The sequence below is a fragment of the Myotis nattereri genome, assembly GCF_964212035.1.
Source record: "Myotis nattereri genome assembly, chromosome: 7".
Lineage (NCBI taxonomy): Eukaryota > Metazoa > Chordata > Mammalia > Chiroptera > Vespertilionidae > Myotis > Myotis nattereri.
In genome coordinates, this window is record NC_138082.1 from 22,648,188 (window position 1) to 22,925,688 (window position 277,501).

Below are 277,501 nucleotides of genomic sequence, written 5' to 3' on the forward strand. Positions count from 1 at the left end.
AAACATGAAAAGCTCACACCCATCCCGGACAGAGAAACCGACCCACCTTGGTCAGCCAGACAGAGGATGTGGGTACTGTGGTAGGTGTTTCAACTCTAGGGTAGTGCTTGGGGAAGAATGACCGAGAGCGATTTTTAAAATGAAGATTCGTGAGCCCCACACTTGAAAATTCTGATTTGGGAGGTTTGGGCTGAGGCCCAGGGATATGCCGTTTTAACCCTTGCTGCAAATAATTCTGCTCTCCTTAGATTGCTCAGCTGTTATCTTGAAAACACTTATGCCAGAGGAGGTCTGCTGCATTGTAGGGCAACGTGGAGAGAAGCTCCAGGACCCAGAGAGGGCTGGCTGGAGTGGTTCCATCGGCACTTAGCATACTGCCCTTAGCCGATGATGAGTACTGCGCTGGTAAACCCCTTGCTCAGGCTCTAACTTGTCAGTAACTTGAGGGCAGGGACCATGTCTCATTCATCTTTTATCTCCTGCAATCCAATCCCTAACAGAGTGCATGGCTCACAGGTTGGTGCTCTGCACTGACGGGGACATTCCCACTGAAGACAGACCTAGACACAGGCCGGGTCCCCTCAGGGTAGCCTGGGAGCCAGTTGCTGGGAACAGATGTGGTGGAGAGGCTGAGCGCCATGGTCACCTGCTTGCTTCTTCCTGAGCTGAGCTGGGCTGAGAGGCTGAATGGACAACGCCTGGACCTACTGCCTTTTTTTTTTTTTTTTTTGCCAGCCTCTCCCTCTGTCTCAGCCTCTCTGCTTTAACTTGCAGAACCATTATGACATCATCGGTGTGATTTGATATAGTAATGTCCTCACAGCACCCAGGCCTCAGGTTAGCCTATAGTGGCCAATGTGTAAATGATGACCCTGAGCTGGTTGTATTCCGAGGCTACAGGTGTAGACTTTCTTTATTTGAAGACCTCCACTCTCACTTTCCAGCTCAGCCCCTTTGGTACTTTCCCCAGTCAGTGTGCTAATTATTTTATTTGTGTGTTTTCTTGTGTATTGTCTGTTTCCCCCACCAGAGGATGAGCTCCAGGCGGGCACAACCCACAGCTGCCTTGTTCGCTGCTGAATCCCCAGTGCCTGGCACATAGTAAGTGCTCAGTAAAGATTTTGTGGTTGCACTAACACAAGAATGACAGTCTTTGCTGGCTCCGCCATCCATTCATTTATTCATTCGACAAGCATGTTTTGCACATCTGTTGTGGGTCAGGCTCTTGTCAACCTGAATAGCTCCTTTTCTGCCCCAGGAGCTCCCACGCCGGTGGTGGAACGCTGGAGACACATCCTTTGTGTAATGCACCCTGACAAGGGCTATATATCTGAGGTTTAACAGAGATGGGGTTGCAGGGAGGAGCACAGGGTGGCAATGACAGGCTCTTAAGCCAGAGAAATGGTATGTGGTCTGGCAGGATTTCCATCCAGGGGGCCTCATCTGCCCCAAGGCCTCAGTCTCTGCTGACAGCCACGGCTGCTTGTTTCTGTTAATATTGCAGCAGGGTGCATCTTTAGAAGCAATCTATAAAACACCATTTACAGCCATAACTAAACCACAAAAATCAATCCCCAACACCCCCTCCCGTCAACAAACATGTGTGGAGGGCCTCCTGCGTGTGGGATACAGTGCTGTCGTTTAGGTGCACAGTTTTAAGGGGCTGTGGGAGGTACAGGGATGAATGAAATGAGGACTCTGAGCCAGGGGGCTGCTAGAGAGACAGGACATGGGGGCATGAGACGTCAACCACACAGAGTTGCGGCAAGGAGTGAATGAAGGCCCTGGAGCTGTGCTGTCCAGCCCAGTAGCCAGAAGCCACAAGTGGACACTGAACATTGAGAGGTGCTGGACATGTAAAATAATGTACAAAAATATGTATAATATACCTCACGTGTTAAATATACATTATTAAAATTAATCTGTCCCTTTTACCTTTTTGAAATGTGGCTAGTAGAACATTTAAAATGGCATAGGTGTACCATTCTATACTACATCATCTGTATATTGTATTGTGTGTCCATCACCGTTTAATCCTCCTTTATCCTAACCAATGTCACACACAAAAAAACACCCCCAAAACACAGCAAAACAAAGAACTAGCTAACACAGTGATACTTCTAACTTTCAGTTTGTCATTTTATTTAAAACTAGAGGCCCGGTGCACGAAATTCATGCACTGGGTGGTGTTGGGGCGCGGGGGGAGTCCCTCAGCCTGGCCTGTGCCCTTTTGCAGTCCAGGAGCCTTCAGGGAATGTCCAACTGATGGCTTAGTGCTGCTGCGGAGTCAGGAGAGGCTCCCGCCACCACCACTGCGCTTACCAGCCATGAGCCCAGCTTCTTGATAAGCTCCTGCATTGAGTGTCTTCCCCCTGGTGGTCAGTGCACGTCATAGCAACCGTTCGTTCTGCCATTTGGTCAATTTGCATATTAGCCTTTTATTATATAAGATTATTTATATCTGAAACTAATATAAAACATTGACTGTCAACTGTAATTGAAAAATAAACTGAAATAATAAAAATAATTATTTATGAAAATAAATAAAATGGCATACATGGCTTCCATTGTATTTCTGTTGGACAGTATTGGTCTAGGAGTTGAGGGGACCCAGTGAGGGACCTGTGCTATTCAGCTGTGAAGAATTCTAAGGAAATGGTGATTAGGGGCAGCAGGGGGTGCCAAGGAAGGGGTAGAAAACTTTCAAGAAGTTTGATCATGAGTGGAAGGAGGGAGGATGGCCGCACAAAGAGGCAACAGAGTCCCAGGAACAATGGGCATTTGTAACAGACACTCACCCAGCTCTTCCTGCTGCTAGGGCATCTTCCAAAAATGGAAGCACTTCCAGCCACTCTTCACCCAGTGCCTCTAGATCAGCGTTTCTCAACCTGTGGGTCGCGACTCCTTTGGGGGGTCGAACAACCCTTTCACCATCGGAAAACACACATATAATTACATATTGTTTACAGTAGCAAAATTACAGTTATGAAGTAGCAAAGAAAATAATTTTATGGTTGGGGATTAGATGCTAAATATTGAGAAAGTTAACCCAGGCCATTCATTGCAAGGTGGGTTAAACACCACCCCCCACCCTCCACCCCCGACTCCCTGCCCTGGACCCTGGGCGAAGGGCAGTGCTGGGAAAGGGAGGGGAGATCAGGGGCCCCAAGCAGGTGGAGCTGGGAGTTTGGTCAATGTTTGAGATGGAGAACATTTCTCAGAGTAGCAGTATGGCCCAGGAGGAGGAAGTCAGCCTCAAACCTGGCCAGACAAAGCTTCCATTATGGACACATTTCATCAGGGGCCTCAGGCAGCCTGGATTTGAGGTTCCTGCCTCTGCCCTCTCACTCAGCCACACAGAGAAAGAAGCTGTAAACACTCAGATGCAAGGATTAACTCTGCATGTGGTGTCTGGGACATTGTGAACAACTCTTGGCAGCAGTATTTATGTCTGTATTAGATTGATCTTTTTAACCCCCAGTACCTAGGACGTGAGGCTTGGTACACAGCCAGTGTTCAATAAAATGAATGCAGGGAGAGAGGGAGGGAGGGAGGGAGGAAGTAAGGAAGGAAGGAAGGGAGAGAGGGAAGGAAGAGAGAAGGTTGAACAAATGTCCAGAAGCAGATTTGTGACGTGGGCTATACTTGTTCTGTGCTGGATATTTGGATGTGGCAGCAAGAGGGGTCTCGCACCAGCCAGATCCCACAGTGTCCAGGTCAGAGGAGAACTAATGCCCAGCACACAGCACTCCACCATCCTACCTCCCTGCGGCAGGGCCCTCGCCCTGCAGCTTTGAGAAACAGTTTACATCCAGGCTGTAGCCTTCCTGGGCTAAAGCTCTGCCCCTGGTGTCTTGTCCTATTAAGTACTTTAGAAAGCCCCTTAAGGCCTCTGTAAAAGGAAAGATAAAGTGAAGAATTCCAGTTGGGTTAGATAAGCCTGGCCTGGGGGTGGGGTAGCTGAGTTAGTTCCTGGACCAGCAAAGGGACTCCCCAAGTGAATCAGGAAGTCTGCAGTTTCACAGTATGGCCACTGGAGGGCACGTCAACCACGAAATACCAGATCTTCACCTCCCAAGAGTCCAGGTTCAATTCAACAAACCTTTAAAAATCATCACAATACTGATAGCTCTCCTATATTGAATATCCAATACACGCAAAACGCCTTAACATATATGATCTCATTTAATATTCACTACAATTGCTGTGAGTTATCTTGGCTGTTTAGGTAAAACTGAGGCTTAAAAAAGCCAAAGAACTTGCCTGAGGTGGCTCAACTGTGATTTGGGAGTAAGGACTTGAACCCAATACCTTGGGTACCAGCCTTCAACAATGAATGCACAGCCCAGTTGGTGTGGCTCAGTGGTTGAGCATCAACCCATGAACCAAGAGGTTGCTGGTTCGAATCCTGGTCAGGCTCGTGCCCGGGTTGCAGGCTTGGTCCCCAGTAGAGAGTGTGCAGGAGGCAGCTGATTGATGTTTCTATCTTCCTCTCTCTCCCTCTCAACTTCCTCTCTTTCTAAAAATCAATAAAAACAAACAAAACAATGAATGCACAGAAGCTGAAAAAGGACTCTCTGGGTAGAAGCAGAGACCTCGGAGAGATGAGTATGCGACACAAGTTTTGTTACTGAACAATTTACACATGTGAGATTGGAAGATGGCTTACAGATAATTTGTACATTTTATATGGCGATGATTTTCCCCTCCCCCCAAAATGATGTTATTAAATAAATGAAGTGTTTCACAATTCATGGTGTCTTCGCTTGGAGGAAATAAACTCATTGTAATACAAGACTGGGAAAGAGAATTTTTGTTTAACACTTAAAAAGCACTTAGTATGTATCTGGAGCTATTCTAAGCACTTTACATAAAGTAACGCAGTTAATCCTCACAGCTGTCTCTGAGGTGAGCGCTGATATGGTCCCCATTTACAGATGAGAAACAGACACAAGGAGAGGGAAGCAGCCTGCCCACGGTCACGTGGCTGGTCAGCGGCAGAGCTGGGACCAGGAACCCAGGTAGACTGGTTCCAGATTTTGTCCTCTGGAATTTGGGGAACCTTCCCTTGAGGTGGAAAAGCAGGAGGTGAGGAGTCAGGATGGGCTCAGGCCTGGGTTCCCTTGGGGTTTCCTAAGGATGGGGGGAAGAGGAGGGGCTATAGCAGGAGGGCCCAGGAAGCGGGGGTGCTCCAGTCTAGGGAAGAGCTGAGGCCACCCTGGCCCTACCCCTCTCCAGGGACTGGCAGTTTGGAAGTGCAGTGTGTGGCCAGGAAATGGCCAGATTGGATTACAGGGAAGATTAAAGGAGCTAAATTGGGCCTGGGGCTGAGGGAGACGTCCCAGAAGGGAACTGCAGAGGGCCAGCAGCTGAATGGCCAGAGAGGCTGCCGGAGCTAAGGGTGGGGGCAGGGATCTCACATGAGGCAGGAAGCCCTTGTGAGCTCTGCAAGGCTGGAATGTGGGGTCACCAAGCAAGGGCATCATCCTCTCTTTTTAAAAAAATATATTTTATTGATTTTTTACAGAAAGGAAGGGAGAGGGATAGAGAGTTAGAAACATCGATGAGAGAGAAACATCAATCAGCTGCCTCCTGCACACCCCACTGGGGATGTGCCCACAACCAAGGTACCTGCCCTTGACCGGAATCGAACCCAGGACCCTTCAGTCCGCAGGCCGACGCTCCATCCACTGAGCCCAACCAGTTAGGGCAAGGGCATCATCCTCTTAGGAAGAGCTGGGGGTGAGGGTAGAGACCCTGACCCCAGAGAAGGGGAGGGGTGGGGCATACACCATAGGGGAGGTGGAGACAGACCTAGAGCTTGAGGTGTTCAGGGGGGAGAGGGGAAGAGGCCTGATCTGGGGAGGGAGGGAGGGAAGGGGGAGGGACCAGACTCGGGGGAGGGGTGGAGGCCAGGACTGAGAGGGGGAAGAAGTTGGGGTGGAGACGCAGCCTGAGCCCTGAGAGGGGTCTGGAGCGCCAAGCTCTTCCTGGCTGTTGTTTGCAGGGTGTTGGTGGGGAGCTCTTTGCACTACACAGAGGAGCAGCTGGAAACAGCCTGGGTCCCTGGAGCGCCTTCCCACAATCCCAGCCTCCACGCTCCTCTCTTCCCAACCCCACTCCCAGCCTGAGTGGCAGCACCGGCTGTGGCCCCTTCCAGTCCCCAGGGCAGGTGGCCCGTGGTCTGTTCTGGTGTGCAGGGTGGCCGGGAGCCTGGGGACAGAAGAGGAAGAGAGCCTTGCCCTCCCTTTGAGGCTGGATGGGGAGGGGCACCAGGGGGCTCTGGGGGACAGGAGGGATGAAAAAGCTTCAGTGCTCCATTTTCAACAAACTCTATCTCAGGGCCCTTATCACTGGGAAGGGGATTGCATCTGGGGCTTTCTGGGTGGCGTTGCGCCTGGGAGCTGGGCAGTGAAAATCCCAGCAGCTGACAGTGGATTCCCCAGTTGCTTTTGAGTCCCGAGGCTGCAGGAGCAAGCCTGGCCCCCAGTGCCAGTCCTCCAGGCAGCCTCTCCAGGACGGGGTTGTGCCTGCTGCTGCCCAGGCCCTCTCCCAGGCCGGTTGGGGGCAGTCTGGGGCCAGGACGCACTCAGGGGAGCCTCTCCAGCTTGCAGGGGAGCCCCAGTGCCTGGTTGGCTTGAGGGTGGTACTAGGCAAAGCAGCCCCCAGTGGCCTCTTTATTCCCCACACAGGAGGTCAGGAGATGGGCAGTGCCCCCCCCCCTCCCCCGGGGCTTGTGGGATAAAGGCCAGACTCCTCTGCCGATGGGACCTGACTCCCTAACAACCCCAAGCCTTTGACTGATAAAGAGCTGGTTCTTTCAGCCCAGGCCCTTTTCTGGAGAGCAGTGGGATTGGGGAGAAGAGCAGGGCAGAATGTTGGGAGGGACTTGCCCTCTACTGGACAATGGACTTTCCAGTGGAGATCCCCCAATAAGGCCGTTTAAAAGAAGTACCTAGAAAGGAAACTGCTTGAGCCTGCCAAGTCAGTCTGCAGCAAGGCCTTAGAGACGATGCAGAGAAATGAGTCCGGCTTCCAAGAGCCATTATCTAAAATACAAATCCAGACTGTGTGCTTACTTGCTGTGCAACCTTAAAGAACTTACCTAACCTCTCTGAGCCTAGAATTTGTGATTGTAAAATGAGGATAATAGTTATTTCCCAGTATTATGAAGTTTGGAGATACAGTGATTTTTACATGACAGGTGTCCAGTATACAGTAGGCACTTAATAAGTGGTATAACTGTTATTCTCAGAGGTGGCATGCCTCTGATAGAGAGCTTTGGAGTTAGGCAGTCTTGGCTATTAGTTTTGGTCCTACACTTGCTGACCTGAAGCAAGGATTCAAGCCAGTCCCTGGGTATCTGAGAACCAGCTCTTTATCAGTCAAAGGAGGTAAAGTTCTAGCGATAGCTGACTCTTATTGAATACTTACTGTGCGCCAGGTGTACCTAGTGCTTTGCAGACAATTTCCCATTTAATCTTCCTAGAAAACCTATGCTGTCATTATTGTTTTACAGATGAAGAAACTGAGGCTCCAATAGGTAGTAACTTACCCAAGAGTGGTAGAGGAGTTAAGCCCAGGTAGTGATCCAGCAGCTGCTCCCCAAATCTCTCTCCTTGCTCACACCTCTGTGAAGTCAAATGGGATTTAGGCCATGGCTGGCTATCTGGCCAGGTATGAGAGGACAGAGGGATGAAGGACTGAGGCTATAAAAACAATGAGGGCCCAAGAAGGTCTTCTGGACCCAAGACTCACTTTCATTGCATACTTGGGTGGTTTGGAGAATAAAGAACAGCTCAGGGTGCTGTGGTGGGCTGTGGTCTGGAGTGGCAGAGAAGGTCCTGGGGTCTGAGTGGACCCCAAGCTGACTGTGACTCAGCTGGTTGGAGGAAGAAGAGGATGATCCTATAAGGCTATATATAGCAACTGTGCATAGTGGCCCTGTGAGGTCATTGCCAGCCTGCTCAGGCCCTGTTTAAAGAACCCCACAGCCTCAAAGGGCGGTAGGAAACCTGGAAAGAGTCCAGGACAGCAGGGATCTGACCAAACTGGAGGGGCTGAAACCAAAAAAAGCCTGTGAGGGAAGATGAAAGGAATGAATGAATCAGGCAGAAGAGAAGGCTGAATGACTAAGAACCTGACAGAGAATTCCAGGGAAGAAAGGAAACTGCTTTTCTCTATCTGGGTTAATGTCTAAAGAAAGAAGGGGCTTACAGTTCAGCAGAGGGTTAGGGGGAGTGAGAGCTGGGTCCCAGCATAGGGGAAAGAGACTGTGAAATCTCCGTGGAGCGGGGCTGAGTACCACCCTGCACATACCTGTTTCTGACTCACCCTGATCCCCCCACCCCAGTTCTCACACCCCTTACCCTCTTCCACCTACTCTGTTCAAAGAGCATTTGCCCCTGTTCTGCTAGGGGGTTTCAATGTGGCTGCGGGGGCGGGGAGGGGGGAGGAGGGGGGAGATGCACGTCTGTGTTGGGGCTCCTCTGCCTCCCGTCTCTGCTGCTTCAGGACTGGGTGGATTTGGAGAAGTTCAAGGGTAGACTTCTGGGAATTGTGAGGAGGTGGCCAGATATGGTGAGGGGACAACTGAGATGCTGAGCGCCCTAAGGGGGCTGCATTCGTTGTGCTGGGCAGGACCAGGTGCTCACCCAGGGGAGATGAAAGCCTGGGGAGAGGGAGAAGAGGAGGAGGGAGGAACCCGATTCCATTTCTGCTGGCAGGTGTGGCCACATCCATCCACGTGTGGTGGGATTCAGGCTATTCTGGGGACATACCAGTGATCTGGGTCCCACCTGATGGTGGATTCTGAAGAAAGGGGCCTCTGTCACTCCTCTTCTTGGGGCCAGAATGGAAAGGGATATGTCACTTCAAGCAAGAGAAACTGAGACCCAGAGAGGGCACGCAGCCAGTCCAGTGTCACACAGCCTATCCACTCCCAGCCACATGCTGCTCCCAACACATCAGGGTGCCTTCCAGGGGATCTTCCCTTAATGCTACCTAAGTCTCCTCCCCTTCCCTGGACCGGACCTCCGACCCCATTCTCGCCATTCCCCATCCCCCCATCTCTAACTGATGCAAATAACACCTGGACTTTGTGGGGCGCTCAGAGTCCACAAAGGGCTTTCCCCTCCACCCTTCTCATTGGCTCCTCCCCCTTGAGGCTCCGCTTCACCCGCCCCCCCACCCTCCCTCTCCCCTCCACCACCGCGGCCCCCTCCGCCTCCCCGCAGCCTGCCAGACGTCCTATTTGGTAGGATAGGTTGGGAGCTGGGAGGAGGTGAGATTCGCTTCAGACTTCTCCTACTTTGGCAGAAAACCCGCAGCGCTCCATGTCTGTAAAAGGAGCGCGGGCAGGAGGGGTTGGCGCCCGGAGAAGGAGCTGGGGAGTGGGGCGATGAGGGGGAGGCGGAGGAGGGGTTTGTGAGAACTGGGGTGGGTGTGCGCTGAGGGGCTGACGGAAGGGTCTGGGGTCAGGTGGAGAAAGCTGGGAGTGGAGGCTGCCGCCTGAAGGTCTTAAACTAATGCGATGCGGAGGGTAACAGGAGAGGGGGTGGCCGCTGCCTGCGCCTGGGGAAGAGGGGCCGGCGCAGCAGGGAGAGATGCGTTTCGGGGAGAATCCTGCCTCCGCCACTGTCTGGCTGGGCCCCCCAACCCAACCTCCCCCCAGTGATATCAGGGAGAAACAATTGCCTCTGGACATTCCTTCCCTTTTACAGTCACTCGGGCTCCTCGGCAGCCTGTGGAGGTTAAGCAGCATCACAGCTGAGGGAAGGTGGGTGGAGGGGCAGCATGAGCGTGGCTGCTGGGGGAGGGGCTCTGGGAGCAATGGGGCAGGGAGGCTTCTGGGAGCAAGGGCTCGGCTGCGGACCTGTTCCACCCAGAGACTGGGCCCAGAGACTCAGGATGGGAGGCACTAAGGGACTTCAGAGATGACCTTGCCTGGGCCCCTTTCGCACCTGGGCCTGATGGGGGTGGGGGTGAGGGGAACAGGGCTTTCCCAGGTGGCACAGATGTTCAGTTGGTGAAACCCCAGGGTGAGTGCTGTCTCTGTCTTAGCCTCTGGATAGTGGGCCACCCCCACGGCCCCAGGCTTGGGCCTCGACCACGGGCTAAAGCTGAGGCAAGAGCCAGGCCACCCAGGTTCACACCTGCCACACCGTCCCCAAGGCGCACATGCAGTGGCAGCCTCCTGGCCCGGTCCAGGCTAAGGATGGAAGCATGAGGTCCTCAGTTGGGAAACAAAAAGAAGAGGAGGATAAGCCCTGGAGAAAGGGGCAAAGGACTGCCCTCCCCCCCGAGGTGGGTGTGAATCAGAGGAGGCAGGTGTCAGCCCCCAGGGATTCTGGGGTGGACCTGGGGAAGGTGAGGTGCTTCCCAACAGGGCAAAGTGAAGAGTCACTTCTGTTTCTCTCCTTTCGGACCTCCCTCAGTTTTTCTCAGTCTAAATGCTCTGTGCTGTCCGGGTCAGTGTCCCCATCACAGCCACCCACTCACATCAGCCGCCTGCGCCCTATTCGTGCCAGCCACAGGTCTGGGAGGTCCTACGGTGGGCAGGGCCCTTGTCTGCCAGCGAGCCCTCTGTGGGGTTCGGAGACCTGCCTGGGCATCCATGCGCCCTCCAGACACTCGGCAGAGGGGAAGGCAGGGAACAGTAAATGCAAAGAAGCCTGGTGGCTGGACAGAGCTCAGCAATATGATTCCACAGAAAAGAGGGCCGTGTGCCTGACGTGAGGTGAGCACAACGGAGAGGGGAGTGAATTGAGAGGGGAAGGTGGGCAGGGCCAGTCCTGTGCAGACTTGGGGGCCATGATGAGCTTGGGTGTTGCTGGTGCAGTAGTCCAGGGAAGGGAGAGAAGGTGGCGATGGTGAAACAGGCCGTCTCCAAAAGGCAGGAGCATTCCCCAGAAGTAACTGAGGAGCAGGTCTGTGAAAGGGGGTTCTTCGTGCTCTGTCTGGCTCTGAGGTTACAATAAGCGGCACAGCAGAGACACATCAGCTGGGTTCACATACAAAGAAACATTTTCTAACAACAGAACTGTCCTCTGTCCCGTGCCGGACATGTGTTAGGTACCCAATGACTCTTTATGGAATGGAATGGGCCGCCTGCAGACGCCAAGTTCCCAGGCAGTGGAGGGATTCGAGGTGGAGCAGCGCTTGCTGGAGTCACAGTGAAGAAGACTTAAGCCTGAACTGAGAAGTGGGGCCATGAGACTGGTCAACCTCGTGATTTATAAAGTTACCTTCAACCTGAAGTTTCCAAGACTCTCCAAGGTCAGAGTAACTTGGGAAGATCTCAGGCGAACTTCAGGACTGGCTTTCTTTTTCATTTGATTCAACAAAATATATTGATAGCACGCACTGTACAAGGCACCATATCACATACACAAATTTGTGAATTTCGAGTCCCCCTCCCCCGCCCTGTCTTCTCTGCACTGGGAGCAGCTCCCCTCATCCCTGAAATGTGTGCCTGCATCAGGTTTGTCTCCACCCCCTCCTGGGTCAGGAGCACCTCTCAGGTGAGCCGCTCGCTGTCTGCAGTGGTGCTGAGACTATCAGAGACACCGACAGATGAGAACCTCAGCAGCTTGGCAGCCCCACGTCCCCTGGCCTCACTTATTTCTAGCCATCTGGGAGCTCTTCTGCCTGATGGTGGCCTTTCTCATCCTCTTCGCCATGTGAAGGAGCTGTCTCCACCTCCCATAGTTCTTTTTTTATTTTTTTTTTATTTTTTTTTTAATATATTTTATTGATTTTTTACAGAGAGAAGGGAGAGAGATAGAGAGTTAGAAACATCGATAAGAGAGAATCATCGATCAGCTGCCTCCTGCACATCTCCCACTGGGGATGTGCCCGCAACCCAGGTACATGCCCTTGACCGGAATCGAACCCGGGACCCCTCAGTCCGCAGGCCGACGCTCTATCCACTGAGCCAAACCGGTCCTGGCCCATAGTTCTTTTTTTAAAAAAAAAATTTAAAAATATATTTTATTGGTTTTTTACAGAGAGGAAGGGAGAGGGATAGAGAGTTAGAAACATCGATCAGCTGCCTCCTGCACGCTCCCTACTGGGGATGTGCTCACAACCAAGGTACATACCCTTGACCAGAATCGAACCTGGGACCCCTGAGTACGCAGGCCGATACTCTATCCACTGAGCTAAACCAGCTAGGGCACCTCCCATAGTTCTTGTTCCTGTGTCTTGTCTTCCCTGTCTGTTCCTTTTCCTGTACCTCCCCAGGCAGCCTGGGGAAAGTGGTTGGCTCAGGGTTGGACAGAAGGAAGACAAATACTGTATTAATAAGAAAAAAATATTTGCCTTGGTGGAGCTTCCCATTTCCAATATCAATCAGCTTACGAGGTGTGACCATAAAATAATGTGACTGCTAAAGTTATACATTTAAAGTGTGTCCCCCCCAAAAAACGTGTCCCGAGGATGTTCATCGCTGCATTGTTTATAATAGCAAAATACTAAAACTAATATAAATGTCTAAATAAAAAATTGGCCAAATAAACGATTGCAAATTCATACAATGAAATACAAACAAGAATAGTAAGAGGAATGACAGAAAACCTCCCATCAAAGAAACAAGCTGGACCAGATGTCTTCACTGGTGAATTCTACCAAACATTTCAGAATTTACACCAATCTCTTCCAATAATTTGAAAATAAGGGACTTCTTCCTAGCTCATTCCGTCATCCCATCATTACCCCGATATCAAAGCCAGAAAAAGACACACAATAAAATAAAACGATAAGTCTTATGAATATTGCTATAAAAATTCTCAATAAAATACTAGCAAACCAAATTCAGCACATTTTAAAGAAATTATATCATATGATCAAGTGGAATTTATTCCTGGAATGGAGGATGGTTCAAGATATGAAAAATCAATTAGGATAATACACTACAATAACAGAATGCAGGAAAACCCCCAAATGATCAATTTCATTTACAGTAGCATAAAAAAGAATAACATACTTTGGAATAAATTTAACCAAGCAGGTATAAGACTTGTACATTAAAAACTACAAACCATTGCTGAAATAAATTAAAGAAGACAGAAATAAATGGAAAGGCATTCTGTGTTTATTAAGGGAAGATTTAATATTGTTAAGCTTTCAATACTACTCAGAGTGATCTACAGATTCAGTATAATCCCTGTCAAAAGCCCATCAATGCTTTTTGAAGAAATAGAAAAATCCATCCTAAAACTCATATGGAATTTTAAGGGACCCTGAATAGCCAAAACATCTTGCAAAAGAAGAACAAAGTTGGAGGATTCATACTTCCTGATTTCAAAACTCACTAGAAACATACAGTAATCAAAACAGTATGATACTGATATAAGGACAGGTATATAGATAGGCCAATGGAATAGAATAGAGAGCCCTGAAATGAATCATCACATATATGGCTAAATGATGAAAATTTCAACAGGGTGTCCAGACCATTCAATAGGGAAAGACTGTCTTTTCAACAAATGCTGGAAAAATTGGATATTCATTTGTGAAAGAATGAAGTTGGACCCTTATCTTTACCCAGCATACAAAAATTAACTCAAAATGGATCAAAGATATAAAACTGTAAAGCTCTTAGAAGAAAACACAGGGGGTAAAAGTCATGACATTGGATTTAGCAATGATTTCTTGAATATGAAACCAAAAGCACAGGCGATAAACGAAAAAAATAGAGCCCTAACTGGTTTGGCTCAGCGGATAGAGCGTCGGCCTGCAACTGAAGGGTCCCAGGTTCGATCCTGGTCAAGGGCATGCACCTTGGTTGCAGGCACATCCCCAGTAGGTGGTGTGCAGGAGGCAGCTGAGTCGATGTTTCTCTCTCGTTGATGTTTCTAACTCTCTATCCCTCTCCCCTCCTCTCTGTAAAAAACCAATAAAATATATTTTTTAAAAAGAAAGAAAAAATAGATAAATTTGACTTCATCAAAATTGAAAACTTTTGTTCATCAAAGGATACTACCAACAGAATGAAAAGGCAATCCACAGGCCGAGACCGGTTTGGCTCAGTGGATAGAGCGTCCGCCTGTGGACTGAGGGGTCCCGGGTTCGATTCCGGTCGAGGGCATGTACCTGGGTTGCGGGCATATCCCCAGTGGGGGATGTGCGGGAGGCAGCTGGTCGATGGTTCTCTCTCATCGATGTTTCTAACTCTATATCTCTCTCCCTTCCTCTCTGTAAAAAATCAATAAAATATATTTAAAAAAAAAAGAAAAAAAGAAAAGGCAATCCACAGAATAGGCCTCTTGCATTTTGTGATGAGTACATTAACCATCCAAATAAATTTTTTTTTTTGTTTTAGTGTGTCCAATTCTAAGTGGTCCCTGGGCATGCTAAACCCAACCCAGCAGTACTGCTGCCAAAACAGAGCACTTTTCCACCTGTCGTCCAAGCCTCGGAGTGTTGTTTTGCTGTCCTCCATGGTAGCAAATCCTCAGGGTGAAACTTAACTTTGGAAACAGACCCAAGTGGTTCAGAGCCAAGTCTGGTAGAGATGTTGATTTTGACTAGAGAATAGGTGGATTTATTTATTTACTTATTTGCTTTCTGCCTCATTTCACAATTACATTGAGCTGTTGGACTAGTCAGAAGAGCAATTTCGTGTGTGTGTGTGTGTAAACTTTTTCCTTCATTGTTTTACAAAGTGCCATGAATATCTCTTCCATGCTTATGGGTGAAAATCCCCTACTGATATAGAGCACTGTATAGTTGGATAAAAAGGCCGCTGGTAACAAGAATGACAGACACCTGAAGCAAAGTATCAGCTTAAGGTGAAAACACATCACCTGGCAAATGCCCACCAGAGAAAACAGAGTTGAAATATTCTTACCAGAGAAATCAGAATTAAAGTCCAAAGGCTTTAAAGTATGGGATATCATGTAAGTCCCTTTGGGTCCTATCTCCACCCTGCACTCCCATGACACCCTGTTAGCCCCTTGGTAGGAATGGATCCTATACATTTTTTTGCATCCAATGAAAACCATCCGTTTTGTTCTTCTTTTTTTTTTTTTTCCTTAGCTCTTCCTGAGCCCTTGAGGTGTCTCCACATTTCCTCATCATCTCCTTACTGCCCAAATGCCTTTCCTGTAAGTCCTCCTGATAGTCCTTGGGGGAGTCATCTGTCCACCCGTCCGTTTTTGGTTTTATTTTTCCGGGGCACACAATCTTCAGCCGGGAGCTCCTTGGCAGCCCATGGCTGGCTCTCTGGCTTGGCCTGGGTTCTGACTTGCCCTCACCTGGTGCTTTTCCCTCACCTTCTGACTTGCTTCCCCTCATCATCTGGCTGTCCCTCATGTTGGTGCTTTTCCGCATGCTCTGGCTTCCCCTCCATTTCTGGCTTTTCTTCCTCATAGACTTTTCCTTCATCTTGTGTATCTACATCATCTTCAGTCTTTCCCTCGCTTTCCAGCTTTCCTTCGTTTTCACTGTAGAGTTTTTCCTGCTGAGATAGCCCCTCCTTTTCCTGTCATGCAGGGATTCTGGATAGGTTCTTTCTCCTTTTCTAGCCTTGCAGAGTGCTGGGGACAGACACGCAGACCTGTGGACCGGGCCAGGCCTGCACCTCCTCGTACACATGAAGCTGGCTCATCCCTCACCTGCTGGGGCAGCTCAGGAGGTTGGTAGCACATGGGCAACAGGAGTGGACAGTGAGGGGTAGAAGGGCAATTTCCTTCTCCATGAACACTGCTGTCTCTCCACAGCAGTAATCCCAGTTCCATCCATAAATCCCAGGGAAGGTCTCTGATTGGCCCTGCTCAGATCCAGCACCATCCTTTGAGCCAATCACTACAGTAAGAGGGATGCAGTTCTTTTTTTTTTTTTAAATTAAATCTTTATTGTTCAGATTATTACATTTGTTCCTCTTTTTTCCCCCCATAACTCCCCTCCTCCCAGTTCCCGCCCCACCTTCCTCCCTCACTCCCCACCCACTGTCCTCATCCATAGGTGCACGATTTTTGTCCAGTCTCTTCCCGCATCTCCCACACCCCTTTCCCCCGCAAGAATAGTCAGTCCATTCCCTTTCTATGTCCCTGATTCTATTATGATCACCAGATTATTTATTCACTTGATTCTTAGATTCACTTGTTGATAGATGCATGTTTGTTGCTCATAATTTGTATCTTTACCTTTTTCTTCTTCCTCTTCTTAAAGGATACCTTTCAGCATTTCATATAATACTGGTTTGGTGGTGATGAACTCCTTTAGCTTTTCCTTATCTGTGAAGCTCTTTATCTGACCTTCAGTTCTGAATGATAGCTTTGCTGGATAAAGTAATCTTGGTTGTAGGTTCTTGGTATTCATCACTTTGAATATTTCTTGCCATTCCCTTCTGGCCTGCAAAGTTTCTGTTGAGAAATCAGCTCACAGTCGTATGGGTATTCCCTTGTAGGTAACTGAGTTTCTTTCTCTTGCTTCTTTTAAGATTCTCTCTTTGTCTTTTGCTCTTGGCATTTTAATTATGATGTGTCTTGGTGTGGTCCTCTTTGGATTCCTTTTGTTTGGGGTTCTCTGCGCTTCCTGGACCTGTAAGTCTATTTCTTTCACCAGGTGGGGGAAGTTTTCTGTCATTATTTCTTCAAATAGGTTTTCAATATCTTGCTCTCTCTCATCTTCTGGCACCCCTATAATTCTGATGTTGGTACGCTTGAAGCTGTCCCAGAGGCTCCTTACACTATCTTCGTATTTTCGGATTCTTTTTTCATTTTGCTTTTCTGGTTGGGTGTTTTTTGTTTCTTCATATTTCAAATCTTTGCCTTGATTCTTGCGCTCCTCTGGTCTGCTGTTGGGAGTCTGTATAGTATTCGTTATTTCAGTCCGTGTATGCTTAATTTCTAGTTGGTTCTTTATCATAACATCGAGGGTCTCATTAGATTTCTTGAGGATCTCACTACATTTATCGGCGGCTTCTAGACAGTTCTTAAGAGACCTTAAAAGTGTGGTTCTGAACTCAATATCCTCCATTGACAGTTTTGTCCTGTTTCTTTGTCTCCGCATTTTTTATGCTTTCTTGGTACACCCCCTAGTGGTCTTTGTGCGCAGTCTTGTTGTAGTTAAGCCTTGATTGTTGTCGGCAATACCGGGGGTGATTTGACCTCCAGGCTAACTGGCTATGAGAGTCCGCTGTGTCTGCAGTGGAAGAGCTTCTGTGCTGGATCTCTAGGGCGGTGCTAATCTAGCGTTTGCCTGAGGCTATCCGGCAAATGGCTCTGTGCAGGGCTTGGGCGGGGCGGGTCCCCGGGGATCTACAGGGCGGGCTGGAGCGAGCAGTTATGGCTGCTCTCAGTTCCATCCCTAGGGGCTCTGCCTCACAGAGTCCCAGCAACCGCTGCAAACCTCGGAGAGAAAGCTGCCTTCGAGTTCCGACTGAAGCCAGACAGTCCCGCTTCTCCCCATTGAGTCTGGGTCCCTAGAGACTCGCCCGGATCTGGAGCTCAGAGTCTGAAACTCCCTCCCGATTGAAAACAACAACCGCGTCCTCAGCTACCAGCCCGCTCCGTGCGCGCACTCCGCACCTGAGTATTTCACTTCAGCACTGCGCCTCCTCTGAGTCTGGGTATGATAGTCTCTTTCCTCCTCGTTGTAGAATTTCCACTCAGCCAGCCTTCCTGTGGTTCTGGATGATGTCCGTTCCGTCTTTTAGTTGTTTTTTGAAGTGGTTGTTCGAGGCAGCAATCTCCCGCGTTAACCTATCCCGCCATCTTGGTTTCTCGGATGCAGTTCTAAGACTGGCTGAGAGCTGAATCACTTATCCACTCCTGATGTGTGTGTGTGTGTGTGTGTGTGTGACATTTTTTACCAAAATAAGGAAATGAGAAAGGAAGCTCACAGGCTACTTTGAACTACAACAAGGACAAGGCTGCCTGGAATGTACTAAGAACCACATGGTCTCCAAAATTCTCCAGGAGTCTAGAATCTAGATTGGGAGACAGACACAAAAATAACCAGAACGCAACAGCTTGCAGTGACTCCAAGAATGGATAAGAATAGCTGGAACTCCCCACCGACCTCATAAGCTTGTCTCTTGGGTAAAAATTAGACACATAATGTGAAAGGGCTTTGAAAAGACAGCAGTAACAAAGCTCTTTAAGATCACCTGACACATTCACACCCACCCTGGGGACAAAGCATGGGCTCTGGAGTCAGACTGCCTCAGCAGAGCGGCAGAGGGTAGGCGCTTCGTACATGTAAGGTATTATTATTATTTTTGCATATTGTTACCTGAGGCATGTATAGGGTAAACATGGCAAGGCTAGTATTCTCTCTCTATGATGAGGACACTGAGAAGTAAAGGACGTGTCTGCTAGTAATTAGTTCTGCTGGTAATAGCAGAGCTCGGGAAGGACCAGAACTCTATTTCCAGGATTTGCATTCCAAAAGGGTCAGGCCTCAGAGAGGCCTGTGGAGTGCCAGGTGGAGGTGTGGAGAAAGCAGTGTTCATGGAGACGTGGGCATGTCCTGTGGGGTCAGCCAATGCCTTGCAGATGGGCAAGACCTCTGCAGGGCTCCATTCCTGCTGGGGGCTTAGAACACTGTGGGGGTGGGAAGTGAGTGGGGCTTAGCGCCCCAAGCCTTCCTCCACCATCTGACACTCACGCCCCCTCCTCAGGTACCTGGCCCCCACCCCAGAGCTTCTCTTCTGTGCGCTTGTTTACCGGACCCATGCATTCTCCTCTATAAATACCAGCTCTGGTATTTCGGGTTGGCAGCTGTTGCTGTCAGGGAGATGGCTGGGTTGACATGCGGCTCGTGACAAAACACAAACCCCTGGTGTGTGTGGGCGTGGGTGATGTGGGTAGGCCCCACCCGGTAGGGGGTTGAGTCAGAGAGGGGTGGAGTGGACACAAGCGGGCAGAAGCCAGGTGAAGTTGGTGGTGTGGGGGTGAGAGTGTCCCTAGCCACTGGAAACTGAAGCACACCAGACCATTCTGGGACATCACCCTGTTGCTTATAAACTTGGGGCCGTGTCCTCATCAGTAGGTGGGGAGGAAAAGGCCTATACTAGTCTAGGGGGAAACTGAGGCTCAGAGCTAGAGCCCAGGTGCCCATAGACAGCTCTGGCCATGATTGCTCTCTGGCCCTAGGGCAGGGGTGGGCAAACTTTTTGACTCGAGGGCCACAATGGGTTCTTAAACTGGACCGGAGGGCCGGAACAAAAGCATGGATGGAGTGTTTGTGTGAACTAATATAAATTCAAAGTAAACATCATTACATAAAAGGGTACCGTCTTTTTTTTTTTTAGTTTTATTCATTTCAAACGGGCCGGATCCGGCCCGCGGGCCGTAGTTTGCCCACGGCTGCCCTAGGGCATGCTCACACTCTTAGGCCTGCCTAGAGACCCTCCCCTCCTCCTCTAGGTCTGGCTGGTGGACTCCTGGTCTTTGCCTGACCCCCTCCCCCCCCCCCCGCCCCCCAAACCTCTGCCACTTCCAGAGAATCTTTGGAAAAATGGTGACTTGGAGCCTTTCTTGGGAACAGGCCTTGTTCCTTCAGGAAATGACCCAAGGTCTCACCTTCAAAAATGAGACCCTCAGACTAAATGGAAGCCTCTCCCAGGCTCTCTCCCCTGACTACCGCCCGTATGAGGCCGGCACCCAAAGGCTGAGGGGGCCTGCCTGGGGATTCCGGCGTGCTCGCTGCCCTGCTGAAGCTGTTGGCAGGCCGGCCACTCTTCTGCCCTCCTAGGTGGATCAGCCTCTCTCACACCCCTTACGAGCCCCCCACAGGCCTCTTGCTGGGAAGCTGGGCTCCCCGCCCCCTCGCCAGTGGCCGCCCTTTCCTGGCAGGACAGCCGGATCCTGCAGCTGTCAGGGGAGGGGCGGCGGGGGCTGATGTCAGGAGGGATACAAATAGTGCCGGCTGCTGGGGGCCCGGTATCCCCTGTCGAATCCACTCTCCAGCCGGCCGCCTGCCCGCCGCCTTCTCGTCGCCTCCCAGCCTCGCCCGCGCCGCCACGATGAGCCAGGCCTACTCCTCCAGCCAGCGCGTGTCCTCCTACCGCCGCACCTTCGGCGGGGCCCCGGCCTTCTCGCTCGGCTCCCCGCTGAGCTCGCCCGTGTTCCCGCGCGCTGGCTTCGGCAGCAAGGGCTCCTCGAGCTCGATGACATCCCGCGTGTACCAGATGTCGCGCACGTCGGGCGGGGCGGGGGGCCTGGGCGGGCTGCGGGCCAGCCGGCTGGGGACGGCCCGCGCGCCCTCCTCCTACGGCGCGGGCGAGCTGCTGGACTTCTCGCTGGCCGACGCCGTGAACCAGGAGTTCCTGACCACGCGCACCAACGAGAAGGTGGAGCTGCAGGAGCTCAACGACCGCTTTGCCAACTACATCGAGAAGGTGCGCTTCCTGGAGCAGCAGAACGCGGCGCTCGCCGCCGAGGTGAACCGGCTCAAGGGCCGCGAGCCCACGCGGGTCGCCGAGATCTACGAGGAGGAGCTGCGCGAGCTGCGGCGCCAGGTGGAGGTGCTCACCAACCAGCGCTCCCGCGTCGACCTGGAGCGCGACAACCTGCTGGACGACCTGCAGCGGCTCAAGGCCAAGTGAGAACCCTGTGCTCCCACCAACCCCTTCCCACGGGCGGGGCGCGCCTTGCAGGGAGAAGGTCATCTGCCTGTGTCCCCTGAGCGAGAGGCACTCCAGGTCTCTCTCCTGCGCTCCACGCTGCAAAAGGGTTTTCTTGGAGACATCATGGGGCGGAAATGGGGAACCTGGGAAGACCCTGTAGACAGCCCCCTTAAAAAGCATCTTAAGATGATGCGGTGATGTGGCTGGCGGTCAGGCGGGCAGATGGGAGGTGGAGGGAGGAGGGGCCCAGGTTCAGTCAGAGGGAAAGGGGGTTTGATAAGAGAGGAAATCTGGGGCCAGCTGGGAAGGGGAGGGGCCGGGGAATCCAATGGTAGCTCTCAGCTCCTCTGTGATGAGACCCTGGGGAGGGGGGTAGAGTGGGGATCTGTGCCCTGGGCCTAGCTGAGGCTGCGCCATTTCACAGGGGAACAGATAGTCCAGAGGAAAAAGGAGAGTGGGTGGGGGCCCTCAAGACAGCTGGGAGGACCGGATGGTGGGCTCCACTGGGCTCCCAGTAGGAAAGGGCAACAAGGATAAGCGAGTGTTCATGGGTCCTGTTTCTGACAGCCCAAGTGAGCAGAGTCGCCACCCTGCCACCCAGGTCACAAACATGAATCGAGCCCTACATGGGCCAAGCTGGGGCTAGGAACCAGGGACATAGAGGTGGATAAAATAGACAGGCTTCCTAATCTCCGCGAGGTCACAGTCTGATGGGGACATAGACTTCCAGGGTGTGGCTCTAGGGCAGATTGGGCCACTTCCTGTCCCCTCCCCCATTGGGCAGGGCCTCTCCTGTTTCTACCCAGCACCCAGGCCTCCTTTCTCTGTTCTCAGCCCACTCTCTGGGCAGCCCTGGGCAGTTTTATTCCCTACGAACTACCGATCTTTCTGTCTGTCTGTCTGTCCCCACCAGGCTGCAAGAGGAGATTCAATTGAGAGAAGAAGCAGAGAACAACTTGGCTGCCTTCCGATCGGTGAGCCCTCATTGATCACTGGGGATCTTTACCCCTCTGTTTCTCCCTGCCCCCCCCCCCCCGGGGAGGGGGGGCCCTGGTTTCCCTCAGCCCTGCCTGGGTGATCAGTGACCCTGTCCCTCTCCCAGGATGTGGATGCCGCCACGCTAGCTCGAATTGACCTGGAGCGCAGGATCGAATCTCTCAATGAGGAAATCGCATTCCTTAAGAAAGTGCACGAAGAGGTATGCTCTGGGCCCTCCTCCTCAGGGTCCTTAGATTCTGGTGAAAGCAGGTGGAAAGGGGGGATCGTGGTGCTGGGCCCTGGGAATGGGGGTGTGGAGGTGCCTGGTAGGGGACTGAAGCCCAGATGCTCCCTGCAGGAGATCCGAGAGCTACAGGCCCAGCTTCAAGAACAGCAGGTCCATGTGGAGATGGACATGACCAAGCCGGACCTCACTGCTGCCCTCAGGGACATCCGGGCCCAGTATGAGACCATTGCTGCTAAGAACATCTCTGAAGCTGAGGAGTGGTACAAGTCGAAGGTAGGCAGCCTGACCCCTACGTCCCCCTCAATTCCAGTTTGGAAGTGTTTCCTGTGGCCCCATCCATGGGGAGGAGGGTGAGCCAGGGTCTCTATGCTCCCTTGCCCACCCCCACCTGCATCCTGCATCCTCCTCATGTCAGGGCCCCTCTCTGCCCTTAGGTGTCCGACCTGACCCAGGCAGCCAACAAGAACAATGATGCACTGCGCCAGGCCAAGCAGGAGATGATGGAATACCGGCACCAGATCCAGTCCTATACCTGCGAGATCGATGCTCTCAAAGGCACTGTGAGTCCCTGCCCACCTTGCCTGGCCCAGCCCTTCCTACCTATAGCTCCCACCCTCACTCTGTGACTTTAGGCCCATCACATGCCCTCTCTGGGCCTCTGTCCCCTCAAATCTACCACAGCGGTAAGAACAGGTGGATTGCCAGTTGGGCTCTCAGGAAATCATGAGGCTCCTGTGTGGGGGTGCAGAGGCTGAACAGCGATACTGCCCTTTGTCAGTTCTATTGTCTGAGTTTCCACATAATCCTTAATTTGAGTTCAGGGTTCCCTGGCTGAGAAGAGTTTGACAACTCCTGGGCTTCACCATCTGGAGTGTCTCCAAGCCCCGAAGCTGTCTTTCCCCTATCCTGGACCCCCCTCTTAAAACAACCTGACCTTGACTTGGGCATCCCTCCCCTGCAGAATGATTCCCTGATGAGGCAGATGCGGGAGATGGAGGATCGCTTTACTAGCGAGGCCAACGGCTACCAGGACAGCATCGCTCGCTTAGAGGAAGAGATCCGTCACCTCAAGGATGAGATGGCCCGCCACCTCCGAGAATACCAAGACCTGCTCAATGTCAAAATGGCCCTGGACGTCGAGATCGCCACCTACCGGAAGCTGCTGGAGGGCGAGGAGAGCCGGTGAGGGGCAAGGCAGGGCTGGCAGTGGGGTTCTGGGGGATGCTAGGGCACCCATTCCTGCCATGGTGGGGGCTCAGGATCACCTCAACAAGACCTGGAAACAATATTACACAAGAGGCCACCACTCCACTAATAGCAGAGAATTAACCAAGGCCACCTGAGTAAAAGTGATTTAATTAATAGCTTTTATAAAAAGAGAAATATAACTATTCCCTCTGCTACCTTCAGAATTAAGAACCAGCAGCATAAAACCATGTTCAGCAAACGGTAATAAAATATTACTGCCAGTCAAGGGAGAGATGAGAGCAAAGTGGGGAATGATGAGGTAGGAAAGGGAGGGGCAGATAAAGACAGAGACAGGGAGAGACAAGGCAGAAGAGAGGGTGCAGACTTGTACACTGAGGGCGCACATGTGCACACACGTGCTCATAGGAAAAAACCAGAATGACAAGCTCGGACATGTAAATTCATTCACCTCTAGACACAGAAAACAGCACACAATTGGAAGGGGACACGAGATCACCTGCTGGGGTGGAGGAAATGTTCTATATCTTTATTTAGACTTGCAGTTAGACACTGATCAAAACTCACTGGATTGCACACTAAAGACCCGTGCATTTCACTGTATGTAAACTTTACTTCAATTTAAAACAGGTCATTAACTAAAAAAAATGATGTCCATTGATACTCATAAAAATGATAATATTGGAAGTTCTTAAAAATCAGCAGACATGTTTAGGTGGAGACTTAAACATTTCAGGTTTTGTAGAGTAACACCTATATATAATGACTTTAAAAAATATATAATTGTTATTGATTTCAGAGAGGAAGGGAGAGGGAGAGAGAGATAGAAACATCAATGATGAGAGAGAATCATTGATTGGCTGCCTCTTGCATGCCACCCACTGGGAATTGAGCCCACAACCCGGGCATGTGCCCTTTCCTGGAATCGAACCTGGGACCCATCAGTCTGCAGGCTGACGCCCTATCCACTACGCCAAACCAGCTAGGGCTATAATGACCTTTTAAGGTAGCTAAATGGCATTTCCTGGAACTTGGCCTCACATGTGGATGGGCCAGAAGTTCCCACCCTGGCTGGAGGGCACACACAATGGATGTCCCCCTGAGCTGCTATCCATACTTTCTGCCATGTCAGGAGCAAGAAGGGAATCCTGGTGAACAGGACAGTGCAGCAGGACTGGGGGTGTTGGTGTCATACCAGCAGTCAGAGATGGAATGGGTGATCCCTCCTGAAGGGACAGTTCCGGGGACAGCTAAAGTTGGCCTTTGACCCTATGCCCTAAGCAGCATGGCAGTGGGAGTGCTGGGTTCCCTGGGACTGGGACAGCTGAGGATGGTGTTTAGAGAGGACCAGGGCAAACTTGCTAGGTGGTCACAGGGAGAGAGAGAGGGTCCTAACCCTTTGGGATTTGATCTCTCTCCTTTCAGGATCAACCTCCCTATCCAGACCTTCTCTGCCCTCAACTTTCGAGGTGAGTGTATGTTAGCAAGTGGAGGCCTGGGTGTGGGGGGCAGGAATCCAGCATGGGCAATGCTCAAGACCAGCCAGGAGGGGAGGATGGAACTGTGGGGACAGGACTGGGGCTTGGAGAAGAGAAAGGGAGCTGCTGCCAGAGTAGGGGAGTGGTGGGGAGGGGGGTTAAGTAGAGGATCTTCTGACAAAGAGATCGTTTTATTTTATTATCTCACTAGAGGCCCAGTGCACTAGTGGGGGGGGTGGCCTGCGGGGATCAGCCCGTGGTGGGAGTGGTGGGAACGCTGCTGCTCCTCCTGGTCAGTGGAGAGGCCGTGGACCTGCCCTCTGAGTGGCTGATCCCTGGTCCGGCATCTTCCGTGGAGCCGCAGCACTTGCCTCTCCAGGGGACCTGCTCAGGGCAGGCCCAGGCACAACAGCACTGAGAGGCGGGGAGTAGGCCTCAGTTCCACAGCAGGCACGAACCTGCCTCCCAGCCTCCTGGGTCAGCTCTGCCAGCCCCGCGGCCTGTGGGCATCTGGAGAAGGTGGCAGGGAGCGAGGAGGAAGAGGAGGAGGCAACTACCACAGCCCAGGTTCCTGCCTGTGGGCCCGGGGTTCGCAGTGGGAGCAGCCGCTCATCCTGGTCAGCCCACCCTAGTCAGCCGAGTGGCGCTCCCACTGTGGTAGCGCACTGACCACCAGGGGGCAGCTCCTGCATTGAGTGTCTGCCCCTTGGTGGTCAGTGTGCATCATAGCAACTGGTCGACCAGTTGTTCTAGTTGTTCTGCCATTCGGTGGCTGGGCTTTTATTATATAGGATGATATTGTATTGACCATGTCCCCTGAACCTTCTGAAAATATTGAGCATCAGCAAACAGCTTCTTTTCCCTGATACACCCAAACTCTGAAGGAACCAGGGGTGTCCTTAGGGGCCAGGCAGCAGAAGCAACTAGGATCATACTTCCTGGCTATAAGGCACCAACCACCCATTGCCTGGCAAATTGCCAAGTGCCACCTCTCCCACCCCCACCCTCTCCGCTGCTTGCTGAACACCTCCAGTTTGCTGGAACAAGATGTTGGATTCAGGTTTATAACAATGAAGCCAAACCTTAGCAAAGCCAAACAATGAGCAGTAGCTGCTAGGGCATTGTGCCATTCTGCCATTAGTAATATGCAGATCGCATGGCTTTCCAACCCTGGAGAACAGAAAAACACACTATAATGATACATTAGGAAAGGAAGTCGGAGTCGTTGGCAGCTTTGCCTTTCCTAGATCACACCTTTTATATCTTCGATGTTCATTTCCATCAGGGAAAAATACATGCTGGCTCCACGGAGTTACAATGTTCATCACAGGCTGATTGCTCGCTAAGGAGATTCACGAACACCAAACTCTTAGTACCGCGGACCTAAACTTGACCCTTATTATAAAACTCAGCACCTCTCTTTTTAGTTAGTCATTTATACAGATACCAAGTGTGAGCCTCACATTTAAAACTGCTTCACGCTTTTTGAAATTAATAGTCCTGTGGCCATGATAGGACAAGTATCATTGTTACCATTTCACAATGAGGAAACTGAGGCACAGAGAACAAGTCACTGGCCACCAACACAATGAATCAGTGACTGACTCCTGTCCATCTCTCTTTCATTAAGACATCAAGTTACTCATCCAGAGCCTTAAAGGGGGCTGGGTACCATGAGATCCTCTAAGAGAGTATCTTGGGACTGGGTTTTGGGTTCTAACTGTACAAATTCATGCAGGGCTCTCCTGCAGCCCAAGGGTGGAGAGGGAGCAAGATGTATGGGGAATGGAAGTGCTGGGTGGCCTGGGCCTCAGGGGTCCTGCCCTCCTGAACCAGTTCACATCTGGAGCACTTTTGTTGGTTCCTAATCTCATCTCAACCATGGGACTAATTCTGGGATCCATGGAGCCACTCACTGGGCTCAAGGACAAGTGATAAAAGTCCTGCTGAAAAAGTACCAGGTCCATATAGAAGGGGTGGGAGTCTTCTCTCTGCCCCGTGGGACCAGGGGTGGACTCCCAGCCCCTGGAGCAGCCTGGTCTGAACTCGGTCAGGCTGAGCATGTGGATGGATCTGTTACAGAAACAAGCCCTGAACAAAGGGGTTCCGAAGTCCATACCAAGAAGACAGTGATGATCAAAACCATTGAGACTCGAGACGGGGAGGTGAGTCTGCCTGGTCCCCTTACTGGTGGGGGCCATGGGGTATGTCTGGGAAGCTGTCAGCCGGGTGCTTTCTGCCAGCTGTGCTTGTTTGAGTCCCTGTCTGCGGGGAGAGGGGTTCCTGCAGTTCTGGAATGGGGGCTGGGCGGCTGGCCTGGGCTCCTTTCTTCTGCCAGCACTGGATTGGACTGTGTTTCTCTTCCTCCCCAGGTCGTCAGCGAGGCCACACAGCAGCAGCACGAGGTGCTCTAAAGCCAGAGACCCCTCTGCCACCAGAGACCGTCCTTGCCCCTGTCCTCACTGCCTCCCGAAGCCCGCCTCCTTCCATCGAAGGGCACCACACCCAGCCACCGTCTCCCCTCACAGCCTCTGACCCTTGCGCACCAACCCCCCTCATGGTCCCCACAAGGGACATGGCCCATCCCTGCTCGGCACAGGGAGCCCCCAGCAATGTGAGTCCTGGATGTTGGACGTGAGCGAGCCTGGCTCTTGGCCGCCCATGGGTGTGCTGGGCAGGGCCTGAATGGAGCCAAGGCAGAGCAGTGACCCTGCCCCTCCCATCTCTGTGACCTCAGGCTCTAGCCTCTGGCTTTGGAGAGGGCCCCTCACCCCAGCAGGGTGTTGGGACCCATGGGGTGGACCTCTCCACTCCCCAGCCCAGGTCAGAGAAAGAAAGGGCCTCCTCAGTAAGCCGGGCAGGCAACTGGGGGATTGGTCCCTGTGGAGACTGGGGGGCACTAAATTAGCTCCATAGTCCCTTATGTTCCCAGGGTAGGCTTAGCAAGCAGGGGCTGCAAGAGGGAACCCCCGAAGGTGCCAGATGTGGGAGCAGGAGATTCGGAAGGAGTGAGGGTGGGCGAGATGCTGAGAGGAAGGAGAGGACAGAGGCAGAACGGTCTCAGGCAAGGTGGCAGGGCGCCCACCTCCCTGTGCCTGCCCCTCCCCCACTGCAGGGGCTGGACAGAAACAATAAAAAGAGAAGCACAAGCCTAATACGTCCCCTGTTGTTTTGACTGCCAGGTCTCCTCTAGGAGCCCCCGGGCCCTGGTGGACTGTGCTGCCTTCCTGCCCAGCCAGACTGTCCCCCAGGGCCTGTCACCTCTTCTGCTCCCAGAGCCTCCTTGCCTTGTTGTTTGTGTGTAACATATGGGGGCGGGAGCTGGACGGAGCATTTGTTGGGGAACCACAAATCCCTCCTATTAGGGCCCAATCTGGGACTGCCTCCCTTGGGCCTCCTACCCCCTTCAGATCATCAGGGCCCAGGGACACCACTGCTGCTCTTTTTGAAGGTCACCACGGTTCCCCACAGACTGGCTCTGAAGTAGGGCTCCTCCCCGGTTCCTTTCCCAAAGAAATTCACACCTTTCCATGACACCTGCCTAAGCACCTTTATGCACAAGAGCCAATTCAGGAAAAACAACCATGTTAAGGAAAATGAAAAGCTTTATCTTGTTCTTGGAGAAGAAGACCCAATACTCTAAAACTGTCCATTCATTCTCCATTAACTTATCATTTTAATGCAGTGCTACCTCAATTAAAACACTAAAGGGAAATTTGGGGAGAATTTGGGAAGATGGGAGAGGAACATAGGTCATATGAAAAGAACATTAGGAAATTGTGGAATAAAACATTTACACTGATGGGTAGCGCAGGGGCAATTGGGTAGCCACACGGGACAGGATGAAGGCTGTCACTCTTCATTCCTTCCAAAAAATAAATTCCAGGTGGATCAATGATTTAGGAAGCTTGATGGATCCATGTGGGTCTCAGCCTTCCTGACACTCCTCACAGATGGAGAGATTAGTTAGCCTTTAGAGAGGGGAAGAGGGTAGAGATCACAAACAATGAATTCAGATGGTCTGTAGGGGAAATAAACCTAATGGAGTTTTAGTCTTAAACTGCCTAATCTGATGTTCCTAAGTGTTTTTTTCCAGAAACTTCCAAAAGCCTTTCTGGTGTCTTTTTCCCTTCTTTGGATGCACTCCTCCCTCACAACTTGCTCCTTCCCCTCTTGGCTGTGTAGTCCCTCCCTCTATGAAGGCCCCTTTCCCCCTTTTTAAAAAAGTATTTTTATTGATTTCATAGAGGCAGGGAGAGGGAGAAAGAGACAGAAACATCAGTGATGAGAGAGAATCATTGATCGGCTGTCTCCTGCACACCCCCTCCTGGGGATTGAGCCTGAACCCCAGGCATGTGCCCTTGACTGGAATCGAACCCGGGAACCTTCAGTCCGCAGGCAGATGCTCTATCTACTAAGCCAAACCACCTAAGGCTTTTTTTTTTTTTTTCAATCTTCACCTGAGGACATGCTAGAAAGAAGAAGGAAGGGAGGGGGAGAGAGATTAACATCAACGTGAGAGAGAAACATTGATAGGCTGCCTTTCATACTCTCCCCAACCAGGGATGGAACTCACAACCTGGGTATGTCCCCTGATTGGAATTGAACCAGCAACCTTCCAGTACACAGGGCTTCTTGGTGTTTCTTCACCTTTGCGCTAGGAACATCTGGAGCTGCAACCTGGTCGACACCCTCGGCCACTGTCCACTATCAACTCATGGTGACTGTTTCCCCCAGTGCTCCAATGGGGTGAACCCTGCAGGCCCCAGAATTACCCCTATCAACCTGTAGCAGAGCTCCAAGTGAAATTAGAAATGGCATTTCTAGGGTCTTCACGCTGGAATAGAGGAGGAGGGATCGGTGAGGGATCTTATCCTTGAGTCTGCTGGGGACCCTGAAATCTAAGCTAGTCTCTGTGAGAGAAACACCTGGGCGAGACTGGGCCCCGGTGGATAAGAGGTGATGTATGGATCTGTGAGTACTTTCTGGAGCCTCTAGGTTCCTTCTTTCCCTTGAATGAGTTATGTGCATTCATCTACCCATCAAAGCACAAAGGGCCACATAGGTCAGGGAAGGTCTGAGAGGCAGCCCCATTCTCCAAAGAAAAGCTTAGATGTGGATTAGTCACCATGGTGGAGGGAGAGTAGGAATCCTAGACTCAGAGTCAGACCTCAAAGGCAATGATCCCCCCACTGATGAAATCCCAGCCTTGCTCCAATGCCTTGATGAGCAATCATCGAGCTCTGCTTGGAAGTCTCTGTCAGAGAACTCCCTGCCTCCATGGTGACCCCTTCCAGCTGGGACAGCTCCGCACACATCCTTCTCAGCACACATCTGTGTCCTGTGATGACCACACACTTGTCCTCAGAGCAGAGAAGAGACCCAGACCCACCCTGTGACCCACAGTAGGGATGCATTCTCTGAGCAGAGTCCTCCTGGGACTAGTAATTCTGGTTCTGAGCCCTCAGCTTTGTCTGCCTCCTTGGGAGCCGGACAGTGACCCAAGGAAGTTAGGGGTTGGGGAGACAGGTGCGGTGCTCCTAGAGAATGGACAAAAATAAACCAAAGAAGATCTGGGTCTCATGCTGGGGGCACTTGGCATCTCCTCCTTCAAGACTCTGAACACTGAGAAATAAGAGGGCTCACAGAAGACTGACAGCTTCCCACTAGAGCCATGGGACCAGTTCCAGACCAACTGGAGGAGTAGGAGGGACTGTGGAGGCAAATATACCCCTAAGCCAGGAACTGAGGCCTCAGTGGGCACTCTCTGGCCCTGTCTGTCCATTCTGGCTACCCTCCCAGCCCCTTGAGACAATGCATCACACCCATTCACCGCTTTCTCGTCCTCCTCTCACCACGAGCTTGCCCCAGACACATATGCAAATACATCCGTGACCTTTGGTTCAACACCTAACATGTCAGCTACCCAAGGGCAAGGTTTTTATTCACTAACTGTATCCTTGGTGCCCATAAAAGTGCTTGGTCCATAGAAGGTGCTCATTAAATATTTAAGTACTTGTTGAATGAATACCCACTGGGTACTTTTATTTGCTTTTCTCTAAATCAGTGGTTCTCAACCTTCCTAATGCCTCAACCCTTTAATACAGTTCCTCATGTTGTGGTGACCCCCAACCATAAAATTATTTTCGTTGCTACTTCATAACTGTAATTTTGCTCTGTTATGAATCATAATGTAAATATCTGATATGCAGGATGTATTTAGGTGACCCCTGTGAAAGGGTCGTTCGACCCCCAAAGGGGTCTCAACCCACAGGTTGAGAACCGCTACTCTAAATTAAATATTTATCAGAAAGGCCCATGGCCCCCACTTCATTCACTGATTCAACCAGCATTTACTGAGCCTTTACCATGTTCCAGGCATGTGGTATATCATTATGAGTAAGAGGAAGCTCCCCACTGCCCAGAGAGGTGGGGTGAACTGCCCATATCCGTAGCAGAGGAGGACCAGGCCCCAGGTTCCTTGGCCTCCGGAGCCCAGATCTCTTTCCATGACACCATAGGCTTGTGATTGCTAGTCAGGGCAGACTGGCAGCACACACCCAGCCCGGTGCCAGGCCGCAGGGCACTGTGGGGCCCATTCTGGGGGACAGATGAGCACCTTGCAGACAGCTGCCCTGGGTGACAGGCCTGGCCAGTATGATGGCTTCTTGCTGTCACAGCTAGTGCAGGCTCCTCCAGGAGAGGGCGCCAGCGACTGGAACAGGTCAGTGCCTTCCCTACCCAGGCCCACACACCCCTGCTTGTGCATCAATGCATGCCCATATTGTGACTATTCGAACAGGAGACACACAAGCCATGTTCCAGGCTCTGTGCCAGGCCCTTTATAAATAGTTAATATTCATGTTAATATTTAATATAATAATTTAAAGCCATCACAACAACCTAAGTCAAATCATGTAATTCCTCGGCTCAAAATTCTCTGAGATAACTTTCTGGTTCACTAGGAATAAAAGTGCCATGGCCTACAAGGTGCTAGGCTGTCTGACCTCATGTCTCTGTTCAGCCCCACTGGTCTCCTGGCTCCTCTTGGAGGCCACCTCTGCTTGGAGCAGTCCTACCTGGATATCTGTGCCATTTGCTTCCTCGCCCAGGAGTAGGAATCCTGGACTCAGAGTCAGACCTCAAAGGCAATGATCCCCACACTGATGAAATCTCTCCCCAGCCTTGCTCCAATGCCCTGATGAGCAATCACCCAGCTCTAACCACCCTACCACATTCCTATCTCCATACCCTGTTCCATTTTTCCACAGCACTTATCTTCTTCTAAAAATCTTTATTATCTACAATAATAAAAGCGTACTATGCTAATTAGACCTGACAACACCGGGGGCTGCGAGGGAAGCCCGGGTCCCAGGTGCCGTAGGGAAGCTGGTGCTGGCAGCCGGGGGAAGGAAGGCCTACTCTTGTATGAATTTCGTGCATCAGGCCTCTAGTTTCTTTATAAAGAAGAAATAAGCAACACAGGGGCAGGAATACTTGTCTGCTTTGCTCACTGCTATACTCCTAGTGCCTAGAACTGTGCCAGGCACATAGTAGGAACTCAAGAATTTGTTGAATGAATGAATAAACCCTGAGTTGGATCACCCCCATTTTATAGATGAGTAAACTGGGGCTTAGAGATATCAAGATCACACAGTTCATGATTCAACCAACAAACCAACCAACCAACCAGCCAACATTTACAGACCATCTACTGCATTCTACACAAATCACTGAGGCACAGTGCTAGGTGGCTTTGGGTTATTGGTTTTTAAAAACAGTTTCTAGTCCTCTGTTCTTTTTTTTTTTAAAAAAAATATATTTTATTGATTTTTTACAGAGAGGAAGGGAGAGAGATAGAGAGTTAGAAACATCGATGAGAGAGAAACATCAATCAGCTGCCTCCTGCACATCTCCCACTGGGGATGTGTCCGCAACCCAGGTACATGCCCTTGACCGGAATCGAACCTGGGACCTTTCAGTCCGCAGGCCGACGCTCTATCCACTGAGCCAAACCGGTTTCGGCTAGTCCTTTGTTCTTGATGTTCCAACTGCTTGCAATGTCTTGCCTCTACATTTTAACAATTCAGTTTACAGTTAAAAATTCAATTTATCATCAGTGGTTGCGTGCAGAGGGCATGTTTGACGACAAAGGGGATGCTCAGGCAAATATTTAGGGTGATCAGACTGTTTTGTAAGGTCCTGGGGTAGTGGATACATGATTCTCTGCATTTTTTAAAACCTGAGAACTGCACAGTACAAAGAGTAAGCTTTAATGTATGCAAACAACAAAATTTTCATTCCTCAAGGTTTTTAATCTCTATGGACAAAATTCACTATTTAAATTGTTTCTTCTTTCCCCTGTCCATGAACACACACACAAGCACACTTTGACTTTGGTCTCCCAGAATGAAGACGTGGGGTAAGGGGGCTACACTGAGAGTACCTTTCTCCATCTGCAAATGACTCAGGGCTCCTCTGCCTTCCCAGGCTTATTCCTCAGGGCTCAAGGTCAGACCTGGGCCTCTCACCTGGACTTTAAAAAAATATTTTTTATTTTGAGATCATTGTAAACTCACATGTGGTTACAACACAGAAAAACAATACAGAGATAACCTGTATGCCCTTCATCTGGTTTCCCCCAATGGTAACATCTTGCATAACTATAATACATTATCAGAACCAGGAAATCGCCATTGATACAGTTCACCCACCTTCTTCAGATTTTGCCAGGTTTATATATATGATTTGTGTGTATGTGTGCTTGTGTATGCACACATGTGCATGCATGTAGTTCTATGCAACTTTATCATGTGTAGATCCATGTGACCACCTCCATAGTCAAGATACAAAACTGTTCCAGCACAAAAGTCTCAGTTGGACTTTTAAAAGCAGTTATGTCCCGCCCTGGCCAGTGTGGCTTAGTTTGATGGGCATCGTCCGGTGCACCAAGCGGTTGCAGGTTTGATTCCTGGTCAGAGGCATGTGGATTTTGGGCTGGGTCCCAGGTATGGGATGTGTAGGAATCAGCCGATTGGTCTCTCTCTCTCTCTCCTTCCTTCCTCTCTCTCTAAAAAGAAATAAAAAATATTTAAAAAAGAATTTGGCAGCGGGCATTTAAAAATAATAAATAAATAAATAAAACATAAAAGTGGTTATGTCCTATCTTGATGTTTCTCAAAGTGCAACCCTTATGCATCAGTCACCTGGGACACTAGTTAAATGTGCAGACTCCGGACCTTCCCAGCACCGCCTACTGAACCCGCATCTCTGGGGGTGGAGCTTGATTCTCTGTACTTTTCACAGGTGCCTATTTTGAGAACCACTGCTCTAACTGGCCTCCAACTCTCCCATCTCCAATCCACCCTCCACACTGTGGCTGCCAGAGAGATTCTTCTACAACATAGCTCTGACCATGTTATCCTGCTGCTTAGCACCCAACTGTCATCAGGAGACTGACTTTAGCAAGCAAAGCTCCCTAGGTCAGGCCCCACTTGCCACCTCCACTCACCCTCCCCACGGCAGTTCAGTCCTTCCAAACGCCTCTGATTCCTAGAACACATCATCTGCTTTCATCATGTTCTGATTCCGGCCGTGCTGTTCCTTCCCTCTCCTCTCTGCCTATTGCAAACCTGTTCAACTACCCATTTTTACAGATGAGGACTTGGAGGCTGAGAGAGGCTTGATGTCACCCAGCAAGCGCAGGCAGGACCCGCTGGGAGCCAGAATCCACCCTACTCCCTGCTCCTGGTCTTGTTGTTTACCACACGGCCATGGAGGCTGCGGAGGCCTCTGCTCCCTCTCGTCTGGCTGTCGCTCCCCTTCGCCGGGCCTTCCTTCCCATCTGCCGCTCAGACACTTCACCCAAGACCTCCTGTCCCTCTCCCAGCTGGGAATCTGGGGCCTGCGGGGAGGGAGGAAGGGAAATGGGATCGAGCCCAAGGGTAACCCGACTCCTCGGAGTGGGCTTGGGCGCAGGCACACCATGGGGGAGGAGGCTGGGACTCGGTTAAACTTGGTGAGGGTCTGGGGGCACCTGGAGGGAGGGAAGGAGCGGAATGGAGTCCAAGTCCCCTCCTCTGCTGCCCCCTCCCTCCACAGCTCCCTCGAAACTGGAGCCGGGGGCCCTAAAAATAGCCCCCGAGGAGTAATTGCCAGCAGGCCGCCCTGGTGACCTTCTGGGTAGCGCAGGCTGAAGGCGGGCGGGCAGCAGAAAGGCAGGGCGCCGGCCCCCCAGGACTCATCTTCCAGGCACCATCCCCCGGGCGCCCCCGTGGCCGTCGGTTCCAGCACCCCCCAGCCCAGCTCGCTGAGGCCATGCAGAAATCGCGGGGCCTGCGAGGCGAGGAGGCGGGCACCAGGGCACCCCCCAGCCCCGGGGTGCCTCCGAAGAGGGCCAAGGTGGGGGCCGGCGGAGGGGCCGGGGCCGGCGGAGGGCTCGTGGCCGGGGCGCCAGTCTTCCTTCGGCCCCTGAAGGACGCCGCAGTGTTTGTGGGCTGCGACGTGCGGCTGCGGGTGGTGGTGAGCGGAGCGCCCCAGCCCAGCCTCAGCTGGTTCCGAGATGGGCAGCTCCTGCCCCCGCCAGCCCCCGAGCCCAGCTGCCTGTGGCTGCGGAACTGCGGGGCGCAGGATGCCGGCAAGTACAGCTGCAGGGCCCAGAACGAGCGGGGCCAGGCCTGCTGCGAGGCCGTGGTCACAGTGCTGGAGGTCGGAGGTAATGGGGAGGGAGGGCCTGGGTGGGTGGTCAGAGGTAGAGGACTGCCAGGGCCAGGTGCATTCATCCAGACTTCTTCCCAGGTGCTTTGGCGTCTCAGCTGCGCTGACCCAGAAGTGCCCACCAAGAGGAAAGTGCAGGGAAAGGGGTGTCAAGGTAGAGAAGCTCCCCACAGGAAGGTCAGAGGTCATGGGTCAGCAGTGGGTAAGCAAAGCTCGAGCCCCACTCAGGCCTCTCTGGGGATTCCATAGTGGACACCCTCATAGTTTCCCCGTAGCAAGAGGCCACCTGCAGAAAATCATCTTCATCAGCTCCAGTAACTTAGACCTGAGACTCCTGATCAGCTCCTGACAGGTGTGTGCGCCCCTGGTCCAGCTGCGATGTTGAGGGGATGGGTCAGAGCTCCTTGCAGTCTGTTGCTGGGGGACGTTGGTATGCCCAGCACCAGGCTGGTTGGAAGAGGCCAGTGGGTGGATGAGTATTAATAAATGGGGTCCAGGGCAACAGGAGATAGGTCTGGGGGCTCCCAGGCATGTATGGAGGTGTGTGCCTGAGAACCTACATGTCAGCATGTGCTTGTGTGCATATGTGTGGGGGTTGTGGGCTGTGGAGGGGTTTGGTGGTACAAGCAGATGAGGGACAGAGGTTTGTGGAGTTGGTGTAGGAAGCCCATGGCCTGGACACACTAGCGGAGGTTTGGAGAGCATGGAAAGGGAATGCTTAGGCGGGTGCCCGGGCCCTGGCCCTCTTGTGTAGAGTGCTAGTCTTGTGTGAAGGGACCAAGGATGGTCCCAGGCAGGAGAGTGTCTGAGGCTGGGCTTGGTGCTCAGGGTCCTGTGGGTGTGTGTGCCTGACCAGGGCCCATTCTCCTTAGGTCCTTGTTGGGGCTTCCTTTTTTACCTTCTCTAGGCCAAAGGCAGAGCCTTAGGTTAACTGAGCCTTAGGAAACAGAATTCTGAGGAAATAGATTGCAGTTAGGGGAGATGGCAACGAGCTTGGGGGAGGTCACTGCGTGTGTCTGGGCAGTTTCAAGAGGGAATTCTCACTCAAGCTGGCTGGTGTCATGTAGGGGTACATCCTTGAGGGCTGAGGAGGAGGCATAGGAATATGAAGTGCCTTAGTAGCTGGAGGGAAAGAAGGTGCTAAGGGGCAGCCATGGCAGGAGATGGAGCAGGGGCTCACCCTCCCTCTGTCAGCATCTTCTCTTTCCCTAGCTCCACCATGCCCACCTTCCTACAGTCTTCAGTGACTAGTTCCTTGGAGTTTCCTGAGGCCAAGCATGAGGCAGAGAGGGCCAAGGCTGGCTTCCTTGACTGGCCTTCTACTTGGCCAGGTACAGGCTTTCCCAGTCTGGAGTTAGAGAGTGTGGCTCATCCTGGAAGAGCTTTGAGCTGGGGAGGGATCGGACTCCTTGGGGGATCTTAGCTCTGGTCCCCTAAGGGGATGGGAAACAGAACGTAAATCGAAGGGCGTGATAGATAGAGTGATGAGACTGCAGCTCAGGGAAAGGAATTGCTGAGGAGCTTGGTGGTCACAAAGTTTGTTTAGAGCTGGAAAGAACCACAAGGAACTGAAGCTTCAGACGCCTCCTTTTACAGGTGGGGACACTGTGGCCCAGAGCGCAGGGAGATCTGCCCAAAGATATACAGCTAATTATGGCCACCTTGAATTAAGAACCCAGGTTTTCTCTCTGGAAGCTTTTTACTGCTCCGGGAGTTCTAGAGGAGGGGGAGAGTGAGCAAGGGGAGCTGTCCATTGTGTAGAGAGTAGCTCAGGCCTGGTCTTGAAGATGAGAGCCTCCTAGCCTGCCCTGGTCGCCCAAAGTAGGCAGAGTGAGAGGGTACTAGAGCCCCTTTCCTTGGGGCAGGGTTGTCTTCTCAGCCCCTCTGTCATCTGGGTGGCATGGCCAGCAGGCTGAGCCCTGGCTGGCATATCTAGATGGAGGCCGGGGGGATGGTCTCCAGGCTGTTCTGTTGGAACAGCCTGTGGGAGAGGAAAGGACCCTGGGGGCAGTGGCACTGGACGTGGGGCCTTTAGACAGTCATGTTAAACAGGAAGAGGGTTGGGCTGCAGCAAGTCACATTTGAGAACTTTTCCCACCTGTGAAACCTTTAGCCCAAGAGCAGCTTTATAATTAATATTAATTGGTAATAATTTTTAGTAGTAACTTATAATAGTATGAATAGCTACTACGCTACCGTGTGGCAGGCAATATGCTGTCATATCCTTCGACATATCATTTAAGCCCCACATAGCCCTGGGGAAACTGAGGCACAGAGGGATTAAGTGGCAGGTACTGCTGTACAGATAGCAGGTGGCAGAGCAGGGATGAAAGCCTTGGTTTGTTCCACTGCGAAGAAGAACCACGTACTTAACTAACGACTACACCCCTCCCACATGATTTGGGGGAGGTAGGGGCTTTGCTTTGGTGATGCTGGGGGCTGACTAGGTGAGTCTGGCTTCTTTCTCTTCGTATTGCCTCCTCACTCCTACCAGTCCCTGCCCAATGGCAAGTGCTGGTCAGGGGCAGCTGGGCAAGTAGCTCAGCATTGCTCAGACTTTCTCATGGAAAACGTTCTTGGTTAGGATCAACAGTGGGAGGACTTCAGGGCTCTCGAGGAAGCCCAGCCAGGACCTGGATGCAGAGGGAAGGAGGCAGTTTCCTGGCTGGAACTGTTGTCTGGCTCAGCAAGATGGGGTTGATGCTGAGGTTCCTGGCACTCCTAAAACCTGAACTGTTAGCTCAAGAATGGAGGGACATTGCATGGCTTGGGGAGGCTGGGCCCTTGAGAAGACAAGTGGACTGAAGGATGGAAAGTTTGAAAGATGGGAAACAGAAGGTTGGGATTGAGGGCCTAGAAATGAGGAAAGAATAGGAACAGTGAAGATGGTAGAAATATAGAATCCTTAACACATGTAAAGCACCTGATCTCATTTCATTTTTTAATTCCTTAGCCCAGGTTACTGTTATGTTATTACACGTATAAGAAAACGGGGTTATAGAGGGAATTTACCCAAGGTCACATGGCTAGTAAGGTGGCAGAGCCATATCTGAAAGCCAGGTCTCTGGGTCTAGGTCCACATTTCCTGTCAATATCCCAAAGTCATCTCCTGGCCTGTCTCCAAGACAGGCAGGCAGTCTTCTCCTTCGAAATCTCAGGTTCCCATCTGCATGTGCAAATCAAGTGACCAGAGTAAGTGCCACCCTCAAAGCTTGGGGCATGTGGCTGGAAGGGAAGGTCTGCACTAAAGGGCAGGGGGTAAGGAGGATCTGATGATGCTCACTGTCCAGCTAGAAGTTTCATAGCCAAGAAACCAGTGTCAATCGGAAGGGCCAATGGTCAACAGATGGTAGTGAACCATGCGGGAGGTGGGGGATTTGAAGAGAGGTTAGGGACAGGGAGAAAGGGCCAGTTTATTAATTTTATTTTTTAAATATTTTATTTTTAAAAAAATTGATTTCAGAGAGAGGAAGGGAGATACAGAACTAGAAACATCAATGATGAGAATCATTGATTGGTTGCCTCCTGTACACCCTCCACTGCAGATCAAGCCCACAACCTGAGCATGTGACCTGACCAAGAATCGAAACATAACCTTCTGGTTCATAGGTCGGTGCTCAACCACTGAGCCACACCAGTCAGGTGAGAAAGGGCCAGTTTAGACAAGGGGAAGGTGGGGAATAATACACCAGAGCCTGCATGGAGGTATATTCTGAAGTTGTCATCTTTTTCACCTGGAATTTGGAATGTCTGGATAAAAAGCCAGGAGGGAACCAGTATGGAGTTGGGGATAGGTATGGAGTGTCTCCATCCATGCATGCCAGGTCCTAATCAGGAGAGGAGGAGGGACCAGGGAGGAGCTCCTGGAGGAAAGAAAGAGAAGAGCAGAGAGACCCGGAAATCAGACTGAAGCAAGGCAGGTCCTCCCAAGCAGATCCTGAGTGGAATGTGAGATGGAAACTTCTCCAGCCATTTTTTGCAAAAGATCTGGGTCAGGACAGAGAAGGGAGGGAGGCTGGATGAATGAGCTGCTGCAGGAAGATTTACTAACCCCATCCCCACCACCTCTTGTCCCCTCCACCTCCAGCTTTGTCATCCATTCCCATGTTTATCAGCTGGCTACTGTGTGTCAGTCACTGTTCTCAGGATACATGAGTGTGGGGAGGGGGTAAAGCCCCACACTCCTGTCCTCCTAGAGCAGTAGTTTTCAACCTTGGCTGCACATTAGAATCACCTGGGAACCTTTTTAAAATCCTGATTTCTGGGCCTCATCCTCCGGAAATTCTGTTTCTTTGTTATGGGGTGGGGCCACAACATTAGTAACAAAGAAACAGAATTTCCGGAGGATGAGGTCCAGAAATCAGGATTTTAAAAAGATTCCCAGGTGATTCTAATGTGCAGCCAAGGTTGAGAACCACTGTCCTAGAGATGACACAGCATTCAATAAACATAACAAATAAGCAAAAATTATACAGTATGCTAGAAATACAGAGCTCATAAGGTTTCAAGCTCAGGGTAAGTGAACGAAGGGAAAGGAGAAACTGAATCTAGGCATGAAAGAGAGGAGGCAAAGAGTAGGGGAGTGAGGCAGGGCATGATGACAGGGGTTTTCTCTGGTAGGGGAAATGCTGGCAGTGCAGAAATTAGAAGTCTGGGTTTGGGAAATGAGAGGGGGCCACAGCAGTACAGCCATGGAGGAAAAATGGGGTAATATTGGATCTACCCTGCAAGCATGCCCCAGGTCAACCTTGTGGGGGTGAACAGAGCAGGCCCAGAGCGGGAACACAGAATCCCACAGGCCTCTGCTCAGCCCAGCTGTCCCGTCACTCACGCCCGTTGCCCATTGGTTATTTTTGCTATGGAATGTGCCAGCCCCTCGGATTCTCCTGGAGAACAGGGGCTCAGGTTACTCCCTCTCCTCACTCAGCTCCCCCATCTGTGAGTGGGTGTGTTTGGGGGTGGCAGGGAAAGGGCCTGTGGGTGGTCAGGGTCCTCTGGCTGGAAATGATATAGACACACGTGTACCCTCTCAGCACAGGTCCCTGTGCATGTATCTGCATGTAGAACATTTGCCTCTGGGTATCTGGGGATCTGAACCACTTGCATGTACCCAGAATGTACCAGACATGACTGTAAAGTAAAGGGGCCACAAATAACTTCAGGGGCCAAGTGGAAACTGATCATGAGCAAGGTCCTGTTGTCAGCAGCTGAACTTGAGCATGCTTGCCCCCCCTAAAATATGTACTGTGCAGGCTGAACAAAACTCATCCGTTGGCTCTGTATTTATTTTGGACCCATGCTTTCAAGAAATAAAGTTAGGGAACCTACTGACCAATCAGTGTGTGAGTCTTTATGGCACAATGGTCACTAATTCCATCACAGTGTCTGGATCAGAATCCCGATTCTACCAATTGTTGGCTGTGTGACATTGGGCAAGTAACCTCTCTGTGCCTAAGTATTCCCCTTGTTGTGAGGATTTAGTGAATTTATTCATAGAAAGTGCTTAACACGCTAAGGTGCATACTAAGCATACACTAAGTGTTGATGATAATGACTCTGTAGTCACATCTCGGAAACCAGGACTGGCACTACTTGTGTATGCTGGGATGGAAATTTGGATCTGGGGGACACATGGAGACACACAACCTGTGTGGCTTTGGCTAAGTGACAGGACTTTTCTGAGCCTTCTCTTGTAGGTTAAATGAAGCCAGTTAAGCTCATAAAGATTTCAAGCTCATAGGGTTGTCGTGAATGAGGTAGCATTTATAAAGTGCCTGGCACTTAGTAGATGGTTAAGAAAGTTACAGTAATTGGGTGGAAAGTAGAGTTTTGTGTAGGCAAAGTGTGCATAATGCTATGGGAGAACTAAGAAAGTTTGGTGAGTGCGTTCACCTGTGAGTGAGAAGATGGATCCTATTTGTGAATAATTAGGAGAGCTTCTTGGCACCTTAACTTGCGTGTGTGTGTGTGTGTGTGTGTGTGTGTGTGTGTGTGTGTGCAGGGATAGAATACCTATCATCAAGAAACTCAAGAGCCCTCTCTGGGCTTTCCTGAGAAGCCTGGGGTTGTTTACAGCTGGGGCCATGTCAGCACGGAGCCCCCAGCCACGAGGAGCCTTGTCCTGTGTACGACCTAGGCGCCCTCACCCAGCGCTGTGGCCTGCAGCATACTCGGCCACCGCGAGTTGGGTACCGCCTGGCACAGGTCCGTGTGCGCATGTTTGTAGAGTGAGCAAGTGGAGATGCGCTGACCTTCCGGAGCCGTCCCGCGGGAAGCGGAAGGAGGTGGCGTGGAGATTGCGTAGGGCTGCCAATGAGAGCGTGGCTCGATCTCTCGTGGGGGCCACTGCACCCCTTTCTGTGCCTCAGTTTCCCCATGTGTCCAGGGCCCGGGAGGCAGATGAGGGATGGGGGTGCGGGAGCGCAGGTGATAGCCGTCCCAGGGGACGCAGGGGTGCAGGCCAGGGAAGGGGCGCCAGGTGGGGTGCGGGCTGGCGGGGGAGGGGCGGGCTCTGGGCGCGGCCGCCGCCTTCCCCGCGCCTGGGCTCCCGCGCCCCCGAGGCTGCTTCCGCCACCGGCGCTGGCTCCAGTCCGCTCCCCGGCCGCCCCCGGCCCCGCCTCCGACTCCGACTCCGCCTCGCCCCCGCCCGTCCCCTCCTCGCCCGGCCGCCCGCCCGGCCCCCTCCCCCGCCATGAAGAAGCTGTGGGTGAAGAAGCGTTTCCAGGTGAGGGCTCCGGGGGCGGGCGGCGCCGGGAGGGGGTAGGAAGGGCTGGGCACCCGGAGGGAGGGCGGGTCACCGCGGCTGGGCCCGGGGAGGGGGCGCTGGAGTCGCGCCGGTCCCACCCTGGCCGCTGAGGCCGCGGGGCCGGGCGCTCAGGGGACTCCCGGATCTGCTGTCTGAGCGCACAGCCCCCCGCCCCTCCCCGCGCGGAGCCCCCCTCCCCCCTCCCCACCGACTGTATTCCCCGCGACCACCCGGGGAGATCTCCGCGCCGCCTTTGGCCTGGAGCGCCCACTAGCTTCTTGGCCACCTTGTTCTCTTCTAGCCTCTGGCCAACCTGGGCCCGGGCCCTGCCCGGCTTCCCCCAGCCCCCCACTCTGGAGCCTTCCATCTTCCCGAGCTCCTGGAAGCCCGGCACAGGGATCCGCGCTGAGCTCAATAGATTCCCCAAGCCCTGCCTTGTCCTCGCATACCCGGGCCTCCTTCCTGCATTCCTGAGGCCCCGGCCTTTTGGGGTACTTTGCCTTCTGGCCCCCATCACCCTCCCTTGCCCTCTTGACACCTATCCTTGGGATCTGTCTTGCTCCTGGCAGGAATTTGTGTCCTTATCTCTCCATCTCCCAATCAACCAAGCAACCTCCACCCCCCCCCCCCCCATCTCTTCCTTTATCTCATCTCCCAGTCATCCAAGCAAACACTGCCCCCTCCCGCCAGTCTCTTCACCTCAGCCAGCCCCCTATCCTGTCTCCTAACCTCTGTCCCTGGGGGTATAGCTCAGGTCCCCAGTGCTGTGAGACTATGAATTATGACCCACAGCCTTGCTGCCCTCTCTCTCCTTCCTCCCCTGCTCCTCCCCAGAGCCAAGCTGACCTCCCGCTGGGAGGGCTGACAGGCAAGGAAGAGTGGAGACATTCTCTATGTGGGAAGTTGGCCACCTTGAGTCTCTGTCCCACCTCCCCCCACCCCCCTGCCCACTGGCCCTGGAATGTTTGGACAGGAGGTATAGGGATGTCAGAAGCGAGCCTTCCCCTCAACAACTCATTCTGGCTTTTCTCTTTCAGAAAACCGGCCACTCCCGCCGGGCCTTTAGCCGCCTCACCCATGGTGTGTGGACTGTGGGCTTCCTGCTCTACCCCATCCCACTCCTTCTCTTGGTCCATGCTCCTACATGAGGCACCCAAGTCCCGAAGACAGCTCATGAGATGTGGGACACCCCCCCACACACACACACACATACATGCATCCATACTCACCTACCCAACCCAAGAAGGCCCCTTGCCCTGCTGCTGAGAGAGGACCTAGCAAAGGGGGGGGAGGGGGAGGAGTCATACACATTCCATCATAGGTTCACTGTTCTTCATCCACGGGACAGAGTGAGGATGGGCTCATTGCCATAGTTTGGCTACCAGTACATGGCTCCTGCTTGTCGTGGCACTCATAGAGAAACTGAGGCTCAGAACCGGATAGAGTCTGGGAAGGTTAAACATGGCCCAGAAATGTTGCTTCTAGCCTAAGTGGGCATTTTTGAAGACCACTCAGCAGAAGAGAGGGATGGGGAAGAGGGTTCCCGTCACATCATGATGCAGAACAGATGAGGGTGTGGTTTTCAAGGGGGTGGTGCCAAAACACAATACAAATATTGTAATAGCAGGTGAGCCTGACCCCTAATGGGGGGTGGCTGGGCTGAGCACAAGCAGGCATGTGTGTGTGTGTGTGTGTGTGTGTGACCAGTGAGTACACCAGTAAAAGTGCCAAGGGTACAGGAATAACCAGCCAAAGCATGCGGGCTTCCCAGCCCTGGGCACACTGGGAGCTTGCAGGCAGTCAAGAACTAGAGATGCTTTCCCCATCCCAGGTGTCTCCCTCCCCAGCCCTGGTCCCACAGGGCATCTCTGGGCACTGGGTACCCTTGTGCCCTCTCTGCTGCCTGCCCACCATGCCCTACCCCACAAACGCTCTGATAACAGTCTGTCCATGTCTCTCTTCTGCTGCTCCTATGGAAGCGAAGTTTTCCGCTCCTGCAGAAAGCAAAGTTACGGTAGGAAACTGGCTCCTGCCCTAGCCCTCCACTCCCCCCTCTTCCCTGCCCAACCCGCCTCTCCTCACCCTGCCTCAGCTGCACCCCGATGTGTTCCGGCTGGCTTGGGGTAGAGGACAGGCTGGTCCTGCGATTGGTCGAGTGCCCTGACAATACGACTCTGAGGTGACTCCCCTTTATTCCTGGGGTACTGGAACCCAGAATTTAGAGCCTTGGAACCTAGGACCTTGTTATTTGGGGGGCTGCATGGGAACTTAAGCTACCACTGGCAGGGGAGGAGGGGTAGGGGCTGAGGCCCTGGTAATTCATTAGGTAGTTGAGGGGACTACAAGGAAGCGAGGGTGAGTACCCAGGGGCCCAGAGTTGGAGCCAGGGAATTGGCAGGGGAGGGGTTACCCTGAGCAGCCCAGGATGGGAAGGGGAATATGGGGAACAAAAGAGAGGAGAAGATAGGTACCAGATATCCTACAGTGGTAAGATGGAGCCTGCTGTGGGGGCGGTAGGAGGTGACATGGGGGAGAGTTGTAATGAGAGGGAAGAGGGCCCTGCCCACACAGGCCCCTGTTTCTTCAGACTTGGAGACAGGTGAGGATGACATCAGCGATGTGCAAGGGACCCAGCGCCTGGAGCTTCGGGGTGACAGGACCTTCAGCACCCCCACAGGTGAGCTGTCTGGGGTGCTCAGAGAGCAGGCGGGTGGGCCTCCCACGAGAGGCGTGTGTGCTTCACCATGCTCCTTTCTCCAGGGGGCTCCGACACCCTGGTGGGCACCTCCCTGGACACTCCCCCGACCTCCATGACAGGCACCTCCGAAGAGCAAGTGAGCTGGTGGGGCAGCGGGCAGACGGTCCTGGAGCAGGAAGTGGGCAGCAGGGGTGGCACCCGCCGCCTCCCGGGCAGCCCAAGGCAAGCACAGGCGGCCGGGGCCGGGCCACGGCACCTGGGGGTGGAGCCGCTGGTACGGGCATCTCGAGCTAATCTGGTGGGCGCAAGCTGGGGGTCAGAGGATAGCCTTTCGGTGGCCAGTGACCTGTATGGCAGCGCATTCAGTCTGTACAGAGGACGGGCGCTCTCGATCCACGTGTAAGTAATGCTTCTCAGGGGCCTGCACTGTCCCACATCACCATGCTGCCCTGCACTGCCCCTCCACCCCCACCCCCGGCACCATCCACCTCTCCGTGCACTTCTCCACCTTCCATTGCTTCCACTCCCGGCCCCAGCTATTCACTCATCTTCCCACACTGCTCCATCCGTCTCCTGTGCCATCACCACCCACATCCTCCCACACCTACTGTTCTGGCTCACCATGCCCTCTCCATGGTCTCTGTACCCCTGTGTCCCTTCCTTGTCTCCTCTAAAATCTCCACTTTCCCTGGGGCCCTCTCCTGCCTCACCCATTCAGGCTCCAGTTGTCCCCAGGATCCCCCCCCTTGGGGCCCCCTCCGTGCCTGCTGTCTCTGCAGCTGCTGCCTTTTCATTCTCTGCACATTCCTGTTCCCTGTGGGCCTTTCTCTGGGAGGAACGGAACCACGGCAGCTCCCGGGAGAGCAGGAGAGAGCAAGGAAGCAAGAGCACACCAGGAGAGAGAAGAGAGTGAGGTGGTCAGGGGGCAGATGGGATCAGGGGCCTGGGAAAGCAGGAGTATGTGGGGGGGTGGGGGAAGTAGGGACCAGGGCAGGGAGTGATGGAGACAGGAGGCTGGGGTAGAGGCAGAGGGGTTGGAATGCTGGAGGGGGGGTGTCTGTGATGATCTTGTGGGAAACGCCTGAGGGTGGGGTTGAAGGTTGCCCTGGTAGGGGGTGTTGAGCACAGGTATTGGAGTGAGGCATTGGAGCCATTTTTGGAGATTTGGGGGTTGGCCGATACAGAGGAGAATGCTATGGTAGAAGAGGGGAATGGCTGGTGAAAGATATATTGGGGGCATTTGGGGAGCAGACAGGGGGCATGATTTGTGATGGGTGTGGGTGTGTTGGGGGGGGGGTGGGATCATCATGGAAGAGAAGGAAGGGGCCTGTTGTGGGTAAGGAGGTTTGAACAGCTAGTGGTGGGTAAGGGAGAGGTCTGGGCAGGGGCAGGGGCTGGGGCAGGAGAGGCTCCCTTGTTTTATCTGATTGGCATTAGCCAGGTGCTCCTGTGCCCTGGACTTGCCTTTTCCTTCCCTGCCTGTCTTTGCCAGGCTCCAGCCAGAGCCTGGAGTTGCTATGGCAACTTCGAGGAACCCATTTCCTTAGTGATGTCTGTGGTACAGAGGCTGGCCTGGAGCTAGAATCTGTCGGCAAGAGGCCTCCTCTGCTGTCCCAATTTCTCTCTTGCCTCACCCAGTTCCCATGGGCCATTCTTCAGGGACTGTGCTGTAGAGTAGATTCCCTTCAGGTGGCTGGCTGAGGTTCTGCACCCTCAGGGCACTATGGGTTGCCATCCCCATGTCTCGCGCCCCCCCCTCCCCAGGTCAGAGGTGAGGTCTACAGTGGAGGTTGCTGACCCAGGTAGTGTAAAACATCCTTAGAATTTATGCTTGTGGCTGGTACCCTATTTCTCCTCCCTTCTGTGCCCCCAGAATCCCAGACATTTTGGAGGGAGCAAGGGCTCACAAGTCAGACTTCGCTGGCTTTCCATCCTAGCACCATTTCCTAGCAGTCTCACCCTGCTAAGGCACGTTTCCCTCTATAAGCCTCAGTTTCTTCATCTGTAAATGGACCTGTAACAGTTCCCATCTGAAAGGGTTGTTGTGAGGATTAAATGACTCAGTGCATTTAAAGCATCTAGCACACGCCTGGCACACAATAAGTACTCAGTGAGTCATTTCATACTTTGTATTCAGCTCTCTAATGTGTCAGGTGAGATGCTAACATCTCAGATTCCCTTTATGAATCTTTATGTTTAGCAAGGGTCCAGGCGGGGGAAACAGGCCCAGCTCTTGGACCTCAAAGCTCTGTAGGTGAGAGGTGTACTCTGGACTGACCAGCTCCTTCCCATCTCCTCTTCGCCGGCACTCCCAACTGGGGCCCACGCAGTAGTTATTTCTGAACTGAGTTATTTCTGAGCACACCCCTTTGGGGAGCCTCTGTGCTTCTCCGGGGAGTTCCAAGGACTCAGGTAACGTCCCCAGGGGCAGGACAAAGTCAAAGGCCTGCACTGGGGGCAGACTGATGAAATGGAATGGGAACCTGGGCATCCTAGCCTCCTACCCTAGGGACCCCTGCTACCGCCTGCTGTGTCCTCTCAGTACTGGACTCAGGTCAGAGCTGGTGTTAGGTAACCCCAGGGATGGAGCGTTGCTCCTGGAAGGAAGGCTGAAAGGCTGGTGCCTGTTCTGGGGCTGCTGTGAAGGCGCCATGTCCTGCGGAGGATGGGCAGGACTGTGGGGGGCAGCTGGGGGCAGGAATGGGTGGGAGGCTGCATTCCTGAGAGGGCCCCTCCCGGTGCACCCCTTCTGCCTTCCCTCACCACGTCATCCTTTGAGTCCTAAACCTCATTCTTTTCTCTCCCACCGCTCCGTTTGTTTCCGCAGTTCCCCAGCTTCCAGGGCTGGGGGGAGGGGCTGGCCCGAGCGCCTGGGGCTGAGTCCTACCTGGACCCAGTCACTAGCCCCATCTCCCGGTGCCTGAGCCGCCGCCTCTCCCCAGCACCGCACCTGCCCTGGCTGTACCTTCCTCTTTGCGGGGAGGGGTGGTGGTCTGGCCCATGCCGCCCCAAGCCTTCCCCGCATGTCCCACCGCCAACCCCCGGCCCGAGCTAAGGGTCTAGGAGGGGAGGCCGCCTGAAGCTTCTGCCCTCTTGGTCTCGGTTCCGCAGCAGCGTCCCGCAGAGCGGACTGCACAGAGAGGAGCCCGACCTTCAGCCTCAGCCAGCCAGCGAAGCCCCTCGTCGCCCGGCCCTGCCGCCTCCCTCCAAATCCGCGCTGCTGCCCCCACCGTCCCCTCGGGTGGGTAAGCGGCCCCCGCCGGGGCCCAGCGCCCAGCCCCCGGCCACCCCCACGGCGCCCCACCGGCGCGCTCAGGAGCCTGTGCTGCCCGAAGACGCCACCGCCGAAGAGAAGCGAGGGAAGAAGGCCAAGTCGTCGGGGCCCTCGCTGGCGGGCACGGCCGAGTCGCGGCCCCAGACGCCCCTGAGCGAGGCCTCGGGCCGCCTGTCGGCGCTGGGCCGCTCGCCGCGGCTGGTGCGCGCCGGCTCCCGCATCCTGGACAAGTTGCAGTTCTTCGAGGAGCGACGGCGCAGCCTGGAGCGCAGCGACTCGCCGCCGGCACCCCTGCGGCCCTGGGTGCCCCTGCGCAAGGCCCGCTCGCTGGAGCACCCCAAGTCCCACGGCGATGCCTCGTGGGGTTCGCCCGGGGCCTCTCAGGAGGAGCTGCGGGCGCCGGCGGGCAGCGTGGCCGAGCGGCGCCGCCTGTTCCAGCAGAAGGCCGCCTCGCTGGACGAGCGCACGCGGCAGCGCAGCCCGGCCTCCGACCTCGAGCTGCGCTTCGCCCTGGAGCTGGGCCGCATCCGCCGCTCCACGTCGCGGGAGGAGCTGGTGCGCTCGCACGAGTCCCTGCGCGCCACGCTGCAGCGCGCGCCGTCCCCCCGGGAGCCCGGCGAGCCCCCGCTCTTTTCGCAGCCCTCCACCCCCAAGACCTCGCGCGCCGTGAGCCCTGCCGCCCAGCCTCCCCCTCCGAGCGTCGCGGGGAGGTCCGGGGATGAGCCGGGGAGGCCGCAGAGCCGCGGGCCGGCCGGCAGGACAGAGCTGGGGGAAGGCCCGCAGCAGGAGGTCAGGCGCCGGGACCAGTTCCCGCTCACCCGGGGCAGAACCATCCAGGAGTGCCGGAGCCCCGTGCCGCCCCCCGCCCCGGGCGACGCCCCCGAGGCCAGGACAAAAGCCCCTCCGGGTCGGAAGCGAGAGCCCCCGGCACAAGCCGTGCGCTTCCTGCCTTGGGCCACGCCGGGCCCTGAGGGCGCTGCTGTGCCCCAGGCGTCGGAGAAGAGCAGGGCGGGGCCTGAGGCCGAGAAGAGGCCGCGCCGAGGGCCGGAGGAGGATGGTCCCTGGGGGGCCTGGGACCGCAGAGGGACTCGCAGCCAGGGCAGAGGTCGCAGGGCCCGGCCCACTTCGCCTGAGCTTGGTAAGGCCTCCGGAAGCACCACTGAGAAGGTGCTGGGACTTGGGTGGGAGGGTGTTTGGGGAGAGGAGGCTGCTAGGATATGGTCTCCCGGGGCAGGAATGGACTCAAGCACAAGTCTGAGTGAAAGTTTTGAAGGTTGATGTGCTATAAAACCTGCCTGCTGGTGAGATAGTGTGTGTGTGTGTGTGTGTGTGTGTGTGTGTGTGTGTGTGGTGTTCTTTAGAGTGTTTGTGTTTTTATGGAGGCGAGGCTGAGGTGTGAGCAGAAACCCAGTGCCCAGATGCCTGCCATAGGCCCTCTGGGTCTAGGGGCCTGCTAGTCTGTTGGATTAAGGACCTAACTGATGGAAGGCACTGGTGGAAATCTAAGGAGCTCCTCCCCACACCACCCCTCCGTGGGGGACGAGATGGAAGCCTGTCTCAATATACCAGTGTAATCGGTTAGGTCCCTGTTACAGGAAAGCTCTGGATCAGCCAACTCTCATCTCTGCCCTCCCCCTCCTGGCACCATCCCCGGACCCATCTGTGGCCACTAAGGCCTAACTCAGCCTCTCCTTCTAGCCTCTTTGTTCCCAATCTTGAGTCCCTGCATCGCTGAGCTGACTGTGGTCACCTGCCAGCCTGTGTGTGGTCTCCCAGTCTTCCTGTGGGTGATGGCCAGTAGCCAGACTGCCCTTGCCCCTAACTCTGCTCATCCTGAACACCAACTTGGGGCCCACTCCTGGGTTGAAGCAGGGGAAGCCATCCTTCACTCGCTCCCACCCGCTGCTCCTTCCCCAGGCCAGAGGCCCCTACGCACCGCTCCCAGGAGACCCTGTATGTCTTTTTCATTGCACTTACCACCCTGTATTTTTCTTCAGCAGAATCACTTTATTTTTCATTAAAGTATTACCGCCCCAAAATTTCTAGAGATGATTAGGCCCCTGTCCCTTGTTCTACTAGCCATCATTATTGCACATGCACAGCCATGTCCCAAGCATTGTTAACTGGGTGCCTAGGGGGTGTTATTTTAACTTAATCTGTATGCCAGCTTTGCGAGATATTGGGTATTATTTATCAGCTCCATCATACGGATAACAAAACTGAGGCACAGAGAGGTTATCTAATTTGCCGGTTTATGTCGCTAGAAGACAGCATAATTGTGATCATCACTGCTCTTTTGGCACTGTGCTTTATATCTAGCTTGTAGACGTCAGAGTTAGTAATACCCAGAGAGATCTCTGTGTGTACAAGCGTCCCGTAAGCAGGGACCACATCTTATTTCCTCTTATCACCCTGGTGCCAAGCAGAGCTTAGTATGCAGTGTTACTGTTTGTTGGATGGACAAAATCAAAGCCGATTTTCATGGGGCCTCTCAGACGGCTATAGGGCACGATCACTAATATGACAGTACATCCCATGTTGCCCTGTGACATCACTATTATTACTTACATGTCAGGTTGCTATTACCTTGTCTTCTGTCTGTATGGAAACTTGTAGTATCTTGTGCCCCTCAGCGTGCCTTGCACAGGGATGATCTACCATCCCTGACCCCTGATTTGTGTAAAGATGTGGCAGGGCTCCTGCCTTCCTCCAGAAACAACCCTGTGGCTGAGGTTGAAGAGCAGACAAACTAATGCAGAGTCCTGGATGCCCTGTCCTGCTTGAGAACCCCCTTTCTATCTTTCTTCCCTGTCTCAGGACATTCAGGAGAGAGGTTTTTTGCTCCCCAACCCCCACCTCCTAGAAGCCCCTCTCTCTGGGTTTGGATTTCTAAATTGCAGGGCTGCCATCACAGCCTCTATCCCCGAGTCATCTCCGTAGGACCATATCCCTTTACCCTGTCACCCGTGTCTCTGGCAGAGTCTTCGGATGACTCTTACGTGTCTGCTGGAGAAGAGCCCCTGGAGGCCCCTGTGTTTGAGATCCCCTTGCAGGACGCGGTGGTGGCCCCAGGGGCGGATGTGCTGCTCAAGTGTATCATCACCGCCAACCCCTCGCCCCAAGGTGAGCTCCAGAGTTGGGGCCTGGCTAAGGTTGAGACAGGGAGGGGTGGGTGATGAGGGAAGCTCATCTGCTCCCGGGCTGGGCTGTCCTGACTCCTGCATGCGTTAGAGCTTCCCCAGAATCCCCTGAGAAAGGGGAGGGCAGGCCTGGGCTTCTGTGAGTGAGGGGAGTCCTCCAAATTCCCTAGGGTGGGGAGGGGAGAGGCTTGGGCTCTGTGTCGGGTGGGGGCTGGGGGGAGATTTGTCCCAGGGGGCCCCTGTGGGCCATGGTGACTGGGCACCCTGCTGCTTCCCCCCAGTGTCCTGGCAGAAGGATGGGTCCACGCTGTGCAGTGATGGCCACCTTCTCATCCGGGCGGAGGGCGAGCGGCACACCCTGCTGCTTCGGGAGGCCCGGTCGGCTGATGCTGGGAACTACACGGCCATCGCTACCAATGAGCTGGGCCAGGCCAGCTGCGCTGCCACGCTGGCTGTGAGACCTGGTAGGGAGCCTGTGGGCCCCAGGGCCGAGTTGGGTGAGCAGTGACCCTTCCCTGTAGGCCCAGGTCCCCTTCCCCTCCCGGCCTAGAGCTCAACTTTCAACCACTGTGCAGTTTGTTCTTGTGTCCCTTGCTCTGGTGGAAGCATTTTAAATGGCCTTGGCCTCAGGGCCGAGGCCAAATTCCCAAGGCACACAGCAGGCTGGCCAATTCATGAAGTCCCTGAAATTTGTCTTTAGACATCGTCTAAATGCCATCCTTTCATGGCATTTCCCTGAACAGGGTCCTATGGGGAAAGCAAATTATCCGTGAGTCTCAGAGAAAAAGAATCTCCCTGCTCAAAGGGCTTAAAAACCATCAGGAACCTCTGAGGTCATTTCCTCTCTAGAGCAGCCCCCCTGCTCCCTAAGAGAGATGCTTTTAAGTGCTTTCCTCCCTCCCTTGTTCCTTCCGTTGAACCCAAAGCTCTAAAGAGGGTCCAGCTGAGACCACTTCTTGGGAGGTGGCAGTGGCTGAGGCTGCCCTGTTTTCTATTTTTATGAAAGTCCTCACTTGGTGTCAGGCTACTTCCTTTGGGTTTCAGCCCAGTTGCTTTCAGGTTCAGGGTAGGGCTGGACTGGTGTCCATGTCCATGGCCGTGGCCTGTTCAACTCGTTCAGGTCACTGGGCCCAGCAATGTGTTGACCCTGGGCAGTGGGGGTGGGAGGAATTGAGGCTGGGAAAGGGGCATTCCAGAAGCAAACGATGCAGACTCACCCCTCAAGGAGATTACGCTGGGTGATGACCCTCCACCAGAGGACTTAGGTTGGAAGAAAGTGCAGGGCAGATCAACCCTGTCCCTAGGAGAGTCGAGCAGTTGGTCAGTGTTGTGGGATGCTGGATGGAGAGACATGAGGGCCCTGAAGGAGGCTGGGATTTAGACTGGCAGCGGGAGGGGTGGGCATGCCAGGAGGGGCGAGAGAACACGCTGTTCTGTCCCTTCTTTCACTCAGCCCTGCTGGTGACAAGATTGCAGAGCCTGTCTTGCTGTGGGTCAGGGCCTCGGCACCTCCACCATCCACCATCAGGGAGTTCTTGGTGGTATCTGACCCGAGTCCAAGTCCTGCTTTACATCCTTATGGTTGTAACTCTCTCGCTTTGCAGAAGAGCAGGTCTTAGCGTACAGACCCCTCCCAGAAGCTCAGATTTAAGGCTCTCTCCCTCCCCGTGCCCCTCCCACCTCAAGGAAACATACTGTCCCTCCACTGTGTGCTTCCCTCCTTCCATCACCTCTGGGATCTGCTTCTGATTCAGCTCCCAGCTCCGCTTAGGGGGCCCAGGCGTGGGTCCAGGACTCTGGTCAATACCTGGCTTGGATGTTTGGCAAGGAGTGGGGTGGGGGGTGTTCCGCAATACTGGCTCAGGGCCATTTGGGAGCCTTTTATGGTTGGGAAGGAGGCTTGGGGCAAGGCAGCTGTCTGCACTCCTCTTTGCCTGCTGAACCTCCCTGCAGTTGCAGTCTCCTCATTTGTAAACCAGAGATAATTATACTCTTCGCAAGAAAGAAAGCAAATGTGTGAACAAGCTTTATGAACTGTAAAGCTATAGACAAATGCTAGTTGTTAGCATTATTAAGTGATGCTGTTGTGCACGGGAGCTCAGGTTCCCTTGAAGCTTCGGGAAGCTGTCTTTCCCGTTTCTTTCCTTTCTTCATACTGTTTATCCTTTGGAGTCTCCTCCCTGCCCTTGCTAGGCCAACAGCCCCTAACCCCCCATATTTCCCAGATGTCACAGCATCTCTGTGCCTCTCCACCCCGGGGAGCTAGGGTGTGCACCCAGAGAATAGCTCCTGAAAGTCAGACTGGCTCCAGGCTCCAGGGCTTGAGGGGCAGGCACGTGGGTCCAGACTCAGCTCTTGTGGAGGAAACAGACTTTCTTACCCTACAAGGCTCTGTTTGGTCCAGAGCAGCTGGATGGAGGCCAGTGGACCGGGAGAGCAGCAGGAATGGGCGGAACCAGTGGGTGGCACAGACATTTGGCAAAGGCTGGGGTCCCAGGCCTGGAGTTTTTAGGGAGTGGGAGGGGGGCTAGGGAAGGGTGTTCCGCAGTGTGGCTGTGGGTGGGGTAGGAGTAGGGTGAGGGAGGGAGTGTCTAGTGTATTTTGGGAAGAGGCCTTGTGGAACCGCCTTCTTTTCTCGCTCCTCACCAACCCCTTTGGTAACCAGGACTGGCTGGTTACCAGTCAGTTACCACCCCAACAGGACCTGCTTTTGAGGGCTCACAGATCTCAGTTCCTGGTTGGGAACCATTGGAACAGGGAATTGGTAACTAGAGAATGTAGTTACCCTGGTGCTGTGGTTTGGGGGGCACAATGTCCTCACCAGCTCTGGCAGCCCCACCCAGCCCTGGATCCCTCTCATCCTGCCCCACCTCACTGAATAACTGCTGAGTTGAGCTCCCAAAGGGTGTGTGTATCGGGACAGTGGGTTGGAGGGTGTGAGAAGTGCTTAGCTGAAGCTAAGCGTTTCACAGCTGTCTGCATCCATCACACAGGCATTTATTGAGTCCCAACTGGGTGCCAAGTGCTACGTCTCTTGAAATAGTTTCGTGTGTTTGCGGAGTGCCATATGCTTTCTTCCAAACCCTCTCACATCTCTTCCCTTACTTGAGCTCCGTCACACATGTACAGTTGACCCTTGAACAGTTTGGGGGTCAGGGGCACTTACTGCCATTGTAGTAGAAAACCCTCATTTAACTTTAGTTGGGCCTCCCTGTGGGCAGATTCCCAACTGCCAGGTGACCCTTGAACAACGGGGGTTTGAACCGCTCAGATCAACGAGAAACATTCGTGTATAAGGAACCATTGCAGTTCAAACCCCTGTTATTCAGGGTCAGCTGTGTATTTCTTGGAGGGACATGATGGGTGGTGACATTCCCAGTTTATAGATGGGGAAGGTGAAAATGTGGAGAGTAAAGCGACACAGAGATAGCACGAGGCCAGCATGTCTACTTCGCATCTGTAATCTGCCTGGGGTGCTGTAAGCAAGAGGTGAGTGAAATCCTCACCTATGGAAAAATAAACAGCGTGATGGCAGATGAAAGTAGCATGACTAGTTAGCATCTCCTGAGCACTTTGTAGATACCAGGCCCTGTTGTTGACTGGGTTCTCACACTTAATCCACCCTGTGAGGTAGGTTCTGTTATTATGCCCATGTTACAGATGAGGGAACTGAGACTTGGAAAGCTTTAGCAAAGTGCTCTAGAGGAAAGCTCTAGAGAAATTTCAATAGGAATTTCTGTGATAGAACTACTATATATGTGCACAGTCCCATATGGTAGCCACTAGCCACATGTGGGTTTTGAGCACTTGAAATGTGGTTAGTGTGACTGAAGGGCTGGATTTTTTATTTCATTTTCATTGATGTACATTTAAATCATCTCAGTGGCTCATGGTTGCCCTGTTTGCTCAGCCATAGGAGCATAGGGTCCGTGGGAAGCTGGGTGGTGATTTGAAGCGCTGCCCTTGGATCTCCCAAGTCTGCACTCCTAACCACTGCACCATACTGTCCCCTTTCCTCTACTCAAGAGGTTCGGGGTTCAGGTAGAATTGTGTTCATGAGCTCATGGGGTGGGGGTGGGAGCAGAGACTGCCGAGGCCCTGGGGTTTTCTTTCCTTTCCTGCCCTCCCCCGCCCCTGTGACAGTGGTCCTGCTTTGTTTCCCTGCGTGCCCGGTGTGCACACAGATGGCTCACCCCACCAAGGGCTCTGGTCAGGAGGAAGGGGGACATGGTGGCTTCATGCACCCAGGCCTCTGTCCTGCTGCTGTCAGTCCTCCCCTCAAGCACAGGTCTCATATATTTTCCAGCAGAGACCTTGGCCTCTCCGCTTTGCTTTAGCTGGCCACCATGTCCTCATCTGAGCAGCAAGGATCATAACCCCTGAGCTGGTTTCTCAGTCAGATTTGTGAGGCTCTGCAGAGCTGAAGATTCAGCTAAGGACCTTTGGGCCAGAGGAAATGGCTTATCAAAGCTCATTTTGGTCCCATCTGTATGATGACATGATCACAACAGAAAAGAGGTGGTTTGGGGAGGTCATGAATATAAAAGGAAAGGAAGAAATTATGGCACTCCTGTCTGCCCCCTTCTCCTGGCCTGGCCCTGACCCCGGCAGATTCTTCCTTATGAAGTCAGTGGCTGCCTGTGGAAGGGATCTTAGAATGCCACATGGCCCCAGGGCCCACCCTTGATGGTGTCTGGACAGCATCGAAAGAAAGCAGTGTGGTCTCTTGACTAGTCTCAGCCCTTCTCCCCTTTTCGGTCTCCCAGAAGCAGGCCTGCCCCAACAGGTGTCCCCCAGGGCTGCTACCTCAGAACAGGGGTCCTCACACACAGCCTATCAGAGGAACGTGGACCTAATTTACTGTGGGTGCCAACGCTGATCTAACATGGGGCAATCTTAAACAGCAATCCTAAATAACCATACGTAAGAGCTGAACCACTTCAGGCTGACCATGTGAAATGCTCTCTGCTTCCTTGTCTATTTTTAAACCAAAATTAAAACATTCTCAGCACAACTCTTCTCCTTTTCCCTCCCTTTCATGGTGGGATTAGCACAGCAGGCACTTAAACAAATTGCCCCTGGAGAAACCCACTGGGACAGTGGCGGGTGGACAGTCGGCTGTGAGCGGCCAGGCCACGTGCGAGGCTGTGAACCTCCAGCACATACTCCCTTCCACAGACACCTCAAGGAGCTCCCTTAGCCCTCAGGGAAGGCATGGAAGCTGGCCTCCACCTTCCGCACCTGAAGTTGATCTGAGGGTGGCTGGAGGCAGCTGAGGCAGCGGGAGGGACCTGCTCTAACATGGTCACGTCCCATTTATTTCTTCTTTACCTAGTTCTGTAGCCGGAGGGGTTGAGCTGCAGTTCTCTGCACACTCTTTCTGCTTCTGAACATTTGCTCCCGTGGTTTCCTCTTCCAGGATTGCTTTTTTTCTGCTTAAATGGAACTAAGTCTTCATTCTAATACACCCCTTCCCTCAGTCCCCTCTTCTTCCCCGGGCCAAAAGTAATGTCCTACTGTCTTCACTACTGTGGCCTTCTCTGCCCCTCTCTTGCCACCTTCCTTGTTCCTGTTTGCTCTTATAGTCCTGTGTGTATCTGGCTTGTCATCCCATCAGCCAGGAGGCTCCTCAGGTTATGGCTGTGCTTTGGCTACTCTTAGCCCTTGCAGCCATACCTGGTGGTCTTCCTGGACAGTCAAGGTCTGTGTGTGAGCTGACAATGGGGGGTAGAGATCCCCAGGACTTTCCAAGTCCCCGGAACAACCTGGATAACACACAGAGGCTGGGTGAGACACACATCAGCAAAGGGTAATGAGGACCTGCCTGAGAGTGGAGGTTGGGGGACAGAGGAGACCATAGAGCAGTGGTCCTCAAAGTGTTGTCTCCAGACCAGGAGTATCAGCATCACCTAGGCCAGTGATGGCGAACCTTTTGAGCTCGGCGTGTCAGCATTTTGAAAAACCCTAACTTAACTCTGGTGCCGTGTCACATATAGAAATTTTTTGATATTTGCAACCATAGTAAAACAAACACTTATATTTTCGATATTTATTTTACATATTTAAGTGCCATTTAACAAAGAAAAATCAACCAAAAAAATGAGTTCGAGTGTCATAGGTTCGCCATCACTGACCTAGGCCCAAAATACCATGTGCGGGCGCGCACGTACAGTGCGATTGAAACTTCGTGGCCCATGCGCAGAAGTCGGTATTTTGTGGAAGAGCCGGTATTTTGTGGAAAAGCCACACTCAAGGGGCCAAAGAGCCGCATGTGGCTCGCGAGCCGCGGTTTGCCGAGCCACATGCAGCTCTTCCTAAGCCTTAGGAGTACCCTAATTAAGTTAATAACAATGTACCTACCTATATAGTTTAAGTTTAAAAAACTTGGCTCTCAAAAGAAATTTCAATCGTTGTAACTGTTGATATTTGGCTCTGTTGACTAGTGAGTTTGCCGACCACTGGGCTAGGGAATGTGTTAGAGACGCACATCATTGGCTCCAGCCGGGACCTAGTGAATCAGAGGCTCGGGGCAGGTCCCAGCAATCTGCGTTCTAAGGAGCTTTGTGGGTAATTCTGGTGAATGGTGAATTTGAGAACCACTGCCCTAGAGTGAGGGACCTTGAACAGGTGGGAGGCCAGTGGTATAGTGGGAACACGTGAGCTATGGAGCCAGACCTCTGAGGTTCAGAGCCCTGTGCTGAAATTTGGTGGCTGAGTGGGATGGGACTGAGTAATACCACCTCTTAGGGTTATCCTCCTTCTCACATGGGGATTGTGTAGGTCCCTAAACTTTCATGTGCATAAGAATCAACGAGGTGCTTTTGAAAATGCAATTTCCTGACCTCTGTTTTAAGAAATCTAATTTTGGGGCGTCAGAGTGAGGCCCAGGAATTTATAGTTTAAACAGGCTCCCAGGTGGTCCTGCTGTGGGTGATTCAAGGACCATTCTGAGAAGCCCTGAGATAGAGGGCCTTACGCGACGCCTGTCCTGATGGTGACCCTGACTTGTGGGCTCCCCAATGCCAGTACTTTGACTGACCTGGGAGCAGTGTTGACAGGCCAGGCATATGCAGAGTCAGTGTGTTTTGCAGTGGTGGGGTATGCAGGGGCAGCACCTACATGGTAGACATTTGTGCATCTTGGGTTTGGGGGGTACCTGCTCCCCATTCCCTAGCTGGGGTAACTGTTTCCCACAGTGAGAGCTGGCCTTGTGGGTGGAGCACAGCTGGGATGTAGGGACTGGCTACAAAGATGGTTTTGGTGGAGGGGCCAATGAAAAGGGCTGGTACCAGAACCTGGTGTGGAACCGTAGCGGCTCTGGGGTCTGGAGACAGAGATCCCTGATCAGCTTCCTTGGCCACATGATTTTGGGAGCCCAGAAGGGTGGGGGCCATGGTCTGGTTTCAGAGGGGCCCAGTTCTGGCCCTCCTGTAGCCTGAGCCTCCTGCTTAGGCTGCACTGACAGCCCCCTCTCTGAGGGGCTTGAAGGACTCTGATTAGCTTGGCCACTGGATGCCCCAAGGTGCTGTTCCCCTAGCCACCACCAGAGGACTCTGAGGATCCCTGCAAACTTCACCCATCAGCTTTAATCTCTCCTCTCCCTCCCTGGGCCAGTGGCCTCAGCGCTGTCCAACCTGGAGGTGACTCAAGAGGTCACCAGGACCCACAGAGGGGAGGGGTGCCTGCCTTCAGAGGCCATGCCTGTGATCTCAGCATCAGCTAATGGCAAGCCCCGAGCAGATACTCACCAAGTGACCATTCTGACTTCCTTCCCCACCCCCACCTCAAGACAGCCAGCCTGAATGGTGAACCCCCTCTTCTGCCAGTCCCCCCCCTTCACTGGCAGTGATGGGAAACACAGGTCATAGCTTGGGAATGTGGCCCCGGGCAGGGGTGATAGGAGGAGGGAGAAGGACATGTGACCTCTCAACAGCTCCCCTGCTCCCCTGCTCTGTCTCCAAGCCCCTTCCTCGCCCCAAATACAGATGGGTGCTGGTAGTGAGGGGCTGTGGGGGAAGCAGCCCCTGCCTCCTGACCATTGGCCCTGGTGGGGCTGATGAGGGGAGGGACAACTGCCAACTGGTAGCGCCCGTAGGAAGAGTGTTGGGCACAGGCCCAGTGTCCTGTGGCGGCTGCCGGGCCAAACCTGCCATGGCAGGATGGGGAGACAGAGATGGGATTCTGGATCCACTCAGATGGAGAGGGGCTTCTCTGGGAGCCGAGTGCTCTGATTCTCAGCACCAGAGAAAACAGGCTGTGGCCTGGCTCGTAGCATTTGAGGCTTGTTGGGAAGCTCGGTGGTTTGGTCAGAGCAAGGGGCCTCATAGGGCCTGTTTGCCTTCCGTGCCTCCTCTGGTGGACTCGTTGAAATGAGTGGGTCAGGGCAAGCGTCTTGGATGCTGCATGCAGTGCCACCCCCATCTTCCCCTGGGGACCAAGGCCTTGGTGCTTTGAATCGAGGTGCCACTGAGGGGGCTTTGTGCTTGTCAGGGTCCAGGAGCTGTAAGGAGAGAAAAGGCAGATCCTGCTGCTTGGGAATGAGCAGGGTGGCTAAATACAGCCGCCTCACTCTGCCCCTCCCCTCTCCTCCCCCTCCACTCCAGGCCCAGGCTGCCTGTGGTCTCAGCAGGCACCACCTCCCCAGCCAGCTGCCTGCCTGCCACCCAGCCTGTCCCCACCAGGCCAGCCCCCACCTTTCCCTTCCCCTCCCCCAGGACCTCGTGCAGAGCCTCAGCAGGGTCAGTGAGTGAGTGGGGCTGGGCAGGCTGGGCTCTTGCTCTCTGGGGAACCTGGCGGGGTGGGTAGTGGGCAGGCAGCGGCAAGGCCTGGTGCCAGGGCGGAGCCTTCGGGACAGGCTCAGGCTGGGGTCTGTGTGGCAGAGTCTCCAGGTGAGTTGGGGTGCAGCCCTGTGGGGGACTTGGGGTGGGGGAACCAGGAGGAGGGGCCAGGGGGCTGTGGCAGATTCATGTCTGTATTTGGCAGTCGGCGAGAAGCCAGCTCAGGGAAGCTGGGCCCCTGGCCAATTGCAGGGGAGGGCGTCAGGGCCCTGGAGACACCCCTCCCCCAAAGACACACTGGTGCCCCTTCCTCTTCCCCAGCTGCCTTTCTTTGTGGATGACTCAAACTCTGCTCTCCCATCTCCTGAGAGTTTGGGGGCCCATGCTTTAGGTCTGGGGCCAACAGGTGCTCCTGGGGTATCTGGGGCAGGAAGCTGAGAACAGAGAGGGGGAAGGGCAGGCTGAACAGTGAGTGCCACCTCATTGGCCCTGGCACTGAGGTCAGGATGGGGCTTGTCTGAGGTGTGTGTTCCTCTGCACTAGGCCCAGTTCACCCAAGATATGGGTGTCCTAGTTGTGCCACCCTGGGGTCCAGAGACGTGAACCACCTGCATTAGGAGCCTGCGATTCTGTGCCAGGAATGTGTGAGTTCTGGGCTCCAGTGGAATTCCACGTCTCCCACAAGGCCCAGGAGCGGCCCCTCTGCTGCCTGAACCCTTGGCCCCAGGCCATTCCCTCTGGCTCCCCTGCTCAGGAGGACCAGCAGGGCCAGTATTAGGAGAGCCTGGGACAGGATTCAGGGACTCAGGGAAGGAAATACTTGGCAAGATCATACAGCAAGCAAGCCCCGGGAAGCGAGGTCAGGGCTGGGCCAGCCTGCAGGAGCCGTCGTCTCACCTCCTGGGCTCCCATTCCAGACCTTATCAGGTCCTTGATCTCAGGCTGATCGATGTATAGCTCTCTCAGTCTCTCTGCCCTCCTGCCTCTCCTGGCATCCCTCTGTGTGCCACCGTCTCTCCTCTGTCTCTCCTCCAGGTGGGTCCACATCCCCTTTCAGCAGCCCCATCACCTCTGACGAGGAGTACCTGAGCCCCCCAGAGGAGTTCCCGGAGCCTGGGGAGACCTGGCCCCAACCCCCCACCATGAAGCTCAGTCCCAGCCAGAACCGCCGCTCCTCAGATGCTGGCTCCAAGGCGCCCCCCACCTTCAAGGTCAGATCACGGAGCCCAGCCTCAGCCTCCTGAGTACCTCCATTCCTTTGTGTGGCCTCTTGTTCTTGGGGCCATACCAGGTTCTAGCACAGCCTGGAGCTTGACCCCATTAACTGAGAGCCAGTCTAGGTCAGACTGGGGTGGAAGAGGCCTCTGTCCCAGATCTCCCACCTCCCCAGGAGCTGCAGCTGGGCCCTGACACTTTGGGGTTCCCTGCAGGTCTCCCTTATGGACCAGTCAGTAAGAGAAGGCCAAGATGTTACCATGAGCATCCGTGTGCAGGGAGAGCCCAAGCCAGTGGTCTCCTGGTGAGTAGCAGCTAACCACCACCTGCCAGCTCCCCTCCTCCTAGGCCTGGCCCTGTGAGATCTGGCTCTGGGCAGAGGGGACTGGGCCCTTGGTGGACTTTCCCTTGATCTGTAGGGGGCCACATCCCAGGTACAGTGGTGCCACTCCCCCAACCTGCCCCTGCCTCTGTCCCCGCCTGCGTTTAGGGCTCACTGGGGGCTTTCTCCTGGGGGCGGGGTTTGTTCACTTGGGCGGAACAGCCTGGAGCCATCTCACTCCCTGAGGGGGCTGCCCGCCCCCAGTCCGTTGACCACAGGCTGATTTTTGAGGCCTTCTCTGCGCCCAGCCCTGTGCTAAGCCCAGGTGGAACCATTTGTTTCTGAGCTGCCAGAGCCCGGCGTTAAATTCGGGCCTCATCTGTGGTGCTACATCCCAGGTGCCTGGAGCTTTGATTAGTTCGCTCAGGTTATTGTTTTTATTGGTTTGGGTTCTATTTTCATTTTTAATTGATTGTCTCGTCCCCAGTGTGATTTCTTAACATTGTAAGTTATTTCATGTCCCTTTGGGGAAGTGGGGAAGCTACCTGTTCATTATAAAGAAATAAAAATGAGACATGAGGAAATTTAAGAGCTATTAAGAGCTGAAGAGCATGGCGCCACTCTAGGTGCAGTTCAGTTCCTAGAAAGGAGATACCCAGGTGGGCAGACGTGATCCGGAAGTTCCTGGTGGAGGTGGGATGCGGAGTCAGGGTGAAAACCTCTCTGTAACCCAGGGTGCCCATGGTCAGTGGGACAGATCTGGGGAGGGGACAAATGATGAGCAGGGAGGAGAGGCCAGCTTGGCTCTGTGCCCCCACTTCCTCATGTGCAGGTGAGGACCCAGGGCCCTGGGACTGAGTTCTTGCCCCTCTGACAGGCTGAGAAACCGCCAGCCCGTGCGCCCAGACAAGCGGCGCTTTGCGGAGGAGGCAGAGGGTGGGCTGTGCCGGCTGCGGATCCTGGCCGCTGAGCGGGGTGACGCCGGCTTCTACACTTGCAAAGCAGTTAACGAGTATGGCGCTCGGCAGTGCGAGGCCCGCCTGGAGGTCCGAGGTGAGTACATCCCACTCCCCGTGAACACCCTCCCCCCCGCCCCACACACACCTGGCCCCGGCCTCATTCCTGCCCAGTTGCCAATGCTCACATAACCTTAGTTACGGGATGCCAGAACTGAAAGGGCCTCCAGAGCCCCAAGTTTAGCTGCTCATGTTGTGGTTGGGGAAACTGAGGCCCAGAGAGGGAAAGTGACTTTCCCAGGCCACATGGCAACTTGCCCCGTGCTCAGCTTACCACCCAGTACTGCCTTCCCCGTGCTCAGGCATAGCTGCCCCTGATGCCAGCCAGGCACTTTGTTCCTGCCACCAGCCATCCTCTCCTTCCACTCTTCTACGCCTTTGTCACCTTGCCCTTCCCAGGCCCCTCCCTCACACCCACGCCCCTCTCTCCTATTACCCATCTCATTGCTGTGCAGAATCTACTGTGGCTGGGGGTGGCAGTGGGAATGTCTGATGGTTGGACCCGTTCGGAGGGGCCCTTGGGGTGACTTGGGCACGGAGCATTGCCGGGACCCAGGGGTGCCAGGGTGAGCAGAGCTGTGAAATGTGGAGAGGGCCGGGTCCCAGAGTCGGGCCTAAGGGTAGGGGGCCTTTCAGGCATCGGGGATGGCAGGCCCTAGCCAGGCTGCCCTGAGGGGCAGTGCTTTTCTTCCCAAGGACTGGCCATTTGCCTCTCCTTTCACCTCCCTTTTCCCTGTGGACAGTTCAGGGCTGGGAACCCCTTCTCAGCTCCGCACTCAGCCATCGTCCCCGCTTCCTGGCAGAGGCCAGTTTTGAGAGCTTCCAGGATCCCCAGACCCTGCTGGAGCCCAGACCCTCGGTCATGGTTGCCCCAATGGGCCCCGCCTGCCTCAGTTACCGGACCCTGTGCCTCCTGTTCCTGGGGTCGCCTCCTCCTCAGTCTCTAAATTCTCCCATCCCCACCCCCAACCCCCATCCCCACAGCCTGGCCCCATCCCTGGCCTGCGCCTGCCCTTCAGGGTCTGGTCTGCCCTGCTTCTCTGTGCTCACCCATGTCTCGGCGCTTCTCTCTCTTTGGAATTCTCCCCAACATCTCTCAGGTTTTAGGGTGCTCCTGGTAACTGCGAATGCCTCTCCCCTGGTTGCCCAGGGCCTCTACCTGCCCAGAAAACCCAGGGCCCCGGCCTCTGGCTGGCTGCCTGCCCCCCACCCCAGGGCTGCGCTTGGGGGAGCTGAACGTGGCAGTGCTGCCCTGGCAGTTGGAGAGACAGCTGTCTGTGCTGGGGGCCTAGCCAGGCTGCGTGCGTGCTTGTGTGTGCGTGTGCGTGTGCGTGTACTGCACTAACCTGCCGCTTGCTGACTGAGGTTTTTGTCTGTACACAGGCGAGTGAGCTCAGGGGGCCGACTGCGCTCCCCCCGCTACCCTCCGAGCCGCGCCCTGTCTCAGGCACCTCTCGGACCTCGCTGTGTTTCACTGCCTCCTGCCCACAGACCCTGCCGGCCTGGACCCTGTTCCAGCCTCCCCTCCCCTCCCTTTCCCGTGCAGCATCCTGGGGTAGCCCTGGGCCCCTGTGGACCCCTCCCTCCCCAAGTGGACATATGACTGGGCTGGCTAGGAGCCCCCACATGGACTGAGTGCCAGGAAGGGGTGGCCATGAGGACTATCAAGACCCCTTCCCAGTCTCTCCCTGCAGGGGAGCACCCAGTGAGTGCATGTGCTGCCACTGCTACAGGCCCTGTCTGTCTATCCGTTTGTCTGTCTGTGTGTCTGTGACAGTCAGGAAAGGATGCCTCCAAGCTGGCGTGGGATAAAGCAGAGGAGGAGAGACAGGGCATAGCACCTGCAAGGTGGAGGGCCCAGAGGGGTCGGGGCTGTTGACAAGGAGCTCATGAAGTGGGGGCAGAGCACTGATCATTCCAGGAACGGAATTTCAGCGGTACAACGCTATTTCACAAGGGGCCAGAAGCCAGAGGCTCCGGCCCTGAGCTGATGAGGAGTCCTGGCTGAGTCCTGGCTGTGGGCAGGTGTAGGGCCCACTTGGGGCTCCCCCTTTCACTATCACAGTCCGGGAGGCTCTGTCTGGGAGCGAGGGAGTTAGCCAGACTTGACGTGGGAGTAGGGGCCTCCTGTAGAGCGTGTGGAGATACTCAGAAGTACCTGTTTCTTAGTTCAAATAAAGTCCAGTTTGTACCCAGCTGGTGTGCTGTGTGGTATTATTTTCCGCCGCCGTCTCTGCCCTCAGTTTCACTGTCCTTGATTCCTGCCGCTTCCCGAGTTCCCCCTCCCTGGCCCAGCTGGGGTTGCTGTCCTGAAGCCAGGCCTGAGACCTGGCCAGCCATGAGGGTGGGCTTTCCCTGTGTCTCCAAAGGAACAAAATGCATCTCTCTCTCTGTGTCTGTCTGTCTCTCTCTGTGTGCGTGTGTGTCTCCCTCACCCCGTGTCTCCGCTCCATGTGTGCCTACTCCCCGTGGCCGCTCCCCCAGCACACCCTGAGAGCCGGTCCCTGGCCGTGCTGGCCCCCCTGCAGGACGTGGACGTGGGGGCCGGGGAAATGGCGCTGTTTGAGTGCCTGGTGGCGGGTCCTGCGGACGTGGAGGTGGACTGGCTGTGCCGTGGCCGCCTGCTGCAGCCCGCGCTGCTCAAATGCAAGATGCATTTCGATGGTCGGAAATGCAAGCTGCTGCTCACCTCCGTGCACGAGGACGACAGTGGCGTCTACACCTGCAAGCTCAGCACGGCCAAAGGTAACCGCCCACTTGGGCCCCAGGGCTGCCTCGGGCCCCCAAGAGCTGGAGGGAGGTCCCTGGAGGGGACAGATTCTGGGGGAAGAGTGATAGATGGGAGAGGGTGCCATACACTTGCCTCAGTAAACGCACTTGGAGTAGCACCGAGAGCAGCACCTGGCAGCACCTGGCAGGAAGGGCCTCCCGTGTCAGTGTGAGCTGCTGTTCCTGTAGGAGCCCATCTGCTGAGGTGTGGCAGACAAACCTGGGTGTGGGTTCCAGTTCCTGCCCTGTCGCATACCAGCCACCTGACTTTGGACAAGTCACTTCATCTCTCTGAGCTCAGACTATTCATGTGTAAAAACGGGATCATGATAATGCCTAGCTCGGGGATCAGTAGGATTAATGAGATAATGAATGTAAAGAACAAAGCACAGCGCCTGGCGAAGGGTGCCACCTAATAAATGTCAGCCATTAGTATTATGAATGACTTCTCTGACCTGGTCCCCGTCCTCGTTTGAGGAGGAGACAGTGCCTCGCCAGGTTGTGGTAATGAGCACCTAAGGTGACACTGGAGGGACCTTGTAGGCAGGAAGGGACCAGGTCAGCATCAGGTGCTGTCAGTTCCCCCAGAAGATTGTCTGTGGGGCAGTGGAGTGGGGCGAAGGGGCATGTGCTTTATGTCTGGGGTGGTGGGAGGAAGTATGGGCACAACCCAGGTGCAGAGGAGAATTCCAAGGGGAGGGAAAAGGCTTGCCTTCTAGGCCCCTCTTTCTTTTTAAAAAAATATATTTTATTGATTTTTTTACAGAGAGGAAGGGAGAGGGATAGAGAGTTAGAAACATCGATGAGAGAGAAACATCGATCAGCTGCCTTCTGCACACCCCCCACTGGGGATGTGCCCACAACCAAGGTACATGCCCTTGACCGGAATCGAACCTGGGACCTTTCAGTCCCCAGGCCGACGCTCTACTCACTGAGCCAAACTGGTCAGGGCTAGGCCCCTCTTATTGCTGAGCTGAGCATCATCCGGGGTGGGCAAGGTGAGCGGAGGATGGGAGAGCCGGGCTGGGGCCCTGGACACCCATCGTATCCCTAGCCACCATGGCAGCCTCTACCACCCTTGCCAACCTCCACCTTCCTGAGAAGGCCCAGTGCCTCTTCCAGTGCCTAGGGACCTTGCTGGGTTCCAGCTCCTAGTCCAGGCGGGGGGCCTGTGGGTCGGGGTGCCTGGGGTTCCATGGCCTTTGATGCCCCAGTGCTGATCCCTCCCGCAGATGAGCTGACCTGCAGCGCCCGGCTGACGGTGCGGCCCTCACTGGCGCCCTTGTTCACACGGCTGCTGGAAGACTTGGAGGTGCTGGAAGGCCGCACGGCCCGCTTCGACTGCAAGATCAGTGGCACCCCACCCCCCTCCGTGACCTGGACTCATTTTGGTATGTTCCTCCACCCTACAGATGTTGGGGGACCCCCAAAGGCCAGAGAGCAGGACTCCTCTCTGAGTCTGCTGTGCATTCTGCCTCTCTCCCCCCAGGCCGCGCCGTGGAGGAGAGTGAGAACTTGCGTCTGCGGCAGGATGGGGGGCTGCACTCGCTGCACATTGCCCATGTGGGCAGTGAGGACGAGGGGCTCTACGCAGTCAGTGCCACCAACACCCACGGCCAGGCCCACTGCTCGGCCCAGCTCTACGTGGAGGAGCCTCGGACAGCCGCCACCGGCCCCAGGTATTGCCTGGGGCCCGGAGCTTCCAGGGCTGCCTCTGTGGGGCCCCAGCCCAGCCTGTGACAGGAGGCAAAGCTCTGGGACTCTGGGCAGCTTTGTGATTTTTGCAGCTCGAAGCTGGAGAAGATGCCATCCATCCCTGAGGAGCCAGAACATGGTGAGCTGGAGCGGCTGTCCATGCCCGACTTCCTGCGGCCGCTGCAGGACCTGGAAGTGGGACTGGCCAAGGAGGCCATGCTGGAGTGCCAGGTGACTGGCCTGCCCTACCCCACCATCAGCTGGTTCCACAATGGCCACCGTATCCAGAGCAGTGATGACCGGCGCATGATGCAGTGTACGTGCTGGGGAAGGGGCCCTGGGGAGTGTCCCCTCCAGCACCTCTCTGCTTGTGGTGCCCTCTGCTGCGCTCATCCTCAGGCCTTCCTTTTCTAGCCTCGTCAAGGATGAGGCATCTAGTGGAGGGGAGCCCAGAAAGGCTATGAGGTCGCCTTCTGCCTTGAGCCCACAAGCACCCATCTTGCTGTGTCACAACTCTGGACCTCAGTAGCTCCGTAGAAACTTACTAGACAGCCTGCTACTGATCGTGGGCAGGTTACAGAACCCCTCTGTGCCTCAGTTTCCTCATCTGTAATCGGTTTGTTAGAGAATTAGATCCGCAAGTACATATAGAACACTTAGGGCATGGCAAATAGCAAGTGGTCAGTACGTGTCATATCTTATGATTATTGCTACTGTTTTTGCCACCATTGTCATTCCCATTGGTAAAGCAGAGAAATTTCAGTGAAAAGGCCCATGTGGCCAGTGTCTGGCATCAAGAGGATGCTTGGCCAAGGCTATTAATGAATAGCAAGTAAAGAAGCAGCTGGAGGAAAATAGAGGGATGTATTTGGGACTGTGTCCTCTCAGCCTGGGGTGTTTCCCATGGGACTATTTCAGTTCCACCCTTGAAGGAATCAGAGTCTCCAGTGGAAAGGGCCACCTACCTCCATCAGACAGCGCCACCCTGTGCCACATGATGGCCTCCTCTTACAGCAGCAGTGTGACAGAACTCAGCGCCTCATGTGCGCCAGGCCCTGAGTGCTAAAGGCCTGGCGTGGATGATCTCACCACCGTCCTGTGAGGCAGCTACTATTATTTCTGTTTAAAGATGGGGAAACTGAGGCTTACGGAGGATCAAGGACTTGCTCAAAGGCAGGCAAGGACCATCTGACTCTGGCTGCCACCTCCTAACCAGGATGCTCCCTGTCGGCCGTGCCCATTTCCAGTGCCACCACTGAGGTCCTTCCCCTCTGCCCTCCACCACAGCAGTTGTCTGCTCAGCCCACAGGCTTCCTATCTCTCCATCTGCTTGAGGCCCTGGGTGGGTGTCTGGCTCAGAATCTGAGCTGGCGTCTCTTCTGTTTGTATCTGGGGTCAGTGGCGGCCCTTGGTTTCTCTTCCTTTATAAATAGTCTCAGGAGAGATAAAGGGGTGACTGCTCCGTGGGAGATAACCATTAAGAGGAGGGAGGGGTATTTGGGGACAGCCCTTATATGACTGAGGATAGTGTAGGCCTCTTCCTCTTCCTGTCCCTGCTGGAGACAGCTCCCTTATCATCATTCTGGGAACACGGCGTAGGGACAGAGCTTCGAATTCAGAGGGAACCAAGTTCAAGCCATTGCTCCATCATTTATTAGCCATGTGACCTTGGACAAGCCCATTAATGTCTCTGACCTCATTGGCAAAATAAGGATAATTTTGCAGGGTTATTGAAAGGATTATGGGGGTGGAAAATGTATGTCAAGTAGCTGGCGTAGCAGAACACTCTCATTGGAGGTTATAATGTAATACATATATTTGGCACTTACTGCATGCTAGGTAGTGGGTTCTGCTGGAGGTCCTGGGGAGGGGAGAAGGGATGGGGGTGCAGAGTGGGGCCCCCAGTCATGGCACAGGAGGTTTCCCAGGCTGGCACTCCCTTGAACTATGTCTTGAAGGAGAAGGAGGCCTTAGTAAGAGAAGAATGTTCCAGAAGGGAGGAATTTTGTGAGCAAAGACCTGAAGACGGAGCCCCTATGGCTTGTTCCGGGACCTGCTGGCTTGTCAGGGTCCGATGGTGGAGGACCAGCAGGGGATGTGGCCAGTGGGAGTTCAGTCTGAGTGCTCTGGCTGCTGTCAGTAGGTGCCTGTGCAGTAGGTGCCTTTAAGATTTCCAGGTTGAGATGCCACATGCAGAGCTGTAGGTGGAGTGTGGGCTGCACTGGTGGCGCGCTCTCAGGGGCTCTGTGCTGGCCGTGGTACCGCCAGTGGCCATGGGAAGGGCCCTAGGAACAAAGCCTTGATAGAACTTTGACACAGAGGTGTGACACCCTCCCCAGAGGTGCGAAGAAGAGGGGCAGTCAACAGTTGGTGGATGGTGTGGGAGGAAGGTAAGAAGCTGCAGGGCCTGAAGTGTGGAAGGACAGACAAGAGGAGCCAGGGCTGGAGGTGTAGACTTGGCAGTCTGGACCTAGGGCTTGCCACACGATGGACGCTCTTCTTGCTTGTCTGCTATTCTTTCTCTCTCCTTTCCTCCCTGAGTGGGTGGGGGTGAAGGGCCAGGTCTAGGGTGGCATGGGCTCATCCCTCAAAGTATTCTCCTAGCTCAGGCCCAATGTTACTGTCCCTCCCTACCCCCCCGCCCCCCCAGACAGGGATGTCCATCGATTGGTGTTCCCTGCTGTGGGGCCTCAGCATGCTGGTGTCTACAAGAGTGTCATCGCCAACAAGCTGGGCAAAGCTGCCTGCTATGCCCACCTCTATGTCACAGGTGAGACAGGCACCCTCCCAGCCAGCTGCATGCACAGCCTAGCCTCTGGCCTACCCAGGTGGCTGGTGAAGGGGGCTTTTGCACCAGCTCTCTTCCTTCCATCCCCTGGGGAGCCGTCTGGCCTTGCCCCTGCCCCTAGCCCACTCCCCTGAGGCCTGGTGATCCTGTGGAGCCACTGGGACGTAAAAGCCTCGGCGGATGCTTGACCTTTGGCTTTCAGATGTGGTTCCAGGCCCCCCAGATGGTGCCCCACAGGTGGTGGCTGTGACTGGGAGGATGATCACCCTCACATGGAACCCCCCCAGGAGTCTGGACATGGCCATCGGTGGGTCAGAGCCACACAAGGCTGAGTGGTGGGGATGGAGGCATGGGCAGGGCTGGCTCGGGCAAGGGTGCCAAGGGAGCCAGGAGGGGAGGGCAAGGCCCAGGGAAGCATATGGGGTGGAGCGTGGATGGAGTGCTGGGAGCATGGCTAGGAGCAGCCTTGACTGCCTCCCCTGCATGGTGGATGGAGCTCCGGGTCAGGAGGGGACAAAGGGAGCCACCACATTCCCATCTCTTTCTCAGAGGGATTGGGTGCCTGGGTCGTGCTCCCGGGAATATGCTCTTCTTCCCTGTCCATGACCTCTTCCTGCTCTCTGCCTCAGTTTCCCCACCTCAGATAGTAACAAGGAACTGGGATACAAGGCAAGCTCCCTCCATGCCTGTAACTGGACCCCATGCCTGGCACTTTGTTGGCTCTTAGCCTGGCTAGGCCAGTGGTTGGGCAAGAGCAGATGGAGAGCAGTTAGAAGCAACAGGAGACACTGAGGCAGGTCCTCAGAGCAGACTGATGATGAGTTCCTGGGTCCTGAAGAACTGAATGGGGGTGGAGCAGGGCACGCCCCAGCCATGCCCGTCTCTAACAGCTGCCTCCCCATCAGACCCAGACGCCCTGACCTACACCGTGCAGCACCAGGTGCTGGGCTCAGACCAGTGGACAGCGCTGGCCACGGGCCTGCGGGAGCCTGGATGGTCAGCCACAGGGCTGCGTAAGGGGGTTCGGCACATTTTCCGAGTCCTCAGTGCCACCATCAAGAGCAGCAGCAAACCATCACCCCCTTCTGAGCCTGTGCAGCTGCTGGAGCGAGGTGAGCCTGGGTGTGCTTGTGGAGCGGGGATGGGTGCTGTTGGGCCAGAGAACTGGGTCCCCCCGGTGGGAGCTCAAGGGCTGGTCTGGACATTAGAGCTTTGACAGGAACAGTGTGGCTGGGTGCGACCTTGACCGTCACAGTGCTTCCTTCTCACTCCTGAAAGCGGCTCCTAGACAAAGTGCTGGCCCTCTCTGAGACTCAGCTTTCTCCTCTGTGAAAATGGAGCTCACAGGGCAATGGGAGGGTTAGAGGAGCAGTGGGTCCTAAGGATCTCCTCCTCCCAGGCCCGCCCCTGGAGGAGGCGCCCACTGTGCTGGACAAGCCAGACATCGTGTATGTGGTAGAGGGACAGCCTGCCAGTGTCACCGTCACCTTCAACCACGTGGAGGCCCAGGTCGTCTGGAGGAGGTGGGGCCCTGCCTTGCATGCCCCATTCCCACAAGTGGCAGTCCAGTTCCGGCATCCTAGCCTGACCTCCTGTGGCTGGGTCCTGGGTGACCTCCCTCTCGTGTGTCCCTTAGCTGCCGAGGGGCCCTCCTAGAGGCGCGGGCAGGGGTGTACGAGTTGAGTCAGCCAGATGACGACCAGTACTGTCTTCGGATCTGCCGGGTTAGCCGCCGGGACATGGGGCCCATCACCTGCACTGCCCGCAACCGTCACGGCACACAGGCCTGTTCGGTCACACTGGAACTGGCAGGTGGGTGATAGCAGACCCCCTTCCCTCTCCTCCCTCTGAGGCCCGTAGCCCTCCCCTCCCGCCCCCCGGTGCGCACACCCATTGGCTAGTCCTAGGTCTTCTCTCTCAGCCTGTCCATCTAATGGCCATACTAATACCAGTACTACTACCACTAATAGTAATAGTACTAATAAGATATTTTTTGTACGTGTCAGGCTTAGTGCTCAGTATCTCACATCTAACTCCTCATTTAATATTTACATCAACCCTGTGCGATGGGAGGTGGTTATTATCCCTGTTTTACAGATGGGGAAACTGAGGCTCAGAGAGAGTGCGAAATAACAGGCTCAGAGTCACACAACCTAATAAGAACGGGAACTAGGATTCAAGCTCTGATACCCAATTCCAGAGCCAGAGGGTGCTCCTAGCTCCTGTGTTAAACACAACAGGAAATAATACCTCAAGTGTAACAAGATAGGGAGACAAGATCACTTTAAAAAAGAAAAAACCCCGAGGGAGTGCATCTTACACGAGACTCTCAGCTCCCGGATCCTGGCTGCCCTTGGCTCAACTTGTCCGACAGAGCCTCCAACCTTCGCTGTGAGGACTTTTTTTTTTAATTTCTCCATCATAGACATTGTGCCTCAACCCCCAGCATGCATTAAGTAGTAATTGCCTCGTGTTCCAGTTTGTTAATTAACTCTAGACATATGTAACTGCCACTCAGGGTTTCGGACCGGCGCCAGCTAAACAGTGTTACCTGCTGAGCAGATACAATTCCCACCAAATGCAAAGGAAGTGCCATTTTAGTTAGCACAGGCAAGCTTCTCGTGGGTAAATGGGCATTTTCTGGTGCTTTTAAAGAATTGTTCAAGTTCATCTGATACACCTAGTGCTTTGACCTTTGTAGAGCCTACCCTCTCACCCCCACATCCTCCCCTCCCACTGGAAGCCAGATTCCTAGAGGGGAGGGAGAGCATCTTTAAAGTGGACGAGAAGTGGCAGGAGCGTATGAGAAGATGGGAAACCGCACCGCCCCCCTGTGGATGGTGGGTGGGGTGAGGCCGCAGATCATCTGGGCCCTGGATCTCCCTTTTACGTGTCTTTTCCTTGCCCAGTTTCCCCCACCCCATCCCCTGTCAATTTCTCCTCAACCACCGCTTTGCTCCTTGATAGGTCCATCTGCAGGGCTCATCTTTCTTTCCAGATATAGGGAGAGGCCCTGGCCACCCAGCCCTCAGCCTGACCTGCCTGGGACAGTGACAGGGAGACTGTGTTCCAGCCAACCAGGGCTAGAACAGGCCTGGGGCTTGGGTCTACACTCTCTCCCACTGTGCCCCCGCCCCCCCAAAGCAGGGCAAGTGGAATGGCCCCTTTCCTCTATATCCGCCTCACTCTAGATCAGTGATGGCGAACCTATGACATGCATGTCAGAGGTGACACGCGAACTGAACTCATTTTTTTGGTTGATTTTTCTTTGTTAAATGGCATTTAAATATATAAAATAAATATCAAAAATATACGTCTTTGTTTTACTATGGTTGCAAAGATCAAAAAATTTCTATATGTGACACGGCACCAGAGTTAAGTTAGGGTTTTTCAAAATGCTGACACGCCGAGCTCAAAAGGTTCGCCATCACTGCTCTAGATCTCCCCCACTCCCAGGATGCCCTTCCCTTTTATCTATATAAAACCAAGCAGTGTGCCTGTGATGGTGGGGGTCCCTGCCCAGCGCCCTTGCTTTTCCCCAGGGCCTGACCACTCCACTCTCCTTAAAGCCTAGATCCTCAGCCATGCTGAGGAAGAGGCACCAGGAAGTTACAGGCTCCTCTGCAAAGCACACTGGAATATGATTTAATTCCATCACGAGAATTAGAAGCCACTTCATAAGGAAATAATACGATTGCATGATATGTGTAGAGAATAAAATCACAGTCACATGTGAGAGGACTAAGCTGAGATTCAGCTCCAGTTTGTTCTTACATCTCCAAGGTGGCAGAGGGCCCCTTCAGCATTTAAACAAGATTCAGAGAGAAAACTTCAAGACAGAGGCATTGCCATCGGGAACTTGATTCAGGGTCACAGGCTCAGGGCATTTGGAGCTCAGGACAATAAAGTCGGAGAAGCCCTCAATGGGACTGTGCACAGGGCGATCGCCCACAGGGGGCAGCGTTGAGCCACTCCACGCCGGCCCATTAATGCAGTGAGGGAAGAGGCTCAGTCAGGGTGGCCAGCCCTGATTTGTCAAGAGAGACAGGAAACCCAGATTTCTTTTGTGTGTGAAAATCTCATTTCAAAGCTGGCAGATGAACACTGAAGGTCAAACAAAGCAAGCCTCTGGCTTAGGTTTTCTGAGATTCGGGAGACATCACGTGTGGATTTACAGGGAGAGCGGTTGCTCCAGGCTAGGAGTTTGAGAGCCGCAGTGGGTGAGGTGCTGGGGTCTGGGGAGTGGGGGTCCTGGGTGGCCAGGGCCTCTTGAGAAGGCAGGCCCACGTGACCCCAACATTCTGTCCCCCTCCCTTCTCCACTCCCACCTCCTGTGTTTCAGAGGCCCCTCGGTTTGAGTCCATCATGGAGGACGTGGAGGTGGGGGCTGGGGAAACCGCTCGCTTCGCTGTGGTGGTTGAGGGGAAGCCACTGCCGGACGTCATGTGGTACAAGGTCAGAGGGTGAGGCCATGGCCTCAGGGGAGGCCTAGCCTGGGGCTGGCCAGGAGCTTGGGGGGAAAAGGAGGGATTTCCTGGGAGTGTGGGAGGGGTCCAGGCAGCCTTAGGAGGAGGGGAGCTGAGGCAGAGAAGAGAAAGGGTGCTGCCAGAGGTGCGTTTAGAAGGAAGTGGGACCCAGAGGTGCTGAGTGATGCTGGTGGGTGTGTGAGGAACCGGGGGACTAATTGGGGTAGAAGGGGTTCCTGGCCCTGAGAGGGGTGAGACTGGGTCTCTGGCATGGAGGTGAAGCTGGGTCCCAGGTGAGGTGAAGCCAGGCCCAGGCTGGAGGTGACGACCGACTCTGCAGGATGAGGTGCTACTGACTGAGAGCAGCCACGTGAGCTTCGTGTACGAGGAGAACGAGTGCTCCCTGGTGGTGCTCAGCACGGGCGCCCAGGACGGAGGCGTCTACACCTGCACTGCCCGGAACCTGGCTGGAGAGGTCTTCTGCAAAGCAGAGTTGGCCGTGCGCTCAGGTGGGCTGGAGCTCCGGGGCAACGTGCTCACCCCCTGGGACCCATATGAGCCCCTGTCCAGGAGTCACTCATCCGGCCCTGCACTCCTGGGCTCCCACATCTTCCAGCCCCAGCACCCCACTCAGGCTTCCAACATTCTTGCTCCTCTTCTGTCTTCTCCATCTACCCTGCCTGTCTCAGCCTCTGCCCTCGTTCCTCTCTTGCCCTTCCCAGCTAACACCAGGCATCTCTTCCCCAGCTCAGACAGCTATGGAGGTAGACGGGGCCCGGGAAGACGAGGAACAGCGAGGAAAGAGACTCAGCGACTTTTATGACATCCACCAGGAGATCGGCAGGTGTGGGCGAGGTGTGGGGTGTGGTGTCTGGGGGCCAAGAAAGGCTGCGTCTGTGGCCGGGAGGGTGTGGAGAGTCAGGGTTGCAGCCATGCCTGAATCCCATCCTCTCCGTCTGTCATCACCCAGGGGTGCCTTCTCCTACCTGCGGCGTGTGGTGGAGCGTAGCTCTGGTCTGGAGTTTGCAGCCAAGTTCATCCCCAGCCAGGCCAAGCCAAAGGCATCAGCGTGGCGGGAGGCTCGGCTACTAGCCCGGCTCCAGCACGACTGTGTCCTCTACTTCCATGAGGCCTTCGAGAGGCGTCGGGGGCTGGTCATTGTCACTGAGCTGTATCCTGGACAGGCTGGGTGTCTAGGGGATATCTGCCTGAATGACCGGTTCCTGTAACAACCAATTAGTAACATGTTTCACACTTAACAAAGTGGTCCCATTGACAGTTGGGAGTTCTGAAGGCATCTTATAAATACTTCATAGGGTGGAAGTATTTAAAAACCAACATTTTCTGCCCCCCTCCCCTTTTAGCTTAAACGTATATAGAACTTAATGTGTGCCTCACAGTGGTCTAAGATTTTTATTTATTTAATCTTCATGTATACCTACTTATCTTGTGGACTTTTATCATCCCCATTTTACAGATGATGAAACTGAGGGACAGAGAGGTTAACTCACCAGAAGTCACATGGCTAGGAAAAGGCATGCGATTTTTGTCACGAAATGCAGTACAGCACTGCATTTCTGAACATTTGAAGTGACCCCATTTCAGATGAGCATCAACTTGGCTTTAGTAGGAGGCTGTTACCATAAAGAATGGACTTTAGCTTTGTAAGAGAGTTTGTTAAACAAAGGCACACTATGGTAAGGATGCTGGATGGTTGGCTTATCACTCTCACAAGCACGGTGACCATGTCCTTCACACCAGGCTCCCAGTCTGCACTGGTAGAACCCAAACCTCAGCACAACGGCCGATTATTATGTGTCATGGACCTTCTAGGTCATTCTCAAATAGTCAAGAAGTCCCGTCTGCAGTCAACAAAATTCCGCTCCAACTTGATCCCTACAAATACCTCACAGGGTGGGCAGGAGGAGGTGTTATCCTCGTTTTACTCCTGAGGGAGTGTAGGCTCAGAGAGGTTAGGTGGCGTGCCTGAGAGCCCACAGCAAGTGAGAGTCCAAGCAGGGCTGTCCCATCTGTGCACCCAGGTGACGGGCGGAAGAGTGAAGACACGGTTGCTAACTGGTACAGATGTGCTTTCAGGGAAAGGAGAAGCCTGCCCTGAGCTGGGATCTGACTTGAGCTCTGGGAGTGGGGGCACTGCCCAGGGCGGGGTGGGCAGTTGGCATTGGTCACTGTTCTCCTTGATCCAGGACACAGCTGCACAGAGGAGCTGCTGGAGCGAATGGCTAGGAAGCCCACCGTGTGTGAGTCTGAGGTGAGGGCAGTGGGTGGCAGGGGTCAGGTTGGGCACTAGCGTTCACCCACCTGAACTCTGAGAGCTGAGGGGTGGGTCCTGGACATGCCATTTGTACCCATGAATAGGCCAGGGGTGGTTCTGGAGAGCACTGGTAGGCGGGCAGCAGAGCCCTTTTCCTGCATCAGACCAGACCCCCACCCAGGGACTTGCATATCTCAGCAGACCCTCCCTGTCCCTACCGTGTTTCCCAGGCTTCCTCGTGTCAATTCCTCAGACACTCCTCCCAGCAGGAGCTCCACCTGGACTCCATGCAGCCTCACTCTGTCCTGGCACGGGGGGCATGCAAGTTGTGCACGGCACACTTCTATTCATTACCATGTAAATGACTCCTTTCTGTAATTGTGGTGTGCCTGACTGTGTAGCTGTACATGGAGGCCCTGGGTCTCAGCAACCCAACCTATGTTCCAGTCCCCTCCACCAGCCATCTGAAGGCCACCTACCAGGCACAGCCTGACCTCTTGCCACAGCCCTGGTGGTGATCAAACATAATGCCCCACCCTTCCCCCACGGACTCTGGGTCACCTGTTTCCACAGATCCGGGCCTACATGCTACAGGTGCTTGAGGGGATATGCTATCTGCACCAGAACCATGTGCTGCACCTGGATGTCAAGGTGAGGTGCAGGTGGGGGTGGGGAGCAGGCAGCCCCGTGGGAGCCAGGCAGCGGGGTGTCCTCCCCTTTTCACTCAGCTCCCACACCTTGCCCCGTGTCCTGCAGCCTGAGAACCTGCTGGTATGGGATGGTGCAGAGGGTGAAGAGCAGGTGAGGATCTGTGACTTCGGGAATGCCCAGGAGGTGACTCCGGGAGAGCCCCAGTACTGCCAATACGGCACACCTGAGTTCGTGGCGCCCGAGATTGTCAACCAGACCCCTGTATCTGGAGTCACTGACATCTGGTAATGTTGGCATCCTGAGCGGCTGGGGTGGGCCAAGTCAGCTGCCCTCAGTGCTGGGGAGGTGCTCACTGGCAGAGAGGAGCTTTACTCAGCCCAGGTTCCTTCTCTGACAGTGGACGGGTGGCATTGCTCATGGGTCCCTTGCCCACATAGCTACCTACCCCTACTCCTCATCAATCAGGGATGATCCAGACACTCGAGGCCTGTCCATCCTTGGTTCCTTATCTCCCCTGGGTGATCAGCCGCCCCCTCTGCAGCCATCTTGCCCCCCCCCCCCCCCCCCCCAGTGAGGCAGGCATTGTCCCTTGGTTCCCAGATTTCTCATGGCTTCCCGGGCTGGCCCTGCCATGACCCTGGACTCCTCCAGGGATGTCTGGATCTTTGAGTGCAGAGTCTTCCCTGAGGAGGCATCCTTGCATAATCCATTTGTCCAAACAGTGTTCACAGGATGCTTCTGGCTAGATTCTTGGTAGCCGAGAACGGCTCGCTTCTGGTGGGAGGTGGGCTGTCCTCTCACCGACCCTCTCTCCTTCCCCCACAGGCCCGTGGGCGTCGTTGCCTTCCTCTGGTAAGGACCTCTCTGCACTCAGAACCCCAGTCTCCAACGGTCTCTTAGCACCCCCACTCCCAACGTGTATAGGGTCTGGGGCTAGCGAGCAGTTGGGGGTGTGCAGCCCACCCCTTCTCTTCCACACCCCCTGCTGCTTCCTGCACAGCAAGGGGCCGCATATGCAGGAATGCAGACGTCCCAGCCTGTGTGTCTGTCTTCCACCGCTGTGTCCCTCCATAAGGGGTGGCACACAGCTGGATGGAGAGGCCAGAGCAGGCTCAGTGCCATTTAGGCAGGGACTACAAGGCCCTGACTGTCCAGCAGGGACTGGAAGGAGTAGGCTCAGTCTCAGGGAGGCATATCCCCCGCCCCCCTGCTCCCCTCCCCCCCGCCCCCCCCTGCCGCCGCCGCCCCGCCCAGCACAGACTCCTTACCTCAAGGACAGGCCACGGCTGGAGGAGGCACAGAACAGGTCCTCTAAGCATGGGCCCAGGGCAGGGACCTGGTGGCTGCCTGTCTGGGTGGTGGTGGGAGCAGGACAGGCAAGAGTCCAAAAGACTCTGTTCAGGTTCACCCAGCCTCTGCCCCACAGCCCCAAGGCCTCCACCTCTCCCCGGCCCTATGTCCCCACCGGCATCGTGTCATCTCTTGCTTAGCCCTAGGGCCCTGCCTACCTCTCAGCTCTCTCCACCCCTGCAGCCTGACGGGAATCTCCCCATTTGTTGGGGAAAACGATCGGACAACATTAATGAACATCCGAAACTACAATGTGGCCTTTGAGGAGAACACGTTCCTGAGCCTGAGCAGGGAGGCCCGTGGCTTCCTCATCAAAGTGCTGGTGCAGGACCGGCTGTGAGTACGAGGCCCCGAGGCCCCCGACCTGCAGAGTCCCCTCATGCCACCCCTACTGCTGCCCAAGCCTCTGCCCTTAGACATCCAATCCTCCAAGTCCTTAGAGGCCCCATTTTCCCAAACATTTATTGACTGACTGAAGTAATGAGTGATGAATCCTTTCTTAATCCTCATTCCTTACAGGAGGCCTACCGCAGAGGAGACCCTAGAACATCCTTGGTTCAAAGTGAGTCTAGTACTGCAAAGTCATGGTCGAAGAGGTGGAGAGAGAGCATGTGAACAGCTTCATTTATTGAGTAGCTACTGTGCGCAGTTACCATGATAGGTGTTTTATATACTTACGATCTATCCACCTCAAATAGCTCTGTGAGGAAGGTATAACTCCCATTTTGTCCATAAGGAAACAGAGGCTCGAGTTGGGGTATCATGGATTCCAAGGCACAGATGTGGACTTCCCATCCTGGGGGTCCTCATCAGGGTTTTTTTCTGGCTCTTGAAACCAACCGTGTGTCCACCTCTGTCTTGAACTGGTCCCACACACTGTGGTTGGTATGTGGCCTGGCCTCTTGGCTTTGAGCTCTGTGTGGGCAGAGTTCTCATTCATCTTCAAACGCCAGCACTGCAGGGTACAGTGCCAAGTGGGGGGGTGGGGGGGGAGATTCAGCAAATGACCCAGAAAGAGCAACTAAATAAACCATCCATTGAGAATTATGCTGGGACAACTGAAGGCTGAGGTAATTCTGGTATCTGTCCTTGGAGAACCAGCCTTGTCTCCCAGGTCAGAAATGAGCCCCAAAGAGGACAGCCTGGGTGGGTCGCTGAGGGAGGCCTCTGTCATGGCCTGGCCCACCAAGGCTCCAGATATCTGGGCTGCTAGCTCCACATGGAGATGGGTGGTGAGCTGGGCAGTGGGACCACGCCCAGGGGCCTGAGCACAGGCCTCCCAGGCAGCCACTGTACCAGGACAGGGCCTTGAGCCCTGGTGTAAGCTCTGAAGCCCACCCCAGAAGCCACCAATTTTTGGCCTCTCCTCTTAGGCTCAGGGAATTTGTCTACATGTGGGCACCTTGGCTGTTGGAGTTGTTGTGACAGATCCAAGGGGAAGGGGACCCCCAGGACCCGGACGCAATGCTGCTTGGTCCACTGTCCCCTCCTGTAGACTTTGTCTCTCCATTGTCAAACCTTGAGGGTCTAGGTCAGGGCTGGGCAAACTTTTTGACTCGAGGGCCACAATGGGTTCTTAAACTGGACCAGAGGGCCAGAACAAAAGCATGGATGGAGTGTTTGTGTGAACTAATATAAATTCAAAGTAAACATCATTACATAAAAGGGTACGGTCTTTTTTTTTTTTAGTTTTATTCATTTCAAACGGGCCGGATCCGGCCCGCGGGCCGTAGTTTGCCCACGCCTGGTCTAGGTTGACAGAAAACTTTCTCTAAGTCCCTCTTTCCTGGGTTTGCAGACACAGGCAAAGGGCACAGAGGTGAGCACGGATCACCTAAAGCTATTCCTCTCCCGGCGGAGGTGGCAGGTGAGTTTGGCTGGGTCCTGCTTCTGTGCCTTCCACCTTCTCATTCTGAGCCTTCTCTCTCTAACCTTGCCTTTTCTCTATCACGTGCCCTCACCTCCTGCTCATCTGTCTTCATCTGCTTTTTATTCTCTCAACTCCTGGTTTCCCTCCTGCCCCTTGACCCCTGCCCCTCTCTCTGTCTGCCTTGGGCCTTCTCTGGGGGCTAAGGTGAGCCTGAGCGGTTCAATCTAGCCCCCAGGGGACTGTAGGTCTGACTCTAGCACTCTTTCTTCAGCGTTCCCAGATCAGCTACAAGTGCCACCTGGTACTGCGCCCCATCCCTGAGCTGCTGCGGGCACCCCCCGAGCGGGTGTGGGTGGCTGTGCCCAGAAGACCACCACCCAGCGGGGGGCTCTCGTCCTCCTCTGACTCTGAAGAGGAGGAGCTGGAGGAGCTACCCTCAGTGCCCCGACCACTGCAGCCCGAGTTTTCGGGCTCTCGAGTGTCCCTCACTGACATTCCCACTGAGGATGAGGCCCTGGGGACCCCGGAGGCTGGGGCTGCCACCCCTATGGAGTGGCAGGAGCAGGGAAGGGCCACCTCTCAGGACCAGCAGGCCCCGAGCCCTCCTGCCCTCCCCTCCTCAGGCCAGGAGCCCCCAACTGGGCCCAGCCCCAAGCGGGGAGAGCTCCGCAGGGGCAGCTCAGCTGAGAGCGCCCTGCCCCTGGCCGGGCCGCGGGAGCCGGGCCGGGGCCTGCAAAAGGCAGCGTCTGTGGAGCTGCCACAGCGCCGGAGCCCCAGCCCGGGGACCGCCCGCCTGACCCGGGGAGGCCTGGGTGAGGGTGAGTATGCCCAGAGGCTTCAGGCCCTGCGCCAGCGGCTGCTGCGGGGAGGCCCTGAGGATGGCAAGGTCAGTGGCCTCAGGGGTCCCTTGCTAGAGAGCCTGGGGGGCCGTGCCCGGGACCCCCGGCTGGCACGGGCTGCCTCCAGCGAAGCAGCACCCCACCACCAGCCTCCACCAGAGACTCGGGGCCTGCAGAAGAGCAGTAGCTTCTCGCAGGGTGAGGCAGAACCCCGGGGCCGGCACCGCCGAGCTGGGGCGCCCCTTGAGATCCCTGTGGCCCGACTTGGGGCCCGCAAACTACAGGAGTCTCCCTCCTTGTCTGCCCTCAGCGAGACCCAGCCACCCAGCCCTGTACGGCCCAGTGCCCCGAAAGCCAGTGCCCGCAAACCCAGTGCCCCCAAGTCTTCAGAACCTCCTGCCACCAAACCCAGTGATGCTTCTCAGCCCTTGGCATCCCAGCCAGCCCAAGAGAAGGCCCGGGAGTTCAAGGCAGAACCAGTCCCAGCCCCCAAACCTACACAGCCTCCCGTGGCCCTGCAAACCCCAGCGCCCCCCCTCACACCCTATGCCCAGATCATTCAGTCGTTGCAGCTGGCGGGCCACACGCAAGGCCCTCCCCAGGGCCCGGCCACACCTCCGACAGAGCCCAAGTCCCACCCTGCGGTGTTCGCCAGGGTGGCCTCCCCACCCCCGGGAGCCTCTACCAAGATCGTGCCTGCAGCCTCGGCTCCCCCAGCACCGGCCGAGAAAGCCCGGGTCCCCACGGTGCCCCGCAGGCCGGGCAGCAGTCTCAGCAGCAGCATCGAGAACCTGGAGTCCGAGGCCGTGTTCGAGGCCAAGTTCAAGCGCAGCCGTGAGTCGCCCCTGGCACGGGGGCTGCGGATGCTTAGCCGCTCGCGCTCGGAGGAGCGCGGCCCCTTCCGCGGGGCCGAGGAGGACGGCATGTACCGGCCCAGCCCGGCGGGCACGCCGCTGGAGATGGTGCGACGGCCCGAGCGCTCGCGCTCGGTGCAGGACCTCAGGGCGGCCGGGGAGCCGGGCCTGGTCCGCCGCCTCTCGCTGTCGCTGTCCCAGCGGCTGCGGCGCACCCCGCCCGCGCAGCGCCAGGCGGCCTCGGAGGCGCGCGGCGGCGGGGACGGGGAGAGCTCGGAGGGCGGCAGCTCGGCGCGGGGCTCCCCGGTGCTCGCCGTGCGCAGGCGGCTCAGCTCCACGCTGGAGCGGCTGTCCAGTCGGTTGCAGCGCAGCGGCAGCAGCGAGGACTCCGGGGGCGCGTCGGGGAGGAGCACGCCGCTGTTCGGACGGCTACGCAGGGCCACTTCCGAGGGCGAGAGTCTGCGGCGCCTCGGCCTCCCGCACAACCAGCTGGCCGCCCAGGCCGGCGCCACCACACCTTCCGAGGAGTCCCTGGGCTCCGAGGCCAGCGCCACGTCGGGCGGCTCAGGTGAGGAGGGGCAGGGTGCAGGGAGCACGGGTGGACAAGTATGGGTGGGTTGGGGGTGTGGGGCCTGGATGACAGGTGCAGAGTTCAGAAGAGGGTGGCGCTCCCTGGACGAGAGGCTCTGGGAGGAGGAGAGGGCGGGGCACCCGGGGCTGGGTGTTCTCTACTTCTCTGGGCTGAGGGCTGCAGCGGGTGGGAGCTGCCTGGCCCTGGCTGGGCAGGTACTACGGCGCCTGGGTCTTCACAGCCCCTGGGGAAAGCCGGAGCCGGCTGCGCTGGGGCCTCTCTCGGCTGAGGAAAGACAAGGGCTCGTCACAGCCAAACCTCTCCGCCAGCGTCCAGGAGGAATTGGGTCACCAGTATGTGCCCAGTGAATCAGGTAGGCGGTGCCTGCTGGGTAAGTAGCTGGGTGGGAGGTGGGCCACTCTGAGGAGCCCCAGCAGTGATGCAAGGGACCTGGGATTAGGCAAACAGTAACAACAATAATAATAGCAGCATTGTCATTAATTAGCAATGCCCAGTGTCCTATGAAGCTCTTTACAAGGGCTGCCTCACTCAGCCCTCCCACACTGTTGAACTATTTATTATTTGTGTCCTGTCCATATGGCTCAGGTGAGGAAACAGGCTCAGCCATGCTAAGTAGCTGGTGGAAGGCACAGAGCTGGTAGTAAGCACAGCAGCCGCAGTTGGAGTGTATGCCCCTGTGCACCAGACCCCAGAAGCGGCTTCAGGACACCATCGCTTTTCTTTGACTTGCCTCCTCCCTCATGGGAGAGGGTCCCCGTAACTCCGTGTAGTTCTGAAGGTCAGGGGAAGGCTCCCTTGCTCCTACAGCCCCCATACCGATGTGTATATGCAAAGACACTATTTCTCTCCCAGTCTAGAGGCCCACAATCCGGACTGTGCCCCCAGTTCTGCATTTCTCTACAGCCTGAACACCCGCCTGCCCCTCCCTGCCCCCTGCCCTGCCCCTGCAGGGTCTCCAGCACTTTCAGCACCTTCAGGGCTCTTTGCTGGAATGAGGGGAACATGGGATTTGCCCTGGTCTGTTTCTCTGCCTGGTGTCCTGCAAGGAGGCAGGTATTTCCCACCTGGGGTCACCCCATCCCTCACCTAAAAAAGGGGCATTACTCAAGGACTATACACAAAGGCTCAGGAGGCCAGGTTTCCCCAGCTGGCATGCAGAAAGGAGCAGGCCCGCCAGGGCAGGCTGTATGCAGGATCTTCAGCAGTCACCAGTCTGTTCTTCCCCAGTTTCCGATAAAACTCCTCCGAACTGGTCCAGCTGTGCCTCCAGTAGGCTTGAGGTGACTATGTCTGGCCTTGGCCAGGGGAGCTGGGGCATCTTCTCCTCGAGGCAGTGGGCATTGGGGGGCTGTAGTACAGGAAGCAGGAGGGAGGCCAGCTGGTGGGGGCAGGGGTGGAGAAGGAGAAGGACTGAGACAGAGAGAGAGAAGCCAGCACAGAGGCCTGGGGACAGCTGATCCCTTCCCACCAGGGGCCTCCCTCCCAGGTCCGTTTTGCTTATGCAGCTGATTTCCTGCTGAGGCAGTGTCCCCTTACCTCATCCTCCCCCCTCCCTGCAGACTAAGGCTGCCCCATGTCCACTTGACCAGCTAGGGCTAGCCTCTGGGGGGTGGAGGTAGAACTGGCAGAGCTGGGCCAGGATCACCTTTCACCTTGCCTCCTGGCCTCCCTCTTTCACCCCTACCCAGTACCCTCCCTTTGTCTGATGAAACCGTATTCACTTTGTTATTGGATCCTCAGTGTGGGACCCCTCCTTAGGGAAATGGGTACAGTGGGAAGGGCGGGCATGCTGCTATTTGGACCATGCAGTCCTGCTGAGCATTCCTCTCCTGCCCAGCTCACCCCATCCCCACTCCCTCCTGGTTCTTTAGACAGGCAGCTGGGGCTCCCTGGGGCATCTATCCCTCAGCCTTCTCTGCCCACGTGAGAAAAATCCACCCACCCACCCCCACCCCTACCCCCACCCCCGGTGGCCAGGACCAGATTGGAATATCTCTAAAGACATATGCCAGGGAGCAGGAATACAAGTGCTCACGGCACTAAGGAGCCACAGGCGACTGCACTGAGCAGAGACCTTGGCCCATCTGCACCCAGGCCATGACCGGTTCACCAGCCAGCTGTGAAGCCAGCTTTGCCGAAACAGCCTCTTTCTCTGAGGGTCTGTGCCTGGCTCGCTACTGAGCATATTCATGAGCTAATAATCATAATAATAACAAGAGCTAACGCTTATGAGCACTTATGGTTATATCTTAGACACGTGCTAAGCACTGTATATGCTCCTTGTAATTCTCACAACAACCCCATGAGCTTGGTGTTTTTTTCTTTTCCTCAATTTACACAAGACATGGTCCAAGGTCATGCAGATACTGTCTCTTGCCCCTTCAAAGGCTCTCACCACTCAGCTGACCTGAAGGAGTATTAGAAGTCTAAAACTGAATCCCTGGACCCCAGGGGCAATGAGGGGTGGGGAGGCTGACACACTTTCTGGCTCTGCCCCCTGTTTTGCCATGACTTCAGAGCTTTTGAGACTGCATTTTTGGATTGAATATTGTGTTCAACCCCAGGATTCTCAGCTCAGGTGACCAGCTCCTCTCACTTCCCTGTGGTGCCCCAGAGGGAGTGAGTATTGCCAGCTTAACCATTACGGTTTTTCAATATTTACTTGTTTTTATTTTATTTAACAAGTGTGTATAGAGCACTTGACGCAGTGCCAGGCGCTGCTCTGAGTGATTTGCAAACATATGAATGAGGTCACTACCATGCATCTTCCATAGTCAGCAAAAGGAAAAGATAGCTCTACACACAGCGAGTGCCTGGAGAGAGTGCTGCTCGCCCCAAAGAAAAGTCTCGAAAGTGTGGCCTGGGGTGGCACTGTTCCCATCTGACTGGGAAGAGAGAAGCTTTTACTCTGCTCTCCACCTCTCACATGTATCCTCCCCTCCCTCAGCCGTGTGAGCTGAGGTCCTTGCAACCCATGGCCATCTGCTCTCCCTGCAGACTTCCCCCCAGTTTTCCACATCAAACTCAAGGACCAGGTGCTGCTGGAGGGAGAGGCAGCTACCCTGCTCTGCCTGCCGGCAGCCTGCCCTGCACCCCGCATCTCCTGGAAGAAAGGTGAGATCACTTCTCCCCAGAGGGGGGCATGGCATGTGATCCCAGTGCCCTGTGAGGCTTGGGGGAGTGGCGGCTGAGGGGTCCCGGAGGACCCAATGTGCTGCCCCACTCAGCAGCCCCTCCTGCTCCTCTCTGTCCGCAGACAAGCAGTCCCTGCGGTCAGAGCCCTCAGTGGTCATCGTGTCCTGCAAAGATGGACGGCAGCTGCTGAGCATCCCCCGGGCGGGCAAGCGGCACGCGGGGCTCTATGAGTGCTCAGCCACCAATGTCCTGGGCAGTGTCACCAGCTCCTGTACCGTGGCTGTGGCCCGTGAGCCTGGGGCAGGGACTGGGGGGGAAGGCTGTGATGGAGGGGGTTGGGGCAGGGCTAGATGGGCTCTAAGCTGGAGCATAGGGGCTCACTGAGGCTCCCTTTCTCTTGCCAGGTGTCCCAGGGAAGCTAGCCCCTCCCGAGGTACCCCAGACCTACCAAGACACAGCGCTGGTGCTCTGGAAGCCAGGAGACAGCCGGGCACCCTGCACGTACACGCTGGAGCGGCGGGTGGACGGTGAGGGACTGCACAGGCTGGCTGGGGGAAGGGGTGGCAGGTGGAAGGCCAAGAAGCCAGGGGGGCAAGTGTCCTCCCCGGGCAGAGTTCCGCTCCCTAGACTCCTTGCAGATAGCACTGGGAGCTTGGGCCACCCCTAAGTGACCTCAGCCCTCCTCCGATGGTGCCCGCAGGGGAGTCTTCCTGGCACCCAGTGAGCTCAGGCATCCTCGACTGTTACTACAATGTGACCCACCTACCAGTCGGCGTGACTGTGAGGTTCCGTGTGGCCTGTGCCAACCGTGCAGGACAAGGGCCTTTCAGCAACCCTTCTGAGAAGGTCCTCGTCAGGGGCACGCAAGGTCAGTGCGATGGGGGGGCGGGGGAGGGTGGCCAGATAAAGAAGGGGACCCTAAGCCCAGGACCCACCCCCTTCTCAGAGCACCGCAGTTTTGCTGCTAGGGGCACCGTGGTGATGCTTTTCCTTGTCTTTCCTCAGATTCCTCAGCTCTGCTGCCTGCTGCTCACCGAGACACCCTTGTTACCTCAGGGCCAGCCAGGGCCCCGCCTCCGGACTCTCCTACCTCACTGGCCCCATCCCCGACCACTGCTGCAGCCCCTGGTCCCCCAGGCCCCCAGTCAGCTGCTCTCAGCCCTTCATCTCCCCCAACACCCCCCAGCCAGGCCTTGTCCTCACTCAAGGCTGTGGGTCCACCACCCCAAACCCCCCCACGAAAGCACAGAGGCCTGCAGGCTGCCCGGCAAGCAGAGCCCTCCCCACCCAGTGCCCAGGTCACCCCAAGTAAACCCAAGTCTTCCGTCCCTAACACTGGGACCCCGACCCCAGCCTCCACTCCTCAAGGGGTGAAGCCAGCGTCTTCCTCTACTCCCCTGTATATGGTGACGTCCTTTGTGTCTGCACCACCAGCCCCCGAGCCCCCAGCCCCCGAGCCCCCTCCTGAGTCCACCAAAGTAACTGTTCAGACCCTCAGTTCAGCCAAGGAGATGACCAGCTCCCCTGGCGTCAGTCCCCGCAGCTCTCCGGGGCCGGAGGGCACCTCTCTTCGACAGGGCCCCCCTCAGAAACCCTACACCTTCCTGGAGGAGAAGGCCAGGCAAGCAGAGAGGGGAAGGGATGGCAGACAGGGGGGAGTGGGTGGAGCGCAGGGGACACAGGAATTCAGAGAAAAAACTGGACTGCCCACCCAGCATGGAGAAGGTGCTGAGATCTGGGTCATCAGCACTACTGAGCTCAAATTTCCTCTGGGCCACACACTGTGCTAAGCTCTGTAGCCATATGATCCCATTTAATCTTCATCACTTGGAGAGGAAGCCACCCATTTCACAGGTGGGAATACTGAGGTTAGAGAGCTTATGGGATTTGCCTAAGGTACAGAGTCACTGAAGGGCAGAACTGGGACTTGAACCCAGATTTCTAAGATTAAACCCCAGAGCCCACACTTGGGCCCCTGCTCGCCAAACCCCAGTCCCCTTAGCCTTCACAATGTTGGTGTCCCCCTCTTTCCTCTAAGCCTGTGGTATCCCTTTAACACATAGGGGGCGCTTTGGTGTAGTGCGTGCATGCCGGGAGAATGCCACCGGGCGGACGTTTGTGGCCAAGATCGTGCCCTATGCAGCTGAGGGCAAGCGGCGAGTCCTGCAGGAGTATGAAGTGTTGCGAACGCTGCACCACGAGCGGCTCATGTCCCTGCATGAGGCCTACATCACCCCACGTTACCTTGTGCTCATCGCTGAGAGCTGTGGCAACCGGGAGCTCCTCTGTGGGCTCAGTGACAGGTAGCTGGGCATTCTGGGGGAGAGGGAATGGGAGCAGAGGAAGCTGGGCTGAGATACCACCTGTCTTCCCTGGACCTCCAGGTTCCGATATTCAGAGGATGATGTGGCCACCTATGTGGTGCAGCTGCTGCAAGGCCTGGACTACCTCCACGGCCGTCACGTGCTGCACCTGGACATCAAGCCAGACAACCTGCTGCTGGCCTCTGACAACGCCCTCAAGATCGTGGACTTCGGAAGTGCCCAGCCCTACAACCCCCAGGCCCTGCGGCCCCTTGGCCACCGCACGGGCACACTGGAGTTCATGGGTGAGGGCACCACGCCAGCCAGGGTAGGGGGTTGGGGTACTACCAGTGGGACAGCAGCCATAGCTTCCCCCACTTCATCCACATATATGCCATTTATTGGGTGCTTACTGGATGCAAGAAATGAACAAAGCCCTTTCTATGTTTTTTTGTCCCGTCCCCCCCCCCCCCCCCGCCCAGTTTATCTTCACAATAGCCCTGGAGATTGGCATAACATTACTTCCATTTTACAGATGAGGAAACAGAGGCAGAGTGAGGCTATTTGTCCCATATAAGACAGTTTTCAAAGGTGGAGCCAGGATTTGATAAAGCTGAAAAGATAGGAGAACCAATATTAATTTATATAAGTAAGGAAAACCAGCTACCACTTAGCTACCTGCTAAATACTTTATGTTCATTATCTGTATCCTTTAGATTTATTCTGAAAGCCACACTTTACAAATGAGGAAATTGGAGCGCCAGACGGGTTTAATACATTGCCCAGGGTCCTATAGCTAGAAGGGGCAGGCCTGGGATTGTAGCCAGCCAGGCCGATTCAAAGGCTCTTCATCTTTGTGCTGGCCGCATTCATTGTGAATGGGCACTCCACCTTGGAGCTGACCCGAGGGAGCCAGTGACCCTGGTTCTCAGCAACTCCGCGGTTCTGGTGACCCCACCATTCAGAGCCTGGGCTGATTCCTCAGGTGCCCACAGCTCCCCTGGAGGCCACCCCCACTTCCACCCTGCCTGCTGCTCTGGTCAGACCCACCTCAGGGTGGTGGCCTCAGGGGCCTCCCCAGCCTTTTCCTGCTTCCCTGCCACCAGGAAACTGGTTCAACTTGGCCTCTGTCTCCTGTCAGCTCCTGAGATGGTGAAGGGAGACCCCATCGGCTCCGCCACAGACATCTGGGGTGCGGGGGTGCTCACTTACATCATGTGAGTGCCCCGGACCCACTTTCTGCCCACGGTCTTCCCCCTCCCCAGCACGTGTGTACCCAGGTGCCAGTAGCCCTGTCCCTGAGTGCTGTGCCCTTGAGGACCCCCATGGACCCCCATACTAATGTCTCCCTGGACCTGTGAGTTGACCCTCTGTTCACATGTCTCAATTGAACTGTCTCCACCACAGGCTCAGTGGACACTCTCCGTTCTATGAGCCAGACCCCCAGGAAACAGAGGCTCGTATTGTGGGGGGCCGCTTTGATGCCTTCCAGTTGTACCCCAACACCTCCCAAAGCGCCACCCTCTTCTTGCGAAAGGTCCTCTCAGTACACCCCTGGTGAGTGGGCCCTACACCTGCCAACCCCCCAGTATTACCTTCTTGGCCTCGGACCGCCCTGGTCTAGCCCATGCCCTGGTCTAACGCCTCCCCTGCCCTCGGTAATACACTGTTGCTACTGCTACAACTAAGTGGTTGACCTACCCCCCATTTAAGACCTACGACACAAGCAGAATCACTGTCCCCATTCCAGAGACTGGGAAACTGAGAGTTGCCCAGAGTCACTCACTAGGGGTAAATCCAGGCGTGGGACTCAGATATCTGGGAGGACAGAGCCCAGCCCTGCTCTAGGCTGTCCCTCCAGGCTCACCATTTCTGGCTGGGCCTGGCAGGAGCCGGCCCTCTCTGCAGGACTGCCTGGCCCACCCGTGGCTGCAGGACGCTTACCTGATGAAGCTGCGCCGCCAGACGCTCACCTTCACCACCAACCGGCTCAAGGAGTTCCTGGGTGAGCAGCGGCGGCGCAGGGCCGAGGCCGCCACCCGTCACAAGGTGCTGCTCCGCTCCTACCCAGGCAGCTCCTAGTGGCTCGGACCACAGCCTGGCCCCGGGATTCCACTCGGGGCTCCCGCTGATGCTGCGGGACATTCCAGGGCCCACGCTGAACTGGGTGGACTCAGGGCTTCGGACACCACCAGCAGAAAAATCCAGCCGGGCTGTTACCTCATGGACCTGTGGGGACAGAGGCCCCGGTTTCGGGGGCTTCGGCCAATGCCACCAGGCCAGAGCCAGAGCTGGAGACTCACTGGCCAGGCTGGGTGGAGTTGGAAGCAGGAAGAAGGGCAAGAACAGAATGGGGAAGTGCGAGGAAGGGGTGGGAGACTCTAGGAAGGTTCTGGGAATGGGAGACAGTGCATCCAGGGGAAAGGAACCCAGGAGGGTGTGAGTGGCTGGAGAGGTGAAAAAGGAAGGAGCCCAGGGTGTCAAGGCCATGGGCTGGGAGTGCCAGTGAAGCAGGGGCAGGACATGGGACAGTGACAGGGTGCCAGAGGCAGCGTGTGAGAGAGGGCAGCAAGATAGGGGAGGGAGAGGAGAGAGGACTCAGGTGGGGATGGGATGGGCCAGCTGCCAGCATCCCATTGAAGAATTGTGGAGGGCTGGAGGCAGGAGGCAGTGGTCACTCAACCCAGAGCTCTCCTGTTGCACTCCAGTGAGTGCAGCTCTGGGCTCTGTGTTGGCCCAAGGATGTCCCCACTGGCCCTCCATGGCCTTTGCCCTTCTTCCCATTCATATTTATTTATTTATTGACTTTTATGAAGTTTTCCTTCCACCCAATCCTAATTGCTCATGTTGTCCTGACCATCCCCCTCCACCCAAGCCATCCAGCTGTCTGTGCAGCTGTCTGTCTGTCTGTCACAAGGGAAATAAAAATAGCAAGCAGCAGGACCTATGTGTGATCTATGGGGAGAGATGGCTGGGGAGCAAGGTGCTGTGACAGGAGTATTCCAGCCTTCCCTGGGCCAGTGAGAGCCCAGGTATACCAGCCAGCACCTTCAGATGTCCTCCTCCCTCCCTGGCCCTCCTGGCCCCTTACCTCTCCCTTATTCCTAGAGGGAAGAGAGACTTCAGTCTGCTTTTCCCTCTGACATTTCTGGAATCCTGGCAGGACCCTGAATCCCCACCACAACCCTCTAACCACACTCTGGTGGTCCCCACCCTTTCTCACATGTTCCATCATCACACCTTGGAAGACGCCAGGCTCTGAAATGGACCGGCCCACACCCCAATCCTGGCTCAGCCTTCTTTCTGCAATGCTTCCCAGCTCTGGCCCTGGTGTCCCAAGCAGAGGGGGTTTTATCATGATGCGAGCAGGTGGTGTGAAGAGCTGCACAGGAGCCCAGGACAGGCCCACCCCCCATGTTCTCAGTGTCAGACCACCAATCAGCTGTGAGTTCTCTGGGCAGTGTGTCTGCTGTGATGATGCTACAGATGAGCATTTTCCTAGACCCCAGGGACACCCAGACTGGACCTTCTGATCCCCATGGCAAGCTGCTGTGAAGTCTGCTGGGGGTGAAGGCACCTCGACTCTGGCTGCAGTGCCACAGAATGGTTAGTGGGTTCTAGAACTGAGGTGGGGAGAGAAGGGAGCCAGTTCTCCTGGGGTCCAAAGGGACTGTCCTCCCCGCTTCACCCCTTGAAAACCCTGTTCTTGACAAAGTGACAAGAATAAAGTTGCCACCATGAGCAGAGAGCTGGTGCTGGTGTGTTGCTGATCTAGGTTGAGGGCCCCTTGGCTGGAGCCCAAACAATGTCATCCCAGCCCAGCCTCTCTGGCTTCTCAGGACCCGAGGGAAAAGGCAATACCTATCATCATAAAACAGCAGTTAAAGCAGCTGGAAGGGACCAGAGAGACATCTTTTAGCTCACCTGTCATTTTAGCGATGAAGATATACAGTTTGCCTGTGAGAATCTGTAATCCCCTACTCACTGCAAGTGTTTTCATATAAAAATGAGGTGCCTGAACTCATATCTTGATAAATGGTAAAATTCCTCTCCCGTCCCCCTTCTGATCTTGAACTCCCTTCCCATCTCCATTGGAAATGGCATATGAACTGCTTGTTCCAAACCCGGAGGAGCAAAGGTAATTTATATCAGCAGAGCTGTGTCAAAATTGCTCTGATCAAAAGGTGACAGTGCTCCACACCCGGGTGGGCAGTTGCCGTAAACGGAAGCAATGCTCTGCCTGGCAGGCTGGATACCAGGCATGTCCCATCACATCTGGTGCCCCTAAACATCAGCTTTGCCCCATAATGGGCCATGGCCCATCCAAAGTTGCTGAGTCAGTATTAGTGCCAATCTCCAGGGACAGTGCAGCCCATCCATATCACATGGAGGAGAGTGCGTGGAGATGGGGGTGGCAGGAAGGGATGCTGTTCTTAAACATCTTTACGGTCCTCTCTATGCTTATCTCAGTTTACCGCCAGGGGGCACAGTGCGGAAATGACAACCCTAGACTCTGGGGTGGGGGTGGGGGTGAGGCGCTTTCGGATTGGTCCGGACAGCCACGTGGCCCTCTCATAATTGGCTGGATGGACAGTTAAGTCCGCCACTTCTCTGGCTTCATTCAAGAAACCCTCCTCCGCCACCGCCCCCCCCACTCCCGCCCCCCGCCAACACTTGCACCCCTTAACTTACAGTATCTCAGGAAGGGCACATTGTCCCATTGTCCAGGGACCGACTGAGTGTAAGGTTGCCTCCCACAAGGAGTTGAATCTCCTGTCGGCGTGAAGCCCGCCTGGTACTCCCCGGAGTGGGATGGTACCCCTTGCCTTGGAAGGAGATGGGGCCTTGTCCAGCTGTCCAGCTGTCCAGGCGCTGACGCCCGGAGCACCCCAGAGCCGCTCGAGTTTCCCCTCACCCCACCCCCCTAGCCCTATTCTAGCGACTGAGCCAGCATCGCAGGCATCCTCGGGCTAAATAAGGAGCCTGCTTGGGTCAAGGGGCGGGAGCTGGGGTCCCGGGGGGCTTGGGGCAACCACGCCAAACAAGGCAAGGAGGGGAGCGATGTATAAAACCAGGGCCCAGGGCTGAGCACCTGCCCGCGCCCCTACTGTGCCATCGGAAGGGCTTCGCACCGCCTGCTGCCCACCCAGTTCACTCAGGTCCCGAAGTCGACGCCCCCACCCCCACGGTGAGTCCGATCCTCAGACCAGCTCTAGCCACTTCCATCCCGGGGACGCTTTGAATCCAAAGGGCAAAGGCTGAAGGTCGCAGTCTCTGTGTCAGCCTAGACCCCCGTGTTTGTTTTCCGCTGCCCAGATGTCCAAAGCAGCTCCCGCCAAAAAGCCGGCGGCTACGGCCCCGCCTCCGGGATGTAGCCTGGACATCAACGACCCCCAGGTCCAGAAAGCGGCCATTCGTATCCAGGCCTCTTACCGGGGCCACAGGTGAGGGGTAGCCCTAGCGCCTCTGAGGGCAGGGAACGGAAACTGCAGAGTCCGCATTCCGCATTGGGGAAGGGCGGTCCTGAGCACAGGGCCAGGGGCTGCCAAGGCCACTGGGTTTAGGGGAGAGCAGTTGCTGAGGTGTGGCAGGAGGCCGACAAGAGCAGGTCATTTCATCGGGGTAATGATTCAGGAGCGGCCCCTCCCCCGCACCTCCCTGTGCTTGCGGGTCTAGTCGGCCGCGGGGGCGGGCAGGGGACTGTGTGCGGGCGGACAGGCTGCGGGAGGGTGCGAACGGTGTCTGGGAGCTCTGCGCCCTGCCCCTGCCCGCGAGCAGGTCCCGGAAGGAGCTGCGGGAGACCGGGCCGCCGCGCGTGCTGGAACCGCTGAAGGACGTGGTGCTGATCGAGGGCAGCGCGGCCAAGCTGACTTGCCGCATTTCGGCTTTCCCGGACCCATTCATCCGCTGGAGCAAGGACGGCAAGGAGCTGCGCGACGGGCCCAAGTACCGCTACATCTTCGAGGACCCTGACGTAGTCGCATTGGTGGTGCGCGATGGCGAGCTGGCGGACCTCGGCCAGTACAGCATCAACGTCACCAACCCCTTCGGCCAGTGCTCCGACTCGGCGCGCATCCTCGTGGAAGGTGCGCACGCCCCGCGTGCAATGCCGCGGAGCAGAGCAGCATCGCGGTCTGCAGCCGGGTTGAGCCGCGCGTCTATCCTCGGGCCTAGCTGAGTCCGGGTGGGGATGTGGCCAGCCCAGCCCCTGGCACAGCCTGAGGCACAGAGTAGGGCGCAGAGCCGCACGGCCTTTTCTACCTCGGGATCCCACCCCACCCAGCCTAACGAGTCCCGTATGGGTTTCAACCACTCGACTTCAGAGCGCCAAGGGCACTGCGATCCAGGGGCAGAGCTAGGGAGAGAGGGCCCTGATCTTCTGGCTCCCAACCCAGGGCAATCTCCACTATCCAGAGCTGTCTTCAAGGCACCCCGAGAGGTGTGAGCATTCCTGGGCTTTCACCCATAGTATCTCTTCTCATCCTCCATTCAACCCTACGAAGTAGGAGGGGCAGGGATTCATCTCCTTCAACAGCTGAGTTGCTGAAGCCCGAGAGGCTAAAGACGTGCCCAAGGTCACGCTGAGAGTTCAAATCCATCTCGTATTTAGGGCCGGGTAATAGTTGGGAGGGTGATGTCCCGCCTCACCTTTAGGTCCCTCACTGGGTCGCATTCCCTTTCCCTTTCTCTAGTCCCGGCGAAAATTCAAAAGGGACCGGACAACACCAAGGCGCGCAAAGGCACCACCGTGACGCTGACTGCGGCGATCATGGGCGAGCCTGCGCCCAACGTGGGCTGGACCAAGGACGGCAAGGACATCGAGGAGGATGACAGGCGAGGGCGGGGAGCGGCTGCAAAGGCAGGGCCTGGCGCTGGAGCCTGGGCCGGATGGGGCCCAGAAAACCCGCGGGAGTGGGACGAGGGAGGGGAACCGGGAGGCAAAAAACAGCGCTGGCGAAGAGGCCGGGCCGGGAAGCCCGTAAACTGACACGCGGCCCCGCCCCCTTCCCCCGCAGGGTTTACTTCGAGATCGGCAGCACCAACACAACGCTGACCATCCGCCGGGCCACCCCCCAGGACAGCGGCAAGTACGAGGTGTACGTGGAGAACAGCCTGGGCATGGACCAGAGCTTCGCTCGCGTGGACGTGGCCTGAAAGGGACCCTCGGAACTTTCGCTCTGTCTCCACGCCTTGGGGTGGGTGGGACTAACAACCCCCTTCTTCTTGCTTAATAAAGCTGCTCTCTCGGACCCTCCGCGTCTGTTCTCTTCTTATGAGTCGCCATTTCCACTCCCCGGTACCCACACACCGAAGTCACAGTGTTGGGGGCAGAGGGAAGTTTGAAGAGTGCCTAGTCCAGTGCCTGTATTCACAGACAGTAAATCTGAGCGAGATCGGCTTCTCTCACGGTGGGAAGCTGCTTCACTGCCCAGCAGGAGGGCAGAGGGGTCTACGACTCCTTCTTTTCTTTTGTAACCTTCAAGCCTCACCCTTTCGTGGGGGGTTTGCGCGCTGCCCACGTCCGTTTCAAGGGTGACCACACCCCACTCTCCTCTGCAGGCTCGCTTCCCCTGTGACCTACTTTCTCTACTTGAACTACTACCCCCGGGCCCATTCCCAGACGGCTCGCGATCCTAATCCAGGCTCCCGCCTCCGCTTCTCGTTTCGACCCTCCCCTTCAATCCCTTGGCCACGCCTCCTTGTTCTCCCACAAGTTCCACCCCTTTCTCTGTGGGAACGAAGGAGGAACTTCAGAACTACAATTCCCGGCAGGCCCTGCGAAGTTCTCGCGAGTGGCGAGAAGACACGTGCGCGGAAGCAGCCAGCAGTAGCGGGCGGCAGAGCTGGCGTAAAGGGGACTGGGGGTAAAGAGATCCGATGGAGGGGTAGCGAAAGGGGGAGCGGGCCGGGCACGGCCCCTAGACGAAGGGCGGCGCGGAGGTCCGGGCTGGCTCTCCGCACGGCGGATGCAGTCCTGGTCCCACAAGCCCTGGATACGCGAGGTTAGGGTTTATTAGTCAGTTGTGGGGTTCAGAGGGTCAGCAAGAAGTCCTCAGATCCCAAAGATTCAGCACTTGTCAGTCTTGGGACACAGGCGATTGGCATGTTGTGTTTGGGATGTCTTTTTGACTCAGGGATCATCACCCTAGAGGTTAATTTTAGGATTTTAGGTTCAGCATAGAAAGGATTTTTGCCAGGGGTTGGAGTTGTCAAATGTACATCAGTGTTAGTTTAATACTTAAAGTGGACTCTTAGGACTGTAGTGAAGTATGTGGGGCTCACTCGGGATTTGAGGGTCAATATCAGGATTCACTGTTGGGATGCAGGGCTTAACACCTAGAGTGGGGATGGACCAATATGGGAATCCATGGTTTGGGGGTTTGGTTTTTGAAGATTTGGGGTTTGAGAGGGAGGTCTATTGCTGAGCTTCGGAGTTTGCTGAGCTTTCAGCCAGAAGGAAGTCTGTTAGGGATGAGATTGCGGGGTGTGGATTTCAGAATTTGGGAGGAATCACTGTGAGGTTTGAAGGCTGGCTGGATTTGGTTTGGGATTTGAGATGTGTGAGGTGGGGTGCCCAGGGAGGGACTAGATTGAATTTATATCCCGGGAGGGCTCAGTGTTGCTATTTTGGGTTTAGGGTTTGGTTGGGGTATGAGTGGGGTTCCAGGATTGGGGTGTGAGATCTGAGCCTAACTTTTCTTTGCTATTTGAGGTTTAGGTCGCAATTGCCGTCATGCTTAAAGCTGTGATCCTGATTGGAGGCCCTCAAAAGGGTGAGGAGCCAGGGGAATGTCGGGAGGCGGTTGAGCTGGAGTGGTTGGGAAGCAGAAAACAAAAATATGCTTCTCTCTCCTCTCTCAGGGACTCGCTTCAGGCCTTTGTCTTTTGAGGTGCCCAAACCCCTGTTTCCAGTGGCAGGGGTCCCTATGATCCAGCACCACATTGAGGCCTGTGCCCAGGTAATCCTGTAGGCTCCCCTCTCCCACCTCCATTCATCTCCTTCATGCTGTATTTCCCCCTTTACCAATCATGACCTCTTCCAACCAGGTATAACTCCAGGGACCACCATTTACAAATGACACTGTGAATCACCTCCCTCCACCATCACCACACCACCAGTTGTGCAATGCAGTTGTCATGCGTCTTCTCCTAATCTAGCTTCTTGTCTGGCTGCTTCTTGCTCATATTTCACTCATATGGAATGTGAGATTAGGCAGGAATCTTAGAGACAACTTAAAGCCGTAGCATGAGAAACCTTAATGATAACAAAGCACAGAATCATACTACTCTTGCTCACTATGGAGCTAATTCCTTTATTGCTTTTGGTATTGGGACTGGCAAGGTTGATTTGAGTCCAGTCTCTGCCTGCTAAAAGGAATTGAGCAAATTTCTCACCCTTTCTTAGCCATAGTTCCCTTATTTGTAAAGCAGGGCTGATTAGACCTACTTTGTCGGGTTGCAAAGCTTAGAGATGATGTTTGTAAAGTAATTAGTACAATGTAGACACTTGATAAATGGTATCCTTAACCTCATGCTGATCTTAAGCTCAGATTGACAGATAATAAATATGGGGGAAATGAATGGATTATCCTATAATGCAGCTTGATAGGCAAACTCCTAGGGTGAACCCCACTTCAGATTTGGGGTGGGGGGAATAATCTATAATAATAAAAGCATAATATGCTAATTAGACTGGACGTCCTTCCAGACAACCTTCTGGATGAAGCTGGGGCTGTGAGGGAATCCCAGGTCCCGGGTGCCAGAGGGAAGCTGGTGCTGGCAGCCGGAGGAAGGAAGGCCTACTCTTGCATGAATTTCGTGCATCGGGCCTCTAGTAGAATAATAAAGGATTAAAGGACTCTAACTTTGAGAGTCTTTTAATTAAGGGAAACAGACTCTAACTTCGTCATTGTCCAGAGGAGAAATCGGACCAGCATGGTAAAATGAATGCCCAAGGCCACAGTTGAGACTGAACGTGTGATTTCTGGATTTTGGGCCAGTACCAGGGATTTCTCCCTCCCATAATTCCCTCCTATCAGATGCTGTTCTTCTCTCAATCTCTTCCCTTGACCTCAGGTCCCTGGGATGCAGGAGATTCTTCTCATTGGCTTCTACCAACCTGACGAGCCACTTACCCGGTTCCTAGAAGCTGCACAACAAGAGTTTAACCTTCCAGTCAGGTCAGGTGTTTGTGCGCATGTGCTGTGTAGGGGTGAGGGAGCAGTGCCCTAAGCATCTGAGTTCTCAGGAGTGGGTTGAGCCAGCATGGCCAGAAGTCACCCTAACACACTAGGAGGTTTCTGAATTCCTGTATATATTGAGTTTCTCTGTGGGGCTTGGGCAGGCATATCCTGGGAACAGGAGGGGTCAGTGCCCAGATTCATGGTATCTGACTCCTCTGATCTCACTGAGCTGGCTCTGGGGTCCCTGGGGACAGGTACCTGCAGGAATTTGCGCCTCTGGGCACAGGAGGTGGTCTCTACCACTTCCGGGATCAGATCCTGGCTGGGGGCCCTGAGGCCTTCTTCGTGCTCAACGCTGATGTTTGCTCCGACTTCCCCTTGAGCGCTATGTTGGCTGCCCACAGACACCAGCCTCACCCTTTCTTGCTCCTGGGCACCACGGTGAGGGGGGCAGGAGGGTGTCGAGAGGGTGATCCAGAGAGGTTCCTGGGATGCAGGGTGTTGGGGAGGCAGGGCCAGAACAGGGAGTTGGAGTGGGAATGCAGGTCAGGGGGGGTAGGTGCTAGAAACCCCAGCAGTAATGGAGGTGGTGGTGGAGAGAGACCTTGAGCCCTTTAGCTGCTCAGAAGTAGAGTGGGGAGGGCAGCTGTCAGTTCTCACCCCATCTGAAGGCTTGTCAGTGGCAGAGCTACGTGCCAGGTGCTATAGGAGAGGGAAAGTACGAGAGAGAAAACAGACCTTGCTGCCCTGGATCAGGCAGGTCACTCCCTCGTTGTGTCTGTCAGGCTAACAGGACACAGTCCCTCAACTATGGCTGCATCGTAGAGAATCCACAGACGCACGAGGTAAGAGCAGAGAGGAGGCTGGCTGGGTGCCTCTTCTGTGTATCATCATTCTCCCACTCTTCAGCCTCTAGAGCAGCGGTTCTCAGCCTGTGGGTCACGACCCCTTTGGGGGTCGAACGACCCTTTCACAGGGTCGCCTAAGACGATCGGAAAACATATATAATTACATATTGTTTTTGTGATTAATCACTATGCTTTAATTATGTTCAATTTGTAACAATGAAAATACATCCTACATATCAGATATTTACATTACAATTCATAACAGTAGCAAAATTACGGTTATGAGGTAGCAACGAAAATAATTTTATGGTTGGGGGTCACCACAACATGAAGAACTGTATTAAAGGGTCGCGGCATTAGGAGGGTTGAGAACCACTGCTCTAGAGAATGCTGGAATGCTATGGGGTGGGCCCCAATCTTGTCCAACAGGTGTGGCACACCCTCAGTTGTTCCCTTCTATCTCTTTAAGAAAGATTAGGAAGAGGTAATAGATAAATGCCATGGGTGTGGTGCTCCAATAGATAAATGCATAGGCCATATATCACAAAAAGGGCTCCTACCCAGCCTATCTGGGTGGGGGTGGGGAGGGCTCCCTGGAGGAGGTGTGGTCTGAACTGAGTTAAATTTGGCAGCATGGAGACAGGAAGGCATTGCAGGTAGAGGGAACAATATATGCAAAGATATGGAGGCAGGAAACAGCATAGTGCCTCCAGAATTACAGAGGTGGGAGCATAATTAGCAAGGCGGGGGTGGGGCTGGGGACTTCTGACCCCATCTCTGAAACTCTCTGGAGCCTCACTAACTTTCATACACCCCTTTTGTCTGTTCAAGTTTTAGTATGAAAAATACATATGTGAATACATTATATATATATACTAGAGGCCCAGTGCATGAAATTCATGCACTGGGGTGGGGGGGTGTCCCTCAGCCCGGCCTGTACCCTTCCACAGTCCAGGAGCCCTCAGGGGGATATCCAACTGACAGCTTAAGCTGTCATCTCCAGCCATGAGCCCGGCTTCTAGTTGAGCACACTCACCACCAGGGGGCAGCTTCTGTGTTAAGTGTCTGCCCCCTGGTGGTCAGTGTATGTCATAACGACCAGTCATTCTGCTGTTTGGTTGATTTGCATATTAGCCTTTTATTATATAGGATATTTACACACACACAGAGTTTTGTGTTAGGCACTAACTAGTGTGAAAGAAACATCCAGAAAGACACAACCCTGCCTCTCAGGAGCCCTCAGTCCGGGGGAGACATCAAAAACCAACCATTGCAGAGGACACAAGTGCCACCAAGGGTGGGTGAGGTGTGGCCAGAGAACAGGAGTGCCCAGAGCTGAGAAGCTGACTCTGGGGCAGACAAGAGTGTCCTTAGAGAGGGAGTGACGATGTCAACTGGGTTTTTGAAATCAAAGTCTTCCAGACGAAGACTCGGTTAAGGGCATTCCGAAAGGCACCGGCATGCCGTGGCATGGAGTTGTGTCCTGGAGCCGCTGGGAGGTGGGGAGGATCGGGAAGGAGAAGGCAGACAGTTCAGACTTATCTTGAAGGTGGAGTTGAAGGGCAGTGACAAGATATGCTCTGCATTTTAGAAGACTCCCGTGGCAACAGGAGGACTGGCCATTTGGAGGGTCTAAGGGGATGGTGGCCGTGGCCCCTCTGCTGACCCCAGCCTGCTCTGTCCTCAGGTTCTGCACTATGTGGAGAAACCCAGCACGTTTGTTAGTGACATCATCAACTGCGGCATCTACCTCTTTTCCCCGGAAGCCCTGAAGCCCCTTCGCGATGTCTTCCAGCGTAATCAGCAGAATGGGCGACTGTGAGGCAGACCCCATGGCCCTGTAACCCCAAGTACCCTGAGTCACAGCCCCCCTGCCCCAGTCTCTGCTGGCTCCATCTCAGCCAGCTCATCTTCCTCCTCCCTTCCCCCTTCCACTTGTCATCTCCAGCCAAGCCTCTCCAGTTCCTCCCCTTCTAACCTCATTCTGTCCCTCTTCTTTATCCATCCCAGTTCCTCCTCTGTCACCACCTGCCCACTCCCCTTCTGGTCCATTTCTCTCAAGCCCTGAGTGTCCCAGAGATGTCTTTCAGAACAGACGGTAACACACACACTTGGGCGCACATATGTTTGGGTGCAGGCATGCGTGTGTGCACGTGTGCGTGCACACACACACACACTCTCAGGCTGAGGAGGCTCCCTTTGGAGTATAGTACCCCAAAGGGAGCTATGCTCACCACAAACCACAATCCCAGGGTGGTCCTCCTAGGCCTGGGAATGGTTCCCTTCTCTGGCTCCCCTGCCTTCATTCCCTCTCATGCCTCATTCCCTCATAGCCATCTTTCACTCCCACTCTTATCTCTGCTTCTCTCTCCATCTCTCCTGGCCTCTTTGTTTCTGCTGAACTGGCATCTCTACCATCTCTCTCTCCCTCTTTTTCTGTGACTGTCTCTGCCCTCACCAGCTGCCTTCCTCTGGGGTGAGTCTGTCTGTGTTTCATTCCATCCAGTGAGAGGGAGGGACCGGAGGTGGGGTTTAGAGGGGTGGATGGGAGGAGGATGGGATAATTGGGGGAAGCCAAATCTGGTCGAACTCCTTCTGGACATGGGGCAGGATGGGCAGCAGGTCTATGCCTGGGGCTCCCCTGGGATAATCCCCAGCTGGGAGAGTGAGGGGCTGAGTAGTGGGTGAGCCTCCTGGGATGTGAGCATCCTTGGGAGAGGCCTTGCAAGGTAATGGGGTTCCCCCCGACTCCCCTTCCTGAGAGACTGTATTGGCCACCCAGTTGGGCTCAGTTGGGGAACTGATGTCAGCGTCCTGTCCCCTCTCCCAGGGAGGACTCTTCAGGCCTGTGGCGGGGGGCAGGCACCATCCGCCTGGAGCAGGACGTGTTCTCAGCCCTGGCTGGGCAGGGCCAGATCTACGTGCACCTTAATGACGGTATCTGGAGCCAGATCAAGTCTGCAGGGTATGGGAGAGGCCTCTGATGGGATGTCTGGGGGTTGAGACTTCAGGACGGTGGGCACAGGCCCTGCTGGCCCCTGAGCCCCTGCTCTACTTTGTGGCCCCCAGCTCGGCCCTCTATGCCTCCCGCCTCTATCTGGGTCAGTACCAGTTCACTCACCCCGAACGCCTGGCCAAGCACAGCCCAGGCGGGCCGCGGATCCGAGGTACCCATCCTGCCACAATTCCTGAGCTCTGCCCTTCCCCCTCCCCTCCCCCCCCCCCCCACTCCCCATCCCTCTACCCTCAGAGCTTTGACTCTGGACCTCAGACCCAGAGGTGAAATCTGAATCCCTGCCCTCCCTGAACCAGATATGGTTTGGGGCATTTGCCTCCAGGTCCTCTCTTCTGCTTCTAGGAAACGTTTATATCCACCCAACGGCTAAGGTGGCCCCATCAGCTGTGGTGAGCAGTGCCCAGCCCAGGGAGGAAGGTGGGTGGGGCGGGGCGGGTATCTCCAGAGCTTGGAGTACAGGCCTCTTATGTTTGTCACAGCCTGTCATATGGCCTCAAGTAGGTTCCTTCCCCCTTATGAGCGGGTCCTCCAAGCCCCCCCAGGGCTTACGGTATATGTTCCTCTCCACAGCTGGGCCCCAACGTCTCCATTGGGGAGGGGGTGACTGTGGGCGAGGGCGTGCGGCTCCGAGAGAGCATTGTCCTCCATGGAGCCACGCTGCAGGTAGGCACCCCAGCATGTGCCCCAAGAAGCTGGGGAGAGGGGGAACCCCACGGGCTCTGGCCCCTCACTTCACACTGTCCTGTTTGGCAGGAGCACACGTGTGTGCTGCACAGCATTGTGGGCTGGGGGAGCACTGTGGGGCGCTGGGCCCGCGTGGAGGGTACCCCCAATGACCCCAATCCCAACGACCCCCGGGCCCACATGGACAGTGAGAGCCTCTTCAAGGATGGGAAGCTGCTGCCTGCCATCACCATCCTGGGTATGGCTTCCCAGGGGACTCAGGGCCGTGAGAAACCACCACAGGTGATAGGTGGGCTCTATGGGGAGAATTTGTGCTTGTGTGAGGGTGTGTGTGTGTGTGTGTGTATTTTCCTTTAGCAAACATTTACCAAGTGCCTGCTGTGTGCCAGGCCCTGTGTGAGTCACTGGGGGCATGGGGCCAGGGCACAGATGGGCAGGGAGGGATCCCCCCTAATGGCAGTGGCCCCCCCAGCTCCTTGCCCCTGGTTTCCTCTCCCCATGGCCTCCTCCTGGTGCCCTCGTCCACACTGCAGGCTGCCGCGTCCGGATCCCTGCTGAGGTGCTCATCCTGAACTCGATTGTTCTGCCACACAAGGAGCTGAGCCGAAGCTTTACCAACCAGATCATCCTCTGAAGGGGGCCGCCAGAAGGCCCCCCAACTCCTGCCCCTCCAGCCTCTGTCCAGAATGGACCTGGGGAAGCCAGGCAGAGTCTTCACACACTGGGAGCAGTGTGGGTGGGTGGGTGGGTGGAGGACTCGGCCTCCCTCTCCGTTGCTCCCTAATAAACCCCATGAACCTTGGAGCCAGTGAGGACTCGGCTTGTGCCTGGACTGGTGTGGGGGTGGAAGGGGGGCAGCTGAGTCAGGCCCCCCCACATTAGCATTTAAATTGGAGTCATTGCTGCGGGCTCATGAATAATGAATCTGGAGCCCTGGTAAATCTCCCCCTCCCACTGCCTCAGCCTCAGCACTGCTGCTCAGAGAAAGGCCCTCCAGGCTCCCAGCCCGCCGGCCCGCCTTCACCCCTACCCTGATGCTGCCCGCCCGCCCTCCTCCCTGTTCCTCTTCACTGGGTTTGGCTCAGGCCTGGGAGTGGAGGACTTTCCAAGGGGAGGGTAAAGGATTTCAGTTGGGCAGTGGGGTAGGGGTGGCGGACACAGGGACCAGGAGCCACAAGTCTGAGATTGGGTCACAGACATCCCCTGTCTTCAGTTTCTGCCTCGCCCCGGCCTGTTTTCTGCTTTGCCAGCTCCACCCGCTCCTGGCCCAGCGTTTGGCAGAGTGGTGGTTTCCCCCTCGCCCACCAGAGCTTGGTGTCTGTCTTCTACTCCCCTGGCAGGCACGGTGGGCCTAGCTGGTACCTCTCCCTCCGTAATCACCACCGTAGGCAGCGCTGTTCCCGGGGAGGAGGACACCTGCCACCTCCCACCATCCTGGCTTTGTCTCTGGGAGGTCCCAGCCCTCCACTCCACATTCCTGAAACCCCAGAGAAACCCAGCACCGCTCATGTTTGCCCATGACCCCCGCGTGCCCCTCTTGGTGCCCCCCCCCTTTCCCCAGCTGTGGGTGCGGAGCTTAGTTGCCAGATGAGCTGGTAATGATCGTAATCTGCTAATTGAGAGGAATCTAATTACCCGAAGAGAATGGGGGGGCAGGGCGTGGGTGGGAGGGAGGAGGGGGTCCTGGCAGCAGGCTGCAGGGTGCTGGGCCTTGTTGTCAGCACCAGGGCCTGGGACAGAGCCCAGGATTTCATCGCCAGGCGGTTAGGAAGATGAGCTTGTTCAGCAGCTGGGCTGAGGGTGACATGGGGATTGGGCTGGAAGTGACCTCCCAGGCCCTCAGGTCCTGCAGGCTGGGTGAGAGCGCCTGGGAAATGACCCAGGGTTCTAGTGGGCGTGGCTTCTAACCTGCCTTGACTTGGCCCCTTCCTGTTTCCTGGAGCCCAGACCTGCCATCACCTCTGCTGGGCGTGGGAGGAGGCTGCAGGTGCCTACTCTGGGCCTGGGGTCAACTCCCTGAGGAAGGGATCGGGTCCCTTCTCTTTCCTCCCCCCAGTCCTGACCCTTCTGTTCTGAATGGTTGGCAGAGGCCATGGCAGCTCCATCATAAATATGATAATTTAATTATTTTCTCAGCAAAACACCGTGAAATCCAATAAGTCTGTGTCAGGCCCTGGCCCCCAGGACCCCCCTCCTATGCCCAGTGGGGGTGGGGACTTGGTGGGGAGGCACTGGAAGGGGAAAGGGTCAGTGTTCAAAGTGGGCGGGGGCTAGTGAAGCGGAGGTCTCTGTAACATGCCCCCCCAGGCTGATGGAGCCACTGTTGTGTGTTTGTGCTCAGGTGGAGGGGGGACTAAGAAAGGGGGCCTAGAGCCCCATCCAGCTCTGAGGGCACCCCTCAGGGCCCAGGATGTGGGAGCCCCCTGCCTCTGGAGGGGGGAGAGCAGGGAGCCCCCTTCTCAGTCCCCTCTGGGACCTGACTGTAAGGGTGCTGGCCCCCTGGAGGGGTTGAGAAGGGAGAACGGAGGGAACTGGGGTGGGAAGTGGGGGGTGAGGAGGGGAGGGATGCGGGGGAGGGGTGCGCTCCTGCCATTAGTGCTTTTCTCCGTTTCCATAAAAAGATTATTCTGTAAAATCAGCGAGGGGGAGCGAGCTGGGGGCCGGGGAGAGGGGTGGGTCTCTGGCACCAAGCTGGATGGGGCGCTGGAGAGGAGAGCTGGGACGGGGAGATTTGGGTGGGCTTCCAGAACCAACCAGGGGAGAGGCCACGCCAAGAACACAGCTTGCCAGGAGGCTGGCCAGGACAGGGTGGGCGGGGACCAGCCCTCATCCCCTTCCTGCCCCTTTGGTGGGATTGCCCTGGGCCCCAGTCCCACCCCCATCTCCATCTCCTCCCCCAGCACTTAGCAGCCATTATCGGGGGAGCAGATTGCATCCCCCTCCTCCTCTCCGGGAAACAGACACAGCTGGGGCCCGCCACATCTGCCGCATCAGCACGGAGCACAGCTGGGTGTGCCCAGAGCCACCATCCCCAAAACACAAAGGGGGGCCAAGGAGAGCCCAGACCCCTGGGACAGACACACGGACACCTCTGCCAACAGACATACTCCTAGTGGCAAAGCTCTACCCACCACACACACGCTCCCTCGCTCCCTCGAGTGCAGACAGAACTGACAAACATGCAATTACTCTGCCCCACCCACCACCCCCGCTCCCCTCCCCCTGCCCCCTCTACTCCTCCTCTTCCTTCCCTCCAGGCTCCCCTCCGTCACCTCCACCACCTCTGAACGGCTGCAGACTCTCGTCTGGAAGGAGCAGGGGTCTCACCCTCCCCAAGTGCACACGTCTGGGAGGCTTGGGGAACAGGAGGGCTGCAGATGGCGAGGGGCTTCCAGTCCAGGGCGCCAGCCTGGAGAAGCTACCTGCCTCCCTCCATGCCCACACCTCTCCCCACAAAGAAACCCCCTTGAAATGCGGGTCCTTGCGACCCTGGGCATGATGAGGTCTCCATCCAGGGACAGGCTGGCTGGGTACCCTACGGATGTTCCCCGTGACCCTGGGTTTCATTGGCCACCTCTAGGAGGCGTTGCGTGCCCTCAGTCTTGCCAGGAGCTCAGAGGCTCCCAGGGCTGGCCTCTGCCACTCACTCCCACCCAACAATCTACCAGCACCCTGCCTTCAGCAACGGCCCCTTCTGCTCAGTTCTGCCTCTGACAGGTGCAGGGTGTGGGGCTGGCCAGTGGCCGAGAAGACCACCCCCCACAGGAGATGCGCTGGGGTCCCTTCTATCCCCCCTTGTTCCTAAGTGATGATCGCCTCTCGGTTCCTGACTAAATCCTGCCCTTTTGGCAGCCCTCGTTTCTCCCATCATCTCCTTGGTCCTGATGTCTTGCCCTCAACCCTCTCCTCCCTGCCTCGCCCCCGCCCCCGCCCCCGCCCCCACCCCTCAACGCTTTAATCCTTCCTGCTGCTGTGCTGCCTTATCTGTTCCCAGCAGCTTTCGCTACTGCAAAGCCCTCTCCCCCTCCTCTTCTGGATCTTCTCCCTGCTCCTTCCCTGGCTCTCTCTTTGCTCTGACCTGCACTGCCCGCCCCCCCCTCGCCTCTCAGGCCGGGAGATGGCTCCTGGCTGACACCAGATCTGCACCCCAATGCCCTCTCTCCAGCCTCAGCTCCGACACTGCCAGCTGCCTACCCACTGCTACACTAGCCTCCTCCCCCCACCCACCCCTACCCCAAAGGCCCCATAGACTTACTTGGTCAGTTTCTATCCAGCCAAGATTTATCTTTCTTCTTTCCCTGCCCGCCCTTTCCTGGCCCCCTCCCCAGTTCCTCAGCCGCCCTTCAATCCTGGACCCGGACTCCTTCAGTCCCTCGTGACCCACTCTCAGCGTGGGCATCCCAAAGGGGGTTGGGGGTGCCACAGGAGTGGGGTCTGGGCTGGCCCCAGGATGGGGCCTGGGATGCAGGGGGCAGTGGGGGAAGGGCCTGGTGGTGGGACACTAACCCTCCTAAGTCGCTTCAGATCACGTCCAGGCCTCCCCACCCCCCTTCTCCGGGACTCTCATTAACCGTTTCTCCTGCCTCGTCCGCAGCATAAATAACCCAGATAAATCAGCCGCGGTCCGCCCCCCGCCCCTCAGCCCCCGCACAGCCCGTTTGTCACCGCTGCTTGCTCACCAGCCAGCCTGGCCCAGTCCCGGCCCCCACCCCCCAGCGTGGTCCCTGCCCACCCACACTGGCTCATCCCTTGGTCCGCACCAGAGCCGGGGCTGGAACAAATGTCTGGGCTGTCGATGGCAGGGGGGTGTCCTTTGGGACCAGGAGGGAGGCTGGGGACTCTCTCTAGGGGAATGCTTTCTAGGATTTTGGGGGTCATGTCATTTAGAATGGGGCCACCAAGACAAGGAGTTGGGGCCACACGTGGTGGAAAGGGGCGAATGCAGCTCAGCGTGGGGGTCCCTGTGCTGGGAGAAGAGGCAGAGCCCCAGGAGCCCTGATGCAGGAAGACCCGGAGGGTCCTCGGAGCCCCACAAGCTGCATTCTGGGAGGTTTTATTTTGCCTCCTGCCCCCTCCCAGGTGCTCTGAGTCAGAACCCTCTGCCCTCCCTGTCCCCTCCGTCACTCTGCCCCCATCCCCATGCCCTGCCTCGTCAGGCTGTACAAATGCCACTCTAATCTCACCTCGCAGTCCATCCACCGTTCTCTTTCTTGGTCTGGAAGCCAAGTTCATCCCGTTTGGGGTGGGGGGCGGGCGGGTGGAGAATTGAACTGGGAACTAATCTGGGGAATGGGGACAACAGGGGACAGAGGACACCTGGCTAAGGCTTCAAGCCAGACCCTGTGATCACCCCCCACCATGGCCCCCCGCTCTGTACCGGGCACTCACACTCCCAACTAGAGTCCCTGACGGCCCTTCCCATTTTGATCACACCCAGTTCGGGTTCTGGCCAGCTACACTTGGCCCTGACGCTCACTGCAGGGGGCAGCCTGTCCCCTGGGAGCGGGTGGGGAGGGGCAGGGAGGGGATGGGAGAGCTTGGGCGCTGGGCTGGGGGTGGGGGTGGGGAAGAAGCTGGGCCGGGCCCCAGGGACCAGCTGGGCAATGAGCCGGGGAAGCAGCCAGGAGGCTAAATGAGGGAGATTATCACCCAACTGCAGCCGGGCAGAGAGGGAGGCAGGCAGGGAAGCAGGGAGAGGGAGGCGAGAAAGGACGGGGGCCAGAGGGAGAGGGGGTGTAGGGGACCAGGGGGGAAACAGGAGACACTGAAGTGGGGGGCAGACCAAAGGATGGGCTGAAAGGGTGGGGTGGGGGGACTCCCACTGCGCATAGCCTGATGCCTGGGAGTCTGTACGATGGGGACGCGGCGATACCTGGAGACAGCTGTCTGTGGGGCAATGGTGGGGGCGCCTGCCCTCCCACTTCCCAGTGCCCCGGAGCTCCCGCTCCTCCCCCCACACCAGTTACCACCCAACTTCATTCCCTCTAAAGGCTGAAGGCTTCCTGCCAGGCCCTCAGGAGGAAAGAGGATGTGCTTTTGGCTCCTGATGGAGGCCAGTGTGTTGTGGGGAGTATGACTATGATCTCATGGATGGCAGGGCAGCTTAGGGACGTGCACTGAGTCCAGGGCAGCAGCGAGTACTGGGGAAAGCTTGGGGAGTAGCTCCCCGCTTTCTTGGCTGAGCCCCAGACTGAAATAACCTTAAAAAAGCAATTAAATCACCTTTTAAAAAAAGCAAAGAAAAATCAATATTAGGAGAAAGGGGAAGAGAGGCTGGGGGAGGACAAGGAGGTGGGGGAGGAAGCACTGGAAGGGTCTAAAGTCCAGCAGAGGGGAAAGCATGGGAGGGGCTGCGGGACGGGCAGGGAGCTGCTCCAGGTGCCAACCCCACTTTTCTTTTGGGGACCCTGCCAGATGCAGCCCCTGGCCCCAGGGGTCTTATCTTCCCAGCTTGGGGGTGCTGGCTTGTGGGGAGTCTCAGCCATGGGCCCCTCAGGATGCTACTTTGATGAGAGGTTGGGGACAATCCCAGCAAAGTGCCAACGGGGCCAGGGTGTGTGTGTGTGGGGGGGGTGTTGAGGTCCATGCTGGGGTGACCTGTGATGACTGAAGGGGCTGACCTGGTCTTGCCTCCAAGGGTGGCTCCCTGCACCCCCCACCCCCATGGGGCTATCCCTGGGCCCCTCCTCCAGGGCCAGGCAGGGGCTGCGCCCCGAGGGGCAGGCCTGACGCCTGACACACGGGAGGGGTGGCCACCGGGCAGCGGGTGGACCTCGGGCTCTAATCCCCAGCAGCTGCAGTTTCCCTCAGATCGATTCCCTTCTCACTTTTTTTTCAGCTGCTGGTTCCACGGCTCTCGGATCGATGGAGCCGCCTCCCCCGCCCCTCTGAGCTTCCTCTCCCTGCTGCTCATTAGCGCCCCGATTAATCAGCCCCCCCCATTTCCTCTAGGGGACAAGTGCTTCCTCCTCCTTGAGGACTTGCTCTTTCACAGGGCACCCCAGATCACAAGCTGCTCACTGGGACCCCCCCCCACTGGGGGCACTGAGACTTCTCCCGGCTGCCAACAGGGTCTGTCCCTGCCTGTGACAATAGCCCACATGCCTGCCTCCCCCACCCCCGCAGGACAGCAGCCCCCCTGGGCTCCCCTGCCCCACTCTGCCAGGGGACACCCCGGTCTGTTTTTTTTGGATTGCACACCCTGCCATTCAAGCCCTGCATGCGTCTGCTCCCTCCAATACCCCCATTTGGCCTCTCTGCTCTCTGGCCTGTTCACTCAACAGCATTCTCCCACCCCCAGCCTGGCTGTGGCTAGAAATTTGGGGAAGCAAAGTGGCCACAGATGTACAAGCCAGCCAGGGTGCCCGCTGTCCCAGACATAGGAGTGACTGAGTTGGGGTGGGGGCGGGAGAAAGTGGGGGAGGGGTGGCCAGCGTCCCAGAGGGGGCAGGGTATGGTCAGTGTGGAAGTCTGGAGCAAAGCTCTAAGGAAGCCAAGAATCTTGGTGGCCTCATGTTGTCCCCTTGTCTGTCTATCCTGCCCTCCTCTGCCTCAGCACCCCCCCCCTCCCCCATTCAAACAAGTGGCTCTCCCAAGGAGTTTCTAGAAGCCACTGTGAGCAGGGGGTGGGGGGGTGGGCGTGGGGTCAGGTGGTGGCTGGATGCTGGATTCAGGAGTCAGGGAGGCCAGGAGCTGGGAGACGGAGTTGGCTGACCCCTCCTGGGGTGTGGTCCAGAGAAGTGGCAGAATGAGCTGAGGACTCTGGGTGCAGCACTCTTCCTTGGGTGGCCTGGGAGTGGGGCCATCAGAGGACCCCATGAGTGGCCAGGGTATAGCAAGAGTTTGTGGGGCAGCTCGACGAGGTCTCCGGCAGAGCCCAGGGATCCCTGTCCTGGGCTGGGGGGCTGCCCCCTCCCCTGGCCTGGCTCCTGCCGCCCGTGCCGCCGGTGAAACGCTGTTGACATGTCCTGAATTATTAAGCACGGGGTGGGCTCCGGAGCACATGCTGAGCGGAGCGGCTGGGGCTGCGCGGCGTGGCGGAGCAGCTCACTCGCTTGCTCGCAGGGACACACGCAGGGGCTGACAGCTGTGCTGGTGCTGATAAGGGAAGCCACAAGGAGACGATCGAGGAGAGAGACAAGCGGCGGCAGAGGCGGCAGCGGCAGAGGCAGCACCAGGGCTGCGGAGCTGCTGGGAGTGGGAGTGACGCCCCCACCTCGGGCCCCCACCCTGTCCCCATCCTCCTCCAGCTTGCCCTGAGTTTAGAAGAACAGCCGCTGCCACCACCGACACTCCGGAGGGCACCGGGGGCTGCTGGCCAGGGAGGGACAGGGGCAGGGAGGCTCTGGCCAGTTCCAGCAGCCGGGGACAGATGCCGATCGAGATTGTGTGCAAAATCAAATTTGCAGAGGAGGATGCGAAACCCAAGGAGAAGGAGGCAGGGGATGAGCAGAGCCTTTTGGGGGCTGCGCGGGGGGCAGCAGCGCCCCGGGACCTGGCCACCTTTGCCAGCAAGAGCACTCTGCACGGGCTGGGCCGGGCCTGTGGCCCAGGCCCCCATGGACTTCGTAGAACCCTGTGGGCACTGGCTCTATTCACCTCGCTGACCGCCTTCCTGTACCAGGCGGCAGGCCTGGCCCGGGGCTACCTGACCTGGCCTCACCTGGTGGCAATGGACCCCGCTGCCCCAGCCCCAGTGGCGGGCTTCCCGGCTGTCACCCTCTGCAACATCAACCGCTTCCGGCATTCGGCACTCAGCGACGCCGACATCTTCCACCTGGCCAATCTGACAGGGCTGCCCCCCAAAGACCGGGACGGGCACCGAGCCGCCGGTCTACGCTACCCGGAGCCTGACATGGTAGACATCCTCAACCGCACTGGCCACCAGCTTGCCGACATGCTCAAGAGCTGCAACTTCAGTGGGCATCACTGCTCCGCCAGCAACTTCTCTGTGGTGAGTCCTGCCAGCTGGCCCGCCTGGCCCGGGGTGGCCGGAGGGTGGTGGTGGTGGTGGTGCGTGGGGGCATCCTCAGCGGGGTTTTCCTTCCTTCCGCCACCAGAGGCTGGCCTCGAGTCTCCCCCAAGCCTGGTGTTTCCCTCTGGCTCCCCAGCCATGGAGCTGGGGACACCCAGGGGCTTACCCTGGCGCTGCTGCTGCTCCTCCTCTTGGCTTTGCTGCCACCGCAGTGCCCAGGTCTGGGGCTGGGGGTCCTGGAGGGGCCCAGGGGCCCCAAAGCTGGTCAGCTTGCAGGGAAGGAATGCACCACACCACGGCAGGGCCAACTGACCCCAATTTTCTTCTGTGGCTTCTGGGTTCTTCTCCTCACCAAATGAGGGTGAAGGGGAGAGGTGGTGTGGGGGGTTCCAGCAAGGGAGGGCCTCCAACTGCCTCCTGGGGAGCTGGCCCGGCCGGCGGGCTGGATGGAGAGGATCTTCGTGTACACTGGGTGTCAGTGTCTCTTCTGTCTCTGTCTCTCACACACACCCCCTTTCACAGACTCCCTCACACATCCCTCTTTCATGCTGCCCCTCCAGCTTCTCCCGCGTTCCAGTCCCTCCCTCCGTTTCCTGGTTGCTGCTGCTCCCTTGCCCGGCTCTGGCTCTGACACTGAGAATCACTCATTCACTCTTGTGTGCATGGCTCACCCTCACTGCTGCCCAGCACACACACACACACACACACACACACACACACGCACACACACACCCATGGCTCCGGGACACAGTTTCCTGCACACTCCTTGTCACACACATTCAGTGTCCCTGCCATTACACTCACGTGCACACCTGCACACCCACACAGCTAGAGAGCTACATATCTCTGTGCACACATCCCAGCTCTTACTTAGCTGCCAAGGATCACGGGGTCACGCAGTAGATGCCATGCCCTCTTGTGACACCCCCCATCTCTCTCAACCCTGCTCCCCATGTGGGGACTGCTGTTGCCATCTCTCACCATGTATGTGAGTGTGGGGGTCTTGCATGCCATCTGTCTGTCAGTGCTCCATTCACCCAGTCAGGGGTTATCTATTATTCCTGGTGCCTGGGATGCCTGTCCCAGTCCAGCTGACTCCCAGCATTGTGTATGTGAGTGTTTTCATGCGTGTTACCACTGCCCAGATGCATATGCACATATATGTTGTCAACATGGTACCCACTTCAGCCCAGCCTCCAGGGCCAGCCCAAGAGACGGGGGACTTTCCCTCCATATGGACGGGCCACCCCTACCCAGGCTGTCACTCACTCACTGCCTCAATATCACCAGGAAACATGCTCCCACTAGGTGCCTGCCTCCCTCCTGCAGCCTCGGGGTCCTCCTGCCATTGGGTAGGAATGGGGGGAGGGGCAGAGGGAGAGGGGTGTGCTGGGACAGGAGTCAGGGCACTAACCTGCCATCCTGCTACAAACCTCTTTTATGAGAAAGTCACTGCTCCCAAAGCCAGCGCTTGAGTGTCCCCCAGAAGAGGTGGGGAGTGCAGTGTGAATGCAGACTTTCAGATCCGTGGGGCTCTTCTATGTGGCATCCTCACCCGTCTGAGGTGGGGGGACAGAGCCCGGTCTTAGCAGGTGCTGTTGGGGCAGAAATCAATGGGTGCTTTGTGTCCCTGAGCTGGAGTTTGTGTCCTGGCCCTGGCTGGGATGGAAAGGGAAGGGGAAGGGTGATGAAACCCTGGCAGGAGGGAAAGGGAGGAAGAGATGGAGGGATGGGGAAGCAAGGTGAGGGAGGCAGGGGGTTCCTGCCTGGCCTTCAGGAGAGGAGCAGGTGCCAGAGGATACGGGAAGAGGGAGTCCCCTGCTCAAGGCTGGCGAGTCTGAATCCTGGGGATGCCCCAGAGAGATGAAGCTGGATCTCCCACAGGCCCTTGTGTGCGCTGGGGCTGGGGAGAAAAGGATAGTACAAGTGTGTGGGTCTCAGCTCTGGGGCTGTGGCAGGATGATGAGGGGCAGAGGGGCAAAGCAAGCATCGAGGGGAAGAAATTTCTCTTTGGATCGTGCTCCCCGTCTCCCCGACCCAGCTTAGACCCCATACCCTCTGCCTGGACCCCTTTCCCCATCTGCTGAGTGTAACTGTCCTTTGGACCTGGCATTCTAGGGCTGAGGCTGCTGCAAATTCACAGGGTCTGGGATTATGGGTTGTGATGGGGGTCCATGAACTATGGCATTGAGGAAGCTGGGGCATATTGCTGTGGCAAGATGGGAGAAGTGGAATGGGGTCTCTGACGAGGGCGTGAGGTCCATTATGAACTGTGGTGAGAACATGGAGCCATGATAGAGATTTGGGGTCGATGGTGGGGAGATGGATACAGGGACGGTTGGTGGAGAAACGGCCAGGGTGTGAGTGGTGAGATGGCCGGTGACAGAGACACGCTTTGGGTAAGGAAGGGGCTGTTGTGTGTTTTGTGTTGCTTTTCCCGTTTCCTTCTTTCCACTCCCCACTCTGCTGTGACCTTTCCTCCGGAATCCAAGTTAATAAATGTCACATTTTCCAGCCTATTTTTACTCCGGGTAATGCACCCTCCCCCAGTCCCCTAAGCTGCTGCTCTCGCTTCTGTTACCACTGCAATTGCTTCCCCCCCAACCCCACCCCCACGCTTCCTGATATCCCCTCGCTGACTCCCAATCAGTTACTTACTCAGTTAATCAACGGGGTGTTCTGAGCACCACTCTGGGCCAGTCTCCCTGCCAGGTGCTGCGAGGAGAACAAAGAAGGGAAGCCCTACTGCCCAATCCCTGTCCTCAAGCAGCCTCCAGTCCTGTGGTGGAACGGGGACAGGGCCACTCAAAAGCTTAACCAGCCACGCAAGCGTTAACCAGCCATGCACACCAACCGGTGTCATGAGGTGCCAGGATTAATTGCCAAACTAGGTACCTGGATGGTAAGAGCCTGAGTTCAGAGAGGGAGGCTACTCTGGGCCAAAGAGAACTGGGAAGGTTTAAGGAATGAGCCACGCTGGGCTGGACGAGGTTTGGAGAGGAGAAAGGGGAAGGGGGAGAGAGAGAAGATGGCTCCTGGATGGTGAGGATACTCTGGCCTCTTCGCCCATGCTGCCCTCCACCTAGCCCACCCGGCTCTTCTCCTCTTTCCCTTCCCTCTCCTTACTCGGTCTCATACCAAGCCGCTCCCACCTCCACCTCCTAATTTCACCACCACCTATATTCTCCCCTTCCTCCCTGATTCCTTCCGCCATCTGGTCCCCCGCCCCAATGTTCCAAGCCCCATCTACACTTTCCCCACTGCGGCTTGCTCTCAGCCTGCCCACTTACTAGAAGGCAGAAATCACTCTTTCTTCCTAAGCGTCATTTCTTTAGCTGTAAAATGCAAGGATGACTCTAAGATTCAGCATCTCCTCTCAGCTGGGGACTGCACGGTATGGCAGTCAAGTGTGTGGGTTCTGGAGCCAGACCATGTGGATTCGAACCTCAGCTCTACCCTTTAAGCTGTGTGCCCTTGGAGGAGTCAAAAAAGCTTCCCTCAGCATCAGATTCCGTAGCCATTCAATAGAATATTCGAACCTAAAAAATGTGGGTGGCGGTGAGGATTCAAGAGCTGGCTTAGCACGCTGCCTGGCAGGCTCCTAGTGTGCACTCTGGGAGTGTCAGCTGTTACAATGCCACCACCCAACTCCTGGCTGTCTTTAACCTGACTGTTCCCAGCACTGCCTGCCGTGTTCTGACCCAGACACTGGCATCTTCGCTACTCCTTCACCTAGCCCTCCCTCCTTTCTCTCCCTGAGGCCCGCACTCCCCTCTCCCCTATTAGAGCATTCCCATGCTAGCCAACCTCCCAAACATGCATGCACCCGGGCACAGGTGCAGGAGTGTGAGCACACACTGGAGATCACCGCTCTCCCACAGGACTCCTGTGATGACAGAAATGTGCTGCCCCACATGGTAGTCACTAGCCTCCCCGGCTTTTGAGCATCTGAAATGTGATTAGTGTGACAGAGAAAATGAATGTTCCATTCAAATAGCCTCATGTGGCTCGTGGCTGCAGTATTGGACAGAGCAGCTCTGGTCCTGGGAACGAGGTTCAGACGGCCCGATTGGGTGGGGCTGGGAGCGCCAACTGGTATCAAAGGACGTAAGATGACAGCTGCGGGCTGTGATCGGAAGCCTGGCATCCAATCTCTGGGCTGAGGTCCCAGGTTGAGCTGAGGATAGAGCCTGTGTATGGGGACATCGAGGTGTTTGGAAACACCACATGAGCAGTGCACCTTTCTTCCCAGGTGCAGGATGTGGCCTTGGTCTTTTCTCTCCCATTCTATTGTCTGGAAAATTGAGGCACAGGGGAGAAGGAGAATCCTTGAGGAGACAGGGGTAGGACCCTGCCCCTCTCTGTAGGGTCCAGGCAGCCCCTAGAGCGGCAGGTGACCAGGGACCTGTGGGCGCTTCACTGTCTCCGTTCCCTCTGGGCTCTGGCTTCCCTCCCCCTTCCGCCCCTCCTTCTGCACATGCTGGTGACTGCCGAGACTATTAATCACTCGCCCTGTTCTCTTCCTCTCTACTAATCAGGCACAATTAGACAAGGCCTCTTCCAGCTGGGCAGTCCCCCTCCCTGTCCTTCTCCCTCCTCTCCCAGCTCCACCCCAGCTGCCACCAGGACAGCTACGAGGCAAGGAGAGCAACATGCAAGCCCTCTATCATTCTCTGGCTTCCTGGCCCCCAGTTCGAGGCCCCTTAGCAAACCGCTGCCTTCTGTCCAAGCTTCCTCCTGAGCCTGTTCCCTTCCTGGTGTGGTGAGGCCCATGTTGACCATCTCTGCCCCCTATCCTCTGTGTGAGAGGGGCCACTTGACACATATCCCACTCCATACTTGGCCACTGGCTCCAAGGGCCTGAGGCAGGGAGGGGGTATCCACTGAGGTTGGTTCAGGGCTCTTCCTACCAGATGAGCTTACCTCTCATCCCCACCCCCTAGCCCTCTGCCCTCCCTGGTCTATTTTCTCCTGAGGCATGAAACTTGAGAACATTTAATTCAACATCTAAGTTCAGGATTGGTCCTGCCTTCAGGAGCCAGGCAGGTTCGGTCTAGAAGGGCATGCAGTTGGGAAGGGTGGGGTCTGAGGAGAACTGAAAACCTCTTCCAATTTGTCCAGAGAAGCCCTGAGCCTTGATTATTTTATTTATTTATTTTTATTATTATTTAAAATATATTTGATTGATTTCAGAGAGGAAGTGAGAGGGAAAGAGAGAGATAGAAACATCGATGACGAGAGAGAATCACTGATCAGCTGCCCCCTGCAGCCCCACACTGGGGATTGAGCCCGAAACTCAGGCATGTGCCCCTGACCGGAATCGAACCCGGGACCCTTCAGTCCGCAGGCCCACGCTCAATCCACTGAGGCAAACCAGCTAGGGCGAGCCTTGATTGTTTTAACAAAATTTTTCCTGATTAAAAAAATAATACTCTGATGTCTACCTACAACTCACAGATTGCAGAAACCCAGTGCACTAGCCCTCATCTTCCGCCCTGCTACTGGCTGCTGCCCCCAGGCCCTCCTGGAGGGGGCGCTCTCAGTCTGGCTGCTTCTCATTGGCCCGTGGAGACGGCAGCCAGGGATTTGAGTGGAGTTGGTGGAGCAGCCAAGGACAGGGGCTGTTACTGTTACAGAGGACTGGTCTGCAAGGGCAGCGGGAGGGCTATGAAGGACGTGCCCCACCCGGCCCCACTCAGCAGCCCTGTGGCCTCTTCATTAATCAGGAATCAGCCCCGAGCTGGGCTCATTATCAGCTCAGCGTCTCGCGGCACTGCCGGAAGATGCTGATTAGCATTTGAAGAAATGGCCCCCACGTCCCCCTCTCCTCCCCTACCCGTACTTCTTCCTGGACTCCCACCCCTGCCCTTCTGCTTCTCGGAGGAATCTGCTCCCTCTCGTGGCTGGCGGCAGGGTTGCCTCTGCTCAGCCCAGGCTGGGGCAGGATCAGGAATGGGGGCCACGGAGGTGGGAGCACCAGAACCTCAGGGTTGCCCAGGTTGAGACCCCTGGGCAGAGGGCAGGGAGTGAACGCCGGTGCAGACTAAGGGTGGTCAGGAGAGTTGGACAGCCACCCTGGTGGCGGAGGAGAGGGCAGCCTTAGGCCGGTGAGTTATCAGTGTTTCCCTGCCCTGCCAGGCTCTCCCAGCAATGCCACCTCCTTAAATCAGCTGGGGAGGGGACAGCCTGAACCATGGACAAGAAGCCCGAAGGCAGAATTTTGGGTTATTATTTTTTGCAAATCATGGTGCAGGCTTGGGGTCTTGGAACCATCTCAGATGAATGAGGGTGGCAAGGCAGGAGGTGGAGGAGGGAGGGAGAGAAAGGAAGGTTCAGAGGGCTCTGTTTTCCGGAGGAGTAGAGGGTGTCTACACTTCTTACCGTGGCTCCCAGGCCAGAGGCTGGCAGCGCTGAAGATCCCCCCACCCCTAAATGTTCACCGTGCCCTTGGGACATCGGTTTGGGTTGGAGGGGGAGCCGTTCCAGAGAGACAGGCTTGGGCTGCAGCAGCCCAGGCAGCAGCGAGAGTTCAGAGAGGAGCCACCGGATGATTAAGGGGAAATGGAGGATTGATTTAGGAGGAAAGATTAAAGGAGCTAAATCCGTGGCGCTTGGCTCAGCGGTGACTAAGCGTGGACAGGATAATAGCTTACAAATGTGTGAAAGGTGTAAATACCAAGCGGGGGGAGGGGCGGCGGCGGCTCGGCGGGCCAGGGGGGCAGGCCGGGGGCTGGGCGGCCCCGCGAGGGCTGGGGACCCTTGGGCGACGGCCCTGTACGGTTGGCCCCTCTCCAGTGGGTGTACATAGGGGGAGGGAAACGGGGTTTCGGGGAACCCCAGGTTCCAAGCAGAGGTTCCGTTTCTGGGGAGCAGCTTTGCTGGCCAGGCGCTGCCCTCCAAGTCCCAGTCCCGCCCGCTGGGGACCGAGGTCGAGGGTTCAAATCCCTCCCGAGTCCCTCTGCGCCCCTCCGCACCAGGCCTTTCCCGCCGCTCCCAGGCCGCCAGCCGGCCCGACTCTGCAGCATCCTCTCCCCGGCCCCCGCACCGCCGTCCAGGCTCGCGCCCCTCGCCCCTCGCCCCTCGCCCCTCCCCGGGGCAGGCGGGGGGCGGCGGTGGCTCCCTCCGCAGTGGAAGCCTCTGGCGCCGCTGTGTGCGGAGGTCACTTTGCCGAGGAGCCGGGAGCCGAGGGAATGCAAATGAGGCAAACCCAGGGAGGAGAGCCGGAGCCCGGAGGAGACGGGAGGGAGGGCGCTCGGGCGCGGTGATGGATGCCTGCCCCGCGGGAGAGAGGAGGGGCGGAGAGGAGCGCGCGGCGCTGGGTGCGGCTCTCTGGGGCGGGTTGGCCAGGTCTGGTCCCCAGGGTGTCTGTGGGGTTGGGGGGCGGTGGGGACAGTGGGGCCCTGAGTGGCGTACACCCTGCCACCCACCGCAGTCGCCACAGCCACTACCCCTGCCACCTCTCAGTCTGGGCTCCTGAACTCCCGCCGGGTCGGAGCGGGGGTTGGGGGTGGGGGTGGGGGTGGTTGGCGGGGGAGGGGGCCTGGGGATGTGTGCTCCTCGGTGTAAGCAAAACTCTAACACATAACTTTGCTTCGAGGGCGGGAATGTCGGGGGAAAGACCTCGTTACAAATTAAAAATATTCCCGCCTGGAAAGTTGACGTTTTAGGGTTTAAGGCCTAGGCAACTGGTACCTGGGAATAGGTTTGGCCGTCTCCCTGCGCCTGGCAGTCCTGAGCGCTCCTCTCCGGTGGAAACGCGCGCTGGCCTGGGGCCAGGGTTTCTCGCCCGGCCCCACGCTCCCTGGGGCCCCGAGCTCCAGCTCAGCCTCAGCCTGAGTCACAGGGCTTAGACCCCCGCTCCCACATTTAGATGTGAACAGACCCCGCTGCGCCCATTTCCTCCTAACCCACAGCACTTCTACCTCAGGAGGAAGGCAGCCGTGAAAAGCACTTGGGGGGCCGTGGGGGTGAGGGCTGGGGGACTGTGCTGGCCGTGTGGTAAGGGAGGGGCCAGGCCTGCTTGGGGAGTGGGTATTCTCCTCTGTCTGACTCTGGCATGGTCTGATGCCCTTTCTGGGTGGGCGATTGGGCTTGCTCTGAGGAGCTTTACTCTCCCACCCAGTTGAACCCCGGTTCCACTGTCAGAGAACTGGTACCAGCCCCCATCATAGCACCGGTCACTGCTAGTAATGGTCTGTCGATGCCTGTGTGCTTGGAGTTTTGTTGTCCACTGCTTTGCACCTGGCTCAGAGTGTAAGTGCTCAGTAAACACCTTCCGAATGAATGAATGTCTCTGCAGCCGGACAGCAAACTCCTTCAGGGCAGAGGCTGTCTGTTTTGTTCTCTGGATCGTCCCCAGTACCAAGCACAGCACCTGACACACCGTACAGGCTCAAGTGTTGGACTAATACGTGTTGTTAGAACACACTGTTTCTTGAGCACCTACTGTTTGTTGGTGCGAGGCCAGGTGTATCTCATCGCACAGTGGCTGTGAGCACAGACTCAGCGGCAGACTGCCTGGTCCCCAGCCCCACTACATTTGCGTGACCTGGCAGGCTCCTTACCTTCTCTGGGCTTCCTTTCTTGCCTGTAAAGTGCAAATGATTAGAGACCTCCAGTTTAGGGTTTTTGTGAGGATTAAGGAGTTAACAAAGCACTTAGGACTGTGCTAGGCACAGAGTGAGGCTCAATAAATGTTAGCTGTGGCTCTTATTTATGTACATTGTTTCTTCCCTTGAAGTACCTCTGAAGGGTGTCTATTTTTTACTTACATTTTACCAGAAGAGAAATGGAGGATGCAAGAGGTTAAAATGACTGCGTCCAAATCCTATAGACAATTAAGGGCAGGTCCCACGTGTGAACCACATTGGGCCTCTGGCCTGTGCCCTCGGTATTGCTTCCCATCTTGTGGGGGAGCCTGAGCTCAGAGCCTGGGGGTCTCGCTCTGGCCTCTATGAAAGCGCTGTCTCTCCCAAAATGCAGAGAGAGCCCTTGCCAAGGTGCATGAGGCCCTGTGAGGGGTGGGGGGTGTGGGGGGAAATAAAAGATCAAAGTTGCTGCACCATTTTGGCAGGAAGTGCAGTTGCCCAAAAAAGCTCCCCCTTTTCTTGAGCACCTACTGTGTATCACTCTGAACTGATCTCTCATCCTCCTGGCTAATCTTACGAGGAGGAATCCTATTCCCCTGTACCGATGAGAAATCCGAGGCTCAGAGAGGTGAAACCACAAACCTAGGTTGTTCGTTCCAGGTTGGTGGCAGTCAGGATTTGAACCCTGTTTGTCAGGCTTCAAGATTTGTGCCCTGCCCCTAAGTTATGAACTTATGTGGCTCCACTCCTGGCACCATATGCAATGGTTGATCTCTGCCCCGCTTTGCTTCTTATTGGTCTCTACAGCACTCTTATTATACTAATATTGAGGCATCATGTATATGATTTCGCTTTGCAAATGGCTTTCATGTATATCGTCTATTTTGAGACTTACAAGCACCCTGTGAAATAAATCAAGCAGGAATTTCTGTCCTCACTTGACAGATGAGGAAACTGAGGTCCAAAGAAGTCAATAAATCACTTTACTAACCAAGCTTACACAGGCTGGAGCTGGGACCAGGCTCTCCTGACTCCCCGGGGGTGACTGTGGTTAGTGGAGAAAGCTGGGGCCCCTGGGTGGGGGGACTGGGTTCTCATTCTGAACTTGCCCCCCTTTTTTCTGTGTGTTCTTAGATAAGCACCTTGCATCTCTAGGCTTCTGTTTTGGCCTTTGTACGATGAGGATTTGGACTGAGTGACTTCCAAGGCCCCCCCCCCCCGTGCAGACCCCCCAGGTTTTTTGAGTTGGTGCCATCTTTCTTCCTCTGCCCCTGGTGAGAATAGAGAAGGAGGTTTCGAACCTGGACGCTTGTGCCACCCCTGAGTAAAACTGGGCTGGGAGCTCTCGGACCTGGGGGTGCTAGTCACAATCCAGGGTATATGCAGGTGCACCCCTTCCACTGGACCCCAGGGCACTGCAGGCTGAAGGGCAATGATCCCAGGGGCCTAAGTACTAGTAAGAGACTGGACTGCAGCAGCAGAGGGCTGATGGAATTTTGAAGGAAATGAAGCTGCCATGGAAAAATGGGGGGTGTTGTGCCAGGGCCTTGGCAGAGGCAGGGTGCCCAAAAGGCAGCAGAGATAAAGCCCAGGCTGCAGATTAGCTCCGGGATTAGCCCAGACTCGGCTGCTCCTGGCTGCTGCTTATCTCCTGGAGGCTGGGCCCTCTCCCTTGCAGCTCTGAGCCCTGGACTTGCTAATTGCCTGTTAACCCCATGGTCTCTGTGACTGCGGGAGGATGAGGGGTGGGGAGGGATGGGAGAAAACACAGCCAAGCCAGCCAGGGGAAATGGAAGCTGTGGATAGACGGAAGTCAGGGGGCTGAGAAAAGCCGCTTACATCTCTCCCAACCCCTGATCATGGACTGGGGCAGACCTGGAGAGAGGGCCAGGTGAAGAAGGGGAGCACCTAGGGAGGGGTTCCTGGCTTGAGCGGGGAGCAGCCTCAGGCCCAGGTAAAAGTCTCAGAGGAACACAAGAAGCAGACACTGGACAGCCGGACTAAGCGATAGAGAGGAAAGGAGGAAAGCAAATAAGATAGAGATATAGACAGCAAAGGAATAGGGTGCCAGGTGGTGGGGGAGGGGTGGTGGTAGCCAGACCAATGGGAGGGAAAGACAGAGGCCAGGGGGATGGACAGGCCAACAAAAGGCAAGGGACAGAAAAACAGGCCAGATGGACTAGAGGCTGAGAACAGACAGGCCAGGAGGAGGGACTTGAGAGACAGACAGATCAGGGGACAGAGGCCAGGGAGACAGACCGACCCAGAGCTGGTCCAGGCTAACACTACAGGGGGGTGATCCGGGAGTGACAGGTAGAGGCTAGCCAGAAGGAAGGTGGTGAAGAGCCCAAGGTCTGCATGCAGCGCAGACAGAGTCTCAGCTGTCCAGCCTAGGGCCAGAGGGCTCTGGGAGGCCATGTGCTCAGCCTAGGGCCAGGAGGGTGGACCTGGGAACTAAGGCAGAGAGCAAGGAAGGGCAGAGAAGAGGAGGGCCTTTTGAGGGAGGGGGTGGGGTCTGGCATGGGGACAGGGTCCAGAGGTGTGGAGAGCAGCCACAGTTTTTGGACAGGTTCAAGCCTCAGACTAATGAGAGGGGACCGTCCTCTCGTGGCAAAGCCACGTGCAAGTCCTAGCTTGGAGGGCAAAGCCCTCTCAGCACAATTATAGCCAAAGGCTATAGTTGTAAGCTTGAACCTATGGCCCAAACCTGTGGTCCCACGTAGCTGAGTGAGGTGGGCTTGATAGAGTTCAGGTGCATGTAACTGAGTAGATTTGAAACCCACGAGAACGTTGTGACCACGCCCTTACTTTGCCTCGTGGAATCTGGCTATAAAATAAAGACATGGCTTATAGGCGTTGTCACTAGCTCTCCATCAGAGAGAACAGCGTCCCACCGAGACCCAGCTTTTTTCTCTTGTCTGTCTTTTCTCAATCCTTCACCGCCCCCTCTCAGGCTCACTGAACCTGGCTGAGCTGGCTTGGCACACAGAGGCAGAGGGCTGGTGGTGGGTGATCTGGAGATAGCCCCTGACCCATCGAGTCACATTCTGCCCCTTCCCGTGGCTGAGCCCTAGACTCTCAGCTCCTGTGCACATGCCCTCCTTTCAGGCCTGTCCAGGGGGAGAGAGCAGTGGCCAGCAGTGGGGCCATGTGCCTGAGTGGCCGTGCCGTCTCCATGGAAGAGACGGTGGTTGTGCTGCCACAAATGTTCTGCCACTTAGGAGCTGGCGGCTCCACCTGTGCTGCCTGCCTGACCCAGGGGCCGTCTCCAGAGCAACGTTCTGCTCTGCGCAGCAGCCGGGCCTGACCCAGGTGGTGCAGGTGGCCTGGCCCTGCCAGTCTGGCCTGTCCATTTCCTGCAAAGTATACACATCAGACTCAGAGTCCTTCTACCCCGCTCCCTTTGTCACACCCACTCTGCACAGCCAACTTGAGGCAGGGGTGCCAGATAACCACTCCCCTCCAAAGCCATCAGAGCCAAAGCCTCGCCGATGGGCTTGGCCCTGCACAGGGCTGAGCTCAGGGTCATGCGCCGTGTGTCTGTGTGTACCTGTTGGAGGTATCAGGTAGAGAGGTTGGCCCAGACCTACCTGAGTCGTTCATTTGCTAAACACTACCAGGTGTTTTATAAGCATTCTGTTTTGGCATCAGGCTCAGTTCTGTTTGAATCCCTGCTGTCATTTACTTGCTGTATGTCCTTAGCCAGGTCACTGTCCCTCTCTAAGATTCCTCATCGTTAAGTGGAGGTAATATTTACCTTGGCAGCTCAAAGGAGAAAATAGATCAAAGGCACGTAGCGCAGGACCTGGTACTAAGTGGGGCTGTTTGATAGTGTTCGCTCTGCACTCCTTCCCTCCATCTCATGTCTCCTTCTGCAAATTGCATTGGGCTCTGGGGATGCCAAGATGGTCAAGTGGGGCTCCTGGCCTCAGACAGTCCATAGTCGCACGGATGAGGCTGAGATGTGGGAAGACCACGAGTAGCCAGCAGTCAGGGCTCTGCCGAGGTGGTGCAGCACGCTGGGAGACACGAGTGAGCAGTTTACTACCCTGGTCCCCATGCAGCTCATGCCTTGTTTAGCTTCTCAACTGGAGCGTATACTTAAAACTGGCTGCGTCAGCAAAAGCTGATTCCAACATCTTGGCCCGGAATAGGAAGAGGGTGGGTGCTTTAAAATTTGGGGCGAATGCTTATATAGTCCCTTCTGCCTTTCCCACACCACTGGGGGGGGGGGGGGCAGATAGCTTGCACCCAGCCCCCCTCAGGGCGTCCCTCTCTCTGGTGAGAGTGTTAGTCTAGCTCAGTGATGGCGAACCTTTTGAGCTCAGCGTGTCAGCATTTTGAAAAACCCTAACTTAATTCTGGTGCCGTGTCACATATAGAATTTTTTTGATTTTTGCAACCATAGTAAAACAAAGATTTATATTTTTGATATTTATTTTATATATTTAAATGCCATTTAACAAAGAAAAATCAACCAAAACAATGAGTTCGCGTGTCACCTCTGACACGCGTGTCATAGGTTCGCCATCACTGGTCTAGCTGGACTCTTCCTCTTCACCTCAAAGTGCAATCAGCAGCTGGTTAGAAATGCAGAATCTCAGTCCTGCCCCCTAACACCTTCAACACAATCAGAATCCTCATTTACCAAGATCCCCAGGTGCTCTGCGTGCACATCAACGCATTGAAGTTTGAGAAGCACTGATCTTGGAGATTTCGGCAGATCAGCTCACCTCTCCAAGCCTCGCTTTCCTCACCTGTTGGACACAGGGTGGTGGTGAGGATGCAATTGGAAAGCATATGCTACCCATTTAGCACAGTGCCCGGGCCAGAGAGAAGCTCTGGAACTGCCAGCGATGTCCACTGCTGCCCCACAGAAGGACACATGGCAGGCAGTTGGCCAGGGGTGACACAGACAGAGTCAAGAACTGGAACCCAGAAGACAGCGAGGGCAGAAGGAGGAGGGGAGGGACAGGCGAGGAAGTGAGGAATTGAGAGGCAGCAGATCTGGAGAAGAAAGAGTGAGGAGGGTATAGAGAACGGAGAAAAGGGGATGGGTGCTGGGTCACATGTCCGCGGAATGGGGCGGAAACAAGGGCTGAGAGTGGGCTTGGTGGGGGGGGGGGTCGGGCACCCACATCTAGATGAATACACTCCTCCCACTGATGAGCTGTGTGACCCTTGAGCAAATCCCATCACCTCTCTGAGCTGCGGTTTCCTGTCTGTAATAATCTGGCTAATTCAACCGACCCGATACCAGGTTGCTGAGTGGGTGAAATGGGGCAGCAGTGGATGTGGCCCTGTTTTGTAAATGCGTGGCGCTTGTTTTGTTTTAGGAACCTGAGGCAGCGTATTAGGATGATGGAAGAATGGTGTGAGAGGGGAGGCGATTCACCTAGTGAGGATGGGAGACCTAACCCGGTCCCCCAACCAGATCCTCATTCCCACTGCTCTCAACCCAACCCCTCTCCCTTCTACACCCTCCCTCTGAGGCATTCAGGATATCTTTTCCCTTACATGCCTCATGCCTTCTTCCCAGTTTTGCCAGTGTAGCAATGTTCCCAAGGAGAGGGGAGGCGGAGTGAGAGAGAGTGATTGAGTGCGCCGACCCCTGGCCCCCAGGGAAGGTGCTGCCTGTGATGGGTTTGACACAGGGGCTCTGTGCGGTGAGGCGGGCAGGGCGGGGGGCGGGGGAGGGCTTGCATCCACCTCTCCCTCAATCTCCTCCCCACCCCAGCTGCTGAATAAATTCCCACCACAGCTACGTCCCCAGCGGAGCCTCAACTTCCATCCCCAGGGCGCTAGTGCCATCTGGTGCCTATGCTGGAGAACTCTCTGCAGAGTTAGAAGATGGGCTTTGTTCAGCGCTGCAGTAACTGTTTATTAAACAGTTCTTGCCCAGCCAGTGTGGCTGAATGGCTGCGGTGGACTCCAGGAGGACACGGTTGGATTCCCAGTCAGGACATATGCCTGGGTTGCAGGCTCGGTCCCCAGTGTGGGGCATGCAGGAGGCAGCTGATCAATGATTCTCTCTTATCATTGACATTTCTGTCTCTCCCTCTCCCCTCCTCTCTGAAATCAATAAAAAAATATTTTTTAAAAGGACTCCTTTGTGTCCCTCTCCACCCCTACCCCCCGCATTGGGGCAGGTGCAGTCTATTGGTGGGGGAGAGTTAGACATTGAATTAAGAGACAAACAGATAAACAAGATCATCTCAGGTGTTGATAAGTACTTTAAGCAAATCCACAAACATGTTGATTGATGGTGGAGGTGGAACTGTGCACGTGAGTGGTATATGAGTGTGTGGTGAGGAAAGACGCTTAAGCTGAGGTTTACGAGGTGAACAGCTAGCCCTGCCAAAATGGGAGGGGGAGGCATTCCAGGGGAGGGACCCCAGTGAGCAAAGGTCTGAGGAAGGAAGGCGCACCATGAGGTTGAATTTGTCAGAGCCGGGGGCGGAGTGGCAGGAGAGGTAGGCAAGGGTCCCATCACACGCAGACTTTCAGGCGAGGGAAGGAGTCGGGCTTTGTTCTGCAGGGAATGGAAAGCCGTTGTTGGGCTCTAAGCTGACAGGCGACTTGGGTGGAAGGAGCACTCTGGCTACTGTGTGAACGGCCTGGAGGCAGAGGCAAGGGTGGGCGAGGGGAAAGCAGTTAGAGGCCCACTGTGGCCAGGTGGGCGATGGTGGTGAAAGGGGGACGCAATGTGGAAGGACAGTGGGTGAATTCTAAATAGATTTCAGACGTAGAATTGCCCACGACAGTTGCTGGTGAGGGAAAGGGAGGTTTCAGGGATTCTGACTTGAGAAATTTGGTAGATAGTGGGGCCCTTCACTCAGAGAAGGAGAATGGTGGTGGTGGTGGTGGGGGTGGGGGGGTGGGGCAGGATTTGGGAAGATGTCAAGAATTCTGCTATTGATTTGTTAAGCTAGGGATGCCTTCAATCATCGAAGGGAGGATGTCAGCAGAAAAGATGGAGCTCAGGTGAGAGGCTGGGCTGTAGACTGATTCCTGGAATATGGGACAGGGCTGCCCAGGCAGGGAAGGGGGTGCAGGGAAACCTAAGGAGTGTTAGCTCTCCTTCCATCTCCCCTTCTCTTCACTTTCACCCTGCAGGTCTATACTCGCTATGGGAAGTGTTATACTTTCAATGCAGACCCGCAGAGCTCCCTTCCCAGCCGGGCTGGGGGCATGGGCAGTGGCCTGGAGATCATGCTGGACATCCAGCAGGAGGAGTACCTGCCCATCTGGAGAGAGACAAGTACGCAGGCGGGAAAGGGACAGGGCCGCCCTGGGGACTCTGGCTGGGGCCAGCTGCCGGGGATGGCTTTCCAAAGGTCCCCCTCTCCACTGTCCAGATGAGACATCGTTTGAGGCTGGCATCCGTGTGCAGATCCATAGCCAGGAGGAGCCACCCTACATCCACCAGCTGGGCTTCGGCGTGTCCCCAGGCTTCCAGACCTTCGTGTCCTGCCAGGAACAGCGGGTGATCACCTCCAGCTGGGCACTGGGTTGGGCCCGGGGCTGGGCCTTTGGGCTTAGAGGGGATGCTGACCAGACCTGCCCTCCCAGCTCACAGCCCACCAGTCCACCCATGGACTTTGCTGGGGCTGTGGGCACTGGAGGGCCAGATGGTACTCCTGGGCATGACCCCATCATGCCCACCTCTGCAGCTGACCTATCTGCCCCAGCCCTGGGGCAACTGCCGGGCGGAGAGCGGGCTCAGGGAGCCTGAGCTTCAGGGTTACTCGGCCTACAGTGTGTCTGCCTGCCGGCTGCGCTGTGAAAAGGAGGCCGTGCTTCAGCGCTGCCACTGCCGAATGGTGCACATGCCAGGTGGGCACCCACCACCCTGCCGACCCTCTGTGCCACCCTGCCAGGCTCCAGAACCTCCAGGGGCAGAGGACTGCTCATGTGCACGGGCAGGTGCATGTGTGCAACATGTGTGCATGTCTATACCCATGTGAGTGTGTGTGTTTGGGATTTTATGCATGTTTTAACATATGCACACAGATGACATGTATTTATACATACACATGACCATGCACATATATACCTGTGTACTTCTGGGGGTTGTGTGCACATGTTTCAATCCATGTATATAAATGTGTGTGCATATGTGTGCACACAAGTGTGCATATATTTGTATGTCTATATGCATGTGTACATTTACATGCTTATATGCTTGAGCATGTATACATTCATGCCTGCGTGTGTATGTGCAAACGTGTACACCTTGGGCATGTGTGTGCATGTGTGTGTGCATGCACAAGTGTGCCCACATTTGGGAATGGGGTGGGACAGAGGGGATGGAACCGTAGACTCCAGGAATAATCTTCTCTCCTTTCAGGCAATGAGACCATCTGCCCACCAAATATCTACATTGAGTGTGCCGACCACACACTGGGTCCGTGCTGCCTGCTCCCTTTCCTGCCTCTCCATCACCCTCCTCTTCACCTCTCTGTCTACCCTTCACCTAACAACCTTGGCTCTCCTCCTCCCAGTCTCTTCCTGGGGGTTCTTCCTGGGGGTTGAGCCTTATCCCATACCTCCAGGGGTCTGAAGACCTTTGCAGGTGTGAACATTTGGGTAAGTGGAGGCAGCTGGGTGAGGGGTTGCAGAGAACCCAGACTTGTAGGTTTGGTTCAGAATGAGCTTGCCTCTCTGGGGAAGTGAAATGACTCCTTTCTTGGTGTAAGGAAAAATGCATTGCTGGCTCCCAGTGTGGGTAAGGCAGGCCCCATCTGTCCATAGGTCCTGTCTGACCTGCACTTCATTCATCATTCATTCATTCATTCATTCATTCAACAGACATTTACAGCCTGTGCTGGTGTGTGCATGGGAACAAGAGCCCTGCTCTTGCAGAGAGAGCTCACTGCCGGCAAGGCTGTGGATAGGCATCAAGACACAGTGTGTTAGTCCTTGGGTAGGGGAACCTCAGAGATTCTACAAGGCCCCAGGGAGGTGCATGCACCTGGGAAGGCAGAGGGGCTTCTTAGAGGAAGGGACAGAGACTGGGACTTGAAGGTACGTCAGAGTCACCCAGGTGAAAAGGGGACATGTTCTAGACAGCAAGAAGAGCGCATGCTAAAGACCTTGTGGCCAGAGAAAGCATATGTCTGGGGCACTGAAAGATCAGTGTGGCTGGAGGGCAAAGCACAGCGGAGGGGGTGGGGAAGGATAGAGGAGGCTCTGGGAAGCCAACAATGGCTTAAGGCAAGGCAAGAATACTATCTGATTTTAGGAAGGTGACTCTGATTACATGGGGGAAATGGGTAGGTGCGGGGTGAGACTAGAAGCAGGGTGAGTCGGAAGAGCCTGGCCATAACCCAGATGATGCGGCCAGGGGAGGAGAGAAGTGACGGGCTTGAGTGGCTGAGGCAGGAGAATCTCATTGAGGCCTCCCCTGTCCCACTCACCTGCGGCAGTCAGAGGGGCGGGTGGAGGATGCTAGTGAAGGAGCAGGTGTGTGAGCAGGGGTAAGTAAACCACAAGGGATGGTGAGACTTCACAGAACTAGCAACACCAGCAGGCTTTCCTCCCCCAGGCCTGGATGGGTGCAGGAGGGGAGCCCCCTGGAACTCACAGAGAGGGCTGATGGGCAGGAGCTGTGGTCACGAGAGGAGGAATGAAGGCCCTGCTAACTATGGCCTGGCAGTAAGGAAGCGGGGAAAGAAATACCCTGGTATCTCTCCCCTCCTGGCCTTCTGACCCTGCTGGGGCCTCCCAACCCAAAGCCAGGGGATGAGGGAGTCAGGTGATGCATTTAGCAGAGCTCAGCCCCGTGGGCACAGTGAAAGACAGAGAATGGAGAGTGGATCTGAAGGTGTGAACAGAGAAAACCCAGCTTACTAAGCATACAAACCTGTCCATCCGCTTGTTCTCTTGTCTCTCCGTCTGTCCTTCCATCCATCCACCCATCCATCCACCCATTCATCCCAGCGTCCTCTCCAAGTCCTCTGTGTGTCCGAGGCCTCATGTGTTTGATGAGCTCTGAGCCATGAGGACGCCCCTCCCTGCTGCCCAGGGAGCTGGGGACAGAGGGACAAGCCTGTGGGAGGGTGCCGGGAGCTTTGTCTTCATCTGCTTTGTTGGGTAGTTGAAGCTGGTCCAGGAAGGGACCGCCCCCTCTCCCCCATCCAGTGCTCTCTAGGCAGTGCCAGTGCTGGCCAGTAAAAGCCCTTAGTGTGAGCATGGCTGCCTCAGGACAGCCTCTGCAGCTGGTGGGCCTGTGGGCCACCCCCCACCCCCACTGCAGTTGGTGCCTCTGTGTTGCAGACTCCCTGGGTGGGGGCTCCGAGGGCCCATGTTTCTGTCCTACTCCCTGCAACCTGACCCGCTACGGGAAAGAAATCTCCATGGTCAGGATCCCCAACAGGGGTTCAGCCCGGTACCTGGCCAGGAAGTACAACCGCAATGAGACCTACATACGGTATGTGTGTGCATGTGTGTGTTCGTGTGTGCATGTGTGTGTGGTGGAAGCCACCTCCACACCTGGTGCATGATGGAGACGGGGAGTAGGCTGCATCTTTGTTAATAATGAGCCTTCTGCCAGGAATGTGTTCAGTCCTTTTCTTCTAACGAACCCCCACCCATCCTCCAAGTCACAGCCTTTGTCTCCACCTCCGGGGAAGTCCTTGTTGGTCCACATGCCTTTCATTTGAGCTGCCACAGCCCCCTGTCTCTGTCACTGCACGCACCCATTGTTTTAGAGCCCTCCGTTTATGTGTTTCCTTCCTCAGCAACCTGGGGCTGCTAAATGCATGCTGAGCGAATGCTGTGCGGAGGGAGAGAAACTGGAAGGACTGGGAGAGGAATGAGGAGGGGCCACACTGGACACTGGGTCTGGCACCCAGCGGCCAGTCTACAGATGCTGAGCATCCTCTGGGTGCCAGGCCCGGTGCTGGGTCCTGTGAAGACAGATGATTATGATACAAAACCCATGCCACAATTTGTGGATGAGCCCATGTGTGAGGGTGTGGTAAGCTCCTCAGGCCCCAGGCGAGATTAATGGGCATGGGGTAGGGAAGCAGGGTAGGCATGAGCTGGGCCTCTGAGGAGCCTGGGTCTGTGAGAGGAAGAGAAAGGAGGAGAGAGGGGTGGCATCTCAGTTAGAGAACTGTGTGGTGGTGCGGAGATTGCCTGAGTAGGAGGGGGACCAGAAGCAGGTAAGAAAGCAGATTAATAAGAAGGCACAGTGCAACAGATCGTGGGCAGTCTTGGAAGTGTGGAAGAGGAGTTTTGGAGTGGACTGTTGGGCAATAGGGAGCCACTGAAGGTTCTAGAGAGGGATAGGGATGAGGCAACATGAACACTATTTGCTGCTTTGGAGGAGAAGACAGGCGGGAATCTGCAGGCCCAGGCTTTCTTGCTCTCCCAGGCCTTTTGATAACCCTCGAAGTGTGAAGCTCACATGTATCTGGAACTGCCTCCCCTCACTGCCTTGGGGTGTCTGAGGGTAGTCACCAGCTTCCCTGCGCAAGGGATTTCAGAGCAGCATCTGCTGGATCTGGGATGTCCCTGCCAGCCACCTCCTTGGAAGGTGATCCCACATGGACACTCTGCTTCCTGCCTCTGCAGGGAGAACTTCCTGGTCCTAGATGTCTTTTTTGAAGCACTGACCTCCGAGGCCATGGAACAGCGAGCAGCCTATGGCTTGTCAGCCCTGTTGGGTGAGACCTGGCTCAGATTCCATGGGCATGGGTCAGCTGGGCCTGCTCCCTCTGACCCGCTTTCATGATCCCCAGGAGACCTCGGGGGACAGATGGGCCTGTTCATCGGGGCCAGCATCCTCACACTGCTGGAGATCCTCGACTACATCTATGAGGCAAGGAAGGGGCCTGTCGGGGGCCACCACACAGCTGGCGGAGGAGAGGGGGGGCCTGCGGGAAAAGCAGAGGGGAGTGTGGGCTTCCTGGAGGAGCCAGCTGCCGGGAAGTCAAGCTCTGGGTTCTTTGCCAGGGTCCCCTGACTGACTAGAAGGCCTGAAGTTGCTGAGAAGTCAGGAGAAGGGGGTGGGGGAAGAGGGTCGGGAGTCCTAGTTGGGGTTTGCTGGGTAGCAAGTGCTATAAGGTGAACCTGGCTAGTCTGCCCTTCTCCTCTACCAATACCAGGGAGAGATGCCAGGATATTTCTTCCCCCACTTCATTACTGCCCTTCTCCTCTACCAAGTTTCCCGAGCCCACAACTGTCCCCTCACCCTGAACCCCAAGGTGTCCTGGGACCGGCTGAAGAGGTTGTGGCGTCGTCCCAAGACCCCCCTGCGGACCTCCTCTGGGGGCATCTCCACCCTGGGGCTGCAGGAACTGAAGGAGCAGGTGAGGATGAGCCCTGAGAGGATGCAGCCAGCGCCTTCTCCCAGGACGGAGCACCCTCATGGTTTCTGTACCAGCCTGAGAGGGGTCCCTGGGCTCCCTTGGAGCCTCTGCCACAGGAGACAGGGAAAGGTTGGCTGCGTGATGCTTCAGGGCATGGTTTGAACTCTCCCTCTTCACCTTGCAGAGTCCCTGTCTGAGCCGGGGCCGGGCTGAAGGTGGGGGAGCCAGCAACCTGCTCCCCAACCACCACCACCCACACGGCCCTGCAGGAGGCCTCTTTGAAGACTTCGCTTGCTAGGATGATGCGGTGTCTAAAAGGACCAAGGCGTCTGGGACTCCTCCCTGGATCCCCAAAATAGTCTCCTCCTGCTCCCAGGACAGAAGGCCTGTGGGCAGCCCAAGGCTGACAGGGAGAGGGTGGTGCTCACTGGGAAGACACTCAGTTCCTGTTCGCACCGACCCTGGCGCCAGCTGCTTTGCCAGCTGCTTCGCACAAGGGTCCTTCTTGTCCATACCCCCTCCCAGGTTGGTGCCTGGGGAGAGCTGGAGAGCAGACCATGGCCCCCTGTGGAGGAGAGAGGGGAGAAGAGAGGGAGGTGGAGGAAGTGGCCAACCCCAGAAGGGGTGGAACCCTCTGTACATTTGTATATATTTAGGGAGGACAGGGTGGGGGTGGAGTACAGATATAGAAGATGGGTGGGGTTATGGGGGTGGGTGATTCAGTGACAGCCAGGGTCCCAGCCCTAGAGTGTCAGCAGGAGAGGGCGGGCTCCCAGGAGTTGGGACTGCTGGGCTTCTCCTACTTCCTGCCCCTCTCCAGGCCCACTCCATGCAGGCAGGGGGAGCGGATGGCCCAGCAGGCCTGGCCCAGCTCCCAATTCCCCCTGTCCCATCCCCACCCCCAGAGTCCCCTCTACAAGGAGCAGGCAAACCTTTCAGACCCTGGCTGAGCTTGGGGGTGGGGGAGAAAGTTTTCTCAGGCCTGCGTCTCCAGTCTGGTTTTATAAGTGCAGACAAAATTAGGAATAAAGAGGCATAAAGAATTCTCTGTGTCTGTGTGTGACCAGGCTGGGAGCTGGGGCGGGGCTGGGCATATGCAGGACTTGGTCTCCAGGAAAAGGAAATCCAGGCCCAGCCGGGACAGAGTTTCCATCCTCACTGTCAGCTCTCCCTGCCCCCTGCCTACCTTTCAAAAACCCAGAATCACCAGTCCACACTCAGCCAGTTTATTAAAGGCAGAGAGCTTCATCGGGGTCCTCAGGGGAGAAGCTGGGAGACACCCCAGTTCCTCCTCTCAGCTCCCCCCTTTCCCAACAAGTCATCTACAGCCCAGCCCCTGGACTTAGAGGCAGGCCTGGCGTCAGGCGACTGCACTACATAAATATTGAGGCCACAGCTTGAGTCAGCAGTGTCAGGGGCAGGAAGGGGTGGCTCTGAGGGCACCTCCCGCGGGGCTTCTCCTGAGCCTGAGCACCCACAAAGCCAGAGAGCAGGCCAGTGGGCTATCCTGGAGTCTGAGGCTGTGGCCAGCCAGCCCTGTCCAGGGAGGCTGACAGGTGGCTCCGGGTAGTTGGGGAGAAGCGCCCCCAGGCCAGGGTTTTGGGGTACAGGGTGGGTTTCAGGTGCTGTTGCCCTGTTCCTGCTCAAAGAGCAGCATGGCGAGCTGGGTGCGGGAGCCGAGGCCCTCCAGCACACTCTGGCGACAGCGATGGTACAGGTCCTCGCTGAGCCGTGCGCTGCACGTCTGGGCCCGGTAGTGCTGCAGCAGCGCCGGCTCCACCGCCCGCAGCACATGCAGGCTGGAGAAGCGGAGGAACAGCTCGTACACGTCCATGCTCTCCAGGAGCTCCTCCTCCTGCTCCGAGGCCGCTGCCAGCTGCCCTCGGGCCGCCACATAGTCAGAGTTATAGAAGCAGGCCTCACTGGCCGCCTGGCGGTCAAAGTGGCCCGTGTCTCGGCCCAGCTCCGGGGGTCCCGGGCCCTGCGGGGGGGCCACGGCTGGGTGGAAGGCCTGGAAGTGCATGGGGAAGAAGGCCTGCCAGCCGGAGATGGCGTGCATGCGGCAGCGGTTCAGGAAGTCAGGCGTGAGCACCGTGTCCGGCCCAGCCAGCAGGAACAGCGTGTCCAACGGGTGCTTCTTGGAGAGCAGATCCATGAGGCGCAGTGGTGAGGGGGCGGCTGTCTGCACACTGAGCCAGGGTACCCGGGCGCCGGGGAAACGTTGCTCTAGCTCTGCCACGTGGGCCTTCACAGGGGCGAAGACATCTGCATGGGCTGCCCGCTGGGCCTGCCGTGGCTCATACAGCAGCAGCAGGGCCAAAGCGGCTGCGGCATCGCCAGGCTCCAGAGCTGCTGTGGCAAAGGCCTCCAGGAAGCCAGGGGCCAGGTCACGCTCCGCCGCGGCCAGGGGCAGTAACACAGTGAGACGTGAGGCCTCGGTGACGTAGGGCACAGGCAAAATCTCCACGCGGCTCAGTGGCCGTAGCAGCTGCACCCGGTGAGTGAGGGGCCGGCGGCCACCCTGGGGGGTCAGCGCCTCCAGCTGCAAGTCCAGTGTGTACTCCATACCCCGAGCAGGATCAAAGCGACGGTAGCCATTAATCAGCTGCTGCTTCTGGAGCTGCAGGACTGGGTGGTAGCGGCGGTTGAGCTCCTCCAAGGCTGCCCCCAGGACATCGGCCACATCGGCCTGATCAGCCCCACGCAGAGGGCAGCGGGGCGAGCCATCGGCACAGGAGAAGGCATGCTGCTCAGTGAAATAGTCCCAGCGCAGCACCTCAAAGCGGGAGGCTGGGCGGGACGGTGCTGGGATGCCCACGGGCCAAGCGGCTGCTCGATCCCCATCAGCTGCCAGACGGCTGGTGTTCTGGATCTCCCACTGGGTTGGAGAAACAGACTGTGAGCAAGGCAGAGACCCCAGGGGCCAGCTGGGGGACTGGGCAGACGGCAGGTGCCACTCGGGATGGGTCCTGTCCCCTGCCAACGTCTGCCTTCCAATGCCCCTACTTACCCTTTCCCCAGACGGAGGCAGCCTGAGAGCCAAAAGGGGGGTTTCTGGAGGGGCTTCTCAAAATGGACAGAAAGAAACAGGGATAGGAGGCAGATGTGTTCTGATTCTAGTGCTCATAGTTTATTTCCCTGGGATCTTGAAGACCTCACAGGACCTGCCACCCTACCCCCGGCCCAGGTCATACCTGCAATTCCTGGATCTCCTGGTATGTGCGTTCCAGCTCAGCTCGGGCAAAAGCCTTGTGCAGCTGGTACATGTGCACAGGGTCACGCACAGGGTAGGCGGTCAGGGCGCTGCGGAAACGAGGGTCCCCCTCCTGCACAGACTCCCCAGGACTCAGCTCCAGGTAGCTATAATGCACTCCCTGGGGAGAGAAAGAGTAGGGGTCCATAAAGGGAAGAATGATGGAACAGCCTCTACCCCTCACCTCCTAGTGTGTGTCTCATTTCCCCACCCTATGACCTGTTGTGGACTTGCAATCAGAATTGTGGTTTTAAGTACCTTAGCTGGTTGTCAGCTTGTGTGTGACCTTGGTCAAGCCTCTGCTAGTTCATCTAGGAAATGGGTATGCGTCCTATCTCAGGCTCAAATAAAATAATAATTGCCAATACGGAACACCTACTATGTGCAAAGCTCTCTTATTTTTCTTCTAATCCTTATAACAACCCTGAGCAATAATTGTTTCCATTGGTATGGATGAGGATACTGCCACTCAGGAGATTCAGTAATTTGCCCAAGGTCATAGGGATAGAAAAGGGCAACACTGGCATGGAAATCCAGGCCTGTATCTCCAACCACCCTTTGCCTCTCAGGGGAGTACACAGCTCAGATAGGAGGCACCAGCGGGGCGGCTTATTTTCTCACCTCGTGGTCACCAGTGCAGCCCACCCCTGTGGCATCCAGGATGCAGCGCCCCAGCCACTCATCCGGACGCGCACTGACGATGTCGTTGCGGCAGCCTTCCAGATGGGGGCGCAGCTGCTGCAGCAGGGTGCGGGACAACAGTACCCCAAAGCCTCCGTGGCAGTAGCGGCCTGGGGCAGGCTCTCCACCGATGAAGTCCTGGGGCCGGCCCAGATAGAGGTGGGCAGCAGCTGCCAGGCTGAGGTGGCCAGCTAGGCGCACCAGTCCGTGGGCCTCGGTGTAGGTGGTATCAGGTACAAGGAAGAACCAGTCAAAGTCGTTGCCGTGCTGCTCCAGCAGGTGGCGTAGTGCCAGGTGTAGGTGGCCAATAGGCCTCTCCTCGCCCAATGTCACCACAGCCATGCCTGGTGGTGCCCTACGGCCCCGAGAGCCTGTCAGGAACACCACACGCTCTAGCCGGTGCCCCAGTGTGCGGTTCATGGCCACACCCATAGTGGACAACGTGGCCTGTGAGGTCAGCACTGCCACCAGCAGCTTCTGCCTGATGCCCAGCTCTGTGCTGATGTAGCGGGTCCTAGGGGAGAAGGCACAAGCTTATCAAAAAGACAAGGAGGCCCTGGCCAGTGTGGCTCAGTGGATGAAGCGTCCGTCTGCAGACTGAGGGGTACCGGGTTCGATTCCAGTCAATGGCACATGCCTGGATTGTGGGCTTGATCCCCATTAGAGGGCTTGCAGGCGGTAGCCAATCAAAGATTCTCTCTCATCACTGATGTTTCTATCTCTCTTTCCCTCTCCCTTCCCCTGTGAAATCAATAAAAGTAAAAAAAAAAATAATAAAAAAGACAATGGGGCCCTGGCCAATGTGGGTCAGTTGTTGGAGTTGTCTCTACACCAAAAGGCAGCAAGTTTGATTCCCAATTAGGGCACATAGTCAGGTGGTGGACTCCATCCCCAGTCAGGGCGCATGTAGGAGGTAAACTGGTTGACGTTTCTCTCTCTCCCTCTCTTTTCCCTTCCCTCCCTCCCTTCCTCTCTCGAAGATCAATATTTTAAAAACATTTAAGGAAGACAGGAGGCAGCATACATAGGCTTCCGCAGGCCATGTCCTCTCTGGGCCTGTCTCCTCACCTATGAATAGGATGAGAATAACATGTCTCTCCCAGCTGTCATGTGAACTTAAGTAAAATGTTAGTCTTGCCTACATAGTGCTTTTGGGAGATGGTAATATCCATGCAGATATGAGAGATATATTGTGGGTCTGATTCCCTGTTTCACTACTTAATAGTTGTGCCCTTGAGCAAGTTATTTAGCGTATCTAAGCCTCAGTAGTCACATTTGAAAAATGGGGTTGACTGTATCTACTTAAAGCACTTAGGCAAATGCTTGACCTATAGGTACTCTACACACCGTGTGCACAGTACTTATTTCTATATAAATATGCCATTATACCACAAACACAGCACAGAAATGATGTAATGGAATATATGGCTTAGGGGTACATTGAGTGTGTTTGGGGGAAGGGCAAGTTGGAGCTCAGGAGTTCCAGTAACTTGCCTTCCATAACACAGACCGTAAGTTGCAGAACTGGAATTTGAACTCAGGGTTGCCTAGGAGAATGACTTCAACTCCTGGGGAGGCATTAGTGGGATGGCTACATCATTTCTCTCCCACAAACCTCATCACGAGGTGTCCCACCCAGGAACAAGAGATACAGGTAAATCCTAGTTTTATCCTTTTTCTTTCCCTCTCTCTCTATAAATGCATTTTCATACCAATCATTTCTCTAAAACCAACAGCCAGCCAGGGAGCTCAGAGGAGATTTGGGTGACCAGGGAGTGGAGCCGGTTTAGCACAGCGCCTACCGGGTAGGTTCAGCTCAGAGAGGGCCTCAGACGGCTCCACGGCCGGGGAAGCAGGGCCATCGGAAGTTATCCGGCCCAAAGACTTCCTGGCCGGCCAGGCTCTTCCTTCCGGAGCCTGACCCGGCCCCGGCGGCGTCCCGGGAGAGCCTGTCCCGGCCGGTGCCCAGGGGTGGAGCTGGCGGGGCTGCTCCCTACCTGACGGCCTTTTTGGCGGCCTGGCCCGGCTGTGCGGGGTGGTAGGGCAAGACGCGCGGCTCCCAGTCCTCCCCGGCGCCGGCGCCCGGCCTCTCGCGCTCCGCTCCGTGCTGCACCGAGTTGGGCCGGCGCGCCGCGTTGGTGTTGCCTCGCGGCGGCAGCTCAGAGTCCCCGGGTTGGGGCGGCCCCGGGCCGCACGGCTCCTCCACCCAGGTGACGCTGAGCAGGCTCAGCGTGAAGCCCAGGGAGATGCCCACGGCCACGGGCCCTGCGGGCCGCAGCACCGACAGCAGCAGCGATGCCCGCATGGCGCCCGGACCGCGGGCCCCAGCCCGGGAGCAGCCCCAGAGCAGCCGGAGGAGGCTCCGAGGGGGCGGGACCGGGGAGGGGGCGGATCCGGAGGCCCCGGGCCAAGCGGCTGGCCCGCTCCCACCCCGCCGAGCAGAGCTGGCGGCCGAGCCGAAGCCACCGGCGCCGCGCTCCAATCCCGCTCCGGCCGCCGTTCAGGATCGCGCAGGGTCTCCGCTTTCGGTACGGAAGCCGCCGCCGCCGCCGCCGCCGCTGTCCGACGTGTCACTGCGAGGGCTCCGCCCCCGGGGTGGGGTCTCGGACTCCGGCTACCGGAGAGGGAGGAGAAGGGGGAGGTGAAAGGGGAAGGACCCCCGGAAGTGCCCCCTCCTCAGTGAGCAAGAGGGAGACGCCGGGGGCGGAGCCCCCTACCTCCCCCCGGCGTGGTTGGTGCGTCCCGGATGACGTCAGAGGCAGCCCGCCCCGGCCCGAATGATGCGCCCGCGTGACGTCAGGAGCCGAGGCCGGAGCTGTCCATCAGCACCAAAGGCCGCGGGCGGGCTCGGGGCATGGGGCCGCGGCTCTGGGGCGGCCCGAGCCCTGCTCCTGCTCCTGCTCCTTTCCCTTCCCCAGGCCCAGCCCGAGGCCCCGGACGCCGCGGGACTGGCGTGCCAGCCGGTGCTGGAGGCGGAGCGGCGCCGCCGCGCAGAGACAGGTTCCTCCGGCCCAGCAGCTCCCTTCTCCGCACGACGGACTTTTCCTGGACCCCAGGCAGCTGGGGTCTCTGGCGCCCAGCACCCCTGGACCCTCTGGCCTCTGCACAGCCTCTTTCATTCAAAAGCTCAGGTCGCTTCCAGCCCAGGTAGATTTTGGACAATCCCAGATTTAGCCGCCCACAGACGAGTCTCCTGGCTGCCTCCTCACTGGCAGCACACTGCCCTCATCTCCCCCCAACCAGTTCCCCTTTTGACTTCTTCATTCTGCCCCCTCCAGTCAGACACTTTTGTTCCCTTTGTCTTTTGTCCCCCAATTAGCGATGCTTCTGGAGCTGCCTGATGTGGGCACCACTCCTTTGTCCAGCGTGTCCTTGCCTAGGTCTCCCACTCCCATTCTTGCCCATCCTGGTGGAGACCCAGGACTCCTCCTTGACTCCAGCTTCCTCTCTGTCAGGCTGACCTGGGAGGGTGACTCCCTTTCGTTCCTAGCACTATGCCAGGCACTGTGGCGACACTGCGGTTCCAGCTCCTGCCCCCTGAACCAGATGATGCCTTCTGGGGTGCACCCTGTGAACAGCCCCTGGAGCGCAGGTACCAGGCACTGCCGGCCCTCGTCTGCATCATGTGCTGTCTGTTTGGAGTCGTCTACTGCTTCTTCGGTGAGACCCCCAATTCATCCCTCACCTCGGCTCCCCATTCTCTCCCTATTTTCCTGCTGCACTCCAAATCTCCTCCAGAACTTCACCACCACCCCCACCACCGCCACCAAAATTAGCATGAATAACTCCCTTTTCTTAGTTTCTTTCATACCACATGTTCCTATATCATCTAGACCAGTGGTCACCAACCTGTGGTCCGTGAGGTCCGAAAGGTTGGCAACAGCTGATCTAGATCCTAGAAAACACAAATTTTTTGAATTAGGCATGCTTCAATTTGAACCTGGCTTTGTACCTTACTAATTGTGATGCTTTGGGCATATTAACTTGCCTTAGCTCAGTTTTCTCATCTGAACAGTGGGAATAATATGTTTTTATTGATTTTATGATATTTACCTCACATAGAGTTGTTGTGAGAATTAGTAGGGACTCAATAAATAATAGCTATTGTGGTGAAGATGTGTTTGGGTCACTGTTCTAGCTAGACACTGAAAACAGTTAGCAGGGTGATTAAGCATGGTCCCTTCACACAGAGTATAATGGGGGAGAGACTTCTGGAATATTCACACCTTGATACATATTATAGTTTACCCTTGAATAACATGAGGGTTTGGGTACAGTCGAAAACCTACATATAACTTAAGTGGGTTCTCAGCATGCACAGATTCCCAACCATAGATCCAAAATACTGTTTTCAGTCTGCAGTCAGTTGAATCTGTGCATGTAAAACCTGAGTATATGGAGGGCTGACTGTATATTTATTGAAAATATTAATGTATAAGTGGACCTGTGAAGTTCAAACTTGTGTTGTTCAAAGGTCAACTGTAGAGTAGGCTAGATAGTAATCATACACATGAAGATCGCCTACAATAATCAGGCTCCAATAATCAGGGTGGCTGTGAACAGTTGTGCAGGATGCCTACTATACAAGTGAGTTGAGTTCATAGGCAAGTGGGGCCTGAAACCCAGCTCATGCTCCACTTGCCAAACTCTAGGCCTTGGCACAAGGCTGCTTTGCCTAGAGGAAGGCGTACCTTTTTCTTCCTCTTTTGTTGTTGTTGTTAATATGTTTTATTGACTTTAGAGAGAGAGGAAGGGAGAGGGGGAGAGAGAAAAACATTGATGTGAGAGAGAAACATTGATCAGTTGCCTCCCACATGCATCCCAAACAGGGATTGAACCCACCAGCTGGGCATGTCCCCTTACCAGGAATCAAACCAGCAATATTTTGATGCATGGGACACTCAACCAACTAAGCCACACTGGCCTGGGTGGCACACCTTTTTCTAATTTGCACAAAGGTGCCAGATAGACTAGTGGAGTAAGTGCCCAGTGACTCTACAGCTAGAGTTGCAGAACTTCAGAGAGGGGAGCAATCTCTATTGGTTGGAGGCCCAAGGAAAGCCTCCAAGAGGAGCATTATCAGTGACTGAAAGAAGTGTAAAGGAAGCTTGGAGGTCTGGGTTCTAGGCTTGGCAGAGGTGGGGTGAAACTTGTGCTCTGATGCCTCTACACCTCCCCACTAGCTTGGCTGGGTAGTAGGCAGGAATGGGAGCCAGATGGTCCTTTTCTTTCCACCCCCAAACTCTTGGCTGAACAATTGTAGAGTGGGCAGGAGGTAGTGCCCCTCTATGGGTTCAGGATACATTTGGGCCTCCAAGGAGTCTGTGTTACCTCACTCCCTCCCCTACCCAAATCTATACCCATACCCAATCCCTCTGCAGTTGCTCAATACACCCTGACATTCCCTCTCCTGTGCTTTCCTGCCACCTTACCCCTCTTGGATGCCCCACTCCCAGGCTCTTGGACTCTGAACCTTGTGTATGCCCTGCTTCTCTTTCTGACTCCAGAACCTCCTGGATTCTAATGCTTCCCTTCATTCCCAGAATTGAATCTTCTCTTTGACCTTTTTTGTTGGCTCTCCCTGACCCCTTCACCCCCATCTTCCCAACTGTTCAGGATCAGCAAGTCCCTCACTCTTCCGGTTATCCTTAATGGACCCAAATGGCCCTATAACCTCCATTTTCCTGGAACTCCACAACCACTATTTCATCCTATAATTCTCTTTGAGTCCCTATGAGCCCTTGTAAGCCCTAGTGACCCCCTCCTCCAGCTACCTCATCACCGTTTGTCCCTCTGACTCCATTCCCCGAACTATTGCTAGGAACTCACTGCCTGATTGCTCCTCCCCCACCAAGATCTAGATAATCCCATTTCTCTGGCCTCAACATTACCCTCTCTCTGAAACCCTTTAATATTCCCAATGATTCCATGTCTATCAATCCCCCTGACCTGCAGAGGCCTCATCTCCTGGAACCAGTCCCTAATAACCCTGCTTCCCTTTTCTCTTTATAACCTTTTAATGATGCCATATCTCTGAAGCCTTGTGACCCCTGCAAGACCTCATCTCTCAAATTCTTTCTGACTTCCAAATACCTCATCTCTCTGAACAATCCCCCCTCATAGACCCCAATGACTCTATTGCTGATCCCCTTGTGACCCAGTGACCTATTTCTCTGACCCCCATGACTCCAACGACCCCAATGACCCTATCACTGATGCACTCTTGAGTCCAATGACCTATCTCTGACTCCTCTAACCCTCAAAGACCAAATGTTCATCTCAATGTCTGTCTCTCTGTTTTCCAAGTGACTCCTAGTGACCTATCTCTCTGACCTCCCTTGACCCTAGTGGCCCCATCACTGGTGCCCTCAGGACCCCAATGACCCCCAATTTTCTTACTTTAGTATCCTGCCTCTGGTTCCCCTGAGATTTCACGTTCTGACCCCTCCACCCCTTGCCTGCAGCCGGGTGACCTCACGTTGGCCCCTCACTGGCGCCTGTTCCCCTCCAGGTTACCGCTGCTTCAAGGCAGTGCTCTTCCTCACTGGGTTGCTGTTTGGCTCGGTGGTCATCTTCCTGCTGTGCTACCGGGAGCGGGTGCTGGAGACACAGCTGAGTGCCGGGGCGAGTGCGGGCATCGCACTGGGCATCGGGCTGCTGTGCGGGCTGGTGGCCATGCTGGTGCGCAGCGTGGGCCTCTTCCTGGTGGGGCTGCTGCTCGGTCTGCTGCTCGCTGCTGCCGCCCTGCTGGGTTCCACCCCCTACTACCAGCCGGGTTCCGTGTGGAGCCCTTTGGGGCTGCTGCTGGGGGGCGGCCTGCTCTGTGCGCTGCTCACGCTGCGCTGGCCTCGCCCGCTCACCACTCTGGCCACCGCTGTGACTGGTGCTGCGCTCATCGCCACTGCCGCTGACTACTTTGCTGAGCTGCTGCTGCTGGGGCGCTATGCGGTGGAGCGGCTGCGCGCCGCCCCGGTGCCTCCTCTCTGCTGGCGGAGCTGGGCCCTGTTGGCGCTTTGGCCTCTGCTCAGCCTGATGGGCGTCCTGGTGCAGTGGCGGGTGACGGCCGAGGGGGACTCCCACACGGAAGGTGAGAGGGCAGGGACCAGGGTGGTCATAAGAGAAGTGGGGGGCGGGTGGGCGGGTGAGCAAGTGGGGAGTGGGGGGAGAAGCTGTGCCCACCAGCAGTGGAAGGCCTCACTCAATAGGGTTAGAGAGGTGAGTCGATCGTGGTCTGGGAAGGTAGATAGGACCTCAGTGGTACTATTCATTCCACAACGACGTACGGAGCAGCGGCTCTGAGCTAAGCCCACTCCAGAACTGGAGATACAACAGAGACAGAATAGAAGAGGTCCCTCCCTAACAGACATGCAAACAAACAAGATAGTTCCAGTTGTGCAGAGTGATATGAAAGATATGCAGGGTAATATGAGTGACCTTCAGAGGCTATTATAGACAGGGTGCTCAAGGAAGGCCACTTGGAAGAGGTGACGCTTAAGTGGAGCTCTGCAGAATAAGGGGCCAGCCCGGCAAAGAGCTAGAGAAAAGGGAATAGCAAGAGTGGGGCCTGAGAAGGGGTGGGCGTGGCTTGCTGAAGAAATGGGGCTGGACTGTGGAGACTGAGGGATGCTGATTATGTGGGCCCTCTGGGCCATGATGAGGACTCTGGGTTTTATTTATTTATTTTATGTTTTCTATATATTTTTTTAAAATATATTTTATTGATTTTTTTACAGAGAGGAAGGGAGAGAGATAGAGAGTCAGAAACATCTATGATAGAGAAACATCGATCAGCCGCCTCCTGCACATCCCCCACCAGGGATGTGCCCGCAACCCAGGTACATGCCCTTGACCGGAATCGAACCTGGGACCTTTCAGTCCGCAGGCCGACGCTCTATCCACTGAGCCAAACCGGTTTCGGCTATGTTTTATATTTTTATTGATTTCAGAGATGAAGGGGAAGGAGAGAGAGAGAGAAACATCAGTGATGAGAGAGAATCATTGATTGGCTGCCTCCTGCATGCCCCACACTGGGGATTGAGCCCACAACCCGGGCATGTGCCCTGACTGGGAATCGAACCGTGACCTCCTGGTTCATAGGTGGACACTCAACCACTGAGCCACGCCAGCCAGGCTGGATTTTATTAGGAGGGCAATGAGATGCTGCTGGAGGCTTAAAGCAGGGAGGACATGATCTAATTTAGCATTTGGGATGTTCACTCTGGCTGCTGAGTGAGAAAACACTGGGGAAGGCAAGTGTAGAAGGGAAACCAGTGAGGAGGCAGCTGAGGTTGTCCGGTAGAGGGATGATGATGGCTGGTCTTGGTGAGTCACCTAGACCTCAGGGTTGGGAGAGGGATGACAGCTGAAGAGGGGTACCAGAAGTCTAGGAATCTTCCATAAAGACCTTCAGAAATAAAGAGCAATGGAATTCCCATCTGGGAGGTGGGAGACCAGGAAAGGAAAGGGAGGGGTTACAGATAAGGGGAATCTGGAAGCCCTGGGCCATCAGGTAGGAAGGGTGGAGATGACACATGTGGACCCCTGAGACTCTTCTCTGCCCATCCCTTCACAGTGGTCATCAGCCGGCAGCGACGACGTGTGCAGCTGATGCGGATAAGGCAGCAGGAAGAGCGCAAGGAGAAGCGTCGCAAGAAGAGACCCCCAAGGGCTCCCTCCAGAGGTTCCCGGGCTCCTCCAAGGCCTGGGCCCCCTGACCCTGCTTATCGGCGCAGGCCAGTGCCCATCAAACGCTTCAATGGAGATGTCCTCTCCCCGGTGAGTACTCCGAACCCCTCCAATCCGAATGGGGTCAAGGGAGTGTGTAAGCTCCGTCCAAGCAGGACTGGGCTTTCCCCAGGGGCTGGGCACTGTCTAGAACAGCCGTGGGCAAACTACGGCCCACGGGCCGGATCTGGCCCATTTGAAATGAATAAAACTAAAAAAAAAAAGACCGTACCCTTTTATGTAATGATGTTTACTTTGAATTTATATTAGTTCACACAAACACTCCATCCATGCTTTTGTTCCGGCCCTCCGGTCCAGTTTAAGAACCCATTGTGGCCCTCGAGTCAAAAAGTTTGCCCACCCCTGGTCTAGAAGGCCTAGTGTTTGTCCACCCATCATAACCCCTGCACCAGGAGCCTGATGGGCCCAGCGCTGGGATGGGGGAAAAGTGCCTGAGTAAGAATTTTAACTAAGTATGGTATGGGGTAGGGTCTCAGGGCTAGACTATGAGTGTGATGAGGTCCTGGGACTGCAGCCATCTGGGGTGAGTCTCAGGCTTGTGGGGGTGCAGGGAGAGGATGTCTGCCTGAGGTGGCTCTCAGGGCAGGGGTCTGTGGCTGCACTCACACCTGTGTTTATTCTCCCACAGAGCTATATCCAGAGCTTCCGGGACCGGCAGACAGGAAGCTCACTGAGCTCCTTCATGGCCTCACCCACAGACATGGACTATGAATACGGGTCCCGGGGACCACTGACAGCCTGCACAGGGCCCCCTGTGCGGGTATAGCAGTCTAGCTGCTCCCGCCCACCTGGACTCTGTGGTCACCAGCTCTGTTAGCTTGCGGAGGCCTGCTGGGCCACCACCCAGCCCACCTCGCCCTGTAGCCTATGGCTGTTTCTCTACCCTGGAAAGGACTGGCCCGGCTGCTAGAAGGGAGGACCTGTCTCGGGCTATGCCTGGTCTGAGGGAAAGCCCTCTCCCAAGGGCATCCTGAGGGACGGGGGTGTGAGCCCCTTTGGGGTGTGCTCAGGGTTGTGAGTGTGTCACCTGTGTGTGCGTGTGCATGAAGGGGTGGGGTTGGAGGGAACACTGGGACCCTTGCCTTAGATTTCTGATTGGTAGGGCTTCTGCAAGGTTTGCCCACCTCCTCTTCCACTGCTGGGGTCCCATGGGCCACTCTCCTGCATGTCCAAGTGGGGGAGGTCTGCCTTCTCCCTCCACTGCTCTGCCTCTCAGCCAGATTCATCCAAGGCTTCTTGTCCTGCTCCACTGCAGCACCCCTCACCCTGGTTCCCTGTCCTCTGCAAAGCCACCAGCCCGAGGGCAGTGACAGAGGATGGGGGTGGGGGCTGCTGCTCTGGGCTGGGTTGGGGAGGGGGCCTGGGGCTAAGGGGGCTTAAATGCACGATGCATGTCTGGTGTCTGTCATTGCCACCCTGGACACCTCATGCTTCTGTCTCCCTTCGCCCCACCCTGTTTTACATCTTTTATAAATGTGCCAAACTGTGGCTTCTGCCAAGAGTAGTGATCTTCGGTGGCTGGCACGTCCATGGGCCAACTTAGAAGCATTGTAGTTCTTGGTCCCCTGTGTCACTCACTACACAGGGTCCTCCAGGCCAGTTCTGCCCTCCTTCGTCATACAGAGTGCCAAGGAAAAGGGCTACACCACTTTTATTGTTTTTCAACACCTCTAGTTCCCTGCCTCCCATCCCTGCCCAGGGTAAGGGCATGCGCCTTCCAAGCTGTCCGAGGGCACCCGCCTGGCCTGGTTCGGTCCTTCTAGCTACCTGCAGAGGAATAACTCCGCGTGGGGCTGGGGAGAAAGTGGGTACCACCATCCTCCCTGGCGGAACCTGGGCACCCACACAGGAAGAGTGGCCCTCACCCTCTGCCCCACCTTTTCTTGGGCCTCTGTCACGGCTGTCTGTGCTGCAGGAAAGTGGGGGGGGGGGGGTGGTGGTGGTGGTGGTGGTGGATGGGGGGGGCAAGGCGTCTGAAGGGAATGCAGGAATTGGGGTGGAGAGTGGGGCATCTCTTATGTGGGAGAGGAAAGAAATGGGACTAGCTCAGGAGCCCTCTGCCCAGGCTGATGCTGAACTCACTGAGATGGGCAGAAGCCAGCAGAGAGCAGGAGGGGGTGAGGGTCCTGTGGGGGCCACAGACCAGGAGCCGGGAGTTGGGAGGATAAGAACTTGGCTACAAATGGGGTACTCAGGTGAGCCAAACATGGTGCAGTGGCAGGAGGAAGTGAGGAGGGTACTGGACAGGAAGGGGTGTGGAAAGGTGGGAATCGCTGCCCTGAACCCAGTGGTTCCTGTGGAGAACACGGCTCCTTCCTCTCCTCAGCCTAACAGATCCCAGGCCCCGCCCCCCCCCCCCCCCCCTTCCTACCTTCAATACATCCCAGGACCAACTGGCCACCCCACGCCCTGAAATACCTGCGGGAGGTGTGTCTCAGCCCACCAGCTCCCAGGTGACCACTTCTGCCTGGCCAGGCCTCCTGCCCAAGTCAGCTTCACTCACCCTCTACCAGCAGCCGCGTGTGGGCGCTGTCTTGGCCGGCCTGGCAGCAGTAGCTGCCCTGGTCCTCAGGCCGCACGTCACGGATGACCAGGCTGTGGGTGGGGCCATGGCTGCGCAGCTCGTACTTGTCTCCCGGGCACAGCGCGACCCCCTCCCGCAACCAGCACACGTGTCCCCCGGAGCGCGACACAGTCACCTCCAGGACCGCCCGGCGGCCCACCAGAACCGTCTTCTCGCGAGGCGGGCGGCGGCACATCTGGAGAGGCAGTGCTGGGGGTGCAGGACGAGGGCTTAAGTTAATAGGGACACGCAGGACCCCCAGGAAGAGAAACGCGTCTTCCCTCCCCCCACGGCCTCCGCTCCGGGTCTCAGACCTCAATGCCACGGGCCCATTCCGCTGTACCCTCAACTCAAAGTCTCCTCCTCCCCCGGAGACGGCGCACTGCCCTCTGTGACCCGCCCAGGGAGAGCCCCCCGAGAAAGGGAGGTGGGGGAGGCAGCGTTCCTAGGACAAGCCGCCCGCCTGCCAGGCCCAGGGAAGGTGATGCCCACTCCAGGCGGCCCCCGCGGCAGCGGCTTACCCTCCACTTCCAGCTCAGCTGCGGACTGGGCGGGTCCCGCCTGGAAGCGGACCTCACCGGCGTCCTCCGCGCGCAGCTCACTTAGCACCAGAATATGTTTCTTTCCTGAGGATGAAGGGGGCGCTAGCGAGCGGAGCCACCTCTGGGAAGGGATCGGAGATGAGGGTGGTGGGGCAGGAGTAGGTCGCCGGGTCGATTCGGACGCGACAAACGTGCGCTAGGATGGGCGGAACTGGGATGCGGAGGGGGAGGAGGAGCCGGCCAGGACCGAGGGCTGAGACCCGGGGGCTCGCGGAGAGACAGGCTGACGGCTTAGGGACGTGGGGCGGGCCCGTTCGAGATGGAGGCGGGGCTAATACTAATGGGCGGGGTCTATGCGAGCGGGGGGCGGGGCAGCGAGGAGCTAGGGTAGCAAGGCGGCCAGACCTTCCTGTCGGATGCGGATGCGGCCTCCGGGTCTCAGTGGGCGGCCTCCGAGCTTCCAGCTGCCGGTGGTCTCGGCCTCTGACACGGTGCACTCGAACGTAGCGCCGTCGCCTTCGCGGGCGCTCACCGGCCGCAGTTCGGACAGCACGGCCACCACGCGCTCTGGGGCGGAGCCGGGGGCGTGAGGCGGGGCGGGGCGGAGGGCGGTACCCACCCACTCCCGCCCCGCCCCTCGTCGGGCAGCACCGAGTCAGTTCCAGGGAAAGGGCGGTCTGCAGACCCCGACCCCACATCAGTGCCCGGTCCCAGCAGCACCCCGTACCCACCGCGCACGGTCAGGCGGACGGGGCCCGCGCGGGCCGTTCCCGCCGCGCAGCTGTAGGTCCCAGCATCCAAGGAGCCACAGCGCCGCAGCTGGAGAAGGCGCCGCGCGCCGAGGGCCTGGAGCCTGAGCCGGGGGCTGGGGATGAGCGGGCGTCCGTCCTAGGGATGGGGGTGGCAGAGGGTCCGGATGAACTCAGCAGGGCACCGGCGACCGCGGCCCTGGGGGGCGGTGGCGCCCTCAGTTGATGCCAAGCAGTTTGGAGGCGTGTTTATGTTAGTCTGCGTCCCCCAGTCTGGGGTGGAGCCGTCCTGCGCTTGCGAGCCGCGCTAGGAGCCTCCTTGGGAAGGTGTCACCCTTTAGGGGACATTAAGGTTGAGAAGGGGCTCCACAGGCGCGGGAAGCCCGGGGTCATGCTCCAACCACATTGGCCATGAGCATGGATTCTGGAATTAGACAAACCTGGATTCAAATATGGGCTCCATCCCTTTTGTCTTCCCCTGGGCAATACTTCACCCCACAGAGCCCCAGTCTCCTTGGAGATAACATGGAGATAACAAGACCTACCTGAAAGAGTTGTGAAGATTAAAGGATTAAGTGTACAGCACATCTGAGCACAGTGGCAGGCACATCCACTCAGTATTAGTTTGGGGCATTGTTACTATTGTGGTGCCAGGGTAGGCTGGGCTGGGGCTGGGCTCTGACCTTCTCCCAGGTAACATCAGCCAAGGCCTGGGAAAGCTCGCACTCGAATGTAGCTGTGTCGCCCTCGGTCACCTCTAGGTCCTGTGGCACCTGCACAAAGGTCACTGGGGCCTCTGGGATGGGAAGAGGAGGACAGTGCAGAGGGAACAGGGGTGAGGGCCGGCTGAGGGCCTGGCTCCCAGGGACATGGAGTACACACAGGGCACAAGGGGTTAGTGGTGAACACATTTAGGCAAGGTGAGCAGTGGAGGTCACCAGAGGGGATGTGTTAGGACAAGTGGACGATGCTGGTCGGTGGAGGACACAGTGGAGTTACAGGGGTTAATGGGGCAGGAGTAGCCAGCTGGTGGTCACACTTTAAGGTGGTCAGTGTGGGTCATGCTGGTGCTAGAGGGACTGGGGGGAACTAGAGCAGAGATGCCAGTGGAGTCACCCACAGACAGGCAAGGTCTGTGATGAACAGGAGACACTGGACAATGGGGGGTACAATGCATTCAGAGTAGCAATGGGGGGATACACTGTGCTAGAAACAAACATGGGGGACACAGACAGAGGGCCATTGGGATTTGAGTGGTCAGAAGGGCACACTCAGGTAGGCAGACGGGCACAGCAGGCAGGTGTGGTCAGAGGGGTCACACTCAGTGTGGTGAGTGGGGCCATGGTCAGGCACGGGCAGACAATAGGGACCAGACTGGCACAGCCTGCTCACAGTGGCCCAGTCCGTGGTTTGCAGGGACTGGAGGGCCAGTGGAGCCACACTCAGGCAGGGCAGTCGCTGGGGCCACACAGGGCCAAAGGGTCGGGGGAGCCACACTCTGGCAGAGAGGTCAGTGGGGGCCACACAGGTAGTGGGATCAGTGGGGTCACACCCCGGCTGGTCAGCAGGCAGCAGTGTCCCGGAGGCCGCACCTCTCACAGTGAGTCTGGCTGCACAGCGCAGGGAGTCCGCCGTGAAGGAGATGCAGCCTGAGTCGGCCAGGCCCAAGCCACTGAGTGCCAGGTGGTAGGTGCGGCCCTCTGTGTGAAGGCGGCACTGGGGTCCTGGGCGCAGCCGGACTCCACCCCGGGCCCATTCCCCCATCACACCCTCCTGGGACAGCTCCAGCTGGAAGGTGGCACTGCCCCCCTCGATGATGGTCACATCCTCCAGAGGCCGCAACACCCTTAGCTGCCTTGCTGGTGGGGGGAGATGGGGAGAGAAGGAGGATGAGGGCTCCAGCTCTGGGCATGGGTTTTGGGGGTCTCACACACCCTTTGGTCCTACCTGCACCACCCCTAAGACCTAACCTATGAAGGGCCTATCAAATGAAGCTCAGAACCGGGATGCAGGAAGAAGGGAGCACAGCTCACCAGACTTAGGGGGAGAGCGGAGCTTACTGGGGTTAGGAGAAGGGGGTGAGGTGTGGTTAGAAGGCTGAGGAGTTTGGGTGAAGGGTGCTGTAACCCTCACTCAGAGGAAGCACAGAATTCTGAGTTGGACCCTAGCTCTGCCGTGTAGCTGTGTGCTGTGTGACCTTTGGCAAACTGCTTGACCTCTCTGGGCCTTAGTTTCTCCAATTATACAAGGGAAATAGCATTGAGATATGGGTTTAATGTGATTAAATGAATGAAATAAATTAGAAAAGAATATGTATCACCAACAAGAACCATTTTGTGGGCATTTTTCACGTTATCTCATTGAATATTCCCAAAGACTCTTGAAGTAGGAATCAGCTTCATTTTTAAGACTTGGCTCAGAGTGACTAAGTACTTTGCATGAAGTCACACAATTCATAGAGGGCTCCAGTTTGGGGGATGGGGGTGCTATTTGCCAGCCACCCCTGCTTCTGAAATGGACCCACGTATCCTGGGGCCTGTGACTAAAGGATAAACACCGCTAGTCTTTCTGGAGGATAATATTTATGTTCATAGCAAAGCCAACTTGGACATGTGAAATGGAATGCAAAATCCACATGGACTTCTAAGGTAAATAGAAAACTTTAGAAAAAGAAAAGTTTTGCTTCCAGCAGGCCACTTCAGGCCACAGTCCTGGAGGTCAGCCAGGGCTGACTGGCCTCAGAAGCCGGGGGCACTTTGGTGGGGGCCTGAGGGTCCCTGGGCCAGCCAGGAAAGGCTGTGCCATAGGGCGGGCAATTCGTTAGGAGAGGACAGGGCACTCACGCCTTACGCTGAGCCTGGCCAGGGTGCGATCGTGGTGGCTCTCGCAGCCGTAGGTGCCTTGGTCAGCCAGTACAACACCATGGATGAAGAGGCGGTAGATGTGGCCATCCTGGGCCACAGACAGGCGAGAGTCGTGGGGTAGGGGCTCCCCACCTCGAACCCAGCGCACGGCCCCTGCTGCACCCACTCGGCCCGTCTCCACTTCCAGGCACACGTCCTGGCCTTCCTCCACCCGCATGTCCTGCAGCCGCCGAAGGAACAGCAGCTCGGTTTCTGGGGAGGCAGGGGGAGGGGGCCATGGAGTCTGGGTGTGCCTGGAGGCGGACCCCCTGTTCCATCTCACTGGTTTGTCCCTGGGCACAAGGGCAAGGCTGCTAGGGTGGGGCAAGGAGGATAGGTAGTAGAGGAAATAAGACCATTGTGTCCCCATCGGGACCAAACCTCGAATGTGGAGCCGGGCACTTGTTGCTGTGCCCCCTGCTTGGGCAGTCACGGTCCCTGCGTCTTTCAGCTGGCACCCTCGCACGGTCAGGGTGCGGGTTGACCCACTCTGGGCCATCTCTAGCCCAGGTCCTGGAGTGACAATGGCCCCATTGCGCAGCCAGGTGACGTCGGCGTCTGGAGGGGAGACTTCACACCGGAACGTGGCGTCGTCACCCTCATGGACAGTGAGTGGTGTCAGCTCTGAGACCAGCTTCACCGGTGGCGGCTCTGGTGGGGGTGGTCAGGCAGTGAGGCGGGCTGGGTCTCTCTCCCTCCCCCTTCTCATCCCCTCCAGAGGGTAGAGGCGTCACCCCCAGTTATTTAAGAGACCTTTCCTGGGACCTGCTGTGTGTCAGCCACGGGGATGTCCCAAAGGACTAGATAGATGCCTCTCTTGGCCAACTCCTCTCCATCCTGGCCTGGTACCCCACCTCTCTGGCTCCCTAATAACAATAAATCACTTACCATGGACCCTATCTATTTCATTTAACTGTCACAATAGCCCTTTAAACCTCTCCCTTACCCCCCCCCCCCCCCCCCCACACACACACTTCAGAGCTGGGACTCAGAGAAGTTATGCCACTTGTCAGTGTCACTCAACTACTGGGAAGCAGAATCCACACTGGAACCTCGGTGGGTCACTCCAGAGCTCCTGCTTTTAACCACTGGGCAATGCCTCCTCCTATTTGAGAGTTTCTAGACAAGGGGGCTCTGAGCCCCTATCCAAGGAACAGTTGTGCATGAATTGGTTGGAGCCAGAGGCAGTGAGGTGTGTGGGGGGTTGAGGGGATTCCAACATGGTGAGGGGTGTGGACCCTGGGGGGACCGGGGCCCAAAGCGTGTGAGGGGTGCAGTTACCTTCCACACTGACGAGGAAGATGCGGCTGTCCTGGGGTGCGTCGCACAGGTACTCCCCAGCGTCTCCACTCTGTGTGCCCCGCACCCGCAGCGCCTGCCTCGTCCCGGCCTGCTCCAGCTGCACCCGCCCCTGGCTCGCCAGTCGCTCCCCGTCCTTGTACCAGCGCACAGTGGCCCCAGGCCCGGAGAGGTGTACCACCAGCTCTAGGTCCCTGCCTGGGGAGCTGCGAACTCTTGTCTGGGCCGCTTCTGGGGTCACCACCCGCACGGGTGGCTCTGTGGGGGCAGAGCTTTGGGTCATTGGGAGGAAGTGGCTCAAGGGCTATATGGAGAGCAGTGCAGGCAAGATGGGGAAAGGTACAAGGAGGGGCAGGCGTGCTAGAGGAGCGGGGAACACATGGGTTCTTGCCCAGACTGTCCTCACCAGCCACTTGGACAGTGAAGCTGAGGCTGGGGGCGCCTGGGGCCTCCCCGGACTGGCAGGTGTACAGGCCGGCGTGGGCTGGCTCTGCAGCCCGGATGCAGAGGACGCGGCGGGGGCCCTCGGCGTGGAGCTCCACGCCCTCCTCCTCCTGCACCGGCCTCCCGTTGTGGCTCCAGAACACGAGGGCACCAGCCCGGGAAAGCTCACAGCTCAGCATCACCGGCTCCCCGGGGGCCACACAGAGCGGGCCGGGGGCTGCCTCTGGGGCAAGGAACTGGACTGGGGGCTCTGGACGGAGAGAGGAGGGGTCAGCTTGGGCTTGCTTCCATCGCCCCCCCTCGCCCCCCCACCCCCCGGGCTGGCTAGAGGCACCCACCAGCCAGGCTGACGTTGAAGGTGACAGCTTCATCACGGGTCTCACACACATACTCCCCGGCATCCTCGGGCTGGGCGTGGGGCAGGGTCAGGGTGCGAGCGGGCCCCTCGGCGCCCAGCTGCAGGGCGTCTGATGCTTCCACTTCCAGCCCATCCTTGTACCAGCGCACCTGGGACCCAGCAGGGGCCACCTCGCAGCGCAGCTCCACGCGCCCTGGAGCTCCAAACTGCAGGTCCAGGGAGCGAGCTGCAGGCCGCACAATCCTCTCTGGCGGGGCTGGTGGGCGAACAGAGAGAGGCACACGTGAGCTCAGCCTCACCTGCTAGCTTCTCAACCATCTCCCTTCACAGTGCAGCTCTTGGGAATGGTACCAGCTACAATCCATAGGTACCTACTGTGTGCCAGGTGCTGTGACAAGCACACTGCAGTTCCTTTCTCTGCTACTCCCGACACTCTCCAGAGGGGTGCTGCTGCCTCACTTTACAGTGAGGACCTGAGGCCTCTTTGGAGGAAAGCGACTCACCCAAGGCCACATGACAGAAAGAGGTAGCCCAGACCTGCCTGACCCCCATGCACACCCTTCCTACCCCACACCCACTTTCTGTCCACTTTCCCTGCTTTGCCTCCGATGCACGTATACCACGTGAAAAAACATCTATTTTAGCTATTTGTTGTCTGTCCACCCTCATTAGAATGCATGCTCCCTGAAGACGGGAGGCTTTCTCTCACTGGTTCATTAGTGTATCCATCAGCATCTAGAACAGTGCTGAGCACATAGCATTGAGTATTGGTTGAAAAAAATGAATGGGCTCCTGATTGCTAGACTCTCTTGACCAGGCCCCCGGTCACTGTTTTGACCTGATTTGAGTCATCTAGGGCTCTCTGTTGGCTGAGAATAAGGAGGCTGGAGAAGGCAAAGGCTGAGTGGGGCCAGAGGGGAGCCCTAAGGTATAGGAAGTCAGGGTTTTGGGTGTCTGTCCCTCAGCCTCCTGCTTTTCTACTCTCCCGTGTGCCCCAGAAACTGCCCACCTGTGACGGTGACAGTGAAGAAGGCCGAGTCGTCTCCAGCGTCGCACACGAACTCGCCCCCGTCCTCGGGCTGGGCAGCAGGCAGCACCAGGCGGCGGCACGGCCCGTCACTCTCTAGCACCAGGGCCTCGCTCTCCTCCACCTCCAGCCCATCCTTGTACCAGCGCACCAGGGCGTCCTCCCGCGACAGCTCACACATTAGCACCACACACTCCAAGCTCACGGCGGTCAAGGTCACCTCATCCCGGGGGTGTATGATGCGTACGGGGGGCTCTGCAGAGTGAGGGCAACCACGGGCTGTGACAAACCCACTGCCAGCCTCCCTGGAGCCATCTGGCAGCGTGACGTCCCTGTCACCCACAATAATGAGTAACGAGGATAATAACAAGGAATCATAGGTCCACACTTTGTTCTCTGAAGTCCCTGGGGCGAGAGGTGTGAGAGAATCCAGCATGTATCAGACTGCAGAAGTGGTGCATTTATCACCTCTCATCTACCCACCCCTTCAGCCCCCACGGGGCACCCCCATAATCAATCACATTAACGTTTCTTCGGTGTAACATACAGATGTATTCACTCTAAGCAGAATAATCAAGGAGTACAAATAGCCTCACAGCAATTAAGCTCAGGTTTTACTAAAATGACTTTGAATACTGAACTTACAGAAAGCCTTTGGGTTTTGGGAGATTTTTGGATTTCGAAGCTGTGGATAAGGGATCATGGATCTGTAATAGCAAGTACTTATATACCGCGTTCTGAGGTTCCTAAGCACTTTACACAGGTAACCTTCACCGCAGTCCTAGGAGGTAGGTATTGTTTTATCCCGGTTTTCCAGATGAGGAAACTGAGGCACAGAGTGATTAAGCAACTTCCTTAAGGTCACAGCTGGCTACACCTACTCTAGGGCAGGAGGAAGAGCTACCACCTGTTAAAGGAACACAGACTCTGCCACCAGTGGGAGGGATTCTGAGCCAAGGCTGGCAGGAACACTAATGATTTTTGCATCTGCGCATGGATTGCCAACACCTGGCTGAGAGTTCCCTAGGGACGTTCAATGCCGATCCTGGGAGTTCCTCTCCAACTGCTCCAAGGTGGTTGCTCCTCCATAGAGAGAAAAGGATGCCAACACTGAATAGGGCAGTGGACTGAGCCAGGGCCTGCTCACATTCCCTCGGCACCCTGGGGGTCTCCCAGAATCTTCTCTAGGGGACACGTTAGTGCTTCTTTAACATTCGGCCCCCTTGTGGCTGGGCTGGGGAACTGCTAGCTTCCCGGTCTGTTTTTGAAGGGGTGTGAGCATGGGCAGGGGTGCCCATCAGCACACACTCAGCCCTCTGCCTCTGCAAACCACCTTCCTAACTGAGTTCCTCCTGAGTCTAGAGGATGCAGGCTGGTTCTTTGGGCCCCACCAAGGCCAGCTGCTTGCAGACTGTGGCTGCCTGGGGGTTGAGGGAGGGTATAGGGCAGTGGAGTGACTGGGTGGAGCAATGGGGCTAGGGTGCCTGCACTGCCGTGTGGGACCTCAGCTTGGTATCAGACTTAATTCTCCCCCGTCCACACTGAGGTGGTGGTGTGTGAATTTCCTTATTCAAATCTGGTGTTTTGTGGGGAGGCCAAATGTGGGCTGGCCTATGTGCAGCTGTGGCCATGACATCTGGCCAGGGCTTAGGGCAGGTGAGTTTGAAGGGACTCACTACGGGACAGATGTGCAAAGGCCTCTCTGACTTTGTGGGCTGGTATGTGTCAAGCTGCACTATTCGGGTGCAGGGAGTGGGGGGCCCTAAGCTGCTCAGCCTAGGCTGAGGCATTGTTCCCAGGGCAGAGCAGGGGAGGAGGCAAGACTGTGCCAGCAGCGGGATGGTCGCTCCAGTGTAGCCAGGGGGGTTCTTCTGCACCACCCAGAGATGCCTAGGCCTTGCACACCCCCCCCCACCCCCACACCTACACACAGGACTGGTGCTGGCTGCACTGCCAAAGCTCCCAGCACCGAATGACTAGCACTTCTATAGTCGTCCTGTGCTCTTCTCACTTTGCATATTCTCCCCCCACCTTCAGCCCCAACCCCATTTCCCTCTTAGCTAACTCAGCCCCCGCCCCAAGTATCCGTTTTAAGGCACTTCCTGCCACCAACCTGGTTAATAGACCCAGGCCTTGGGCTCCCTCTGCTCCCTATCAGGACACCTGACAACCCCACACTCCATGGTGAGCTCCTGGAGGGAAGTGGCTTGTCTGCCTGGGAGCAGCTGAGCATCCAGAGCGCTGCCCAGGGAAGTACGGTCACACAGTCACTCGGTGATTCTCCGAGTCCCATCCTGACTCGCTTGCTCTGCTCTCTTGAGCCCTCTGCCCTGTCCCTCACAGCACTTGTCACAAGGTGTCGCTGTACATTTATTTGCATGTTTATTGATTTAACACGGTTGCAAACTCAAATGCCCGCAGGGGAAGTAGTCTAGGGAGAAGCGGGAGGGTGGGACAGGAAAGGGGGCCCCGAGTTATGGGGGCAGCTGCTACTCAGCGCCAGCTGCTCGTCGCCATGGGGGGAAGCGGGACCAGAGCCGCCGGGTCTTCGGCCTTTTCAAGAGGACGCATAACTCCGGATTGTTATTTGGACTGTCCTGACTTTGGTAAGACTCTGCAGGCCAAACAAAAACACGTCTGTGGGCTGCATGGGGTGCTAGAGACTACCCATTTGCGTTCTCTGGTTAACAGGTACCGCCCCAGCTAGACTGGCAGCTCTGAGAGTGGGAGGGGTCTGCATTGCATACAGTTACCCACAGCACAGACAGTGCTCAGTAAATTAGTCTGTGAACCACAACTATTCCTCCCTGGCCTTGGGCATGGGACGGGAGAGTGTGGGAGGGACCTGTTCACTCAAACACAGACCCTCGGTTCTTCCAAGCAGGGAGCTCTGGTACATGCACCCACAGCCCCCCGCCCCCTCCGGGGTGCTAGCTAGGGGCTATGTGGCCAGCTTCTCCAAGGGCTCGGGACTGTCCTCTGGTGACCCCGGGCAGCTGGGGTGGGTCCACACCTGTGACAGTGACGGTGAAGGAGGCTGACTCGTCATCGATTTCACACAAGTACTCGCCGGCGTCCTCGAGCTGGACGGCAGGCAGCACCAGACGGCGGATGGTGTCTTCCTTCTGCAGGAGCCGCGCTGGACTCTCCACCACCTCCTCGCCATCCTTGGTCCAGCGCACCTCGGCCCAGGGCCGGCACAGCTCACAGGTCAGCACCACGCGCTCCAGGCGCACGGCCGCCACATACACCTTGCCGCTGGGGTACACGATCCATGAGGAGACGTCTGGGGGACAGGGGCGGTGTGGCCGGACGTCAGGGGCTGGAATCAATGGGCCCTGCCTGATCCATGCCTGTTTCCTACTCCTGCAAAGTGCGCCACAAATGGAACATTCGGGCCCTCCCCCAGAGAGGGTCTCACAGGCCTCACACTCACAGCTGGAGACAGAACAGTCACCAGTCACATCAAGGGCATGACAGCAGCCTCAGCCGTAGGACACTCCATATTCTCTAGGTTGTGACAGGGACAGTAGGAAGGGTGGGGCTGGGGAGAGGAGTTGGGGTCTCCTGAAGGCCTCAGATCTCCTGACCCCTCTAGTGCCCACCTGCCCTATGGTGCCACTGTCTTCCCCCTCTTCAGGAGAATGGAGAAGGCAGGCTTCCCTGTGATTTATGCAATTGTGACCAGCGTATTATGACAATGAATTTCCTGCAGTGACTGAACCTCGGGGTGCAGACCATGGGTAGGCGTGGGATCAGCTGGAGGAGGAGGGGGCGGGGAACACCGTCCCCTGTCCCGTGGCCCTGCCTGGACCCCCACCTGTGATGTTCACGGTGAAGTAGGCACGCTCATCTCCAGCGACGCACTGAAACTCGCCCCCGTCCGAGGGCTGGGTGGCGGGCAGCACCAGGCGGCGACGGGGCCCTTCGTTCTCCAGCACCCTGATGTCGCTGTCCTCCACCTCCTGCCCGTCCTTGTACCAGTGCACAGGGGCGTCCTCCCGGTCCACCTCACAGGTCAGCACGACACACTCAGAGGTTATGGCGTGCACGAACACGTGCTCCCGAGGGTCCAGGATGTGCACTGGGGGGTCTGGAGAGAGACAGGGTCACACAGATACCCCCCAACCCAGGAGATGCAAGTCTATACTGGCTGCTTGACCGCAAGTCTTCTCTCTGGAGGACACTGGGAAGGTTAAGGCCATGCTGTGCAGGGTGCTCTGGGTAATGACATGAGGCATGACAGATCATGTGACACCAGGATGCTACGTGAGTGCCCAGAAGTCACCACTGGGTGGGGACATGGAGGGAGGTGGCACGGAGAGCCTTTGTTTAGGCTGAGAGGAGGCCACTATCACAGGCTGTATCTGCTGCTTTGACAAAGAAGCCTCAGGGCATTGGTCCTGGGTCGGCAGGAGGTGGGAATGACCTAGCGGGGCCACAGTGGGACAGCTTCTCTCTATAGGTAGCGAGGTCCCTGTCATGGGTGCATTCAGACATCCTTGGAGTTGAAACGGGATTTCCACTTAAAGTGAAGATGAGCTGGATGAGTGGTTCCTCGGGCTCTGTCCTGTGTATTCTGGCTCTGGTGGTCTGGGGGGCTGGGCACAGGCACTGTAACAAGCTTCCAGGACAGTTCTGAAGCAGCCAGAACATGGACCAGCTTCTGAGAACCACTGGGCCCTGCACTTAATACTTCCTTTTCACCCTGCTACCTGGGACAGAGGAATAAGCAGTCCTGTGTGTGAACCCTGCGGGGTGTTTGCTAGCTGTGTGATAATTGGCAAATAACCTCTCTGAGCTTCAATATCTTCATCTGTGAACTGGAGATGTATTGCCTTTCACCTAGTTGTGAAGAGTAAATGAAAGTATGTACCTTGACTAATAAATGTCCAATAAATGTTAGCTCCCACTCTCCTTCCCTTAGCTGAATCTAGTTCCCCACACCCCCCACAGAGGGTATGTAGTGGGCAAATGTGCTGGTGTACGTGACTTGAAAACACGGCCCCTGACCCACCAGGACCACCCTGGAAGGAACCTCCCCCCTACCCCAAAAGCAGGCAGACAGCAGACAGGGCTTGCATGGCCCCCAGAGTCAGCCTCAGCTAGAGGAACCCAGCTGCCATGGCTCCTGACCTCGGACAGTGATGCTGAAGAAGGCCGAGACCCCTTCCGTTCTGCACTCAAACTCGCCGCTGTCCCGGACCTCAGCAGCGGGCAGGATCAGACGATGTTTGCGTCCATCCATCTTCACCACCAGTGACTCACTCTCCTCCACCTTCTGCCCATCCTTGTACCAGCTCGCCGGGAAGTCCACCCGGGAGAGCTCACATGTCAGCACCACCCGCTCCAAGGTCGTGAAGGTCAACGACACCTTGTCCTGGGGGCTCAGGATGTGCACCGGGCTTTCTGTATAAGGAGAAACTTGGTCACACGCAGGCGCTGGTCATGTGCAGGCCCTCGTTGTTGCTCTGCCTGAGATAAGCACTCCTTCCCTCGGAGTGTAGAGGGCTGAGAACATCAGGCCAGACAACTGCTGTTCACACATTTGTTGAATCTTAAAAAACAGGTTTGGGCTTATTAACCAGTTCTTAAGAGCAGTGGTTTTAGTGTAAGGATTCCTAGGGATCCTGCTAAAATGCAGATTCTTAGACACCCCCTCCCCAGTCGGACAAGGGCCAGGGAATCTGCATTACAACCCAGCCTCCAGATGACTCTGATGTTGGTGATCCTGGGTCACATTTGGAAGTGCTGCTCTGGCTGTTAGTTATTTCTTACTTTGCCCTCTTCCCGGGATGCTGGAAGCTGACCACCTCAAGGCCTGTGTTTGGGTGCTGAGGAATTCCTCGATTGGCGTTACATCTCCAGCAATGGTGAGACGGCAAATGCCAGTGTGTTCCCTGAACTTTTAGACCCCCATCAACTGTCGTCCTCAGGGCACCTCATTCCCTCTTCTTCTCTGTCTCCACAAGTGATTCTGGAGCCAGAATGCCTGGGTTCATAATCCAGCACTGCCACTCATTAGATCTGTGACTTTCTTTGGCCAAGTCACTTAACCGCTCTGTGCCTCAGTTTCCTCATCTGTAAAATGGGATGACGGAAGAACCTACCTTCTAGGGCTGTTGAGAGCATTGTGTTAATATATGTAAAGTGATTAGGACTGTGCCTGGCACATAGGAAGAAGCTATGACAGCGAGCGATTACACAATAGGGCAGGAAGGTAGGGCCTAGGGGCCAGGGTCTATGGCTCTGAGATGACAAACATGACAGAGCTCTGTAAACCATAAAGCACTCCAAAGAATTTGGATATGATACTCATGAATTAACAAGGGGGCCCTTGTACGTTGCGTGTGGGTTAAAGCCAGCCTCCTGGACCAGAATCTTCCATCTGAGCCCACCATGGGTGCTCCTTATTCTCCTGGTCCAGATGCCAGAAGTGGGAACAGCATCTGCTTCATTTTGTCAACAGGAATTGTGTCCTGGCCCTATCTGCCCACCCGGGTCCCCACCAGCACCAACCTTGGATGGTGAGGGCAGCCGAATCCTGCACACCCGGGCAGCTGAAGCCGACCAGGGCTCCGCTATCCTGGTGCTTGACGGCTTGCAGGGTGAGTCGGTGCTGCGGGCCATTGTGCTCCACGCAGTACCGCAGGGCTCCAGGCCCCACCTGGCCCTCTGGCTCAGTGCCCTTGAGTTCTTCCCCGTTAAGAAACCAGGTGCCCTGGATGATGGTGGAGAGAATGAGGGAGAAAACAGCATCTTCCCCGTCGTACACCTGCACATCCTTCAGACCTGCCACCAGGCGCGCTGTGGGTACTGAGACGGAGAGAGAGTGCAGCCATCAGAACCAGAGGACTGACAGAGGGCTTGCAGGTGGAAGGCATTTAAGAAGACGGGACCGATTGCTGCAGAAGGAAGGAGAGGTGTAATGTGGGGTAGCACTGCTGACAGGCCGGGTCTGGACTGGAGGACGGACTCACCGAGGTGAGCAGACCCGTGGAACACAACGTGGGGACTGCGGCCGTGCTCGCTGACCGAGCAGATGCGGAAGCGGTAGTCACCCTCGGAGGGCACACAGTCTCCCGGCACCTCCACGGCCCCGGCTTTCTCAACGCTGAAGCACTGGACCCAGTCTTCCGAGCCCACCTTCTGCCGCTCCAGCCGGTAGATGAAGGGGGTCTCGGGAGCTGGCTCGGGAGGCTTCCAGGTCAGCAAGACCACGTTCTTGCGGCCCTTGAACATCTCTGCAAGCACCGGGGGTCCCGGGGGACTGTGCTTGACGCCTGAGACAAAGGCAGGGTGTGTATGGGAGCCCTGCCCCAGCCTCCCATCGCCCTTCCTCCTTAGGTCCACTTCCCAACCCAGTCACCCTCCTGCCCTGGCTCTCCTGTCCAGCCCTTGAGGAGTCTGACCAAGGGCTTTCACGCCCTCACATTTGACTCTCAGAAGAGTGGTGGTCCGGGAGTTGCCCAGGCTAAAGGTGACTTCGCCAGCATCTTCTCGAGTGACCCCCGGAAGGACCAGGGCATGCATGTGGCCAGAGCTGCTCTGGCAGGTGGTCGGCAGGTCCTCCCCATCGCGGCTCCAGCGCCCCTCGACCCCAGCCTCTCGCGTCTCCACCAGCAGCACGGCGTTCTCGCCTTCCAGAACGTCCAGCTTCCGGGGCAGCCGCTTCAGGATAGGCCCTGAGAGGCAGACGGGAGTCCATTAGCCCGGGGTCAGGGGTCAGGGCACCTGTCTGTCTCAGCCTCAGCCTCCTCCCGCTGGCCAGCTGACCTTTGACCGTCACATTGGCCACGGTGCGCACCCGGCCGCGCATTTCGCACAGGTAGACCCCGTCGTCATCCGCCTTCAGCCTGTGGATGATGAGGCGCCTGACGGTGCCCTCCTCAATCTGTTCGTATTTGCGGCAGGGCAGCAGCCGCTGGTCCTCACGGAACCAGGCCGTGGGAATGCGGGAGTTGGGGACTTTGCACTCCAGCACGGCAATCCCATGCTCCCGGCCCTCCACATCCTGTAAGGGCCTGGAGAAGCGGAGTCGGGGCTCTGTGGAGAGGAGAGAGACAGAGAAGACTCTAGGGAGGGACTCCTCTTGGCATCATCAATGGCCTAAACCCACATTAGCTCACGCCATTTGCTTTTCTCCCAGAGCCAGCAGGCATTGTGGAAGCACAGAAACACCTCCAGAGGGGAAGTCAGGGGCCTAAATCCTTGTCTCACCCTGACACTAGCCACATCACCTCGAGCAAGGCCATTTTAGTGTCCGACTGCCGCTCTAGGCACCTGCGGGATCGGGCCTAAAGAGGCAGTTGGACATCCCTATAAGTGGGAAAAGGGATGGAAGGGCTTGGACCACATCAGTGATTTTCAAACTGTTCCCTCGGGCCCTTCAAAGGCACCATACACATTCTTAGTTGAATTTTCTTTTCAAGCATTTTCAAAACTGCATTTTGCAAAAAGAAAGCATGATGCTGGAAGCAACCCCGTGGGTTCACCTGCTGCTGGAGCGGTGCGAAGCTCTGCCTGCCTGCTGGGCTTTTTTGTCCTGCTAGAGTTCAGCTCCCCTGGCCAGTGCGTGGCCGCCTGCCCGAGAGGTCACCCCCGTGGCACAGGTGCCACATGCTTGACTGTGTGCCAGGCTGGGCTCAGATTTGCCAAGTTTTTTTCCTCGGAGGAAAAAAGTTGGACAATAACTAGTGGAGGTATAATCCTGCAGGTCGTGATGGATTCCGATTATGGAGAGCTTAACTTCCAGTGTGAGCTTGGGGTGCTTCCCCCACCCCCGTTTTCTATTTATGAGTATTTATTAGATGTTGGTGACTCAACTTTGAAATATAAATTTCTTCTCCTTCACCTTCCTCTTGCAAACCCGGGGAGAGCAGTCTAAAGAAAGAATGGCTAAAATTCACAGGGCAGTTTTTCTCCCTCAAGTTGACCTTTGGTCTGAACCAGGAGTTGCTCAATGTGAGGCCTGCAGCTAGGCCTTCCACGCAAGGCTCACAGACCAGGCCCAGTAATGAGTACAACCTCCACTTTAAATGTGTGTATTCAATAAAATAGCCCCCGTCCTCAATGATTGGCTCTGTAAGTATGTTATAAATCTGGACGTAGAAACTTACAGCCAGAAAATGATCCTTTTCTCTTATAATATACTAGAGGCCCGGTGCACGAAATTTGTGCAAGGGGGGGGGGGAGGTAGGGGATGTGTCCCTCAGCCCAGCCTGCACCCTCTCCAATCTGGGACCCCTTGGGGGATGTCCGACTGCCGCTCTAGGCCCCTGCAGGATTGGGCCTAAAGAGGCAGTTGGACATCCCTCGCAATCTGCAACTGCTGGCTCTTAACCGCTCACCTGCCTGCCTGCCTGCTGGTTCCTAACCGCCTCTGCCTCCTCCTGCCACGGAGGCTTTGTTCAGAAGATGTCCATCTAATTAGCATGTTACCCTTTTATTAGTATAGATTGGGGCCCTAGGTGGGATTTCCATTGGGGGAGAGGAAGTAAAATAACAGGCTGAAAAAAACCACTGGACTAGAAGAGTGCTAGGCCTCTCTCAGTTAATAAGTCAAAGGGAGGTTTTCCACTTCATGCCTCAGAATCACCTGGGGAGTTTGCTAATCAGGTCCTGGATACCTTGGAGACCTAGTAAATCCGAATCCCCGGGGTGGGAAGCGGGAAGAAAATGGGGTTTTAATACCCCGCCGCCTGTCTCCCAGTCCCCCCACCTTCGCCCGAGCAGCACAGGGCCCCGAGAGGGCTGGAGTTGGGGGACCTGGCAGGGGGCGCCGCCACACCTTTGACGTGCAGCTGCACCGCGCTGAGCGTCTGGCCAGCCGAATTGCGCGCGGCGCACACGTAGAGCCCGCGGTCCCGGGCCTGGCAGTACAGCACCTTGAGCACGAAGCCGCCGTCGCGGTCGCGGTACATGAGGCGGCGGCGGTCGGGGAGCAGCGGGCGGCCCTCCCAGCGCCATTCGATCTCGGGCTCGGGCTTGCCCATCACGTAGCAGCGGAACTTGGCGTGCTTGCCCTCGTTCACCCAGAAGGTCTTGGGCGCGCACTTGAGCGGCTCCACCGCGGGCGTGGGGGCCTCGTCGGGGTCCGCGGGCGGGCTCTCGGGGAGCTGGCTCACCTGGAGCAGCGCGCCCGCCTGCGCGTGGCCGTGCGCGTTGCGCGCGTGGCACACATAGACGCCCGAGTCGGGCAGCCGCGCCGCCCGGATGCGCAGCGCCAGGCTCACGCCCCCGCCGCCCTCCGCGCGGCCCGGCTCGAGCGCGAAGTGGCTGCTGTCCCACACTTCGTCCAGGGCCATCCCGTCCTTCTCCCAGGACAGCGTGGGCGCGGGGAGGCCCCCCGCCTGGCACGCCAGCACCACCTCCGTCCCCCGCAGCACCCACTGCGACCGGGGGCCCGTCAGGAACACCGGGGCGCCCTCTCCGGCCCCCGGCGGCGGCAGTGGGCGCTCGGCGGGCTGGGGCTCGGGCTCGGGGCCCGGAGGCTCCAGCACGGTGACCGCGGCCGCAGCGTAGGCCTCCCCCGCCGCGTTGCGGGCGCGGCACACGTAGACCCCCGCGTCGGTGGGCAGCGCGCCAGTCAGCAGCAGGCCGTGCTCGGCGCCGTCGGCCGGGAAGCTCAGGCGCTCCGAGGCCGCCAGCTGCTGCCCGCCCTTCTCCCAGACGACGGTGGGCGGCGGCTCCCCCAGGACCACGCACTTGAGCTCGGCCTCCGCGCCACTTACCACCCGCACGGGCCGCGGGAAGCGCAGGAAGCACGGGGGGCTGCCCTGATCGCCCGAGCCTGCCTTCATCGCGGCGGCCGCCGACGACCCGCAGCGGCTGGGGGAAGGGCGGGTGGTGGGCGGACGCGCGGAGGCCCGAAGCTGTGGAGGGAGCCCGGGAGGCGGGGGGCGTCCGGGAGCTCGGCGTGGGGATCCGGGCAGCTCTCCCCGGACCGCCCGCCTCCGCTCGCCTCCTTACCCTCGCCGGGAGCTGTGGCTCCGCGGCGCAGAGATTCCGGGCCGGGAGCCCAGAGCTCAGGGGGCAGTCCTTCCTGTTTGCCTTCACAGCGAGGAGCCCTGCAGCCTCCGCGGCAGCGTCTGGGCCTCCTGCTCCCGAGAGCCTCTCTTCCCAGCCCCCTCCCACAGCCTGGGCCCCTTTCCCCTCCTCCCTCCCTCCTGCAGCCGCCAGGTCCCCAACCTCCCGCTGGGCTGGGGCCGGAGTGTCAGGGCGCCTGCAGCTGCCAATCCCAAAAATATTCTCTGATGACACAGCTGGAGGACTAAGCCCAGACTGGCTCCTGCAGGCTAAGTTTAGAGCAGGCGGGACCACCTGCCCGCACACTACCCCCGGTTCCAGCCCCAGTCTCAGCCCTCCCTCCAATGCCGGCCCCCCGCAGCAGCTTGTTTGAAAGGGGCCCCAGGAGGTCTGAGGGCTGGCGCACTGTCTCCCTGACAAATGACACTCTTAGGAGCTGGCAGACCCCAGTTCCTAGCCTCCTGCCCCACCTGAAGTCACTCCTGTGCTGGGTCTGGGACGTGACCCACATAGTGGGGAGGGGGTGTGCGGGGGGGGGGGGGGGAAGGGGTTGTAAGTGTGGGTCAGGTCACTTAGGGTGAAAACCCTCCCCAGCACCTTCCCCCACATTCCTGGCGGGAGTGGGAGATAAGGCTCAGGGCCGCAGACATCTGCGTCAGAGAGAAGGTCTCAATGCCATAGGCAGGGGCAACTCAGACTGCAGGGCGTGGGAAGGCCTCGGGAAGACGGGTGAGAAGGGTAGAAGAGGGCGGGGGAGGGATGGGGAGGGGACAGTGGGGAGGTTCTGGGCAGACCCTGACAAAGGGGCAGTGATAGGGTGTGGGTTCAGCATTGACAGGGACAGGTGAGCCATGTTGCTACAGCTGCCGCTGCTGCTCCTCTTGCTGGTGGCTCCACAGTGGGGGCATGGCTGCCAAGGGTCAGAGCTGGACCGGGAACTTGTCCTGGCCAAAGTGAGGGCCCTGTTCCTGGATGCTTTGGGGGCCCCGGCAGTGAGTGGTGAAGGCGGGGACCCTGGAGGCAGGCGTCTGCCCCGAAGACATGCTGTGGGGGGCATCCTGCGCAGGGGCTCGGAGCCTGAGGAGGAGGATGTCTCCCAGGCCATCCTTTTCCCAGCTGCAGGTAACGAGGATGGGGAGCGGGGCACTTTGAGAAGCAGTGTGGCATATAGCATGGGATTGGAAGGTAGGCAGATCTGGGTTTGAATCCCAGGCCTGTCACTCAGCTGGCTTGGCAACGTGGGCCAATGACTGAACCTCCCTGAGCTTCTGTCTCCTCATCTATAAAACAGGTAATGATGCCTCCCTCTCAGGATTCAGGGAGATGGTGTATTCTGCGAACGCACCACTCAGAGGAGGAGTTAGGGGGGTTTTCGCCTGGGAGGCCAAGGGTCTCTAGAGACAGAGATATCTGGTGTGGGACCTTTTTTGTCACCTTTCCTCTTATCTCTGTCTTTGCTCCCTGCTCCAAACAAGCTGCTCCCTGCTTGTTTCTTTTGCCCCAAGTAGCTGAGTCTTGGGAAGACATCAGGGAGGCAGGAGAAAGAGTCGTTGGGAAACTTTTCTGGGATACTTAGTCGAGCTTCTCTTCAGTTCCTTTCTCACCTTTCCTTGTTATACTAACTCAGTGAGGAGAGGGCTCCTTTGGGTGGACTTTCTTGGGATCTGGCCCACCTTTCTTTTAGGGAGCACCCCTGCCGCCCTGCTCCTCAGTCCCCATGCAGCACAGTGAGTAGAAGTGTGGCTTTGGGATTGGGCAGAATCCCAGCCTGGCCTCTTAGTAGTTAAATGCCACTTTACCTTTCTAATCCTCGGTTTCTCTACCTGCAAAATGGGTCAATTGTTGTGAGGTTTATAATGAGATAATCCATGTAACAGGATAGCCCCAGCTGCCACTTCCTCAGCTGGTGCTGGTTCGTGCTTGTTTAGTATAGTCTGTGTACCTGTCAGGGTAAGGATGCCAACTGCACTTTCTTAGAAAGAACTTTCCTTTATTCTCAGCTTTCCTTTCTCCTCTTCCTACTCTTTAGACGGTGGACTTATGTTAAAGAATTTATCGTGCAATATTTCTGACATGTAAAAAGATATAAAGTGTAATATAACAAGTGCCTGTGAACGCACCATTCAAGTTGCCATCTCACACTAGCAGATGAACAAAACGTTAAGTCTAACTAACAATTCCAAGTGCCCGTGTAGGCAGAGTGGCAGGGCCTCTTGCACGTGGCTGATGGGAATAGAAACTGGTAAAACCACTGTGAGAGAAGCCGGCAATGTCTTGTATTTTTGAAATCCTTTTATGATGAAATAACAAATAGGGCGCCTTTGTCGGTTCTCCCAAGACGGGGACGAGTCCCTGAGTCTGGCAGACCTCTCAGTGGAGTGCTTGGCAGGCTCCTGAATGGCAGTCGCTTTCCTCCTGTCTAGGAGGAGGGCTCCTGGGCTCTGCCAGTCAGGATTGCCCTTTCTCTACCCTCTGTCTCCTGCAGGTGCCCGCTGTGAGGACCAGCCCGCTGCAGGAGAGCTGGCCCACAAGGCGGAGGAGGGCCTCTTCACATATATGTTCCGACCGTCCCAGCACACACGCAGCCGCCAGGTGACTTCGGCCCAGCTGTGGTTCCACACTGGGCGGGACAGGCGGAGCACAGCAGCCTCCAACAGCTCTGGGGCCCTGCTAGACCTGCTGGCCCTGTCATCTGGGGTTCCCATGGCTGTGCCTATGTCATTGGGCCAGGCACCCCCTCGCTGGGCTGTGCTGCACCTGGCCACCTCCGCCCTCCCTCTGCTGACCCATCCGGTCCTGGTACTCCTACTGCGCTGTCCTCTCTGTTCCTGCTCAGCCCGGCCCGAGACCACGCCCTTCTTGGTGGCCCACACACGGCCCAAGCCACCCAGTGGAGGAGAAAGAACTCGACGCTCCACTCCCCCGCTGCTCTGGCCTTGGTCGCCCGCTGCACTGCGCCTGCTGCAGAGGCCTCCAGAGGAGCCCGCCACCCATACCCACTGCCACAGAGCAGCCCTCAACATCTCCTTCCAGGAGCTGGGCTGGGATCACTGGATCGTACACCCTCCTAGCTTCATCTTCTACTACTGTCATGGGGGCTGTGGGCTGCCTACTCAGCCAGACCTGTCTCTGCCAGTCCCTGGAGCTCCCCCTACCCCTTTCCAGCCCCTTTCTCTGCTGCCAGGGGCCCAGCCCTGCTGTGCTGCTATCCCGGGGACCATGAGGTCCCTACGTGTCCGCACCACCTCAGATGGGGGTTACTCTTTCAAGTATGAGACAGTGCCCAACCTTCTCACGCAGCACTGTGCTTGCATCTAAGGGAGTCCTGCTGGTGGTCAAGCCCTGCCATCACCCCTTCTACTTCTCTGCCTGAGGACTCCCCTCCTCCCCACCCCTGCGACAATAAAGAACCCAGTGCATATTATGTCTATGAGTTGACATTGCATCCTAGGGCTTCTCTGATATGGTCAGGGTGGCAGGGAGATCTGGTCTCTGGGAGCATGGGACTGTGGGATCTCAGGTCGCTCAGCCTCACTTGACCTCAGAGATCTGGGGTTCAAGAGCTGGATTTGGATGCCTATCTGGTGGGAAGCTATAATGCTTGGGGGTGATACAAAGGTGTTCCACGCTCCTGACAGCCACTCTGGAGACAGAACTAGCCCTCATGCCAGTTGGACCTGATATGTCCATCAGGTTGTCTGCCCTGCCACACGTAAAGGCAACTGAGGCACACAGAGTGCCTACCTCTAAGGCGGCCAGAAGCCCCTCCCTTGCCATTCTCTGACCCCGCGATGGAGACCTACCTAAAGGTCAGGTGATTCGTAGAGTGGCCAGAGATCATTAACACAGAGGTTCAGAGCTGGTCAGATCTTGGATTTCTCAGGAACTTGGGTGGGACGTGAGGGAAAGATGTGTGTCCGAAAGTTGACAAGGGCAGAGAGGAGGTGCAAAAATGAAGACCTGAGGATTTTAATTTGCTGAGGGCCCTGGAACTCCCTCAAACCTATCATTGGGTCTTGATGTAGCCCTTCATGAAGCCTGGTTCTTGAAATCTTTGGCTCCCTTGATGCACCCTGTGTATCTTTTTTTTTGTAATCCCAAATTAAAATGTTTACAAATTTAGAGAGAGGGAAAGGGAGAGAGAGAGAGAGAGAGAGAGAGAGAGAGAGAGAGAGAGAAAGAGAGAAACATTGATGTGAGAGAGAAACATCAATTGGTTGCTTCTCACAGGTACCCCAACCTGGTACAGAACCTACAATCTTGGTATGTGCCCTAACAGGGAATTGAACCTGCAACCTTTTTGGTGTGTAGGATTACACTTCAACCAACTCAGCCACATTGGGCCCAGCCACCCTATGTAGCTTTTTGTTACCCCTTAACTCAGTCCTTAATGCTGGAAGTGTGGAAAGGCCGAGCCCACTGCTGAAAAAATGTGTGATCTCGTGTGAATCTGTGTACATTCTTTGTGTACATGCTGAGTCCAGAGCAGGGTGCAAAGAGCCCCTTTCTTTTCCCATTGGGTCCATTCTGCCTGCCTTAATTGGACATTGGGACCCCCACCCCCACCCCTTCCTCCCTGCTTTTTTCACTCTTCTCCCCTGGGTCTTGTTATCCTCCTGCCCCCCCCCCCCGCCCCCCCACCCCCCCACCCCTTCACTTCCCACCCCTGCTCTGGAAGTCACTGGTTTGGTTCCATCCAGTCTCCCTTTAATGGGAGTATGGATGGGGGAGGGTTGGGGATGCTCAGGTCCCTCAGACTGAAATTCTAGAGCACTTTCTAATGCTGACTGCACAACTGCATGTGTATTTCTCCTAACAGACTGACTCATCAAAGACGCCCTCCTACTAACCCAGCTGAATGGGGTGAGCCAGTAATGCCCAGGAAGGGCATGTGGAGGGAGAGAGCTCCATCGGCACCCTTTGGCTACCACCTTCCCCGTCCTGAGCTGAGCTGAATGAGATACTGTACTGGATGGGAGAGAGTGCAGTCATCAGAACCAGAGGGGTGACAGAGAGGGAGAGAGGGAAACAAGAGCCCATGAGAGTAGCCTTCCCTCGGCCACACTCACACTGCTGCCACAGGTAGGCCCCGTCTCTGTTGACACTGAATCCCAAAGGAAACTGCTGTTGTTCTGGAGAGGAGAGCTGCCTGTCAGAGCTCCCACTCCCAGCACCTTCATGTAGACCCAGCATCGGGGCTCCTGGGTTGCTACTCAGGCAGTGCACTGGGGAGGTGCCTGGCTGGGCTGGGCCAGTGCTGGGAATGGGAGATGTGCCTGAAGCCTGCCTGAGCACCACTCTCCCTGTGGCTTCCCTTGCCAGATCTTCCCGGCCTGAGGGGGCCTTTCCCTGGGATCTTCAATCCTCCTACTAGGCTCAGGATCCTTCCTCTTCTTGCTGGGGCCACCTGTGACCCTGTGTTATCTAGACTTTCCTGTCCCAGGAATGTGAATGAGATCCCATGGCTGGGGACACTACTGAAGGGCGCAGTGTTCAGTACTAGGTTACTTAGCAGATGGTGTTGCTGGTAAAAATGTTCACGTATCTGAGGCAAAGGGAGAAAAGTGAGTACAACATAGTGTCTTTCAAGGAAGCCAAAGATATTCATTTTATTATTTTTTAAAATCTTTATTGTTGAGAGTATTACAGATGTTCCCCTTTTCTCCCCCAAAAGGTGTTCATTTTAAAGGGCTATCCTTTTTCCTAAAGTTATCATTTCTCTGTGAGCGTGTGTGTGTGTCAAAGTGTTATTTCTTTTATTATATTCAGGTGATGGTAGAAGGTAGTGGGTTTTTGTTTGTTTTAAAGTTTTTTAATTAGCAAAATTAAAACTTGGAAATTCTTATTTGGAGCCTAAGATTTTTCTTTGTAATTTTGCTGATGAAAATGATGAAATTCCCAAATCTGTGAAACCCTGAAATCTGGGAGTCAGTCACTGGTCTGGGCCACCCCTTCCAGGGTCTTAAGGCCTTAGATTCTGCTAACTTAGCAAATCGGGAAGCTACAGCCGCCCCTCCCTAAGAGCGCAGAGAGTGGCTAAAGACATCTTTGCCCTCACTCCTTGCTATGAGACTAAGAGCAGTAACTTCAGAGATCCTCTCTGTTCCCAGTGCCAATCATTAGGCACACTTTGAATACTCTTCATTAAGAGTCACTTTGAATAGAAAACCCAACCCAAACGAGCTTAGATCAAAAACAAAAAATAAAAGTATCACTGGTTCATATCACGTCTGTGAGCACAGCTGGCCAAAGTATGGCTTGACTCTGGGCCCCAAAAATCCAGCTATAGGTCTACATCCCCTGGGTCAGCTCTGTCCCAGGTCCATGGTGGCCTGGGCAGGTCCAGCCTCCCATCAATACCCCACTTGGTCTAGCAAGAGGGAGTTAGCATACAGAAGTCCCAGAAGGAGTCTTAGTGGCCTGATTGTCCTGATTAGGGTCATGTTCTCCTCCAGGAAGGGTGCCCAAGGGGAAAGAATGAGTTAATGACTTAGATTATGTGTCCTACCCCTGCAGCCCGGAGCCTAGAGCACAAGGGCTAAATGTGAACAAGGTGATCTCCCCAAAGAAGGGTTCAGTTACTCCCCAAAGGGGTAGAGGCTAGAGAAAAGTACTGTTGGTTTCTCCTCCAAGTTGTCTCTCACCTCAAGCCCTTTCTCTCTCCCTACATAGACGCCAATTTGCCACGTAGGGGCCATGCTTGATTGGGCAATTTAGCAGTCTCTCTAACCAGTCATTCCCTACCCTTCCGTCCAGGGCATGCCCACCTGGCTGCCAGAGGATACTTCTTTTGTGATCATGTCCCTTATGTACACAAAGTTCAATCCACTTTGTGTGGTATTCGTGCCCTTTACAACTGACCCTAAACCCATCCTTGCAACCTGATCTTACACCCATTTCTCCCTTCCTCTCCCCACCTAACCACCCACCCAAACTCAAATACATCATGATGTTCTCAAGCTGCCATGTATCTTCAGCATGTCTCCTTTCCCCAGGCAATGCCTTCTTTTTTTTAAAAATTTTATTTTAAAATATTATTTTATTGATTTTTTTACAGAGAGGAAGGGAGAGAGATAGAGAGTTAGAAACATCAATCAGCTGCCTCCTGCACATTCCCTACTAGGGATGTGCCGGCAACCAAGGTACATGCCCTTGACCGGAATTGAACCTGGGACCCTTGAGTCCGCAGGCTGACGCTCTATCCACTGAGCCAAGCCAGTTAGGGCAGGCAATGCCTCCTTTAAAATCCAACCCTGATGTCATCTCTTCTGTGGCTTTCCTTGATCCCCAGATGGTAGAGTCAGCCACTCATTCCTCACTGCTTCCTGGCACATTGCTTTTTAACGCTGATTTAAAAAAAAAATATTACTTGGCCCTCAGCCAGTTTGACTCAGTGGATAGAGCGTCAGCCTGCAGACGGAAGGGTCCCAGGTTCAATTCCAGTCAAGGGAACATGCCCAGGTTTCGGGCTCGATCCCCAGTAGGAGGCATGCAGGAGGCAGCCAGTCAATGATTCTCTCTCATCACTGATGTTTCTATCTCTCTCCCTTCCTCTCTGAAATCAATAAAAAAAAAATTTAAAAAAAATAAAAAATGTTACTTGTTTTTTATTTCATACGTAGCACACATATACAGTCTAATAGTAAAGATTCAAATATTGAATATATTTGAATTCAAATATAAAAAAATATATGAAGTTCCCTTGATTGTTTCTCCCAATTTCCGTCCCTTCCACAAAGATGAGTATCCTGCCAGACCTATTCCTGAGTTTATATACATACACCTATCTTATAGAAATAGTCTTTTTTCCCCCTCATGAATATGATGCAATTCTTTCACTTTATTTCTGAGAGCTTCCTATGACTTTATTTTCCAACCCTGCTATTACCTCCTCCCACCCCACTTAGCAACCATACTTCTGCCCCCAAGAAATAAGCTTCTTTTGTTAATCGCATTAGTTATATAACAAAAACGTACACAGCACTTACTGTGCCAGGCATGTTACAACTAAAAGCTCATGCAACTCTCATAGCAACTTATGAGGCAGGCACTGAGATTATTATACCCATTGCACGAATGAAGAAACTGAGGCACAGAGAGATTAATAACTGAAGAGTCAAATCCCTAGTAAGTGGTGGAGCCAGAATTTGAACGTCAGAAGTCTTGTTCCGGCGTCTGTGCACTACAGCTCTACTACATTACCACATCACCTCTGCCTCTCCTCTGTTCTTCAAGTCTGCCTGCTGGAGAGACAAAACTATTTGTGTCCATTGATAAGAGGGGTGTCCCGGCTCCAGGACACTTGTGCAGACAGCAATCACTTTTTATTTTTGGCAATAATCTTTAATCTGAAATTTCTTATCCTTCTTTTAAAAATTCTCAGTGAAAACATTCTTTACTGGTAAGCAGACACTTCAAACTTTTTTTTATTAGATTTGTTGTGCAAAATGACTGACCTCATACATGGCTGTCTAACTGCTTGTTACATAATGTTTTTTGAGCTGATTAAAAGTAACCGTGACTGCAGCAATAAAAAGAGATTGAGGAAAACAACTCTAAACGAAGCAAAACACGATGTAGCACATGCGAAGGTGTTGCTCATCCCTCCTGGGTGTTTCGCTTCCCTCCTAATGTAAACCTCTATATTTTGGAAGACTATTATAGACCAACCGGCACTTGTCTTTGTATGCACATCTATAGGCACTCCACCTAACTGATTTTAAAAATCCTACCAGAGCCTGTGTTTGAGTGTTGGTAGGTGTGGCAGGTGTGGCTCAGTGTTTGAGTGTTGATCTTTGAACCAAGAGGTCCCTGGTTCGATTCCCAATCAGGGCACATACCCGGGTTTCGGGCTCGACCCCCATTGGGGGCCATGCAGGAGGCAGCCGATCAATGATTTTCTCTCATTGGTGATGTTCCTATTTCCCTCTCCCTTCCTCTCTGAAATAAATTAAAAAAAAAAAAAAAAGGATGGAAGAAGGAGGGCACAAGCCAAGGAATGCATGCAGCCGCTAGAATCTGGAAAGACAAGGAACAAAACAAAAGAGAGGAAAATATTCACAGCACAATTTCCTGAGACGTTAACAGCAGGCGGTTTAGCCGGAAACGGATTCACACTCACACGTACTCCCCTTCGTTTGTCCCTTGAGAGACGAGGGGCTGATCAGACAGGTAGGAGCATGAACGGGTTGAGAAGCGAATTGTTCAAGATGGCAGATGTTCAAGAACTGAGGTTTTACTGTATTCAGTTTGTAATCTGGCACTGGAACCGCCTGCCATAGCACTACCTCTACCATAATTTGCATTATGTTTGTGGTAGGCAGAATAATGGCCCCCTCTCCCTAAAGATGTCTACATCCTAATCCCCAGAACCTGTAAAAATGTTACCTTACCAGGTAAGGGAGATTTAAGATTGTTGATGGAATTAAGGTTGCTAACTTGATAACCTTAAAATAGGGAGATTATCATGGCTTATCCAGTTGGGTCCAATGTAGTCACAAAGGTCCTTAAGAGTGAAGTAGGGAGGCAGAATAGTGTCAGAGTGATGTGATGTGAAAAAGACTTGTCAGCTGGTGGTAGTTGGTTCCAGCTTGACACCAACAGGAATCCCCAATTTAGGGTGTGGTAAAAGAGGAAACTTTATTTAGTGCAAAACAGCTCAATTGTCATACAGCCTCTCTCACTAGACAGCTCTGCTCCGCTCCATGCTGGTCTGTTCTGGCCTGCACTGTCCCTTCCAGCCCAGTGTTTCAGCTCAGCCAGGAGACAGCAGGCTTAGTGGTAAGGAAAAGTGTGTTCCCAGAGTTAGACAGGAGCTGCCTTGCCTGGCTGTGTGCTCAGTGGTTGAGCATCAACCACAGGAAGCGGCACCTCAATAATTCTCTCATTATTGGTGTTTCTCTCTCTCTCTCCCTCTTCATTCCTCTCTGAAATCAATAATAAAAAACAACAACAACAAAAGAAAAAGAAAGAGGAACTGGCTTATGTAGAAAGAAGTCCCTACCCCTGGCCCTTGATTGATTTGTCCTCATGCAAATGAGGGCTCCAAATCCTTATAGTTTGGTCCAAAAGGCAGTGTCCTGATTGGATGGGGAAAGCCTCAGTCCTATTGGTTGAAACCGAATTCCAGGAACTCCTTTTTAAGCGGTGGCTCAGATGGCACAAACACAGTGCTGGCAGCTCAGTGCGGGCTTCTCCCTCAAGTGCAGTTTGTGTGAGAAGCTCCCATGTGGAAATGACTGCTAGGCTTCGATTTTTACAATTTGAGCCCCATTAGCCACCAGGATACCCTTCTTAGTTGGTGTCTTTCTCCGGGTTCATGGACTAAATTGGCCATTGTTGGCTGGGAAGTGGGCAGTGTCTCAAGCTGGCAAAGACAAGAAACAGATTCTCCCCTGGATCCTCCAGAAAGAAACATGGCCCTGCTGACACCTGCATTGTAGCCTAGTGAGGTACATTTTAGACTTCTGGCCTTGAGAACTGTGGGGTCATAAGTGTTCGCTGTTTTAAGCAGCTAAATTGATGTAAGTTCTTGAGATAGCAATAGAAAACAAATACAATGTTGAAATGTGATTGCCGGTGTCTGTCTCTTCCACCACACTGCCAGCTTCTGGAGAACAAGAGCCACACTCTCGTCTCCTTTATTTACCCAGAATCCAGCACAGGTCTGGCACACAGTCAGGGCTCAGTCAATATTTGTTGAACGAACGAATGAATGAATGAACGAAAGACTGCTCTAACTTTGAGGTTCTACAGAGGCTCTGGGATTCCAAAGCCGGCTCTGCCTCGCCCTTCCTTCAGCCATGGAGACCCTAAGCCAGCGGTTCTCAACCTGTGGGTCACGATCCCTTTGGCGGTCGAACGACCCTTTCACAGGGGTCGCCTAAGACCATCCTGCATATCAGATATTTACATTACGATTCATAACAGCAGCAACGTTACAGTTATGAAGTAGCAACGAAAATAATTTTATGGTTGGGTCACAACATGAGGAACGGTATCTAAAGGGCCAGAAGGTTGAGAACCACTGCAAGCCCTTTGATCTCACTCTTCTCGTTTCCTTTTCCCATTGACCCATGTTTCACACTGCAGGCTTCTCTCTTGCTTTATGGTTCTCAACCTTCCTAATGCCGTGACCCTTTAATACAGTTCCTCATGTTGTGGTGACCCCCAACCATAAAATTATTTTCGTTGCTACTTCATAACTGTAATGTTGCTACTGTTATGAATCGTAATGTAAATATCTGATATGCAGGATGTATTTTCATTGTTTGCGACCCAAAGGTTGAGAACCGCTCACTCCAGCGCTGTAGGCAAGGAAAATTGAGATGGAAAGCACATGTCACATATGTATCTAACTTTGCCAACAGGCCTGCGGGTTATGCCGGAAACAGTGACTTTCTCTTCCTCTCCTCCTGCTTTCCTTTCTCCCCGTGGATGCCTCCACTCACATTTCCTATCAGGCGTTCACTCCTTCCCCACGTGCTTGCATGGGGAATGTAGGCTTCACCTCATCTCTTCCTTTCTGGGTTCTGAATGAAGCACAGGGTCCCTATCTTTCTTTCTTTTTTTAAAAAATATATTTTATTGATTTTTTTACAGAGAGGAAGGGAGAGGGATAGAGAGCTAGAAACATCGATGAGAGAGAAACATCGATCAGCTGCCTCCTGCACATCTCCCACCGGGGATGTGCCCGCAACCCAGGTACATGCCCTTGACCGGAATCGAACCCGGGACCCCCCCCAGTCCGCAGGCCGACGCTCTATCCACTGAGCCAAACCAGTTTCGGCCCTATCTTTCTTATGGCCCTTTGTAACCCCCTTCTCAGATGACTCCACAGGCTTTTAGGATAGACAATGAAAAGAATTAAAGGCGCTCTCAGGTGACCTGTTTACTGTAAAGCCACTCAGAGGACCCCTCACTGTATTTTCTGCACAAGTGCAAAGTCCAGTCAGGCTGGGTGACCAGAGTTGCTGCTGGGTCACTGGAATATTATTTTCTTGCTTCCTTTCAGTCAGCCATTCTCAAGCCCTGGCTCCTCTGATTTCACATGAAGCTTGGCTTCTGCCTCTTTGGCATTCTCTCCGTGTGCCTGGTTGTCCTGGAACCAGGCTCTGATGGGCTTGCTTGGTAGTGGTCCAATGCAGAGTTCTTATGCTAGACTTCCTCCAATGCTGCTTATTTGTCCCAAATGTTTGATTTTTTGTGACTGGGTACATTCCTGGTGTCTTCTGTGGCTGAATGGGCCAAGGGACACAATGTGTGGTAACTTATGTAGAAAGAACTGCGTCTGACCACTCAATGCTGGGGCCTTGGGCACCAGGCACAAAGACTCTAGTGAAGGTAATACTCACACCTCTTCATTCTTTTCCATTTGCCCCACCCCCCATCCCAACTCCATGAAGATACCTAGTTGATGAAACAAGTAAATCGTACAATTTCACCCTCGCACCCACAACACAATTTCAAGTGTAAAAATGTTCATTTCTGAGGAATCCTTAGATCTCAGGCATCTGATCTGCTGCAGGAGGCTGGAGCACCGGAGTGGTGAGGTCTAGATCCAGGACATGTCTAGCTCATATCTTACAGATGAACTAGTACTTCTATGCCCCTCTAGGCAACCGTCCAGGGCATTGCATGCTCCAGGGTAACTGAAACAAGCAGGCTGGTTTCAAACAGACCAGGACCCTGAGGTCTGCATTCTCAGGTCGCTGATTTTGCCATTCTTGTATGAAGATGCCCTCTCCTTCTTTCTTCCCGTCCATGCTGCCTAAGCTAGCGGCCAGCACACCTTTCCTTACCCCTTTGGTCACACACATTGTGCAGAGGCTACCCCAGCGAACTTAGGAGTGGCAGGGAAGCTACCAGTGGCAGCTGCTTACAACTCACTTCTCTCCTCACGCATTATAACAGGGGGCGTGAAGCCTGAGGTGGGTGAGCTGGGCCTCGCTAGTTCCATATCCGCTGCTGCGCTGGGAGGTCTTGGTCATGTGCTTGGAAGGTCCAGCGGCACATTTATTTATTTATTAATTTATTAATTTTTTAATATATTTTTTATTGATTTCACAGAGGAAGGGAGAGGGAGAGAGAGACAGAAACATCAAAGATGAGAAAGAATCATTGGCCCTAGCTGGTTTGGCTCAGTGGATAGAGCGTCAGCCTGCGGACTGAAGGGTCCACCGAGCCACTCTGGCTGGGCCTCAGAAGAGTTTTATTAGAGCGTGCTATCATAGCATTTCTCTGAGAAACACATTTTGATTCACGGTAATATGAAATTATGCAGTAGCAGGCCATATAGATAACACTGCTAAGGACAAATTTTTTTTTGAAATGACACTGCATGCCTTTCAAATAAAGAGCAGTCTTCAAGAAGTAAATTTGAACCTTAAACTTTGAAGAATCCTTAGATTTAATTTTAAAACAATGGTTAGCTCTTTAATCCTTCTGAAATTTAATGTGCATTGTATGAGGGATGGAATTTAGTTTTTTCCCAGATGGAAAGTTAATTGTCCCCAAACTACTGAAGAACTCATTATTTATACCATTTAAATAAATTTTATTGTATATAGTAAAAAAAAATTCCATGTAATCATGGTTGTTTCTGTAGTTCTATCAATATTTATCTGTCTCTGTGTCAGTGTCATGCTGCTTTGGTTACTGTGGCCTTATAGACATTTTGCTATCTGGCAGGGTAAGGCCCCTACTAGTGCTTCTTGTGGTTTTTTTTCTACAACATTTCTTGGCAATGCTCATGTGTTTAGTCTTCCAGAGGAATTTTAGAATCAACTTGTCAAGTTCCAAAATCTTCCTATTGGAATTTTGATGAAAATTGCATTCAATTTAGATCATTATAATATTAAATTAAATGGAATAATCTTTCATCAGGAACATGTTATCTTTTCATTTACTTAGGTCATTTCTAATGTCCTTAAAGTACTCTGGTTGTCTGCACATAGATCTGGCATACATCTTAAAATGTTCTAGGTATATACTTTATTTTTTTCTGTTATGGTGAAAGATACTATTTTTTTCTTTTAGACTTTAATTTTTTGAAAAGATTTTGTTTTAGCAAAGGTTCATATGGCAGCAATTTAGAGCAATACTCTCAAACTTAGGCAGAAAAAGCAGAGGGAGGATTCTTTGGAAGGCGGCCAAGCCCTGCAGGCCAAGGGCGGAAGGAGGAGTGGGCCTCACAAGGGGGCTGGGGAAAAACTGCTTCGTCTCCTCCCGCTGCTTCTCTCGGTAGATCTGCTTTCTCTCCCTCTGTAATTCAACTTTCCTTGCTGCTCTTTGGCCCACTTCCACTTTTCTGGGAAGCAAGGGGGTGCAGAACAAATCTGGCTACAGGGGTTATCCATGTGAATGGAGCAATTCTCAGGAAACTCTGTGGGCTGGGGAAGCAGCCCTGAAACAGGGTTCAGAACACTGAAATGTCAGGAACTTCAAAAGGTTCTTTCTCTTTTTGCCTAAGGGGGTTAGAGTTGGCAGTTACAGTATGGGAAAACTCTTCCTCTTTACAACCAGGTGATTTGATAAACTGACTGACAGTCATCACGGTTATAGGATTAATAATGCAACAAAAATATACTTACTTTATATTTTACTGCTTTGCTGTTCACAACGTGCTTTCCCTTTAACCCAGTGGTTCTCAACCTTCTGGCCCTTTAAATACCGTTCCTCATGTTGTGACCCAACCATAAAATTATTTTCGTTGCTACTTCATAACTGTAATGTTGCTACTGTTATGAACTGTAATGTAAATATCTGATATGCAGGATGGTCTTAGGTGACCCCTGTGAAAGGGTCGTTCGACCGCCAAAGGGGTCAGGACCCACAGGTTGAGAACCGCTGCTTTAACCACTTTTTAGGCTTTTGGCTCAGATCACACATTGTATGCCATAAACATTAAATTGTGTGGTTTAGGAGCATAGATTACCATTTCAAATATTTTGTCTTTAGAAAATAGGGTGCTCCAAATTTTGCAACTTGGTATAAAGATGATTATGAACCTACCAGAGGCCCAGTGCACAAATTTGTGCACCTTGAAAGGAACTGTGGGCCGAGAGGCTGCCGTGGGCACAGGGGCAGGTCTCGGCCCATCCTCTACACCCCTGCCGGGCCCCTTCTGCCATGGCCCCCCCCTCGCCAGCCACCCCCCCCCCCACTCCTGCTGCCACTGCTCCCATGTGCTAATGGTGCTGGCCCCTCTGCTGACTGTGGAGCTATTGGGGCCAGCATTGTCAGTGGGTGCCACCGGTGGTTCCAGTGGTGCCGAGCAATCAGTGCCAGTGCTGGGCGCCGGCAGTGGGTGTGAGCAGCGGCTCCAGCACCAGCAGCAGGTGCAAGCACCAGGTGAGACTGTGGTGTGCGGGAGCAAAGAATTTTCAGTAACCACCAGAGGCTCACCCTGATGACAGTGACTGGCACCCTGCCTTGGTCTGGTGCTCCTGCTCACCTGCTCCATCATTCTTCTGTGGCTGATGCTCGCCATGTTCCACATGCGCCCCCCTGGTGGTCAGTGCACATCATAGCGACCGGTTGTTCAGTTCCGCCTTTTGGTTGCTCCTCCATTCGGTCTATTTGCATATTAGCCTTTTATTATATAGGATTCTTATTCTCAACTAGCTTACAATTCATTTTGAAAATGAATCAGAAAAGGGACACTTCATTAAAAACACACGCACAACACACCAAACAACCCAAAACCAAAAACCAAACAAATCCTCCCTGAAAACCAGAAATTCTCTAAAGACTTTTTTTTTTTTTAACTTTTTTGTTTTTTTAAACTTAATTTAGTTAGGTGGTATCTGACAGGGGGCTACGTGAAAGCTACAATGGGCGCAATCGGTTACTAATTGAATGACCTTCGCTAGCAACCTAGCCTGTGTGAACCAGTTTTTCAAATCTGGTGAGGCATTTAGACCTCAGTTGTGTTTCAGCTCCAGACCCAGAAAAGCAGCAAAACCAGGTGGGGGACCCCAGGTCCAGCAGCGGGGACAAACGACCCCCTGCCCTGGCACTGACCAATCAATAGAGATCATGACCCTGAAAGGACTCACGTGATAAACTGATGAATATTCTGCTAAAACCCTTCCCTGAAACCTCTTCTAAGAGTCCCCCAAGCAAGAGAGAGATAAAAGCTTCAAGATAAAGGACCCAGGGTGCAGTCTCCCTCCTAGAAGCACCGCCGGGCTCCTTTCCCTTTTTCCTTCTTTTTCACCCACAGCATCTCCTAATCCCCAAGGGACCCCAGGAGACTCGCAACCAGGGAGCAATGGACAGTGGCAGCTCGTCTGGCTAACTCCCTGAACCTGTCCCAAGGCCCCTTTCCTCTGACTTCTTAGTGAGCCAAAGCAGCCCAGCGTAGGCTCACTTTTCCGCCTAGTTCCTCTCCTGTTGCTTCTTCTATCCTAGGCTCTTGTCTCACTGTCCCCAGCTTTAATAATTTAAAAATCACCAGGAGTCCTACTGTGAAATCTTTCCTGCGGTACATCAAGAACCCGCACACCACCTGCAACACTAGGCAGATGCGTTCAGGGCCAGGTCCCCTTTTCCCTAACACGTTCAAGCATGTGGCCCGCGTGCCGCTAGTTTATTACGACTTTCAGATGCGGTGAAGCACCGTAAAAACAAAGACGAGATGCACGTAGAACGTTACCAATCACTAATGTGAGCCCGATATTGCTGAAGGGGGAAAAAAAAAACACACCCAGAGACTGGAGGGAGATTTGGGAAAAAGTGCCAAAGGAACCCCAGAAGTGGCACCTCCGCCAGCCCCAGCTCTTTCACACACATCAAAACACTTGCTGTGGAGGACACGCTCTCCTTTAATTGCAATTCGCTTTGGAGGAGTCTTTTCCTAACAGCAAATTCCACTTCTCGAAGCTGTTTCCCCTCCCAGTCTGCAAACAGCCAGTCGGGTTTCCCTCTTTGGCTGGGAGGGGCCGCGGCAAGCCCAGCGGGCGCCCCAGGCTGTGAGGGGCCCGAGGCGGGGCGGAGGTGGTGGGGGCCCAGCTCCGGGACGCGGTCGGGGCACAGGCAGCTCCGCCCCAAGGCCGGCCTCCGCCGGCAGCAGCGAGCACGCCCCCACCCGACACGTGTGCACGACTTAGGGCGTGGTTTCCGGCAGCGAAGGCGTGCTTTCCGGTCCTCCCTCCATCTGGCCTTTTTTCCGGGGTGGTACTTCCCGTCTCTCAATGCTGAGCGCCGGGCTCCGGAGCCGGTGAGCGGATCGCCCAGCGGGGTGAGTCTGGCTGACCAGGCCTCGTGCTCCTCAGAAGGGCAACGTGGAGGACGCTCTTGGCCTCTTTCTTGCTTTATTTCTCCGCGCGAGGCCTCGGTTTGCACGGACATCCTGGCCTTTGGGCAGTACCACCCACCTGAGGCTCTTTCGCTTCCTCTTTCTACAGGCTCCGCCCCCAGCGTCCCGTGGCCATGACAACGGCCCCGCGGGACTCCCTGTTGTGGAAGCTCGCGGGGCTGCTGCGGGAATCGGGTGAGTGGACTTCCGGTTGAGTTGGGGTTGGGGCAAGGTGGGGTGCGTGCTGCCTTCCAGGGCCACTCCCCCTGAAGAGTCAGGGAGTTACAGCTCTTTAGGGTCGCGAGGGTGTGTGTCACTTTCCTTACTCCTTCGGGGTTTGTTCGCTGTTGCCTAATGTCCTTTGTCTTTGACAGTTTAAACCGTAGCCATGCTTCCCGGCCGGCTCCACTGCCGCTTCCTCCGTGCGCCCTCTGGGCGCTCACAGGAAGGGGATCCTCACTTGGCTGGAGACCCCTCGAGACCGGAGACAGGGCCTCATCACTGTTGTGTGGCGAGGACCTAAGTAGAGCATCGTTAAAAGCACGGGATTTGAAACCCAACTCTCCTTCATACTTGGCCTCATTGTTTTAAGTTTTTTGAGCCTGTTCTTCTCACCAGCATAATGGTATAATGATTGTACTTAGCTCAAAGGTGGTTGTGGGGATTAATTCCAATTCACATAAAGCATTTAGTACAGTGTTGGCGTATATTGTCAGTGCCCCAAAGTGGTAGCTGTTATTATAATAGCACTTCTCAGTGCCCGGGCACAGTGGAGCCATAATAGTTGTTTAGCACATGTTTGGCATTCGTTGTGGTTAGGAAAGTGTTGGCTTTGAGATCACACAGAAGTAGCAGCTTCCTACCAGCTATATGATATCAAATCAATATTCTTAACTACTCTGAGCCCCAATTTCTGTATTTGTAAGAGGGGAGTCAATAGTGTTCTTTAGGAGACTTAGATGAAGTTTAAATGAAGTAACAGTTGTCTGGCACATATCACTCAGTTACTGGTAGGTGCCTTCCATCACTGCACTCCCATTGATAGTCTCTGTGAAATCTCTCGTAGCAGTTGAAACTGGTTTGTGAAATTAACTGCGCACATATCTAATCTGCTCTTCTAGACTGGGAGGCTCTTTGAGGGTGGGAAGAGTCCTTGAACCATGTCTGTATCTAGTGTCTGGTACATAGAAAGTCCTTCATGCAAGGTTATGGGATTTGTTAATTTATTCGGCAAGAACCTGACTTGGCTCCAGGGGTTAGGGATGATAGTGTGTGTGGGTAAAAAGAGGTAGTAGGAGGGAGATCTTTGTGGTAAAGGAATAGTTTGGTATCTTGATTGTGGTGTTGGCTTTAGGAATCTACACAAATGACATGGCATAGGACTATAAAAGTGTACATTGTACCATTGCCAGTTTTCTGGTTTTGACATTGTACCATATATGAATGTAACCATGGGGGAAATTGGCTGAAGGGTTTAGGGGGACTTATTTGTGCTATTGCTAGGACATCCTTTGACTGTATCCTTATATTTTTTAAAAAGGTAAAGAAAAATTCTCTGTGCCTACCATATAGTTGCACTTTTTTAAGTACAGGGTTGAATACCAAAAGATTCCCTGAAGGGTGACAATCTCATTGGAGAGAGCAGTTTTAACAGAGAGAGCAATACCTTGGTGCTATCATGAGTGGTTATTCTTTCTGTGACATGAATTTTGGTACTGTTTGAGAGTTTCTGTAAGTGTGCATATTACCTTTGCAACCAGAAAAAAAAAAAAAGATAAAATGCCCAGTTAATCCTATATAATAAAAGCCCAGTGACCGAACAGCCTAATGACCAGAACAACCGGTAGACCAGTAGCTATTATGTGCACTGACCACCAGGGGGCAGACGCTCAATGCAGGAGCTGCCCCCTGGTGGTCAGTGCGCTCCCACAGTGGGAGTGCTGCTAGGCTGACCAGGATGAGCAGCACTCCCACAGCAGGCCAATCCCCGCAGGCCATGCCCCCCCACCCCACCGGTGCATGAATCCTGTGCACCAGGCCCCTAGTTTTTATTTTTATTATTATTATTATTATTATTATTATTATTATTTTATTGCTTAAAGTATTACAAAGGGTATTACATATGTGTCCTTTTTTTTCCCCCCGCCCTTGACAATCCCCTGGCCTCCCCTACCCCCCAGTGTCTTATGTCAATTGGTTATGCTTATATGCATGCATACAAGTCCTTCGGTTGATCTCTTACCCCCCTCCCTCCTGCCCCCCAAACCTCCCCGGCCTTCCCACTGCAGTTTGACAATCTGTTTGAGGCAGCTCTGCCTCTGTATATATTATTGTTCATAAGTTTATAATGGTCCTTATTATCCATGAATTTTTATTATTATTTTTTAAAATATATTTTATCAATTTCCACAGAGAGGAAGGGAGAGGGATAGAGAGTCAGAAACATTGATGAGAGAGAGAAACATCGATGAGCTGCCTCCTGCACACTCCCCACTGGGGATGTGCCCGCAACCAAGGCACATGTCCTTGACTGGAATCAAGCCCGGGACCCCTCAGTCCACAGGCCAACGCTCCATCCACTGAGCCAAACCGGCCAGGGTGGCCCCTAGTTTTTACATAAAAGGAGTGAGTATAGTGAAAAGTTGAACAGTATTATGTATTGAGAAAACTGCCTGGGGGTGTCAAGCTGGGCAGAGTAGAAGGGTTGTGTCAGAAAATGGAGGTGTTATGAACCAGGTTGACCCTGTTTCCAGCAGTGTGAGTAGAACAGGCTCTTCTGAGCAGAAGGGAAAGGAAATTTAGAAAAGTCAGGGGCATGTAATGAAGCAATCTCACATGTCAGGCTGAAGAGTTAAGGCTTGTTTTGAAGATGGAGGAGCCTTTGACAACTTTTAAGTGAGGAGAAGATAAAAAATTTGATCCTATAGTGGAAGGTCTACAATATAGACTGGAGTGGGTGTGTCCTGGGGTCACAAAGTCTCAAAATAAAGGGAAAGAGCCTTTCCTTATGTTGTCCTTCCTGTCTGCCCCTCTCCCTTGCAGGGGATGTGGTCCTGTCTGGCTGTAGCACACTGAGCCTTCTGACTGCCACACTGCAGCAGCTGAACCACGTATTTGAGCTGTACCTGGGGCCATGGGGCCCTGGCCAGACAGGCTTTGTGGCTCTGCCCTCCCACCCCACCGACTCCCCTGTCATCCTCCAGCTTCAGTTCCTCTTCGATGTGCTGCAGAAAACGCTTTCACTCAAGGTTCTGGGGTGGGAACGGGGCAGGATATACGAAAAGCCCAGGAGAATAGTGGAGGTGGGGTTGGGGTGTAGCATGGGTGCAAGAAATCTGCAGGGCTCAGATCCAAAAGATGTGAGAGCTATGGGTGGCTGTGCTAAGAAAGACATGCCAAGGAAAGGGAGATGTGCCATACCTCACTGACCTGAATGTTTTTCCTTTTAGCTGGTCCATGTCCCTGGTCCTGGCCTCCCAGGGCCCATCAAGATTTTCCCCTTCAAGTCCCTTCGGCAGCTGGAGGTATGGGGCATTGGGGGATGTTGCAACATTAAATCCAGTTTGAGGCAGCCTTTTGAGGATGGGGAAAGAGAGGTGGCTTCTTTTGATGGAGGAGGGGCAGGCCTGAGAGTTTCCATTGCTCTGCAGTAATGTGGCATCGACTCTCTCTTCCACTTAATGCTTCCCTGAACCATAGTTGGCTTTGTCATCTTTCCCCTTCTTCCCTTCCTTTGCTGCAGCTCCGAGGTGTCCCTGTCCACTGCCTTCATGGCCTCCGTGGCATCTATTCCCAGCTGGAGACCCTGATTTGCAGCCGGAGCATCCAGACATTAGAGGTAAGGAGGATGGGGGTGGGCCCAGACGCCTTGTCCTGAGACACCTAGAGGACCAAACTCTGATATTCCCCCTTCTCTGCAGCCTTCCCTGCTCCTGCCCCTGCGTCCCTCTGGACAGTGTACTTCCTCCCTCCACTGTGCTCCCACAACACTCTGTACCTGTCCATGTATTCATAGTCACACCTACCAGACTGTGTTATATATTCTCCTCTCTGGCACCTCACTCTCCCCACAGTGGACACCTTGAGGATAGGGCCCTGGGCTCTCTCTAAGTCTGTACTCAGACTGAACTCAGCATAAAGAATGAATGAATGGTTGGGCCATAGAGTGAGGCCTTGGTGTGGGGCGGAGGGGAGAGTGGAGGTGACTGAGCACCTTGTCTCAGGAGCTCCTCTCAGCCTGCGGTGGTGACCTCTGCTCTGCCCTGCCCTGGCTGGCTCTGCTTTCTGCCGACTTCAGCTACAATGCACTGACTGCCTTAGACGGCTCCCTGGTGAGTGCCTCAGAGGGAAGGGGGTTGGGGAAGGACAGGGTGGGTCTGTAGGGAGGGGGCCAGCTGGCTGCCTGGAGGTGTCCGACCCTCTGCTTCCTCTTCCCATCCCCGCAGCGTCTCTTGTCAGCTCTGCGCTTCTTGAACCTGAGCCACAATCAACTCCAGGGCTGCAAGGACTTCCTGATGGTGAGTGTGAGGAGTCTGCCTGGAGCCGATGCCACTGGGGCCTCTAATGGTTCTGCTCTGACCTCTCCTGGACCCAGTTGTGCTTCCACGTGCTCTTGCCCGTGGGATGGAGCTGTATCCTGTGAGGCAGTGTGGTTTGGGGGCTCAGGCTCAGCCTAAGACAAACCAGTATTCACATCTCAGCTCCTATGTGTGACTTGGGACAAGTTAGTTAACCTCTAGGTTTTTCTTCACCAGAAAAGTGGAAACCAGAGGAGTACTCACTTTTTTGTTGTGCTTTTTTTTGTTACTCCTCACCTGAGGACATTTTTCCATTGATTTTTAGAGTGGAAAGGAGGGAATGAGGGGGAGAGAGACATCTATGTGCGAGAAACACATTGGTTGCCTTCCACATTCCATTGGTTGCCTTCGGCCTGCGCTGCGACTGGGGAGGGGATCGAAACTGCAACCCAGGGACATGCCCTTCGGTGTGCAGGCTAATGCTCTAACCACCGAGCACACTGACCAGGGCAGGAGTACTCACTTTTGTATTAGAATGATTATGAAGAGTATCTGATGCTACTTAGCCCAGTGCATAGCCAGAAAAGGGTGGCTCTTGTGATGATAGTGAAGAACCCTTCTCTTCTGTCTCCCAGTGAAAGAGAAAGCCAGACACTAGTTAAAGTAGTAAGAACAGGTTTTAATAATAAACTATTGTGGTAGTTTATTAAGTAATAAACGGTTGTGATGTTTAATCAGTAGTAAAACTCCTAATCAGTAATAAACTATTCAGCAGGAGCTGAACTCCAGTTCGGTTTGTGCAGAGGTAATTGGGCTTGTTAAGTGGGAGTGAGGAGATGGGGAGGGGGCCAGCGGAGGCTTGAGCAGATCCTGTCCTTGGCCGGACTCTAGTCAGGTTCCTCTGAAGTCAGGGAAGTGGAAATTTACAAAAAGCAGGAAGGGGCCCTACCTGGTTTGGCTCAGCGGATAGAACATCGGCCTGGGGACTGAAGGGTCCCGGGTTCGATTCCGGTCAAGGGCACATGCCCGTGTTGCAGGCTCCATCCCCAGTTGGGGGCGTGCAGGAGTCAGCTGACTGATGATTCTCTCTCATCATGGATGTTTCTATCTCTCCCTCTGCCTTCCTCTCTGAAATCAATACAAATATATTAAAAAAAAAAAAAAAAAAAGCAGGAAGGGGACATTGGACTATGTGAAACCAACCTGTCTGGGTTTGTTAACTGGCACTTGCCAAAGTTAGGCTTCTAACCCCACGGAAGCTGGGAGACGGGCCCCATCTTTAGGTGCTGGCTGGAACAAACGCAGTTCTCCTGGCAGCCTTGAGTTTTTCCGGGCTGGAATGTAAGGGGGCTGGAGTCGTCATCCTAGGGATGTGGGCTTGAGCTATCAGAAACTGAACTAGTACTGGTTCAAGTTTAACGTGGGGGAGAGGATGGGTAGATGAAATCGTTTGTGCTGAGAGTTTGCCGTTTTCACAGGCCAAGGATAAGGCCTAGTGGAGAAGAGGGCTTAGGGGAGCCTAGGGTTTGGTCAAGGAAAGGCTCTTTGTCACCCGCTTCCTCCCAGGACTTGTCTGAGCTCTACCATCTGGACATCTCCTATAACCACCTGTGTTCGGTGCCGAGAATGGGACCCTCAGGAGCTACTCTGGGGACCCTGATACTGCGAGGCAATGAGCTCCAGGGCCTGCATGGTGAGTGGGGGAGTGCGGTGGTGGTAGGCAGGGAGTAGGGGAGGGTGGGGCAGACATGGAGGGGATGGGGCAGTGTGAGACTCAGGATGGCCAGGCGGCCTGGGAACCGTGTCCCTCCAGAGCTAATGCTCGCTCACCGGCAGGTCTGAGGTGCCCAGGGTTATCTTTTCCCTGCACCCTCCCCAGCCTACCCCCAGCCCGACCCCCACCCTCCCCACGCTTGCTCTCACTCATATGCCCTTCCTCTTTTCTCGCCTCCGCCAGGCCTGGAGCAGCTGAGGAAGCTGCGGCACCTCGATGTGGCATACAACCTGTTGGAAGAACACAGGGCACTGGCACCACTGTGCCTGCTGGCTGAGCTCCGCAAGGTGAGGCTTGGGCGCTTCAAAGGCCTGGAAGCCAGCTTTGCGCCCCTCCCTCCTTCCCGTGCTGATGTGGTCAGTGCCCTTCCTCCCACAGGGAGGCTCACACCCACCTCTGTCTCCTTCCTGCCCCTCAGCTCTACCTGGAGGGAAACCCTTTGTGGTTCCACCCTGCACACCGAGCGGCCACCGCCCAGTACTTGTCACCCCGGGCCAGGGGTGCTGCTTCCGGCGTGAGTGATCTTCCCATATCCGCTCGCTTTCCCTTTCCTGCCCCGGCCGTCCTCACCCCTGCACCTCTTGCCTGTTCTCACCCTCTAACTGGACCCTTTACTTCTTGCTTATTTTGCTGGTACCACCTGCTGAGCCTGGTGGTCCTCACAGGCCCAGGAGGGCTCCCACCTGGGCTTGGAGCTCCCCCAGGGAATGAGCCCCCCCCCAACACTGCCCCTCCTCTTTTCTCTTCGTTCAGTTCCTTCTTGATGGGAAGGTCTTATTACTGACTGATTTCCAGGTGAGTGTGACGGGGAGGGGCGGGAGTGGGACAGCAAGGGCTGCTTTGGGAGGACGCTAGCTGAAGGAAGCAGGGTTTCGGGGTAAGGGGCCTCCCGGGCAGCTGGAGATGGGTCCCGCCTCTCGGCCAGCTTGGGTAGGACAGAGGTTCCTCTGGCTCTGACCTCTTTCTCTTTCCTGTTGTCACACGCCAGACTTCCACATCCTCAGAGGCCCCGACTCCGTCCTGGCCGGTGGGGAGCACCACTGAAACCTCGGGGGGTGTTGACTTGAGTGACAGCCCCTCCTCAGGGGGCATTGTGGCCCAGCCCCCGATTCGTAAGTTGAAGGTAACAGCGTCCGAGGCTGCCTTGTACCTGGGGTTGGGTCCCTTGACTGGGGCTCTAAGAATAGTAAGGCTTTGTCCTTGCGTGTGGGTGGGCGGCCTGGCTTTCATGGAATTTCATCACTCTACCCAAACTCAGGGCCGAGTTCGCGTGAGGCGGGCAAGTATCTCAGAACCCAGTGACACGGACCCAGAGCCCCGGACTCCGGACCCCTCCCCGGCTGGTGAGTCGGCCCTCCCCCAGCCTCCCGTGTCCCAGCCCAGCGCTCCCAGTGCTCTGGTTGGGAATGTTGTTGGGTGGAGCGCAGCACTGCAGAGGGCCTCTTAGTCTTTCCTCTTAGTTTGGGGAAAGGAGAAGAGACCGCTCCTGGACAGCACCTTCCGAAGTGTTTTACAAGGAACTTGAATTAGTGGGATGCCACAAGGATTCCGTGGCCAGATAGTTTGGGCGATGCTTGGTAAACAAGTAGGTGTCCTCCCTCTGGGCCATCGCAGGACCTTCAATGCTGCTCTGGGTGGCGAATCTCCCAAAGCAGTACATGAGGTGCGGTTGTGAACTGCAGGTGACCAGGGTGTTTCGTAGAATATGCTTTGGGGCATGTTGCTGGGGGGAGCCTTTAGCCTCTCTCTGAACCCTTACCACCTCCACCTGTTACACAGACTTTTACTTCACCCTGAGGAGCACTCACAGGGAGGTGGAAGGGATGGGGGCTGGCTGAGCTGTGTACCTCCCCCGCCCCCTGCCCTGCCCCAATACACACCTGTCCAGGACGGTTTGTGCAGCAGCATCGGGAACTTGAACTCATGAACAGCTTCCGGGAACAGTTTGGCCGGGACTGGCTGCAGTACAGAAATCACCTCGAGACCTCGGGAATCCCCGCTCTGGCTTCCTCTAAGACTCCTGCCCTCGGCACACTGCCCCCGGACACACTGAGCCCAGAGCCTGTGCCCAGTCCTCCACTTCCAGAGGAGTCACCACAGAAAGTGGCAGAGGAGGTCAGCATGGGGCCGGAGCCACAGGCGGAAGAGGAGTTTGAGGAGCAGGGAAAAGAGGAAGAGGAGGAGGAGGAGGAGGAAGAAGTGGAAGGTGAGCTCTTGGTGTGTTTGGGGGAGTGGGGTGGCTGGCCCCTTGTGGATGGAGGGCCAGCTCACGGGAGGGCAGAGTCTGGGCACCTTTCCGTCCTTACAGGGCCCCCTCTTGGTTTCTCCTCAGCGGAGCTCTGTCGCCCCATGTTGGTATGTCCCTTAGAGGGACCTCAGGGCGTGCGGGGCAAGGAGCGCTTTCTCCGGGTCACGTCTGGCCACCTGTTTGAGGTGGAACTCCAAGCAGCTCGAACCCTGGAACGGCTCGAGCTCCAGAGTCTGGAGGCAGCTGAAATAGAGCCCGAGACTGAAGCCCAGAGGGACCCACCGCCTGAGGTGAGTGTGGGGGTGGGGTTCTGGAGGAGGCGCTGGGCTGTTTTTGGGAGCCAGCTCTGACAACATGGCTCCCCATAGTCGAGGAGGTGGCTGGGGGCCAAAGGTGGCCCCGGGCGGCTTGGGTGGCCGGCCAGGAGCAGAGCTTGTGTGCGGGCCAGAGCGCGATGGTAGCAAAAGCATTTTAATGGAGTCCAGAGCTATGTTTCCCTCTGTGCTCTCAGTATAACTCTAATCCCTCTGCTGTTTTTTTTCTTTGTTTTGTTTTGTTTTTTTGGTCCCCTCTTTTCTCACAGGGCTCAGAGCCGCCCCTGTTGCGCCCTGTCCTCGCTCTTCGCTTCTCTTACATTCGCCCAGACCGGCACTTGCGTCGCTATGTGGTGCTGGAGCCTGACGCCCAGGCCGCTGTCCAGGTGATGGGGCCCAGGAGGCTGGTAGGAGCTTGGAAGCTGAGGGCCGGGGTCCTCCTGCTCACAGCTGCGTCTGGCCACCCTGTTTCAGGAGCTGCTTGCTGTGTTGACCCCAGCAGCCACCAAGGTTCAGCATCAGCTGGGGGAAGCAAGGGACCAGCTGGAGGACAGACTCCAGTGTCTACGTTGTGGCCACGATTTCAAGCCAGGGGATACCAGGTTGGAACTGGACAGTGTGGAGGGCTGGAGGCCTCTGTTCCAAAACTCAGGTACAAGCCCTGCCCTTGACCTCCTGCCCATGCACCTCCTGCCGTTGTGGGGGAAAATGGCTTGGAGGGAGGGAGTGTGGAAGGGTTCCCCAGGGAAGAAAGGAATGGGGACCATCTTTCTGCCTGGAGGAAAAATAAAACCGTCTGCCTGCTACATTTACAGAAGCAAAAAAGGGAGAGATTATCTCCCCCTCCTGAAATGTCAGGAAATACAATCTCTGTAACTATTTAAACATATTCATTATTTTTTCATAACCTGGAGGCTTTCCCCCCTTTTTGGCTAACATTTCAGAAAGTACATAAAACCTAATGAGCCCTCAGTGCACTGCTGGGTTTTAGTGATGCCATCCGAGCACGTCTGGCTGTTGAGTAAGATGCTTTGGGAGTTGGCTGAGATTGTCCTTCCTGACTGACCTTGGAAGCTGCTAGATACTGAGTTGTGCCTGTGGCATCTCTTCGCATTATGTTCTTTAAGATGAGAAAATTTTCCATTGTAGGACAGTCAAAAAGACATTTGAAGACATTGAAGAAGAAAGATATTCTTGATAAGTCCTATGTTGAGATGCATGCTTTTTATTACTTTCCTCCTGGCAGCAGCTGGAGCAGGAATTTACATTTTATTCAGAAAATGGACCCTCTCCAACTTCACCCTGAGCCTACCAGGAGGCGGCGGCCCCTGAAGCTCAGCAGGGCAGTGTGTGTAGTGGAAATAGCCCTGCCTCCGCCCAGGCCCTGGCTGTCCTCCAGGGGGTCCTGTGGCCCCTGGGGTTTCTTCAGTGGGAGCATTATTAATGAACAGTCATGTGTGCTCCATTCACTTTTGCTTGAGCCTCCGGTATCTTGTCCGAACAAAGATGAGAATGAAATTGCCGCAAAGTGCTGGTGGGAGATTTCAGTGTGACAGAAAGGCACCAGGGACAGTGCTGGGCTCCTAAACCAAGTCTTGGGAGGGGGGTGTCAGTTGTTTGAAGGCTCCAGCACATGCCAAGCACGTTGTAGCTGCTCAAAGAATGCTTCTTGTTGCTGATCCCTGGCCTGTACCTGATTACGTTCACTCATCCTGGCAACCTTGTAAGGTTGGCACTGTTGCCTGACCCGTGTAGTTCAGTGGTTGAGTGTCGACCCTGCACCAAGAGGTCGCCAGTTCGATTCCTGGTCGGGGCACATGCTCGGGTTGTGGGCACGATACCTAGTAGGGGGTGTGCAGGAGGCAGCCGGCCCATGTTTCTCTCTCATCGATGTTTCTATTTCTCTCCCTCTCCCTTCTCTCACTCTCTAAAAAAAACAAACATTGGCACTGTCATCATCCTCATCTTACCGATGAGAAACCAGGCACAGAGAGTGTAGGAGTCTTGTCATAGTGCATAGATGATAGCCTTTATGTGATGGAGCCGGGAATTGGACCCATCTCTGGTACCCTGCCTTCCTGGTCTGTTGATTTGGGGCTTAGACATTGCTGGTAGAGCATCGAAGCACATGACCAGCCCAGGCTGTGGGAGGGAACCAGAATTTGGCTGTGGTTGAATTTGGCTCCTTTAAGAAGGCCTGAAATGACATGGTGTATTTTGAGGGGGCTGTGGGCCATGGGTCTGGGTTTGCTTGTCCTTCACTGGATGGGGAGTGATTGGTTAGCAGCCAGGCCTGCAGAGGGAGGCAGGTGTGCTGGGAGTGGTGGGTAGTGTATGGTGGGTAGTGTATGGAGCTGGAGATGGGGGACTAGGTGAGTCTGAGAGTGGGTGGGGAGCATTATGAGACGGTGGGGGATTGTGGTGCTGTGTGGGGGTTCACGGGGACTGTACCCATCCCTTTCTCCAGAGTCTCCTAGTGTGTGTCCAAACTGTGGTAGTGACCATGTGGTTCTCCTGGCTCTGTCCGGGGGAGCCCCCAACGGGGAGCAGAGCCAGGAAGAGCAGCTGCCAGCCTCGTCACAGTCCCCCAGCACCGTCCACGATGACCCTCCTGGCGAAAGTGACGACAGCACCAGGGCTGACAGTACCCCGTCTCAGGCGCTGGGCTCCCACGACCGCCACAAGTGGAGCCTCAGTCCCCGTGAGTATAGGCACAACGAGACGGGGCTGCTGTTCCGGGGAGGGAAGATGGAGCCGCGCAGCCGGGGCAGGCTGATGGCCCATTGCATGTTCCCAGCCCCCGAGCGCTGTGGCCTCCGCGCTGTGGACCACCGACTCCGGCTCTTCCTGGATGTTGAGGTGTTCACCGATGCCCAGGAGGAGTTCCAGTGCTGCATCAAGGTCTGTGCCAGCCTGGCACTGCCCCTGCCCCTAGCTGAGCAGGGCGCCTGCTCGTTCCATCACAGCCAATGGAGTCTTAAGCTGTTGCTCTGGAACTGCTAGGTCTGGCTCCCCGTTTGGCTCCAGCGGTTACTTGCTGTGTGTCTGTGGACACGGTCCCTGATGTTTGAGTCTCTGTTGTCACTCCTCTGTAAGGGGGATAACACTTAACCTTTCAGAGTGTGGTAGCATCAGGGAGAGTCAAGTCTGTAAACTGCCCAGCCCAGCACCTGGCCTCTGTAAGTGGGACCTCCTGTCATTACTGTAAATACAGGACGCGTTTGGACCCTCTGCTGAGCACCTAGCATGTGCTGGACACCAAGGAGCTAGAGTAAATCAGTCTTGTCCTCTGTCTTACGTTCCAGTGTGAGAGACAGGCAATGATCACGTGATGCAATAGTGCTGGGATCAGGCGAAGGCCCTAGAAGGGCATCTGATCCACCTGAGGGGGTTAGGGAAGCTGCCCCTTCCCGGGGAGGTGATGGCTAAGCCAGTCCTGAAGGATGAGTTGCAGAGGAGGGAGGAAGGATGTTCTAGGAAAAGGAAGCAGCACATGCATGGAGACTTGAGAGAGTAGCGGGGAGAACTGCCCTGATGGCGGCAGCCAGAATGGGGGGGGCGGTGTGGGGGGCTGTGACCAAGAGGAGCAACCTCATGTGTCTGCTAAAGAGTTTGGATTTGATCCCAAAGGCCATGGGAGCCCCTGAAGGATTGGAAGCAGGGGATGGCACCCAGTTTTATGTTTTAGAACAATTAGTCTGGCAGAGTGTGAAGGGCAGGGGCTGTGGGATGGAGAGCGTGGCCAGTGGGGAGGCCGGGATGGATGAGCAGGGAGTGGCGGGCTGAAGGTGCTGTCACAGGAGCTCGGCGCTCCGTCTGGCAGCTGCCTTCCTGGTCCTCTCTGTTTCTCATCAACTTCCTTTGCTCTTTAGGTGCCACTGGTATTGGCAGGCCACCCTGGGGAGTGTCTGTGTCTCGTGGTTGTGTCTGACCACAGGCTGTATGTGTTGAAGGTGACAGGGGAGATCTGGTGAGTGAATGGGGCCGTGGCCAGGGAAGGGTCAGGGTTCCCCTGTGGGTCTCACTGCACTCTTCTCCTTCCTGCCACTCTGCCCCTCCTCTCTCCACAGCGGGCCTCCAGCTAGCTGGCTGCAGCCAACCCTGGCCGTTCCCCTGCAGGATCTGAGTTGCATAGAGCTGGGCCTGGCAGGACAGAGCCTGCGGCTGGAGTGGGCAGCTGGAGCGGGCAGCTGTGTCCTGCTGCCCCGAGATGCCAAGCATTGCCGAGCCTTCCTAGAGGAACTCACTGGTGAGAGAGGAAAGGGAGAGACAGGGAGGGCAGGCTGAGGGTCATAGGTCCACCCACGCCTGAGACACATGGGTAATGAAACTCCACTCTCAGAGAAGTTCCTGGAATCTAGAAATACGGAGAATGGGAAGGTGTTGAGAGGCGGTGAGGTTGGGAGAAGAGGTGGAGTCATGACGGCTCCCTGTCTCTGGCTGGCACCGTCCAGATGTCTTGCAGTCTCTGCCCCCAGCCTGGAGGAGCAGCGTCAGTGCCACAGAGGAGGAGGTGACCCCAGAGCACCGACTCTGGTGAGTCAGTGGGAGGGTGAGGCTGGGGTTGGTCTCCAGCGGCTGCTCTTCGAGCACAGGCCACCTGACCTCAGGCCCCCAGGCCTGGCCCTTCCTCCCTGTCTGCCCCTCTTGGTACTCCTCCCCCCCGCCCCCCCCAGCTGACCACTCTCTCCTGGGGCTGCCACCTTCCCCGCAGGCCACTACTGGAAAGAGACTCTTCCTCGGAGCCTTCCCGGTTCTTCTACCTTCAAGTGTTCCTGGTTGAAGGTGAGGCCTCTGCGTGCCCTTGTAGCATTCTCAGTTCCTGGCATCGGGACTTCCTGTCACTCCTGGGAATACCCAGATAACCCCCTCAGTGTCCCCAGTCTCTCTGGGTGGGCCGAGAGGTGCCCAGAAACCTTTGCTCTCGGGCCCAGGCTCGCTGTGAGGTGGAGCAGGTTGGCTGGGTCTGCTCTGCCTCCTCCTGTGGGAGGAGGCGAGAATGGACCCTCCTTTCTGAGTCCAGTGGGTGGTGGGCAGGTTTCCTTTGTCTTAGGCCTCAGAGGTTTTGGAGGCTAGAGGTCCCTGACGTTGGGCCCAGAGGCTTAGCTGCTTTGTGGCCACCTCGGTGTGGCTCGCCCTCTTCTCCCACGCGCTGGGCCTGGGCCCCAGGGTCTGGGCTTCTCTGCGGCCTTGCGCTCGACCTCACCCTGCCTCTTTTACTGCAGGCCCCGAGACCTGTCCTGTGTCCCTGTTGCTGACTCTGTCCAGCTTGTACCTGTTAGATGAGGACCTTGTAGGGTCCGAGGCAGAAGCCCCTCTTCCAGCGGCATCTGGCGAAGCCTCTGAGAAGGCCCTGCCCTCGGGGCCTGGCCCTTCCGTGTGTGTCAGGGAGCAGCAGCCACTCAGCAGCTTGAGCTCCGTGCTGCTCTATCGCACGGCCCCGGAGGACCTGCGGCTGGTCTTCTACGATGAGGTGTGCGCACATGTGTATGTGAGTGTGTGAGAGAGAGAGTGTGGTGTGGGAAATGGTCTAGGAAGGCTAGGAATTGGGGGCAGGATGGGGAGAGCAGGGAAGTAGGGAAAGGACCTGGGAGGCTCACTGGGTTTGGACAATAGCGGGCGGGGGGGGGGGGGGGGGGCAGCTCTAGGCTGTGGGAACACCATGAACGTGGAGCCCAGCCTTGTGTTAGCTGGGTGGCCCTGAGTGAAGCACCCAGCGGCGGCTGCTCCCTGCGGTTTGCATTTGATTGGGCTCTTCTGCCAGCCAGTTAACCTTTACAACCTGCACATGAGGAGGTCCTCTCATCAGTCCTAATACTGATGAGGAAACTGCAGTTTCGGGACATTAACCAGCTTGCCCAGGTCACAGGTGGTAGAGCTAGGAACCCAAGCAGTTCCTTGAAACTGACTCCAGAACGTCCATTCTGGAAAACGGAGAAGATTAAAGAAACAAGATAGTGGCGTGAAAGCCCTTTGGGGGCCTTCAGTAGGATCGGTCGGGTTCTGTTTAAAAAGTCAGCGTCGTTTATGGGGGTGACACTGGGTTGGGGAAGGGAAGAGGCCGGCAGCAAGCGGGCAGTGGTCCTCGCTGCGATCTCCCGCCCCTTCTCTGGTGCGGTCCTCGGAGTCTCACTCGCCACTCTTGGTCTGCCAGGTGTCCCGGCTTGAGAGTTTTTGGGCACTGCGTGTCGTGTGTCCAGAGCAGCTGACCCCCCTGCTGGCCTGGATCCGGGAGCCCTGGGAGCAGTTGTTTTCCATTGGCCTCCGGACGGTGACCCAAGAAGCTCTAGACCTTGACCGGTGAAGCCTCCATGCGGGCCCCGCCCTGGCCGCAGGGGCCTGGCCACGGGTGTTCTCCAGGCTCTGGCTGTGGACTTCCCCAGGATCTGGGCGCTGGCCAGTGAGGCCCTGGATGACCCACGGCTCCAGGGAATGGGGAGAGAAATGGTCAGGCCTCTGGATGACCTGGCCCGAGGGGACAGGCTAAGTGGCCATAGGAATGTTCCTTCTGCACTTTTTCTCAGGTATCAGTAAAGCTGTTTCCATTCTAGATGTCATGCGTGTTTTTAGATGCGTCACTCGGGAGGCCTGTGGTTCTTTTACGTTTTCTGACAAGAACTGCCGCGCCCAGTGAGGGGCCCAAGCTGCCTTGTTTGTCCTGTGAGACCCTGTCTCAGCCCTCCTCTGCCCCCATGATGCGATCGAGTGGGACCCCTGACCCATGGGCACCATCCTCAGCACGCAGCGCCTGGTATGCAGCCCAGCATGGAAATCACTGCCTAACAAACAGCTGGGCCAGTTAGGTTCTCACTCCTGAAATGCCTTTGGGAACTGGTGAGGACCTCAGGCCATGGGCAGTGGGGGCTGGACATGTGAGGCTGACTGGAGGGAGGGCACATGGAGTTGGGGCTGGCATCTGGTGGTTTCTGCTCCTGCCTTCTGTCAGCACTGCCTCACTCCTTGCCCTCTGTCTACGTGGCCCCGGTGATTGGTTGAGGAATGCTCATATAGCCAGTTTGGCCTGCCAACACCCAGACCTTTTGGTGGAGCGATCAAGGAAGAAGCAAGTTTCCCATGCAGGTTGCTGAGAGAATAAGCCTGAAGCCACTGGCCTGAGGGGAGAGCTTTGCTGGAACTGGAACGTGCAGAGAAGAAAGAGCTGAGGTGGTGTGGGGGGTGACAGGGACAAGTCCTGTAGTGTCCTTGGAGTCCCCTGGCCCAACTGTGCCTGGAGGCAAATAACCCTGGACTTTAGGTGATGTGAGCTAAGGCAGCGGTTGCCAACCGGTGGTCCGTGGACCACTGGTGGTCCGTGAGGTCCAAAAGGTTGGTGACCACTGAATTAAGGGAGACCTCTTCTTTTTTCTTTTTAGCTTAAGCTAATTGGAGCCAAATATGAGCCACTAAAAAGGTCCTAACTACGTGAACCCCCATTCTGACTTGAGCTAGCCTAGCGGGATCTGCTTCTTGTCCCCAAGAATGAGCACTGGAGTAGTGGCACCCACACACTTGTGTAGGCAGGCTCTGCCCTGGTAAGAGGGCTGGGGAAGGTGTGCTGGGGACTCAAGCCAAGCTGCCCTTGAGCCCCAAAGCTGGGCTCGGTCTGAATGTGTGTGTGGTTTTGAGTCATGATGACTGGATCTCATCTATGAACATTTACATGCCAGGGTGCTGAGCTAAGTGCTTGGCAGTGTGCTCCTCACAGGGGTCCTGGGAAGTGGGTGGCATCTTGTTACAGGCGAGGAAACGGAAGCGTAGAGGAGTTCAGTGACTTGCTCTAGATCACACCAGTAAATGGAGGAGACCTGGTGAGTCTAGGCTTGTATGACTTCAAAGCCTGGGCTGTCGGCAAACCACTGGGCCACAGTCCCCTCCTTCGCTGCAGGGGATGGGCCTGTGTGCCCAGCCCCACTCACAGACAGGGGTCATTGCCCACCTGCCCTGGGTTGGCGATCTCCTGACAATCCTAGACTTGTCGGGGACAGGCAGACCCAGATGTATATTTGGTTTCTCTTTCCCCCAGAGTGTGGTGAGGTGTTAGGTGAAATATTAATTCATGGGTGGTTCTCACCCCTCAGCCGAACTGGAGAGAATAAAGATGTCAGGTTTTAAGTGAAAGGGCTAAGCTATCAGAAGAGGTTGAAAAGGGACCTTAAATAGATAAGAGCTCCAGAATGGGGGGGTGGGGGGCTCTCAGGATGGAGGGGCCCTGGAATTAGGGGGTGTAGTGACCTGTCAGATGCTCCCCATGCCAGCAAGGCAGCAGGAGATGGCAGTTTGGAATGACCTGACAGGATAGGGCTGGTGACAGCTGTCCAGGTTATTTTGCCTGGAGAAGGGTGGTGTCCCAGAGAATCCTGTGGGCCCTGTAAGTCAGCTGACAGTGCTGGGGGATGGGATAGGCCCAGCCCCTAAAAGGGGATGTGACCCAATTAGAGGTGAAATGATTGAATTTAAATCACTGGGCTCATTATAAGGATAAAGTTGAGTTGTCGTAAAAAGCTTACATTTTTTCGTACCTGGGGACTACTACATTCCTGGGATCCCATCTGTTGTTGGAAAAGTCAACATTGACAGGTTTAGAAGGTATGGACCTAGAGGGCAGGTGTGTGTGTGTGTGTGTGTGTGTGTGTGTGTGTGTGTGTTGTGTATGTGGTTCTTTTGTAGTGGTCTTGAAGGTACTCCTTCCCCCACTCAATGGGCCTTCAACTTAGGGTTCCTGGAGGAGGTGTGTGTTCGGATAACTTGGTCAGACCTCATTTAAAACTTTGTTTCGGGCAAGTCCACGGTGGGACCTCCCGGTGGGGTGGGGAAGGAGGGGGATGGTTGTAGTGGGCTGGAGACTTAAATCCCCCTGGAGCCCAGTTCCACTGGTGATCCAATCAGCCCTCTACAAACCCTAGGGCCTTGAAGGGTGGAATCCTGTGGGAAAGAAGAAGGGCACTGCTGACGGTCCCTCAGCCTCGGGGCTTTCTCATCAAGGGCAGGAAGTCCTTGGATTCCCAGGGAAAGGGCTGCTGGGCCCCAAGGAGAAGGCTGTGAGTGTGGTTAGGCCCATCCTTCCCAGCTCTGCCTTTCCTGACCCCCACTGTGGGCCAGCATTGTTCCTGTTCTGAAATGTGTGCATTACATATTCACTCACACACTGAATGGGTGAATTTATTTATACTTTCACTTAACAGAGATTAGCAGGACACGGGTCCTACCGCAGAGCCCATTAAAGCAGATGTCAGGGCAGGAGGGCTTCCCCAGTGGCTCATAAACTGCCTCCCTGAAAGCAGCTACCTTCTGGGCCAGGGCTGCGGGTGGGTGGGGGCAGTATTTAAAGCTCCCTTGAAGATTTATAGAGGAATGCCTATACACAGTGATGAGGGCAACAATCTAACAGATTAGATTAGTGAGCCCTTACTGTGTTCCATACATTCTTTAAAGCAGCGTTTCTCATACTCCTTTGATCACAAGATTCAGAGCCCATTTGCTCAAGAAAAGAGTATAGACATGACCCAGGCCTGCCGGCTGGAGCCCAGTGGTTTCTCTCCCCCAGCAAGGCCCTGGTCTGGTCTGGCGGGAGAGTGGGGAGGAGATGGTATGAATCTTGGAACTGGCCAGTTGGGAGGTGCTGGCTGGGGTGGAGGTGCCTCAGTGACAGGCCTGCAGAAGGGTGGAGGGGCCCAGAGAGGACTGTGCACAGATTCTGAAAAGAAGTTCACCTACTTCTGTTTTGCTCAGAGCTGGCCTGAATTTTTTAATTGAAGCAAATTAAAACTTCCCAAAAATATTAGTCCACTTTCCCGGCAGCGTGCACACCCCCCTTCCCCATCAGTGATTGTGCACCATCTGCGATGCCCAGCCTTTGGCCCAGAGCTACCTTCCATGAGGGCCGGGCCCATTTACACTCACTTTCCCACAAGCCCCTTCAGGTCCTGGTCCAGATGGGGTGGCATAATCTCCAATCTTTTTTAGGGTGATTTGCAGTATGAGGCTGAGGCAGTTGAAAGAAGAGCTTCCATTTCTTTGTGCTTAAGATCTCGGAACATTTTTGTTTTCTGTAATGATTCACCGACATCCTCTGCACCCTGTGTCCTGTGGGTGCTCTTTCGTTGGTGACCCAGAAGACAGGCGCTGGTGTTGCCTGCTGACTGTTTGTTAGCTCTGTGCCCCTCCAGGAGAAGATGCCAGGATGCCCTTCTCAGACCCTGCCGTGCTCTGAGCAGATGGGACTGCTTTGCCACTGACACTTGTAAACAGATGTCAATCAGCAGAACTTGCCTTCCATACCCTGGACTGTCCCTGGAAACTGATTCGTCCGTTCAGGCTGGCCTTGCCCTCCAACACGTGCTTATTGATTGCCTGCCTCTGGCCTCGGGCTTGCTGGCAGTGGCAGCGAAGAAAAAGGATTCACGCCCTGAAACTACATAACTACATGATGCTGTATTTTCCATGGGAAAAAAAGGTGGGAGGGAAATGCATATTCATTTTTGCTTCTGCTTGTATAAATAAGCTCTAGAGGGACAGACAGAAAGGGAAAATGAGGGATGAAAATGAGAACAAGGCAGAAAGGGGGAATAGGTGATTTTGAGTTGTTTTTACGTTTTATCTAAAGTATTTTAAAACTCTCAATGTATTATGATTCAAAATTATATTTAAAAATGTATATGAGACCCTCAGGGGTCAGTGGTCAAACTGAGCAGTATGAATGCTGATTCCAAAGATTTCATAGGAATCTGGGGAGTGGGTCAGCTTGAAGGATCCATCTCTCTATCTCAGTGGGAGAGGGGTCATCTTGGCTGATGAATCATTTCGCATAGAGTGAAGGGTGAGGTCCTTCCTACTCCTTTGTCACGCTGCTGGGATAGCTTCTGAGAAGGCCCTGCCCAGATTGGTTACTGCGGCTGGAAACTCAGCCAGGTTTCTGTGTGTGAGGCCTTAATCGTCTCTGGGCATGTGCAGTATTTTGTATCTACCACTTGAGAGCCAGTGTGGTGTGGGGGTCATATGGGAGAATCACAGTGAATTTAGATCCAAACAGATTCAGGATTATGCCTTAGTTCTGCAGCTCAGTTTAACCACGAGCAAGTCACTTGCCCTTCCTGACTCATGGTGCCCTCATCTACAGAGAGGGCCTGAGGCTAACCAATCACTTACCCAGTTCACACTGCATGTGGAAGTGCTGTGTGAACCATAAAGCATTAATAATAAGTGCTGATTTAAAAGCCTGCCTGATAGTTGTTACCACCTGCTTTGTTGCCCAGAAAAGCCCTTTGCCATCGGAAGAGGGAAAACCCGCATCTCACTGTCCATGGTTTCTCCACTTGCTGCAGACACTGCTGGAATGTGAGCAAGCCATGGCATGTTTTTTCTTGGCTCATCCTTTGTCATTTGATCTTCTTGGATTTAGTGACTTCTCTATCCTCCACAAAAACATTCTTCAGTTTATTAGTCACTATAATTACTTGTGCACTGTCCACAATTCCACAGATGCTTACTGAGCTCTTGAAGTGTTCCAGGCTCTGTGTGAGAGGAGTGGGGGTGGAATACAAGGAGGAATCAGACATGCTCTTGCTTTCAAGAAGCTTACGGTCTAACCCAGCTGGTGTGCCTCAGTGGGTGACCTTCAACCTATGAACCAAGGTTGGATTCCCAGTCAGGGCACATGCCTGGTTGTGGGCTCGATCCCCAGTAGGGGGTGTGCAGGAGGCAGCTGATATTTCTCTCTCACCCAAGTTTCTTATATATATATTATTGATTTTTTACAGAGAGGAAGGAGAGGGATAGAGAGTTAGAAACATCTATCAGCTGCCTCCTGCACACCCCCTACTGGGCATGTGCCAGCAACCAAGGTACATGCCCTTGACCAAAATTGAACCTGGGACCCTTCAGTCCACAGACCGACGCTCTATCCACTGAGCCAAACCGATTAGGACCCAAGTTTCTTTTTTTTAAGTGTATTTTTGATTTCAGAGAGGAAGGAGAGAGAGAGTTAGAAACATCAGTGATGAGAGAGAATCATTGATCAGCTGCCTCCTGCATGTCCCACACTGGGGATTGAGCCCACAACCCAGGCATGTACCCTGACTAGGAATCGAACCATGACCTCATGGTTCATAGGTCAACACTCAACCACTGAGCCACACCGGCTGCCCGGAATGTCCTCCTTTGCTGATGAGGAGGGCAAAGACTCGCTCCTCCATCCCCACTCCAGCTTCTGTATCTACTTTCCAAGACGCTGTATCTACTCTTGCTAACCCCTCCTTTTTCCTCCTCTGCAAACCTCTCTACCCATTCCCCAAAACAGCAGAATTCAAAGCAGGCTACTTGCTCGGGTGGGGTTGGAGCAGGAGAGAGAAAGGACATAGCTTCATGTCAAAATGTCATCCTAGCCATAGATGAATCTGTACCTCTTGAGCTAAAAGGTGGGCTCTGCAGGAATGAGAGAATCTCCAGGGACAGGCAGTGCTGGCCTGAGGTTGGATTTGTTTCAAATCTAAGTCCAGATTTACTGAGGGACACAAGGATTATGATGGGATTAACCACTGCAGAGTAACAACCATAGTAAATAGGAATGGCATTTATTGAGCACTTAGTGTGTGCCAAGCATCGAACTGGCATTTTATATATAGCATCTCTATCTCCAGAGGCTGGGCTCTTTCTAAATGCCATGCTACCTCTCTTGTAAAAATAAGGTCTTACTCACCATGAGGCCAGTCACAGCAAATGACATTGGCCCTCTTCTCTGGAGAGCAGGGAGGAGATATTCTTGACAAGAGGGAATTCCAGGTCAGTCTAAGTGACAATCTCGTGCTACTTGAACCCACGTCCTACCATCTTCCAGAATCTCTTTGGCCTGCTAAGTTAGGATTACAGAGGCAGAGATAGGTCCACTGGCCAAGGAGCGTCAGAATCTACCTTGGTAGAGATAAAAGTGGTTCCAATCTTTCTGTCTTCTTTTATATTAATCATTAATTTACATGGGTGGTATCTGAAGGACTTGTCCTTGCAAGTATAAGCCAACTTCCACTTCCTTCCTGTGTGTGTATTCATTTCTCATGTTGCAAGTTACCTGAGGGCTTCCCAGTACTTTAGTTTGGAGTAGTGAAACTAGCTAACATTTGTTGAACACTTACTATGTGCCAGGCACTGTTCTAGTGTGTTACATGGTTGAACTTATTTCATCCTCTCAGCAAACCCGTTATTGTGGTGGTTATGCAGATGGGGAATCTGAAGCCCATAGAGAGCAAATTGCTTGCTCAAGGTCATGCAGTTGTCAAAATGTCATCCTAGCCACAGGTGAACTATGAACTCAGGTCGCTGGGCTCCAGGCATCATGCTTAAATGGCTTCTAGTAGCAAAGAGGCAGTCTCCTTAAAAAATTCATCTTGGAAGTTCATGGTGGGGACATTCAAGTCAGACTGGGCTGTGCAGGAAGGGGGGGGGGCGGTCCTGTGCTTTTGACTTTGTTGTCACCTTTCCTGTCACCATTTGAGTATCTACAGGCTCTGAGCTGGGAGCTGACAGGGCAGCCACACACTCATATTCTCTCCCTCTCCCTCTCTCTGTGACACACACACACACACACACACACAGTGGCCATCCTTTGTGCATACAAGAAATATTCTTTTAAAAAATATATATATATGTTATTTTTATTGATTTCAGAGAGGAAGAGAGAGAGAGAGAAACATCAATGATGAGAGAGAATCATTGATCGGCTGCCTCCTGCGTGCCACACACTGGGGATTGAGCCCGAAACCCGGGCATGTGTACTGACTGGGAATCAAACCATGACCTCCTGGTTCATGGGTCAACGCTGAACCACAAGGAGCATTCTTGTCACAGGATTGAAGATCCCGTCGGGAACAGTCTATAGGGGACTGGAGGCAATAGGACACAATGGAAAAGCCTCCAGGATGCCAGGAGATCTGAGTAGGAACAATGAAAGCATACACTGACATCTAATTGGATGAGCTGGTACGGAAACAACTGGTGGCTGTGAGCGTCTTCGCCTTGAAAGGAGAGATGAACTTGGATGCCTAAGTTCATAAGATCCTTTCACGGGAGATTGTACTCCATCATCCCATGGGGCTAGGGGATACAGGAAAGAGCTGGCAAGGCCTGAGACCAAAGCTGCTGACTGCGGGTGGGGTGGGGGAGTCCCCAGCTGGGAAGAGGAGAGGAGTCTGAGGGTTTCAGGAAGACCAGGACCTGTGCAGGACCTCAGAGGACGAGCCAAGTGGTGCCCATAGGCATCAATGTCCGGGGCCCAGTTCACAAGGTCCCACATTGGCAAGGCCCACTTCAGACTGTCTTGGTATTAAAGGCGCTACTGTCGGAATTTACTGGGTGGAAGTCAGGGACTGAGGCCATGACCCAGATGTAGAAGGCAGGCTGAAGACCAGAGAACCCTCCAACACGTCCCCGCTGGGAAAGGCTCCAAGACTCTTGCTTATCTCTGAGGAAGTGAAGGCTCCACCCAGACAGCACTCAGGCGGAGGCTTGGAACCCAATCACCTGGCTCAGCGGTAGAGGATTGGCTTGGAGCAGCAGTGTGTGGGGCTGCCAGAGCAAAGTTCCATAAACGGAGTGGCTTCAGTAACAAACCTATTATCTCAGCGCTGGAGGCTGGAAGTCTGACCAAGATGAGGGCAGGACCACGCTCCCTCTGAAGGAGCTGGGAAGGGCCTGTTCCGGCCTCTCTCCCAGGTCCTGGCAGTTCTTGGCTTGGGGCAGCATAACTGCAGTCTTCACATGGCGGCTTTCTCCCCGAGCGCAAGTGTGTCTGCTTCCCAAATCTCCTTTTTGTAAGGACACCAGTCCCGTTGGAAGAGGGGCCACCCTACCCCAGGATGACCTCATCTTAACATCTGTAACAGTGCTAGTTCCAAATAAGGTCACATTCAGAGGTACTGGAGATTAGGACTTTAACCTATGAATTTTGGGGAACACACTTTGACCCATCATGGAGAGGACTCACATCCTGAGACTTGGGCATTGGTCACATGCGCTGCTTACACACAGCTGATTGCCACACCGGCTTCTTGTTTTACCCTCTCAACACCGTGTGAGACACCCAGGGGCCTGCCCCGGCCTGTGCACATGGCCTGCGCACATCGGTGAAACAGGCCTGCAGCAGTTAAATGGCTATGGCTCGGGCATTCACCTCTACACCAATGATGCTCTGTGGGCATCTGCTTCCCAGCTGTGACCACAGCAGGTTAAGCTTCCCTGAACCTCTGTCGTGGGTCTGAGATGGGTTGGTGAGGGCTGAGCACAGGCTACTGGCATAAAGCAAAGTGGGTGTTGCCCCTCCCCTTGTGCAGCTCTGAATGTGGAGAGATCTTCCTTTGGGTTGAGCTGAGCCCCAGATGAGGACAGAGGTTGGAGAAGGTAAATTACACGTCCAGCGTCTCAGGGTTAAACTCTCCCCCCTCTTTGGAGCACCATCCTGGCCAGCACCCTCCCCGTCCTCCTTCTAGGAGTTAGTTCCTCTCCTGGGCCTGGCCAGTTCCATCTCCCCCTGCCCACCAGCTCCTTCTCTCCTCTCCCCTCTCCGTCCTCAGTTTTTCTTAAGGATTCAGGGATGGCCTTATTGCGCATGGCCTCGGGTTAGGTGCCCAGTTTCAGAGAGACCTCAGAGGGTCAAATGGGATCCAGTAGTTTCTGCCAAAGACCTCTGCCCTTGGGAAAGGAGGTGTGACCCCGGGGAGTGGGAGACCAGGGAGAGGAGCTATGGAAGCAGCCACAAGATCTTAGAGCCCTTGGGACTTTGGAAACTCCTCTTCCAGGCCTGCGGCTACAGGTGGGGAACGGAGGCCCTGGGCGGGAGGTAAAGTGCCAAGGTCAAATGTTGGGCGGTGCCTGCGGGCGGAAGCCAGGCATCGGGGGGCTATGTTGGAAGTGGCGTGTGCTTCCCGGGGCTGTGAACTCAGTTCCTAAGATTGCAGGGGCTTAAGTCTGCGGAGGGGTCGCCCCCGGGGGCTCTTGAGGGGAGGGGAGGCTAAAAGCCAGGTGGGGGGAGGGCATGTGGGGATCGTGGGACTGGAGGGCCGTGCCCCCACCCCCAGCGATGAGTGGGACGCCCGGGGAAGGGGCTGGCGGGCTGCTGCGGGGGCGCGCGTGGGGGCCGGGCGGCCGGGGCGGGGTGAGTCACCGCCGCCCGCTCCCATTGTGCGGCCCGGCGGCGGCGGGGCGGCGGGGCTGCGGAGCCGAGCGCGGGAGGTGGAGCCGCGGGCTGCAGGCTCCGGCGCCTGCGTCCCCAGCTCGCCCGGCTCGCCTCCGCCGTGGGCGCCCCGCGGCTGCCTGGCCCTGCGCGGCGACAGGCCCCGGAGAGAAAGCCGAAGGGAGATGGGGCGCGCAGGCCAGCGCGGGTCCCGCAGGCTCCAGAGCCCCGAGGTACCGCAGGGCGGGGCGGGGCGGGGCGGGGCGGGGCGCACGGGCCGGGGCGGGCCCCTGGGTGTCCCAGGCTTGGCAGGGCCTGGGCGCTGGGGCTCCTGGAGGGGGAGAGGGCCGGGAGGGGGAGAGGACCTGACCCTGCCTTTCTCCCCCAGGACTCGCCACTAGGTCCCCGCAGCGCCCCCTTCTTCTCACCCGGGTCGCGGGTCCCTCAGTGAGCGAGAGCCCCCCAAGCGCCTCCCCGGCCATGGCCAACGGAGTGATCCCGCCGCCCGGGGGCGCCTCCCCCCTCCCCCAGGTGACTGACGCTTCCGGATGGGGGATGAGGAGGGAGAGACCCCAAGGAGGAGAGGGGCGCCCTCTGGCTGACCCTGGGACACCCCTGCTCCATCTTGGGCGGAATGGATAAAGCGGAGGGTTGGGGGCGGGGGGGGGGGGGGGCGTCCTTTGCTATTTTTTGGATCTGTTGCCCCGCCTCCCCAAGCCTTGGGAGCTGGGGCGCTGGTCCCAGGTTGGGGCCCTGGAAGCGGAGGCCGTAGAAGATGGAGCCTGCTGGTCCCCGCCCCGCTTCCACCCAGGGTTGGAGTTGGGGGAGTGGGGCGCTCCTGGGTCCAGGGTCCTTAGGTGAGCTGTCTGAGCCCGCAGGTCCGGGTGCCCTTGGAGGAGCCCCCTCTGAGTCCAGACGTGGAGGAGGAGGATGATGACTTGGGCAAGACCTTGGCTGTGAGCAGGTTTGGGGATCTCATCAGCAAGCCCCCCGCCTGGGACCCCGAGAAGCCCAGCCGCAGCTACAGCGAGCGGGACTTTGAGTGTGGGTAGCCTGGGGACCCCTAGTGTGGCCGCCCTCACCACCATCACCTCATTGCCACCATCACCGTGCTCACACTGGCTTGGTCACCCAGTGCCATCATGTGCTGGACGCTGTGCTGGACGCTGTGCTGAGCCACTATGCCATGTTAAGTCATCCTGCTCACTCACCCATCGCCTGCTCGCCTGTCAGGGAAGCCGGTCCCAGCCGCAGGGGAGATGTAGGGACATGGGCCAGAGGCCTCCCTTAGTGACCCTTGTCTTCCCCGAGGCTCTGCCACACCCCTGGCCCTCCTCTCTCCACCTCCTCATCTCCCGTCCTGAGCTCTCTGACTACTTTTCCTTCTTTGCTGCATCATGTCCTCCCATTCCCACCACCCCTCTTTCATGGCCCCCTCTGTTACTCCCGGCCCCCCACTCTACTAGGCCTCACCAATGACAGGACATGGACACAGATGTTAGGGGGAGTCTGGCTCTGGAGGAAGGACTAAGGTGCCCTTGCTTGAGGCCTTGAGCTAGAATAAGGTGTGTGTCCCTAGGGTGGTGTGGGGTCCCCCTCTGCTGTGGGGGTCCCAACTGGCTCTCCTGCCCCCGCAGTTCACCGGCACACCTCCCATCACACCCACCACCCGCTCTCCGTGCGCCTGCCTCCACCCCACAAGCTGCGGCGAGTGCCGCCCAGCTCTGCCAGGCAAAGCAGGAGGAAGAAGAAGAAGGAGAAAACCTCTGCTGCTCCCTCCGAGGGGACCCCTCCCATCCAGGAGGAGGGGGGAACCGGGGTGGAGGAGGAAGAGGAAGAGGAGGAGGAAGAGGAAGGGGAATATGAGGCCGAGCCTGTGGAGCCTCCACCCTCAGGGTCCCCACAGAAAGCGAAGGTAGGGGTCTGGCCCTGAGGGAGGGCTGGCTGCTTAGGGCGGAGTGAGAGAGGAGGCCTCGCCAGGCCGAGCGGCTGCGTTGGGGCAGGGCCCAGGACATGTCTGCTTTGTCCACAGTTTTCCATTGGAAGTGACGAGGATGACAGTCCCGGCCTCCCCGGGAGGGCTGTCTTCACCAAGCCCTTGTCCTCGGGGGACATTCGCTCGGACAAGAGCCCCCAGCACTCGGTCAGGTACTGGCCTCCAGCCCAGCTCAGAGGAGATGCCAAGCTGCTTCCTGATCTTGGGGAGTGTGTCCACCTCTGACCCCAGAGAGGAGAGGAGGGGGGCCGAGGAGGCACGGAGGGGTGCCCCGTCTGTCCACATGATTGGCAAGGAGAAGAGAGTCAGAGGCTAAGAGGGGGATCGGGAGGAAGGGGGGGACCAGCATGACGGGGGCAGGAAGGTGGAGGTGAACTTTCTTCTCTGCCCAGGAGGAGCCTGTGTCTAGTGCCCAGGGGGGCACTCCAGGCCCTGCCCCAAGTTGGAGGCCAAGGAACCCCCGATCCTGGTCTATCTCCACTGTGGTTCCCTGTCATCCAAGGCTGCCTGTTGCCTCCTCAGCTCCCCCAGTCCCCGGGCCCGGGCCCCCCGAGTCACAGGAGAGAAGAGCCGGCCCTGGAGCCCATCGGCCAGCTATGACCTGCGGGAGCGGCTATGCCCAGGCAGTGCCCTGGGCAGCCTGGGTGGCCCAGAGCAGCAGGTGCCCACTGATGAGGCGGAGGCCCAGATGTTGGGCTCTGCAGACCTGGACGACATGAAGAGTGAGTGATACCCTGCGGCAGCCCCCGTGGCCCACTCCCATGAGCACTCAGCCTGTGAGGGACCTTGGAGAGGCTCTGTGTTCTCCCCCACTCAGTGATGGGGAGCTCACTACCTCGGTTTCCAGAGCTGAGATTTCCTTTCATGACACCTCTGCCGTTCTGACCCGATTCTGTCCTCGGAGTCACCCCTGGAATAGGGCAGCCCCCCTTCCACATGATGTTTGGAGATATCAATATAGCGCCCTCCTCTTCTCAGGGCAGACTCTTCACCCTTTCACACCAGCCCCCTGGGTCTGAGCCACTCTGCCAGGCCCTGCTTCTCCCTATAGCAAGGGCTCACCTCCTCACTCCTGACCCACTACCCTTGGCCTGGCCTGGCTGTGATCTCGGCACATTCTTTCCATCTTATCAGTCCTGGATTCTGTGCCACCTGTCATCACCCATGGGGCTCTGTGCCCAGGCCAGAGGCACCACTGACCCCGCCTTCCTCCCCTTACAACAGTGTGTGGGCGGGGGTGGGGAGGAGGGCTTTGAGCTCAATACGTCATGGAAAGTTGCCAGGACCTGAGGACAGGGACAGGAACAATCCGATGGCAGCAGCAGTGGTGCTGGCGGGATGGGAAGGGTCAGAGGGAGGGCGTGTTTACAGATCCAGGGTTGGGGCTTAAAGCAGCCGGGAGCAGCCCCGGGGACCTGGGAGTTGGAGTTGAGAGGCCTGGACATCTTGGGCTCCGGTTGGACAGAGACCATTCCTGTTCAGACTCCCATCTCTCAGGAGAGCCGGGGCTTTGGGGGGACAGGGCTGAGGCCTCAGCCCGTGTCTGGGGAATGACGAGCCAGCTGGAGCTCACGGAGCCCAATGGGGCACTGAGCTCCGGGCCCTGGGATGCTGATGGCCTGGGCCCCTGGAGGGCTCCAGCTCAAAGCCCTCGAGACTCGCTGGCCTCAGAGGACTTGGAGATGTTTGTGCGGGACCTTGAGGACTGTGACCCATGGGAGTCTACCAGGGACCAGCTGAGCCCCATGGCAGGGGGACCAGCTTGTGAGTAAACGGGCTGCTGACCTTCCACCAGCTGCTGGCCTGGAAGGGGCAGGCGGGGAGGAAGGGAGAGAACATCTGTCTGAATCTGCCCGGCCGAGGACCTGTGGGGTTAGACCTGGGCGCCGAGAGAGGCTCAGAGACAGTGCTGGGGGCTTGGGGCCTGGCGGCTCCATGTGGGTGCTGGCACTCTGAGTGAGAGGCAGTGGCCATGGGGGGGCTGTGGACTGAGTAGGGATCTGCCTTGTTACTGTGACTTGGCTAGTGGTCCTCGGTGCTTTGGGCTAGTGCTTCCTCTGCTCTGGGCCTCAGTCTCCTATCTGTGAAGTAGCCACATTGACAAGGTGGTCCTGTTGGCATGGCCCCTGGGTGACTGTGGCGCCCACCAGTGGACTGGCTGGGCAGAGCAGGGAGTTAGAGGGACTGGCCATGATCCTGAGGCCGGGAGCTAGACCCCTGGGACTGCCAAGCCCACCTTCTCCGCAGGCCACCGGCTGGAAGACAACCCTGGCATGCGGCGGCACCTGGTGAAGAAGCCATCTCGAACACAGGGCGGGAGGGGCAGCCCCGGTGGCCTGGCCCCCATCCTGCGCAGGAAGAAGAAGAAGAAGAAGCTAGACCGGAGGCCTCATGAGGTACAGGACCCGGGCGTGGGCCACCAGCTTCCTCTTGCCTCTGCTCCCAGGGCCTCCTTTTCCCTCACTTCCCGCCGTGCCCTGGCGCCGGGTCCCATCTGGTGGCCCCCAGGCCCTCATCCTCGGTGCCTGCCCCAGGTGTTTGTGGAGCTGAACGAGCTGATGCTGGACCGCAGCCAGGAGCCCCACTGGCGGGAGACGGCGCGCTGGATCAAGTTTGAGGAGGACGTGGAGGAAGAGACAGAGCGCTGGGGGAAGCCCCACGTGGCCTCGCTCTCCTTCCGCAGCCTCCTGGAGCTCAGGAGGACCATCGCCCACGGTAGGGGCCCTGCAGGCCTGGCCCTGGGCTGCATGCCCTCTTCACAGACTGCAGAGCCTGTGCCAGGCTGCTCACCTCCCGGGGACTCCTCCCTGGAGTCCTGGGCCCACGCACGGTCTGGCTGCCACCCTGGGGATGTGGGGTCCAACTGCCTGCCCAGCTGTCAGCTCTGAGGGGTGGGGTGCTGCCCCTGGTCCCTGGCACTGCACCTTGGCATAGTAGACTCCCCTCCCTGGGTGAAGAGGGGCCATGCCCTCGTTCCGTGCTCCATTTTCACGACCGTCTCTCTGGCTGGGCTATGGCCACATGGAGTAGTGTATCTGCCCGGGTACAGGGGTGCTTGGCTCCCCAAGTGTGTTTGCCTGCCCTGGGGGAGCAAGGCAGCTGGGGCGGGTTTTCCTGTCTGATAGGACCGTGTCCCCTCCTCTGACTGTGCCCCCAGGCGCTGCCCTCCTGGACCTGGAGCAGACCACTCTGCCGGGCATCGCGCATCTTGTGGTGGAGACCATGATTGTGTCTGACCAGATCCGGCCAGAGGACAGGGCCAGCGTCCTGCGCACCCTGCTACTAAAGCACAGGTGCCGGGGGAGGGGGTGCCCAGGAGGGGGCTCCTGGTTCCGCTGTCCCTACAGGAGCAGGCTGTCCTGTGGGGCTTGCGGCCTCTGCTTGAGCACCCAAGTGACGGGGAGCTGGTTCCTGATCCATCCTTGGGCAGCACTACCCGTTAGAAAGTTCTTTCTTACACTGAGGCAGAGGGATAGAGGCCCTGGCCCTCCATTTCTCACTTCCTCTTCACCTCAATCGCCAAGATCCTCTCCTCCTAACTGCCTCCCCTGCTTTGCCCTTTCCCCAGCCACCCCAATGATGACAAGGACAGTGGCTTCTTTCCCCGAAACACATCCAGCTCCAGTGTGAACTCGGTCATGGGGAATCACCACCCCACCCCCAGCCATGGCCCTGATGGGGCAGTGCCCACCATGGCCGATGACCTGGGGGAGCCAGCCCCACTCTGGCCTCACGACCCTGATGCCAAGGAGGTCAGTCGCCTTCCTCTGCCCTGGGTTGGGGGACTGAGAGGGTTCTAGTTTCAAAGGAGGCCACTGAGTGGGTCAGGAAGGTGGGATGCCTGGCATCATGCTAGGCATGTGGGGGGATCTTTAGGGGGAAACCACGAGGGACCCCTACTCTGGAGAAGCAGGAGGTTTAAATGGGATGATGTGGCAGACCCAGGGGAGCCATTTAAACAAGAGAAGGCTGAGGTGATTGTGGGGGGGCTTGGAGAAGGGGTCCAGATCCTGGGCTGGTCCCCTCCTGATGTGAGGCACATCATCCATAGTCCTTCCCCTGGCTGGGGTGGGAGGTCCAGGGGTTGGCGGGCAGAGCCCAGGGCTGGAGCAGGGAAGGGAGGGCCTGCCACGGCCTCCGGTCTGGGTCCCAGCCCTATTCCAGTTCTGCGTCCTCAGAAGCCCCTCCATATGTCTGGGGGAGACAGTCACCGGGGGAAAAGCCTGAAGCTGCTGGAGAAGATCCCCGAAGATGCTGAGGCCACTGTGGTGCTTGTGGGTAAGGAGGGACGGGCGCTGGGGGCAGCGGCAGGGGCAGGGGCATGGGTGCCTCCCCTGTGGTCAACCGGTCTTGAGCTCTGAGCCTCTCCCATCCCCACCTGGCCCCACCTGCCCCTCCCAGCTCATCCCCAGCCCTTTCTTCCCCAGTCCTCTGCCTGCGTCCCTCCTTTTCGGCCACCTTGGACAAACGCTAGGCCATAGAGCACCTTTGTGAGAATTAGAGGAAAGCACCCCTTAATTTCCATCTGTTGGTGAATTGTGGTAAATGTACAAACATATAAATGAATAAGTCTCCTTTAGAACGGGGTTTCTCTCTTCAGTGCACACCTGCCCCATTGCACACGATGTTCCTGAGCCACCGGCCCCGGGCTGCCTTGCCCGCGCCCCTGTGCCCAGCCCGGGCCTTCTCTTCCCAGGCTGTGTGCCCTTCCTGGAGCAGCCGGCAGCAGCCTTTGTGCGGCTGAGTGAGGCGGTGCTCCTGGAGTCTGTGCTTGAGGTCCCCGTGCCGGTCCGCTTCCTTTTCGTGATGCTTGGGCCCCGCCACACCAGCACCGACTATCATGAGCTGGGGCGCTCCATCGCTACCCTCATGTCTGACAAGGTTGGTCCTCCAGCCCGTGGGCTGGGCACCCCAGGCCTGTCCCCCGGGCCCTCCTGGTTCCTGTCCCTCTCACTGCCCCAGGATACCATGGATGCAGGGGTGCAGGGGCCCTCCCGGGTGGAGCAGCGCTTTGGAGAGTGGAGAGGCTGTTGGCCGAGGGGAGAAAGGGAGCCCTCTGAGCTGGGGCTGTGGGAGGGGAGATGGGACAGGGAGAAGCAGCCAGACCTCCAGGTTTTGGATGTGACATAGACTGGATGTGAATGGGCTGGCTATGTTGGTCTTCGCTGTGGCTTCTCCTGGGCTTGGATAGGACAGTGATGTTCAAAATCCTTCCCAACAGGACGTGGGCACTGTCCAGGCAGAATGGCCTTGGAGGCCTCTGCAGTGCCAGGTGTTACCCTGTAGTTGTTGGATTGTGGGAAAGCCTGGAGGCTCCCAGGGGAATAGAGGGCCCTGGGAAGGGGCAGTGCTGAGGGCTGTGGCTTGCCAGCCAGCAGGGCCTGTGAGTCAGAATTTTGACAACTGGACTGGACCTGCATATGTGGCGGAACGTCCTTACCCCTCTCCCCAAAGCCCCATGCCAGGGCCTCCCGGGTCAGATCAGCCCTTGCTTTTCTGCCCCCAGCTGTTTCACGAGGCTGCCTACCAGGCTGACGACCGGCAGGACCTCCTGAGCGCCATCAGCGAGTTCCTGGACGGCAGCATCGTGATCCCCCCGTCGGAGGTGGAGGGCCGCGACCTGCTGCGCTCCGTGGCCGCCTTCCAGCGGGAGCTGCTGAGGAAGCGGCGGGAGCGAGAGCAGAACAAAGTGGAGATGACCACCCGGGGAGGCTACGTGGCTCCTGGGAAAGGTCAGACCCTTTGGGGTCCAGAGTCCCCCATGCTCCCCCGCAACACAGCTAAGTCCATGACCTCAGCTCCGTCCTGACTCCCAGAGTCCTGGATGCAGCTTCCAGCCCCTGACCCAGGCCTCTGCCCATGGGCGAGGCCAGGAAGGATGGAGGGCCTGCAAGTGGAGGGGTGGTCTGTGTTCAAGCACCCCCTTGTTCCCCAGGGCTGTCGCTGGAATTGGGGGGCTCTGAGGCGACCCCTGAAGATGACCCCCTGCGGCGGACCGGCTCGGTGTTTGGGGGACTTGTCCGGGACGTGAAGCGCCGCTACCCGCACTACCCCAGTGACCTGCGGGACGCTCTGCACTACCAGTGTGTGGCCGCCGTGCTCTTCATCTACTTCGCTGCCCTCAGCCCTGCCATCACCTTCGGGGGGCTGCTAGGTGAGGCGGAGGGGCGGGGCTCAGTGTCATCGCCAAGGTTTCTGGGACAGGGTGTCCCAGCGATCACTTTAGGGGCTTATGGGTGAGAGGAGATAGTCGTCAGTGTGACCATCCTGAGCTGCTGGGTCAGGGGATTCCAGAGTTCACTTTTGGGGGAGCTATGAAGATCACCTTGGGGAGCTGGTGGTGAAGGGGCAGGAGGTAAGGGGTTAGTAAGGGGGCCCTATGTACTGTTCTGGGGGGCTGCTCCATTCTTGCTGGGTCCCCAGGTTAGGCTAAGCTAGATAAGGAAGAGGGGCCAGGAAGAAGCCAGACAGGGCTGTCCCACTGACCCTTGCCCTCCCCAGGGGAGAAAACCGAAGGGCTGATGGGAGTGTCTGAGCTGATCGTGTCCACGGCTGTGCTTGGAGTCCTCTTTTCTCTGCTGGGGGCCCAACCGCTGCTTGTGGTTGGCTTCTCAGGGCCACTGCTGGTCTTCGAAGAAGCCTTCTTCAAGGTGACAGCCCTGCCCTGCTGCTCCCCTGGGATCACCTGCTCCTCCCCTGGCCCCTCAGCCCAGGTGACAGGTCCCTGCTGGGCTCCCCTCCTCCCCTTGGAGTTACCCCTCACCCCACCCCACTCCCTACCTCATGGGGCCCTGATATTCATAGAAGACTGCTGTGGGTAACCACTCCTCCCTCCTGGCCACCAGTTCTGCCAATCCCATGACCTGGAGTACCTCACCGGCCGGGTGTGGGTTGGCCTCTGGCTGGTGGTCTTTGTTCTTGCTCTGGTGGCCGCTGAGGGCAGCTTCCTGGTCCGGTACATCTCGCCTTTCACCCAGGAGATCTTCGCCTTCCTCATTTCTTTCATTTTCATCTATGAGACCTTCTACAAACTCTATAAGGTAGGGGTCCAGAGAGGGTTTGGGGGCAGGGCAGGTGTAGATGTGGGTGGGCAGCATCCTGGCAAGGAGCATGGGAGCCGGTGGCATGGAGATTGGGGCAGAGGGCCCAAAGAGGGGGGCTCTGTTGTGTGTGGGCGTGGGGGGTTGGGGACACCCTGGGGTAGGCCTGAGCTGAAAGGGAAGGAATCAGACCCATAGGGTATTGGTCAGAACTCCAGGATTTACCTGCACAGGTGTGTGAAGTGGTCACTGAGCGCCAAGGGCTGGGTGTCCTCGGGTCACCTTTTGTAGAGTGTGTGTGTGTGTGTGTGTGTGTGTGTGTGTCTTATGTAGCTGGATGTTGTGTGTTACTGTTGCCTGGTCAGGTAGGTGAGGGAACAGCCTTCTCCCTTGCAGCTGATGAAATCAGGGCCACCTGCCCAGGTGAACACTAGGGCAGCCTTGTAACCCACACAGGTGTTCACGGAGCACCCACTGCTGCCGTTCTACCCCCCTGAGGGGGCACTGGCGCCGAGGCTGGACCTGAATGGGAGTGCTCTGCCCGCCACTGAGGGGCCACCAGGCCCGCGGAACCAGCCCAACACGGCCCTGCTGTCCCTCATCCTCATGCTTGGGACCTTCCTCATCGCCTTCTTCCTGCGCAAGTTCAGGAACAGCCGCTTCCTGGGGGGCAAGGTATGTGGCTTCCAGAGCGGGGCCCGTGGAGCCCCTGGGGGACTCTTAGTTCTGCTGTCCCTGCCAGGCCCCACTCTAGAGGGGGGCTGCCCCTTTCTCCAGGTCAGCCTCTGGCTCTAAGCCAAGTCTATGTGGCCCCAGCCCATCAGAGCCTCAGAGAAGTCTACTCAGAAGAGAAGTGCCCACCTGGGCTGGCTGGCACTCATGGGGTTGAAAGAGACAGGTTGGGGAACTTCCGGAACCAGCTCAGACCCAAGAGAGGTCAGGAGTAATAAGTCCTTGTGAGCCTCCATCCCTCACCTCCACCTCTGCTCCCTTCTCCTAAGGCTCGCCGCATCATCGGGGATTTCGGCATCCCTATCTCCATTCTGGTGATGGTCCTGGTGGATTACTCCATTACAGACACCTACACACAGGCGAGTGAGCCCGACCTCTCTGGCAGCTGGTTCTCAGCCCTGGGCCTGAGCGGCAGTTAGATTAGGGCTGGGACCCAGCTTTCCTGGTGGAATGGCAGAGCCCTGCGGGGGTCACACTGGATGGGTGACCTGGGGGTTCAGAAGCAGCCATGTGGTCCCACTAAGGAGGCCACCCAGCGGTCTGAGGCTGTGTGTGACCCGTAGGCAAGACCTGGAGGAGCAGGGATGGGGCTGGGGCAGAATGGCAGGTGGCCCCCAGGTTTCCTGGCAGCTCTGGGGATCTGGGAGAAGGTATGTCATGTCTCTGCCCTATACCGGACTCTTGTAGGGACAGCAACTTTGGAGGATGCAAAACTAATTTTCTTCAAACCTGTTCACACCCCAATTACCTGGAGCCCTGGTACTGGGGACACACGGCTTTGCGGGAGCAGCTCCTGCGTGGGCTCCTAGCGTGGGGGGCACTGTCCCTGAACCCCGCCTTCCTTCTGGCCTCGCAGAAGCTGACAGTGCCCACGGGGCTCTCGGTGACCTCCCCCCATAAGCGCACGTGGTTCATCCCGCCTCTGGGCAGTGCCCGTCCTTTCCCGCCCTGGATGATGGTGGCAGCTGCTGTCCCCGCCCTGCTGGTCCTCATCCTGATCTTCATGGAAACACAGATCACTGCGTGAGAGGGCGGGGACCCTGGGCGGACGAGTGCGGATGGTGGGATTGGCAGCAAGGGGACAGACAGTTTTTTGCCTATGGTGCTTGGCCGTGCCATCTGTCTGGTGCCACCGGCATTTGCAGGGTGGCACTTGACAGTTCTCAGAACTCTCTGGCAGTATGTTCTCTCACCCGGGGACACTCACATGATCTCATTTTGGTTAAGTCACAATAACGTGGTGAGATCTGGCATCTGGCTTTTATGGTATTTTAAACATCCACAGTGTAAGGAATTTAGCTCAGACTTGCTTAAATGTGAGAACTTTAATTTGGGAACTTGAAAGAGGAAGCTGGCAGATCCTGGGAGAGCTCTTCTCTGCCCCCACCCCGCTCCCCACCCGGCTGTGTGCGCCTGGCCCGGCTGCAGGCCCACTCACTCCCACTTCGCTCTCTGCAGGCTCATTGTCAGCCAGAAGGCACGGAGGCTGCTCAAAGGCTCCGGCTTCCACCTGGACCTGCTTCTGATCGGCTCCCTGGGGGGACTGTGTGGGTTGTTTGGGCTGCCCTGGCTGACGGCTGCCACCGTCCGCTCAGTCACCCATGTCAATGCACTGACTGTCATGCGCACCGCCATTGCGCCTGGAGACAAGCCCCAGATCCAGGAGGTGCGGGAGCAGCGGGTCACTGGCGTGCTCATCTCCAGCCTCGTGGGTGAGAGCGCCCACCTTGCAAGGCCTGGCCCCGCTCCCCAGACTTGCCTTCTTGGACCCCAAGGCCTTAAATCAGCGCTCTCCTCCGGGCTTGGGCCAGGTCCCTTCTGACTCTCCAAATGTGGCCTGTCTAGCCCCTGCCCTGCCTGCCAGCCCTGCTTCCTGACCCCCATGAGCCCTTTTTCCTCGTGCCCTTTCCTGGTTCTCTTTCCTGCTCCATCTTCTCTTGTGCGTGGTGATGAGGCCCAGCCGGTCAGTTAGATGGTCCGTGCTCCCTCCCCACCGTGTCCTCACAGCGCTGTCTGAGGGGTCAGGTAGGTCTGTGACTCCTCCTCCAGGCCTGTCCATCGTCATGGGGGCTGTGCTGCGCCAGATCCCGTTGGCCGTGCTCTTTGGGATTTTCCTGTACATGGGGGTCACGTCGCTGTCTGGCATCCAGCTGTCCCAGCGTCTGTTGCTCATCTTCATGCCAGCAAAACACCATCCCGAGCAGCCCTATGTGACCAAGGTATGGCCAGGAAGCATGGAGGCGGGGAGCTGGGTGATGGGAAGGGTGTCCAGGGGATCCCTGGGTCGGACATGGGCAGGATAGGATGACTATGAAGATATATTGGGACCTGGGGAGCCAACTCCCCGGAGATGTGGGTGGGAGTGTGGTGAGACCTGACGCCTGTTCCCAGGTGAAGACGTGGCGGATGCACCTGTTCACCTGCATCCAGCTGGGCTGCATCGCCCTGCTCTGGGTGGTCAAGTCCACGGCGGCCTCGCTCGCCTTTCCCTTCCTGCTGCTGCTCACGGTGCCTCTGAGGCGTTGCCTTCTACCCCGGATTTTCCAGGACAGAGAGCTGCAGGCGGTAAGGGACTGTGCTTGGGGCAGGGCCAGTGTGGATGGGGCCTGGGTTCCAATCTCTGCTGTACCGCCCGACAGCTGTGTGCCTGACACAGGTAACCTAACCTGAACTCTCACTTTCATCTATATAAGGGCTAATAGAAGATTCTACCTTATACGATTGCTGTGAGGCTTAAGCACTAATCCAGGTGAAGTACTGAGTACGATGGTTTGGTGTGAAGTAAGCACAAGGCTGCTGCAGACAGCTGTGCAGGCTGTACATTGAACAGAAGCGTATAGCTGAGGGGCAGGTGGGGGTGGGACGGTGCTGAAATCCATCTGAGCCCTATTTTTGTCATCTGGAGGAAGGGGCATCTTTTTGCAAATCATCCACCCAAACATGGTCTACAGAAGTACACCGCAAGAGCTAGCTGGGAGCGGCCCCAAGAAAGTGCTTCACCTCTGGTAGCTGCTCTCATTGGTATTGTTATTAGGAGCTGTCACTGGAGGGGGCGGTGACCTGAAGGGAAGTGCTTCAATCTGGGCCACAGTCCCTGCAAACTGTGAGGCTTGGAAAGGCCTGGGAGCAGCGAGGGCTGCTAGCCAAGGAGGAGCTGGGGAACTGGGGGCACCCCTTGGCTTCCTTGCCTCTTCCGACCTTCCGCTCCTTCTGCAGCTGGACTCGGAAGATGCTGAACCAAACTTCGACGAGGACGGCCAGGATGAGTACAACGAGCTGCATATGCCTGTGTGATTCTCCGACACGGTGCCCCTGAGAGACCCCGACATCTCAGTGACTGATACCTGGGCCCCTGTCAGAGCCCAGCCCCAGGGCGGGCAGGGGTTCCTCATGACCCAAAGACGCGCCTGGAACCACTACTGATGCCACGGCCAGAGGGGCCCTGACTGTGCCCGAGGCTCTGACCTTATCTCACCAGGCCCTTTCACAGACGGCACCGGCTTTACCGGCACAGGCTTTGAGCTCATTATAACCACACCCCTGGTCTTGTGTCTGCTTCACTTTCTTGGTTCCATGTCTGGTTTCTCAGGTCACAGTTATCCATCTGGAATTGGAAGAATTGGGAGAATTCTATATTCAGGGTCATCAAAACCTGAGGAGAGATTTGAGGCAAGGACAGAATTCTTGGGTGAAAGGGAGAGAATCAAGACCACAGAAAGTCAGAGCTGGGCTTTAGCATCACCCCTTGAGGCCCCTCAAGTGCAGCTGAGGAGGAGCCTGGAGGCTCAAGGTCTGGCTCAAGGTCACATGCCTTTAATCCTGCCCGTGCTTGGAAGGGGTGGGTGGGGGAGGGGAGAAGCGGTGGTTGCTTTGCTCTAGCCCCTAGGGAAATCAGAGCTTGCCCAAGCGCTGTGGAGCTACAGAAGGGGATGTAGAAACTTTTATCTTCTTTTCTTGATTCCTGGCATTCAGAGGAGCAGGGACAGTAGCCCAGTCCCCCAGACGCCAGGGTGGTGCTGGATTTGGGGTCCCTGGACCATTTTAGATTCTCTCGGCTTAAAAGAGAGGCGGTTCTGGGATTCCTGAGGCCACTCCTTGTGCCACAGTCTGTTAAACCAGAAATAACCTGGGGGCCTTAGGAGGGTTCGAACTGGATGCCCTTTACGTCACAGTTGCTTGGCAACCGGCTGCGTGTCGGAGCTAGTTGTCTCTGTGGGGCCCTCTGGTGGCCGCTCTCGCATACTGCAGGCTCTGCCCCATCTGGTAGGAGATGCCCAGCCGCCTGGAGGACCCCCTGTGGTCCAAGAACCCATTCAAGCACGTTCTCCTTCTGAGACGGGAGGCAGAGAGGTCCCCTGGGGTCCCCCAGCCCCAGGAGGCTGTGAGCATCCAGAGCCAGGATCCCTCATCCCCATGAGCCGCTTCCGCTGGAGCCAGCCCTGCTTCTTCCTTATCCTTTTACCAGTTTCTTCCAGGTATTCAGGCAAAAAGCGAGAGCCGGGCAGCTGGCCAGGGGAGAAGGGACAGAGTACTGTGAGGCTGTTTGTTGTGTTCCTGAGGAAGACTGCCCCTTCCCAGCTGTCTGGGATTGTCACCCAGGTTTAAGCATTTCATTCCAGTCCCTTTGGCTCCCTTGGTCTCTGGCGCCACGATGTCTCCTAACAGCATCTGGCCTCTGACGAACTCTGCTTGCCTGAGGGCCTTTTCTCTGAGGTTGGCCAAGGCCAGGTGGAATTTCAGAGGAGCTTTGCTAGCAAAGGCAAACGCAAAAACCTCGAACATAGATGTGTACAGAGCAGATTCCAAACACAGATAACAAGGGCCAGGCAGAGAAGCACGGCTGAGAGGTTTGGCATGCGGGACGCCATTCCTTTCCTGAGCCCCACATCAGGTTGCCTGGCTCCCCTGTGGGCCTCAGTGGGGGCGGGCTGGCCCGTTTGCTGTAGGCGATGCCAAGACCCTCACAAGAAGAAACCACTTCTTCCCCAGCCTCTGAGAGAAAAAGGGCAACCTGAGCCGGGAAGGCTTGGCTCTTCATTGGACCCTGGTGGTGTCAGTCATCTCTGCTTGGCAAATAGCTGAGGACTGTGGATGTTCCTCAATTGGAAAATGAGAAATAATGTGGAAGCTTTTGAAATAGAATGAACTTTGGTCCTAGGTGGTGTGTCAGGGTGGCCTGTAGTATAACTAGGCCCTGAGGCCTCAGAAAAAGAGATGAAAAAATTTCCGTGAAGTGTAGAACCAGACATACCCTCTGGCCAGTGAACATGCCACCCAATGAGAAGTGCATGAATAGGGCCTAAGAGCCTGGAGCCTCGAAGACCATGCCATTCCCACCTGCCTTTACCCCCAGCCCCTGAGGGAAAGCAGCTGCCGTTTGGTTATGTACCTGAGGCCAGAGTTGGCCCAAAAACATACTGAACTGGGCCTGTTCAGGGTGATGCTTCTGCACTCAGAGTAGGGGCCTGTAGAGGCCCTGAAAGGACTTAGGAAGTCGTAGCAGCCCAGAAGCTTACTAGGTAGGGACAGGTACCTTGAGGGATGGGAGAGGAGAGCGTCAGTGGGGTCAGATTGGGTATCAAAGAGAGAAAGACAAGAGATAATGGGCCTGTGGCAACCCCCTAGCTAGGCAACCGGGGTGGGGGTAAGGAGGCTGGGAATTCGAAATCTTTTCATTTTCGGACATTAAGGGTTTGTCCTAAAGCCATTGTAGCCCCTAACCTTCTCTTTACTTACCTTCCAACCTTATCCTCCTGGATAAGCTTGGTGAAGGCCTACTTCTTCCAGAAGTAGAGGGCAATCAACAGAGAGAAGTCCCATTTGGTCCTCGTGGACTAAGGGGTGGGTTAGAGGCCATGGTATTTTTGAGTGACAGGTCCCACACCATCTCCTTTAGACTGGAAGCAACTTGAGAAGTGGGCATGTGCAAGGTGACCCAGCACCCTTCCAGCAAGGAGGATGGCAATCCCATTGCTATCTTACCCCTTGCGGCGCTCTGAGTGGGGTTAAGGCCACATCTTGGACAGCTGCTGATAAAGTTTTATTATTCTTGCATAGGTTCAAGCCCCCTTTATGACCAAAGAAGTGCTAACTCATTCTTCTACTTTGAGCAAAGAGGGCAGCTGGCATTTCCTCATTCCATGCTGAGGAGTCAGCTCACTCTCAACGTCTGATGCCCTCATGAAAGCTCCTGGCTGTCAGAGCTCAAACGCAGTCTGCCTGGATTGCCCTGGGCTCCTCCTTTAGGGCACAGAACCTGGCAATAATGTGTCCCCTTTGGCAGCCTGTGTGACAGCTCTTCTTGTATTGTATCAGGTGACTCCAATAATGATCACGCCTGTTGACACCTAGAGCTCTCAGAGGGAATTCTGAGCAGCATTAGAAGGGCAAAACAGAACTCAAGGGCATTTGCACACAACGCTGCCCATACAGCTGGTGCTTAAGCCATTCTGAGAACAACAATAAGACAAGTTCTGGGCAAGCACCGGATGGGATTGAATCCAATGTGGCAAGTAGGAGACCCAAAGTGAGGAGTTTAGTTTCCAGATAAATACATTATATAATTGAGAGGGAACCTGACTGCTCGCATGACTCACCACTGCACAAAGCGCAAACTCTAATATTTACAGGGTTTCTGTTCCAGAAGGAAGATTTAATATTTGAGACCTCTGCTGGGATTATTTTTACTTTAGTTGGAACTCTTTCTTTTTATTGAACAATTCTATATCAAATGCTGAGTAAACACACAGCTGTTGGGATGTTCTCTGGGTGGTGGGTGAGTCCCACTTGGCTCTGGGAGCCTGAAGGAGGAGCAGGGAGCTCCTGGGACAGGGCTTCCAGGACCATGGGAGGTGAAGGGCAGAGAGGAGGTGAGGTAGGGATGGGGAGCAGCTGGGATGATGGGGAGCAGCTGGGATGATAGGATCTAGTGAAAGCCAAGGGTGACACCAGTAGAACTTATAAAGAATTCTGGAAATGTTTTGATGAGCATGTTTGGTAGTTTCAATTACAGCTGTCACTTCTCTCTGTGTTAGTAACAATACCCTCAAAACCCAAAGAGGCACTGTGCGCTTTCCGAGCCAGCTGGAGCGAGAGGTGTTGGTGACCCTGCATACGAGGCTGATGAGTAGACAGTGGCAGGTGGGAAAGGCAAAGTGCATTAGAGGCCCCAGAAGCCCAGGAAACAAGATGGGGATAGATGGTGAGCCTGAGAGGTGGCACTGGGACTAGTGCCAGCAGGAAGCCTTGTATTCCATCTTAGCCGTCCATTCCTGTCCATCAGTGGTTCTTCACAATGCTAATGATGGCCCTAGCCGGTTTACTCAGTGGTTAGACCCCTGGCCCCAGGTCAGGGCTCCTGTGGAAGACAACCAATTGATATGTGTCTCTCACACCCATGTTTCTCTCTTTCCCCTCCTCCCTTCCACCCCCTCTAAACGTCAATGAAAAAATATCCTCGGGTGAGGATTTTTAAAAAAATGCTAATGATGGGGACCAGAGCATCATCTTTATTCTGGCTTTTGGAGGGCCCATTGTGTTCAGGGCTTTTTTGTAAAAACTTGCCCCAAAGACAGGGCTCCTGAGGCCTCCCCTCTTCCCCTTTTCTCTCCTCCAGCTCTGCTTTCTGGGGCCCATATCTACCTCACATTCCCACGATAGCTGAAAGCTATTTCTTTTTATTATTATTTTTAAAATCTTTATTGTTGAGATTATTACAGATGTCCCTCTTTTTCTCCTAATAGCTCCCCTCCACCCGGTTCCCGCCCTGCCCCAGGACTTCGCCACCCTATTGTCTGTGTCCATAGGTGATGCATATATGCATCTAAGATCTTTGTTTAATCTCTTCCTACCCCCAGCCCCCTTCCCTCTGAGAATAGTCAGTCTGTTCCATTTCCATGTCTCTGATTCTATTTTATTCACCAGTTTATTCTGTTCACTAGCTTTCTTATTTGTTTATTTTGATTTTTAGATTCAATTGTTGATAGGTATGTATTTGTTGCCATTTTGTTGTTCGTATTTTTGATCTCTTTCTTTTTCTTCTTCCTCTTCTTAAAGAATACCCTTCAACATTTCATATAATACTGGTTTGATGGTGATGAACTCCTTTAGCTTTTTCTTGTCTGTGAAGCTCTTTATCTGACTTTCAATTCTAAGTGATAGAGTAATCTTGGTCGTAGGTCCTTGCTATTCATCACTTTGAATATTTCTTGCCATTTACTTCTGGCCTGCATAGTTTCTGTTGAGATATCAGCTGACAGTTGTGTGGGCATTCCCTTGTAGGTAACAAACTGCTTTTTTCTTGCTGCTTTTAAGAGTCTCTCTTTGTCTTTAGCCCTTGGCATTTTAGATGATGTATCTTGGTGTGGTCCTCTTTGGGTTCCTCTTGTTTGGGGTTCTCTATGCTTCCTGGACTTGTAAGTCTATTTTTTTTTTCCACCAGGTAGAGGAAGTTTTCTGTCATTATTTCTTCAAATAGGTTTTCAATATTTTCTCTCTCTCTCTCTCCTGCTGGCACCCCATAATGTGAATGTTGGTACACTTGAAGTTGTCCCAGAGACTCCTTACACTATCTAAATATTTTTGGATTCTTTTTTCTTTTTGCTCTTTTGATTGTTTTTTGCTCCCTCATATTTCAAATCATTGATTTGATTCTCAGAATCCTCTACTCTACTGTTGAATCCCTGTATATTATTCTTTTTTTTAAAATATTTTTTATTGATTAAGATATTACATATGTGTACCCACTACCCCCCCCCCCCCCGCCCCCCCTCCGCTCATCCCCTCACCTCCCCGTTGTCCGTGTCCATTGGTTAGGCCTATATGCTTGCATATAAGTCCTTTGGTTGATCTTTCCCCCTTGCCCCCACCCTCCCCTACCTTCCCTCCAAGGCCCGACAGTCCAATCAAAGCCTCTCCGTCTCTGGATCAGTCCTTGTTCATCAGTTTATGTTGTTCATTATATTCCACAAATAAGTGAGATCTTGTGGTATTTATCCGCTCTCCAGTTCCATCCATGCTGTGGCAAATGGTAAGAGTTCCTTTTTCTTCTTCCTCTTCTTAAAGAATACCTTTCAGCATTTCATATAATGCTGGTTTGGTGGTGATGAACTCCTTTAGCTTTTTCTTATCCGTGAAGCTCTTTATCTGACCTTCCATTCTGAATGATAGCTTTGCTGGATAAAGTAATCTTGGTTGCAGGTTCTTGCTATTCATCTCTTTGAATATTTCTTGCCACTCTCTTCTGGCCTGCATGGTTTCTGTTGAGAAATCAGCTGACAGTCGGATGGGTACTCCCTTGTAGGTAACTGACTGTCTTTCTCTTGCTGTTTTTAAGATTCTCTCTTTATCTTTTGCTCTTGGCATTTTAATGATGATGTGTCTTGGTGTGGTCCTCTTTGGATTCCTTTTGTTTGGGGTTCTCTGTGCTTCCTGGACTTGTAAGTCCATTTCTTTCACCAGGTGGGGGAAGTTTTCTGTCACTATTTCTTCAAAAAGGTTTTCAATATCTTGCCCTCTCTCTCCTTCTGGTACCCCTATAATTCTGATGTTGGTACGCTTGAAGTTGTCCCAGAGGTTCCTTACACTATCTTCGTATTTTTTGAATCTCTTTTCTTTTTTCTTTTTCGGTTGGGTATTTTTTGTTTCTTTGCATTTCAGATCTTTGACTTGATTCTTGGGATCCTCTTGTCTTCTGTTGGATCTCTGTAAATTATTCTTTATTTCAGTCAGTGTATGCTTAATTTCTAGTTGGTCCTTTTTCATGACCTCCATGGTCTCACTATACTCCTTGAGGGATTCATTAAATTTATCGGCGGTTTCCATAAAATTCTTGACAAACCTTATAAACGTGGCCTTGAACTCTATATCCAGTCGTCTGGCCTCCTCCGTTTCTGCTAATTGTGACCTGTTTCTTTGTCTCCGCATTTTGGCTGCTTCCCTGTGTTGATAGAGTGGCCTGCGCGCCAGGTGTCCTGTAGGGCCCAGTGGCTCAGCCTCCCCAGTTACCTGGGGTGGACACTCTTGGTGCACTCTTGGTGCCTTGGTTGTTGTAGGATCACTGGGAGGAATTGACCTCCAGTCCAATTGGCTGTGGGAAGCAGCTGTGTCTGAAGTGGGAGAATGGACCCCCTCTGACCACTGGGTACAGTGGCTCCTGGTTCTAAGGAGGTGCTAATTCAGCCCCTGCCTGAGGCCATAGAGCAGGAACCACGGAGAGGCTCAGCTGTGAAGCAATGCAAGCGGCTGCGGGGCCTTGGGCCTTCTCTTGGAAGTTCCGGGTCTGCTTGCCTGGGCTATAGTTAGGTACATTCACATGCAAAAGCCTCTGCTGCAGCCTGGGTGGGGTGGAGTCTCAGGGAGTCAAAGGGGTGGAGAAAGAAGCAATGGCTGATTCTCCGCGCCTGGAGTCGCGCGACTCAGTGTCCCGGTAACAGCTGCAAGCACCTCTGAGGGAAATCCGCCCTCAAGTTCGCCCGCTGCCGCCTGAGAGAGCAGCCTCTCCCCGTATGAGACCTGGATCCCCAGAGACTTCCCGGAACCGGAGTTCAGAGCAGTCGGGAGCTTGTGATTCAAAAAGACAGCCGCGTCCTCAGGTGCCACCCCCTTTCTGCGCGCGCGAGCCGCCGCCGTACCTCTGCACTCAGCCTCCGCAGCTCCTCTGGCTCTCAGCGTGCTTTTCTTTTCTTCTAGTTGTAGAAATTACACTCAGCCAGCCTTCCTGTTGTTTTGGGCGATGTTTGCTCCGTCCTTTGGGATAATTTTCAATTGTTGTGTGGGGCGACTATTTCCCGGTGTTTATCTATGCCGCCATCTTGGTTTCTCGCCCCTGTATATTATTCTTTATTTGAGTCAGTGTATGCTTAATTTCTGACTGGCCCTTTTTCATTTTTTTGGAGGTTTGTAGAAGATTCTTGAGTAAACGTATAACTGTGGTTTTGAACTCTATATCCAGCAGTTTGCTTTCTTCTATTTCTTTTATTTGTGACACATTTCTTTGCATTTTGTCTGCTTCCCTGTGTTTGTTTCTATTTATTGGGTAGAGCTGCTATGTCTCTTCGAGTTTGTAGAGTGGCCTTGTGTAGTAAGTGTTCTATGGGGCCCAGTGGCTCAGCCTTCCCAAGTCACCCTTTGTGGGCTGTGAGCACAATCTTGTTGTAGTTGAGACTTGATTGCTATTGGTGTCATTGGGAGGAATTGACCTCCAGGCCAATTGGCTGTGAGGACCAGTTGCAACTATAGTGGGAGAGCTGCTGTGCAGGAGATACTCCTATGGAGCAGGACTTGCTTCACTGGGGCTTTGGTGCTCACTGAGTCTGCCCCTGGGGTGTGTCAGTTATGGATATGTAGAGTTATAATATGGTATGGTCTGATACTGACCACTGGGTACACTGGCTCTTGGGTCTCCAGGGAGGTGCAAAGTCAGCCACTGCCTGGGGCCACCCAGCAGACGCTTCTGAGAGATCTGTAGATTCCTCCTCTTTGTATCAGGTTTGGAAGTGCACAGATGGGGCCCAGCTATGAAGCAAGGCAGGCTGGTACAGGTGCCAGGTCTTGGGCCTTTTATTGATAGGTTTGGGGTTCCCTAACCTACCTGCAGCTTGTTTGAGAGATTTTACCCTATGCAAGGACAGGCCATTCATATGCAAAAGCAGCTGCATGCAGCTTGTGTGAGATTGTAAATTGGATGAGGCAGGGTCTTAGGGAATCACCAAGGTGGAGCAAACAGAAATGGCTGCCAGTCAGCCCTGTGACCCAGAGAGGTCCCAGCATAGGAACAATGATCCCTGTGAGCACCTACCTCTCAGAGAAAGCCACCCCTGAGTTCCTGCCCTGATGCCATACAATCCAGTTCCTCCACGTATGTGTCTGTGTTCCCCAAAACCTTACCCTGGTGCTGGAGCTCAGAGGAACAGGACCTTGTAAGTTCAGTTCATGGTGCTGGCCTTTTAAGAGGAACAGCTGGTTCTCCAGCAGTGTCTATGTCACTGAGTCCCAATCTGCACTGGTTTTTACAGCCTGTAGTTCTTACTGCCTGTAGGGACTTCTTTTCCCAGCTCTGAGAGCATGGGCTGGGGGTCTGGTGTGGGGCTGGGACCCCTTGCCTCCTCCAGGTGGCCTCCACAGAGACAATCTCCCTCCTGGTTAAAAAAGTGGCACATGTGGGTGCCAGACCAGCCCGTTCTGTGCCTTTGCACCCCCTACCAATGTCAATGTTTTCTTCTTTACTTCTCTAGTTGTAGGACTTCCATTCAGCCAGCTTTCCAGTGGTTCTAGATGGTTGCTCTGTATTTTAGTTGTAATTTTGATGTGGTTGTGGGAGGTGGTGAGTACAGGCCTTTACCTACACTGCCATCTTCAAATCATCATCTGAAAGCTATTTCTTTAAAAAAAATTTTTAAAATTGATTTCAGAGAGGAAGGGAGACAGATAGAATCATCAACAATTAGAGAGATTCATCTATTGGCTGAGTCCTGCACACCACATTGGGGATTGAGCCCGCAACCCAGGTTTGTGCCCTGACCGGGAAGTGCACCATGACATCCTGGTTCATAGGTTGACATTCAACCACTGAGTCACACCAGCCAGGCTGAAAGTTATTTCTTATTATCACTTCTCCTCAGTATGGAAATACAAAAACATGGTATGCATATTTATTATAGAAAGAGTAGGAACTGTGCCTATTTCTATTCTGTTTACCAAGTAACTTAAGGGCTGTACATAACATACTCTAACGTTTGGGCTGGTTGGTTGTGGCTGTGATCTGTGAGCTCCTTTTTGGCCCTGCTGACTTGATCCTCATTAAGGGTCTGTGGTTGAGTGGCTGGAGCACAGGCTGGCAGTTGCAAGTCCTAGGTTTTACCACAGCTGGTGACTTTGGCTAAGGCCCCTCATCCTTCTGGGAGATTGGGGGTTTGGCTGTAGTGCCTCCTATGTGGATCTTGTTCATCCAACAGACCTTGATCACTGCAGTGTCTGCTCCTGAAAGGGTGGAAAGCAGGAGGCTATCATGTCAATCTCTGGGTGAAGTTATTAGGCTTTAGAACGTTTTCCTTAGCCTTCTAGCTGAAAGGATGCATAGATCTTGGGGAGCCCACTTTTCCTTTCCCAGGGGAATTATGAACTCAAGTACCACAGGGGGTGAAGTAGGGTGAGGGGTGGAGCTGAGCAATGACCTTGGAGAATGAATTTGGGAGCCATGACTGAATACTCAGCCAAAGCTCTAAGAGAGAACCAGAATTCAAGTAGGTAAAAGTTAATATCCATAAAGACTGCACAGCCCCAAGAAATAAGAAGCATATGAAAAGAATTCAGGATTCTTCAGAGTTAGATAGAAAAATATTTAGTTATATACCTTAAGGGTCAAATAAATGCAAAATCAGGGGAGGGCAGTGAATGGGGGTTATGGACTGAACTCTGGTTTGAAAACTAGTAATTAATAGTAATCAGTTCCCTTGGCCACCTCCACCTTTAAATTAGGATGTTAGAGACAGGAGATACGCCCTGATGTCCATAGAATCACCAATGAGGATCCAGTCAACCCCACACAAAATCTCTCATTGATTAGCAGCCTCAGTTAGAGAGAAGGAAATTAACTCCCTAATGGGCAGACATTTTAGTAACCTAGAGAAAATTTAAACTAGAGCATACAAAAGTTTAAGGGAATCATAACTGTAGTTTTTTTTTCCAATTAAAATATTTTATTATGAACAGACTAGTGGCCCGGTGCACGAATTCGTGTACATTAAAAGAAAATTAATAGAAGAAATATTTTAATATCACTATTTGCCCTTTCTCTATAATAGATGTGTCAACCAAATTCATGATTGACAATGACAGATCGAAACACACACTTGCAATTGGCGCTGGTGAGAGCTTTATATGTATCGCGCATGCGTGAGCCAACTTAGCCTTTTATACTGGTATGCATATAGAATAAACTTGCTTAATTAGACCTGTTTTCTGATTTAGCTAAACTTTTTCCAGTCCAGTAAAGCCCCCCAACTTCTCTTTCAGGTAATTGTCAGCAACACAGCAATAAATATCAACATGAAGCAGATTATTATTGTAGCTCACACAGGGAAAACAAAGGGTAAAATATTTAACTGCAGCAGTGTTTGACTATATTCTGTGCAGTGAGAAACCCTGAAGTCATTTTCAAGGTCCACCATTTCTTTTTTTCAGTCGGGTCAAGTTTCTAAGCTTTCTAAATCTTCATTTTCCAGTTAATGAAAAGATAATAGTATTCCACTGAATCTATCTACCTACTCCAGGACTTCTGTGAGGATCAAATGATCTGTGGCACAGGAAAACGCTTCACAGACATTTGGTTAAAGTGTAAAATGCTTCTACCTGGCTATAAAGCAAGTTGTGTTCCTGGGCTGAAGAAACTCCAAGGAGGCTAGTCGCTAAGGAGAGGAAACCAGGCGTTGCTATGTGAGGTCATTACCCAGTGCCCCCAGCCACCGTTTCTGGGTTGGGCTGGGCTGTGGGCCACATTTTGTGCCATGGGGTTTCGGCAGTGTTGGCTGCATGTTGGTGGGCTGTCGCTCTGGGGTGGTGGCAGGGACTGTATCCCACTTGGGGGAAGTCGAATGTTGCTTTGTGGGCATCAGGTCCCTGGTGCCGTTTCTCTGTAAATGACCAATGTGCATCACAGCAGCTCCTGCACTGAGCGCCTGCCCCCTGGTGGTCAGTGCATGTCATAGCAACCGGTTGGATGGTCAGACACTTAGCATATTAGCCTTTTATATATATATATATATATATATATAGATGGCCCTCAGCTTACGATAGTTCAACTTACAATTTATTGACTTTATGATGGTGCAAAAGTGATATGCATTCAGTAAAAATCATTCTGTGAATTTTGATCTTTACCTGGGCTAGTGATACTGGGCAGTAGCAGGGAGCCATAGCTCCCCGTCAGGCATGCAATTACAAGAGTAAACAACTGATACTCTATAAAGTAGTATAAAATGCATTTTGACTTAATGATTTTCAACTTACAATGGGTTTATAGGGAATTAACCCCATTGTAAGTCAAGGAGCATCTATATTTTCAAATTAAAAGAATTTGTGCATATACTAGTATTATTGTCTTAGCCTGTTCAGGCTGCTGTGACAAAATACCATAGACTGGGTGGCTTATAAACAACAGAAGTTTGTTTCTTATAGTTCTTGAATCTGGGAAGTTCAAGATCAAAGTGCTACCTGCTTCCTAGTTCAAAGACTGCCGTCTGTCTTCTCACTGTGTCCTCATGGTGGGAGGGACATGGGCGCTCTCTGGGGTCTCTTTCATAAGGGCACTGATTCCCATTTATGGGGGCTACACCCTCATGACCTAATTACTTTGCAAAGGCCCCTCTCCCAAATACCATCACATTGGGGATTAGGATTTCAATATATAACTTTTTTTTTTTGGGGGGGCGGGGGAGACAAATATTCAGTACATGTCAATGATACATTATATACATGCAATTTTAAAGAGAATGTGGCTATTAGAATAATAGACCACTCCTAACATTCTACTTTTGTTTGTACTTGAATAATTAAGATTTGAGATTTTTAAATTGAAATCTTTCTAAGTTTGCATATAGATTTGAAATTTAAGAGAATTTAAGTTTTACTCTGCTTGGGTGCGCTTAATTTTTTAAATCTATGAGAGTCACTTTAGTACTTGGGAAGGTTTCTCAGTCAGATGAAGTACTTCCAAAGGAATTGAATATATTAAATTTACAAATGCTGCTTAAAATGTTAAGGAGGTTTAATTAACTAAGTGTTTAAATGGGATGGAACATTAATCAAAAGCCCTCTCAAAGTGGTTGTTAATATTTGCTAGACTTATAAATAGGATAATAAGATTCCTAAGCTGATTTTAAAAGCTTTAGGAAGAGCCATAAATTTCTGATACTATACATTCAATAAATCAAATACTAATTTTTAAGACCCAAGTAAAGCTATGAATAAGTAGTCTTTTCTGCACATAAAAGCCACCCTGAGGACATAAAAACTTTTCCTCTAACCAGTGGTGCAGGAGGGTGAGTGGGAGTGGAGAAGGGAAAATAAGATTTTAGTGTCGTCAGGATTGTCTGATCCCCAAGGTCAGGCTAGTCAGTGTATTTTGCCCAATGCCAAATTGCTTATCTCATGGGGAGAAACTATAATTAAGTCTATGCTCCCACGTGGGGAATCAGAATAGCGAATGAGGGTGTTTGGCAACTAAGATAGCAGGTTGAGTCGTGATGGCTTTGGTTTCCTGGCAGCTCCTCTCAGCAAGCCCTTCTAGGTGGAATTCCATGGTTCTGTTTGCTGTAAGTTATTGCTTAAATCATTTTCCCTGAGCAAAAATAAGGATGTTCTGTGGTAGAGCCTGAGGTTTTTTCTCCCAGAGGCGTTTGAGAGTCAGACTTCTTATTTGCATCCAGTAGAAGCCAGCTGTAGCCAATTTAAGCAGAAACAGCACTATTGAAGGGCTTCTCCCAGAACCAATAGGAAAATCCAGCTCAAAGGCAATATTGGCCCGAGAACCACAGTTCAAGACATGGCGTAGAAAAAGTTTGGAGACCACGCTGCTCTCACCCCTGAGCATGAGTTGGCACAGTTCGAGCCCCTGGTGGTGGGTGCCAACATGAGTATTGCTCCCATGCTGCCCTGAAATGGCCACCAGAACGATTCTCCACGATCCGGCTTCTCTGCATTGCTAGCTTGTTCAAATCTCAGGTGCATGTGTCTGATTGGGTTACTAATGCACCTGTGCCCAAGGTGCAGGGACGGCTGGGAAAGAGTATGTGGCATTTCGGCTTCTGTGGCAGGAGCTGGGCTTTGACTCTCAGAGATTCCTAGCACTGGGCTGTTGGGGCCTGCTTATAAAAGCCCATTGTTAAAATTTCAGGGACTTGAGCCAATTATTAAACACAACCATTATTGAAATGTAAGTTATAGTATGTATACTTTTCCTTATTCCTCCTACAAAGTACAACTAAAACCCCTGGACATTGTATATAAGAGAAACACAAGAAGACTCCAAAGGGAGGGGAGAACAACACATCGGTGAGTTCCCTGAGATTCATGATTCATTCAGTCTTTCTCCCTTCCTTCCTCCCTTCCTTCCTTCTTTCCTTCCTTCCTTCCTTCCTTCCTTCCTTCCTTCCTTCCTTCCTTTCACTCTCTCTCTCTCTCTCTCTCTCTCTCTCTCTTTCTTCTTTCTTTCCTTTTAAAAGTAATGTTTTATTTTTCAATTGCAGTTGACATACAATATTATATTCATTTCAGATGTACAATCCAGTGATTAGACATTTATATAGCTTATGTATGAAGTGATCCATTAAATCTAGTACCCATCTGACACCAAACATAGTTATTACAATACTAGAGGCCCGGTGCATGAAATTCATGCAGGGGAGGGGCGAGGGTCCCCTCAGCTCAGCCTGCACCCTTTCCAATCTGGGACCCCGCAGAGGATGTCTAACTGCCTCTCCCAATCTGGGACCGCTGGCTCCTAACTGCTTGCCTGCCTGCCTGCCTGATCGCCCCTAACTGCTCCCCTACCAGCCTAATCGCCCCTAACTGCTTCCCTGCTGGCCTGATCACCCCTAACCGCCTCTGCCTCCGCCCTGTACCTGAGACGCAGGATTCCCTCCTCTGGCTGCAGGCACCCAGGACCTGGGCCAGCTTCTCCCAGGCTGGCTGCAGCTGCAGGGGACCGTGGGCAGGTGGCTTCTCCCTCTCCCAGGCCGCAGCCGCAGGCACTGGCGCCTGGGACTGTGGGCGGGCGGCTTCACCTGGGCCCGGCTTTGTCAGGAAGGCTGTCCGGATGGTCGTCTGGAAGACATCTGGTGTAATTAGCATATTACCCTTTTATTAGTATAGATTATTATCTATATTCCCTATGTTGTACTTTACATTTCCATGACTATTCTATAACTACCAATTTGTGCTTCTTAATCCCTGCACTTTTTTCACCTCCACCATTGACCCCGTCCCATCTGGCAACTGCCAAAATATTTTCTGTATTTATGAGTCTGTTTCTATTCTGCTTGTTCATTTTTAAATTTTAGATTCCACATGTAAGTGAAATCATATGGCATTTGTATTTCTTTGTATGACTTCTTTCACTCAGCACAGTACCCTCTAAGTCCATCCATGTTGTTTCAGATGGCAAGATTTCATTTTTTTTTAAATAGCTGAGTCCTATTCCATTGTATATATGCACCATTTCTTTATCCATTCATCTACTGATGGACACTTCAGTGCTTCCATATCTTAATTGTTGTAAATAATGCTAAAATGACCATATTGATGCATATGTCTTTTCAAAATCAGTGTTTTGGGTTTCTTCAGATAAATACCCAGAAGTGGAATTGCTGGATCCTTCTTTGTCTCTTGTTATATAGCCTTTGTTTTAAAGTCTATTTTGTCTGGTATAAGTATAGCTACCCCAGCTTTTTCTTCTGTTTCTATTTTCCTGAAATTTCTTTTTCCATCTCTTTACCTTCAGTCTTTTTGTCTTTCAATCTGAAGTGAGTCTCTTGCAAACAGCATATATAAGGGCCTTGTTTTCTTATCCATTTTTTAAAATATGTTTTTTAATTTATTTTTTACAGAGAGGAAGGGAAAGGGAGAGAGAGTTAGAAACATCGATGAGAGAGCAACATCGATTCAGCTGCTTCCTGCACACTCCCTTACTGGGGAGGTGCCCGCAACCAAGGTACATGCCCTTGACCGGAATCAAATCCGGGACCCTTCAGTCTGAAGGGCTCTATCCACTGAGCCAAAATGGTTAGGCTCCATTTGGTTTTAAAGCAATTATAGATAGATATGTAGTTATTGCCATTTTATTAGTCATATTTTTTTTCTTCTCAAAGAAGATTCTTTAACATTTCTGAATACTTGGTTAGTGGTAATAATCTCCTTTAGCTTTTTCTTGTCTGGGAAGCTCTTTATCTTTCTTTTGATTTTATTTTATTTTATTTTTTTTTAATTAAATCTTTATTGTTCAGATTATTACATTTGTTCCTCTTTTTTCCCCCCCATAACTCCCCTCCTCCCAGTTCCCGCCCCACCCTCCGCCCTCACTCCCCACCCACTGTCCTCATCCATAGGTGCACGATTTTTGTCCAGTCTCTTCCCGCATCTCCCACACCCCTTTCCCCCCCAAGAATAGTCAGTCCATTCCCTTTCTATGTCCCTGATTCTATTATAATCAACAGTTCATTCTGTTCATCTGATTATTTATTCACTTGATTCTTAGATTCACTTGTTGATAGATGCATATTTGTTGTTCATAATTTGTATCTTTACCTTTTTCTTCCTCTTCCTCTTCTTAAAGGATACCTTTCAGCATTTCATATAATCCTGGTTTGGTGGTGATGAACTCCTTTAGCTTTTCCTTATCTGTGAAGCTCTTTATCTGACCTTCAATTCTGAATGATAGCTTTGCTGGATAAAGTAATCTTGGTTGTAGGTTCTTGGTGTTCATCACTTTGAATATTTCTTGCCACTCCCTTCTGGCCTGCAAAGTTTCTGTTGAGAAATCAGCTGACAGTCGTATGGGTATTCCCTTGTAGGTAACTGAGTTTCTTTCTCTTGCTGTTTTTAAGATTCTCTCTTTGTCTTTTGCTCTTGGCATTTTAATTATGATGTGTCTTGGTGTGGTCCTCTTTGGATTCCTTTTGTTTGGGGTTCTCCGCGCTTCTTGGACCTGTAAGTCCATTTCTTTCACCAGGTGAGGGAAGTTTTCTGTCATTATTTCTTCAAATAGGTTTTCAATATCTTGCTCTCTCTCATCTTCTGGCACCCCTATAATTCTGATGTTGGTACGCTTGAAGCTGTCCCAGAGGCTCCTTACACTATCCTCGCATTTTTGGATTCTTTTTTCATTTTGCTTTTCCGGTTGGGTGTTTTTTGCTTCCTCGCATTTCAAATCATTGACTTGATTCTTGCGCTCCTCTGTTCTGCTGCCGGGAGTCTGTATAATATTCTTTATTTCAGTCAGTGTATGCTTAATTTCTAGTTGGTTCCCCAATATAACATCGAGGGTCTCATTAGTTTTCTTGTAGCTCTCATTAAGTTTATCGGCGGCTTCTAAACAGTTCTTGAGAGACCTTAAAAGTGTGGTTCTGAACTCTAGATCTTCCATTGACAATTTTGTCCTGTTTCTTTGTCTCTGCATTTTGTTATGCTTCCTTGGTGCACCCCCTAGTGGCCTTTGTGTGCAGGCTTGTAGCTAATTCCAGGGAGGGTTTGCCCTCCAGGCCAAGTGGCTATGAGAATCAGCTGTGTCAGCAGTGAGAGAACTTCTGTCCTCTAGGGAGGTGCTAATCTGGCGTTTGCCTGAGGCTATCCGGCAAATGCCTCTGTGCAGGGCTTGGGCGGGGCTGGTCGCACAGGATCAACAGGGTGGGCCAGAGAGAGCAGTTATGGCCGCTCTCAGTCCTGTCCCCAGGGGCTCTGCCTCTCTGAGTCCCAGCAATGGCTGCAAAGCTCGGAGGGAAAGCTGCACTCGCTCTGACCAAAGCCAGGCAGTCCCGCTTCTCCCGTTTGAGTCTGGGTCCCTAAAGACTCGCCCGGATCTGGAGCTCAGAGTCTGCGACTCCCTCCCGATTGAAAACGCCAACCGCGCCCTCCGCCGCCAGCCCGCTCCACGCGCGCACTCCGCACCTCAGAATTTGACTTCAGCACTGCGCCTCCTCTGAGTGTCCGTATGCGTTTCTCTTTCCTCCTAGTTGTAGGACTTCCACTCAGCCAGCGTTCCAGTGGTTCTGGGTGATGTCCCTCTGTCTTTTAGTTTCACTTTTGAAGTAGTTGTTCAAAGCAGCAAACTCCGGCGTTAACCTATGCCGCCATCTTGGTTCAGCTGCCCTTTCTTTTGATTTTAAATAATAGCTTTACTGGGTAGAGTAATCTTGGTTGTAGGTCTTTGCTTTTCATCACTAACTATTTTGTGCCAATCCCTTGTGGCCTGCAAAGTTTCTGTTGAAAAATCAGCAGACAGTCTTATGGGAATGCTTTTTTTAGGCAACTAACTGCTTTTCTATTGCTGCTTTTAAGATTATCTCTTTGTCTTTAACCTTTTCCATTTTAATTATGATATGTCTTTTTTTTTTTTTAAATTATGATATGTCTTGATGTGGGCTTCTTTGGGCTTATCTTGTTTTGGACTCTCTATGCTTCCTGAACTTGTATGTCTTTTTCCTTCACCAGATTAGGGAAGTTTTCAGTCATGATTACTTCAAATAGCTTCTCAGTTCTTTGCTCTCTCTTGTCCTCTAGTACCTCAATGATGCAAATATTGTTACACTTGATGTCCCAGAGGTCCCTTAAACTATCTTCATTTTAAAAATTATTTTTTCTTCTTGCTCTGTTTGGGTGTTTTCTGCTACCTTGTTTTACAAATTGCTAATTGGATCCTAACCTTCATCTAATCTATTGTTGATTCCTTCTAGTGCAGTGGTTGCCAACCTTTCAGATCTCACGGACCACCAGTGGTCCGTGGACCACTGGTTGGCAACCACTGTTCTAATGTATTCTTCATTTCAGTTATTGTATTATTTATTTCTGACTGGTTCTTTTTTGTCGTTTCTATGTAATTTTTTATGCTGTTGAAGTTCTCACTAAGTTCCTTGAGTATCCTTATAACCATTGTTCTGAACTCTGTATCTGGTAGTTTGCTTGCCTCCATTTCATTTAGTTCTTTTTCTGGAGATTTCTTCTGTTATTTCATTTGGGACATGTTTTGTTGTCTCTCCATTTTGTCTGCCTCTCTGTGTTTGTTTATATGTTATTAGGTAGATCTGCTATGTCTCCTAGTCTTGGTAGGTCAGTCACTTATGTAGTAGGTGTCCTGTATGGCCCAGTGGTACAGTCTCCATGGTCACTCAAGCTGGGTGCCTCAGGTACACTATTCCCATGTGGGCTGTGTGCACCCTCCAGTTGTAGTTGGGCCTTGATTGCTATTGGCATATCAGTGGGAGGAATTGACCCAAGGCCAATTGGCTATAAGGACTGGCTATGATTACAGAGGAGATGTTGCTGTGCAGGGAGCTGAACTTGCTTTAGTAAGCCTCTGGTGCCTGATGAATCCATCCCTTGAGTGTGTCACTTGTGGAGGTGGTTGTGTGGTACTTTAGCATGGTCTGAACTGGCCACTAGGTGTGCTGGCTCTGGCGCCTCCAAAGAGGTTCAGGCCAAGGTCAGCCACCACCTCTGCCCTTCCAGGAGCCACCCAGCATGAGCTACAAAGTGATATAGAGATGGACACTACTTGTGTTGGGCCTGGAGGTATGAAGGAGAGGCCAAGTGTTAACTGAATCAGGCTGCTACTAGCACTGGGCCTGGGGTCACTTAGCAAAAGGTGCAGGCACATTGAGGCCAGGTGGTGCTTGTTTGTGGTTTCTGAACCTTTGAGAGATTTTAGGAAAGTTCTAAGCATGAGCCAACACAAGCCACTTGTATGGAAAGGCCACTGAAAATGGCTTGGGTGGGCCCTCAAGTTTTGATGGCAGTGTTCTGTATCTTGACTGGGTCAAGGTCAACATCCTTGTTGTGATATTGATATCAGAATAAAAAGCTTAATTTAAAACAAATTATATAAACTCAAATACATTATATTAAAAACAATAGAGTTCAATACTCTAAATTTATCACTTTCTATTATTGTATTAGTTTTGCTATTATCTGTGCTCTTGAAGTTATTTATGCCTGTTTTATCTGTATGGCGGAGTTATTCTTGAATAATGTACTGCTATGCCTCTCTTCCCAATAATGCACTCAGTGACATCACACTGATAGCTGGAAATCAGCCACAGTGGGAGTATCTACATAACAGAAATGAGCAAACATTGCAAATTAGGTCTCCCTTCTCTTCATAGTAGGTTGTTAAACTTTTACCAGGACACTGCTGCTTATAAGATAAGAAATTCCCTAAATATAGGAAGTAGGTTTAGATATTGCATGGCTACCCCTACACTCAACCAAGTAATAAATGTCCATCAAAAAACAGATAATGACTCAGATCAGTTATGAGAGAGGAAGAAGCTGGGCTCATCTTAAGGCTATTTCCTCTCTACTTTATTTCTACTCTAATTTTACACATGGCAATTGTGGATTGTGGGTAATGTGGATGCTGGGAAAAGGAATCCTGATAATCTCCTTTTTTGAAAATTCAGCAGATAAATGGCAGAATGGTGGAACTATAAAAAATAGAGCCTTATGAATGCTCAGATTTTTTACTTTCTCCTCGGCAATGTATTCTCTACTCTGCCTCCATCAAATTCTGATCCTTTCTTTAGCACCCTGATGTAGGAACTATTGGTTTTGCTTTTCCAGCAAACTTTTCCTCCAGTGCTTCTCTATTTGGCTATAGATGGGATGGGAGTGGGGAGAGGTGGGCCTTTGGATAGGGGTCTGGTCATCATTCATCCAATCTCATATTGCAGCTACGAAGACTGGTCTATTGGCATGCACAGATAAGGACATTGGGTATAGGAGTACTCTTCATCTACTAGGGTTGCTAAATTGGCACTGGCAGCGTCCATGCTCCCTGCCACAAAGGAAGGGCCTCTCTGCAGCCAGAGTGAGGTCAACACAGAGCTGGGCAGAGATGAGAGCGAAAGACGGATATGAGTCTTATTTGGGCTAAGTCCCTGGGAGCCCCTGAGGCCCTGTTCCCCACAGCTTGTCCTTCCTAGCTAAATTCCATTTTTGGCTTAAGCAAATTCTAGCTGAGTTTTTTGGCACATGCAGCTAAAACAAATTCCAGATAAACACACATTCCTTATAGAGCCTCCCGTGGTCTCCATGGCTTCTCTTCCTCCTCTTGGCTCTCAATCCTTTGCCTTTCTATTTGGAATTTATATATGTGATCTAAAACTGCCAGCCACAACCTACACCCATGGGAAACCCCTTTCCGCCTACAGATCTGGTTAACTTACAGACGATCTTCAGAGGTCCCCTGAGCAGGTGTCTTCTCTCTGTTGGATGCTGCGGGCAGCTGTGGAGTTGAGTCAGAGGCAGGAGAACGGCATGATTCTGCCGTTTTATAGCCTGAAAGAAACATTTGGTCAGGAATATACTTTTTTTTTCAATATAGAATAAACCTCCCCAAATCAAGCCAAATGTTTTGAGAAACATTTTATGGTAGAAACTGATTGGGCGCCAAGACACCTCTGTCTTCGGCCCCCATGCTCCCTGATTTGTTTTGGCACTGGACCATCTGTAGCGCCACCAGCTAGCCACATGTTAATTCTTTGTCTGTGCACGGGTGTAAACTGCATATGGTTTACTTCAATGAGCTTAATTGTTTTTGCTATTTAATAGCTAATGGTCTTAATTAGCTTCTGAAGCACAGCAATGCCGACAACAGTAAATGACTACATCTTATCCATATGGTTATAGAAGACGAATGACTCAATTTCCCGTGCTCAGGCCAAGGAGTCTCTGGAGGAGGACTGGGCAGATGCGAGAGGAGGAAGATGGAAGTCCTCCAGAGATCTGACCTGGCCTTGAATGCAAAACCTGAATATTAAGAATAAATGAGGAAGTGATGGACAGGGGAATAAAACAGGAAAATGAAGGATTTATGTAGGACTTGAGTCATCTATTTTCTTAATGTACGTACCATGGAGTGATGCTGGGTGAATAATCACAACACATTTCACGGTGCCAGCAGGCTCTATCGGCTCTGATCCGAAGAGGCGATGTTCGAAGATCGAATTGTGGGCCACTGAAAGTGAGAAATGCCCCGCAGTGCTATCTGTCTTAGGGAAAGCTGGTACTAGTCAAAGCCTGGGTGACATTTCTTTGGCAAATCCGGCTTAGATGAAGTTCATAGCTAGTGCCTGGCATCTATTAGGAGTTTAATATATATTTTAATCAGCCCCTGTCAGAAAATCCTTTGTGCTCCATCTTCAAAATATATCTAGACCCTGACATTTAGCACCTTCTTTCCCACCACTATCCTGCTCTGATCCGCCTCCGTCTCTGACCTGCCTGCCTCCAGCAGCCTCCCCACTTGTCTCCCCACCGTTTATTCTCAACACAGCAGCCAGAGGAATCTTTTAAAACATAAGTTATATCAGATCACTGCTCTTCTCAGAACCCTCTCATGGCTCCCCTCTCAGAATAAAAGCTGGAGTCCTAGTGCTGACCGGCAAGGTCCTACCTGATCTCGCCTCACTTTTCTGAGCTCACCTACTCCTCCTTGCCCCCACCTGCTCCACTGCACCTGCACTCCACATGGTCACGCTTTAGGGCTGTGCTGCCAGTCCCGTTCCCACCAGCCACACATGGTTAGTGACTATTGCATTGGCAGTGCACACATAGAACATGTCCATCCCATGGAAAGTTCTACTGGACAGCTCTGCTTTTGGGACTTGCACTGGCTGGAAAGCTCTTTCCAAAGATACCACATGGTAAACTCTCTCTAATCCCTCAAATCCTGAAGTCTCAGCCCCGCCTCTGATTGTTCCTGCTAAACCCCCAGTCTGCTCTATTTTCTATAGCACTTAACACCTTATTGCTTATTAATAGTTAGTTATTAGGCTCACTGATTATTGACAGTCTGCTTGCATGAAGTGAATACTCCAAGAATAGGGGTTTTGGCTAACTTTGTCCACTGTTGTATCCCCAACATTTAGAACAGCGCTTGGTGCAGAGTTAGTGCTCATGAAATATTTGTCAAAGGAATGAGTTAGTGGATCAACATATTTTCAGAGCACCAATTGTGTTCCAGGTACTGGGGATTCACAGAAGATTAAAATAGGTATTGTTCTGTGCTAGGTACTGGGGATTCACAGAAGATTAAAATAGATATTGTTCCTGCTGTCATGGAGTTTCTATTCTAGTGGGAGAGACAATAAACTAATGCCAATACAAATTCTGAACGTTCTATGAAAGAGACAAATAGGAGGCAGAAATAGAGACTATCATGTGTGTATATATGTGTTGGGGTGGGGAGACTTTTTCATGAGGACAAAGGAAGGATGGAGGGAGGGAAGGGTTGCAGGGGAGGGTTGAAGAGTATTGCAGAGGAAAGACCATGTGCAGAGGCTCTGACGAAGGCAGGGATGCATGCATGCGTGAGTGAATAGTGCTTGGGAGATGACTGTGAGTTATGAGCCATCACAGACCAGTCACTGAGTGAGGGTTGCCTTCTGTGGCATGCTACTCAAAATGCTGTCTTGTACCAACAGCATCTGAATCATCTGGGATCTTTTTTTTTTTTTTAATACATTTTTTATTGATTTTTTACAGAGAGGAAGGGAGAGGGATAGAGAGCCAGAAACATTGATGAGAGAGAAACATCGATCAGCTGCCTCCTGCATGCCCCTCACTGGGGATGTGCCTGCAACCAAGGTACATGCCCTTGACCGGAATCGAACCTGGGACCTTTCAGTCCACAGGCCGACGCTATATCCACTGAGCCAAACCGGTTCTGGCTGGGATCTTGTTAGAGGTGCAAATTCATGGGGCCAACCTCAGACGTGGGAATTTGTGTTTTAACAAGTTCTCTAGGTGGTACTGATGCTCACTGTTCTATAACATTGGGCCTTCTTCAGAATGTGAGCATGTGGCGGCCATACAATAAGTGCTATTTGAATGAATGAATGAATGAATGAATGAATGAATGAATATGTGCAACCACCACCACAGTGCCTATTCCTTTTTATGTTCTCATTCTTTGACAGAAGCTCAGATGATAATTAGCATGGAATATATAGTGATGTTTTCTTTATTTACTGAGCCAGAAGGCAATCATTACAGGGAAGAATGAAAGAGAAGAACATACCTAAATGTCATGGGAATTCAGATTTAGATTTAGAGAGCTGGGTGAAAGGCATTCCTGTGGGGGGCAGATGTAGGGGGGAAGGCAAAGGTTTGAGGCTGAGAGGAACATGGCAGAGAGTAGGGGACCCCCATCCAAAGGGGCAGATTGTGTTAGAGGAAGTGGAGATGATGATGTAAGATGGATAGGTCTCTACTGCTGGTGTAGAAGGGGAGCTGGTCTCTGGATGTTTTTAAGAAGGTAATGTTGTCATTTGAAGGTGATGGAAGTGCCAAAATGTACAGTGGCCTTGGCCTTACTTTCAGAATTCCTTAGCTATCCTTCCTGTTTAAAAGAGCAGGAAGGTATATGTCAGTCAGGTAGGATAATCCTTACCTGTTCCTCCTTTTGGAGGGCAGATTGGAACATGATGATGGGAGTTCACAGGACTCAGGCTTAGCATCTCTGCATAATCAGGATTTGCAAGACCCTGATTGTAAAATAAAAGCGCAGGCAAGTTACTGTCGCCGTCTAGCATTTTCTATATGCCACACACTGTTCTAAGCATTTTACATGCATATGCTCCTTCAGTCCTCACAATTCAGTGAGGTAGCTACTCTGATTACTTGACCAATGAGGAGACTGTGACACAGAAAAGTGAAGTAACTTGCCCAAGATCACCCAACCAGTAAGAGGTTGAGCCCGAATTGAGGGGCACCCAAGGCACTCTGGTTCTTCTACACTGTGTTGCTTTGACTACACTCTGAGTCCAAAGGAACTTGGGAACCTGTTCTCTGCCTTCCTGCTCACCAGTCCTTTGGAGGCCCTGTTCGGGGTTGGGGGTTGAGGGTTGGGGGGCGGGGGGCGAAGGGTGAGCTCTTCACGATGTTCTTCCTTCCTGGCTCCTTTCTCCTCCCCCCTGGCTCTGTCCTTTGGGTCCCACACTTCTCTCCTCTACCCTCTGGTTTCTGTGGCCAGTATGCCAGCCACTTAGCTTCCTGTTCTGCCAGAGGAGGCAGAGGCAGTGGGCATGTTCCCAGATCTGGTCAGGGGTGGAATATAATTTTATAGGGTTTGAAGTTTATATGATCTTGGGAGCCTTCTTTAAGGAAAAGAATACAAAAATGTTTTACTTTTGCAAATTTTACAAAGCCATTGACCTTGTTTGTCCATTGAACAAATTTTACAAAGTCATTGCCCCTGCCTCCCACTTGGCCTCTGAGGGGGCAGAATTAGCTTCTCAGAAGACTTGTCTCTGGGCCCAGGACTGGCTTTTCAGGCCATCCCAGAGTAAAAGGTCTACAAGATGAGCATCTTTCTCTTACTAATACCGATCTACTTTTAGAGCAAAAGGTGAGTGCATGAATACAGTCCTGGAATCTTGCTTTCTCACCTCCCAAAAGCCTTTAGCATTCTAGCGTAGGAGAGAGCCAGAAAACTCCATTCTGCCTTGGTTAGGACAATAGGAGTTTATTAAAGGACTAGTGAACTTGTGCACGGATTCATGCACATTGATAGGAAATTAATTAGAAGGTGACTGGCGGGGTGGGACTGGGCGAAATGGGTGGGCATGTCCTGGAGCCAACCTCCTGTGGTGCCTCCCTGGCTGGCCACACCTGGGCATCAGCAGAATGAGTGGGGTCCCTCAGGCAGGTGGGGTCCCTCAGCCTGGCCTGTGGGGATTGGGCTGAAACCGGCTCTCTGACATCCCCTGAGGGGTCCTGGAGTGCGATAGGGCACTCTGAAAAGTTGCTGTCATGCAGGGTATGGAACGCAAATGCAAGTGTGCAGTAAACCAGATTCAGGGTCGACAGTGCCCCAGCAACAACATAACCCACAGCTAAAGGTGGAATCGCATGACCCCGCAAGGAATCAGGCTCCCTCCTCACTGGTTTCAGGGTGCATCAACCAAGAACCACTGCTGCCAAGTCACTGCAGCTCGGCAGCTCCTGTGTTGAGCATTTACCCCCTGGTGGTCAGGGTGCATTATAGCTACCTGTCAGACGGACACTTAGCATATTAGCCTTTTATATACATATACTAGTGGCCTGATGCACAAATTCGTGCATGGGGGTGGAGTGGGGAGTGTCCCTCAGCCCGGCCTGCAGCCTCTCCAATCTGGGACCCCTTGGGGGGATCGGGCCTAAACTGACAGTCGGACATCCCTCTTGCAATTCAGGACCACTGGCTCCTAACTACTCACCTGCCTGCCTGCCTGATCACCCCTAGTCACTCTGCCTGCTGGCCTGCTTGCCCCCAACTTCCCCCCCCCCCCGCTGGCCTGATCACCCCCAACAGCCCCCCACTGCCAACCTGCTCCCCCCAACTGCCTCCCCCACCAGCCTGATCACCCCCAAGTGCCCTCCCCTCCTGGCCTGATCACCCCTAACTGCCTCTGCCTTGGCTCCACAACCATGGCTTTGTCCGGAAGGACATCTGGAGGGTCTCCTGGTCTAATTAGCATATTACCCTTTTATTAGTATAAATAGACTAGTGACCCAGCACGCAAAATTACATGGCCCCACCCACCAGCATGTGCCCCTCCTTGACACCTTAACCTCTCCACCAGAGCTCAAGTGTGCCTGGCCCCACCCCTGACCCCTCCAGTCTTCTCTGGCTGCTTCAAGCCCTGCCCTTGGTCCCACGAGTCACCTCGGGCTGGTCCTGCCTCCTCCGGGTGCCTCCCTGTCTCCAGAGCAATGCAGCGGCTCCGCCCCATCATGGAGCTGGAGGAGAATGTGGAAGCCTCACGCCTGCTGCAGAGTTTTGAGTGCTCTCCTTCCCCTGGCAGGTGGGCGGTGGGAGTGCTGAGTGCGAGTGGTGGGTGGCGAAGGACTGGTGAGGGGGCTGCTACGGCTCTCACCCCCGCCCTCCCTGCCATGGGATGATCCCGCCTCCTCTGGGCACCTCCCGGCTTCTGCCCATCTCTGGAGCAATGTGGTGGCTCCGCCCCGCCACGCACGCAGCCTCCTGCTCAATGGTCCTTACGGCATGAGGTGTCACGGCCATTAGCATATTAGCTCTTTATTTATATATAGAGATAAGGCAGTAGGTAGAGGGCTCTGCAGTGTTCCCATCCAAACTTAGGACCTCACTGCTATAAACTCGGACCCATGTTCTGCTTGCCAAACAGGAAGCTGACATTTTCCTGGCTAGGCTCTGAGGGACAGGCTGCCATCAATGCAGTAAATGACCCACATCCTCCCTTTCTGCAGGCTGTGTTCTTATTTTAGCCCATTTTTGCACACATTTTATAATCATGGTCCAGGCAGGGAGTGTTCTGCCTGTAGCCTCATCAAAGACCTGGCTCTGTGTATAAGTAGTTATGCAGGTAGCCAAGCTAGATTGCAGCATCTATATAAACAAGTCTTTCTTGGGGCCCCATTTGCAGTCAGGGGCTATGCCAGAAACTTGTTCTGGTCTGTCCTTAAAACAGGGATAAGATCATGGTGGCTTTAGGAACATGAATTGAGAGGGTCAAACAAGTTTCAAGGAGAGGCAGAGACAAGCAAGGGGTGGGGCAGGTACTCAAGGGGTGAAGGAGGGAGTTGCGTTGGGAGGGGGGATCAGCTCATACGTTTCCCATCATCATGACCCACTAGATTCTAAAGAACAAATGTGCCACTCAAAGGGAGAGATGTGTGGTCTCAGCCTGTGCACCTTCAACTTCACTGTGATTCTCTTGGGGCTAATCTAGGCCATTAAAAGCACCCACTTGACATTCAAATATTCTGTCTTTTCATTTTCTTCTCTCTTGCTCTCTCTCTGAGGAAATTGACTGTAAATGGCAACCTCACAGATAGTCCTGAGCTGCAAATTAGAGACAAGCTGGTAGTCCTGGGATTTACAATCATAACCTCTCGGAATTGAAGTATTAACTAATTCAAACACGAGTTTATTAGGTCTCCAACCCCAGCTTTAGCAATTACTGAAGGCATCTTGTCAGTCAGTCAATAATTCTAAAATCGTTGGAATTGCTGCCACCCCTTTAATCAGGTTTCAAGCTGAGGGGGTGGGGGTGGGGGGATAAGTGTCTGTTTTTTTTTTTTTTTTTTTTTTTTTTTCTGCCTCCCTCATGATTTTCCTGAAAGAATTGCAGGGGCCTGGGTTCTTTCCTCTCTTTCCCTCCAAGAATCATGTGTTAAAGGCCAAAGTCGGAAGATGGTAAAACTGAGAATCAAGTTCTAGATGTTCACGTACCTGAAAGGTGCCTATTCCTTTTAAGAAGGACTCTGTTATTTGAACAAGAATCAGGGCAACCAGCAGAATTCACCTGGAAAGTGAAAGGGTGAGTGAGTTGTAAAAGAAATACTTGTTGAAGGCAACCATGAATAAGGCAGATTGACCTTGAGAGCAGGATGTGTTTTTATTGAGGTCACCATGTAGTGAATACTCATCCTGACTCTAAGTGTGTGAACTTGGGCTGGCACCTCCCCCTTCTGATTACGGCTGGTCTTGATCAGTGGTTGCTAAAGGGTGGGGACTTGAGGTGATAGATGCACAACATTAATAACATTGGAGCCCTAGTCGGTTTTGCTCAGCGGATAGAGCATTGGCCTGTGGACTGAAGGGTCCTGGGTTCGATTCTGGCCAAGGGCACATGCCCAGGTTGTGGGCTTGATCCCCAAAGGGGGGTGTGTGTGTGCAGGAGGCAGCCGATCAATGATTCTCTCTCATCACTGATGTTTCTATATCTCTCTCAGCCTCTTCCTTCCTCTCTGAAATCAATCATATATATATATATATATATATATATATATATATATATATGGACATCGGAGAAAGGGATGCTGCTTAGGGTCACACCCAGATGTCACCATTTACTAGGTAAATGACATTGGGCAAGTTACTTAATCTATCCATGTCTCGGTTTCCGGATTTCTCAAGGGGTAAGACTGACACCTGCCTTTCGGGGTTGTCATGAGAACTGTGCCTGGAGTTTTGCTGCTATGAGGGTGAATTCGTCCCCGATGCCTCTGACCAGGTAGAGGGAAGCTCTCAGCTTGGTGCTCATAGGTCCTTCACAGCCACTCTTGGCACCGCTAACCTCCCTGTAACAGAGCAGTGCTCAGCTTCAGCATTAGCTAGAATGTGCTCACACTGGTTTTCACATTTATTTTTATGGTTACTGCATTTTTACACGGCAAGTAAAACTGATTTTTCTCTTTATAACTGTGACATAAAGTTTTTAAAGAAGTAACTCTATTTAAATAAAATGTGAGTTGATTAAAATAAAAATACTAAAAAAATATCAGATAAAAGAGGAAGATGACGAAGGCAGAGGTGATAAAGGTGGACCGTGACTGAATGAAGAGTACATTAGGCAATCTTGTCTAAAAGAACCCAGCACAGAAATGTGGAGATTGAGGACACATTTGGGCATCTTTATATTTAGGTGAGGGTGCTTGCCTGATGTGTCCTCTGGCCTCCTCCTGGCTTCCATTTGCCCTTCTGTTTGTGAATGGTCACTGGGCTGAGTCACTGGGTCAGTCCAGTGACTGCCCCATCCTATGCCCCATGTTTCTGCCCCCTCTGACCAATGGGGGAGAGGCTTCCAAGGGAAACAGGCAGACTCTGATAGTCAGTGTAGGGCACTGTGTGTGTGTGTGTGTGTGTGTGTGTGTGTATGTGTGTGTGTGATTACACTGATCAATTGTGAACAACTGATATGGTCTGGTTAAGCCTGAACCCATGACTTCCCTTTTCAGACATCAGATTCCTCATCCTAAATGAAAAAGAGCAGATCGACTGGGTCTCAAGAAAGCAAAGGAAATGAACAACGAACTACAGCTATTACCATTGAGGGAGGAAGCCAGGCAAAATTGGGTGAAGGCAGAAAGACCTGAAGAACATGTGCTTTTAGATACAAATAGATTAAAAAAAGATGGAAACATAAAATTCAGGAAACGACATCGTCTAACTGAGTTATTACAGAGAGGCAGATTTGGGGACCATATAAAGAAAATGTGGCTAACAAAACCCATAAATTAAATAATATGGGTGGTTGAAATAAAGGCCTTTAATGAAACCCCCACTGTGAGAATTTCTGTGAAGGTTCCAGAATCCTCCGTTTGGAGTTACCTTGGGGATCGGTCTTAGGGCAGTTTGTGCCAGCTCTGGACTAGGCCTGCAGGAGGAGAGGTAGGGTACCTATTTCTGCTATTACTGTAAACTAAATTATTCTTTTTTTAAAAAAAATATATTTTATTGATTTTTTACAGAGATGAAGGGAGAGGGATAGAGAGTTAGAAACATCAATGAGAGAGAAACATCGATCAGCTGCCTCCTGCACATCCACTACTGGGAATGTGCCCACAACCGAGGTACATGCCCTTGACAGGAATTGAACCTGGGACCCTTGAGTCTGCAGGCCAATGTTCTATCCACTGAGCCAAACCAGTTAGGGCAAACTAAATTATTCTTGACTTCTTTCCTCCAAATCTCCTATTTGCATCCATGGTATTTCTGTTATATAGGCCCCAAGGTTTGTAACCTTTGGGGTCACAGTTCAATTTTCCTTTTCTTTAGTTTCTCCATCTAGCTAGTCATTAGCTCCTCCAGAGTTTCCCTGAGCAATTTCTTTGACTTCAGTGTCTTTCTGTTAATTCTTCCTGTTCACACTGCCATCTTCTTCAGCGAATTTTTCATTCAATAAATACCAAGTGCTTAATGTGTACTGGAGCAGGACCTGTGTCATCTTATGCCTGAATCCTTGGCCACAGTGCTGGGCATATAATTGGTGCTCAAGAGGTATTTTGAGTTGATATGAGGATGTCTCAGTCTTTTCTCTCCTGCTAGGGATGTTTCTGTTGCATTGGTGGGGAGAGAAAAGATCTCATGAGACCCTGGTCTAGTCTGAATTCTTAAGACTTTTCTGAAATTGACATCCTCCTAGGAATCTAGTTTGGGGATCCACACCAGCACTTCTTTGTACTACTAAAAAAGCCTAACTTGGGAGTATGAGAGGACAGTTGGACACCAGGGAGTTTAATTCACCGGGTGCCCAGACAGTCAAATAAATGAAGGTATGACATTGTAGGCAGCTGAGGGCCACTGGAGTTGTAGGGGGATGTCACCAGAGATCCTCTGCTTTTGGTCCTTGATCTATAAGTTAAGCCATCCCCTGCTTTCATTCTTTAATCAGTTTTCAGAGAATCCTCTTTCACTGGGAGAACCTAAGTTGTTATTTTTATTACTAAGGGTAATTGATAAACAGTATGGAAAAATTATATACGCAAACTCAATCCCTGTGTGGAGAAACAGCTTGTGGATGTAAGGGGGGTGCTTCATTATAAATAGGTAAATTTGTCCCTTGCTCATTGAAGAAATAATCAACCTTTAATGCTGGAGGTGCACATTGGAGTTTAGAGGAAAACAGCCCTTAACTTTCCATGACATACTTTTCAATAGAATCCCCTCATGGTAAATATTTTTCATTCCAGAATAATAATATGCCATAGTGTTTACAGAAAGATTTCTTATTCAACAATACAACGGTTGTGTTGTTTTGATTACATTGGTAATGGTCTCATTTTCCTTTTGTAAAAGGAATTCAGACATGTAACACAATTGTATCTCGACATCAATTCAGAGCATCATGAAGAATTTTGCCAAGAGAATTCAGTGAGTGGTGAATACCTTCTTTGCCCACATTTGGTTTCCTCAAATTACTTGTGATTCATAGGTAGCACAGATGTTCCCAGCTGCTGGAAAATGAAGCTTAAAGTTCATGCTGATAAGGAGAAAAATATCTAATTCAAATTCCAAGAATGGTTCCACCTAAATCAATTTCAACTTGAGAAAATGGGGTCAACTCTCTGTCCCCCAGAAGAACCACCCTGGCGATTTAAAAGTAAATCTTGAAGAATTAAATTATGTTGCTGTTCAGCTTTCACATGCACACTTAGGAAAAAAACCCCACCGCATCAAAGGCTGCCAGAATAACTCAATTTAGTGATAGTGGCAAAGCATTATGAAGAAAAGGCTTTCTAGGCAGCGAGCTTTGCTCGAGGGGACTGCTACACACTTCAATTGGTATCTGAGAGAAAAGGAGAAGTCTTCCAAATGAATAATTTTATGGCTTTGAACCACACACATACTGCTTGAATATCAAATTATTTTAAATGAGAACTTCAAAAAGATCTACCTATTAAATGAGTAAAGTGCCCTACACAGCTGCCTAACAGAACAAGGAGGTTTGGATCAAAATGACAGAGATGGATCTGGGTCGGGACACTGTCAGGCCAGGATTCCCAGGACCTATACAGGCTAGAGTTGACCTTCTTATGGAAATGGAGCATTGACCTCAGGATTTTGTAATCCAATCCAGCCCTCCTTTTTTCAGGTGAAAACGCTGAGGTCAGAACACAGGTGTCCTGCCAGATGCTGTCCCCAGTCAGTGTCTAGTCCAGACATATCCCAAGTTAACGTTCTTTGAGTGGCATGGAGAAAAGTTAGTGATTGGCAAACTGCTCTGGACTGAGGGACTAATGCAGTGGTCGGCAAACTGCGGCACGCGAGCCACATGTGGCTCTTTGGCCCCTTGAGTGTGGCTCTTCCACAAAATACTGGCTCTTCCACAAAATACAGACTTCTGTGCATGGGCCACGAAGTTTCAATCGCACTGTATGTGCGCGCCCGCATGTGGTATTTTGTGGGAGAGCCACACTCAAGGGGCCAAAGAGCCGCATGTGGCTCGCGAGCCGCGGTTTGCCAACCACGGGAAAGGCAGTGGTTTATGTGTCAACTTTTCTAGATGATATTTGCATTTTAAAAGGGAGCTTTAAGCCCTCACAGGTTTGGTTCAGTGGATAGAATGTTGGCCTGTGGACTGAAGGATCCTGGGTTCAATTCCAGTTAAGGACACATGCCTGAGTTGCAGGCTTGATCCCCATAGGGGGTGTGCAGGAGGCAGCCGATCAATGATTCTCTCTCATCATTTATGCTTCTATCTCTCCCTCTCCCTTTCTCTCTGAAATCAATTTTTTTAAGAAAAGGGAGTTGTAATGCCTTTAATCCTTAGCTCTTTGCTAAGGCAGGGAGTTTTCAGGCAACTGGATGAGGATGGGAGATTCCTCAAACTCCTCCCACCCCTCTTTTCTTTATTTTTAAATTTTAATATAAGTTTATTTATGATAATTTTATATAACTTACTCCTGATATTTGATGTTACAAACTTTATGGTCTTTGAGATGCTCAGGATCCTTGTATGTAATTGGCATAAATCCCATTATTTGAGCTTTCTTAATCACTTTTGTGATTTCTTTTTGTTTCTTCCCACAAAAACCTGTTAAGTGCCTTCAATGAATGTGTCCAGTAAATGGAGAAATAAAGGAGCAAAAGTTGTACATTCTTATAATCTACACCAGAGATGGTGAACCTATGACACGCGTGTCAGAGGTGACACGCCAACTCATTTTTTTGGTTGGTTTTTCTTTGTTAAATGGCATTTAAATATATAAAATAAATATCAAAAATATAAGTCTTTGTTTTACTATGGTTGCAAATATCAAAAAATTTCTATATGTGATACGGCACCAGAGTTAAGTTAGGGTTTTTCAAAATGCTGACACGCCGAGCTCGAAAGGTTCGCCATTACTGATCTACACATTTTCCACACAAGATATACTTTTTAAGAGGCTCCTTATAAGGATTTTCCATTAGAATGGGCAGGTCCTCATTGCTGGTTTCTGTTTATATTATGAACAACTTCTCCACAGCACCGCTTGGGTTCCTGGGCTGGGCAGCTGACAGCAGCCATTAGGAAGTGCGTGAACCTTTTCCTCCCCAGACCACTGCAAACAGCAACCACAAATGCCATGGTTCCTCAGCCCTCCTCTCCATACCCCTCTTTCCTATCAACAAGTAGATATCTCTCTATATAAAAGCCTAAGCCATTGTTTGACCAGTAGCTATGATGTGCACTGACCACCAGGAGGCAGACGCTCAACATGCAGGCATGGAAACATGGAACAGACTGATGAATCTCAGAGGGAAGGGGGGAGGGGAGAGGGCAGGAAGAGATTAACCAAAGATCTTATATGCATACTAGAGGCCCGGTGCATGGATTCGTGCACTGGTGGGGTACCTTGGCTGGCCTGCGGAGATCAGGCTGAATCAGTGCAGTGGGCCTCAGACATCCCCCAAGGGGTCCTGGATTGTGAGAGGGTGCAGGCCAGGCTGAGGGACCGGATTCGTGCACTGGGCCTCTAGTATTTTTAGTTGTCTATTGAGTGTTATAGAGGAGAACTACCTTGGTCTGGTAGTTGGAAGATCCAAATTCTTGTCCACTAAAGAGCCATGGGTGCCCCTTGGTTAGCTGGTTTACCCAAGTTGAGCTTCAGGGAACTGGGCCCATAGATATTTGCTCCCAGTTTCTTCTTTTTCAGGCTCATAAAAGCGAAAATGCTCTGTAGACTGGGAGATGTGATGGGAGGGTGTATTCATCATACCTTTTATTTTGTGTTTTTAATGCTTTGACATCTTGGGGCCTTGCTGACTCTGGAGAGATTGCTCCTTCCAGAGTTAGCTAATTCCTAAAGATAGCAAACAATTCACCTGCAACATACCAATCCAGAGCTCATACTCCCAACCAGCTTCTTTATCAAATTCTTATACACTGGGCAACTATTCTTCTGCCCTAACCACTCCAGGGCTCGATACCAGACAACTAGGGACAGTCCTGGGTCCTGGGGTCCCTCTGAAACTATCAGAATTAGCCAGTGCTGAACCTGATGACACTGCCTCATCTTCTCTCCTTTCAAAAACCACAGTGAAGGCTCTTATCCCCATAACCCCCTTGCTCCCTCTGCCATTTGACTGATCCTGTGCTTCTCCGTGTGGCACCTGGTGGCATGGCATGCCCACTTCTTTTGGGACCTATTAATGTATAACAAACTTAAAAAACATAATTACTTGATTATTTAAAAAATTAAGTCTCTCTTTTTTCTTTAGAGCTGTTTAAAGTCCACAGCAAAATTGAGGGGAAGGTATACAGATTTCCCATATTCCCCTCCACCCTCCTATACTCATAGCCTCCCTGACTGTCAGCATAACCCCCGTGAGTGGTACATTTTTTTTATAATTGACAAACTTACATTGACACATCATAGTCATTCAAAGCCCGTAGTTTATATTACTGTTCACTCTTGGTGTTATGCATTCAATGGGGTTGGACAAATGTATAATGACATGTATTCATTATTATGGCATCATACAGAGTTTTTTCACTGCCCTAAAAAATCTCTGTGCTCAGTCTACTCATCACCCCCCAACTCTTGGTAACCACTGATCTTTTAATTGTCTCAGTAGTTTTACCTTTTCCGGAATGTCATATAGTTGAAAGCATATAGTATGTAGCCTTTTTAGACTGGCTTTTTTCACCTGGTAATATGCATTTAAGATTCCTCCATGTCTTTTCCTAATATATTTTTATTGATTTCAGAGAAGAAAGGAAAGGGAGAGAGAGATAGAAACATCAATGATGAGAGAGAATCATTGATCGGCTGCCTCCTACATGCCACCTACTGGGATTGACCCTGCAACCCAGGCATGTGCCCTTAACTGGATTCGAACCTGCAACCCTTAAGTCCACGGGCCGATACTCTAACCACTGAGCAAAACCGGCTAGGGCATCATGGCTTGATTGATCAATTCTTTTTAAGCAAAAACTAATATCCCATTGTCCACCCCAGTTTATTTATCCATTCACTTACTGAATGACATCTTGGTTATGTCCAAGTTTTGGCAATTCTGAGTAAAGCTGCAATAAAAATCCATGTGCAGGTTTTTGTGTGGACATGTTTTTAACTCCTTTGGGTAAATACCAAGGAGAGTCACTGCTGGATCATATGGTACAAGTATGTTTAGTTTTTAAAGAAACACCAAACTATCTTTTAAAGTGACTGTACCATTGTGCATTCCCAACAGCGATGAGTGAGAATTCCAGTTGCTTCGTATACCCACCAGCATTTGGTGTTGCCAGTGTTCTGGATTTTGGTCATTCTAATTGATGTGTAGTAATGTCTCATTGTTGTTTTAATTTATATTTCTCTGATGATATATGATTTGGAGCATCTTTTCATATGTTTATTTGCATATATTTTCTTTGCTGAGGTGTCTGGCCAATTTTTAAAACTAGGCTGTTTATTTGGCCCATTTAAAAAATTAGGCTGTTTATTTTCTGATATTGTTGATTTATAAGAATTCTTTGTATATTTGGATAATAGTCCTTTATCAGATGTAGCCTTTGCCAATAGTTTCTCCCAGTCTGTGGCTTATTTTCTCATTTTCTTGACATTGTCTTTGTCAGAGCAGAAGTTATTAATTTTAATGAAGTCTAGCTTATCAATCATTTCTTCCATGGATCATGTTTTTGGTGTTGCTAAAAAGTTATCACCATACCTAAGGTCATCTGGGTTTTCTTCTATGTTATCTTCTAGGATAGCATAGTTTTATGGGTTTGTGATCCATTTTTAGTTAATTTTTGTGAAGGATGTAAGGTCTGTGTCTAGATTCTATTATTATTATTATTATTATTATTATTATTATTATTGCATGTGGATGTTGTCTTCCCAGCACCATTTATTGAAAAGATGGCAGTTTTCTCCTGATCTGCTGGCCAAACCATTCCTGAATGACAATAAATCTGTATTTTGAAGCAGAAGGTCTGCTTTTCATTCAGCTGTAATGGGCTGTCATTTCTGCTAACAGCAATGCTTCTCAGTCCCCAGGTCTGCCCTACATCTCAGGGGATTGATTGTAACATGTCCTCAGGGAGGGAGTGGTGACTCAGAGATGGGTGGTGGGCATGCGGGTCAGCTCCTCCACAGAACAACGGGCACCCAGGAAAGCACCTGCAACTGTATTGTCAGCCAAGAATTCCAGGCTGTGCCTTCCCACCCTGCTGCCATTTTCTCCTTTGTCTGGTTTCTTCGAGATCTCTGTTCTCTGGCACTGTGTGTGTGTTCTCCCACTCTGCCTTATCATCATCCTCACAGCTTTTAAAAACTGATGGAAGGACCTTACTAGAATTTTAAAGTGTTTCTTCATGTAGGTTCTGCATATTCCTTATGAGGTTTATTCTTAACTATTTTTGTTTTGTTTGGACTTTATTTGGTTTTTATTTTATTTTTTAAATAGGATTTCTTTCTTTCATTATATTTTCATATAGTTGTATATGTAGCAAGCTATTGATTTTCATATATAAATTTTTATAGCTAGTCACCTTATTAGATTATCCTATTGATTTTAACTGTTCTTTTTTTTTTTAAAACTTGATTCTCTTTGGTTTTCCAGGTGTAGAGTCAAAACTAGCCACAAATAATGATTCACTTTTCTTACTTATGTTTATGAGTTTTATTCTCCCACAGCAATGTTAAGTTATAGTGGTGAGAGTAGCATTCTCCTGTTTCTTAATTTGGTTTTTCATGAGGATTCTGCCTCTTTGACTCCACCTATGATTCGGGATACTGAACCTAAGTTCTGACTAGCACTCTGGGCTCTCATTGGTTTGGCAAGAGAGGGTCAGAGGTTTAAGGGGGTTAGGGTTTCTCAGTGTTTGGAATCCACAAGGCTGATGGACCACTTAATCTTCCCAACTTCTTGAAATATCCTCTAGCTTAACTTCTATTCTCAGGAGCTTAGCAAATAACTTTAGGAGGAAGAAACAATAAAAAAAATAGTCACAGAACTAGCATTATTTTAATGGATTGTCTAATTAGGATAACATGATGAATATATTTCTAAGTATATTTTTTCTTTAAAAAAATCACTCTAGCACTTTTCAGGTGCTAGTGACAGAAATGAAAATTAAGCCAGCTTAAATTTAAAAAAGAAGTGTTTCTTACTCTTATAACAAAGCTACAGAAGACTGACTTACCCCTCCTCTGATGACTGACTTACCCCTAAAGCTGGTATGTGGTGTGGTAGCTCTCAGTAAGTGTCAGGCACTATTCTAAGCATGTGACACATTCTCAACCTTAGCACAAGCTTTTGAGATAGGTGTGGTTATCCCCATTTTATTGGTGAGAAAACAAAGCCTTGGTGAAGAGCCTGCCCAAACTCACAAAACCAGGAAAGAGGTGGGCCTGGGATTGGAGTCATTCTCACTGAAGAGCTTGGGCTCTTAAACCCTGAACACTCTCCTGCCCTCTGAAGAGCAGAGAGAAAAGTGAGCTATTCTCCCTACCTCCAGTTAGAAACATTCCCAAGCATCTCCGATTGGCCTGGCTGGGTCATTTGCCTATTCCTGGACCAATCACTGATGTCAAAGATTGGTTTACTAGGATTAGCCCCGCCCAGGTCACATGCCCATCCCAGGGTTTAAAGAGAACTAAATGGGAGAGGAGCTGTTTCCCAAAGAAGGAAGGGGTGATGTTTGGGCAGATGAAGTGATAAACATCCCCTACATTTCTCAAAGCCAAAACCTCCACTCCAGGTAGGCCAGCCATCTTGATGCTCTGGAAACAAGAGTGGCACAATCCTGCCTCCCCATTTTTGTGCATGCCACCCTCTCTCTCTAAAATGCTCTTTTCTCCTAAGTCATGGGTAGCATATCTCCTCCTTCTATGTGTAGTAAATACCTTTCTTTCTTTCTTTTTTAATTCTTTATTGTTTAAAGTATTACATGAGTCTCCTTCCCCCCTCTCCCCCCCGCCCACTGACCTCTCCTCCACCACCGATCCATTTGCCAGTAATCCCACTTCTAGGAATCTATCCCAAGAAAACAGAAACACCAATCAGAAAGGATATATGCACCCCTATGTTCATAGCAGCACATAGTAAATACCTTTCTTTAGATAGCATCCAGCTTCCTCCCTTCCTACTGACTTTTGGGAATAGCTCTATCGCTTTCTCTAATCATTTGACTGATGAGGTGATACCATTTTCTTGGCGAAAAGGAAAAAGCTGCTTCTACTCACTCTCTATGCCTTTGTATTTTCCAGCTGATGGAACTTTGCTGGGAAACAAAGTTGTTCAAGGTGTCTGTGCCAAGTTATTAGCATATACTGCCCCAGGCAAAGACACCACTGGAGCGCTCCATCTGTTTTGCCAAGTTCTGTTATGTAAGTGACAGCTGAGGGTATCTTTTAAGAAACGCAGTGTTTGTGAATGATGTGTCTTAATAGAAGAACAGTGAGACACACCAGCATGCAGAGCTCACTTTGTGGGAGCAGGTTTCTCAGAGGTATAGGGATGTGTAGGTGGAATGGCAATCAAGTTGGGATGTTACGATGATGACAGGGTTCTTTTCATTTGTGAAGTATTGTTGGTGGCTGAGACTCCTCTGGGGTGCCTGTGTTACAGCAGGATGAACTCATTCTTGAGAGACAAGCCTGGGTGCTTGGCTGCGGTTTGCAGAAGAGAGACATGGATCTAGATATAGTCTCTAAGGGTGGGAGCAGTAATGTTGGCTTATCAGTGTGGTGGTTGTAAAACATGGCTCCAAGATTCTTTCTCACTCTTCCTGTCAAGGGGTGGGGTCCATGTCTCTTCCTGTTCATTCTGGGTAGGTTGTGACCTCTTTGACCAGTGGAGTATAGAGGAAGGACTAGAACAGGTCATGGGCCATCCATTTGGTCCTCTCACAATGCTTGCTTTCCAGAGACCTCTCTTGCAAAATCCTTTCCCACCATCTTGTGAGAAACCCAACCCACATGGAGAGGCCATGTGTAGGGACTCTGTTCTGTTTTTTGGCCATCCCACCCCAGGTGCCAGACATATGCCTGCAGAAGACAACTTGGAAGCCCCAGACATTGTGAAGAAGAGAAGAACCACTCAGCCAGCTTGGCTCAGTGGTTGAGCCTCTACCCATGATTCAGGAGGTCACAGTTCTATTCTTGGTCAGGGCACATGCCCAGATTGAGGGCTCGATCCCTAGTGTGGGGTGTGCAGCGGGCAGCCAATCAATTATTCTCTCATCATTGATGTTTCTATCTCTCTCCCTTTCCCTTTCCCTTCCTGTCAGAAACCAATAATATATATATATATATATATATATATATATATATATGAAGAAGAGAAGAAGCATCAACATTGTGCCTAAATTCCTGACCCTCAGAATCTTGAGAAAAATAAAAAGGTTTTATAATAAACACACAGTCTTGGGTGTTTATTAAAAAATAAAGATAACTAGAACAGTCAGTCTCTTGATATCAACTGCAACCCAGGGTGCCAGAACCCTCTTTAGCTCCTTAGTGTTAGAGAGTTAGTAGTTGGGTCATCTCCTGGTTACTGAATGTGATGTTCTGTGCAGATTGTGGTTCTTTGCAAAACTTAGGCTCCCAGGCTGGCTGGCATCCTATATAATAAAAGGGTAATATGCAAATCAACTGAATGGCAGAATGACCAGTCGCTATGATGCTCACTAACCACCATAGGGCAGATGCTCAATGCAGGAGCTTCCCCTGGTGGTCAGTGCACTCCCACAGGGGGAGCACCGCTCAGCCAGAAGTCCAGAAGCTCAGAAGCTGGGCTCATGGCTGGCGAGCACAGTGGTGGTGACAGGAGCCTCTCTCATCTCCACGGACATCCCCAGAGGGCTCTCGGAGTGTGAGAGGGTGCAGTCTGGGCTGAGAGAACCTCCCACCCCCCAGTGCATGAATCTCATGCACCGGGCCTCTAGTTATTTTATAAGCCTCCCAGTATGTACAGAAATGATGCCATCTTGTTCAGGATTATTTTCCCAGCTTGGAGTCTGCTTTGGTTCCCATGATATCTGGGCACTCTGCCCTACTCTATTAGCCTGGATGGAAAATTCCAATGGCTTTTTTTCTCCTACAGATATATTTAGTTTCTAAGAAGCAAGTACCAGCAGCCCATCCCTAGGGTTTGGCAATTATATGGAAGATTTAACCCCAATACCTTTCCTCCTCTTGTCATTTTGGTCATCTCCTGGTTAGTGAATGTGATGCTAGTTTCAGACCATGGAAGCCTGAAGGAGTTCTATCAGCCAGTCAATCAACAAACAGTGGTAGAATGATTACTCTCTTTAAGGAAGAAATAAAGAACAATGTGACTTAATGCATGTTCTCATGAGCTGGTAACTTATTTGGGGAAATAAGACATACATGGGAAGTAAAATAGTCCAAAGATTATAATATTTCCAGCCTTTAAATAGCATTTTTACCCATGAGAGTGGGTAGCAGGAACTTTTCCTCTTCTTTGTGAGTCTGGTGGAACCCAAAGACTGATTTTATAATACATAGGATTACAAAGTAGACCAAATATATTGAAACATGGCTATCCAAACACTAAAAGCCAAAACCAAAGCCAAAACCAGATTTGTGAATGTAATAAAAGCTAATCTTCTGTATTACCCATTAAATAACATCATAACCACCATAATTTTGAAGTAGTGATGAGTATAAACTATATACTGGTACCTGGGAAATACCAGGAACAACTATAATATGGCACAACATACTGTATTTGTGGTTTCCATTGGTGACAAAAATCATAGGCACTGTTAATACTTCTGCAGAGGATGTCTATGTTTATGGTTGAGGGAAATGCTAAATATTAGTTAGAGGTAGTGCAGACAAAAAGGTACAGTGTGTGTAGCAAATTTAAAAACAACAAAAAATTGAAGTTGGTCTTGCTTTTATTATCACCATGCACCATTGATTTTAAACAATGTCAGTGATAAAATACATAGCTGCAGGGGCCAAAGATTCCCACTGCCCTCTGCTTTAAATTCCAGCATGCCACTGAATAAAGGTACAGATTTCCTTCCCTCCAAGTCCATAGACTCCTGAATTCTATCCATGGACCCCTTGGTGGTCTTAGATTCCAGATTATAAATTCCTGTTGTTGTGTCCTGGCTTAGAGTATGAGCTGGGCTTGCATCTGCTGTGCTGCTGGTTAGTTATGTTCCCTTGGGAAAATTGATTAAGCTTTCTGAAGATCAGGTACCTTCTCTGGAAAATGGGCTGTGATAATGGTGCCTCTCCCATCATCGTTGGGTGGAGTCACTGAGATCGAATAGTGGGTGAAGTAGTAAACATTGCCTCTGGTCCGAGGAGAGGACTCTATCAATGGAGGTGGAACCAGTGGTCACTGTAATGGTTGATCTTCCCAGTGGCTCTGGAAAAGGGCAATGTTGTCGTGGTTTATCAGGTGAGGAAGCCAGTCTCTCCCCATCATCAGTGCCTTTCTGTGCTGGGCCACAGACTCCAGGATGAGCTACCAGCCTTGCTGGGGCTGACCCCAACCAGGGATGGGAACCTATTGGGTTCTGCAGCCCAGTGGAAAGGTTGCGCTCATACAAAGCCTAGCTCAAGCCACTCTGCTTGCACATAGCATCTTGACCTTGGGGGCCACTCCCTTGTTAGAGTCCCCTGGTCTGGGAGGCTCATCTGGCACTTGAGTTATATGTGGCTGTTGTTTTTCTTATGTCAACTGCTCTTTTTGGTTATATCATAAATGATTGAGGTTCAGGGAACTGCAATCCAATTCCTCTGGGTGGAAGGAGCTTTTATCTTCCTCCCTCTCCAGCTGACAGCCGTGAGCATAATAAGCGATTGTTCAGTGAATGACTAGATCAGTTAACAGGTGAAGTGATTTACTGTAGGATCCTGGTGCACTTCTCAGAGCAGCTGGCTTTGGGCCTTGCTGTCCCGAGCCGGGGTCTGCCTGTGTCAGAGCCCTTCAGTGTTCACACAGTGTGCTTGCAGCACCGGCCGCACTGCTCGTGAAGTTGGCAGGGTGGGTTGATCACGTCTGCAAGTGAAACAGAACCTGCCACTCCAGGAGTCTGACTTTAAGTAAGGTGCCATTTCCCCTTCACCCAGTACCCTGACGCAATCTCCCATCCCCAGAGATTCAGATCGAGTTGGTCTGGGCTGGGCTTCCTACAGCTCTCACCGCCCCTGGCTGAGAGCCACGGCCCAACACTAACAAGGAGGGGTCCAGGCAGCATGGGGCTCTTGTGGATCTGAGCACTGCTCTCTCCCCTGCTAGCTGTGGGGTTCTGGGTAAGTAACTTAACCTCTTTGAGCCTCAGTTTCCTCATCTGTGAAATGGGGGTAATGATAGTACCCAGCCTCTAGGGAGATCCAGAGGATGGAGTGAGACCACATGTGCAATGTTTTTAGCATGTCCCAAGTGTTGAATAGATGGTGATGGCTCAGGGAAAGGTGCATGGCTGTCCCAACCCCTTTATCACAGCAGGCCCCAGAAGTTTGGAGCTGCGACGTGCTATTTATTATCCAGGCAGGAGGAATGTAAAGGAAGAGACTTCTGCGCTTACAGCACTTTTACTTTATTAAGAGGCTTTCTAATGTAAAAAATGCTCACACAGCCACTTTCCAGGGCAGCTGCATTACCATTATTTTCAGCACTCAGGACAAAATGAGATTAGGTGTGGGGAAGGGGTGAGGTAGGGTGAGCGTTTAAGGGCTGGATTGAAATCCAATTCTGCAGGTTGAGCCCGTGTTAATGCAATATTATGGGGTTTGGAGGCAAGGGCCTCTGTGGCTTAGTCCAAGGTTTCTCCAACATCTGGGTCACTGGCAATGTCACTGTTGCTTTTATTCTAACTACAGCAGGGGGACAGTGAGAGAGGAGAGCTAATTCCTAATTCTCACAATTGCTTGCCTTCAAGGCGCCAAATAGACACTCTTGCCAAGGAACCTTCCTTGATCACAAGAGACCTGAAACAGAAATGGCTTAACCCTTTCTGATGATTAGACAAGGCACAGGAGCACACATACCTGGTATCTTTCCGCTTCGTCCGGATGAATTTCAAACAGGAGAGCTCAGAGATCGAAGTGAGGCACAGGTTTAATTACCCTGTGCAGCCACACATCTGCTCAGCCTGCCAGGAGGCCCCCAGAGCCGGAGCAAGAAGCAGCACACTGAGCACACACTTATCAGAGTGCTGCGTGCTGGGGCCAGTGAGTGGTAGGGATTGCGATCTCAGTCCCTTCCCAGGGGGAGTTCCAGGTTTTGAATGTGAAAAACTATAATAAAAGATACCACTGTGACATGGGCCTTAAGAGAGCAAGGCAGGTACTCTTCCAGGCTGATCGAACAGCCATTGTTAATTTCTTTCTCCTGGTCCTCACCTACTCAGAGACTCAGGGAGTTATAGTCTCATTTACCGCCCTCCACTGCAGCTAGAAGTGGTCTGTGATGCACTTGGGGGTATGAATCGCTAAGTAGAAGATGCCTTGGTTTCAGGATAACTGCTGTTCTCCTGATAAAAAAGGAGAAGCAGCTGAAAAGCAAATATGATGCTGGACATTCAGCAGCCCTCTTGCTACCAGGAGGCAGCAAGCCTGAGACAAAGGTGATGGTAGAGAAGCTGTTCTTGATCTAAGCCAGCAGTGCCTTCCTGGAGCCTCTTGATATCCACATATCAGGCCTTTGAAAGACCACCATTGGCCTTGCTTGGGTCATTCTTGATTGCTGAGCCACAGAGAGGGAATCTGACAGAAGGGGTCTCTCTGAAAGGACAGCCTATGGAGGTCCCCCTTCCCCAACTGTGATGTCCCTACCATGTGTGCCCGCCCCAGGGGACCACAGGGAATGGGAGATGAGCTCCCCAAGGAATCAGAGGACAGTGGGTAGACTAAGTCACCGTGACTGTAGTCCTTGATAAGCAGTTTGTTTGAGTACAAGTAGCCTGGGGAACAGCAGGGCACAGATCTGCTCTTGAGCACTTGTCTCCAGGTCACCTGACCTGAGGAACCACCTCCCTCCTTGATGGAAATTGTGGAGTAGGAACAAAGGCTGGGCTTGCCACGCTGTGCAGTCAGCAGCCCTCCAGGGGACACTACAGGGTTTCGCAGGAGGCCAGCCTCTGCTGGAAATGTCACATTTATCTTTTTTTCTCCCTTCACATGCCTTCCAGTTGGATGCACGACCATTTTATTGCTGTTAAAGACACATGTCTCTCTCACATTAAAACAGAGAAAGTAGCAGGAGGGATGGAAAAAGCAGCAAATTGCAGGCTGGTTTCATTATCTCTGGGCTGAAGTGGAACCAAATGTGGCTCAGGAAGTGTGACTTCCAGCACACCCGGCATTCCTCATGGTCCAGCGTGCTGGGCGAGGGCCCTGCCATTACTCACCTCCCAGGAGCCCTGAGGAATCCTGCCCCGGGGGCCTGGCCTCCAGAATTGCCTGTAGCCCCTCCTTGGACTGGGGCGGGCATCGGCAGCAGGGACTGCCCAGTGTGCTCTCTGACCAGCTGCAGGCCTTGCGGGGCAGAAACTCCGGGACTGAGGTCATTAGGCAAAGAATGGAGGTTGTGAAGCTCAGGAGAGAAACCGAATGTGGATGCTCTCAGTTTCTTTGTTTCTGTTCAGTCTCCGGAACCCCCCTGCTCCCACTGCAGTCCTTTGCCATCCAACCAGTCAAGAAACCTGCCTTCTTTGCATCCATTCTGCAACTATGTTTTTTTAAATCCTCACCCGAGGATATTTTTTCCATTATTTTCAGACAGAATGGAAGGGAGGAAGGAGTGGCAGGGAAAGAGGGAAGAGAGAGAGAGAGAGAGAGAGAGAGAGAGAGAGAGAGAGAGAGAGAGAGAGAGAGATGTGAGAGAGACACATTCATTGGTTGCCTTTGGCACGCTGACTGGTGCCAGGGATTGAATTTAGGACCCTCTGTCCTTAGGCCAATACTCAAACCACTGAGAAAAACTGGCCAGGGCCGTTCCACAACTTTTTATTGAGCTCCCAATATGCCCCAGACACTTTTCTTGGTTCCATTCCTTTGCGAAGCAAAGACTCCCCAGAACTTCTGACCACCAACTGCAGCAGGCACCCCCGCCCCTGCTGTGGAGTGGCAGGAGTTTAGTGCCTATCTATCTCCCCCCTCACCCCTGCCTTCTGGATCCAATCCTTTCCTTCTCCCCTTATTCCTGCTCTTTTTCTCTCCGTGACCCCTGGCTCCCTATTAGCCTTTTGGGGGAAATCTGTTGTTTATGTTTGTTTATTTTTCTCTTTAATATAAACAAGCCTTTTAGTCTTCTTGTAACATCTTCTTATTCACCTCTTGGGTGTCAGAGAAATACTTCTATCTGGATGCAGCAATCGTAGAGGAAAGGACAGGCAATTCTGGAGTGAGAAGAGTTTTCATTGTTAAGCACTGGCACCATCACTCACTTTTGTGACCTTGGGCAAGTTACTTAAGCTCTATGAGTCTGTTTCTTCATCTGTGCAATGGGTATGATATTAACTGCTGCCCCTAAGTCCTTAAAGGGGGTTAAATGAAATGATTCATGGAATAACACAATGTGGAGGTTTCATGTTTGCAGACTGTGCAGGAGGTAACTTTAGTCCTGGCTGCAGCAGAGGGCTGTTTACCAGTGCTGGGATCTGCCCTTCACCCCCAGGTTTCAAGATTTTGGAAAGCTCTTCATCTCCACTGTTATCATCCTCACCCCTGAGGCAGATAGAAGCTGACTGAGATGTTTTCTGGATTACTTTCCACCGAACACTCAGGGTTCTATGTTTCACAATGTCTCCATAGGCTGGAATTTTAATCTCCCTTTTGCCACTCCTAGTCTTATTTTGGAAACAAACTTAATGTCACATTTTTGAGATTCCGAGCGTGTGACCCCCCTGAGCTCTTTGGGGCATCCATTTGCTGCTGCTTATAGCCCTGGGCTCCTGACCTGGCTTCACTGCCCCTCGGAGCTCACCTGGAGACCCCAGGCTCTCTCATGCCATCTCCGCTCCTGGCCTCTGGTTTCGGGTGTCTCCGTTTCTTGGTTTCTGATTTAGATTTGGCATCTCTCAGATTCCTTGGCTGCGGCTCTGTACATCCCATGACTCTCCTCCTGCCTTTCCTTCCACAAGTCGGTCAATGGCCACTGAGCCTTTTAGATGGTCCAAGTCCTTTCTGGAACTTTCTAGTGGGAAGGCTCTCATATACCTCTTCTTCTTTTGACATTAAGCAGCACTGTTCTGCTTTTAATTCCAATTGAATTCTTTGTGCTGCTGTGAAACTTCCTTTATTTACCTAGGAAGATTCACGCTCCACTTTTGCCCACATTATAGAGTAGATGTACAATATGTCATTGGATTATATTTTATATAATGTATAATGTATTCTAAAATATATCATATATAGCATATGCAATACTGTATATAATACAAGTTTTCCTCTGAGTCTAACACAATAGTTTTGGGGATACTTGAAAAGCTGAAAGAGGTAAAACAATGGGTCATGGTACCCCCTAGTGGCAGAGTATGGCAACACACATCTCAGCAAAAGGGAAAGTTTTGTAACTTTTTATTAAAAACAAAACATTAGAGACCACACAGATGGACCTAATTCCCCTTGTGTTATGGATTTAAATGTATTTCCATTGCAACCTGTATTCACAGATATCAAGATTAGTATTTTTGAGCTCTGTGATTTAAGTCTTTTTAAGGACTATCTGCATAGCAAAAAAATTTTTTTTTGGATTCCCAATACTGAATTCTATATTTAAATGAATAAAATAACATTTCCCCCTAGGATTTATGTTTTATTTTTCCAAAAGGATTCCTGTAAAATTGAGGCATGTCTGACACCCCAGGGCATGTCACATGCCTACTAGTAAGGTGTTCTCCTGCCTGGTGCTTGCAACAGCCTTTGCGCGCTCACCAAGTGTCAAGGATTCTGAGACCAGACATCGCTCGTGAGGAGACCTCCACAGGAGTCCAGCAGGCCGCTGGGCAGTCCCGCCCGAATTGGGTCTGCTGTGGTGTGTGGTCCTCTTGGCTGGTGCTCAAGATCTCTTCCATCCCTTTACCTTCATTCCTTTGAGCATCTCCACCTGCTGCCCCGACAGGACCCCTGGCCCAGGACCTGGCAATGGGCATAGATAATCCTTTAGCTGCAGACCAGCACCCTGATGGCTGCCCAGGGCCTTGAACACACTGAAAATATATAACAGTCACAGCACATAGAGCAGGAGTGGGCAGACTTTTTCCGAAAAGGCCCAGAAACTAAGTATTTTAGACGCGTGGGCCATACAGTCTCTGACACCACCACTCAGTTCGGCTGTTATTGTGCAAAGTAGCCAGAAATGAATGGGGTGGCTGTGTTCCAATGAAGCTTCCTGAACAGAAAACATTGAATTTTATATAGTTTCCATATGTCATGAAATCTTCCTCTTTTGATTTTTTGTAACCATCTTAAAATGTGCAGATCGTTCTTAGCTTGCTGACGGTATGAAAACAGGCACCAGGCTGGACTTGGCCCGAGGGGCAGAGTTTGTTGACTCTTGTGTTAGAGTGACATTCCATCACCTCTTTCTAGCTGATGCCAATTCTTCTGATCACCACAAATGGCAGGAATCAGGACTCTATTCTATCCAATATTCTAAATAAACCACAGATTCTAAGTGCTTAAATTTTTTTTTTTTTTTGTTAAATTCCAAACAGATGTTTTGAACCACTTGGATGAGTTGGCCTTTTATTTCCTCAAAAATTTTGTTGATCCACTGAAAATTCTGTTTGAAAAGCGACCTGATGGCTGTTTTATAAAAGTCCAATTTAGAACCTTTGGGGCCTCACTCAGTCACCTCCGAATCCCTTTCTTTCCATGTCCACACCTCTGCCATTTTCTCCGTTCTCCTCCTAATTAGCTGACTATATAATTAAACGGTTTCTTATTTAGTGGTTTGGAGCCCTCACTGACTCTAATCATCCCCTGGCCCTCCTGTGGCCTCTTCTATTTCCTTTTCAGATGAAGTGCCCAGACCTGAATGGCAGTCAAGGTCAAGCCGCCCGCATTTGTATTACACACGAGCACACCATTACCGTGGTGTTCGCTTCTCCTTAATGCAGACTAATAGCTCATTCTCCTTTGTGACCTCCATGAGCACTGAGCAGCCATCTTTAGGACTCTCTTTGTGATAATTTCAAGTTCTTTTCCTTAGGAAGTTATAATTAATTCAGGGCCCATCAGTGATCATAAATAGTTTAAATTGCTCTTTCGAGTGTGAATTGCCTCCCATGGGTCACTTAATTTACCAGGTGTCTCTGGCTGTGCTTGTCCCAGGACCAGCTGCTGTCCCCGCCTTCTTAGCTTGGTTTCCACATCTCACTTTGGTCCAGTCTGGGGAGGTGGAACTCACATTTGGGAAGGAGCTGGTGCTCTGCTATTGACCCATCTACCAATGCATGCATGATGGATTTGATCAGATTTGAGGAGTTTCAAGCCCAAGGAGGTTGTCTCTGGAGTATTTTCAAGAGGCCAGATGGATCCCAGAATTGTGCTAGGACTTGGCTTGCTTCTGTTGAGAAAAAAATCAGGGATTTTACTTTCCCTGTTTTGGTTTTACACGTTTTCATTGTTCTCCACTCTGGAGGACTTCGGAGACAAGGTTCTGCCCAGTTGACTAGACTACGCTTGTTTGTCCTCAATTGGTAGCTGTGTGAGAAGTTTAAATACGTGTATTAAGTTGGTAGAATTTGGATATCCTATATAATAAAGATGTAATATGCAAATGGTTGTTATCCCATGAAGTGTAAGGACTGACTGTGTAATGACCGGATCACGGATCAGCAGGAGGGTGGGGCACCAGTGGTGGAGAGCTACAGGGGTGGGGGAGGGGGGACAGGGCAGCAAGCTATGGGGGGGGCAGGAGGGGGTGGAGGGAGCTACAGGAGGACGGCAGCGAGCTACTGGCTACAAGCAGGCGGTGGATAGCTACAGGAGGGTGCAGGGCAGCAAGCTGTGAGGGGTGGGGGGTGGGGGTGGGGGGTGGGAGAGTTACAGGAGGGCAGCAGCGAGCTACCGGCAAGCTACTGGCATACCGATTCATGTGCAGGGCTACTAGTGGATTATAATTAGGTAATAATATTGTACGAATGGTAAATTTCCCTACTTTGATACCGACCTCTGTGATTATAGAAGAGAAAATCCTTGTACCTAGAAGATGCATGCTTAGGATTTAGGGTGAAGGGTCATATGTTGGCACCTTATTTCAAATGGTTCAGAAAAAATATATAACATGTATAATTGTGTATATATAAGCACACAAACATATGTAGAAAAATAAAGCAGATATGGCAAAATGTTAACAATGAACTAGGTGACTGAAGGGCAAATCTAAGTGAAAAGTTTTGAGAGTTCATTTTTAATGTTTTTGCAATGTTTATGTTGGTCTGAAGTTCTGTGCAAATAAACAGCTTGATTAGGAAGGTGGCTCCATGGTAACAGTAGCACCTGAGACATTTGTAGACTGCTGGCCTGACCCTGCTGTCTCCAGTGCCCCACAGTGCTTGGATTTAGTCCTCTGCCCCAGTGTCTGCTCCTGTTCTTCAGGTCCCTGCTCCTGCTGCTCTGCCCCATTTCAGTCAAGAATCATCAAACACAGGCTGAGCACCAGTATGTGCCAGGAAGGATCAGAGAAGTGGAAGCAGACACTGTCCCCATCCGCAAGGATCTACAGTCCAGCAGGAAGGCAGACAGTGAAAGAATCACAAAGGCTGGAAAGGAGAAGTGAGGTTGCTAAAGGAAGCATGTTCTAGGGTCAAGTCCATTTGGGGGCTCAGGGGAGCTCTCCTGGGAAAGTGGTATTTGAGCCAGAGCTATAAGATGGTGAGGGTTTGCTTGGCAAACAGCGGGTGAGGGTGTGCTATAGACAGAGGGCACTGTGTGTGTGCACTGGAGGGGTGTGTTGGAGACTCTGAGAAAAGACTGGCCTGGCTAGAGCAGAGCAGGCGCAGAGGCAGAGGAGGTGGAAGAGGAAGGCAGGCTCTCATATTTTTCTTTAAAAAGTATTTTTATTGAAAGGAGAGGACGAGAGATAGAAACATCAATGATGAGAGTGAATCATTGATCGGCTGCCTCTTGCATGCCCCCCCCCCCCTCCCCTGGGGATTGAGCCAGCAACCCAGGGATGTGCTCTGATGGGGAATCAAACCCCAACCTCCTGGTTCATAGGTCGATGCTCAAACACTGAGCCACACCAGCCAGGCTCATATTTTTCTTTATTATGAGAGCCATCGGAAGGGTGTAGGCAGTAATGTCATGATTAGCTTTTCATTTTTGAAAAAGAAATCCCTCGAGGTGCAATATAGAAAACAAATGGGAAAAAGCAAAAGTGGTGGGAGAGAAGCTAGGAGGCTGCGGCAGCAGTTCCGTGAGCAGTGGTGCTTTCCTGGACCAGATGGTGGTTGTGCTGATAGAGAGAACTGGGTTAACATCAGAGATATGTAGGAGGTGGACGTGGCTGGACTTGGAGACTGGATTATTCTGACATCACTTTATCGAACAGTTTCCTTGTCTTTCCTTTTGGTTTATAGAGCTGGTTGGAAAAATATTGTGTTTTTTTTTTCAAAAAGCATTTTAAAATATACTCATTTGCATGGCATTGATTAATTGTCTTGCTTATGTATGCCTGAGATGAATATTCCTTGCACAAAGATGATGGTTTATCTCATTCAATAAAATCATGCTAATTAAGAATTGGGACCTACTCATTGCACACATTCTGGAAGCTTACAATGTGGGAGATAAAAATTAATGTAGTTTTAAAACAATCTATTGCACTTATGAAACTGCACATTAAACAACAGGGTTTTATTGGAAGATATTACTTTTTATAAGGAAGAAGCCATGTATTTTTCAATCAGAATTCTGACAAATAAATGCTGTTGTACTTTTCCGTGCCAAGGCTGATTTACAATTACAGTATTTGCTTCTCTTTGATTTATGACATCCTGTTAGCCATGGAATTACTTAGCAGAATCAGTTTGGCTTGATGTAAGATTTTCTCCTTGCCTAGAAAAAATTTTGGCCTGAAGAAAAGATGACATTAATTTAGGAATAGTGGAGTTATCATTGAGTTATCAAAATAAATCTGAGGACATAAATCAATTCTACTGCATGGGGAATGCTAAATCGATAAGTCCAGAAAGACTTTATTGATCCCATGGCCATCACTCAAGCCTTCTTCATTAGATTCCTCAGCCATATGTCTAATTGGAATGATAATGTAGATAACTTTGGGTAAATCCATGAACCCTGACTTTGATATGGGGTTGTTCAAGGTAATGGGAACTATTTGGCCAGGCTGGTGTTCTCCTTCAGAGGCAGGAGGGTATACGTGGGAAGACTTCACATCTTCCTGTCTCCAGGAGTTTCTACTGTGGGCCCATGATGGTTGCAAAGTTTTAAGTCACTCCTTTTAAGTTTAATTAAAAAGATTGAAGCCAGGCTGGTGTGGCTCAGTGGTTGAGCATCCACCTATGAACCAGGAAGTCAGAGTTCGATTCCTGGTCAGGATACATTCCTGGTCAGGGTACATTCGTGGATTGTGGGCTTGATCCCCAGTGTGGGGCATGCAGGGGACAGCTGGTCAATGATTCTCTCTCATCATTGGTGTTTCTCTCTGTTTTCCCTCTCCCACACTCTTCCTGTGTTTCTCTTTTATTCTCACAACACTACCACACTCACAACACTTCTGACACCAGACATGTGTGTTTTCCACACATCCAACACATGACACCACCTGCACCTCCTGTAATTCAATTCAGTTCCGACACTATCCAGAGTTATTGTGGAAACCACAGGTTAAGGACTCAGTCCCACAGGACTGACCCACATTTCAGGTGCCATTCGCAAGCAGTAGGTCTCTAGCTCACCCACAACTTCTGTCCCACATGGAGGTCCCACACCCTGCTCCTTGGATTTGATCATTTGCTAGAACAGCTCATAGAACTTACAGAACCACATTTATTAGTTTATTACATAATAAAGGATACAAATAAATAGCCAGGTGAGGAGGTACATAGGGTGAAATCTGGAAGGGGCCCAAGGCAGGAACTTCTGTCCCCAAGGAGTTGGGGTGCGCCACCCTCCTGATGTGGATGTGTTCATCAACCTAGTAGCTCACTAAACCCTTAGCAGAATCTGTTTTTATAAAGACTTTATCACATAGGAACGATTCGTCATTATCAACTCAATCTTCAACCCTTGTCTCCTTCCTGGAGGCTGGTGTGGGGACAGGGCTGAAAATTCCAAGCTACTAATCATGGCTTGGTATTATTTCTGGTGATCAGACCCACCCAGGAGCAGGAGCTGCCTCATTAGGATTACCCAGACAATTCCAAGGGATTTAGGAGTTCAGTTTCAAGAACTGGGGTCAAAGACCAAATACAAAGGATGCTCCTAGTGCTCTTATCGCTTAGGAAGTTATAAGGGTTTTAGGAGCTCTGTGCCAGGAACGGGGGAGGAAGGGAAGAGATCAGTATATATTTTCTATTATTTTACAGTAGGTAACTCTTCAAATGCTCAGCTTCTCAAAAAGTCCAGCCCCCGCAGATGTGTTTTGGATGTGCACTGGAGTTGGCTCACACCAGATTGTTCGTCATACCAGCTGGTCATCAAATTTTCAGGAATTTTGTGAGCCAGTTGTTACACACAGCTATTATTAAAAATTAAATTATAGAAACTTACAATTAAATAAATTATATTAAAAGGTAGTAAATACTCAAAACTCACCACTTTCTACTTATTTTACATTTCACAATATTCTCTAAGATCTTGAGGTAATTATATGTATTTTACCAGTATGGTGGAAATACTGTATCACGGTGTGCTACTGTGCATCTCTTCCCAACTGCAACCCACAGCATCATGTTGGTAGCCTGGAATCAGACATGGTGGGAGTATTTACATCCCCAAAACCTGTAAAGGCCACAAATCAGGGCTTGGCTTATTGTTTTGTTGGTTGTCTTGACTTGAGAAAGTCATAATGCCTATTAAATTTAAAAAGTGTCATGTCTGTACCTGTTACATTGATTTGAGGAAGTTCTCCTCGTCTTTGCAACTGTCATCTGATTCAGCAAGGAAATCACTCATGTTGTTGATGAGCAGTTGAAGTTCTGACATGTTTTTATTATTTCATGCTCTTTTTACTTGTTAATATAAAGGAAAATATCAACCAACATTCATGTTGTAACTATACTCATTTGTCAATTACAACAATAGGCTTACTATGGACACAAGAATTCAGCAAAGATCAACAAAACATTGTGTGAGAGCATTGGCTATATGGTATTTAAAGCAAAGAGTATTGCACAAATTGTTTCTATTGATAATTTGGTGTCATGCATTTTTATATTTGGAAAATTTATATCAAACTAATATAAGTAGTATATCTACATATGCACACATTTCCCCTCTCCCCTAGCTAGAAGTTGTTAAACATCTACCAGCGCACCATTGGCATACTCCCATCCTCTTACTGGTCACATGTAAGAGTTTGGGGGATTTTCCTCTTCAATTTGTAGGCATTAAAATGCCACCTTTCCTTTTATTCTTGGTGGGGCTCAATCACAGAGAGCCCTGCCAATTATCAAAGTCAACCAGCTGAGGAAGTCCAAAGGGAAAACATGGTTTCCCTACAATCTGAGGTTTTTCCTAGGAAGAACCAGACTATTAGCAGGTAGAGGGAGCTCCTGTACGTGAACATCTTGTTCATCACAAAGGAGCATTTTAGAACTATTGCATTTACATTGATCAAAGAAACAATGACAACAAGCATTGATAAGCTGTATCATTTACAAAGCACCCACACTTATGAGCTATTTCACACTGCTAAAGATTTTTCTGATTTTTAGCAATTCGTGTGCATCTGGAGAAAGGAAATATTTATTACAGTTTGAGATGTTAGCTAGCTTATTCCTCTCCAGAATGTCATTGCCTCTTGGACATGGTATTAAAGGCATTTACTTGCTATTTCCTACACTCGTTATTATACTCACTCTGCAGTGAATTCAGGGCAGGAAACAAAACTCCTTAAGGGGTTATTAATGGTTCAAGTGGGAAGAGTAATCCCACTTGCCAAAAGTAAGTGAGATGCAGTTGCCTTTGAATCGATTTCTTTTCAGGGTGTTGGTGAATAGATGTAGATGTCAACATCACCAACTCCATCTCTGTGTCTTAGATTTCATTTCATTTTTAAGTTTCATGTTGTGACCTTTGACCAACCTCACTGTTCTTAGCAAACATGTCAAAGCCTTCTAGTTGATGATTATTTGTGTTCCTTAAAATAGAATGGCATGACAACTGAGATAAATATCAAACTGGTGATAGTATTGATTATAAACAATCATCTATCACAAGACCACCAGGAGGCATGACCCCTGGTGCTACTACATTCTTTGTCCCTTTGTGTTGTCAATCATTAGTGCCTGAGTTATATTATTAAAAAAATATAGTAGCATATCTTGACTACTATTGTAAGTAATGCTGCAGTTAGCATAGAGGTGTGTATGTCTTTTCAAATTAGTGTTTGGATTTCTTTGGATAAATACCCAGCCAGATATGCTGGGTCATATGGTGGTTCTATTTTTAATATTTTGAGAAACCTCCATACTGTTTTTCACAGTGGCTGCACCAATTTGCAATTCAATTAACAGTGCACCCTTTCTCTACATCCTCACCAATACTTGTTGTTTATTGTTTTATTGATGATAGCCATTCTGACAGATGTGAGGTGATATTTCATTTGTGGTTTTAATTTGCATTTCTCTGATGATTAGTGACATTGTTCATTGATAGACAATTGGATAAAAAAGGTGTGGTGCACATATACAATGGACTATTACCCTGCCATTAAAAAAAATGAAATTTTACCATTTATGACAACATGGATGGTCCTCAAGGGTATTATGCTAAGTGAAATAAGTCAGACAGAGAACGACAAATATGATTTTACTCATATGTGGAATCTAAAAAACAAAATAAGCAAACACAAAACAGAAACAAACTCATGGGTACAGAGAACAAACCGATGGTTGCTAGGTGGGAGGAGGGTAAGGGCCTGGGTGAGAAAGTTGAAGAGATTAGCACAAATTGGCAGTTACAAAATAGTCACAGGGATGTAAAGTACAGCATAAGAAATACAGTTAATATTATTGCAAAAACTACAGGGTGACCCACTTTGAATAATTACTAATTCCTATGGGTTAAATCGGAAAAGAAACATCAATTGAACTATCAGAAAAAAGTGTGTATGCATTTTTTTGGGACACCCTGTATGTCAGGTGGGTACTGGAAATATGAGGGGGAACACTTTGTAAGGTATATAAATGTCTAACTACTATGCTGTATACCTGAAACTAATATAATATTGAATGTCAATGGTAATTGAAAAATTTTTAAAAAGTACTGTAACAGGAGTCTGTAGCAGAGAATAATTTGCTCAGAACTGCTGAGTTGCCTGTCCGCTCCGACCCCATGTCCCTGTAAGTAAATCCTCCTATAATAAATTCTGCTATATTCTATGGCATTGCCTGAATCATTCTTTGGTCTGAAGATACCTTCTTGTTATGAAGGCCATTAGACCTCTGTCCCACCATCAGTTCATGCCTGTTAACAACAATTAGGCGAATTCTCCACAGCACACAGGATGTTGGGAGTGTGGCTATTATCCAGTTAGCACGATTAATTTTCAGAGCTATGAGGGCTTCCTCAGACCCTAAAATGGGCGTTTGGGACCGAAAGAACTAATTTGATGTTCTCTGAT

General features: G+C 53.5%; 11 protein-coding genes and 2 pseudogenes across 24 annotated transcripts; 9 read left to right on the top strand and 4 right to left on the bottom strand.

Moving 5' to 3' along the window:
* Positions 1-14,949: 14,949 nt before the first annotated feature.
* Positions 14,950-15,650, bottom strand: LOC308522542 (annotated as a pseudogene). The gene is made up of 2 exons: positions 15,618-15,650; positions 14,950-15,484 (listed from the first exon to the last, which is right to left on the bottom strand). The product of its transcript is annotated as an uncharacterized misc_RNA (transcript).
* A 4,310-nt stretch (positions 15,651-19,960) lies between these two features.
* On the top strand, positions 19,961-28,552 carry DES (desmin). Its single transcript, XM_081096331.1, has 9 exons — positions 19,961-20,553; positions 21,492-21,552; positions 21,681-21,776; positions 21,915-22,076; positions 22,238-22,363; positions 22,765-22,985; positions 24,435-24,478; positions 26,570-26,652; positions 26,860-28,552. Exons 1-9 carry the CDS (start codon positions 19,976-19,978, stop codon positions 26,899-26,901), a joined length of 1,413 nt encoding a protein of 470 aa, XP_080952457.1. The 5' UTR covers positions 19,961-19,975; the 3' UTR covers positions 26,902-28,552.
* A 6,252-nt stretch (positions 28,553-34,804) lies between these two features.
* SPEG (striated muscle enriched protein kinase) lies at positions 34,805-90,917 on the top strand (the record flags this gene model as incomplete). Of its 4 annotated transcripts, XM_081096063.1 has the most annotated exons (43): positions 41,834-41,927; positions 42,986-43,028; positions 43,933-43,962; positions 44,536-44,625; positions 44,709-45,045; positions 47,758-49,058; positions 50,900-51,043; positions 51,342-51,524; positions 60,873-61,048; positions 61,268-61,356; positions 62,252-62,427; positions 64,875-65,135; positions 66,392-66,550; positions 66,649-66,838; positions 66,947-67,170; positions 69,505-69,624; positions 69,845-69,949; positions 70,548-70,754; positions 71,042-71,165; positions 71,279-71,454; positions 73,985-74,097; positions 74,449-74,617; positions 74,856-74,952; positions 75,079-75,279; positions 76,323-76,380; positions 76,957-77,034; positions 77,140-77,318; positions 77,860-77,886; positions 78,568-78,720; positions 78,904-78,946; positions 80,183-80,251; positions 80,526-82,515; positions 82,760-82,891; positions 85,537-85,653; positions 85,796-85,963; positions 86,079-86,201; positions 86,375-86,542; positions 86,680-87,295; positions 87,738-87,977; positions 88,059-88,282; positions 89,119-89,194; positions 89,385-89,534; positions 89,867-90,917. In XM_081096063.1, 43 exons carry the CDS (start codon positions 41,895-41,897, stop codon positions 90,057-90,059), a joined length of 9,552 nt encoding a protein of 3,183 aa, XP_080952189.1. In that variant the 3' UTR covers positions 90,060-90,917. The 4 variants fall into 4 exon arrangements, with proteins under 4 accessions (XP_080952187.1, XP_080952188.1, XP_080952189.1 ...); XM_081096061.1 differs by lacking the exons at positions 41,834-41,927; positions 42,986-43,028 and adding an exon at positions 34,805-35,201; XM_081096062.1 differs by lacking the exons at positions 41,834-41,927; positions 42,986-43,028; positions 43,933-43,962 and adding an exon at positions 34,805-35,201.
* Positions 90,918-93,293: 2,376 nt separating this feature from the next.
* On the top strand, positions 93,294-95,132 carry SPEGNB (SPEG neighbor; the record flags this gene model as incomplete). The annotated part of the gene is made up of 4 exons (XM_081095690.1): positions 93,294-93,421; positions 93,756-94,063; positions 94,670-94,811; positions 94,994-95,132. 4 exons carry the CDS (start codon positions 93,294-93,296, stop codon positions 95,130-95,132), a joined length of 717 nt encoding a protein of 238 aa, XP_080951816.1.
* A 634-nt stretch (positions 95,133-95,766) lies between these two features.
* GMPPA (GDP-mannose pyrophosphorylase A) lies at positions 95,767-103,516 on the top strand. Of its 3 annotated transcripts, none has more exons than XM_081095712.1 (13): positions 95,767-95,842; positions 96,697-96,751; positions 96,840-96,937; positions 98,055-98,158; positions 98,416-98,602; positions 98,947-99,006; positions 100,697-100,827; positions 101,840-101,974; positions 102,079-102,176; positions 102,368-102,414; positions 102,596-102,688; positions 102,779-102,947; positions 103,243-103,516. In XM_081095712.1, the coding sequence occupies exons 2-13, from the start codon at positions 96,712-96,714 to the stop codon at positions 103,341-103,343; spliced, it is 1,263 nt and encodes a 420-aa protein (XP_080951838.1). In that variant the 5' UTR covers positions 95,767-95,842; positions 96,697-96,711; the 3' UTR covers positions 103,344-103,516. The 3 variants fall into 3 exon arrangements, with proteins under 3 accessions (XP_080951838.1, XP_080951839.1, XP_080951837.1); XM_081095713.1 differs by having other exon boundaries at positions 95,782-95,842; positions 96,691-96,751; XM_081095711.1 differs by lacking the exon at positions 95,767-95,842 and adding an exon at positions 95,890-95,980.
* A 7,460-nt stretch (positions 103,517-110,976) lies between these two features.
* ASIC4 (acid sensing ion channel subunit family member 4) lies at positions 110,977-133,625 on the top strand. 2 transcript variants are annotated; one of them, XM_081095187.1, is made up of 10 exons: positions 110,977-111,662; positions 127,388-127,532; positions 127,630-127,757; positions 127,945-128,107; positions 128,622-128,678; positions 130,550-130,703; positions 131,852-131,943; positions 132,019-132,098; positions 132,484-132,588; positions 132,773-133,625. In XM_081095187.1, the coding sequence occupies exons 1-10, from the start codon at positions 111,081-111,083 to the stop codon at positions 132,884-132,886; spliced, it is 1,620 nt and encodes a 539-aa protein (XP_080951313.1). In that variant the 5' UTR covers positions 110,977-111,080; the 3' UTR covers positions 132,887-133,625. The 2 variants fall into 2 exon arrangements, with proteins under 2 accessions (XP_080951313.1, XP_080951314.1); XM_081095188.1 differs by lacking the exon at positions 128,622-128,678.
* A 173-nt stretch (positions 133,626-133,798) lies between these two features.
* On the bottom strand, positions 133,799-139,096 carry CHPF (chondroitin polymerizing factor). Its single transcript, XM_081095186.1, has 4 exons — positions 138,520-139,096; positions 136,463-137,036; positions 135,783-135,962; positions 133,799-135,466 (listed from the first exon to the last, which is right to left on the bottom strand). Exons 1-4 carry the CDS (start codon positions 138,825-138,827, stop codon positions 134,207-134,209), a joined length of 2,322 nt encoding a protein of 773 aa, XP_080951312.1. The 5' UTR covers positions 138,828-139,096; the 3' UTR covers positions 133,799-134,206.
* A 224-nt stretch (positions 139,097-139,320) lies between these two features.
* Positions 139,321-146,764, top strand: TMEM198 (transmembrane protein 198). 2 transcript variants are annotated; one of them, XM_081095189.1, is made up of 5 exons: positions 139,321-139,669; positions 139,978-140,182; positions 143,034-143,609; positions 145,095-145,297; positions 145,896-146,764. In XM_081095189.1, the coding sequence occupies exons 2-5, from the start codon at positions 140,017-140,019 to the stop codon at positions 146,031-146,033; spliced, it is 1,083 nt and encodes a 360-aa protein (XP_080951315.1). In that variant the 5' UTR covers positions 139,321-139,669; positions 139,978-140,016; the 3' UTR covers positions 146,034-146,764. The 2 variants fall into 2 exon arrangements, with proteins under 2 accessions (XP_080951315.1, XP_080951316.1); XM_081095190.1 differs by having other exon boundaries at positions 139,573-139,669; positions 140,013-140,182.
* A 364-nt stretch (positions 146,765-147,128) lies between these two features.
* Positions 147,129-166,044, bottom strand: OBSL1 (obscurin like cytoskeletal adaptor 1; the record flags this gene model as incomplete). The annotated part of the gene is given in 23 exon segments (XM_081095192.1): positions 147,129-147,149; positions 147,151-147,198; positions 147,200-147,281; positions 147,767-148,040; positions 148,352-148,456; positions 148,778-148,939; positions 149,104-149,260; positions 149,805-149,917; positions 150,714-150,980; positions 151,965-152,237; positions 152,406-152,675; positions 153,306-153,581; positions 153,730-154,017; positions 154,106-154,381; positions 155,135-155,407; positions 158,166-158,438; positions 158,973-159,245; positions 160,289-160,561; positions 161,672-161,968; positions 162,133-162,435; positions 162,586-162,837; positions 162,929-163,198; positions 164,943-166,044. Coding segments are annotated over 23 exon segments (5,838 nt in total). The 5' UTR covers positions 165,955-166,044.
* Positions 166,045-166,946: 902 nt separating this feature from the next.
* Positions 166,947-169,601, top strand: INHA (inhibin subunit alpha). 2 transcript variants are annotated; one of them, XM_081096043.1, is made up of 2 exons: positions 166,947-167,302; positions 168,666-169,601. In XM_081096043.1, the coding sequence occupies exons 1-2, from the start codon at positions 167,032-167,034 to the stop codon at positions 169,496-169,498; spliced, it is 1,104 nt and encodes a 367-aa protein (XP_080952169.1). In that variant the 5' UTR covers positions 166,947-167,031; the 3' UTR covers positions 169,499-169,601. The 2 variants fall into 2 exon arrangements, with proteins under 2 accessions (XP_080952169.1, XP_080952170.1); XM_081096044.1 differs by having other exon boundaries at positions 167,221-167,471.
* Positions 169,602-183,613: 14,012 nt separating this feature from the next.
* Positions 183,614-198,883, top strand: STK11IP (serine/threonine kinase 11 interacting protein; the record flags this gene model as incomplete). The annotated part of the gene is made up of 24 exons (XM_081096003.1): positions 183,614-183,674; positions 186,522-186,727; positions 186,929-187,003; positions 187,222-187,317; positions 187,703-187,810; positions 187,925-187,996; positions 189,563-189,689; positions 189,954-190,057; positions 190,189-190,284; positions 190,524-190,565; positions 190,759-190,893; positions 191,029-191,113; positions 191,659-191,976; positions 192,103-192,308; positions 192,602-192,718; positions 192,807-192,984; positions 194,800-195,033; positions 195,130-195,233; positions 196,205-196,302; positions 196,403-196,581; positions 196,787-196,868; positions 197,047-197,117; positions 197,558-197,805; positions 198,487-198,883. 24 exons carry the CDS (start codon positions 183,614-183,616, stop codon positions 198,634-198,636), a joined length of 3,192 nt encoding a protein of 1,063 aa, XP_080952129.1. The 3' UTR covers positions 198,637-198,883.
* Positions 198,884-208,528: 9,645 nt separating this feature from the next.
* SLC4A3 (solute carrier family 4 member 3) lies at positions 208,529-221,816 on the top strand. Of its 4 annotated transcripts, none has more exons than XR_013996225.1 (24): positions 208,529-208,721; positions 208,877-209,019; positions 209,367-209,532; positions 210,126-210,403; positions 210,521-210,636; positions 211,007-211,206; positions 212,732-212,880; positions 213,019-213,199; positions 213,642-213,777; positions 214,053-214,236; positions 214,663-214,762; positions 215,181-215,365; positions 215,991-216,216; positions 216,420-216,638; positions 216,986-217,134; positions 217,330-217,524; positions 217,981-218,199; positions 218,526-218,615; positions 219,113-219,279; positions 219,715-219,968; positions 220,306-220,475; positions 220,648-220,821; positions 220,950-221,005; positions 221,473-221,815. XR_013996225.1 is itself a non-coding variant. In XM_081095564.1 (23 exons), exons 2-23 carry the CDS (start codon positions 208,969-208,971, stop codon positions 221,548-221,550), a joined length of 3,687 nt encoding a protein of 1,228 aa, XP_080951690.1. In that variant the 5' UTR covers positions 208,529-208,721; positions 208,877-208,968; the 3' UTR covers positions 221,551-221,816. The 4 variants fall into 4 exon arrangements, 2 of the variants coding, with proteins under 2 accessions (XP_080951690.1, XP_080951691.1); XR_013996226.1 differs by having other exon boundaries at positions 217,462-217,524; XM_081095564.1 differs by lacking the exon at positions 220,950-221,005 and having other exon boundaries at positions 221,473-221,816.
* A 32,350-nt stretch (positions 221,817-254,166) lies between these two features.
* LOC308522470 (small ribosomal subunit protein bS18m-like) lies at positions 254,167-254,837 on the bottom strand (annotated as a pseudogene). The gene is made up of 2 exons: positions 254,626-254,837; positions 254,167-254,376 (listed from the first exon to the last, which is right to left on the bottom strand). The product of its transcript is annotated as a small ribosomal subunit protein bS18m-like (transcript).
* Positions 254,838-277,501: the final 22,664 nt, after the last annotated feature.

Bases quoted from the DNA above. Each gene is read 5' to 3' on its own strand.
- SLC4A3 (XM_081095564.1), top strand. From the start codon at position 208,969: ATGGCCAACGGAGTGATCCCGCCGCCCGGGGGCGCCTCCCCCCTCCCC. The intron at 209,020-209,366 runs GTGACTGACGCT...CTGAGCCCGCAG, and splicing joins GCGCCTCCCCCCTCCCCCAG to GTCCGGGTGCCCTTGGAGGA. The intron at 218,200-218,525 runs GTATGTGGCTTC...CCTTCTCCTAAG, and splicing joins GCCGCTTCCTGGGGGGCAAG to GCTCGCCGCATCATCGGGGA.
- DES (XM_081096331.1), top strand. From the start codon at position 19,976: ATGAGCCAGGCCTACTCCTCCAGCCAGCGCGTGTCCTCCTACCGCCGC. The intron at 21,777-21,914 runs GTATGCTCTGGG...TGCTCCCTGCAG, and splicing joins TTAAGAAAGTGCACGAAGAG to GAGATCCGAGAGCTACAGGC. The intron at 22,364-22,764 runs GTGAGTCCCTGC...CCTCCCCTGCAG, and splicing joins TCGATGCTCTCAAAGGCACT to AATGATTCCCTGATGAGGCA.
- TMEM198 (XM_081095189.1), top strand. From the start codon at position 140,017: ATGCCAGGCACTGTGGCGACACTGCGGTTCCAGCTCCTGCCCCCTGAA. The intron at 140,183-143,033 runs GTGAGACCCCCA...GTTCCCCTCCAG, and splicing joins AGTCGTCTACTGCTTCTTCG to GTTACCGCTGCTTCAAGGCA. The intron at 143,610-145,094 runs GTGAGAGGGCAG...ATCCCTTCACAG, and splicing joins GGGGGACTCCCACACGGAAG to TGGTCATCAGCCGGCAGCGA.
- GMPPA (XM_081095711.1), top strand. From the start codon at position 95,945: ATGCAGTCCTGGTCCCACAAGCCCTGGATACGCGAG. The intron at 96,752-96,839 runs GTGAGGAGCCAG...CTCCTCTCTCAG, and splicing joins GATTGGAGGCCCTCAAAAGG to GGACTCGCTTCAGGCCTTTG. The intron at 102,689-102,778 runs GTAGGCACCCCA...CCTGTTTGGCAG, and splicing joins TCCATGGAGCCACGCTGCAG to GAGCACACGTGTGTGCTGCA.
- CHPF (XM_081095186.1), bottom strand. From the start codon at position 138,827: ATGCGGGCATCGCTGCTGCTGTCGGTGCTGCGGCCCGCAGGGCCCGTG. The intron at 135,963-136,462 runs GTGAGAAAATAA...TTCTCTCCCCAG, and splicing joins GCTGCACTGGTGACCACGAG to GGAGTGCATTATAGCTACCT. The intron at 135,467-135,782 runs GTATGACCTGGG...TCTCCAACCCAG, and splicing joins AGGAGATCCAGGAATTGCAG to TGGGAGATCCAGAACACCAG.
- INHA (XM_081096043.1), top strand. From the start codon at position 167,032: ATGTTGCTACAGCTGCCGCTGCTGCTCCTCTTGCTGGTGGCTCCACAG. The intron at 167,303-168,665 runs GTAACGAGGATG...TGTCTCCTGCAG, and splicing joins CATCCTTTTCCCAGCTGCAG to GTGCCCGCTGTGAGGACCAG.
- ASIC4 (XM_081095187.1), top strand. From the start codon at position 111,081: ATGCCGATCGAGATTGTGTGCAAAATCAAATTTGCAGAGGAGGATGCG. The intron at 128,108-128,621 runs GTGGGCACCCAC...CTCTCCTTTCAG, and splicing joins CCGAATGGTGCACATGCCAG to GCAATGAGACCATCTGCCCA. The intron at 128,679-130,549 runs GTCCGTGCTGCC...TCTGTGTTGCAG, and splicing joins GTGTGCCGACCACACACTGG to ACTCCCTGGGTGGGGGCTCC.